Source organism: Globicephala melas, chromosome 9 (assembly GCF_963455315.2).
Source record: "Globicephala melas chromosome 9, mGloMel1.2, whole genome shotgun sequence".
NCBI classification, from domain to species: Eukaryota; Metazoa; Chordata; class Mammalia; order Artiodactyla; family Delphinidae; genus Globicephala; species Globicephala melas.
In genome coordinates this window covers 73,856,570-74,144,927 of record NC_083322.1, presented here as the reverse complement: position 1 = coordinate 74,144,927, position 288,358 = coordinate 73,856,570, and the positions used below count along the sequence as shown (strand labels likewise).

The 288,358-nt window shown below is 42.1% G+C and overlaps 1 protein-coding gene across 6 annotated transcripts; it reads left to right on the top strand.

Moving 5' to 3' along the window:
• The first annotated feature begins 49,597 nt into the window (after positions 1-49,597).
• RAPGEF5 (Rap guanine nucleotide exchange factor 5) lies at positions 49,598-285,572 on the top strand. 6 transcript variants are annotated; one of them, XM_030857070.2, is made up of 26 exons: positions 67,105-67,350; positions 106,895-106,945; positions 108,502-108,608; positions 113,285-113,406; positions 114,833-115,001; positions 129,020-129,086; positions 148,179-148,227; positions 176,148-176,221; positions 186,204-186,329; positions 214,600-214,718; positions 215,183-215,271; positions 238,190-238,268; positions 240,707-240,851; positions 242,226-242,323; positions 243,798-243,828; positions 244,768-244,846; positions 247,504-247,653; positions 251,196-251,293; positions 254,756-254,878; positions 256,599-256,777; positions 261,932-262,022; positions 266,092-266,142; positions 266,830-266,917; positions 272,535-272,599; positions 278,442-278,496; positions 281,470-285,572. In XM_030857070.2, the coding sequence occupies exons 1-26, from the start codon at positions 67,120-67,122 to the stop codon at positions 281,586-281,588; spliced, it is 2,655 nt and encodes an 884-aa protein (XP_030712930.2). In that variant the 5' UTR covers positions 67,105-67,119; the 3' UTR covers positions 281,589-285,572. The 6 variants fall into 6 exon arrangements, with proteins under 6 accessions (XP_060160686.1, XP_060160685.1, XP_060160688.1 ...); XM_060304703.1 differs by lacking the exons at positions 67,105-67,350; positions 278,442-278,496; positions 281,470-285,572 and adding exons at positions 49,598-49,612; positions 277,856-278,424 and having other exon boundaries at positions 214,603-214,718; XM_060304702.1 differs by lacking the exons at positions 67,105-67,350; positions 278,442-278,496; positions 281,470-285,572 and adding exons at positions 49,598-49,612; positions 277,856-278,424.
• The last annotated feature ends 2,786 nt before the right edge of the window (positions 285,573-288,358 follow it).

The following is a 288,358-nucleotide window of genomic DNA, read 5'->3' as shown; positions in this document are numbered from 1 at the left end:
TGTTGTATAGTTTTTCTTGCATGACTCTTGTCTCATTTTGATACATTAGCTTTATGAAGTCCATTGGGAAGTTCCAGTTTTCTTCCTCCGTGTCTCCCTCCTCCTCATCTCCCTTTCCCTCTTCCTGTCCTTCTCTTTCTCCATCTTAAGAGGTTGTATAATAAAAATGGAAATTTTCTGATCTTTGGATGTTTGTTAGAATTTACTGATGCTTTCCTTGTGGGAAGAGGAAACACAAAACCACTGACAATTTATTTTAAGTTAATAAGAATAGTCAGATTTTCTAGTTGGAAAGTTATACCTTTTTTGGAACTCGCCTATTTTGTCACTACTTACTGACATAACAATAAGTTATGTATCTCTAATTGTAGGTCTAATATGATGTCAAACAGAATATGTCCACACCCAAACTAGTGATCACTACCAACCCCTCTGTTCCTCCTCTACCCTTTCCCATCTCAGAAAAGCTGACTCTATTCTTCCAGTTAATCAGGCCACAAGTCTGGAAGTCAGGTTTGAGCCTGTCTTTCTCTTGCAACCCACTTCCAATCAGTCTGGAAGTCCTTTCGGCCCTTCCGAAGTCTGGCCATTTTTGCCATCTCCATCACACCTAGTGTCTTAGTCTGTTCAGGCTGCTACAACAAATTCCACAGACTGGGTGGCTTATAAACAACAGAATTTTGTTTCTAACAGTTCTGGGGGCTGAAGTCCAAGATCAAGGTGCCAGCCTGGTTGCCTTCTGGTGAACCAGCATTCTTCTGGGTTCATAGCTGGCATTTCAGCTGTGTCCTCACATGGTAAAAGGGGCTGGGGAGCTCCGTGGGATCTCTTTGATAAGAACACTAATTCCATTCATGAAGGCTCCACCCTCATGACCTAAGTACCTCCCAAAGGCCTCACCTTGTAATACCATCATCTTTGGGGGTCAGGATTTCAACATGTGAATTTTGGGGGGGACACAAACATTCAGACCATAGCACCAAGTTGTCTAGGCCACCATCACCTCTTGCTTGGCCTGTTGTGTTATTTGGTGCTCCGGCTTCTAGACTTGCTTCTCTATGGTCTGTTCTCCACACAGCACTCCAAATGAGCCTTCTACATGTTAACTCACCCTTCAATGTCTTTCCAGCTCTTTTGAATAACATACAAGTCCCCATGTGGCCCACAGGCTGCTCTGTCATCTGGCCCCCGCCTGTCTCTTGGACCCTCTCTTCTGCACTCTTCTTTTGCTCACTCTGCAGCAGATGGCCACTTCTCTCTTCCTCAGACAGGCCTGGCTTAGTGGCTTTTACATTTTTGGTTCCCTCTGCTTAGAAAGCACTTCCCTTTAATACCTGCATAGATTACTCCCTCACTCCTCTCAGGTCTTGCTTAGGTGTTACATTTACCAGGGTCCTTTCTTCACTCAACTAAATGAAATTTCACCCCTATTCAGTTACTCGTTATCCTCCTTCCCCTTATTTATTTTTCTTCTAGCGTTCATCATTGTCTGATTTGTACGTTTGTTCATTTTCTGCCTTCCACCATTAGAGTATAATCTCCTTCAAGGCAGGGCTTATGTGTTTTGTTCACAGGGAGCATCTGTCTTTTGACTTGATACCTTTCAAAGGCCCAAGGTCTCACCTTCTGTCTTCCTGATGAGTGAATATCAGAAAACATCCCCAGGCAACTTTGGCTTCACCACTTTTTAAAAATTCTGAATTCCTTCTCTCACTTCATTTTTCTTTTTTGGGGGGAGGTGTTCCTCTGAGGATTTCCCTTACTTTCGTGTGAGCTTAGCTATGCATTTCAACCAATTATTGCTTTGTTTTATTTTGCATTTCAGATGCCTTGGCTTATAGTACCATTGAATCTAGAACTCTTCAAACCTGCTCTTTTTCATGCCATGCATAGCAGTCCAATGGAATGACTTGCCCAAGATCTTACTGTAAGTGAAATCGCTGAGACCAGAGCCTGGGATCCCTCACCTGCACCGTGGTGAGTGCTTTGCCTCCACCTTGAGTTAGGGCCGTGCCCTATTTTCTTCTGAGGTCTAATGGAACAGATATTTCTAGCCTAATGTCTATAGTCAGAGAAGACAGAAAGGAACAAAAACAATAATCACAGCACAGCAGTCTCCAGGTCTAAGGAAACTGTTGTCAGCGTTGAGGGCTCTAATAGCCACTTGTAAATATGTGATGGGAAGCAGACGTGGGAATTGTGGCTGATTTTAGCAGGGTAGCTTTTGTCAGAAGCTGTTCCTTTTGCTTTTTCTTTAGAAGTCAGGTCCGAAAGACCTTTTCCTCAGAATTTCTGCTCTGGGGTAAGGCTGCAGGCCATCTCCCTTCAGTGCCTGCAGTTCATTTAAGTTGCACCTAGGGTGTTTGTCAGTCAGAATGGAAACGTTGGTACCTTGATAATTACGGCAGATTTTTAAAAAATGTTTATTGGCTCTGGTGAGATAGTGTAGCTAGAAACAGGCTGTATTTTAAGCAAAGTGGCTGCAGGTTGGAGTGCTCAGAATACTATGCAAATCAGTTGAAAACTGAGATTTCAGTCAATCAATCAATTTTGCTTCATGTGATGCCAACTGACATTTAAAAAAAAATCCTTATTTGTCTCATTGAATTGACTGACTTGGGGCATGAATTGACTTAATTGCATGGTTGCTGTTGATATATGGTAGACCGAGATTGCTTTGCCGGGCCATCATCAAATGCAACAAATAGGCCATGAATAATAGTGGACAGCCCCAGTGGGTAGACGGCTTGCTAACTTTTTCTTGCAAGACAACTTACTGCTGCCAACGAATCAGTAAGTTGGTTTAAAAGGCACGTGAATAATAGAGAATACAGTATTCTGTCCAGTGAATTCAATTTTAATGTATCACATCAAATCATCGGGTCAGTTGATCCAATACCAATTTTTGATAGATAAGGTTATGATGACCTTCAAAATATAGGAAATGAGGTATCCTGGGAAACCTGCCTTTGGTCGTTTGTGTTGAAGATTCCCTTTGTAAGAACAGCAGTTGAGTTATGTTTTCTAACTATGAAAGTATTATCACAATGCATATTTGGGAATCCCACCCATCCAGAGATGGTGACAGTTAATACTTTAGTATATTTCCTTCCAGTCTTCTTTCCACACATTGTTTTTACTAATTGAAATGATACTGTATCCTGATGTGATTTTTTTTTTCACTTTACCATTTGTATACTGATGGGGTTTTCTTCCACTGAATATGGTGACTTGAGTATTTACCATGTTATTATCAATTTTCCATAAATATTTTTAATGGTACATAGTATTCCATTGTATGAATGCAGAATCGTTTACTTAGACATTCTCCTATTGTTGGACAGTTAGGCTGTTTCTTGTTATCTATTATTATAAGAACTATTCACCTGAACATACCTGTACATTAAATTTTTCCTGTATCTTAAATTATTTTCTTAAGCTAGCATCATATAATTATAGTAGAATTATCTAATCAAAGGTTATAGATATTCTTCAGTCTTCTGAGACAAATAACAAAATTGTTTTCCTAAAACAATGTCCTTATTTGTATTTAATCCAACAGGACACAAGAAGATTTCTCTCACCATACATAGGCCAATATTATGTAATTCCAGTAAAAATGGAATATTACATTTTTTAAAAACTCTATTTTAACTGGTGAAAATTATTTTTTTAAAATTTACATTTTTCTGGTTATTCTTAGGGTTGAATACATTTTTTGTAAGTTTACTAGTTATTTTTCAAAGGGCAGGATGAACTAGTCTATTTGTGCCATTTACCCATTTATATATTGGGATCTCACTATTTTTTCAAAGATTTGTATGAAATCTTTGTATACTAATTAAATTAATTTTTGTCTTATGTATGGTAAATGTTATTATCAGTTTATTTGCATTTTATTTTTATTTTGATGTATAAAATCTCTATATTTTTATGTAATCATATTTATAATCCCTTTGTTATTTTTTATATTTAATTTTAGAAATAGATAGAAGGTAAAGTCATCAATTATAGTGTTTATTTTCAATAGTGTTATTGAGGTACAATTTACATACCATAAATTTATTTAAGTATACAATTCCATGACTTTTAGCAAATTTACAGAGCTGTGCAAACTTCACTACAATCTAAATTTGGAACATTTCTATCACCCAACAGTAACTTTATGCTCGTTTGCAGTCACTCCTCTTTCCTATCCCTAGTCCTGGGCACACACAATCTAATTTTTGCCTCTATGAATTTGCCTTATACTCAACATCTCCTGTAAATGGAATCGTACACTGTGTGGTCTTTTGTAACTGGCTCCTTTTACTTACTCTGTTTTCAGGATTTATCCATGTTGTAGCATATATCAGTATTTCTTCCTTTATTATGGTTGAATTTCTTCCTTTATTATGGTCCATTGATGGATATACCACATTTTATTTATCCATTCACCCATTGCTGGGCATTTGGGTTGTTTCTACCTTTTGACTATTATGAAAAGTCTGCTATGAACATTCATACACAAGCCTTTGTCTGGACATATAGTTTTGTGGGATTTTTTGCGGTATGCGGGCCTCTCACTGTTGTGGCCTCTCCCGTTGGTGGAGCACAGGCTCCGGACGCGCAGGCTCAGCGGCCATGGCTCACGGGCCCAGCCGGCTCCACGGCATGTGGGATCCTCCCGGACTGGGGCACAAACCCGTGTCCCCTGCATTGGCAGGCAGACTCTCAACCACTGCGCCACCAGGGAAGCCCTGGACATATAGTTTTATTTCTCTTGAGTAGATACCTACAAGGGGAATGACTGGGTCATATGGTAAATTTATCCTTAACTTTTTAAGAAACAACCAAGTGTTTTCCAAAGTGGCTGCACCATTTTACATCTCATCAGCAATGTTCCCATTTCTCCAACACTTGTCATTGTAATTATAGTCTATTCACTCCTTCACTTGTCTCTATTTTGTTTTGCTCTTTAATGTAAGGTAAGGATTTAAAATAATTTCCCCTTATCCTATTAGTTTGTCATGTCTTTTTATATATTTAGTGTATCCAATTCATATTTAAATGAATTCTTTTTAATGATCTTTTTTCTCCCAGTATGTCCTTTTCACACCCTGCATCTTTTTCCTTCTCATTCAAACAAAAACAAGCATTTTCCAGAAATTTAGTCAGTGAAATGCTAGGATAAACTAATGTGACAATTTAAATTATCAAGAAATGTTTCAAATCGTTTTGAAAGTAGTGGGATAAAAGTACCTAAGAAAAACCATGCAAATGAGTATGTTTATTCTCAAAGCTCTCACCTTGAGTATTCTTGATGAAGTTATTCCTCAAGTCATTTTGGAGGACTGTAGAGCCTGTGGCATATTATTTTGGCTCTCCTTGTTGGTTACAAAGTCTGTGGCAGATGAAGTTTATTTTTAGAAAGAGCATAAAATCATTTGGAAGCAAACATACTCAGTAGGGTAAGTGATTGAATTGAACCAGAAATATGGACTACATAGTAACACTCCCTACACACACACACACACACACACACACACACACACCCCACACACACACCCCTTGCTTTTTGTGTGTGTTTCCTAGATTAAACCAGAAAAAAACTCTGAAAATAGTGCTACTGATATACTTTTAAGTGATAACACTATTTGTTGAACACAAGAATAACTCATCCGTAAAGGTAAAGACATTCAATGAGTTGTGTAAGTTCTAGTATATTTGTTTAAAATTTTATCCCGCTATTTGATAGTAAAATTTCATTTCAAAGTTAACTTTGATAATTCCAAGCTCAAAGTTTTATTCTTACTGAAAATGTTCCCACAGGAGGTTCTAATTACAAAGCCAGGGTAGGAAGAGGTCCTTGCTTTGGTTTTAAGCTCCCTACCGAGCACGTAATGAGTTTCTGGTCTCATTGGCACTGTGTGTTGAACTCAGTGAATATCGAGCACATCTATGCTTGCTGTAAGCTTCTTTGGAATGCTAATGATTCATGTTTCTTACACAAATGCTTGGAAAAGTCTTTTTTTCTTTTGGTTTATGGGCCTCCTCTCACTATATCTGTATTCAAAGAGTGTTGGATTGACAACACCAAAGATCTCCTGAAGGCCGAAATGTAAACTTTCAGAATTGAGTTGGAACAGAGATGGAACTGCCTGGCTGTGGTCAGAAGGTGATGGAGAGGAACGCCAGAGTCTAACTCTCCTGCCTTGTAGACAGAGTGTCGTCAGAGCTGCCTGCATGGTGAGCTCTTTGACAGACTGTGTGGCTCCTGACATGTCCCTGGGCCTCAACTGTAAAATGGGCACAAAGTATAAAATATTTGTCTCACAACGTGTAGCAAAATTGAAATATAATGATACTCAGCACAAGGTGTGGCAATTAAGCATTTAAATAACAGTAACTTGGGCTTCCCTGATGGCACAGTGGTTGAGAGTCCGCCTGCCAATGCAGGGGACACGGGTTCGTGCCCTGGTCCAGGAAGATCCCACATGCTGTGGAGCGGCTGGGCCCATGAGCCATGGCCACTGGGCCTATGCATCCGGAGCCTGTGCTCCGCAATGGGAGAGGCCACAACAGTGAGAGGCCCGCGTACCGCAAAAATAATAATAATAATAATAATAACAGTAACTCTCATGGCTGTCATCATCATCAGTCATCATGGTCATCTTTGTAGCCCCGCACAGCACCCACCACAGTGCCTGTTTACTGAGAGCACGATAAGTGGTACCTCATATTGGCCACATCCTTGTGTCCTTTTCATGACTTAGCATAGAGCCTGGTGTACAGCCAGTGTGCGATAAATGAATATTAAATGAGTGAAAAAATCCTCTTTAACCATGTGGTTGCCAGATGTAATTCAACTCGGATATTCAGAAAAATGGTGTTTAACATGATTTCTCAATTAATTAAAAATCGTACTATTCTTCTATTATGTGCTCTGAGAGTCAGTAGAGTGTGGTTATTATAAGCAGGGATGCTGGAGCTAGATTTACCTGGCTGTGCTTCTTACTTGCTGTGTGACCTAAGACAAGTTACCTCCTCTCTCAAGGGATGAGAGACTTTACACATATAGTGATTAGAACAAGGCCTGGCAAATAGTAAGGTAAAGGCCATGTACGTATATGCCAGGGAAGGGAGGAACTTGAAAAAGAGACAAAGCAGAACCCCTCTCCTCAGAGACGCTTTCCAGTTCTCAAGGTTCTGCGTATGCCCATGAGGCATGCAAAAGCATGAAGGAAAGCCAAGCATGTGTGAAGAGTTGAAGGTAGGAACAGCAGTGTGCTGGGACGTGTTTAATAACCAGCAATCTAGGAGAAAAAAGACCTGACTTATAGCTTTTCCAATTTCTGTGGTGTAAATATTCCTACCGTGGCCAATTTCAAGCCACCATTGTGCTGACTGTGGAGCCGGGAAAAGATGCACACAGTTGGTTCTTGCAGGCTGATATGAGCAGGCTCCGGGCGCTACTGGGTAGAAGCTTCAGGATTCCAGAGAACACCACGTGCTAGAGATATGGACTGACGGCTTTAAAATCCTACTGTTTAGAGAGTTCTGCCTGGTTCTGGGAATAAGATAGTTCTATCCAGCCAGAGGTAGGAGCCAATTTCCTTTCCACAGCCTACTGCTTACGAAAAACATTCCCCTTGTCACCTGATCCCGGAGTTACTTCAGAAAGTCAGTTTCTTTGACCTTTCACCATTCAGTCCTTAACCTTGAGATTGCCAGTGGGTAGGATTACAAAGATGGTTCAGGTTTGTTGAATTTGGAGAGAGGTGAGAAAGGGGTGGGACCTTCATCTCGCAATGTAGTCTTCTTCAGGCATCTCAGGGAGAAGGAACCACTAGGATCCTAGGTCCTGCTTTGCCCCGACTCCCTGGGTGACTTTAAGAAAGCACTTAAACTCATGTTTTCCAAAATAAAATGGGTAGGAATAAGGTGATGGTAGTCATTACTTTTATACACCAATGTTTCCCTGTTGCCTGCCTTCCAGGTACATGGTAGAATTAGCTTCTTGCCCACGTGACCAGATCCTGCTAGTGAATTGTGAGAGGGAATGAGAGTGTTACTTTTTTTTTTTTTTTTTTTCGGTACGCAGGCCTCTCACTGTTGTGGCCTCTCCCGTTGCGGAGCACAGGCTCCAGACGCGCAGGCTCAGTGGCCATGGCTCACGGGCCCAGCCGCTCCGCGGCATGTGGAATCTTCCCAGACCGGGGCACGAACCCGCGTCCCCTGCATCGGCAGGCAGACTCGCAACCACTGCGCCGCCAGGGAAGCCCGAGAGTGTTACTTTTGAGCACAACATTTAATTGCTAGAACAGAAAGCTCCCGACTGCTCTTTTCCCTCTGCCATAGTGCTAGCCGTATGCTAGATGATGGTTGTCTGGTCAGTACGGACGCTGCAGAGAAGATGACATGGGGTCGATTCCCCAGCTGACTCATGAGAGAGCAAGCAAGAAATACATGTCTGTTGTGTGGATGCACTGAGATTGTGGGAGCACAAGATGTCCTATATTGACTGACACAAGGATCCGACGGGAGAATCAAACGCAGTTATACCAGTAGGATGGAAATGTTCTGTCAACATTAAAGCCGTCTACCCAAGGAAGGAACGAGCATCTCTAAATTAGCAAGTGGGTGGAAAACTCATTCTTGGAAAATTATTTACAATTCTTTCTTTGAAATACAAATTGAACTCTCCGGAGCTATGTCTCATATATCAGGTCTTTACAACAGGTCAAATTTGCTGTTAGCTTTACTGGTCCAAGACTGGAGAGTGGTCAGCTGCAAGCCTTTGGGGTTAAAGTTTCCAGAAGTGTTAGTGCAGAAGGAAAAGATGTTGCATTATTGTTAAGGAATAGGAACAGTGACCGCATAACAGAACCCCCTTCGCAGCAATAGTAAGAATGGGCTTTTCTTCAGTGCCTGAGTGCCAGAACTTCATATATAGAAATGTCTAACCCCTGCAATACCTCACCCCCTTTTCAGAGTCATAGCTTGTCAAAGGTCATATAGAAAGGAAGGACTGGAGCTGGAGTTCAAACCAGGCCTGTCATAAACACTGCCTTCTCCCAAGAAGGAGATGAGGATTCAAGTACAAGTAGTATATACTGGGCAGTGGGAAGTAATTCAGGAGAATGAAGGCAGCTGATAAAGATGATTGTCACATCAGTTACCATTACGGCTGTGGTTTAATCCCATGGAGAAAAAGTACAAAACTCATGACCCAGAATAATCCCGCTCAAGGCCTGAGGGGGCCGGGGTATTTATATACCAACTGCTGAGTTTGAGGGCTGCTCCCAGGGGCAGAGTGGCCTACTCTGGTTTGGGGAATTAAAGCCCTCAGGCACAGAGAAGCAGCACCTGGTGATTGCAAGTCATCTTGGAAAGCAGGCACGTCCAAAGATTGTAGGCCGAGACGTGACAGCATTTGCTCCAAGCTCCACAGCCTGAGGTCTCCACTACTCTTCCCTGATCAGCTCCCTCGGTCCCTGAGCCATGGTAGCTCCTGAGCACATCTGCCTTCCCCTCCCAGAGCCCCTCTAGGGTCAGAGAACCACCCTGTGGATCCAAAAGGCTGCATCTAGGCACCATTTGGTGTCCAGCAAGTAGAGGTCAGATCTCTTGGGTGAAACCACTTTAAAAGGTGGGTAGTGGCATCCATTTCCTAGGGTGTTGTGAGAATTAAGCGAGTACATGTAGATTTCTTGGAACAGTGTCTGATGTATGGTAAATGGATAATAAACGCGAGCCGTGATGGGATTGAAGACAACGGATTGGGCAGGAGGTGATGAAGGGAAGGCACAGTAGGAAGAGGAGGGAGAGAACAGGTTGGAGGAGGAATTAAAGAGCAGAGAGACAGAAAGCTCTTGTCACAATGCATCGTTCCCGTGGCCTGTCAGCAGCAGCAAACTGCTCTCTCCTTTTCTCGAGGTTTGGGGCTGATATTCTTTCTCATCAATCAGAACAAGTCTGAGATATCTTCCTGCAGCATCTCCAGTTCTCCTTCCTGCTCCAGGTTACCCTCCTGACAGTGTCACTGCTGAACAGGCAGACAAACAACCTGGGGCTGCAATTCCATGCTTCCGAGCTGCCTAGGATGGGCTGGGGCTTTCTAAACGGCTTCTTCGACTGGGCCTAAGGCTCAGAATTTAATGTTTACTTATGTGATAATGCCAGTACGGGGAGTCCTGAAAGTGTGTGTGTGTGTGTGTGTGTGTGTGTGTGCGCGCGCGCGCGCGCATGCGCGTGTATGTATGAACATGTGTTTAACTTGCAGGATGTATATAATTTTAGATATTCTGGAAAATAATTGCTCTTGATTAGGACCAACGGAAGCCACCAGTTCCTATTTTCACTGCAAGTTGAAGGAGAAAAGCAATGGTTTAAATCACAGAACAGGTATTTCAGATTAGATATTAGGGGCAATTTCTTTTTCAGATGGATTTGATAAAGCCTGGAATGGATTGTCAAGGTAAATTTTGAAGCCTCTTTCTCTAGGAGCTTTAGCAATAGGATAGATTCTCATCTGCCTGAGATGGTTGAAGCATAATCCCATCTGGAGATGCCGTGGTGGATTGGCTTCAGGTGGCAGCAGAAGGGAAAGGCCATCTCCTTTCTACTGAGGTCTCCTGACCAAGCATTTCATTTCACTTTTCAGAGCATTTCAGCACTACTGATTTTATTTGATTTCAAAAGTTACAAATGTTCATTACCTAAAATTCAGAGAATGCAGAAATATATGAAAAGTAAAAATCAAACAGAATCCTATAATCCAGAGGTAACCAAAAATGATTTATTTTTGGCATATATATTTTCCAGGCTTTTGATACATTTAACATAGACTCTTCAAAAAAATTGTATCATGCACTGCACACTTTTGTAATCTAACTCTTATACTTATTATATTGTAGACTCCTTTCCATTGTCAGTAAATACAGCTTTATATCATTTTTGGTAGCTAAAGACAATTCCATGGTATACATGTATCACAATTTATTTAACCAGTTTTCTACTGTGGAGGTTTAGGTGGTTTTCCCTGGAAATCCTTGTACATATGTCCTTGTGGAGTTGTACAGTTATTTCCTAAGAATAAATTCTTGGAGGCAAAATTGCTGTATAAGGGTATGCCTGTTTAAAATTTTCCTCTTACTAGATTCCCCTCCAGAAAGGTCATATCAATTTACATCACCATCAATAATGCTTGAAAGAGTCTGTTTCCCCATTTTCTGAATAGCATTGGCTACTGTTCGTGTTCACTGGCTACTGTCAATGTTTTAATATACATTTCTTTGAGTTCTAGAAAGATTGAGGTTTTCAAGGTTTTCAGTCATTTATATTTCTTTTATTGGTCGCCTTTTGTGTTCTTTATCCATTTTTCTATTGGGGACCCAGGTAGATAGATGGATGGATGGATGGATAGATAGATCAATAGATACAGAGATAGATTATATCTATATCATTTTAAAAGCTGTCTTTTAACTCTACTGAGTATGGACATGTTGCACAGCGGTTTGCTACACAGATTATTCTTTGGACAACAATAGTTATAACTAGAATATAGTGACCTACTGGAATCCTGGCCATTAACTGTCACCTGTCTCTCGGCCAGATAAAGTCTCCAGTCACCAAGGAGTATGGGGCAGAGTGTGGGGAGATGGGTAAAATTGTGTAGACATGGCCAGTGCATATTTTATGAAGCAGGTCAGGGTTTCCTGCCATTGAGTGAAGTCAGAGACACTGGGCTTGACAACAGGAAGAACAGGAAATAAGGCTTCAACCTAGGGAACGCGTGGTGGTTGGACCGAGAGGAGGGACGGAGGGAAGGTAGGGAAGATTGTCCTTTAGGGCCAGTCCCTCTGTTCCCTTTCATCTAAAAGTCGCAGCATCTTCCCCTTCTCAGTACCCCTCCCCCATGCCCTCCCCCACACAGAGCACCCATGCTAAGAGGCTTGACCAACCAGGGCTGTTGTTCATTCTCTTCTGTCTCTTCCTCTGGGCCAAGGAGGGAGACGTGAACACTTTTCATACTTGGTGACGTAGGACAAGGAAGGCTAACTGCCCAAGGGCAAGGTCGACAGAGAGGGGAAGCAACAGGGTGTTCTTCCTGGGGAGGGGCTGCCTCCAGGGAGAAAGGGCCCGGCTGCAGGGTAGGGGAAGTAGAACTTGGCATCGTGCTTTGTCACAAAGATACAGCTAGAACCAGGACCACATCCTGCTTCTTCGACTTGAGCTCATCTTTGCTTCTTCCCTGTCACCTTAGCTGTTTCGGGTTGCAAGTTTTGTGAGGTTTTGAGAAGAGCATCTTGTTTATTTCACTCAGAGTAAAATCCAGCTTCCTTACCTGGCCCGGAAGGCCCTATGCGGTATCACCTGTGCCCCCCCCATAACTTACCCCATTCCCCAGATCATTTTCTCCCACTCATTCCCTGAACACGCCAAGTTCGTGCTCACTCCGTGGCTATTGCACTTGCTGTTCACTTTGCTTGGAAGGCCCTTTCCCCACACGTCCACATAGCTTACCCCCTCCATCCTCAGGTCTCTGCTGCAGTGTCACCTCATCTCAGCGGCATGTAGAGATCCTTGACGGGCAGCTGTCTCTGGCAAGTCTGTCTCAGAGAGCAGGGACCAGACATCAGGGAGGGTTCCTGAGATGGACCCCAGGTCTGGGGCAGGGCTGACTGACCGGATGCAGATGAACCCCAGATTTAGCAGCAGATTTAGCAGATGAACCCCTAGAACCAGGGCTAAGCAGCTCACCAGGGGAAGGAGTTGGCACAAGGGACCCAGGTGAGAATTCAGTAGCTGGGCCTGGGCTCCCTTTACTCCTCCAAGCCCACCTATCTCCTGCTGAGCCAGCCCCACCCACAGGCAGCATCTTCCTTCTTTCCCCAGCCTGCATGGTGGGTTCATGCTCAGGGCCTCACTGCACCAGCATCCCAGCTTGCTCCCATGCCCCTCATTGCTTTCATCTCCCTCCTCTGCCCTCTTCCTTACTGAGACTCGGATTTCTCCTCATCCCGTTCCGGAAACCCTCCTTTCTCTTCCGGAGGTGGTGCTGTCGCTAAAGCACCCGAACTCAGCCATGCCCACGGGGCGGCACACCCAGCTCTGGGAGCTGGCAAGGCAGGAACACGGCGTAGGAACTCAGCCTCAGAAAGGAAGAGCAGAGGCAGGCAGTCAGTAAGTGTGAGCTGATGCTACTGCAAGAAGGTTGGGCCGAAGACTCAGAAATCGCAGCGCCTGGAGGATGGGATTACCCCAGAGCACAGGATGTGCTGAGCTGTGCGGAGACGGTGGCGGATGGCTCCAGGTCTGCGTGAGGGATACGAGGTGGACGGGGATGCCAGCCGTAATGTACTGCCCAGCCTAACAGGGGCACCCATCAGTCTGAATCAATGCCCACTTGCCCTGGAGAAGGGTCCCGGAAGGAGAAGGGTCCCTGCTGAGCCCAGTGTTACCCTTGGTGTGCCAGAATGTGAGGAGGGTTGAGAGTGGCCAGGGTTAACGTAGGGGGACGTGGGGCTGCATCTGTGCATGACTGGCACAGTATTGCTTCTCTGTGTTAACATCAGGTTCTGAGTTCAGATGTCAGTCCTGGCGAGGGCACCGGGTCAGGCAGGTACTGCCGAGGAGGCTGCCGCCGTGGTGTCAGCAACACTTGTTCTCAGAGCGGGAAAGACCCATCCTGAATGTAAATGACCAATTTCTTTGGGAAGCATGTCTGAAAAACCAACACAACCACACACCTAACCTTGAAGAAAACCGAATCCTCAAGTGTTAAGTTTCTGTCTAAAATGTTTCCAGTGGACTAACATTTGTGGGATGAGGGAGTGCTTTCTTATTAACGTCAGTGTGAGCAAATACCTGGGGGGACATGGGGCGACCGTGCTGGGAAGAGCAAGCCCCACCACGAACTTACCTGTCGCGGAGGGAAGGCCCTAGGGTGTGACCACCGAGCCTTCAGCGCTGACTGTCTCGAAGGGCCGTTGTGGCTCACCTGGCCCAGTGAGCAGGGCTGACGGCAAAAGCATTCTGCTGCTGGCCCATCCCAGGTGGCCAGATTCACTGCGAATGTGCCGGGCATTTTTGGCTGCCCCTGTTTTAGGAGTTTCCCCAAGGCTCAATTTTTCCAGAGCGTGATTCAGCCAAGCCCTAGACATGCTAATGTGAGGCTGTGTCTCCCCCTTGGGAGCCCACTGGCCCCTCAAGGGAGGACTTTGCAGAGAGCTGCAAATTCCCAAGTACTAAAGCTCCCCAGATGTGACAAATCTGTTTAGGGGATTAGTTGAGAAATGGAAGATAAGGAGAGAGAGGCTTATGCCTTATCCCATCTGCCAGGCTAACTGGAGGCATCTACTCCCCAGCCTGAAGAGGAGAGTGAAATCAGAGAAAGACTGAGGCAGCATCTACACACACCCCAGTTTGGTTATTTTGGCTAAAACACTGGTTCATTCATCCAAACAGATGATAGGTCCCACGCCTGGGCCCCATATCAAATATTTCCATTCATTTAGTCTAGGATGGGGCCTGGTGTTTTTAAAAGATCCGTAGGTAACTACCAGTTTCGCTCCGCTTACTACTTCCCTGTTGTCTATGTGCCAGGCATCGTGATGGGCATGGAGGGTATGAGATGAAGGCTTTATGGACTCTGATGGGATGGTTCAGTCAATGTAATTAAAATGCCTAAACTAATAGCGTGTGACTGGCCTTTCAATACGATATCAAGATAACTGCTTGAAAAGGGAAAAATTCAATCAATCATTTGCTAGGTCTGTACAAGGCTAGGTGATCAGATTGAGCGCTTTTCCTGAATTGACACAGTTACATTCATATTGTTGTTTTTGTATAATGTAGAGACAGCCAAGCACATTATCCCTTCCAGTAGAATCCGGGTACCACTTGGTTTTGGAAGATGGTTTCAATATAGCTTCTTGGGCCCCTATGTAGATTTCAGACCTCCTGGATCAGGATCTCTGGTTCCCGGGTTTTTCTTAGGCAGTGGTTCTCAACCTTGGCTACACATTAGAATTACCTGGGGAACTTTTAAATAGCCCAGGCTGCACCCCAGACCAACTCAGTTCAATTCAATGAGAGTCTCTAGATGGAAACGGGGTAGGGGAGAACCCGGGCATCCCCACTTTTCAAAGCTTGCTCAGCTGAGGTTAAGAATCACCGAGCTTAGTTCCATGAGTGGAGGCAGCATCGGGGGTCTTTTAAAAGCTTCCTGTGGGATTCCAATGTGTAGAAATTACAGAGCCTGCCCTCTGACAGACGGTACCTGTGTGAAGGGCATGCGAGCATTCTTTCTGAGTTCCTGAAGCTGTTTACTAAAGTCCTGACTCGTGATGAGTTTTTTTCCTGGTGAAGAACTGCTATGGAGATGTTCCCAGTGTTGTGTCTGTCTGTTTCTATCTCAACAGTCAGAAGGTCCCTACTGCCTTAGGACTCCTCGGGGCCTAACATTTTTCTGTGTTGTTTGTCATGGTCTCCTCCTCCCAGAGCATTCCCAGGTGCATCCTGCCTCCCCCTCCCCCTGTCCCTTCACCCTCAGGGGCTTACTCAGGCCTTCTCTCAAAGCATCCAAAGCACAGGCTCTTTTCCCACCGGCCATGTGTGAGAACCTGCTATTCTAACCCATTAATCCTTATTTGTGAGCACTAAGGGCATCTTGAGCTACTTTCCCCAGAAAATGCTTATGTTTGTAGGAGTCTTTGGAGAGAATTACCTCAGCTGGATGAGGCAAAAACTTCCTCTGAGCCTGGGCTTGGTCTAGAAACCTTAGTTTTTCATTGAAATATGGTTGATGGGCCATATTATATTAGTTTCAGGTGATTTGACATTTGCTTACATTATGGAATGGTCGCTGTGATAAGTCCAGTAACCATCTGTCTCCATACAAAGTTATAGAAAGCTTCTTTACATAACACTACAGGGAACCATGAAATATATATCAGAGATGTATGCGAGTTGAAACCTCTTTGTTATCCCTGCCTCAGAACAAAGCAGAATCTCTCCTGGTGTATCCAGTCAGCATGGGAAATTTAAGGGACTTTCCATGGCTTTATGCATGTCCATGAGTAGAGACAGCCCTGCCTCCTGCCATTAGAAAGTAAAGTTAAAAAAACAGGCTCGACAATGATGAAGCTCAGAAAACTCCTCCTTTTTCTGACTCTGGCCCTCCCCCATTTTGGTAAATAGTTCCATATTTCATAGATAGACCAGACACCCTGAGTTCAGTACACTTGTCATGTCTGGAAGGGAATATTCTGCAACACTCCCAGATCCAAAGGGACCTAACACCCCCTCCTTTATTGTAACTCTCTTCTTCAAGCCAAACTAATTTGATACATTAACCACCTTCCTTCTTTCTTTTAGCCATGTGATTTATACCTTTCTTGGTCATGAATCTCTTGAGAATTTGGTGAAGTCTCTAGCCTAGTACCTCAGAAAAATTCACCAAAATATGAAAATCTGCATTTAACTTCAAACCCCCATGACCCTCCAAATCCATCCATGGGCTTAAGAATCTATGTATAAGAGCAGCTCACAGAGAGAAAAGTAGAGATTCCTACTAGATGCCTATACCCCAAGCCATTTATCTCCTTATTAATTGTCCAGAACACTCTGTTATGGACTAAATGTTTGTGTCCCCCCAAAATTCATGTGTTGAACTCCTAACCACCATTGCAGTGGTATTTGGAGGTGGGGCCTTTGGGAGGTAATTAGGTTTAGGTGAGGTCTTGAGGATGGGGCCCCATGGCAGCAATAGTGTCTTTCTAAGAAGAAGAAGAGAGACCAAAGCTCACTCTCTCTCTTTCTGCCACGTGAATTTACAGCAAGAAGGTGGCAACCTGCAAGCTAGGAAGTGGGCCCTCACTAGGAGCTGAATTGGCCAGCATCTTGATTTTAGACTTCTTAGACACTAGGTCTATAAGAAACAGATGTCTGTTGTTTAAGCCGCTTAATCTATGGTATTTTGTTATAGCAGCCAGAGCTTCCTATACTTGCCTACGTCCATTTACGGAGCACTACAGGCAACCCATAAACAGACCAGAGTTTGCACAGGAGATGAAACTTTTTTACCTCCCCTATCTTAGCTTGGAGGAAAATCTCCTATGGTAGACCAGGCAGCAGTGGCAATTCCACTGGGCTTAGAATGGCCTTCCTTCTCCTCTCCCTTCATTATCTCTTCTTTTGAAATGCTACCCGTTCAAGACCAGCTTAAATATCACAACTTACCAAAGAGTCATAGTCCCAACCTCTCTCTATACCCCGTGTCTTTTCTCCCTCTCAGAATGGCATGGTCTTCCTTTTTCAACTCTCAGAGACCTTGCCCATCATTATGATTATTTCTGTACTTGTCTTTCCCTCTTTATTGTACGTTAAATACGTTATGGGCAAGGATCGTCTTATCTTTATATGCTCTGCAGTGCGGACCCTATTGCTTGGACTATAGCAGGAGATAATTTGGTTGTTCTTGTTTAATTGGGAAACTTGGGAATGAAATGTGATGTGGCCATTCACTGGCTCCATCTTCTTATAACCCCATGAGATTTATGGCAACACGCCACATTCGGGAGCAGCTCTGCCCAACAGAGCTTGCCCAGGGCTTTTCAGCTCAACTGACTGCTGTTGGAAATTACTGATTAGAAACAGAAAAAAAAGGCCCATTTTCTGGACCTTCAGGATTGAAGCCACAGGAAGGTGGGTTTATACTTGTCTGGTATTGTCATCAGATGGCAGCACACACTTTCCCTTGTAGCTGCCCTGCTGGGTTCTTCGGAGGCTGCCACTGGGCCCCTCCCATACAGCTTCCCTGACTCAGGCAGCCCCTCTCCTTTGGCTGGCCTCTCCTGATCCCCCTGCAGCTTCTGCTCCTGGTATTATGACCCCTAACCTCTTACTCTGGATGCCCACCGCCTTGGGTAGGATCCACAGGCTGACGTTCCTACCACAGTTCCCACATCGGGTCCCCAGGACTCACACACTTTTGACCCGCTGATAGAAAGTTCCTTCCCAGATACAGTCGTCCACTCTGTTGCCACAGGTCACGTCAGCTTCTTCAGGTGTGATCAGGTGCCAATTTCCTGGGCCCCTGCAGGAAACCAATGTTCCCTACTCATATGTTTCTGAGTGGGGACTCTTAAAGCTGGGGTTACGGGTTATGCAGGGAGGTTGGCTCTTCCCACAGAAGTGACCTTTAGAAATCCTCTTTTGACTTTGTCTTCCTCAGTGAGAGTCTGAGAGTCATCGAACTGGTTCTTCACCACCTGTCTGACGAATCTGCATGGCCGTCCACCTCCCAACTCGAGGCTGAAACCCGGTGTACATAACATCCCGGTGTCCCAGCTGAAACTTGCAATTTAACACTTGGTTCTATATTGTGGTCTTCCTTCCTCATCCACAGTCGATGACACCAGGAGTGAATTTCTGAACCGAGGTCACCCAATGTGTTGGGTGGCCCAAGCCCTGCGGTGTGGGTGTTCCAGTATAAATAAACAAGTAGGAATGATCAGGTTTGAATGAGCAAATTTGAACAAAGTAATATACTGCCTCCGATTTGCAGAATTCAAGCCAAGGAGTCTCAGAGCAGAGTCAGGACCAGAAGCTGTGTGAGGGGAAGTGAGCCAGAGCAAGCCGACTGAGAGAGACAGTGCAGGTCCCGTCAGAGGAGCAGGGATGAGCGTGGTCGTGTGGCTTCCAGGAGAAAGGAAGAAGGCTTCTCGGTTTCTGACTACCCAGGGGTGGTCTTCCTGTGGTCACGCAGGTCTGGGCTTCTGGCCCTCCGGTATCCATGATCTTGCCTCTTGCATCTTCCCATCCCATCCTCTGCACCAGCTCAGCTGGCTTCTGTTTCTTGTAACCCAAACTGATTAAATAGACCAGGAGGTAACTGCAGTTGTGGGTGTTTTGGGTACCAAACCTTATTCTTTTCAAATATCCCTCTCCCACAGATCTAGTAAATGCTGTGGCAGATCAGCTGCTTTGTACCATGGCTTGAGAGAAAAATGCACTGTCAGCCAGACTGTCAAATCAGCATAACACAGGCTTGGTTTTTCCTTTGTGGTTTGAATGCCACCCTTCTGGAGTTGGGAAATGATGTCAGCTCACAGGAAACCCCCTGTCTTTTTGTTGTCACTTACCAAGTTTGGGAAAATTTGATAGTATCCAGCAGACAAGCAGTAATTTGCTGACAAGTGTGGAAGGGTAGTTCTGAACCCTGGCTGTGCATGGTACAAGCACCTGAGGAGCTTTTAAAACTATAACTCCTGCGTCCCGCCGAGGCTAATTAAATCAGGTACTCTGTGGTGCCGCCTAGGCTTGGTCCTTTTTCAAATCTCCCTAAGTTATTTTAATGTGCAGCCAGAGAATCACTGATCCAAAGAAGAGAAGAGGGTGATGTGATGATCAAGGAAACTTATATTTACGGAATACCTGCTACACGCTAAATGATTCACCTAGTAGTGGCTGCTATCTATTGAATGCTTACTATGTGTAAGACTGTTTTAAGAATTTTGTACCTATTTTTTTTAATGCAAGTTAATTTTTTAAACTTTCTTTAATTAATTAATTTATTTATTTTTGACTGCGTTGGGTCTTCGCTGCTGTGCACGGGCTTTCTGTAGTTGCAGCGAGCAGGGGCTACTCTTCATTGCAGTGCGCCGGCTTCTCATTGCGGTGGCTTTTCTTGTGGAGCACGGGCTCTAGGTGTGCGGGCTTCAGTAGTTGTGGCTTGCGGGCTCTAGAGCGCAGGCTCAGTAGCTGTAGCACACAGGCCCAGGTGCTCCATGGCATGTAGGATCCTCCTGGACAAGGGCTCCAACCCATGTCTCCTGCACTGGTAGGCGGACTCTTAACCACTGTGCCACCAGGGAAGCCCAAGGATTTTATATCTATTGATTGGCATTTATAATAATCCTCTGAAGAATGACCTCCATGTTTCAATGAGGAAACTGAGGCACAGAGCAATCACAAAGCTCATGAGTGACGGAGCTCTGTTTCAAATCAAGGTAGTGTGGCTCCGGAACTCTCACTTTCTTTACCACTACATCTTACTGTCTCACAATGACCTTGGCTGTTAGAGAGGATGGGCTTTGTCATACTGGGAATGGAGGAAGTAACCTTGGAAATCCCTTAACAGAAATCCCTTAAGAACTCAAAAATCTCTATGCTACCATATTAACAAAGATTGTTTCTCATTCAAACTCTCTATTGATTGAGGGTCCATGAGGAGATAGGAATGCTGGGAGGGGGGAGTGAATGCTCAGCTCTGCAAAGTCACTCAGAGACCCAGGCTGACAGAGGTTCCACGATCTTGTAAACTCCATCACTTGAAGAAGAAAGTGGCCTTCTCAATCCCTTGGACCAGGGAAGAGAGAGGTGGGATAATCACACATGGGTTTTTCATTGCCTCAGCTGGAAGGGACACAGGTCATTTCTGCTCATCCATCATTGGCTAGGGCTAGTCACATGACCCTGCCCAGCTGCAAGGTAGTTGGGAAACATAGGGGAATCACTGGGATATGTGTAAGCATTTATTTCTTTGCCACACCCCCTGAGGTGGCTGTGATGCCTGGCTCAAGAGGCATTCAGAGAGCTCAAGAAATGTGCCTAACGAGACACAGAGTTTGGCGTTGGGCCTCACACTCAGGTAGTCTCACTTGAATTCTTGTGCTTTTTTTAATCCCATCAGTGACTAAATGTAAGTGTCTGGAGGGGTATTCTCCACACCAGTTAGCATTTATTTTTCCTCAAGGGCATCCAGTAAATGCTAACACCACCTCCAAACATAAGGTGACGCTAGAAATATCTGGGTTGTAAATATAGATAATTGTGCTATCTTTGGGAGGTGTGCTCATTAAATCATCAGGTGAAGTATCTAATGTCAGCCTGGGAGTAGAAAGGATCATGCTTGGTGCCTAAAAATAAAGAACGGATTCACTGTGGGTTGCTAATATATGTAGCTTCAAAAAAAGCAGCCACCACCTAGCACGCCTCCTGTATGTGTAAAAGACCACAGTTACACTGTTAGTGACAGCTTTTTGAAGTTTCTGGAGCTCTGCCATCACAAATTGCTCCAGGGACAGAGGTGACAGGTTGGAGGAAAGCTGCTTTCTCCCTCAGCCTGTGATCAGCCTTGGCTATTGCTGTTTATTAACCCACAGCATGAACAGGAGTAAGGAATTCGCTAGACTCCACAATTTTAACATGAAACGGCAAGTGATGAAAATTCTCACCTTGTCCAGTTGCTCAGGGTCTATCGTTTTGATAATTACATCTTAAGATATTGCACATTTTCCAAATGGGCAGCCGTATTGATGGGAAAGAAGAGGGTGCCCTGAGGTAGGTAGCCCCTACTTACATGTTCCTTGACACGGAGATGCTTTGTCCTTGGTCCCCAGGAGACCCACTGCTAGGACATGGAGGCCCCATATCTGTCCTGCACCTCTGGAAAGCGCTCACTTGCACAATACGTCCCTTGTGAGCTAATGCTATGCTTGGGATTGTAACTGCATGAATATTGACAAGCCCATCCCAAACCTTTCTCTCTGACCTGGCACCTCCTCTAGTGCCCTAAGGAAACTTGGCCTAGAAAAGAGGCCAAGGCACGAGTGCCCAGGGTGGCATGCTGGACCAAAACAAGTCAAATAATGATTTAAAAAAAGCCACCATTAATGAGCTTTGCCACAAGCCCAGTACTCCTCTAAGTACTTTATATATCAATTTATCTAGTTCTCCCAACAACTCTCTGAAGCGGGCAGTACCGTTATTTTTATTTTACAGATAAGGGAACTTGAGGCACAGGGAGGTTAAGAAACGTACCCAAAGTCCTACAACTAGATAGCGGCAGAACCAAGTAGAGGAGGTCGGCAAAATGGTTTTAGAGGTTGGGTTCTTAACCAATACAGAAAAGAAAAATAAAAAGAGGTTTGGAGGGGAAAATACGATTGACAAGAGGAAAGCCATTACTCCTTCTGCCATGTTTCTCTCCTTGGCGTCCATAAGGCCCAGCGTGAGACTGAGGTTACCTTTCCCAGACTGACTGTGGTTCCAGAGGGATCTGAGCCCCAAACTGAACTGATTATTGAAACCACCTGGGGAACGTAAAAAAGGCAGCTATTTGAACACTGCCCCTGAGCTGCTAAACCAGTCTGGGCCCCCAGAAATAATATGGCACATTAAATTTCCCCAGGTGTTTCTAATGGCCAAGGAGGTTTTGGAGTCCCTCCTGTAGCAGAATTAAAAACTTCCCAAACACAGGGATAGGCTAAAACTGGCCTGAGGTTAAGAAGAGGATCCCAAGACACATCACCCATGATGTGCACGGGAAGTATATTTTAGAATGAGCGTCAAGGCCAGATTTGAAAGGGAAGAGAGGTGGTCATGATTCAGAGTGGAAAAAGTGTAGCCGGGAAGGATCTGATCATCAGTCTGCCCCAGTCATCCCTGTTGCCTTAGTGATGGGACTGAGGTCCTTTGAAAAACACCCTTTATTGCTTCTTTTTCTTTTTATACCATGTACACCATAGTAAAATTGCACATCAGTGCAAAGAAGAAAATTAAGAAGCACTGGCATTTCTAACACCTAGGGTCATACTGCTAACACTTGGGTGCTCAGAATCACTTCCTGCCGGACAGATGTACATCCTGTCTCTTTTTTTGGACAAGCTGGGGGCACCACCATTTTGCCATCTGCCTACCTGTGGCCTCACTGAGTGAGGCACCAGCGGGTACCTTGTCCCTTCGGTAATGTGGGTTTGCCAGAACTTGAGGCTCAGGACTCCCGTGTGCAAAGCTGAGCTGGGATCAGCAGGTCTGTAGGATCCAAGGAAGCCTGTGCAGCGAATGGATGGTCTGGTGGACCTGCACCACTAGTTGCCACAACTCCTGCCATGCCAGCAACACCACCATCACTAGCACCAGCTCAGAATCATGGTGTCCAACCCGGGAGGAACCTGAGAGACCACCTGGTGGTCATTTTATAAACAAGGAAACCAAAGCTTAGGAGGGTGAATGTCAAGCCGAGCAGTCTGCCTGCCTTAAGATGCCTGAAATGTAACTACGGATCTGGAAAAGGAGGCAGATGATTCCTAAGGGACATGATTAATGAATGGGCTACAGAAAAACAGATGGGCAAAGCTCACTGGAGCTTGACTTTGTGGAAATCCTTTATGACCACTGGCTCACCTATTTGTATAACTTAGCTGCAGCTTAATGGGGGGAAATCCATCCAACAGACCCAACAGGACTGCATTCCTACATTTTTTTTGGTGACAATAGCCCCACATACCCCGCCTTCCTTTCTTCCTATCTCCACCTGCAATGCGATCAGTTAGGTTTTGTCAAGCCAGAGCTCGTAATTTTGGCGTATCCTCGTATTTGGCTATGTTAATAGGGTTACTATAAAAATGTTTGCGGTGTACTGCAGGGGTTGGAAAACTTTTCCTAAGGTCATAGAGTAACTATTTTAGGGTTTGTCAGCCATAGGGTGTCTGTTGCAACTACTCAACTCTGCAGTTGTCACACAAAAGCAGCCACAGACAATATGTAAATGAATGAATGTGACTGTGTACCAATAAAACTTTATTTACAAAAATAGGTGGCCAGCCTGCCAAACAGCCTGTAGGGGGATTATTCTATGCATAATAGTGGTTTATTCCCGACAATTCTACCACATAATTATAACATATCTAGAAATGTTTAATTATTTGATGAGATGTCAAGAGAAATGACTGAATCTTTACAGTGAGAGCAAAGTCAGATTTAGTCATTGGAAAAAGTTCACTTGATTCTGAAAACTCTACTTTTCTGCTTTTTAATGACTGCCAGAACAACATTCTTGCCAGACACGTGCGCCAGTGACTCTGTGTGAATATATTCATAGTGTGGAGTTATTTAAGCTCAGACTACACAGTTCACCAGTCTAGGATATTAAAGCAGATGGAATATTGACGACCAGTTTAGCATGCTAAAGTTTCAGTCATTCTTAAAGCAGAAAATGCTCTCAAAGTAGTTAATTCTTTGTAAGAATATATTATAGTCGTTTTCTATTGTCAGTTAGTTACGAAAACAAGCTGCTCTAAAACTTAATGTCCTAAGACAATATTTATTTAGCTCATGAATCTATGGATCACCTGGGTGGTTCTTTTGATCTAGACCAGACTCTAAGCCAGTTTCAAACGGTACAGACTGGACTTGCTCTAGCTCTCATGTCAGGGGCTGGGTGGTCTAGCGTGGCCCTACTCACATGTCTGGTGGTGGGATGGCTGTCGGCTCAGGCAATGGTGGGTGGGGAAGATGGTACAGGATCTCATGGCTGTCATTCTCCAGTAAGTCAGCCTGGACTGTTCACAGTGCCGTCCCAGGAGGTCACGATTGTGAATGGAAGCCTGAAAGGCCTCCTGAGGCCTAAGCTCAGAACTGGCACACGGGCACTTCAATCGCCTTTTGATTGCAAGGCGATTGCAAACAAGACCAGCCCATATTCAAGAAGCAGGGAAATAGATTCTACCTCCTAACGAGAGGAGCACAAAGTAATACTACAAACGGTGCAGATCCAGGGAGGCATGGACGTTGCTGCAATCAATCCAGCATAGTCTGTAAGAGAATAGGCAAAATAATTGTGTATTTTTTTTTTGCGGTACGCGGGCCTCTCACTGCCGTGGCCCCTCCCGCTGCGGAGCACAGGCTCCGGACGCGCAGGCTCAGCCGCTCTGCGGCACGTGGGATCCTCCCGGACCGGGGCACGAACCCGTGTCCCCTGCATTGGCAGGCGGACTCTCAACCACTGCGCCACCAGGGAAGCCCAAAATAATTGTTTTTTAAAGATAGGATAGGAAACCCTGTTGACAACATCATTCACATAGTTGAGCTGAAAACAAAATTAGCAAGACTGATGCATATTTTTCACAGTGTTGCAGTGTGTTCTTACTGTTGAATGAATCCAAACCATGTCTCAGGTGTTGTTTCTGTCCACCTCACAGGCCTGTCCAAACTCCAACATTTTTCTTAGTGTGTGTAATTGTGCTCTACCTTAAGAAAGCCCTGGGTATGAACACTCAAACTGTCAAAAGAGAAATTAGGATGCTATTCTTTGATTGACAGTAATTCTTTTAATTTTTAACAGAAGGTTTTATTACAGACTTCCTAGAAATGGTGAGTTTTCTATTTACCATGTAATTAACTTCGTAGAAATTTGGCATGGACGTTTTCTGGGCACTCCTATCACCAGAAACATGACACATCCGTATTTCTCTCAGGACTCCTTAAGTATTAAGATGATACTCTTAGCTTTTCTTTTTTTTTTCTTTTCGGCCACACCGCATGGCATGTGGAACTTCCCTGATCAGGGTTCGAACCTGTGCCCCCTGTAGTGGAAGCGTGGAATCTTAAACACTAGACCACCAGGGAAGTCTGATACTCTTAGTTCTGTTTCTTCACCATGTTTATAATATATGAAAAGGCCAAATTTGCAACAATAGTACCTTTTTTTTTTCTTTTTAAGGAAGTCAGACCACACTGGGCCTAGGGAAGAAAGCACTGGCCAAATGTTCAACAGAAGGGAGCTATAGCCTCTGTTCAGTGAGATGGCACAGGTACTAGAAAGAATAGCAAGCTTGGAGCCAGGAGATGTGGGTCTGAATCTCACCTACAAATATTTTCCTTTTTTTTTTCTTAAATTTAATTTAATTTTATGTTTTTATATAGCAGGTTCTTATTAGTTACCTATTTTATACATATTAGTGTATACATGTCAATCCCAATGTCCCAATTCATCCCACCCCCACACACACCCTGCTTTCCCCCCTTGGTGTCCATACGTTTGTTCTCTACATCTGTGTCTCTATTTCTGCCTTGCAAATGGGTTCATCTGTACCATTTTTCTAGATTCCACATATATGCGCTAATGTACGGCATTTGTTTTTCTCTTTCTGACTTACTTCACTCTGTATGACAGTCTCTAGATCCATCCACGTCTCTACAAATGACCCAGTTTCATTCCTTTTTATGGCTGAGTAATATTCCATTGTATATATGTACCACATCTTCTTTATCCATTCCTCTGTCGATGGCCATTTAGGTTGCTTCCATGACCTGGCTATTGTAAATAGTGCTGCAGTGAACATTGGGGTGCATGTGTCTTTTTGAATTATGGTTTTCTCAGTGTATATGCCCAGAAGTGGGATTGCTGGGTCATATGGTAATTCTATTTTTAGTCTTTTAAGGAACCTCCGTACTATTCTCCATAGTGGCTGTATCAATTTATATTCCCACCAACAGTGCAAGAGGGTTCCCTTTTCTCCACACCCTCTCCAGCATTTACTGTTTATAGACGTTGTGATGATGGCCATTCTGACCAGTGTGAGGTGATACCTCATTGTAGTTTTGATTTGCGTTTCTCTAATGATTAGTGATGTTGAGCATCCTTTCATGTGTTTGTTGGCAATCTGTATATCTTCTTTGGAGAAATGTCTATTTAGGTCTTCTGCCCATTTTTGGATTGGGTTGTTTGTATTTTTAATATTGAGCTGCATGAGCTGTTTATATATTGTGGAGATTAATCCTTTGTCCGTTGATTCGTTTGCAAATATTTTTTCCCATTCTGAGGGTTGTCTTTTCATCCTGTTTGTAGTTTCCTTTGCTTTGCAAAAGATTTTAAGTTTCATTAGGTCCCATTTGTTTATTTGTTTTTATTTCCTTTTCTCTAGGAGGTGGATCAAAAAAGATCTTGCTGTGATTTATGTCTAAGAGTGTTCTTCCTATGTTTTCCTCTAAGAGTTTTATAATGCCCGGTCTTACATTTATATCTTTAATCCATTTTGAGTTTATTTTTGTGTATGGTGTTAGGGAGCGTTCTAGTTTCATTCTTTTACATGTAGCTGTCCAGTTTTCTCAGCACCACTTATTGAAGAGGCTGTCTTTTCTTCATTGTATATCCTTGCCTCCTTTGTCATACATTAGTTGACCATAGGTGTGTGGGTTTATCTCAGCATTCTATCCTGTTCCATTGATCTATATTTCTGTTTTTGTGCCAGTACCGTATTGTCTTGAAGTATTTTCCTTTTTACAAGACATCATTTAATTCTTCTTGCCTCCTGTTCATTAGGGTAGGTACCGCCAGTGTCTGTCATTACACAGTGTTCTTTGTTTACCGTGTGATTCTCTGCTGTGATTCTCTTTACAGTTTCCATTTCTGTAAAGTGGGGCTAATGGTCCTCACTTTGCCAATTTCACTGGATGGCAAGGATCAATGAAAAAAATCGGAAGTGAGTTTCTTGTCAAACTCCTGAAGCTTGAACTTGAGAGTACCTCACTTACACAGCTTTCTTCAAGATAATTTTGTATTCATAATTTTGAATCTACCAGAGTTTCTTAAGGAGGGTCCTTAAGAGAAAAAAAGAATCAGGAGGGCCCTCAATGTTGGTGTCCTTCAGGACGCCACGATCTGAGTCTGCCTCCAGACATAACATGTAAGGAAGTACTTTATTAAGACTCTAGAGCTGAGGATTGGGGATGCAGTTCTTTCATTTAAGCTTTCACTTCTCATTAAATGCATATACTTCTGGAATGGGTAGCGCACAAAATCTTATCTGTCATTTATACTCTAGAGTGTGTGAGTTAGAGCTTTTCCTGAGAGCAGGTTTTGACAGACAGAGAAAGAAGAGAAAGCATAAAATGTGAGATCCTAAAATGAGTGGGGGAGAAGCCAGAAAGAGAAAGGAGGTAAGACTTGGGCAATGACCAAACAGAAAAGATGCTGCCATCATCTCGGAGTAGGACTCTGGACACCTGTAGCTCTTGGACCTGAGGTGAGGTCCGGAGACACTAGAGGAAGGGGTGGAAAGTCATACAACCAAATGCTAACGAAGCATTTATCTTTGGGTGGCATGAATATTTTTATTTTCCTTTTTTGTATGTGTATACTTTTATTTTTCCCCAATTATAAAATAGACATGAATTGGCTATATCAGCACTTTTTTCACATTTGAGAAAGATTTTACATTTCAGAGCAAAGAGGACAGAGAAGACACCTCACACACTGTTGTACCAAAGCTAGACTGAATGGCTTAGGGCTTAGATAATGTTTCATATGAAGGCCCTTTCTCCTGGGTGGTTTTATATTTCCAGACACACATACCTATCTGACAGAAGCATTTTCCTCATTGAAGCTGATTCAGGCTAAACACGGGTTTTAAAGCTATGTAAAATTGAATCTAGTTTTCTTAAAGATGCTATTAAGAGACCATTAGGATAGAAACCTTTACCAGGGCTCATTCAGTTTAATTCAATTCAGTTCTACAACCCTTTTTTCTCCAGTCCCGGCACGTGGGAAGTACCAAAATGAGTAAGGCTTGATCCTTGCCCTCAAGATGCTCCAGGTAAAGTGGATGAGAGAGGTGCAAAGGCAAGAGCCACCACGCTGTCTGCGATGAGTGCTCTAGCCCTGTTAACTCTGGCCCCCCCAATCTATTGCTCCTGACCCCAGAGACAGAGGGAATTTTGGACAGCACTTCCTATATAAGGCGACTTCTCTCTGCATCGCCGCCAACCTAGATGAAGATCAAACTGCAGCTCTCATTCCCCACCTTGGGTTTTAAAACCTTGGTCCCATTCTCTGGCTGTCCCATGGAGACCTCATTCCTAAGTCTGCTGGAATATCCTGGAACACTGTCTCCTTCAGACCCACCAGCCTTTCCTGCTTTGCTTCCATTAGTTTCCATTCGCACTCCCCTCTTAACAAAAAGGGGAGTGAAATTCAAAATGCCTGTATGTGATTTGCTCCAGTTTCTCCTACCTTCCTTTGCCCAAACTTCTATTAAATACCATGAAATAGAGGCACAGAATGTGGAGGGAGTGGAGGGAAAAATGAATTCCAACTGGAGTGGGGTATCTGAGAAAGCTTTCTGGAGGAGATGCTCTTTTATTTGGGCCTGGAAAGGTAGGTGTGATTTCAGAAGGTGAGAGAGATGCTTTCTGGCAGTGGGATCTTGGTAAAGAAAGGGCAAACGGAAGGTGGGTTTGGGGATGGCAGATTTGGCGTCTGCTCTGGGCTGGGTGCGCTGCTGTGGAGGAGCGTGGCTCAGGGGAGGGAATTAAAGGTGGAGAGATGATTTGCAGCTATGCTGCAAAGGGTCCAGGATGCCAGTCTGTTTTTTTTGTTTGTTTGGTTGGTTTTTTTTGCGGTACGCGGGCTTCTCACTGTTGTGGCCTCTCCCGTTGCGGAGCACAGGCTCCAGACGCGCAGGCTCAGCGGCCATGGCTCACGGGCCCAGCCGCTCCGCGGCATGTGGGATCTTCCCGGACCGGGGCACGAACCCGTGTCCCCTGCATCGGCAGGCGGGCTCTCAACCACTGCGCCACCAGGGGAGCCCTAAGTGTTTTAAAGTTATCCTTCGTGCAAAGGAGATAACCCTAAAATGTGGCTGAGAGCGGAGCGTCACCGAGTCCTGTGTGAGAAGAGTGAGCACAGAATCACCCCCCCCCGCCCCCCCGAAATCCTCTCCACACAGCTTTTATTCCTAGGTCCTCTCCATAAACTAGTTTGCCTAGAATGAAGCCTAGGAGCCAACAGTCCTATAACAGAACTTCCTAATCAGCCCCCAGCGGCCTGCAGAAATGTATGCTCTCAGAGCCGAGAGCAATGTTTATTGAGGCTAGGCCAGATCTACAGGAGTGTGCTGGTAAGCCTCAAGGCACTGAAACTTCATGAAAAATCACTCCGTGTCCAATTTAAACGCATGAACCCAGGAGCCTGCCCTGAGTAAAGGGAACATGCTGTGAGAAGTAGATATCTTATTTTTGTGTGAAAAAGACCAGGTAGTCACTCTTGCCAACCTCCATCACAGGCTAAAGAAAGTCAGATTCAGCTCATAAGGAGGCAAACAGATCTCAGGGAAGAAACACATTAAAACAATAATTCCTCCAGAGTCGTTCGGAAAATTGCCTGTGCTGATCCATAATGGAAAAGACAAAGTGCATTTGATGAGTTCAGCTGAATAAAATCCTGGAAAATTGTCTGAGTTAAAAAAAATTTCAAAGCAGAGCTTAAAAGCATCAGCAGGCTTTTGCGAGTCGGGAAATAGCAGGCTTGCGCACACACATGCACACACACACACACACACACACACACACACACACAGGGGCAATTTGCGTCTTAATGGTGTGTCTTTTTGTCAGATGGTGCCTCTAACCCGGAGTAGTATCTTTATTGCTCATTTCCTACAGGGAGAGGGAAGTGGAGGGCTAGTGAGAGGTGTGAATCTGAAAACAGACTCCAGGAGTGAAAGAAGTCATAGGGTCTTTTTCACTGGGAGGAACCCGAGTCCTTTGTGTTTTATTATTGTTGAAAGAGTTGAAGCATTGTCTTGTGGGTGGGACTTAATCTTGAGTTTTTATGGCTACGTCTTAAACATAGAATAAAGACAACCGAAATGCATGTGGGGGGCATGTGTCCAGGGGAAGAAGCAGAATTCTTACTGTTTACCTTTACCTGTTGTGTGTTCTCTGTTCTGGGGACAGAGGCCACAAGAGGGAGGTGCAGAGAGAACTACCTGCTCACTCCCTTCCAGTCCCCTGGACTTCCTTCTACAACACCTGGTCAGGGTGTGATATAGGTCTTGTGCCCCATGGCCCAGATCTCAGGGCACCCAGAGGTGCTGGGGACTCTGGGCATCTGTCTCCGCGGATGGGCCTTGGGTGGCAAGGCCAACCTGCCCGCTGCCCTCAGAGATTCCGGCTCAGCAACGGCTGCCGCAGCAAAGCCAGCAGCTGAAGGTCTGGGACGCGGGTGAGGCCAAGTGCATCTCAGGAGGCCTATGAGATGGTCTTAGAAAGGATGGAGCCAAAGACGGTCACGCTGGGTTATTATAAAGACCTGTACTCTGACTGGATTATCTAACAACCTTAGGAAGACAGAGCACTGTTTGTAACAGGTCTCTTAGTTGACTGGGTTTGGGGTACATCAACCCATAGAGCTTTTATGCAGGGATTGTCATCCAAGAGTGTGAAGGTAGGAAATTATTTTGAAGGCTTTGTTCAATATCCTCTCTTGTTATAATGATGCAGCATCACTATGTGTATATCCAGAGTTTTACCAGGGGCTTCTTCAGCCGGGGAAAGGGGCCCACACGAGAGCAGGCCCAGGATTGCCTTTCTGGAATGTGCCTCCTCCCTGGGTTTTAATTGAACATTTACTAAATACCAGGTCTTGTGCGAGAAGAAGGACAAGGACAGGAGCACACAGAGCCTGCTTTCTAGGCCCTCACTTTGCAGAGGGAGAGGCCTGCACTGGCCTGATGGGCTCACAGGAAGGAGGGCCCATGGTTTACTCTCAGGATCCTTGACATCTACTCGTTGAGTGGACCTCGCTCTGCTCAAGTCCTTGCTCAGATGCCACCTTCTCAAATAGACCTACCCTACTTTTAAACTATGGTACCTCTCATCCCTTCACGCTGCTCTACCCTTTTTCTTTATTTCCATACGTGCATCTGCTAACATACCAACCATATAGTTTACTTAGTCTTTGAACTAGTATTTGTGAACAGTTTCTTCCCCCAGGAATGGAAACCCCACAAGGCAGAGATTTTTGCTGATGCATCCTAAATATCTACTTGTAACCGACTGACAGTGTAACCGTAAGCACAGTCTGGGTCCCTGGGTTACCTGACTGGGGTTGGCCTGGGCTCCCTCTGGATTGCCCCTGAGCCAGGCTGTCTGTTCTGCAGCTCAGACCACAGCTTCTTTCTCCCCATTTTGTGAAAGAGCATTGATTCCTTGTTAGGAGCTGGAATCTGGGGTTACATCTTATAAAGCTCTGTTCCTAGGCTGGGAAGAGAGATTGTTTCTCTCCCCTTTCTGATTTATCTCTGATCATGGTGTCTGGGATTTCATAGGTAAGTGCTCAATTAATGTTTATTGAAATGAAACTTAGTTGGCAATGACATTTCATCTCTCTTTTCCCAAACATGGAAAGAACCTTACTGTCTCTGTCACCCAGGATTTGCCTCTCTCTCTGTGTCTCCAGACATGGCCTTGGGGAGCGAAAGGCTGGTCTGGAGTGTGTGTAGGGCGGGTGATTCTTGTTCCTCAACACAACTTCTCCCTCTTCTGTTCCTAAAATTCCCCCCTAATGAGTTGCCCAAGACCCTGCAGATGCCTGCTGCCTTGCTGTCCTTGCTGACATCTCTGAGTCAGCCTAGATTTAATACACCCCTCCTTGCCGATTGGGTCCCAGATCTCCACTATCAGAAACAGTATTTACATCTCTCAGTTCCCTCCTAGGTTACCTGAGATAAGCAAGGGGAGGAAGTAAAAACAGGGCATTAGGACCAAGAGGTGCCTGTAGGAACTCGAATGGGTCATCAGGTCTTTCTGGGCCAAGAGTCACATCTTGGATTTGCACTTGGTGGTGGGTTCCCTTTCCAAGAGTCAGCAGCCTGCAACCGAGCAAGGTGAGGAACTGCAGCAGAAACTCCTTACAGCTGCTTCAGTTCTGGAGGCTGACTGCAGATGCTTCCAGCCGCTTTTCCCCTCTTGCCTGGGGCTTCTAGGAAGTGTGCAGACAGTTCGTGATACTGCATGGGATCTCTCTGTGGCTGTCAGGCGAGAGTTACGCATGGGGAAGAAGGCCCTCTCACCAAGCTAGAGCCAATCTCTGTAGCCCAGACAGGGCCATAGAGGGTATCTGGTGTTTAACCAGTTAGTCCTTTGTCCAGTTGTTATAACCAAGGGAGGGAGGCCATTCCCTCGTGCTGCTGCTTCTCTGGGAAAGTGTCTTTACAGTTAGAGCCAGATGAAATGGGGTTGAGCCAGAGTGGGAGGGCAGGGCAGGGAGTCCACGTCCTTTCAATGGGAGAACATTCCCCCGAACTAGGATTCCCCTGCCCCAAGACTTCGACTGCTGTGGCTGTCAGTGCTCACTAGCAAGTAATTGATGTCCTTTGGGAGAATGAGGAGAAGAAAGCTGAAGGAAGTAAGGAAATAGGACACTTGGTCCAAACGATGTTTCATCTGCCTTTTTTCTCGAGTCTGCTGCCTTGCCAGGACATTCCCCATACCTCTGCCATGCAGCTCGCTGTATGCCTCGTCCATACCTACTGGACAGATTCTCATTCTTCCTCTATGTGCTGCTCTCTGTGAGCTTGGGAAAGTTTGCAAAGGCTAGGTTAGTGTCATGTAATTGCACCATTATTTACATCCTGAAAATTACACTGGATAGAAGACCCAAGTTCAGACCTGTTCCCACCAGTCAGCAGTTTGTAGTTCTCAGGAGCCTTCAGTCTCCTTGGTCATAAAATGTTGATAACCATAGTCACTTCTTTGAAAACTTTGAGGCCACATTCACATGTAAGCCATCATTACAGTATGCCCCATTATGCCCCCTTTCTTTTCTACTAAATAGTGGAACAGTCTCTTTAACCAGAACTAGTACTTTCCTGAGGTATCTTCTTGCTTCCCCTTCACGTTGCCTGTTACAGCTCTTCTGACAAGCAGTGGGAAACCGCCCACTTCAGTCCCCTCTTTCAGAGGTAAAAAGCCAAGGTGGCAGCTGATCTTGCTGTGAAGAGTTGAGGGATTTTTTAATTGTAAGAATCTAGGTGGTTTTTTTTGTTTTGTTTTGTTTTGGTTTTTTGCCTGCCTATAGCCCTCTCAAGGTGAAACCCAACAGGGATAATTAAGGTAAAATCAACAGTAACATCCTTCATTAAACTTCCAGAACTATATGGAACGTCCATATAAAAACATTTAACCCAAAGATTGTATTCATTAATTAAATAATAAAAAATTAAAATAGCATGCTCCTTTATTATTGCTAACTTGGGGAAACTCACCATACCCTTCTAGTCTGAATGTTGGCACACTTAGGAAACCGAAGCTTCCTCATTTATCATACTGGATTTGACAATTGATGAGGAGTCTCACTGGCCTCTGCCCTAAAATGCATAGGTGTTGCAGTGGGAGGGAGCTGCTGTGAGTCAGTGATCTCGACTCGGAAGGCCTGGACCACCAGAAGGAAGCACATGCTGGGTACCGCGGGAAGGTGGCCTATGTCTTGGTTACACAGATCTTTAGGTGATTAAAATAATATCAAGGACTTGAAGTTCAAGTCGTAAGAAGCCTAGAACACAGAGTCCTAGATTTAGAGCTGGAAGGCACTTTAGAGATCATCTAAACTCCTGCTACTCAAAAGTCTGGTCCAAGGACCGGCAACATCTGCGTCACCTGGGAGCTGGTTAGAAATGCAAAACCTCAGGTCCCACCCTGACCTACTGAGTCAGTGTCTGTATGCAGCAAAATCCCCAGGGGGCTGGAAGGTATATTAAAGTTTTAGATGCCTGGTCTAAGCCATTCCTCTTGTTGTATGGATGAACGAAGTAAGTCACAGCAAGTCTAAGTGACATCAAGCAATGCTGATTCAAGGAGACAGTCCTCATTGGTTCAACTCAAATTTCTACCCTATTTGTATCAATGGGATGGTACCACATTGTATAAATGTGGTACCAAAGTACCACACTTCTGGTGGCAGTTTATTCTGATTGCAGGTCAAGTGCTTAGATGCCTTAGAAAAGGAAACTGTGAACATGACAGCACAGAGGAAAGTAACTTCGCATCCACCGCCTACGGTAATACAGCCCAGTGTTGAGATGGGGTTCACCTCAGGCCCTTTGTCCTGCTGCTCTCTCTGCCTGGGATGCCCCACCTCTGAATCTTCACATGGCAGACTCCACAGTATCTCCCAAGTCTCATCCTTGGAGAAGCTTTTCTTGGTCACTCTCTCTGGACCCAACTTCTCTCCCATCCCAATCCCCTCAATCATTCTCTATCCCCATGGTCTTGTTTTTTTGTTTTTTTTAATTCATGGCAATTATTAAATGAAATTATTTAGTTTAACAATTTATTGTCTGTCTTCCTTCCCAAAGCATGTTCCTTAGATGAGAGCAGGGACCTTGCTTTGCTTGTACACTGCCGCATCTCTACTCACCAAAAACAGAGCTTGACACAGTACGTGTTCAGTAATTATTTGCTAAGTGAATGAATAAGTAATTGAGAACAAAGTTTGCCATATTCCTGGTGAAGATAATCATCAAAAAGAGCTAACATTTATTGACCTTAGCAATGTGTAGGGAGGGCACTGTGCTACAGGCTTTATACATTGTCTCATTTAATTTTTTATTATCAAAAGCAAGAACTAGTGTTGACTGCTTGGAAATTGTAACCTTAAATGTCTCTTCCTAAAATTGGGGGAAATGATTGAAATCTGGACTTGACTTGAGGATATTTCCCTAAAGGAAAGCACTGAGTGGCCCTCTGCACAAAGTGGTCCACACTGGGGGAGGATCTCAAGGATCCAGGCTGAACTGGTTGGACCAGGGAGTTCACCATACCCATTGCTGTGTCTTGGCTCCCTTGATGGTTTTTCTTTGAGCTCATGAATAGGGACAACCAGACTTAGAGGCATGGCTTGGAATGAAATGTCCTGGTACACTTTTCAAAACAATGATGGAAAAATGTACTCTTGCTTACCCCTTGCATGACCTGCAAAGCCATTTGTAACAGAAAATAACTTGTGCGTGGAGGACATGATGCCAACCAGAGGACAATCTTTGATCTTCATTTTTCACCAAAGAAACAAAGCAAACAGGTCGATTTTGGCTTCAATCATCAAGTACATTTCATGGTACCTATGGAGAGAGGAAGAGCAATAAACTTGCCCTCATGATGACCATTCAGTACTCCTCAATTTTTTTTTTTTTTTGCTATTTAAAATGTCTTAAAGTGCTCAGTCCCCATCTCACTCTCCATCTCACCTTCCACCAGCTCCACACATCCATCCAGACAGCTGCGGCCGGCTGACTCAGTAGGACGAGGCCCACAACCGGATCAGGAAGTCGGCCGGAAAGGCACATCTATAACAAGAAGCAGGAGGCTGGAGGGAAAAACAACTTGAGTAAATGTGTTTCATTCCAGCGAAGAGCTTTTTAAAAAACTGTTTAACATTTAAAGTTCTATTATTATTTTTGGCATCATGTTGAGTCCATGCCTCTTTTTTGGCTACTTTGCTAGTACTTTATGTATCTGGAAGCAAAATTAGCAACCAGTTTCAGTAACTCTGGGAAAGATCTTTTGGTGTAATTATAGGAGGTATTTAAATGCTATCTAAATGTTATTTGGTATACCCATCAAACAAGAGGCACAACTTGAAATGACCATATAAAATGACCTATAATTTATGTTTATATATCATAAACATTAAAAATGCCTTCAGCATTAGTCTCTGCAGAATTATATAACTTCAAAAAACAAATCTAATAATATTTACCCATAAATTCCAAGTTAATTACCCAATGCAAAAAACAGATGGGTATACAAGACCGTGGGTGGTTCCTTCCTTCACATGGTCAGTCGTGGAGCTTGGTATCTTTATTTTTTCTTTTTTTGTCTTTTTTCATAAAATGAACAGTGTATTTCACATCTAGATCAAGAAACAAAACATTGCCAGGAACACAGAAGTTCCTCTCATGTTTCTTTTACAGGCACAACTGCCTCAAATGTAGCCACTGTCCCCGATTTCTTTTTTTTTTTTTATTCAAACAGAAAGTCACAAAAATTATAATCATCCTCATCAGTTCACTCAGTCCCATATAATTAATTTTTTTTTCATCTTGATCTTTTGTTAGCACTGTTATGAATTGATCAGTTTTCCATTAGAGTTCTGAAAATGTTTATTCATTCAGTTCAGCAGTATAGTCAGTTACCTTGAGAAGAAAGTATAATCTGCTGTTTTTGGATGGAATGTCCTATACATATCAATTGTCTATCTGGTCTGTTGTGTCATTTAAAACTTCTGTTTCCTTATTTATTTTCATTTTGGATGATCTGTCCATTGGTGTGAGGTGTTAAAGGCCCCTACTATTATTGTATTACTGTCGATTTCCTCTTTTATAGCTGTTAGCAGTTGCCTTATGTATTGAGGTGCTCCTATGTTGGGGGCATATATATTTATAATTGTTATATCTTCTTCTTGGATTGGTCCCTTGATCATTATGTAGTGTCCTTCCTTGTCTCTTGTAACATTCTTTATTTTAAAGTCTATTTTATCTGATATGAGTATAGCTACTTCAGCTTTCTTTTGATTTCCATTTGCATGGAATATCTTTTATCATCCCCGCACTTTCAGTTTGTGTGTGTCCCTAGGTCTGAAGTGGGTCTCTTGTAGACAGCATATATATATGGGTCTTGTTTTTGTATCCATTCAACAAGCCTGTGTCTTTTGGTTGGAGCATTTAATCCATTCACATTTAAGGTAATTATCGATATGTATGTTCCTATGACCATTTTCTTAGTTGTTTTGGGTTTGTTTTTGTAGGTGATTTTCTTCTCTTGTGTTTCCCATGTAGAGAAGTTCCTTTAGCATTGGTTGTAGAGCTGTTTCGGTGGTGCTGAATTCTCTTAGCTTTTGCTTGTCTGTAAAACTTTTGATTTCTCCATCGAATCTGAATGAGATCCTTGCCTGGTAGAGTAATCTTGGTTGTAGGTTCTTCCCTTTCATCACTTTAAGTATATCATGCCCCTCCCTTCTGGCTTGTAGAGTTTCTGCTGAGAAAGCAGCTGTTAACCTTATGGGAGTTCCCTTGTATGTTATTTTTCATTTTTCCCTTGCTGTTTCAATAATTTTTCTTTGTCTTTAATTTTTGCCAATTTGATTACTATGTGTCTTGGCATGTTTCTCCTTGGGTTTATCCTGTATGGGACTCTCTGTGCTTCCTGGACTTGGGTGACTATTTCCTTTCCCAAGTTAGGGAAGTTTTCAACTCTAATTTCTTCAAATATTTTCTCTGGTCCTTTCTCTCTCTCTTCTGCTTCTGGGACCCCTATAATGCAAATTTTATTGTATTTAATGTTGTCCCAGAGGTCTCTTAGGCTGTCTTCATTTCTTTTCATTCTTTTTCCTTTATTCTTTTCCACAGCAGTGAATTCCACCATTCTGTCTTCCAGGTCACTTATCCCTCCTTCTGCCTCAATTATTCTGCTATTGATTCCCTCTAGTGTAGTTTTCATTTCAGTTATCATATTGTTCACTTCTGTTTGTTTGTTCTTTAATTCTTCTAGGTCTTTGTTAAACATTTCTTGCATCTTCTCGATCTTTGCCTCCATTCTTTTTCTGAGGTCCTGGATCATCTTCACTATCATTATTCTGAATTCTTTTTCTGGAAGGTTGCCTATCGCCACTTCATTTAGTTGTTTTTCTGAGGTTTTATCTTGTTCCTTCATCTGGTACATAGCCCTCTGCCTTTTCATCTTGTCTGTCTTTCTGTGAATGTGGTTTTTGTTCCACAGGCTGCAGGATTGTAGTTCTTGCTTCTGCTGTCTGCCCTCTGGTGGATGAGGCTATCTAAGAGGCTTGATGGGAGGGACTGGTGTTGGGTAGAGCTCAGTAAAACTTTAATCCACTTGACTGTTGATGGGTGGGGCTGGGTTCCCTCCCTGTTGGTTGTTTAGCCTGAGGCGACCCAACACTGGAGCCTGCCCTGGCCCTTTGGTGGGGCTAATGACAGACTCTGGGAGAGCTCATGCCAAGGAGTACTTCCCAGAACTTCTGCTGCCAGTGTCCTTGCCCCCACAGTGAGCCACAGCCCCCCCGCCCCCCACAACCTGCCTCTGCAGGAGACCCTCCAACACTAGCAGGTAGGTCTGGTTCAGTCTCCTATGGGGTCGCTGCTCCTTCCCCTGGGTCCCGATGTGCACACTACTTTGTGTGTGCCCTCCAAGAGTGGAGTCTCTGTTTCCCCCAGTCCTATCGAAGTCCTGCAATCAATTCCCACTAGGCTTCAAAGTCTGATTCTCTAGGAATTCCTCCCCCCGTTGCCAGACCCCCAGGTTGTGAAGCCTGACGTGGGGCTCAGAACCTTCACTCCAGTGGGTGGACTTCTGTGGTATAAGTGTTCTCCAGTCTGTGAGTCACCCACCCAGCAGTTACGGGATTTGATTTTACTGTGATTGCGCCCCTCCTACCGTCTCATTGTGGCTTCTCCTTTGTCTTTGGATGTGGGGTATCTTTTTTGGTGAGTTCCAGTGTCTTCCTATCGATGATTGTCCAGCAGCTAGTTGTGATTCTGGTGTTCTCGCAAGAGGGAGTGAGAGCACGTCCTTCTACTCCGCCATCTTGGTTCCTCTCAGCCTGCCGTTTGTTCTTAATACCAGAACCTAAATTTTTGGGGGAGTGATAATGCAGTCAGGAGAAAAACTGTATTTCCAAGGTCCCTGTGGTGAGAGGAGGGCCGTACGACTGGTGGAAGCTGTTGGTATCTTTATTTTAATAAACTTTTTATTAGGGAAAATTACAAACATATACAAAAGTAGAGAGACTATGCCCCCAACATCCAGCTTCAACAATTCTCCATTTATTGGCCCTTTGCACAGATGGTGAGAGGAGAAGTTGATGGTGTGACCCTTGTGACAGCTGGAAAGGCAAAACAGTTGTTTACAATGGCAGGGATGGGTTATCCATATTAACTATTTGAAGCTGTAAGTAAAGTAGGTAGTTCACAAACTTAATCTCGACTTCTGCCTTAAGACATCAGGCGAAAAAATTTTTCAAGTTTATAAACATTTATTATCTACCATGAACCCATCATCATCCTAGATTTTGCAATGGATATAAAGTAGTCGTTAAAATATCAGAATGGTAGATAGTTCCATTTGTCCTTCCACATATCATCTCCTTGTTACCCCATCCTGCTCTGCACCCTGGGACGCCAAATGGTACTACATCAGAAGTCCCCCGACCCTCTGACTTCTGCTTGGTTGAGCCAAAGGGTGGCAAGGAGAGGGACACCAGCAGGATATTGGAGACTGGGAAGCTCAGTGGGGAGGGTACCAGCTCACATAAGATGTGAGGCAGTGCTAAGCGGTCTCGACTATCCAGCCAATGAGTTTTAGTTGATTCAGAAAGGAATAGTATTGTCAATACTATACTACTAATAGTATTGTCAATATCACTCATTCCTAGGGAAATGTAAATTAAGCCACAATGAGATACCACATCACACCCATTGGGAGATATCATGTCATACACATTGGGATGGCTATTATTGGAAAAAACAGAGAATATCAACTGTTGGTGAGGATGTAGAGAAATTGGAAACTTTGTGCATTGCTGGTAGAAATGTAAAATGCTGCAGCCACTGTGGAAAACAGTATGGCAGATCCTAAAAAAAGTTGACATAGAATAACCATATGATCTGGCAATTCCATTACTGGGTATATACCCAGAAGAATTGAAAGCAAAGACTGGAACAGATATTTGTATACCTATGTTCGTAGCAGCATTATTCAACATAGCTAAAATGTAGAGAAAACCTGAACATCCATGGATGGATGAATGGATAAACAAAATGTGGTATATACATAAACTGGAATATTATTCAGCCTTAAAAAGAAATGAAATTCTAATACATGTTATAACAGAGATGAACCTTGAAGACATTATGCTAAGTGAAATAAGACAGGCATAAGAATGCAAATATTGTATTATTCCACTTATATGAGAAATCTAGAGTAGTCCAATTCATAGAGTCAGAAAGTAGATTATAGGTTACCAGAGACTGGGAAGATTGGAGAATGGAGACTTACTGTTTAATAGGTACAGAGTTTCCATTTGAGAAGATGAAGAAGTTCTGCAGATGCATGGTGGTGATAGTTGCACAACAATGTGAATGTACTTAATGCTACTATATATCTAAAAAAATGGCCGTAATTGTAAATTTTATGGTAGGTGTATTTTACCACAATAAAAAAAAGTAATAGGTAGACTTTGTAGCTTTACCCCAAAGTGAAGAAATGGAAATTTGTTTGAAGGAGTAGTTTAGCATCAGTGTATGGGATTAAAATATGCGACCCAGTCTTCCCTCACCTGCCACTTACACGAGGAACTTTTTTTCAATAAATAGGTACTCATCATGTAGTGATGAGTAGTTGGTTGAATCCGAGGATGCAGAACCACAGACGTCCAGCTGTGATGTTATCTCAGATTTCTCCTGCGCAGGGGGTGGGTGCCGCTTTTCACCCCCAGTCACTGCACTGTTCAAGTGTCAACACTATTTAACTTCTTACCAAAAAAAACTTCTTCTCCTCCTCCTTCCTCCTCTTTCTCTTCTTCTTCTTCAATTAGTATCTTTGTGTATATAGATGCATTCTAAGGAGAAGGTAAGAACCAGGAAGCTGGCAATGTGGAGACTCTTTCTGCAGGGAATTAGGGCAGCCCAAAAAGAGAGGCAGAGAAGGAAGGGTAGTTAACAGAAGTGCTGTGATGAGACTGTTTTTTTCCAGGTCTTGTCAAGGAGGTGGTCTGGTCCTTTTCATCGTGGAGACCAGTACCTTTAATTAGGAACTACATTTTCGTGTTTTATTTATAGAGACCTGGCCAATAATATTGGCCCAGACACTGGTTACTATAAGCAAAATTTGCCCTGAGAAGGAGGCTTAATGATCCAAGTGCACAAAGAATTCTGTAAATTGTCTCTTCAATTACAACTTGTTTCAAGGGTGAGGTCTTCAGGATGATATTTTAATAAGGCACATGGTACTTAATATGCCAAAATATCACAGATATTTTCTCCATATACATGGGATAAGCATCAAGTTTACTTAAGAACAAGTGTAACTCTGGAATAAAGAAAAGGAGGCTATATCTGAAATGAGAAGACCTGAGTTTGAATCTCAGAGCTGCAGAAAACTAATATGCAAATATACGTTGTTATTATTCCTGTTACAATTCACTTGTACATTGTTCTCACTTTATAGCAGCTCTGTTCTTTATTCCCATGTAACAGGTAGAGAAATTGGACCCGAGAGAGATTAACTAACTCGGGGAGTAGTTATTAATGGACAGACCGGTACTGAACCAAAGCTGCCTTCACAAACACCACAGCTCTTTGGGTTCCATCAGAGGTGTGAAAGGCAGGTGATCATATACGTGGATTTTCCAGAAGACGTGATCAGAATGTTCTTTTCCCTCGGTTGTCTTTAGGGCAGGAATGAGAGTAAAGTGTTGTGCCAGTACATAGGTCCAACCATACCATGCCTTTCTTGCTTATATTTCTTGTTTAATTTATAATTTAAAAAATATTTTCATATCATGACTATTTCAATTCAAATAGATGGATGATGGATTTAAGCTCATTTTACAGGTGGTGAAATTGAGATACAACTTGACTTTTCAAAGATCACAGTTTGCTAGTGGCTAAGTGGGGGTGTGTCCCAGGACCCTCATCTCTGGACTGCTGTTTGTCGTGACCATGCAGAGGTGGCTCTAGAGTGGTTCTTAGATATGCTTAGGTGGTGGGACCTGGGTGTCACACTGACCTAGGCTAAGCACCATGGAAAAACAAAAAAAACAAGCCTTCCCATGCTAGTTTTTCATGTATACAAGTTGTAGTTGCTAATGACAGTTTTTAAGAAGAAGTTCTTGGGCTTCCCTGGTGGTGCAGTGGTTGAGAATATGCCTGCCAATGCAGGGGACACGGGTTCAAACCCTGGTCTGGGAAGATCCCACATGCCGCGGAGCAACTAGGCCCGTGAGCCACAACTACTGAGCCTGCGCGTCTGGAGCCTGTGCTCCGCAACAAGAGAGGCCGCGATAGTGAGAGGCCCGCGCACCGCGTTGAAGAGTGGCCCCCATTTGCTGCAACTAGAGAAAGCCCTCGCACAGAAATGAAGACCCAACACAGCCATAAATAAATTAAAAAAAAGAAGTCCTTGAAGAAAAACTCAAAGTTGGAAATACAGTGTTCACTAACTTTATTTTCTGCAAATAAAGTTTTTGCACAGGAAAGGACAATTGTTAGGTGAATTTTAGAATTAGAAAAGTTCAGACATGCAGATTAAGATGTTCCTGTTTTTGCTTCTGTAACCACTCTTCTGCCAGCCAGCGTTTCTATGAGTCACTTACACTTCAAAGGAAAATCTAACCCTTTTGAAAAGCAAACCCTCTCAAAAGAGTGATCTCTAGTAGGAGCCAATGGTATCTCTTTTCACAGTTAATTCCAGCTGCTTCCTTATTCCCACTTCCCAAACGCAGACTCCTAAATACACAGATAGCTGAACCTTACCTTCTGACTTCATTCATTTGATCAACAAATATTTATTAAGCACTTAAAACGTGCAAGCACTATTCTGGTCTCTTGGGATATGTTACTGAGCAAACAGAAGAATCTCTGCCCTCTAGACACTTATATTCTAGCAACTTTGAAGGTAATTTTCTATTCAGATATTAATAGCATTCAATATGTTGATTTCTAAGGAAAGTAGAATCCATTATATTATTCTCAGGTAGAGCTAGTTTCTAACCACAGCCTTTCCATTACCATATCTGCTGGTAAATAATCTGAGTAAGGAATATTGAGAGGAAATATTGTCATAAACTCAATATGGGTTCTTCTGACCTTTGGGCCCTACCTCAGATAGGACAGCTGGGAGCCTGATAGAACTTACTGGCTAGTAGCCCTTAAGAGTTGAGATTAAATCGGAATCAGAGAAGTATTTTCTTCATGGCAGTCAGTGCTAAAGAAACCTTTCCTCCCCCACCCCACTCCAAGCATTATATTAATCATTCATTGCTCGTGAATTTCAGACATATATTTTGTTTTTCTGCACAGAGCTTGGTAATGATAAAAAAAACCCAAAGGGTTCTGGGTGGAAACAAGCCAGAATGGGGAGGAAAAGGAGGATGATAGACCAGCTTAATAGCTTACATCCTAAACAGTGTCAGGAGGCACAAAGACAGAAATGTTTTGTCTTTCATGTTGCCTCCCAATCTAGGCCAGTCCTTTTGAAACATAACACAGTTTTGAAAATTTTAAGAGACTCTGCAACTCGAAATCTGAAAGCGTAAGGGAAGTAGCGTGGCTTCTTATTTGCTTTGTTAAAGTGTAGGTATAAATGAAATCAGTAAGCACATTTTAAAAAGCAAATGTGATGGACTTCCCTGACGGTCCAGTGGTTAAGACTTCGCCTTCTAATGCATGGGGTTCGTGTTCGATCCCTGGTCAGGAAGCTAAGATCCCACATGCCTCACGGCCAAAAAACAGAAACATAAAACAGAAGCAACATTGTAACAAATTTAATAAAGACTTTAAAATTGGTCCACATCAAAATAAATAAACAAGCAAATAAATAAATAGCAAATGTGGGGCTTCCCTGGTGGTGTAGTTGTTAAGAATCCACCTGCCAATGCAGGGGACACGGGTTCGAGCCCTGGTCCAGGAAGATCCCACATGCCTCGAAGCAACTAAGCCTGTGCACTAGAACTACTGAGCCTGTGCTACAGAGCCCGCGAGCCACAATTACTAAGCCCGTGTGCCACAACTACTGAAGCCTGCGTGCCTAGAGCCTGTGCTCTGCAACAAGGGAAGCCACCACCATAAGCCCGCGTACTGCAACGAAGAGTAGCCCGCGTTTGCTGCAACTAGAGAAAGCCCAGGCGCAGCAACGAAGACCCAACGCAGCCAAAACTAAATAAATAGCAAATGTGAAAAAAATATTGAGCTTATGCATTTGAGAGTTCTGACTCATAAGTTAGGGTTTCATTTTTTAAAATAAAAATTGTTATTTTGAGTTAGTTACAGAGTCTATGTCTCTTTCAGCTTAAGAAAACCCAGCAGATTCTGTCCCTTGTGCCCATCATCTAAGTTCTAAAAAGAGTTGCTGTTCAGTAACTGACATGAGAAGCTGACATGAGAAGTTACAATTTTCTTGGTTTTCTAAAAACAAAATGACAGTTGACATTTTGCAACTTTTGAATGTGGGTGGGAGGATGACAAATAGCGGAACATGTATCATTAAGGCACTCTCAAGGAGACTAGACTCTGGAATGCGTGCTGGGGACAGAGGCAGGAAAGAGGAGAGAGGTTTCTCAGCAGAGCAACTGCTGGGCAGATAGGGTCCGTAGCTGACTGCCGCTGTGATTACCAAGTGCTTGGATTCTGCAGTGGCATCGAAGCAGTCTCTTGTTCAAAGTTTTTTGTTTTTGTTTTTGTTTCTTAAAGATACCTAATTAGGATGAATAAAATAGTTGTCTCCTGTGTGAAAAATCTTCACTATTGTGACTGTTGATCCTAAAAAAGATTTTTAAGTGAATTTTGTAATGTTTCATGCCTTCCTCATTGATGCATTCTAGACTTTTCCTGTCATGGAACTTCTTGCTTTAATCCTGATGGGCACTTCAATGTAATGAACGTACAACCTCTTTAGCTATAAACTAGAGGTATAGCTCTTCCCAGATTCAATTTCAGCGAGGTTCTCTTAACCTTTGTTAATTGCACGTTGGAAAGATTGCTTGTCTGTCTGCAGTGCTGAGATGTGTGTGGGTAGAAGTCAGATTCATAAAGAGGTAGGCAGAGAGTTAGCCTGAGTTACTTTATTCTGACAAGCTTGATTTTGTGTGTGGGCTTTCTGGTGGTGGGACATTGTTCGTATAAAAAATCAGCCATGAGCTGAGCTACAGGCCCTTCATTCCAATTGTAAGTTTAGGAAATTGAGTTGAAGGTGGTATTGATTAGGTACAAAAGTGATGAATTATGGTCTGTCAGGAGCTCTTCATTAATTAGCAGAATTCCCATTGGCGTTGATCTGGACTCCATAGGGGCGATTTAGGAGGCAGCTGTACCCATGCTGAAGCTGTGCCCTGTGCTACAGTCCTTGTCAGCATCCTCCACAGAGTCTCAAGTCTCTGGGCCAGTAAAAAAGATCATTCCATCACATCGTGCAGCAAATCAGCCCCACTTTCAATTCACCACTTCCCCTTCTCAATATATACTGCCCTAAATATAAATTAGCATTGCCTTAAAATTTGGGGGTGGGTGGGAAGCAAATGGTAGTAATTTGAATGGTACATTAAACACCCTACAAAAGCTTTCTGGATCTCTATTAGGAGTCTGATAACATTAACATTATTAGAATTCAAATATTACTATAAATGTACATGCATATTCTTAGTCTATCATTTATTGCCTATTCTCGTATTAGATACATATCAAATGTCAAAAGACACAGTTCTTTTTTTTCTAATGATATAAAAAGCAACATGAAAAGTATAAATTCTCATGACATGTGAGATTAAAAGCTTTGGCCAGGAAACTGTTTACTGTATTTTGTGGAAATAAGGATTAGTCAAAGTTGAATACTCTTCCCTTGAGTTTAACACAAAATCATGGCTTGAACACCATTTATCTGGCAAATGACCAGAATTCTCTGCTCAGCCCACCCTCCAACTCCTGAGAAGTTGGGAAGCCTAAGGGTTGGGAAGGCTTCCAAACCAAACATACCCTCCTAACCGAGCATATGATAAGGGAATGCAAGAGGGAACTACGGTCCCGCTGGGTTTTTCTCACAGTTGGGGTGTAGCGGAGGTGATCCAGCAGCTGTTGGGAACTAACACTGTTCTGGCTCTTTCTTGCCCCTTTAGAGGTAGGCCTACCTGACTTTCTATCTTCTGAGAAACCCAAAACCTTGGTTTTCACTCAGCACCCAATATAGACAGTATATGTTTGGGAATGGCTGGCCACAAATGAGCTTGTAGGGATATACTGGGCGGGGGTTCGGTTAGTACAGAGTATGCTGAATGCCTATCAGAATTAGGGCCTCAGAAGTAAGTTTGACACTAGGGATGCTAAAGAATTCAGCAGCCCTCTTGATTAATGTAAACTCTATTGTGTCTTATGTATGGCAAGTTCTTTTCAGAAAATTCTTCTCTGGGGAGCTACTATGTCACAAATGTTACGAAGAACTCATACACCAGAGTTCCCACTTCTTGAGAAAAAATCTGTCTTTTCCCCTAAAACTTTTTGGGGTATAATCAGAAACAGTGAACTAGATGTACACGAAAAGCATAGATGTCAACGACATGGTGTTGAATGAAAATGGTTAGTGAAAAAAAATGAAATGAGATTTGTAACAGAGTATCACTTATGTACATTAAAAACACAAACACAGAGCTTCCCTGGTGGCACAGTGGTTGAGAGTCCACCTGCCGATGCAGGGGACACAGGTTTGTGTCCCGGTCCAGGAAGATTCCACATGCCGCGGAGCGGCTGGGCCCATGAGCCGTGGCCGCTGAGCCTGTGCGTCCGGAGCCTGCGCTCCACAACGGGAGAGGCCACAACAGTGAGAGGCCCGCGTACTGCAAAAAAACAAAACAAAACAAAAAACCACACAAACACACAACCAACAACATTACACCTTTTATAAGGGTCCCTGCATATCAGACACTTCAGAGTGACATGCGTATGGGAAGGAAGAGTGAGGGGGGTTTGTGGGGGGGCTGGGGATAAAGGGGTTAAATGAAATAAAGTCAAGTCAGCAAGCAAAGGCCTCGTATGGACCCAGACTGCTGGACTGTGGATTGAAGAGTGTAATTCACTCACCTCTGTGAACCCGAAGGTCAAGGATTCCTATGGGAAGAGTAAGGAGTGATAGAAGAAGTGGGGGGTCCATGGGCACAGGGAGGGGAAAAGGAACCTACTTAGGTCATGCTTCTTCCTCCATCCTGCCCTTTGCCAGGCGTTCCAGTGACGTCTGCAGAAGGGGCCATGCCACAGGGCAGGGGTCAGCAAACTTTTTCCATAGAGGACCATCTAGAGAATATTGTAGACCATACAGGCCAGTCTTCCAACTACTGGACTTGGTTGCTGTAGCTTGAAAGCAGTCATAGACAATCCATCAGAAAATGCAGGGCTGTTTTCTAGTAAAACTTTATTTAAACAACAAGAGGCAGGCTGCACGTGGCCCATGGGCTCTGGTTGGCTGACCCCTGGCATGGGAGCTGGGCCTCCTTAATTGGTGTGGCCCACCATCCCTTATGCATGGCCCAGAGCAGAGCCTCTAAGATGATTCTGTCATTCAAAAATATGACCTATGAAGACAGATGCAAAGGCACCAGCCTCATTTAAATTCAGAGAAAAAGAACCCGAGGTCCACAGGGGCTTCCGTGATAATAGAATCTGAGACACGCTGAGCATTTGCTGCTGGGGTAAATAACCCGGGGGCAGGGTTCACATCACTTTTCATTTGATCAAGTCAAGAGCATGTTTCATAAGCAAATGCAAATGCTCAAGAGCTTTTTGGAGTTTGCAGCAAGTGGCAGGAATTTACATTCCGTGTCTCCCAGTGGAACAGTGTCAAGGGCTCCCTCTCCACATTTCTCAGACAACTTGGCTTAAGTCTTAGGGGCATTCCCTCCAGGGACCTCCACGCTAGATAGGAGGCTGTCTGGGCAATAGGTAAACCCATGCCTGCGGCTCACATTAAGGGAACATAAGACAAAAGCATAAAGTCTTCAAAATGATCATTTCTACACGAATAGGCCAATCAACACTGTAGATTCAAGCACGATGGTCGTCAGTGTGATGCTTTTCAGATGTCAGCAGGAAAAGGTAAACAAAATCAAGTAGCTGGACTGCCTTTCACCTCCACCCTGGTCCCCTGGCTTCTGGTTGCTAATTATCATCTCTCAAGGCACCTGTCCCCCTCCCCCGTCTTGTTTGTCTGGCAAGCATCTCAGCCTCTCTCTCATTACTGAGTCCCTGGCTGTTTCCCAGAAGAGGGAAGACTCCCTCTGGCACTGGAAGGACAGCCTGTACCCCCTGATGTGGCAGATCTTAATTCAGTCCTGTAACAGTGTGTTTATCCACAATGATCCGTTTGTTCCCAATTAGATTTCGCCAGGCACCCCTTCCCTGCATTTGACTTGAGTCTATACTTTCTTGCTACAGCTCCAATGCTTTTACTCTCCTGAGGAGAGGCTGTTAGGCAAAAAAGGACCCTTTTAAACCCTGTATAAATTAGTGTCAGTCATAAAATTCACTCACAGAATTTCTCAGGAATCTACAAGTCAAGAGAGAGGTGAGAAGAATCATTAGCTAAGTGTGCTTTTCTGATGGGGTCCGTCAGGATTTCACTCCAGGGTCTGTACATCCTGACTATGACAGGGAAGGAGTTCTCCAAGCAGACCTAGGGGGGAAAAATTAATAGTCAAAGACCCCATGGACCTGTTATTCCCATGTCTGGTTATAAATCCAGAATACTGAAATACTGAAACTTGTTCATAAAGGAAGTGCATTTTGTTAATTTTGCTGAGAAGTTGCCCTCAGTATGGTTAACTGTACCTGATTTGAAATTTCACTCTTAGATGAGATTCAGAAATATGAATTCGACTTCACGCTCCCCTAAAAGTAAATGGTACCTCTATTCAAAACGATGCCAGAAATGTTCATCTTAGGTCACCCACAGGAAGCCTTGGGTGCCCAGTAACAATTACATTTACATTTTTGGTGTTGTGTTGGGATAAAGGGAAAGACTAAGTTATACCTGCTGAGTGTCCTCTGTCTTGTCCCACTCTCTGCCCAGATCAGACGTTACTCTTATTTTCTCAGCTCTGCACCTCTGTCTTCTTTTTTGCAGTGCTTCTATAGCTGAACCCTCCAGGCCAACCACCTACATATCCTCTTCACCTTCACAAATCTGCATTTCTCTGGAGGAGGGAAAACAAGTGTGCCTTCTCCTTTCCAGGCATGAAGGTGACAGGGAACTCAAGAGAGACCAGAGAGACACAATATTCTTTCTACTCCTGGTGAGCATTCTGGGCATTTTGTTTAAAGGGTCAAGAGATTGACCTTTGACATAGAAAACAAACCTGTGGTTACCAAAAGGGAAAGGGCGGGAGGAGGGATAAATTAGGAGTTTGGGATGAACATATACACACTACTATATATAAAATAGATAACCAACAAGGACCTACTGTAGAGCACAGGGAGTTATACTCAGTATCTTGTAATAACCTATAAAGGAAAAGAATCTGAAAAAGAATATATATATATGTGTGTATGTAAAACTGGGTCACTTTGCTGCACACCTGAAACTAACACAACATTGTAAATCAATTATTCTTCAATTTTTTTAAAAAAGAGAGACTGACCTTTAATTAATAACAGTAATATAAATGCCTAATTTTATTGAATGTTTACTTTATGTCAGACGCTGTGCTAAGCACTTTCTGTGTATTTTATCCTCACAACAACTCTGGGTAGGAGGAATTCATTGAATACCTCTTTCACATGGGGAAACTGAGGTTGGACAAATTGTAACTTGCTCAGGCATGGAATTTGAAACCGGGGAGTCTGGCCCCTGTTTACAGCCTCTATGCTATAGCAGGGAAAGGAATAGAAGAGGTACCGTCCCTGAGTCTTGCCACTTTGTGGTTATGCAGTTTCTCAAGGGAGACGAGCCTCCATCAGCCTGTGTAGGATTTACTCAGTACAAACTAAAAATGCCTCCTGGATTAATCCGGCAGCCCACACCTTACCATATGCCTCCTCTTCTGCAATCAGTCCCTGCCTGTTCAGGGAATGTTAACTCAGGTTATTATTAGCTGAGGAATAATTATGAATATGTATATAATTCATGTATGTAAATGTATTAATACCCTTTTCCAACCCTTAATCTTGTCTAAAGTGTTACCATGAAGGGACATTTTTATTTCTACAACCTAAACTCTTAAGACAGAATAGAGTTTTGTTTGTTTGGATTTAGCGTAAATCCTTAGTACAATCGAGATTGGAGGTGGGTTTTTGTTGTTGTTGTTGTTAAGAGAAGTGTTTGTACCTCATCTACAAAAGAGATGCCACCAACCCCTTTGTCAGTGGAGTGCTTTTCTAGACTATCTTCCTGGTGCCTTTTTGGATCAATGACATGCGTGTAAGATGGCCAGGCTGAGCCGGGGTTGCAGAAATGCTTTTGGAATAATGCAAAACTAACTGCCCTCCGTATGGCTCAAATGGAAGACCTTGGCTCCATTGGCATTTTTCTCTAAGGGAGGTAATTATCCAAAGACAAATGCCCACACTGACAAAACCCTAGAACAACAGTAACAAATAAGAGCTGACCTCTATTTAAAGCCTTCTATGGGTCAGATGCTATGCTAAGCAAATTACACACATTAAGTGGTTGCTATAGATTTGAGTACACTATTATGCCCACTTAACAGATGAGGAAACTGAGGTAACAGGTGGTAAAATAGTAGAGACAAGATTAAAGCCCAGAGTTTTTCAGTCCTCTGACTCACTGTGAGACTCAGCCAAGTGACAACATCCCAGCTGCTCCAGGGTCCTGGCAGGCAACTAACTTAAAGAAGTGAGGTCAGCCGCTGCAAGACAACAGGGAGCGAAGGGGCTCGAACAAATGGAGAGAGCATCGTCTAGCCAAGGAGGAGCTTCCGCTCACCTCAGGCAGGCGTGTGGGCCAGGGTGCCAGGTCTTTTGATTTGTCCAGAGCGGCCAAGAAAGCTGGAGTTCAGTAAGAAATCTCCCAGTTTTTGAATGCCGGCCCCTAATTTTATAAAGGCACTGTCCATGCCAACAGCCTACACCCGCAGCTCGTGCGGAGCCCACACGTGGCCATCTCCTTCCTCCACTGCACTGACTCCGCGCACAGTTTCCCCGTTGCAAAGGATTTGCTCTCAGATATTGACCTTCTGTATGGAAGTGTTCCTGGCTGCTGGGCTCGAATTCTCTGCTCAACTTTATGAGCGCATGCTGTTGAAGAACGGAGAAAGATGAGGTGAACATGCCCACTTCCGTGTCCCATACTGCAGTTTATTCAGCTTGAGTGCCAACTGCACCTTCGAGCTCTCCTGCGTCCTCTCTGCTGGGATCAGTGTCTTCTTGACCTGAGCTCTCGTGAGGCTTTGTACTGCACTCGGTTGTGTTCTATCTCCCTTTTACCTGGTACATTTCTCCTTTCTCCCAATTACATAGTCAGCCTCTTGGGACAAGTCCAAAGTCTTACTAATTACCCTACTCTTCCCATCTTCGCCCAAGCCCAATCTCAGTGTTTAATAGGTTTACCTTTCAAATATTTACTACATTTGCTTTAAAAATTGCAGTACAGGGAGGCTTGTCTTTGTATTCTTATTAATTACGAGACAGGTTCAGTTGCTTTAATAAAGACCTAAACATAGTTAATTTGCCTCTTTAAACCTGTTTTCTCCTCTGTTAAATGTGAGTAATTACCAGACCTGCAAGAATCACTTAATAGCTATAGATTGCTTAGCACAGCGCCTGATGCATAGACGGCACTCAGGAGAGGTCAGTTCTCGTCATAGCTTTCACAGATTGCACTCAGCATTTAATACAGTGGAGCTAGGATTTACTAAGCAGCATATGGGGTCTCATTGCAGGGGGTCCTCACATCATGGGCTGAGATCCTGAGGAACTCATGGAAGGTCTCTTTCAAATTGAGACAACAGTTAGGGTTCCACATATTCGTTTCTTGTCAACTGTAATTGTTTGCTTGAACCTGGTAACTACTACTTTCCTTCTTAACAGAAATTTTACAAATCTAAATGATGAATATGCTAATTACTGTCTGTCATGGGCTGAATTTCCATCCCCCTCCTCAAAATTCATGTGTTGAGGCCCTAACCTCCAGTACTTCAGAGTGTGATTGTGTTTAAAGATAGGGCCTTTAAAATGGTAATTAAGGTTAAACAAGGTCATATGGGCGGGTCCTAATTCATTCTGACTGTTCTTATAAGAACAGGGAGACACCAGGGATGGGCATGAGACACCAGGGATGGGCATAAAGAGAGAAAGGGCCATCTGAAGACACAGGAAGGAAATGGCCATCTAAGAGCCAAGGACAGAGACCTCAGGAGGAACCTAACTTGCTGACACCTTGATCTTGGACTTCCCACCTCCAGAACTGTGAGAAAATGAATTTCTGTTGTGCAGTGGTCCCCAACCTTTTTGGCACCAGGGACGGGTTTCGTGGAAGACACTTTTTCCACGGAGGTGGGGCGGGAGGATTCGGGCGTAATGCGAGCGGTGGGGAGCGGCAGATGAAGCGTCATCGCTCACCTCCTGCTGTGCGGCCCAGTCCCTAACAGGCCGTGAACTGGTAGTGGCCCGGCGGTTGGGGACCCCTGCTGTTGTGCACACTACCCAGTCTGTGATACTTTGTTATGGCAGCCCTGGCAAACTAATACATGCTTCTTCCTTGGACCTTTGCCTCTTTTCAGTCACGTAACTCCAGAAAATAGGAAATGGGCATCTGCTTAAAGTAAGTGGGAGAAAAATGCACTTTGGGAGAAAGAGCATGTTTGCCTAAAAACTCTCTCTCCTGGCCTAGTGTTTGGGGGATTTTCTGAGGAAGGTGTGTATGGCAGATCCTGTCCATGTCCTGCCCATGTCCCCTTGGGTCTCATCGCTGTAGCACATGCCAGCCAGACGTTAAGCTGCCAGCATCACATCAGTGTGTGTGGAGGTTTTTTCCTGATTCCTGAAACCTACCCTGTCAGTGCTCAGTGTAGAATGGAAGTCCTGGAGAATTGATGCCCAATGACCCATGGTAACTGGAGTATAACTACCCCAACTCCCTCACACTCAAACAGGGTAACTCTTATAACTCTACATTGGCTTCCAGAGTTCTGCAGCAGTATTAAGCTCCAGATTAAAATATCAAGTATTAATCTTTCTTGATAATGCACCTTTTCTTGGCTTCCTTCCTATCCCTGTTGAAGTTCTCCATCCTTCCATTGCTATTCCTGGGAGCATCTCCCAAGCAAACTACTTGCTCTAGAGCTCTTATTTCAGGGTGTGATTCTGGGGGGACCAGAACTAGGGCAACCTGCTTTCTGGCTACCTGTGTGTGCATATGAAACGTCCATATTTAAAGATGCTGCTACGGTTTCTAATTTAACAGTATGGCACACCGCATTGCATTCTTTCCGTGGTAAGTGGTCCATCAGCTGGTGAACCCTGGAGCCTCTCTTTGCAGGGAGGGGTGCTCTACAGTCCTGCCTGTGGAAAAGGTTTTGCTTCAAATTAACCACTCTGCATTTTTTTTTCATAAACACAAAAGCCCAATCCTTTCAGTGCTTATTGCATTTGATTAGCCTGTGCTCTTGCATCACATCTCCATGTTGGGTAGGTGTGTTTGCATCAGTGTAGAATGATTTTAATAACTTGTCTTGTGCCTGAGCCGCATATTTCCTTATGGGGCTGTTGTAACAACTGCTGTGAAGTTTTCTTTGTCCATGGGGGTGTGGTAGGGGGCTTTGCTTCCGAATAGGAGCCCAAGAGACTGTGAGAGAAACAGACTTCTTAGGAACAGTGCAAGCTGCCGTGTGTGTGCAGTAAAGCTTCTGCTAAGGACCACTGACCCTAAGCCTGCGTTACTCTCAGGCTGATGGAGTGCAGTCAGAGGTTGAGGTCTTCTCAGTGCTTACTCAGAACAATGCTAAGGACACTCCACACTAAGTAACTTTCAGCCTTCCAGGCTCCCTTAACCCTCTGAAAACTATTTACAGCGAGACCCGCAGTTCTGGAATGAGGATGGTTCTGGTACAAGGCTCTAGATGAGCTCGTTAACAAGGCCTCACCTGACCATATGTGTAAGCTCTGCAGCTGCTTTGCCAGCAGGATCACTTATCTTTGCCCCAATAGGAAAGGTTCTGTCACAGAAGCTATTTCTCTGTTGCATCTTTTGTGAATCTTTTTCTATTAGTGCATTAATCCTAAGAAGTATTGCTGGCTTAAAGGATTTATATGAAACGTTCAGGGGTCCACCACTGTAGCGTTTAATCACCTTCATTGCCACATGGTCTTCAGCTCAGGGCTAAAGGCCAGAACCACAGTTTTAAAGAGCTGTGGCTGACTCACTCCACGCATCTCAGCCAACTTATTTACCTTCTGCTCATTTACTGGTAAAAAGGAAAGAATAAAAGTGTGTGGTACTCTACTATTTTCCATCTAATTATTTAGAAAAGCCTCCCCTGTGAATTGATTAAAGTATTATATGGAGGGAAGTTTTCAGATAGGCTCTGGGTAAATCTACAAACTCCTGTAAATCCACCCATTACCTCTAAATGGACTTCCTTTGAAGTAGGTCATTCTGTAAATTATGAGGACCTTAATCCTGTCTTTAGTTTAAACATGTTTTGCAAGAAAATTTCTCCTAGCAACCTGTTGGGGTATTAGTTTGGCCCTGATGCAAACGGAGTTAGCATTGAACTGCGAAGCACAAAATCCCTTGTTTGGTTTCCCAGAACTTTTCCTAAAATTTAAAAATATTTTCTGTGTTTCTTTTGTTTTAGTAATGGCAAGTGAGTTTATTGGACTGAAGATTCCACATTGTTTTATTATCCTAGACAAAGGCATTGAGCACCCAAACTGTTTGGGGCAGGTCATCAAAAGCAGCTCTCACCCCTGCCTGAATCCCCTTTCATCTTCCATTCCCCACATCATCATCTTGTTGGGTTTTGCTTCAATATGTTCAACTCTTCCTTTCCTCTCCACTCCTGCTTAGACTACTGAGTAGCCTCAGTTGTCATCGCCTCAACTGGGTGTCCCTGTGATACCTCCAAGTCTGCCTCCTTGATCTTAATTCCAGATATTCTAGGCAACTCTGCCTCCTGTTTCTTGGCTAATTTTCCCCACGCATGCTTCCACCATGTCCGTCCCCAGCTAAGAAACATACTGTCCTCCCTATGGATTACCACACACCTTCCAATGTACTCCGCCTGACTTTCGAGGCCCTCCACATTCTAGCCTGTCCCTAACAGCCCGGCGTGCTCTCATTTTCCATTACTCAAGACGTTTTGCTTTTTCCTGTTACCGGGAACAAGCCATGATCATTTCCAGGGCCAGTGGGTACGGGTGTGCAGCTTGTGTATAGCCCCCTGGCATTGGGCATCATGCAGAGCTGGTCATTTCAACTTCCATGATTTTCTTTCTTCCCGCTACTTGACTGTCTAAATCCTTCTCATCCTTCAACATGTCCCTGAGCCATGATGTCTTCCTTAACCCTGCCAGTTCTCACTGATCTCCTCTTCCTTTGAAGTTCTGCAAGTCTTATAAGCTCTTCCCCCAAAAAAGTTCTTAATAAGGGCTCCCCTACTACAGAAGGCAAGAACCCCCAATTATTCATCTTTCCATCTCAGAACACAGTAGGGCTTAGTGACTATTGAATAGTTTTCTCTTTTTTCAAATGTGATTGTTTTAACTCTCCCAACTATTTTCTGACCTCCTTGAGGGAATGAAGGCTGTCATCCACATCTGTAGCTCAGACGGTGCTGAGCGCAGGATTGATGTTCTATAAATATTGGTTGTCTGATTCCTGGGCACGATCTATAATTAAGCCAGAAAGAAAAAAGAACATCAAATGTTCATATGCTTCTTAGAACGAAATCAGCATCACCTCTAGTTGGATTCCAGAGATATGTGATGTGAACCAAAAGGGTGTGATCTTCAAGCAATAAGGCCCATTTCAGGAAGTTGTCCAAATTGTCCAGAGAGAAGAAATGAATTAATCATTTCTGTCACCAACAACAGTAAAGTAGATTTCAAGCAAGGCAGCTTCAATTATTTCGAATACTGAGTAGCTATTCAAGGTTATTAATATTGCAAACTGAAAGGCAGAAACACTAGAAACGCAACATTTCTGCCCTATTGTTAGAGGCTGAAATTTTATGAGGATTACCTGTTGTCATGGCAGAAAATTATTCTAAATACGTATCCAACAGTAACTCTGAAGAGTCTTAAATTCTCTAGTAGATGCTCCAGAAAACAGCCACAAAATTCTGTCATCCCATCTGTCTTTTTCTTCTTATGGAGGATCTGTGCTGCCTTAGAGAGACAAATGCAAAATTGAAACAGAAAGCAAAGTAGCCTCCTGTAAATGCCTTCTTTACTGTCTTCTCCTCTAGCATCTTCCCTGTCACATCTGATCTTGTGATGATTGGCTCTTCTTCTTTGGGGGTATCTGTAGGATTTGAGCATCAACAGGATTGGCAGATTTCCACTTGTTTTGCCCTTTCCCAGACTGCCCTCAATCCCTCCAAAAACTTCTTTGCCAGCAGATACTGGTCCACCTGACAAACACCAGCGTGGAGTGTTAACTTATGTTCATTTTCAGGCTTATACCTTGTAGTGGTGGTGGTAGGGTGCCGGAGGGTGATCCACTTGTACTAGATAGGGGTCCACGGAAGAAGGAGCAACCCTTTAAATGGTAGTGGAATTCATAATGAATGCTGCAAATGTAAATGGGGCAGCTTACATCTGTCTTCATTTCTGGTCTGTACACGCTCACATTTAGGGAGTTAGGCTCAGCCCAGGCGTCATGGGTCTTAGGAGTTTTTGTTATTAGATTACCTACTTGGAAAATATGATGAAGCCTATGTCTCTTTCATCAGAGAAGTACACAGGCATTCTTCATATGATTTCAGGAAGTTCCCAGACCTTCTAAAATCTATGTAGCCCAGATTGAAGAGAGTAATAAAGATACTTTCTAACACACCTGCACTCCTGACTGTGCCTGCATTGTTCTAGGTACTTTACACTTAATATCTCATGTATTCCCCACAATAATCTAATGAGGCAGGTCCTATGATTTTCCTCATTTTGCAAATGATGGAACTGAGACCAAAGACATAGCCCGTTCACTTTCCACAATGCTTCCAAGTCTTCCCTATGATTTCATGGACTCTTGACTACATTTCTTCTTCTCTTCTAATGTCTACACCCTAAATAGAGATCTAAAAAGCATCTTGTCCGTACAACTTGAGAAAAACTATTAAGACTTTACAAATATTAACGCCTGTTGATCCTCTGAGTCTCCCTTGTAAATAAATATGAAATTCTGTTGTTACTATTGTGAATGGTATCTGAGAACATGTTTCAAATCTACATATTTGAAAAGTGAAACGACATCAGTTTTGATCTGAAATCATAAAACTACAGTTCCGTGTAATGCCCATCATTGCAGAGAACAACTCTGTAAGTGATGGGGAATTCACACAGTATTTGGAAGGAATGGCATTAGTCCTCAGAAAGCTTACAGCCAAAGAGGAGCCAGGGAGAACACATATGCACATAACCCAGTGGACCACGACCAAAACTGGCTCATCCTGAATCGACTGGAGAACAGAGTCAGATTCTCTCAGCCTTGACAATGCAGGTTTTGACATTTCATCAGGCATAATCAGAAACTTTATGACTAACAGCTTTTCCTAGTTCTAAATCAATAGACCTAAAAGAGCACCTGCAGATAAAAGGTTTAGTGAGCAGCTCTGCTAATAGCAGTTGTGAAGCATTTCTTCCTCAAGCCCTCTTTTCCCTCCTAAGGGAGCAGGTCGGAGGGAGAGAATCAGATGAGTGTCACATTTTAATTTCCTAAGAAAGTTCTTCATTGCTGCTCTTATCAACATTACCTCTTTTAAGTAGGTTTATTTAGAAATAAAGATTGATACGTCAAGTGTTTCTCTCTATCCGGCCTTGATACAAAGCTTTAGATTAGAAAAACAAATTGGGGGGATTGCCTAGAACACATTCACAAAGTTTGTGTGCTTGTAAAAATGTGTGCAAAATTTCATGTTACTATCCAATCACCGTGTACTTGCATGTGTGTATGTGTGTGTTTGTGGGGAGATAATTTTGATTAAGTATTCACTATGGAATTTTTTAGGTTAGACCAGTTTTGAACATAGAATAGACAGGATTTATTAATGACGACACCACATATATATTTCACTGTTTGCTAGGTGTTTTCATAGGCATTATTTACTTTAGCCTTTATTACCATCCCACAGACTAGGTTTTATTATCCCCTGTTTTACAGATGACGAAACAGGCTCAAAGAGGTGAAGTGCTTGGTGAAGGTCGCAGAGCTAATAAATCAAGAAACGTGGGACGTGACCTAGGTTTTCTGGTTGCACTTTCAGTGTTTGTTTTATTCCCCCATAGCTGTATTCAGAGTAGAAAGGATGAGGAAGTTATGTTTCGGGTGTTGGCAGTAAAGAAGGTGCTTCGGGAATAACCTGTGTAAAGATTTGGGGTTTGCCTAGAGAGGGGATTACGTGGGAAAAGTTGGTGAAGATCGTATCTAGACCATTGTTTGTTCACCAGGTCCCGCGGCTTCCTTGGACCTCACCTGGGATTGATCAACAGCAGCTCCAGCCACATAGCTGTGATTTAAGAGGTACCTCATTGGGTTAGAGTCTGCATGTAGACCCTGTCTAATCTTCTCAGCAACCTGGTAGTATTAGTATTACACAGAACATATCATGGAGGCTCAGAGAAGTCAAGTAATTTAAGGCCATGTAACTAGAAGGTGGAAAAATCTGGGTTTAAACTCAGGCCCATCTGGTTGCAAAGCACGGGTCTCCCCATTCCACCACCCAGGTCCCTCGAGTAGCCACCTTTGTGGAAATCACTAGTTCCGTGTCAGGATGAAAGTGGTATTACTTCAGCAAAGGTAGCTGGGAAGTGGGCAAGGCAGAAAGCTTTTTTAGCCTGTTCACATCTCCGTCCTTTCTTACTATCAGAGATAAATTTTTTTCTAACCATGCCTTATAATAACCGTTCTCAAGTTCCTTGGTCTCGGGACCCCTTTACACTTTTAAATTATTGAGGTTTTGTTTTCTGTGGGTCATGTTTATGGATACTTACTGTGTTAAAATTGAAAAGAGCAAAAATTTTTAAATATTTATTAATTCATTTAATAATAAACAGATTATATGTTAATAGAAATATGTTTTATGAAAAATAACTTCCCCAAAACAAAACAAAGTTACTGAAAAGAATGGCATTGTTTATATTTTTGTTAATTTCCTTGATGTTTGGCTTCGAAGGAGCTGCTGGAGTGCCTTATCTGTTCCTGCATTCCGTTTGTTGCAATATCACATGTCCGTAGCCTCTGGAAAACACCAGTGTATCCTCATGAGAAAATGAGAACAAAAAAGACAAATAATATTTTAGCATTATTAAGAAAATAGTTTCTACCGTATGGAACCCCTGCGAGGGTGTTGAGGATCCCCAGAGGTCCCCAGACCACACTTTGAGAATTGCTGCCTTATGTAACCACTTCAGTATTCACTAGGGCCAGTGAAAAAAGTGAATGTTTGGGTTGGATGGAAACTTACAGGTCACTGAATCCAATCATGCATCTGATAACACGAAATTCCATGAAGCCTGGTGTAAGCCCCCTATTTTGCAAGGGTAAGGACTATATTAGGTTCAAAATGGACTTTAAGTAGATAGAAAAGCCTTTATTATGTTGAGAAGAAATTTTACTCTGTGGTTTCCATCTTCAGTCTTAATTCTGTATAGAATGAGTCCAGTTTCTCTTCTGTGTATTCAAGGTATATGAAAACAATGACCTTGTTGTCCCTTGAGTGCTGTCATCTTCTTTAAGCTAAAGAGCTTCTTTATATTTAAGAACTTAGGAGACAATTCCTGCTCTGAGTGTTCTCTAGCCCCACATCTATATCTTCTCACCAAGATCTTTGAGTACCAATTTGAACTCATACAATGTTGCCAGAATGCTCTAAGGCAGATTTTCTCACTGCTTACTCTGTACTTAGCTTGCGTCAATGCTACAGATGTTTCAAATTCACAAACAGGAAGAAACATACTGTCAAAGGTCTCTGTCTTCTGGTTGGGTATGACCTTTGATACCCTGTTTGCTTTCCCACTCCCTTCTGCCGTCCTGGTGCAGGCTCTGCTTCCTCCAAGGCATCATTTCATCTCTCCCTTCCCTTTCACCCCTATGGGACGGCAGTGCTCTAGGTGCAGCGCTCTAAGGTTTGCAAACAGCTTTACAAGCGTCACCTCATTTAATTAGCACAGAAACTCTTCACAGAATGCATGGATGCAAGTATTATAAGGAAAACACAGAAGTTTCCATTAACCCGATTTTATAGATTACCATGTTAATACTTCATGCCTGGGATTCTGTAACCTGCTTTGCTGGCTGCCCAGCTTTCAACGTCTCCCTATTTTAAAGCACTCTACATACTGATGCTAAAATCATCTTCCTTCCCTGCTGATCTGAACATGCCACCATCTGGAGTCCATTTATAGCCTCCCATCACCCTTGGGATAATGTATTTTCCTGTGACCTTTGAGACTCTGCATCTGCTAAGACCTCTGGCTTGCTTTCCTCAACCTAGGATGACAGTGTTTGGCTAATCACAGCTTTGTTCATTCATTTGTTCATCCAGCATTCATTCATGCAGGCATTTTTTAACTTAGCATCTACAGTGTGCTAGGCACTGCAATAGACACTAGAGGGGAATACAAAAATGAAACATCTCTGCCCTCCGGGGTTTTATAGCCTCATCTAGGTCTTACATGCAAACATTTAATTCAAATACAAGACTAACTGTGATAAGAGAGGCCGTGAAAGTAGATTCACAGTAGTAGGTATACTCTGGGGTTTACCTGAGGAAGGATTAATCCCAATGGGCAGAGCAGAGAAGGCTTCTGGGAGGAGATATTGTTTGATCTGTGAAAGGATGAGTAGATTTCCATAGCAGAGTAGGGAGGATGGGACAAGACTGGCCTGGCTTTCTTGCTGTCTGTTGGTCAAGTTATTTCTCTTATTGCCTTCTTGCTCTGTCTTCTTGGGTATTTTTTTGCACCAGTGTCCTAAATACCCAAGGGCCTGGTAAACTTGCACACCTGACTTAAAAAAAGAAATTTCCAGGATGATAACAGTAAATGGCATATAAAAAGGCATGAATAGAAGGATTTTGTTTCAAGATTATGAGTGTAAGGAATAGAGGACAAACTTATAAGGAGGAGCATCCACCCTTATCAGCCAGTCTCTGGCTGGAGCCACCAATGCTAACAGTGTAAGAAAAAATGTACCATCCCTGAGGGCAATATTTGCATGACGCATAGTGTGTGATGCACTACACAAATAGTAGCACAGTATCACACAGGTTTGTCATGAACCATCTGATGGCTGATAGTTCTATTTATGATGCTTGAACACTAAAATGAGTAAGGCTTAACATTTTTAGGTTTGAAACATGTTTCATTATTTTGCTACATTTCTCTTGCCTGCATATTCATTCCATAAGAAAACAAAAATAATGTTAGTATCCAATACACAGTTATACGTGGTATTCTCAGCAGAGGCGGTATGCGCTGTATTGGGTTTCCAGTGCAAACTCTGCCTCTGACCTCCCACTGCTCACCCTTAGTCCTTGGGAAGGTCTGATTCAATCTGTTTTGATCATTACATATTAAAGTGTTGGCAGGCTTGAATAGAGAGGCGAAATTGTATTTAGGTTTTCCATTTCAGAGAGCTGGTAAAGCAATGCAAAACATCTTAAATAGAGGAAAAATTAAAACAAGAGATGTTGGGAAGGGTTGGAGACCAGGGAGGACTCACCAAAGTCCTGGTAGCTATGGTGTTAGGAGACTCTTTAGCATGACATACATTGTGTACATTTATCGGGAGATACGTAGGTACACAGGGAGGGGAAAAACAAGGGAAAAAACCCAGCTAACAGATGCTTTCCTTGGCGTTCTTTTTCTTAAAATTAATTAATTAATTGGCTGTGTTGGGTCTTCGTTGCTGCACATGGGCTTTCTCTAGTTGTGGCGAGCGGGGTCTACTCTTCGTTGCGGTGCACGGGCTTCTCATTGAAGTGGCTTCTCTTGTTTTGGAGCACGGGCTCTAGGTGCACGGGTTTCAGTAGTTGTGGCACACAGGCTCAGTAGTTGTGGCTCACGGGCTCTAGAGCACAGCCTCAGTAGTTGTGGCGCACGGGCTTAGTTGCTCCGTGGCATGTGGGATCTTCCCAGACCAGGGCTTGAACCCGTGTCACCTGCATTAGTAGGCGGATTCTTAACCACTGCGCCACCAGGAAAGTCTCTCCTTGGCGTTCTTGATAATCACATGGGATCACAAAAATTAAAGGGGGAAAACCAAGGTGAGTGACTGCTTCAAATTTCATACAAGTAGAAATGGAAAGACACATGCTGTGTGTTCTCCAAGGGCCCAGCGCAGCAAGGGGTTGAGTGTCTCTGCTCCCTTCTGTCCTCTGAGCACTGCAGTCCAGTTCCACCCTTTACTCTCAGATATTTGGACCCCAACATAGTTATCTCTCCAGTCTTTTCTCTTGAGCTCCAGCTCACCCTCTGCTCTTGCTGGTCACATTTTCACTGGGGTGCCTTCTAGTTTAGTTAGTTTAACTGCTCTGTAAAACGAAAATCCCCAAAACCAGCTCCCCCTACTTCCTGACTTCTCTAAATCCAGAGCCATTTTTTTAATTGAATTTTTTTGAATAGGTAATATTAAAAAAAATTTAAAATTATGCTTGAAAAACACCTCCCTTCTTTCCTTTCTCATGTAGCCAAGTCTGACCACTTGCAAAAAAACTTCACGTTTCTTCACACACATACAAATATAAGTATAAATCTCCCTTTATTATTATTTTTTTGAATTCATAAGGGAGTATGTTCTTCACACTTTTCTGAGCCATATGTTCTGGTCATCTATTGTTGTGTAACAAATACCTCTAAGCTGAGTGGCTTAAAACAATTTGCTGCTAACTCTCATAGTTCGGTGGGTTGATTGGGCTCAGCTGCGGAGTTCTTGCTTTGGCTTCTCCCCGTGGCTGCAGTCAGATGTTAGCTAGTACAGGGGTCACGTGAAGGCGTGGCTAGACCGGAGGTTCCAAATGGCTTACAAATGGCTGTCAATTGATGCTGGTTGTTGGATGGGAGCTCAGTTGCCAGAGCACATCTATCTAGACTCTCCAGATGGCTTGGGCTTCTCACAGGAAGCTGGGCTCTGAGTGGGAGCATCCTAAGAGCCAGCGTCCCAAGAGAGTAGGAAGTGAAAGCTACCAGGTCAGTTAGGGGCTACTTACAGAACAGGCACTGTTACCTCTGCTGGATTCTACTGGCCAAAGTAGTCATAGGGCCAGCCCAGGTTCAAGGCGATGGAGAAATAAATCCTGTTTTCTTCATGGGGGCGTGTCAAGATTGTACTGCAGAAGATCGTAGGGATAGGAGATGCTGTGTTGGTCATCTTTGTAAAATACAATCTGTATCACCACCTGAAGTACTTTTCTACTCCTCCTAACATGTGTCCAAGCCCTGAGGAGCTTTCTTTTATAATCTCTGACATCTAACCTCTCTCTTTTTCCACTGACCCCACTCATTCAAACCCTCATCCCTTTGTAGCTAGGTGAAAGTCAAAGTTATCTTCCTGGTCTCCCATTGCCCCTCACTGCAAATAGGCAATAAAACTTGTGTTTTCTTACCATATGTATTTCCATAAACTTTAACTTTGATGATGTCATTCTCCTAAGTAAAAATCAGCTCTGATACTCCAGTGGTTTTGTTTGACCTGTGCAATGTTGGCATACATAGGATTTGCTTTTTTGTTTTAACTTCCAACATTGCAAAATCAGGAGAGTTTATGTAAAAATCCAGATTAAGCTCCTTTTGAAACCTGGGTCCTTATATGTGGTAAAATTCAGTACTTCAACTAATATGTTCTAGATACTGAACAAAAGGAAAAAGCCCTTGTGGGACTTATATTCTTGTTGTGGGGAGGCAGACAACAGAGAAAATCGATAAGTAAAATACATAGAATGTTGGATGGCAACATTGGAGGGCTAGGAAAGAGAGCAGGAAAGGGGCAGATGGGAAGGGCTACAATTTAAAATCACATGGTCATGGATGGCCTCACTGAAATGGAGACATTTCCGTTAAAAAAAGCTTAAGGAGTAGAGGAAGGGTAACACTGAATTCTAGAACTATGCTTTCTAATAGAGTAGCCCAAAGCCATAAGTGGCTCTCTCAATTTATATTAATTAAAATTAAATAAAATTTAAAATTCAGTTTTTCAGGCACACTAGTCACATTTCAAGTGCTCAAAAGCCACATATGAGTAGTGGCTACAAAGCAGATACAGAACATTTCCACCATTGCAGAAAGTTCTACTGGGCAGCATTTCAGAGGAAGTGTATTCCATGCAGCGGGTACAGCAAGTACAAAGGTCCTGGGGTGGGGTATTGCTTGATTTGAGCTAAATAGTGGCATGGCTCTTCTGCTTACACATTCCTGCTATTCCCTATTGCCTGTGTTATACCATGGCTATATGGTAATTGTCATTTAGCAGCTTACCCCAAGCCCACTTTCCAAAGGTCCTGTTGATATTGAGTTTTAGAACTTTGGTCAATACCATAAAATCTATGGGATAAAGGCCAAACTCCCTGGTCTTGCATTGAGAAGCACTGTGTAGGAGTGTGAAGACCAAGGATCTGGCCTAGGAGTCAGAACACATGTGTTCTATTTTAGAGCAGAGGAGGTTCATGGTGTGATTCAAAGGGTATTATCAGGGGCGATATGGCACAAGCATCCCCTAATCAGAGTGATAACTGACCACAAGTGTCCTGGAGGGCCTCTACTGGACCAGGACTAAAGGTCTAGTGGACCTTTAGTTGGTGTTTCAGGAGGGAGTTTGGAGTATGCAGTATGACATAAGGGCTCAAGGCAATGCCGAACTACCAGTGGAAGCAGAAGTATTTCCACATTATATAAGCTGGTACACTCATGTGGTACATACAAATAGGATTTCAGCCTTCGATGTATGAGATAGGTATTTGGAAATTGTAATGGATGATGGAGTTTATTGTAGGGCCCTTTCCAGTAAACACACACAGCTTTAGGTGACAGGATTTAAGGCCTTCTCCAGTGTGTCACCAGCATCCATTCTGATATTCTCTCCTTCTTCTCTATCACATGATCCCTCTCTCCCACCAGTATGACACATTCAGTGCCCAATATGTTCTGTGTCCTACCACCTTGGTGTTTTTCTCATGTGTTTCCTTCTTACTCAAAGGACCCGCACCCTTCTTTCTGCCTGGTTGAAGCTTCTGGACTCAGCTTGAAGGCACAGCTCAAGCTCCCTTCACTGACTTTTGCCTGTCCCAGACCAGAAGGATTTCCTCGCTCCTGTGGCCCTCAATGCTCATTATTCACACTCACTGGGCAATTACCAAGAGTACAAGGCAATATCTTTGTTATTTTATATGTGTATCTAGTCCTGGGCCAAGTTTTAAGTTTCTTGAAGGCAGAGGTCACAGGTCATTCTTCTTTTTTCCTTACGTGGCCATATTTCCGTATATATTTGCCAAGCGTCTACCTTGAGAGGGCTGAGGGTACAACCAAGGGCCCCGATCTCCTGTAATTCTCATTTGTCAGTTTTATTTTTTTTAACGTGAATAAGCTTACTCAATTCTTACAAGTCTTAGGCAAAGATAGGGACCCCAGTGTCCTACTGATAAGGAGTAAAAGCGCTGGCTGGCCCTTGTTGAAGACAGATTGATCTGGGAGGTGAAGTTTCACGGCTATCTGGACATTAAGGCCCTGCTGGAATAGTTTCATTCCCAGGGCTCCACTATTCCTACCTCCTGGAATGGTGTAAGCAATGATTCACACCACAGTAGGCCTTTACGCTTCACCAAGCACATTCATCGTATGCATCAGGCATTTAGGGAGGGTCAGGTTCCAACTTGTTAGCAGAGATTCACCTCCAGGTCACCAGACTTGAACCTATTTTGCTAAACACCTAGCATAACGAACGAACAAAAGTCTTCTCCCCTTAGCCTTTAATGATGAATGTGTCAAAGAGGGGACGGCGGGGGGGCAATTCTACCTCACTGGTGTTTGACTTGTAGCAGAATACAGAGCCTATTTGAAGTTCTCTGGCAAAAACCATTTTTGGGAATAGCGATTACGATTTTGAGCCAGGCTGTGATGGGAACGGGGAAAAAAACCATTGCGCACACGGGGTGGGGTTGGTGTGCTCCAGACTTCCCAGCTCGCTTGGTCGAAGTTCAACGCTGGCAGAGAGGAAAAGGGGGCGAAGCGGGACTTTTCAGACTGAAGGGAGTTGGGGGATGGGCCGGGCAGTTGAGTGGGTTTGGTGCTGGATTCTGGGGATCCCGCACCTGTGGAAGAGACGGTGTCCAAGGTCCGAGGAGCGGCTGCCGGGGTCCAGATCCACGGGCGTCCAGGTCCGCGGGCTGAGGTGTGCCGCTGGAGAGGGCGGGGCGGGGCGGGGCGGGGCGGGGCGCACCTGGGCGGGGAGGGGAGGTGCGCGGGGCTGAGCCTGGCGGGGGCCGCGGCGCGCGCCAATGGGCAGCGGCGGGCTGCGCGCCCCGCGCCCGAGCCGCAGTCGCGCCCTCTCACTGCCTAGCGAAGGCTTGGACGGCGCGCGGAGGCGAGCGCGGTGAAGAAGGGCCTTCGGCGCCGCAGCCGCAGCCGCCTTCAGGGCATGAGGATGGCCGTGGGCTCCGTCAAGATGCAGCCGCCGTGCGAGAGTCCGGCCCTGGCCGCGGCGGCGGCGGTGGCGGCGGCGGACGGCGCCTTTCGCCGCAGCCCGAGCGCCCGCGAGCCGGAGCGCGAGCCGCTGCAGTTGCCGCCGCGGCCGCGGCTGCGAGACCTGCCCGCGCTGCTGCGGAGCGGCCTCACTCTGCGGAGGAAGCGCAGCGCCGCCGGGGGCCGGGTGAGTGTCCGGGTCCTGCCGGCCGGGATGGGCGTGGGCGGCGCGCACGTGGAGCCCGCGCCCACCCTCGCGGGCGACCGAGGCGGGCGTCTGGAAGTTGGGGAGGTTCCGGGAGGGGCCCCCTTGTGAGAGACTGGGCAGAAGAGGCACCCGGGACGGTGGGGTCGTGGGGTTCCCCCAGGGGAGCGAAGGTTTGCCCTTCCCCCAGATGCACCTGACTTAACCCAAGCGCACCTGGATTCAGGCTGCGGGACCGTGAGCATCTCCGGAAGAAGGGCTGTTTGCCTGTCCCCAGAGGGGGAGCTGCAGGTGTCCGGTGCCTAACAGTCGGCCAGCCCTTTCCCGACAGCGAGCCTCAGGCCCCACGAGTGGGATCTCCGTTTTCAGGGGGCATGAGACGTGTGCGCTGGTGTTGGGACGCCTCGTTGCAAGCTTTGGGCATCGGCACTGGCTCTGGCCGACGCTACGGACGAGGGGGAGACCCCGGAGTTGGAAGCTCCGGGGCGAGCTTTAGCTCCCGGGTTCCCGAGTTGCCAGCACTTAGTACTCGGCGACTCCCCCAGAATCTTAAATATTGACTTCCTGCTGGTGTGTTCGATAGGATTTCCTGGTGGAGGACGGTGCCTCATTGGGTTCTAAGGGCATCTAATGGCCCGAGCAGGTCAGACGTGTTTTGCGGTTAAGAGAAGCGGGGCGGCCTGGGGTCTTTCATAAGTCACCCAGCAGGCCCTGCCGGGGCCTCTGGCCACGGGGCTGACTTGTCAGGTGTCCGTGCTCACCGGGGCCTTGGGCACATTTTGGTGGGTTTTACTGAGCTTTTAAAAATTTGCCATCCTTAAGGAGACTTGACCGAGAAGCTGCCACAGTGTAGATTTTTTGGACTGTAAGTTAAAAAAGAAGTCTTGGTTGTCTGCCTTAAAAGATCTTACTGGGGGATTTTCAGATCTTGCAAGATAAGTTTGTGGAAACTTGAGAGTTAGGGAGAAGCACTGGGTTTGGTATGGACTCATCTGGTCAGGGAGGGGTCTGAACTGATGGAGGTCTTCGGCCTTTCTAGGCTGTGTTCCTACTTTCCTAAGAATTTTTCTTCCCGTGTAGGGATGACTGTACATGATCTACCTCAGAAGGATGTTTTGAGGATTAGCTGAGTGTAATAGGACATCTTTAAGTCCATGACCAGGGGAGTTTAGGAATTACCCACAAATGACCTTAACGTGTGGCATACAGGATTGCCTGCAAAGAAAGCGAGGAAATGTGTCCCAAAGATGTGATAACTAAATAAACACAAGAACCAGAGTTATAGACCTTGCAGGCGTCTAGGGAAAAGTAGGTCAAATCATGTTCCTATTATCCTTGACAGTTACTTTTTCATGGCACAGAATACTGAAGATGTGAGGGCAGCCAGGCAATCTGTGAGCAGAATTGCTGAGGGTTTCTTTATAAATAGATCTAGAGTGTTCATCTGCATAGAGGCTTGTGTTTCCCTTGCCTGGGATGATGTTGTGGTGGACCTTGCCTAGATACATATTTACTTAATTATTCTGAATGCAGTTACTTCAAATAATGTATACTTTATTGGCCCTTCTTTAGTTCTAATACTGTATGACTTCTCTTTGGGACATTCCAAACACATTTCATAAGTGCATGGCCAGTTTTTTTATTGGAGGAAGATTGTCAAATTTTCCAATATTGGAAGCCCATAATTTTCAACTTTTTTCCCCTCCTTTGGCTCTGGAACGACCTTTGTGTTTTTGGAACCTTCCCATCAAAGGAGTTGGAAAGGGTTTGAAAGAAAGAGAAAAATAAGTGAAATATGTACCCATATTAGTTCGTTCAGGCTGCTATAACAAAATACCATAGGCTGGGTGGCTTAAACAACAGCAACTTATTTTCTCACAGTTTTGGAGGCTGAGAAGTCCAAGATCAAGGTGCCAGCAGATTTGGTTTGGTGAGAACTCTCTTCCTGGCCTGTAGACAGCCACCTTCTTGCTGTGTTCTGACATGACCATTCCTTGGTGCACATGGAGGGAGAGAGATCTCTCTCTCTTTCCTTTTTCCTTTTTGTTTTTTAAATTGAAATATAGTTGACATACTATATTATGTTGGTTTCAGGTGTATTACATAGTGATTTGACGTTTGCATACATAACAAAATGATCACCACAAGTCTAGTTACCGTCTGTCTCCGTACAAAGTTATTGCAGTATTATCGACCATATTCCTTATGCTGTATATGACATCCCCATGGCTTATTTATTTTATAACTGGAGGTTTGTACCTCTTCATCTTGTTCGCCTATTTTGCCGCCCCCTCACCCATGACCACCTGTTTATTCTCTGTATCTTTGAGCCTATTTTCATTTTGTTTGTTTTTTAGATTCCACATATGAGCTCATACAGTATATGTCTTTCTCTAACCTTCGCAGAATACCCTCTAGATCCATCCATATTGTCACACATGGCAAAATTTCATTTTTTTTTAATGGCTGAGCAATCTTTCCTTATATGTATATGCGCCATCTTCTTTATCCATTCATCTATCAGTGGATACTTAGCTTGTTTCCATATCTTGGCTATTGTAAATAATGCAGCAGTGAATGTAGGGGCACATGTGCCTTTTCCAGTTAATGCTTTTGTTTACTTTGGGTAAATACCCAGATGTGAAATTACTGGATCATGTGGTAGTTCTATTTTTAATTTTTTGAGGGACCTCCATACTGTTTTCCATATTGGTGGTGCCAATTATAACCTTAACCAACAGGGCAGAAGAGTTCCCTTTTCTTCATATCCTCACCAACACTTGTTGTTTGTTGTCCTTTTGATGACAGTCATTCTGACAGATGTGAGGTAATATCTTATTGTGGTTTTGAATTGCATTTCCCTGATGATTAGTGATGTTGAGCATCTTTTCATGTGCCTGTTGGCCATCTCCATGTCCTCTTCGGAAAAATGTCTCTTCAGGTCCTTTTTGTTTTTGTTTTTGCGGTACGCGGGCCTCTCACTGTTGTGGCCTCTCCTGTTGCGGAGCACAGGCTCCGGACGCGCAGGCTCAGTGGCCATGGCTCACGGGCCCAACCGCTACGTGGCATGTGGGATATTCCCGGACCAGGGCACGAACCCATGTCCCCTGCATCGGCAGGCGGACTCTCAACCACTGCGCCACCAGGGAAGCCCCAGGTCCTTTTTTAAATGGGGTTATTTTTGTTTTTGTTTTTGATGTTGAGTTGTATGAATTCTTTATATATTTTGGATTAACCCCTTGTTGGATATATCGTTTGCAAATATCTTCTCCCATTCAGTAAGGTGCCTTTTCATTTTGTTGATTGGTTTCTTTCACTGTGAAAAAGGCTTTTAGTTTGATATAGTGCCATTTGTTTATTTTTTCTTTTGTTTCCTTTGCCTGAGGAGACAGATCCAAAAATATATATATATATATGTATATTGCTAAGACTGATATCATACTGTACTGCCTATGTTTTCTTCTAGGAGTTTTATGGTTTCAGGTCTTACATTTAAGTCCTTCATCTGTTTTGAGTTTCTTTTTGTATATGTTGTAAGAAGGTGGTCCAGTTTGATTCTTTTGCTGTAGCTCTCCAGTTTTCCCAGCACCATTTATTGAAAAGGTATATTCTTGCCTCCTTTGTCATAGATTAATGGACCGTATAAATGTGGGTTTATTTTTGGGCTCTCTATTCTGTTTTATTGAGCCGTGTGTCTGTTTTTATGCTTTACCATACTGTTTTGATGACTGTAACTTTGTAGTATAGTTCGAAATCAGGGTGTGTGTGATACCTATAACTTTGTTCTCTTTCTTAAGACTGCTTTGACTACTTGGAGTCATTTGTGTTTCCATACAAATTTTAGAATTTTTTGTTCTAATTCTTTGATCTCTCTCCCACTAATTCCATCTTGGAGACACCACCCTCATGACCTAGTCTAACTCTAAGTACCTCCCAAAGCCCCTCCAAACACTATCATCTTGAGGCTTATGGCTTCAACATATGAATTTTGGGGGAACACCAACATTCAGTCCATAACAGAAGGGTTTGAAGGAAAGAGAAAAACATGAGAGGGCTTCCCTGGTGGCGCAGTGGTTGAGAGTCTGCCTGCCGATGCAGGGGACGCGGGTTCGTGCCCCGGTCCAGGAAGATCCCACATGCCGCGGAGCAGCTGGGCCTGTGAGCCATGGCCGCTGAGGCTGTGCGTCTGGAGCCTGTGCTCCGCAACGGGAGAGGCCACAATAGTGAGAGGCCCGTGTACCGCAAAAAAAAAAAAAAAAAAAAAAAAACCATGAGAAATATGTGCCAAACCAGTGGATGACTTGTAAGTACCTGGGGTCATGTGGTTAGCCCCTTGGTTACCAGTGCAAATAAATCATGGCTTAGATCTTTTTGTGGACCTTTAGTTTTGTATCTCATGAGCCGTACTTCCAGATTACAGCTGACTGATTATAGGGACAAGTTAGCACAAATTCATTACTACTGGTAAGAAAGTAGCTTTGTGCATTACACAAGTTGGTAAGAAAGTTTGCAACTTCTGTATTGACCAAGATCTGATTTAGGAATATGTGAGACTCTTGCTCATGCTGTCTTGGGCTCCCACAGATCTTGACAATCTGACATCAACTGTCATCTAATAAGCTCTTTGTGGGTTGTGTTGCCCAACCCAGGTGCCTTGTAGGCTGTCTCTTATGAGGAGAAACTAAGCTGACATTTGTTACTACAGGAACTCCTGGTTCCTTGGTTCAGTCACTTCTAATCATACTGAATTCAGAATGCAAGCTGATTAAGACTCTTTGCACTGCTTTAGGCTAAGTGGGGAATGGCTAAATTTTTCTTCCGGGAGGACCTCCTAAAAAAGTCAGTGGTAAGATAAGGCACGGATTGAATTTCCACCAAAACCATTTAATTGTTTGTTTCTTTTTTTAGACTTTGTGTTATGGAGATTATGAGAGAATAGTATAATTACTACCTACCTTCAGCAGCTATTAACATTTTGCCAGTTTTGTTTCACTTATTTCTCCTTTCCCTACTTTTTTTTAATGGGAGTTGGTATATTTTAAAGCAAAATCCTAAATATTATGTCATCTCATTCATAAGTGTTTCAGTGTACATCTCTGATAAGGGCTTTTTTCCTTAGGAAAAAAAGAAAAAAACATAAAAATTGTATGGCTTTCTCAAACCTAAAAATATTAATAAAATTCACAAAATATTAACAAAATTCACAAAATATTAACAAAGTTCACAAAAAATTAACAAAATTCCTTAATGTAATTCCCATATTTAATTTTTCTCAAAGATGTCTTTTCACTTACGATTTGTTGCAGTCAGGAATTAAACAAGGTCTCATTGCATTTGGTTGTTAGGTTTTCAAATCTCTTTTATTTTATAACAACCCCTCCCTCCCCCCCCCCCTTCTTTTTTCATGCCTTTGATTTGATGGAGATAGCGGGTCATTTGTCAGGTAGAATGTCCCGCTTCTGGGCTGACTTCTTACTTGTGGTGTTGTCTAATTTGTACCTTTATTTTCAATGTTTCCTATAATCTGGCAGTGAGATGTAGAGGCTTGATTAGATTCAGACTTAAAGGCAAGCATCCTTGGTAGGTGTTACTGTGTAAAATTGTTGCATCACATCATAAGACGTGTGATGTCTGGATGTTTCTCTCTTCGAGATATCAAGAGTGATTAGTGGGTTCAGGTAGAGTCAGCTTACCCTTGTACCTTTCACCTAATGATCGTAGCATCGGTCATTCATGATTGTAACCTAGATCCATTTCATTAGAGGTTGCAAAATGATGATGATGTAAATCTATCATGCCTCTTGCATTTATCAATTGGGATTCTGTCTATAAAGAATTTACCCTCATGAATTACTTAGGTCTCCTGAAAATCAGATCGTGTAGAAAAGACAGGGAAAAAGCTTAGTTTTTTTCCTTTTATCAATTTTCTGAGTTATGATTTAGTGCCCTAACAACCTCCCATGATAATCAATGAGTTTTTCTTTTTCAAGTATCAGTAAGATCTTGTGGATCTTAATGTCTTTGTTTCAATCCACTGAAGTCCATATTCTTGTTGATGCTCAGTTTCTACTTATCTCCTGTATACTTTTTACAAGGCCCTAGTAGTCTCTAATACCTTTCTTGCTTTCCAGCACAAGGTATTCTAAGCTTATCTTGTCCATTTCCTGCCCCAGACCCAGAATCAGCCATTTTCCAAGGAGTACTGATTCTTCTTACTGAAAACCATTTGTTTCCCCCAACTTTTTCCTCTCTTAGTGGTTGCATTCTTTTAACCTTTATTTTAAGCCTTTCATCTTAAGTTTTTGTCTCTTTTAGAATTCTTCTCATCAGATGTTTCTAAGACTGTCATTTTCTCCTCTAATAAAATAACTGGTAACTACCGTTCCGTCTTTCTATATATACTGTCAGGCTGCTGGGACTGGCTTATTTTGGGCTTTGGCTGCTGTGATATTTTCTGCAGTGTTCTACCACTTTCTGCATCTCCTTGAAATCTGTTTCATTTCAGCAGCTAGAATGATTCACCAGTTGTGCCAGTTCGACTGTTCACCGAAGTCCTCCAGCGATGCTCAGCCTTTGGATTAGTCTTCTCTCCCCTGACCCCTTCCCTTTAGCCACCCTTCACTCAGGCAGGGTCCCGATGACGTTACAAGTGCTCTTCAGACTTGAGACACTGGAAGTTCTCACTTTTTCATTTATCACAGTCTCTGCCCCATGACTCCCTCTCAGAGAAGAACAGAGCTGCCCATTTCCTGTGTCCGAGCTGGAATGTTTTAGGTGTGACTTAACACCCTCCTCTGCTGGAAATGAGACTTTGTTGATTGAGAAGCACATTCTGCTCCAAATTATACCAGTATGGCCAATTTATAGTCATTTTATACACGCTTCTCATAGGCAAAGCATGTAATTTGTTCCTTGTATTTAAATTAAAATCAGTGGCTAACACTTCATAGCACTTAATTATGTGCCTTGCATGTTCTTATATACACCTTAACCCTCACTACAAGCTTGTGTGTTCAGTGCTATTATTTGTATTCTACAGATGAGGAAACTGAAACCCAGAGGTAACTTGCCCAAGGTCATTGAGTGGGTAGGGGAAGGGAGGTTTGAATCCAGCCAGTCTGGTTCCATAGTCCATGCTCTGACTTGACTCTCTCAAATGCACTGAGGGCAAAGGGTCTTATTCTGAATGCCCATAGCCTTATTGTACCTGCCCCTATGACCTTCCACTCTGACAGTGGTCAGTTCATGGTGTTGATAATGTCACACGTTAACTTTTCTTTCATTGGAGCACAAAGAGACTTGTGATCCACCTACTGGGATTGGGGTAGGGGAACTGAGGGCTGGGGGGAGGGAGCTACTGTGGTTATAGGTGTACGGTAACTAATATTTACTAAGATTAAAAGGTGCATTCAGTGTGTCCTAAGCAAAAACGCCCAGGCCCCCCTTGATCAATCCAAAAAGCTTGTGAATTCATCCTGCTTACTTCTTTTCTTAATCTGCTATGGTAGCCTGTCAGAAGATGAAGGCCATTAAAGGGAGGTGTGCATCTTTCAGGAAAGGTGAGTCAGGTCAGAGATGAGGGCACATGTTGGTTTTATTTGAGAAACATTGACTTCCTACCAGCTCGAACTTTGATATCATAGAACTATGTTGACCATGTCTATAAGTAAAGTAAAACTCCGTGAATGTCACCTCTAAAAATATTTGGGAAGAAGGAAAAGGAATTACAGATTCATTTATTCTATTTTAATTTCTTGTAATTCTAGCAAAGGACCTCAAGGGCAAGTTAATGCCATATTGACTTTCTTTCTCTCCCCTCTGACCCCCTCACACAGGCTTTGGTTGAATAATTAGATCAGAGGAAAAGAGCTTGGGCCACAGCTTCAGAAGCTGGGTTTGAGTCACAGGGCTATCGCTTGCATGTTATTTTCTGAGCTCTCTAAGCCTCAGTTTCTTCCTCTGTAATGAGACACACTGTAGATCAGGTTTTTGTGAGAGACAATGTATGGGACGTTTTGGACACATTGGAGCTTAAATTTTTCCTTCCCCAGCTGGATGCTTATTCTAGGCAAATGGACTTTCAGAGACATATTTCTGGAAATCTAGGCACAAAGAATTTTGCTTTCATATGCAATGTCAGTTTCCAAGTTTTAGAAAAAACGCAATGTCCTAACATATAGTGAATATTTTAGATAGTGTCTAAATACTGGTGCCATAACAAAATAGTCGAGTTTCACACTTGCACTGTTTCTTAAATTGATTTGGCAGTAATTGGTAACTTGTGCAGCTAAAAATAGACAGAAAGGTGGGAGAAAATTCACTGGGGATGACTTGGAGTACTTGTCATTTTTTTGCCTCAGTATTTCATAACAACCCTGGTTAGGAATACTGACCTTTCCCGTAATGAATATGTTACCTAGGAGTAATTTGTGAGAGGTTCTTAGATTCTATGGGAAATTGAAATAGTTAAAATCAATGACTTTTTTCCATGGCTAGTTATTATTATGAGGTATCGTTCATAAATGGGTATGGAAAAGGGAAAATCCACAGACACCGCTGTGGATTCTGGCATGTCTTTTATCAGATTGAAACTTCAATAGTCCCCTAAAGGGAGGAGGTATTTTCACTGTGAGGAAACTACAGTCCAGAGAGGTTAAGTAGCCTTCCATGATCACCCAGCTAGGAATAGTATAGGTAGGATGGAGCCCAGGACCGTCTGATTCCAAAATCTGTGGCCTTTCCCCCAAACCATGCTGTCTAAGACATTGACAATAATTATAACGTGGTGTATTGAAACAGTGGGTGCCCCAAGGAGCTCCAGTGGCACAATAGGTTAGTGCATGGTACTTATATGAAACGATGGGTGCCCCAGACATTTCAAGTTTAGTGCAAAACACAGCTTATTTTCTTTCCGATGTCTTTAGTAATGGCTTCCAGGATCGATCTTTAATTACTCGCAAGATTTGGCGATGGCTTGAGTAGCAGCTGTCCGTTATCTCCCAGCAATATCAGCCATTGTACAAGAAACATGAAGGTTTGGGATGACTCATTCTGGAAGCCATTGCTCACGTGGTTTGGAAGCTGACTAGCTCCGTGTTACAGATGGACTTGGAGATCTATAAAGCAAGTAGGTTCCTTTTCAGGAAGACTGGCAGAGGAGGTAGAATGAGTTTCTGGTAACCCAGGAGTTACACTTCTGAAGGTGACTTGTTTGATAATTAAGAAACTTCAGATTAGGAAGGGGGAAGTGTGCATACCTATCAAAGTAAATGAACCCATTTATAATTGCATCAAGTTATTGAGAATACACAAGTATCTTTTAATAAAGTTAAGCTTTGGGATATTTACCTTTTAATGTGTGATTACCTGAAGCAAATGGCTCTTAACTTTTTTTTTTCCCGAACCCAGGCCTTTTCAGAAATCTGGGATAGCACCCTAGAAAAATGCACGTGCAGTCATAGTTTTGTATCTCATTTCAGAGAGCTTGTGGATGTTCTGAAGCCTGGGTCACCACACACCCCTAGTTAAAAGGCCCTTCTTCTAGAAGCAGCGCCATGGCTCTATAATTATTTTACTTTTTATCTTCCTCTAAAAATCTGGCATAGTATGAAGTGCTCGTTCAGCAAATATTTTCCCGAATTAAAGCATTTTATTGGTTTGTTGAATTGGAAATTGCTCACCTCTAAATGTAGCAAAAGCTTCAGTGAGCCCTGGGAGGTGGTGGCGTTGACGGTGATAACTATTATTATTTAACAGATTCTTATATAACATTTATCATGTCCCGGTCGTTTGAGGTACTTTAAGAACATTAACCGATTGAACCCTCATAACAGCCTTGTGTGGCAGGTGCTCTCACTGGCTTCTTCTTGTCTAAAGTGGAAAATGAGGTACAGAGAGGCTGAGTAGGTTGCCTGAGATCACCTAATAAGTAGAGGACGCAAGATTTGAACCCAGGAAATCTGGCTCCACATTACGAGGTCTACCTGTTCTGCTGTATCCTCTCTCCAAATAAAAGCATGTATTTCCTTGATTATAGTCTCTCTCTCTTTTTCATTTTAATACTTTTGAAATAGGGATGTGTGTTAAATTGATGTGGTCATTTAATGGGATATTACTTTTTTCCTTGTGAAACTATTATTAAATTGATAGTATACCTTAAAATTTTGGTGTCTTAGAATAAAACAACGATAGTAAGCCATGTTTTAGTTTTTAAATGTAGCTGAATAGTTTATCTGTAGAAATATCAAAGTAAATCACAGCTTTAAAATGGTGCGTACAAATCACGCACTTCCGGATCTCTCCCATGTATACATGTTATTAAACTTTTGTTTGATTTTCTCCTGTTAAAAAATAAATAAAATAAAATGGTGCATACAAAGAAAACCCCTATTTGTGAAGTGTGAAAAATTGAATGAAGAGTATATTAACAATTTATCTGAGCACTGATAATTGGTTACATAATGACTTAAATGACAGAGGAAAATACATTTAAATTTTTTCCTACAAAAAGCATGAATATCCTTAAAGTAATGTTGAAGGTGAAATTATATATACATAGAAACTTTATTATTGGTTCCCTCCAGATTTTTTTTTTTTTTTTTGAGGCACGTGGGCCTCTCACTGTTGTGGCCTCTCCCGCTGCGGGGCACAGGCTCCAGACGCACAGGCTCAGCGGCCATGGCTCACGGGCCCAGCCGCTCCGCGGCATGTGGGATCTTCCCGGACCGGGGCACGAACCCGTGTCCCCTGCATCGGCAGGCGGACTCCCAACCACTGCGCCACCAGGGAAGCCCCAGGTTTTTTTTTAAGTAAAATTTAAAAGTTAAACTTCCCATATAAATTCCTTTTTTTTTTTAAACTAAGAACCTTGAGTATACCCAAATGCCAGTAGATTTAGACTTGGCCTTTGAGTCACTGTACATTATGTGGGGAGTTGGCAGATCTTATCTTTTGGGACTCAGTTAATCTTTTTTATGTTTTATCTGCTTTGTTCATGAGGCATTGGCTTCTCCTTCGTAAAATGCTTTTCTTTGCATTTTGCAACATTTGTGTTTTCTGTAGAAAAAGCATAATTCAGGATTTCTAATAAAGGCAAAACATACCTTTCTAAAGTTAAAGAGTCCAGAAAACCAGGACTTCTGCAGTCTAGCTCGTAGTCTTCCTGTATTTTTTTCTAACTTGTCTGGCAACTTACGCTGTAGCCCCATTGGTGGTTTTGCTGTTCAGTTCAGTCGAATTTGACCTTGTCAGATCATTTACCTGCAGCTGTTAGGAGGTGTACATGCAAATACTTACGATTGCCCAACACTTTTGCCTTTGGTGCTGGCTGTAAATTTGTTTTGCTCTCACCTGTTACTATTGAGGGAAGTGAAGGGCTTATCACTTCTGTTTGGTCTAACATTCTAAATGTTGAACATTTAGAGTTCATTATAATGAACAAACACTACAAATGGTTCACTCCATCATATTGTGCTGTGAATTTATATGTAGGTATGAAATCTTCTTTTGTAGGGGAAAAGAAAGAAGAAGACGTGTGACGTTACCTTTTAGATATTAGGGGAAGTATGATGCCTGTTTCAATCCATGAAAATAGAATTTGGCTTTGGTATAGGAGAGAGGACATTTTTCTGTGTGTTTGTCATTTAACAACTGTGTGGATAAGTCAAATAACGTTTTTGAGTCTCCGTCTCTAAAATGGAATACCAGTATTCTATCATGATGGAATTGATGGTGGGAGAGGGGACCAGTTTTCATTTCTTGGCCCTTGTCTGCCCAACCAAGGTCGGAGCAGCGGTCTCTCTCCATTGAGATGCCACCTCAACCCCCAGAACACTTTGGGGCATATCTTAGACAGAGGGAAAGATGGATCATTAATATTCACCTCATCTCTTGAGTTGAAGAGGAGGAAGATACTGCTTTAGTAGAAAGAGCATTTGAAGGAACAGGAAGATTCTGCTTCAATCGAGAATCTGTCATACCAGAAGAATAAAAAGGACATACCTATGAATCTGTTTCTAGAAGATTAAATCATTTGTTTGGCCGTAAACAGAATTCTGGGAGAGGTATCAGAAGAGAACTTGTGACTGCAGTCCTTCGTGTCTGGGGAGAGCTTACCAGGTGGTTTTATCTTTTAGATAAGAGTTTTTTTGCTATTTCTTATCATCAATGAAAGCTATTTCTTAGCCTTAAATGAGCATCAATATTTGTTTTCCTCTACTGTTTAAAATGTATGAAAAATCTTCAAATAGCACCCATTGAAACACCGAAATTTCCTACTCTTCTTGGCACATAACTTCTTTTAAAAAAAAAAAAAGAAAGAAAGCAAAGAAGCCTCCTAGTCATATTCTAATCTACCTTGACTGTCTCATAAATTTAGAGCTTAAAACAACTCAGCACATTCAGTTCATCAGTAGTTGACTGTTCACTCCGCTGTCATTTATGTAAGACTTTACATTTGCAAAGTGCTTTCACATTCTTATTTTACTGTTTTCGTCGCTCTGGAGTAGGCATTCCTTTCGCATATAGACAGAACAAGTTACTGAGCTTTTCATAGGGCACAACCTCACCGGCTGTGAAGCAAAGGTAGTGCCCACCTCACAGGGTGGGAGTGGAAGTAAATTAATCTGCACAGCGCTTTTCAGACAGAACTGGCTGTGTTGAGAAGGCCTAGTGGGAATTGCTGCTGTTGTCCTTGCTGCCGTCACCATCATGGCCTGAAATGACAAATCTGAGGGATTTCAGGATAAAGCCCTTTGAAAAGCTGAAATAGGTCTTATTGGTTATGGTGATAGCAATTAAGTAAGAGGCTCAGACATTGGTATCTTGCTAAAGGTCACAGCGAGGAAGTTAAGAGGCAAGGGCTCCTTAGGCTGGAAGGGTCTCTGATAGGATATCTATGGTCTGTTCTCCCTGAAGCTGTCAAAAATGGGGTCTAAAGGAGGACTTCTCAAACTGTAGCATACACACACCTGAGAATCCCTGAGAGCTTGTTAAAACACATGTTCTCGGGCCCCAGTCTGAGAGACTTTGATTTCATAGGTCATGGATGGGGCCCAAGAATCTGCATTTCTGTCAAGTTCCAGGTGATGCTGATGCTGCTGGGTCATGGGCTCACACTGGTCTAAAGGGCCTTAAAAGTTTGGTCCCCTTCAACATCAGAAGATTACTGAGGCTAGGAGTCTACCGCGTGTTCTGTTTGCCGCCTCCACGATGGAAGGACAAGCCAAGATGGCAGTCTGTGACTATAAGAACTTGATTGAATTAATAATATTGGAAACTCCCCCTTATTGGTTTCCACAAAGTGAGTGGCAGTTCCAAAAGCAATGAGCATTTGAAACATAAAGGGTGCATGGCAGCTGAGCGGATCAATTCTGTTTGTCAACCCCCTGCACCCTCTTTTGTGTTCTGGTCTGTACCTTGGAGTCTGCCCCCTGGATGTGCATCACTAGGGCTCGTGCCATGTGGCTTTGGTTTGCGTTCAGTCAGTGGAAGGCCGGGGAGCAGAGGAGTCGGGGTGGGTGTCTGCCCCTTCTGCTTCCTGTCTCCTTCAGTGTGGTACTGGCAGTGACCGTGACCGTCTGTTACTAGCTACAACAGGCCAGTCTCTCCTCCATCACTTCAGCTCTCTCCAGCCTCCAGTAAAGCTGTGTCTTCCCCTAGTCCCTCCTGCCTGTGGCTGTTAAAGCCTTGTCATTACTAACCCCTGTGTTCTGTAACCTCTGCTGCTGGGTCTCGGAACCTTGCCCACACATCTTTGATAGGCTGTCTTTTGAGAGGACCCTTGATTGATATAGGAGCCTAAGGAAGAGCAGTGCTGGGAAGAGTGACAGTAGAAGGTGTAGCCTTGGGTGCCAAGAACCTTGTGAATGGAGTGGGCATGGGCAGTGATTGGCCCAGCCCCTGAAGTTTAGGTCGGGGGTAGAGGTGAGGAGTGCAGGGAAGGGGACTGGCCTCTAAACGGATGCTGGGTTAACCTCAGAAGGTCCTGGGAGGTTTCTGGTGAGAAGCTATAACTGCGCCAAAATGTGACCCGAGTGCCGTTCCTGCATCATTTCTGAGCGTAAACTTGGACGGCTAGGGTTCAGAGTCAGAGAAGCTTTTATATGAAGAATTTGCATTCCTCTTCTACAATTGCCGGACAGGTTTTTTGATTTTTGTTTTCCAGCCCCTGCCCTTTTCTCAGACACCCTTAGCGTTGTTAGTCTATACACAGGAGTTCTAAGGTCTTTTTGTGGTTCTTTGATCTGGCTAAATTTTGTCACAGTATATTGAACATGTTCTGAAATGCCTGCCAGAACTACATTCACAAAGTAACAGGTAGTTGAATAGAATAATTACGCCTTCGGTTCCTTTGCCCATGGGTTCCAGCGATGGGCGTGTCAATAAGGTGAAAAACACTTTTCATGGTTTTGGCACTCAGCCACATCATCATCTCCAGTAACCTCACCATGAAGCAGGACCACAGCACAAACTCGTACCAATTCTGTGTGTTTATCAATTCTTTTATATTGAAATATTATGCCCAGGTTGAAACTATTTCACAGCTTGTAGAGATTTTTTTTTTGGGGGGGGGATAGTGAAGGTGATCTTAATACCTTGTCTTAATAAATGAAATGTTTAAAGACAAAACAGGCCCTTGATCTCAAATTTTCTGTTGTTACAATTCTTTCGGAAGAAGAAAAATTCTCCATGAGGAAGAATGAATTCTGGAATTTTTTTCCCTCTTTCTGGGTTTTCATATATTTATGTGTCAGAAAACATGGCTATGTGAGGGAGTTGGGGGGTGTGACCTCATACAATTGAGGCAAATCATGAATCACCTTGTGTAACCGTGGCACAGACTTAAGGCATATGAGCCCTTTGTTTTTGCTGAATTTCCCCTCCTTTCTGGTCATTTATCCAGTAGGAGTTGGTGGCTGGGCACCCAGAGAAGACAAGCCACAGAGGAGAGGATCCCACGTCTACCAGGAAGGGGATGGTGCCTTCCTAGATGGAGGCTGCCTTGAAGCGGTGATGTGTGAGCATCACCTGTTAGTGGAAGCTGACCAGAGGGAGTGAGGAGGGCTTCTAGCGCAGATGATTCCGAGAGAGCTTGTATCCTGTCCAGGGAACAAAGAGGAGCTCAGTGTAGAGGAGCGGGCATGGCTGGGCCCCCATCGTAGGCTTCTTTTCCAGTCTCAGACCCTGGGGTGCGGACGGTCCTTGCTGAACTACCTTGCTTCCACCTCCTAGAGTGGAAGACCTCCCCATCTCCCTACCTGGCGAAGGAGCCCTTCTCTTCTTAGTATCTCCATCTCTGCTTAGGCCCTGAGAAATCTCTGGGAGCCTTTGTCCTGGTGTTTTGAGGACTCATCTCCTTACTCACTTCCCTTGGAATGAGGTATCCATCTTCATTGTGGGTTTGGTTTCCTTTGGCTCTACCCTTCTTGTTTTTCTCTGCACGTCCTCCCCCAAGCTTTGTTCCCTAAGGCTTGTCTCGTGGACCGTTTTCCCTGCACGTCTTCTCTGAATCAGCTCATCCTATTGTTTGCTCTCCTTGTTTCCCTGCACAGCCCTCCTATTTCTTCATCCTTTTACCATTTACCTGACTCCAGCTGAAGGCTGTTTGATATGGAAGGGGATGCTACATGCTCTTTTTAGAAATTTGGGTGATTCATGCCCACTTTTTCATGTTAAAGATTATTAAGACTCTCAGGGAAGCCCTTATCCAACCTCCCTTAATTTTTTTTTTAAGATGATTTAAGCTCTTACAGCACTTACATCACCCTTTCCCCCTCCCTTCCTTAATTTCCCAAGACAAGAGGAACTTCTGCAAGAGCTTGAATAACCACTGTCTAGCTGGTCTCCATTGGGGGATGCAGAGTTTACAAACATTGATTTCTGATTAACATTACATTTTCAAAACTACCTCCTTTAAATAGAGACTTCTGTCCTGGTCAAAGGATGTGTTCAAAAAGGTATTCCTCTGGTGAGAGCTAGGATTGTGAAATTCAAAATCAGTTTCATTTCTTAATGACCGTAATAAATGTAGAACCTTCATTTAAGCCATTAGCTGTGGGAGTACAAGGCTAAACAGAACACAGAGTAAAGTGGATTAATGATTTTGCTAATCATTCTTTTGCTGCAGGCAGCTTCTTAATAATGTAGCACCTACCCCTGACATCCCAGACTGCTGTCCAGTGAGTCATCCTCACTTTTGCATTTCTTGGTATCTTTTCTTCCTTCTAAAAATCTGTATAAGGCACCTACCATCTGATTTGTCAGGATAGCCCAGGTTTTGCTGCAGTAACAAATGTACCCCCAAATCTTTGTGGCTTAACACAGCGGAAGTTTTATTTCTTATTCACAGAAAGACCATTTTGTGTCTGGGTGCTTGCCAGGGCAGCTGTCCTCCATGTGGTGGCTCTGCTTCCATGATGCATTTCCATGTCATCACCTTCCACGATGACTGCGAAATGTGAAGAAAGAACGGAGAATTTCACAAGGGCATTTAAACGCCTGAAGGGACTTTTGCTCTCATCTCATTGGCCAGAGCAAGTCACATGACCTCACTCATCGCCAGGCATCAGGGAAGTGTCTTCTTCCCAGGAGCTCTGAAGGAGAAAAGGGACACAGGTATTAGGAATGTCTCCCTCAGGCTGCGGAAGCTGAGAAGTCAGAAGTCAATAAAGGCATAATACCAGTCTTGTAGGTCCAGCTGGGGAGGTAAACATGTTTGTAGTGTTACAATATAGTCTTACAAAGCTGTACAGATTGCAAAATACATAGCACGATAATGACTACGATAGAACAAAAAGCACCTAGAAGCACAAAGTGGGAACATCTACCTCCCTGGGCTGGAGACGAGAGGAAAACTTTAAGTGGAGGTGACATAGGGCCGGGCTTTGTCTGTTTGCCAGGTTTAGGTCTGCGTTACCTTGGTAAGGGTGGTGTCTGGTCTTATCTTATGTGCTGCATCACAGTTCAACTAATCATTTGGGATACAGCTCTAAGAAATAGGCTTATCTCTTCTTTAAGACCTCAAGAAAGAAATGAAAGCACAAATGAACGCAAGAGAACAGATCTGCCAGATACCCACTCACCTACTTCAAGTCTTTGCACAAAGGCCATTCTCTTGATGAGACGCACTGGGCACCCTATTTAAGATTGTAACATTTACCTCCTTCCCGTGTCCTATTCCTATTCCGCCTTCTAATAAATAATTGATAATTAACTTATTTATTTTGTTTATGCTCAGTCTTTCCCCACTAGTGTGTAAGCTACCCAAGGGCAAGGATTATTGTCTGTTTCATACGTGGTTATAAATTAGACCAGTGCCTGGAGCATAGTAGATTCTTAATAATGCTTGAACACATGGGGGATATTTTCTTCCGTTAGACTTCCTCTAAACTGTACATGAAGTTGTATACTTACATTTATTTCCTTCCATAAAACTTCACCACTTTTTAATTCAATAAATATTATAGCATACCGGCTACCATTCCCTCAGGGAGCTAGATTGGGGACCACTTAAGGAGCTCATAGTCTGGTGGAGAAACTTCTTGTAGTAATTAATTAAATTTAGCAAGTATTGGAGTGCCTATAGGTATAAAAGAGGAAGTTTGTTCTTTTTGAGTATGACATGCCAAGACTTAAGATTTGTCTCTATATGTCATGAACTTTCATGGAAAACCTCTTGCCCGGTGCTGCTTGATCCATTCCAGTGGCTCTCAGCTTTTCCCTCTGTCATGAGACGCAGGAAGCATGGTCATGGCGCTCACCTGCTTGACCATCCCAGGGTTATGTTGCATCCTCGGTCAACAAATGGTAGATTGTTTCTCCCGTAAGAATTCCACCGATCTATTCGGTATATTGCTTTAAAAAACAAATCTGCTTTGATTTAAAAAAATTAAACCTCAGTATTTCTCTTACTAGTGATAAAGCTCTTGTGGCAAATAGCAACTAAGTTAAGGATGTCACCATGGCCCATTTAAGAATAATTGCTTTAGACAATATATACTACGAGGAGAAAGGAGATTGGGCTTGATTAGCAGGATGGAAGGGAACTACTGGGGGGAGGTAGTATTTGACAGCAGGACTTAACTTACTATACCACGCAGAGAAGACAGTAGACTAGGTCAGGGCAGAAGTGAGCATGGCATGGAGGAGGGACACTGAGGGATGGGCCTGGCTGGGGCAGGAGTACAGGGTAAAAGGGTTGGCTCTGTAAATTGAGGGAAGGTGATGAACAATCTTGAGTTTGTCTTTGTGCTAACCTTGTTATCAGCAATGGAAAGTGTCATTGGAAAACCTGTGTGCAGTAGAGGTTGCCAGACTTTGTATTTAACGCCCTAGTAAATTTTTCTTTTTTTTTTTTTTCCTGGTACGTGGACCTCTCACTGCTGTGACCTCTCCCGTTGCGGAGCACAGGCTCCAGACGCGCAGGCTCAGCGGCCATGGCTCACGGGCCCGGCCACTCCGCGGCATGTGGGATCTTCCTGGACCGGGGCACAAACCCGTGTCCCCTGCATTGGCAGGTGGACTCTCAACCACTGTGCCACCAGGGAAGCCCCTACCCTAGTAAATTTTTTTTTTTTAATGGAGAACTAATGTGTGACTTCAGATTTCAGAACACACCGCCTAATAAAGAACTGCTCTTCATAGTTCTATAGAAAAGTACTACATTGTTTTTATTCTTATTGTGCCTCACACTGACATTTGAGAACCACTCCATGCAGTACATATATGGGTTTGGGGGACAATATAATGTTGAGACTGTATGTGGACGGGATTTAACAGTGAAAGTTGCAGTCACCATCAGTTGACAAAAACATTTCTTAAAGTCTAGTCTAGGTGGGTGGGGTGCAGAATGGGGAAAGGAGAGGTTGAAGGCAGCAAAATCCCTTGGGAGGAGGTTGTCCAGGTGACAGGGGCCAAGGGTCTGGTGTGAGATGGAGGTGTTGGAGTGAGAGGTCTGAGAATTTGGAAGGTCAGGATGCCAGGATTTAGTGATTTCCTCTCTGTTTTCATGGGGAGCTTAAAATTAGCAAGAACTCAAAATAAGTTCCTGGTGTTGAAAGGAATATAACTGTCGGAAATATGACCAGGGCTTCCCTGGTGGCGCAGTGGTTGAGAGTCCGCCTGCCGATGCAGGGGACACGGGTTCGTGCCCCAGTCTGGGAAGATCCCACATGCCGCGGAGCGGCTGGGCCCGTGAGCCATGGCCGCTGAGCCTGCACGTCCGGAGCCTGTGCTCCGCAACGGGAGAGGCCACAGCAGTGAGAGGCCCGCGTACCGCAAAACAAACAAACAAACAAAAAAAGAAATATGACCAGAGGTGGTCTCCATACAGAAGGTCTTAGATTCCTGAGACGCTTATTTAAGAAATTATGAGAGCGTGTGTGTGTATATGTGTGTGTGTGTGTGTGTGTGTATGTATGCTTGAATGAAAAATCGTGTGTAAGTCAGCTTATGTGAGGGGAAATAGAGGGAAAGGGGATGCTTTTTAAATGACTAAATGGTGGTATTTGTCTTTTGGACATTTTTTGAAGTTTCTGTGTTTTGGTTCCAGGAAGGAGACGTAAAGGGCAGTCTGCTCTCATTCTCGTGGGTCCCTCAGAGTTGGTCCTGCCTTGTGGCCTCAGGGAGATGGAAATGGAGGCCCCCCTCTCTCCTGGTCCTCCCCACTTCCTCCCCCTCCAGTGCCTTGTCCTCAGGCTGCATCTGCTCAGTGCCGGGTCTCCACCTTCAGTGCCAGCTAAGCATAGTGCCAGCTGCCCTCAAACTCAACCTTGGGTCAGGCAGAGGAAGGTAACGTAGGAGACAGCCCATGTGGGAAGAGAGGCAGCTGACTAGATAAAAAGGAGAGTATTTCTTTTAATCCTGCTTGTCTTTTTCCAGTTCTTCAATTTCTGTGTATTTAGTCCAGGGAATTGTGACCTAAAGGTACCCATAGCTGCTTGTCTCAGCAGACTCAGGTAGAAAATTGCAAAGGTTTTCGAGGCTGACCACTCAAAATCCACCTGCCTTCTGCTTGACGTTGAGAAAAACAAAACCCACTATTTCTTGCTTTCATCAATTTCCTGATAGCTCTTGCTTCCCACCCTATAGGATGAAGATTTGGCTCATTTACGTGACAAGTAATGTGCTCCCCCCAAAGCCTACCTCCCTCTTGCCAGTGTCCTTGGGTAATTGAGTTGTTACTGGGCCAGAATTCAGAGGAGCCTCTTGTGTTCATCTAAACTTGCCTCTGTAATTGGACTTGGGACTGAGTCAGTCAGGGGTCTTGACTGCAACCACGAGAAACCAACTCTGAAATTACTAGAAGGGTGTCGGAGGGCAGGTCGGCCTGCAGAATTATTGCAAGACTGGAGAGGTAGGCTTCAGTAGGGGCAGGAACCAAGGATATTTCCAGAGAAGAAGCCACAGAATGTAAGCATTAAGAGCACGAATGTTGAGAACAACCAGCCTGGGTTTCTCTGCCATTCACCAGCTGAACAAACTGTAGGCAAGTTACTTAATCATTCTGTGCCTTCCAGGATAGAAATGCATTCATATTTGTAAGAAGTGCTTAAAACAGTGACTGGCAAATAATAAGCAGTGTCTCAGTGTTTGGTGAGTATGCATTTCTAGCTGAGGTTGTGCATATATATACATATATTTTGGCTTTTAGCTGCTAAATATAATGCCAGGTCGCTCTCTGGGCTGCAGGCTGCTTCCACGCCCACAACCTCTTCTTTGCCGGAACTAGCTTTTGCTTATCATGAATTGCCAACCTTTGTTCAAGGGCTTTGTTTCAGTTCTTCCTGGTTCCCTCAGACACATCGATTCTGGAACTTTATTAGCAACAGAAGCACATAAAGATCACAGTCTCTACAACTGGGGCTTTAGTTTTACTCTGTCACCCTGAGCGATAGCGTATCAATTTTTTTCTGCCACTTAGTGTCTTCTTTTTTTTTTTTTTTTGCTACTGTGTTTTCATGATCATTACTAACATCCCCCTTACTCTTTCCTCCTGTTGTTTTGTTCAAGGAGAAACAGCCAGAATGGAAATTCTCATAGATGATAAATCATCCTACCTCTGTGAAGGGTTTTAGGAGCCCCCCTCTTTTTAAAATGTAGCATTAATATTTAAACATATTAATATTTAATAATTAACATTGCTTATTAATGTCATTTAATTATTGTTAATATTAATAATTAATATTTTAAAGAGAACAGGAAAAATTTTTTTTTTAATTTATTTTAGGCCGCATTGGGTCTTCGTTGCTGCGTGCGGGCTTTCTCTAGCTGTGGTGAGTGGGGGCTACGCTTCGATGCGGTGCGTGGGCTTCTCATTGCGGTGGCTTCTCTTTGTTGGGGAGCATGGGCTGTAGGTGCACAGGCTTCAGTAGTTGTGGCACACGGGCTTCAGTAGTTGTGGCTTGCGGGCTCAGTAGTTGTGGCTTGCGGGCTCAGTAGTTGTGGCTTGCAGGCTCTAGAGCGCAGGCTCAGTAGTTGTGGCTCACGGGCTTAATTGCTCTGCGGCATGTGGGATCTTCCCGGACCAGGGATCAAACCTGTGTCCCCTGCCTTGGCAGGCGGATTCTTAACCACTGTGCCATCAGGGAAGTCCAAGGAGATTTTTGTAATATGTATTCTTTTCCCTCTTCAATTTGGTTCAAAGACAATTACATCTGTCCATTCTTTTATTGAAATAGTCTTTTTCTTAAGTAAGATTATTAAGAGTGTTGGTTATTCTGACAAACCAGGTCACAGTCCGTCTATGGAGAAGCTTTACCTAAGAAAAAAAATCAATGACTAGGTGTAGCCCATGTGTTGAATCTGCTGTTTTGGGTCCCAGGTTTAGTTGGTCACTCTGTCTCTCTCTCTGCACAAACACATATAATATCTTGGTGTATGGTCCTGCAGTTCAACCTGTTTTTGAATATGTAAATATGAATATTTAAATATCTATTGAATAATTTAAAGATTCAGGTAGCTTAAAAATTTTTTCATTGACTTTTAAAAAATTAATTTAATTAATTAATTTTTTATACACCAGGTTCTTATTATCTGTTTTATACGTATTAGTGCATACATGTCAATCCCAGTCTCCCAATTCATCCCACCACCCCCTCCCCCGCTCTTCCCCCTTGGTGTCCATAGATTTGTTCTCTACATCTGTGTCTCTATTTCTGCTCTGCAAACCGGTTCATCTGTACCAGTTTGCTAGATTCCACACATATGCGTTAATATACGATATTTTTCTTTTTCCGACTTACTTCACTCTGTATGACAGTCTCTAGGTCCATCCACCTCACTACAAATGACCCAGTTTCGTTCCTTTTTTTCACTGACTCTTTAACATGAGAACTGTAGAATCATTATAATGAAATGTTAGCATTTAATATGAATATATATAAAATAACAGTGGGCCCAGGTTTTATCTCATTTGGCAGGCTGTATAACGGGATGATTAAAAGCATTTTGTTTCAATTATATACATGCATACGTTTGTGTGACCTGGGTCACCACATAAAATGTACTTCTTACTGTGGGTTGTAGTCAAAAAAGTTTAAAAAGCAATGATTAAAAAAAAACAGCCATAGCTTATTGCAGCTGTGTCTCTGCTCACCTAGTGGTGGGTTCCTCCCTCAGGCATAGATGAGTCGGAGAGAGCCAGACAGGTGGTTTAAAATCGAATGCATTACCCGGTGAGTAACAGGACCATGATTGTGGCGAGGTGTTTGTTGTTCAACTTGAGACACACAGGACTTAAGTGAGAGTTATGTGAAAGGAATAGCCTGCCATGAGTTATGGAATGAATTTTTAAATGGAAAACTTTAAAAATGAAGTTCCCCTCTGTGTGTCAGATGTAGTCAGCAATAAGAAATAGGGATCAACTTTTGAAAACCTTCTGTTAGTATTGAATCTTGACTACAGAAATGTGGGTGAGAGTGGAGAAAGCCCAGTTCTGTTCTCTGCAGGTGGAACCGGACTGTCTTCACCTTCCTATTGAAGGCTTTATTTATACTGGGTGACTCTGATGACTCTTGTGATGCATTTAAATATATTTATAAGGAGAAAACACAGGTACACAATCGTGGTAATTAACTCCTGGAGCTTCCTTTGCTCCTGATTACATTTCTAGCATTGCTATTTAAAACCTCATTGAAATTAAGAAATAGGTTTGACAAGGCATTGAATCACCCCATGGCCTGGAGGCTCAGGCAATTCACAGGCAAAGTTAGAGCCCAGAAGAGCCTTTGACTGCATAGTATGGCTGTAGTTAGGTGTTCATTTACTTAGTTTTTGAGATTTTCATTTTTAAGTAAATTTGGAATTTCAAAACCTATCAAATATGGTTTAAAATTAAAAAAAATTATTGTGGTGGGGCTTCCCTGGTGGCGCAGTGGTTGAGAGTCTGCCTGCCGATGCAGGGGACACGGGTTCGTGCCCTGGTCTGGGAAGATCCCACATGCCGCAGAGCGGCTGGGCCCGTGAGCTATGGCTGCTGGGCTTACGCATCTGGAGCCTGTGCTCCACAACGGGAGAGGCCACAACAGTGAGAGGCCCGCGTACCGCAAAAAAAAAAAAAAGAAAAAAAGAAAAAATTATTGTGGTAAAATACATGTAACATGAAATTTACCATCGTAACCATTTTTAAGTATTCATTCAATAGTGTTAAGCGCACTCACATTGCTATGCATCCAATCTCCAGAATCATATGTGGGTTTAAAGCCAGACGGTATAAAAGCTTTATTATAGGTATGCTTTTACTCTAGGATTTTAACAATATTTTAGTATTCTAAGTTTTTCCATTAACTCAAGCAGTGTCTTCTAATTCACGCTTCTAAAATATGTAATAGAAATAGAAGGAAATCCTTGGTTACTCGCTCACTGCTGTCCCTTCTGTGAACATACTCCTTTCTTGAAAGTTCTTGGTCAACTCAGTTTCTCTTATAACTATTTTTGAAGGAGTCTTGGCATTTTATTTCAAGGGACACGCATAATTGCAGACTCAAAATAGTGTAGAAATACTTGCATCTGCAGGACTCATACCCTGGAGATGACTTAGGAAACTTAGGAAATATGAAAAGGTTTCAATCTTGCATTCTTTTGCAAAAATTTTGGTCTAATTCAGTTTTATATGCGATCCATAAATGAGTTTTAAAATAGTTTTCATTCTAGCTTAGTAACTGCTTTAAAAGCAACTCTCTTAATGGACTTGACAAGGGGAGGGAGAAGCGTAAGCTGGGACGAAGTGAGAGAGTGACATGGACATACATACACTACCAAATGTAAAATAGATAGCTAGTGGGAAGCAGCTGCATGGCACAGGGAGATCATCTGCGTGCTTTGTGACCACATAGAGGGGTGGGATAAGGAGGGTGGGAGGGAGACACAAGAGGGAGGGGATATGGGGGATATACATATGCATATAGCTGATTCACTTTGTTATACAGCAGAAACTAACACAACACTGTAAAGCAATTACACTTCAAAAAAGATGTTAAAAAAAAAACAACTCTCTTGGTGATTTACTCTTACCTTCAGTGAAAGGTCTGTGTGGAAAAGTTGTTAATTGTTTATGTACTTAAAGGCTTTTTAGAACTGCTTTTTCTCTTACAGTTTGAGGATTTCATCCCAATCTGCATGTTGAAGTCTGAGTACTGACATTTTTTTCTGTATTGAACTGGAGAGTTGTCGCTCAGGACTCAGAAGGGGATGTGATGGACAATGAAGCCCAAGAGGCCTGGACCAAAACTTACATTTTTTGGTTTTGTTTTGTTTTGTGGTACGCGGGCCTCTCACTGTTGTGGCCTCTCCCGTTGCAGAGCACAGGCTCCGGACGCGCAGGCTCAGCGGCCATGGCTCATGGGCTCAGCCGCTCTGCGGCATGTGGGATCTTCCCGGACCGGGGCACGAACCCGTGTCCCCTGCATCGGCAGGTGGACTCTCAACCACTGCGCCACCAGGGAAGCCCCAAAACTTACATTCTTGCTGATGGCTCTGATGAAGCCAGTGTCCTAAACACGAGGATCACAATTCATTAAAAAATTGATGTGCAGTTTGCGTATCTGAGGGTAGTGAATTCAGTACCTGTTCTCTGGGACAGAGGAGGGAGTTAGAATTTACTAGAAACTACATTGACCACGTGGCTTCATATCATGTATTAAGTGTAGCTGTCACATCATAATCCATTGTGTATCTACATTCTTCCCCTGGAAGCTGGTATCTAACCGGGCTGTGTACAGACAATTAAATTCAAATATTGGGAACGCCCAAACTATTGGTATTTGACTTTGGGGTATTTACTTCCTGAATTGTTTTCTTTAGATGTTGTTAGCTCTGAGTATTCAGAGGTTAATGGCATGAGAAAGTGATCCTAGTACTTCAGCAAATTGGCCACAAAACAGACACTGACTGAGCACTGATGTTATTAGAATAGGAACTTTGGGCAGAACCCAGTCTATATCCTTTACCCACCAAGGGTCATTTAAAAATGGAAGGGCTGCCCCATCTCTTCTTGCTGTATGTTTTCAGTTTCCCCTCTTTTCATTGTCTTCTGTCACCCTTTATCTCTCCATGGATCTTGTCCAGGCCCGTGTCTCTTTAGGGCAGGCAGGGAGGGTGCGAAATGGACTCCGTGGAGAAGAAAGGGGGAACGAGTGAAAACATCTTTCCTAACAGTCTCTTTATAACCTGTTGTATCTTCTTGGCTCTTTACCTAGAGGTTTATCTCCCCCTCCCAAACCCATAAATATATTAGAGCTAATGTAAGTTTGGATTTCTTTCTGACTGTAGACATGTTCTTAATCCTGTATGCATAGAGTCACCATTTGCGTCAGTGTAACCTTGCCTTTCCGTTAGAGGGTTGTAGGTGGAGGACGTGGTATAAATGGGGGTTTTATCTTTTGTTTCTGGTTATGAAAGGAATATATGTAATGGAGAAAAATTGGAAGTTTGAAAAGATAGAAACAAACAAATCTACCAGTAGCCAATCACACAAAAACCATTACTATTAGCATTTTGGTATATTCTTCTCTATTTGTTTTTTAAGCGTCCTTGACCTTACACTGTCTCTTCAGTTTTACTTACTATTTTTTATTATTATTTTTTGACTTTTCACCAAGATACTTACATATATTACAAGTTCTTTGAAATATTTGTAGTGGCTGCATAACATGTCATCAGGTGCCTGGACTCGCTCGGAGGAGGGGGGAGGAGGGGAGTGCGGGTGGCAGAGTCACAGCAGTAGTGTTTTTAGAAAACCAAGGACTGTAAAACCCTTTCTGGTGGTAAAAAACATACCCTGACAAAGTGTGTCCTCCTCTGTCATTCATGTAGGTTGTGTCAGTTAATTCCGCAGTCACCTACTTTTGGAATGTAGGGCACTTTATTAACCTTGGGTCTCTCGTCCAAAAGCAGATGATCAATGTTAACATACTTTGAATGGGGCTTCTTAAAAAATTAGGGTTGTGATTGACTCTAGCTCAGCTGAGTCAAGTTAGAGAAGATATTAAGTTTGTTTCCTAGTTTCATGCAGATAAGGAGAAAGAGTGCAGTTGTAGGTGTTTAAAATGAAGTTTAAAAAAATTTGATTAAAACTAAAACTTGGGGAAGTTCTAAAAATGGAACTCCTTATGAAGTACCTCTTAAAGTAACTATGCTTCAGGAGGAGGGGTGAACACAAAAAACTTGGAGTTGCTTTTGGATCTTATACAGCAGAATGCATGTAAATCGGCGTCTGAATGTCTTCCTCCTAGAAAGTTCGGGATGACAGTACAGGCTGCTTTAATCGGAGGGCTGAGTAGCTCTGGTGTTTGGCCTCTTTCCCTGGTTCGTCTTGGCTTTATAATGTCCTGCCTTTGGGGCCAAGGCTGCTCTCTGCTTGACCTCCCTAATCAAGAAGGTAGGTGGTAACATCACATCTCAACTTCATCGATAGTACTTAAGAGTCGTTGGTAAACAGGCCAGCAGGAGAGCTTTGGAGAAGTCAGTGTGGTGCTTTGTAATTGTCGAATGGAGGTGCTTAGACTTCTGAGACAGGCTTTTCAATTAACTCTTTTCTGTTAATACCAATAAATGTGCTTTGAGATGGTAGCAGATATTTATAAAAATAGATAAATTAAAATTCCTTGGCTGACGTGTTCAAGAAATGTTGGATTAAACAGGTTTATTTACTGCAGGAATTCTTTAACATCTTTAATTGACTTAGGGGCATTTTTCAGCTTTAATGAGGGAGAATAAAGTAAGCAACATCCTCAAAACTCATTTCGCCTCATATAATCCTTTTCTAGGAGGACCTCTTTTGATATCTTGATGTAAAAACATTTGTAGCAGAAGCGGGATTTCGTATCTAGGTAGTATGGATGAATGCTTTTCAGACTTTACTGTGGTGTGATTCACCTGGGGATCTTGTTAAGCTTCCCCTCCTTCCTGATTGAGTGCGTCTAAGGTGGCGCCTGAGAGTCTGCATTTCCCGGAAATGCTCAGGTGATGCCGCGCTGCTGCCACACAGACCGCACGTGGAGAAAGGGGGTAGTTAACTGTTGATTACTAGCCGCTGAGATGGGGCCCGAGGAAGATTAATACTTGCCAGGTGGTTTTAGTAGCGTTCCAGAAGGCTCCCTCATGAGCTGCGAGAGCTGATTGGAAGTTGCTGATGCCTCTTATGATGAAAGGAGGATTTCCAGAGTGAAACCAGAGAACTAGAGATCCCCTGATCTCCGGGACTTCTGAACACCGCTGGGTGACCTGCGGGGTATGTGCTCTAGGTCTCGTTCTGGCTGAAGGGATCACCGTTTCTCTTTGCTGGGACTGTCGCGACCTTTGTGCTGGAGTAGAAAGTTGTCGGGGAGAGACCACCGTTTGAGGAAAGACTCTATGATGACTTGTTAGAGAAGAAAAAGGGTGTCTAGACAGATGGGAAGAAATAATTTGGCGGGAAGGCAGAACGAAGGGGATTCAGTGGAGGGAGAAGGAGATCTAAATCAGTGTCAAGGAACAGAAAGAGTAAGCGTACAGTCAGGGCAAGAAACTTGTCGGCACCCACGCAGCACAAGGCTTATTACCCGTTACAGAGAGGGAGCCTGGGGAGAAAGTGACCCTGTGCTGAACCTGGCCCGTGGTGGCATCTGATGTCAGCAAACGAAGAGAAGTGATAGTTGGGGTGTGGTTGCTGGAAATACTAAAGGAAATACGTACAAGATGTGAATGAAGTTGTGGTTCCATCGTATGGCTGTTAGAGTACAAGGAAGTGGAGGCTGGTGCGTTTCTAAAGTGAATTTTCAGGCTTAAAGAAAAGCTCACGAGGGCTTCCCTGGTGGCGCAAAAAAAAGAGAGAAAAGTTCACGAGACGAAGGAGGACGTGTGACCCAGGATAAAGAAAGTCTCACGAGCCTGTAGGACTCCAGGGCCAGCTCACTGAGGGCTTGGGAAGTAAGTGAAGGCCGACAGAGCTCGCAGTTTTGTGTGTGATCAGAGCCAGCAGAGGAGGAAGGCATAGGCCTGCTTCTTGCGGCAAGTGGCAGGATGCGATGCCTCTCTTCTTACCTGCAAAAAGAGGATGACGTTTCAAACGGGGATTGCACGACATAGGCAGCAGTGGAGTGCCGGCTCCTTTAAATGATTTCTGGGGAGTTAGAAAAATGACCTTTTGTGATGCTGCAAGTCCACACGTGGGATCGCAGCACCGCTGTTAGGATTGTTTGCCAAATTGCCAGTTGAGGATCTGTGTCATCACCCTGGTATCATTGCACGTGTCATGAATTTTATAAGTTGTGTATGTGAAATTGTAAACTGCCATGGTTAATATCGATCCTGTCAAGTTCTAAAATGAATTCTTAACTGAGAGGTTTGGGAATGCTAAGGGAAATAAGTAGTAGTAACCAGGAGACAGGGTAACTTGAAAGTGAATTACAGGATTTCCGCTCGGCAGTGTCCAGATCAGACATTTCTTTAAAACTCTAGGTACAGTCGATTCATAGGTGAACAGTGGTGGTGGTGGGTTGTTCTCATTGACAGAAGCCTGTGGAAATTCTGCACCCGTTTGGGAAGGGACCATGGTCCCAAGAACCTGATAAAAACTGATTGGTTCTGAGGGAGCTCCTCCAGACTCCTGAGTATGGGAAACAGGACCTCACCCCCATGGGTCACGTGGATGAGTGAAATAGCCAATGTCCAAAAGGTGCTTGCTGTGAGAATCCTGGGCATGTGCCCCATAGAAGAATTTTCTTTCTCTTCTGACCAGGAGGAGCCTTGGGTGAGGGGCAGAGAATTCTGTCAGAGCTGCTCCAGCCTTGCTTTGTCACAGGTACTCTGCCATGTCCTAGGGATGTGGATGAAAAAGATACACCCCTGTCCCCGGAGCAGCTTACAGTGTAGGAAGGGAGACCCACATTCATGTACGTAATAACAGTCAAGTTTGCTGAGTGCCCCAAAACAACAGCGAATGCTTTCTGGGACTTCCCTGGCAACCCCGTGGTTAAGACTCTGCTTCCACTGCAGGGGGCACGGGTTTGATCCCTGGTCGGGGAACTAACATCTCGCATGCCATGCAGCTCGGCTGTAAAAAAGGAGCGAACGCCTACTGAGCACGTATGATACAGTGAGCACCTTTGTAAGCCCTTTAATATTTTATGTCAGTGGTTCTCAAAGTGTAGTCCACGAGCATCAGCATCTTCTGGGAACCTATTAGAAACAGATTCACAGCCTCGCCCCAGACCTAAGGCATGCAAAACCTCTCGGATGGGGCCCAGCAATCTGGTTTAATAAGCCCTCCAGGTGATTCTGATGCAAGCGATTTGAGAACCACTATTTTAAGACATGTAACCCTGACAGGAACCTTATGAGCAGATTTCATTTCTCCCATTTAAAGAGATGGAAACAGAGGTACAAAGAAGTTAATTTGTCTACAGATGCCTGACTTTTAAGTGGTACAGAGAGGTTTCGAATCTAAGCAATGCACATTAGGAGCTCTGCTCCTAACCACCAGACAAGGCTGCCTCCCAGGAGAATAAGGTGCAACACACAGAGGAAGGAGCTGTAAACTCCAAAAGGTAAAAAGATTAAGGTATTAAGAGCTGGATTTTTTTTCCTTTGCAAACATTTAATGAGAATTAATTGTATGCAATGAATCATCTTACACACCGTGGACATTTATAAATATGAGTGGAATATAGATCCTATCTTTAAGATTCTTATAATGAATTAGGAAAACCTAATATAAATATGTAACTGGAATCTGAAGTACTTTGAAGTAACTAAGAGAGAAATTCTGACGGGGCAGGGCGTGGGGATTTGAGCATATGAATACATTTTGACATAAACTGTACGGAAACTTACTTCTTAAATGTATGAGGAGAAAGGCATTCCAGGCTCAGGGAATATTATGTGCAAGATTCAGATGTTTGAAACAACATGTGTTCCTGGATTCGCTAGTCTGCATTACGGTATAGCTTGGAAATTCCTAATTTAAAAGGAGTTTGTGCAACTAATTGCTCCTTGTTTATTTTCACCAACATGTTTTTTTTTTTTTTTTGGACGGCACTGTGTGGCATGCGGGATCTCAGTTCCCTGACCAGGGATTGAACCCACGCCCCATGTAGTGGAAGCATAGAGTCTGAACCACTGGGCCACCAGGGAAGTTCGTGTTTGTTTTAATCTTGGGAGCCAATAATTGTTTTGACCTATTTCTTGCTTTTATGTAACATGTCAGTGAAGGTGGAAATGTACCTTAAACAGTTTTGGAGGAAATGATCTTAAATGGCAGAGAGATCATTTGGTTCAAAATGAAAAAAATTCTTACTGGTTACTCACAGGGATATATTGCTAGGGAGATTACAGAGCTCCTCCTGCACTGTAAATTTTGATAATCTAGACCAGGATTGGTAAAGTTTTTCTGTAAAAGGTCAGAGAGTGAATCTTTTTGTCAGGAAAACGGTCAGAGGCCATATGTAAACACAGCAGCTTAACTGTGTTCCAGTAACACCATGAACCCAGTGTGGCAGCTGAGTTTAGCCTGTGGCCCCCTAATCCAGGTTCCCACCTGTTTCACGTCGCTTAGATGAAGGCCGTGGAATGCGCCAGGAGATCTCAGGATGTCCTGTTTGGTGCTATTATTTCTGAGGTTCTGTGTATGGCTTAGTTGAGTAATTGAGAAATAAAAACCAGAACTAGTTTGTAAGTCTTCCGTCTGCCAGAAGACTGTATGTTATCACCTTTATTGTTTTGCAGGGTTATACAGTTTATGTACAAATTGACAAGAAACATCTGAGAGACTAATTTATTTCCAGAGCCGATGAAGGGAAGCAAGATACCTATTCCCGTATTTCTTTTGCTCATTTCTGACTTGGCGTTAATACAGGGAAGGAAAAGAGAACATTCTTTCCTCTTGAAGACCCCACACAAAGTGACTTATTGAAATGTTTTCCACTACAAGGAAATAATTGGTATTCAAATGGATCTTTAAGTTCTAAAACAAGCACATAAATTATTCAGTGTATAAAAATATACTCTTGCTTCATATGTGACCACTTAAGACAGAGTTGAGACACTAGAGAAAACAAGGGGGGAAGGGTGGCAGAGGTGTTGACGGGTTTCATAGGTTTTGAGGGGGTGGTATCATACCTTACTACTTGGCCTGAGAGTCTGGGTCACCAGGCGGTGTGGCAATAGGAAGAAGTTGCCATTGGCAGTTCAGCCCCTGCTGTATACTGTAGAAGGTCCTAGATTGAAGGTCCTAGGTTGAAGTCCCTCTGGGGGTTTACGAGGCTGGTTGAGGAGAGATGATCTACACATGCAAATGGAGCCGGGAGGCATATTAGTGGCAAATACTGACAAGTATGGAGTGTTTAGGGGAAGAGATTGGTCACGGGAGGCTCAAGGCTTGGGTAGGCTTCATGTAGCATTTGTGTGGATGGAAGGAAGGGCAGGATGTGGAAATGTAAAGAAATACAGGGAGCAGAGGTCATGGCAAGGGCTTGCACACAGAGGTGAGAACGCACACGGTTTGCAGAGTAAAAATCAGACCAGCCGCCTGGCTAGAGCGGGAAGTTTGCAGGAGAGATGTGCAGCCTGGATTATGTAGACATTGAGGGGACTGGCCGCTTGGGTAAAGTCTTGGGATATTGTCTGTGAGCACGTAGGGAGCATAAACTGTTTGTTTTTAAATAAATTATATTTTTTAATAACAAGATGGTATGTAAGGAGAGGTTTTAGGGGAGGTTAATCTGATTTGTGTGAAGGTGCTAGAGGCCAGAGTGGTCAAGGAGGCAAGGAGGGTCATTCTGTTGGGTAGCCAGGATGATAATGTTACAGTGAGAGCAGCTTTTAGTAAAGAAACACATGCTGTATTTTGAATTTTTTTGAGGATTTATTTGTAGGGAGGAAGGAGGCTTTTATTTTTATTTATTTATTTTTTTTGCGGTACGTGGGCCTCTCACTGCTGTGGCCTCTCCCGCTGCGGAGCACAGGCTCCGGACGCGCAGGCCCAGCGGCCATGGCTCACGGGCCCAGCCGCTCCGCAGCACGTGGGATTTTCCCAGACCGGGGCACGAACCCGCGTCCCCTGCATCGGCAGGCGGACTCCCAACCACTGCGCCACCAGGGAAACCCAGGAGGCTTTTATTTTTTTGAACTTTACGTTTTGAAATAATTTCAGACTTAAACGTACAAATAATACAGAGACTTTGCCTTATAACCATCTCCCAGCTTCCCCAAATGTTAACATTTTATATAACCACAGTGCACTTGATACACAGTACCAGCATTGACGCTCAAGTAACATTGACACTCAAGTAACTAAAATACAGACCTCGTTCACTTTCTGCCAGCTGTCCTACTAAGGTCTTTATCCTAGTCCAGGATCACACTCAGGGTCACATTGCCTTTCCTTGTCAGTTTCCTTTGTTCTCCTCCAATCTGGGGACCCTCAGTTTTTCTTACTCTTTCATGACTCTGACAGTTTTTGCAGAGCACGAGCTAGCTATGTTGAAGAATGTCCCTCAACTTGGAGTTGTCTGATGTGTCTCATTAAATTCAGGTATGCATTTTGACAAAAATACCCTAAAAGTGCCTTTCTCAGGGTATCGTATCAGCAGGCAAGTGTTGTCAAGTCTCATGGTTGGTGATAAGTTTTATCACTTAGTTAAGGAGGTGTCTGTGAAGCTCCACTGAAAGGTTACTATTTTTTCCTCAGTGTTCCTTAATAGCTTGTGAGGAGACACTTTGACACTATGCAGATATCCTGTATCTCGCCATACTTTTGTTCCTAATTTTGGCATCCATCGATGATTCTTGCCTGTAACATTTAGTACTGTGTTCTTTGCCTAATGGTGATATTCTCTTTGCCTCCTTTCGTTGCATTTAGTAATTGAAAGAACTCTATAAGGAAGAGCTGTCTCCCCACCCCTCCCCCACCCCATTTTTTTAATTCAATGATTTATATCAGTATGGACTCATGGGTATTTATCCTACTGGTTTAATGCAATACTTTCATTGTTTTGCTGCTCAAATCGTCCCAGACTTGGCCAGTGGGAGCTTCTTCACGTGGGCTGCTGTGGAAAGGGTTCATGCTAGAGTCCAGGTGTGACCAGGCAGGTTGATTTTACCGCAAGTAGGGGATTCAGTGACACGTGGAGATAAGTAAGCTGACAATTTAACTGTTGACCCCAAATCTTCAGTCACTTGATGCCTAAATTGTAAAGGTTTTTCTGTGATTGCATTAACCAAGGAAGCCCACCCGGCTAGGCAAAATCATTCTCTTGTTTATAAACGCAGAGAAGAAAGACACTTGCCCAAGGAATGAATAGAATCACGTTGATGACACTTTGGGGTTTGTTTCTGTGGTACCTATTGTATATATTTTCCCAGAAGCTGCTGGTTGTTGCCAATCTGTCTCCCTAGGCAGGCAAGATTGTGAAACATTTATAAGTATTCCTAAGCCCCACTTTAATTTTCTCCTTTAGCTTTTAAGTGGGGCAAACATGTTTATACTAGAAGAGAGTCCTTTAGCAGTGGGAAGTAAAAATTAAGTCTAATGCTATGGATATCGTTAAAAGGGGATGTCCTTTCAGAAGGTATGTAGGTACGATGCCGCTCTGGGGACGTGAGGTTCCTTGGTTTAGGGCTGCGTCTGGGATGGGGTGGATAGAAAACACACACCAAAGAACAGGTGCAAGGTGGGATTTCCTGAGACACTGGCTCTTTGTTCTACACAAGCCAGACTTAGAAGCTCAGACTCAGAGCCCAGGGCTGTTCGGATGGCTTGCACCTCTGCTATGTTCGGATCACTTGAGTGCGTCAGGCTTCAGAGCAGCAGGCGGATGATGAGAGGTTCAAATTGCCAATTCCCACCACTGGTTTTTATAGTTTTTCTCAGACCGGGGTGCATGTTAAAACTACATTGAAGGGCTTGGAAAAAAACCCACGCAGGTCCCTCTCCTATAGGTTCTAATTCTGTGGACCTGAGCTCCTGTTTGATTATTTCTTCAGTTTCCCAGATGGTTCTAATTTACCTCCAGGGTTGCGAACTTCTGGATCTAGCAGAGACAGCTATCTGTGACATCTTTATGCAGTTATCGGAACTTGTTTGTCATGTGATTCTTAAATTAGTACATTCCATGTTATAAGATAAATGTATGCGGAAGTAACTAAAGACAGGCTTGGGCTGCAAACTCAGGTGAATTTCTTAATCTCTTTAAGTCTAGTTTTGTCATCTGTAAAATGGGATTAAAACCTCATAGTTTTTCAAAAATTAAGCAATATATTGCATGTAAAATATTCAGTACAATCTCTAGCACACAGCAGAAACTGATTTATTACTTAGTAACATGCAGCATGTTACGGTAGAGTGGTGACTTCGGAATCAATCACAATATTCTTCCAGCCCTGGCTGTGTAACTTCCCAGCTCTGGGGCCTTAAGTAAATTCCTTAATTTCTCTGAACCTCAGGTCTCTTGTCTGTAGATAGGTGGGTGCAGCTCCTAATGTGGGAAAGTGCTTAAGACAAAGGAGGTGCTCAGTAAGCATTTCTGCCGCCTTCCCTTTCATTCTGTTTTTTAACACATCACAGGGCAGTGGAAAACTCTAATTTTGAGAATATCATTGACTTCGGTTTGGCCAGGCTGTGTTGAGAAGATATTGTTACAGTGGCCTTTGTGGCTGTGACTGACTTTGGGAGCACATCCCTTGGAGCCTCAAGGAATGGTTGGGCCTGATGCAGAAAGAGTTGTGGTGCCTGGCCCTGTGCTTCCACATCAGCACTTGACTCATGTCCCCAGTTTGCATTATGCCGAACTTGTGATGACCGTGTCCTTCTCAAGCCAACTTCCTGGCTGAGTGGGATTCTGTCCTTTTCACCTGGATCAACTAACTTTTTTTGTGTGTGTGTTACGCGGGCCTCTCACTGCTGTGGCCTCTCCCGTTGCCGAGCACAGGCTCCAGACGCGCAGGCTCAGCGGCCATGGCTCACGGGCCTCTAGCCGCTCCGCGGCATGTGGGATCTTCCCAGACCGACGAACCCACGTACCCCGCATTGGCAGGCGGACTCTCAACCACTGCGCCACCAGGGAAGCCCTCAACCAACTTTTGATTGAGATGCAAGGGTATGCTGGGGCTTAAAAAGGACCTCTCTCCCCAACCCAGGCCTTAGAACTCTACTGCACAGCCTACTGGATCACAGCCTTAATTGTTTTAGTGCATAGTCTCTTAACACATGGGCCCTCTAGTTACTTATGGAGATTTTTGGCTTCTTAGAATGATAAGAAATCTAAGTACACTTATTCCACTTTAACATGTTCATTTCTACTTGGTCACCCAGAGTGGGTAAAGGACAATGGCTGAAGGGACAGCAAGTTGTGTTGTGAACTGAATTCTCAAGTTATCAACAGATTTGGTAGTTCTTGTTGGTTCCTATTTTAACAAAGCAGGTCATACTTCTCTGGTGACTGAAGTGATTCATTCTTTTTCCTTTCCTTTCTCTCTCCCCTTGTAGCCTAAGTATTTTAATTCAATCCAAGGAGAGCATTAAGGCATGTCCTTTAAAAGCTGATTTAAAAATTTGCCTTAAGTCTACCATATAGTTTAGCACGATATTTCCAATGACTCTGAAATAAGTTCCATTTTTGGTTCAGACCCAGCCTCAGAGACTATTAGCATCTAACTTTAGTGGACACCTAACTTTAAAAAAAAATGAAAGTAATATATGATTGCTAACCAGTTATCTTTCTGAGTAAAGCCTTCTGAGTTTACTCTGAGTTATCCTTCTGAGTAAATAAAATTTATTATGAATTTTTTCTGGAAGTTCATTTGTGAATATTAAAGGGTTGCAATTTTCTAACACATGTTTAAAATATGAGGTTTGCACGGAATCATTTAGGGAATCATTTTCTATGGTTCATTAAATTGGAGAGGAGAAGAAATAAATTTGAATTAAAATCTAATTTCATTTGTATTGTTACTAGTCTTCTCTCTATGGTCCGTATAAGTCCTTCATGAAAGAATCATTGCATCTAGCTTAAGTAATTCTAGGAAATTGGAAACAAAGGGGGAAAAAGAATCATTTCATCTGGGCTTTATATTTGAGATATCATGGTGAGAGCCATTTAAAAGAGGACACCTGCATCAATTGGACCAGACATCCAAGATTATAGAGTAAATTGATAGGAAATTAGGAAGAAGAAATGTTCTTCCTGATTTATTTAAAATGTTCTTGAGATCCCGTGTCTTCTGATAAATGATTTCTAAGTTAGAGGATGGTATCTTGTTCACATGTATGTTTCTGGAGCTGCCACTGTGCCTGGCAAGGAGATCAATAGGTGCTTCATAAGGGAAATGAACGGAAGTTAGTTGCCACGGGAGTGATGAGATGAAGCCCTGAAATGCTGAGAGGAGAAACAAAACCGAGGGAGTCCAAGATGGGATGAAAACAGCTGAGTAATTGAGTCTGAGGGAAAGAATATTGAATGGCGAGGGGTGCATCTTCAAGGGTGTCCTTGTGCTCCTCTTTCAGGGAAATGTTGGGAGAGCAGTCCGTGAGGTTCTTCCGAGCAGTCATTCTCAGATTCCTGTAAGTTGGCCCATGGTGTTTCCCCAGTAAAATTATGTAACAGTCCTTTCACAGTGTCTATGAAAAATGAGGTAATGGATGGTCAGTTCCTCCATGTTCTTTTTTCTTTAAGTCTTTGGCACTTGCTAGTTTTAGTCAATACCAACAGCTAACTTAAAGTGGTCTCAAAAAAAAAGTACAGTTACGGTAGTTATTTTAAGTTGAACAGATCAGTCCTTTCCGGAGTGGTAACAGAGAGCGCTGAGCTTCCCCGGCTCAGGTGAGTTTGAGAGCTGCTGTCCTGGAGCGTTCAGGAAACACAGCTCCCTCGGGGCCAGTTAAGAGCGGGCTTCACAGGAGTTTCTGACAACAAATCCAGGTATTGTGTCCTGTAAAAGGCAGTTCCTGTTAGGTTGCTCTGATCGATCCCCTGAGGGCTAGGCGCTTATCTAACGCTGTTATCTAGTCGGCATGGAAGGACCCCATGGCTTTATTCACTCACCTTACCAATCTTTTGTAACAAGCCATCCACGGGGGAAGTTTCTGTGAAGTGGAATTGTGCGAGTGTAACACTAGTGTCGAGACAGCCAGATTTGGGCTGGCGGCAGAGAGAAAGGAAGCCTTTCTGCTTTCTTTTGTGGAAGTGCCCCCGCCTAATTCTTTAGAGCTTGTTTCTACCTGGAAGCTTTCTTTTTAACTAGATTATGTGAAGTAGTTGCTTTTCTGAGCTGATTTAGGCAATTAGATGAGTAATAAAGATTGTCATTCTGGTCTGCCATATTGACTTTTAAAAGGCTGTTTAGGGGAAAAAAAAATCACTTATCATGATGATTCATCTTCAAGTTATAAATCTGGTGTAGATGCAAATTTTAAACTGTTCAGTATTTCAGTAAGCGAATACAATGCCTAGGCTCAGAAGACAGGAGGCCTACGAAGGGCCGGTTGGGAATGTGTATAGACTAGACCAGAAGGGGTGAGTGGGTGTTTTCTTTTAACACATAGCAATTAAAAATGGCCTGTCTTAAACCTTTCTTTTTTTTTTCTTGGAAGCCATTACAGATCTTTAGCAGCGTGTACCAATTGGCATTCCTGGATAAAGAGTCTGTATATTTGTTTCAGTTTAATTAGAAGTACTATGGGAGCTGTGTGGAGTGGGCAAGGGGCTGAGTGAGAATTCTGTCTTAGCTTAAAGTTTGGTAGAAGGTTCAGACACTGGAAGGCAGTGAGTGGCAGGGTATGTTTTGTAAGTGATTCTAAGAGGTGGACGCGGCGGACTAAAAACTATGGGATCTCAAAAGACAGCAAGCTTTGGAATAGCGGTAAAGAGCTTTTAAACATAGATTGGAAGCTCAGTAAATGTTCATTTCTCTGTTCCTTTTCCTAAACCGCAACGGGAAATGATAATAGTTTTCTATTGCGCTTGTACACATGTGGGTGACGGTGCTGCTTACCTGATTGTTAGGTAGGAAAAATAAGCTCCTACAATTCAACTCACTCAGCAAATAGTTGATGCAGAGATATAAATATCTGTAGTAAATGAATAGAAAAATAAACGTTGTGTGTGTGTGTGAGGTTGTGTGCTAGAGGCTGTGAAAGCAAAGCAGGTTAAGCTACCAGCACTCCCTCAAGGAGCGTATGGATTCGTTGGGGCAAATGCACACGTAGAAAGATAGCCAGTACTGCAGAGCACCCAGGAGCCGCCATATAAATAGTCAGAAAACAAAGAGCTCCCAGAGGGACAAACTGCAGTGGACTGGGGTGGGTGGGCGGAGCTTCACCCAACAGGTGACTGCACAGACCCGGACTTCAGTGGGGTTCAGGGGTGTAGCAGGGAAGACGGAGGGCTTTCGCTTGTGGAGGACGGTGTGAGCAGAGGCAGGTATGAATCGCAGCTTCTTCTGATGAGTAGATCTCATGTTGAGTCAAAGAAGCTATGCACGGAGGTAGAAGAATAGAAATCTGTTGGAGGCAGACTGTGGTGGGCCCAGAGGGGCAGGCTGGGGGTTCGGACTGACAAGCAAGAAGGGACCTACTGTCAGTTGAGGGGCTATATAGGGACTTCTGTTCAGTTGAGGTTTGCAGGATGGCCTGAGGGGGCGTGACTGGAGCCCAGGGAAATCCACTAAAAAGCCGAAACAGCAGTCCAGGTGTGCAGGGATGAGAGCTGGAGCTCGGGTTGGTGAGAGTGGAAATAGAAGGGACAGGAGAAATGGGATCAAAATCACACTGAGAACAAAGTGATACATATACAAACATGCCTGTTTTTCTGTTGCACTTTTTGAAGTTGTGCTCTGTAGGTTGGGAACCGTTCCCATGGAATATCCTGTCCCATTGGGATGAATGTTGACCAGATACTTACACTGAGTGAGAATAAAGATGTTCATCCTCCACGGCCCATGACAGTTTTTTGGCTTAGACAACTGCTGGGCCTGCCATGGTCGCATATATTGTGTCCTCATAGTACAAAGCTTTCTGTTTGGTTCTAATTTTCCCCTTTTCTTTCTTTTCATATAGACTCTATCAAGAAGAATTTCCAACCCATACCTTGAACCTGCTCCTTCCCAGGTATGATTCGTATCTCTCTTACAGCATTTTCTGAAACAGTGATTCTTCCCTTTGCTCCTGATTACGCCATCTCCTTCACCTGGGGTGGCACGGCCGAAGGTGTTTCAAATGCTCTGATACTTGAGTCATGGATAGGACAAAAATGTTCTCCCATTTTCCAAGTCCTCTACATGAATGCATTATGAACATGGCAGAGTTCATATATAATATAAATATTTTCAATTTGCTGTATGATAGAAATGCTGTATTTTTAAAATACTGGATATTTTACTCTGAAAACTTTGTGTAAAAGGGGCCTATTTATATTTATTGTTATCTAACAGTAGAATATCCCCGAATGCTCATTGAAACAAGGTGGGGATGCCTTCATTATGTTGTGTTAAAAAAAAAAAAATCAGCTGACAGGGTTGCATATTTTAGAATAACAGGAGACTGTGAGCTTTGTGAGGGCGGGACCGTTTTGGCTTTGCTCAGTACTGCATCCCCAGCATCTGGAATGGGACCCGATAGCTGCTTAGTGTTTTTTGAGTGACTGAGTGAATGCATACTGGTACATTGTCAGGACTAGTCAAGTGTCAGCTGACTCATACGTCTTTTATGGCGATACTTTCTGTTATCGGACTTAAGTTGTTTTTTTTTTTTTAATAGATTTAACGTGTTAAAAATAAATCATTACGTGTCCTTCACATTTTCTTCTTAGGTTGTGTTTAGGAGGTGATTACAGGAAAATTAAGGGAGTGTAAGGATAGGCTTGAAGTGTTCCGGATCAAGTTATAGTCAATATATTATCAATTTGTTTGCCTTGGGAGAAGACATAAAATATTTTGTAGGTGCAAAAAGAGTTCAGCAAGAAGCAAGTAAACAGATGTTAGCATGCACCCTCAACATATCTTCACTTTCATGAGCCTTTACTTAGACGGTTCATTTTCATTTAGCTTCCTTTGTGAAGCAACATTGCCCTGTGGACGAAGCTGCCAATTATAGAAAAAGGAGGTAGTTTATAAAGTGGGACATAGACCTCTCCAGATCTGAGGAATACCCTGCTTCATCCTCCAAGAATCAGAGATGCATGTGGACAAATCAGAAGATTAAAAAAAGAAGCTATATGAAACTTTTATCTGCTAGATGGAATTGTGAAGTAGATGAAACCAGGATGCTTGGCATTAACTGTAAACTCTGCAGTTGAGTGAAGCTTAAAAGCAAAGCACACAGAAGCCTGCTATTAAATTGTGTCATGGTGAGAGATGCTTGCTAGATAGGAAAAAATTATTTTCCCAGCTTCCAAGACATTTACAAGTATGCATTTATCAATATGGCAGAGTTCATATATAAATATTCTTCAATTTGCTGTACTGGTACAAACATTGTATCTAAAAAAACAGGTATTTTGCCCTGGAAACTCTGCGTAAAAGGAAGTTATTTATAGTTAAAGCAGTTAAGTGTTTTAAGCTTAGGGACTTGGCCATAACTTTTTCTATATAGTATGTCATTGGCAGCTCACAAATTGTCACATCATTGTTCTGAATTCTCAGTGAGTCTTTGTCTTTTCTGTGTAGATTTATGGAGAGAATTCTTCTTGTGCAGGAAGAGCACTGAGGAATATTATCATCGTTCAGGCAGCTGACCTGATAAAGGACAGGGTGAACCTCAAGGGATTTTACAGGTAACACAGTTTCCTAACACCTCGTCAGAAATTCTCCTTGAGAAAAAAACCCCAAAACATGTTAAAGACATAACCTTGATCACAGAGAGATGGGCAATTATCAGTAGGAGGAGGGTCGGTTTGTTTGAAGTATCTATTTGGGATACTGGTGGTGTGGTGACTTTCCTCTTAATTAAACTTAGCCGAGCGTTTCACAGTTGGACTCCTGGTCTGAAGATAGGGAGATGACAACTGGAAGATTACAATACCATAAAGAATAGGGAGAGTACTCAGAATAAATGATGACAAAAAAAGTAGGAAAGGGTCTCAGAATAAAGACATTTCTTTAAGTTAACTAAAGTTAGCTTTATCACAAACTCATTACAGTCATTTTCTTTTTTTCCATTCGCCACAGATGGGAAAAATTCCATCATGGGCTGGCTTTTGGGGATAGTGGTTCCCAACCTATTTGAGTAAGACGACCCCCCACCCTTTTTTCTGAGGCATAGTTTACATACAGTAAAATGCACAAATCTTAAGGGTACAGCTTGACGAATTTTTAATCATTACACACACTTACGTAACTACTATCTACATCAAGCTTTAGGGAGTTTTCAAACCCTAGATAATTTCTTCGTGTCCCTTCCCTGTCAGCAACTATCTCATGCCAACAACTTCTTTCTGATAAAAAAAATTTGGCAGAATCAGTATTATTGGCACCATTGACCAACTGTGTAGTGGAGATGAGAGAACTATAATGAATTAACACTTTAAACTCCCATGTTAATTAATCACAGTATTTCCGTAGGTTTTGACACATTCGGCATAGGTTAGATATGATTTATTCCGTTGACAAACAATGCTTTTGTGTATATGGAATTGTGAACCTCTTGAGAAAGCTCAAAGGTCACTGCCCCACCCTCCCATAAGGAGTTCACAGCCCAGGGTCTGAAAAGCCACTGGTTTAGAACCTAGGCCAAGCAGACGCAACAGGCTGGAAGACAGGCTGTGGTGATTGTTGGATTACTTCCCGTAGAGCTCCCCCCGCCTTTTTAAAAAATAGATGGTGGTATCAACTTTAGACAAGTCTAATTTTTTTCCCCTTTTTTTTTTTAAAACTGACACTGCATGTATGGGCATCCCTCAGAGTTACTGCAGGTTTGGTTCCAGACCACTGAAGTAAAGCAAATAGCACAATAAAGTGAGTCACATGAGTTATTTTGTTTCCCAGTGCCTACAACAGTTATGTTTACACTCTAGTCTATTAAGTGTGCAATAGCATTATCTAAAAACAATATACATACCTTAATTTTGAAAATATTCCTAAAGCTTGCTAACCGTTATCTGAGCCTTCAGCAGGTCATCATCTTTTCTGTTGGTGGAGGGTTTGAAATATTGTGATAAGTACCAAAAATGAGACACAGAGACACAAAGTGAACGAACGCCATTGGAAAAATTGGCACCGATAGACTTGCTAAATGCAGGGTTGCCACAAACCTTGAATTTGTAAACATGATATCTGTAAAGTACAGTAAATGACAGTGCAATAAAATGAGGTCTGCCTGTGTAAGTCTTTGGGTTTAGTTGTCAGCAGGCTCATAGGATTCATTTCAGTTCCCACATGAGGCTGTATGTAGGATCTGTCCTTGTTCTCAGTTTTGTTTCTGATTGGATATAGATTGAAAAAGAATTGGGAGATGTACATTAATCAGGTTCACGGAAAAGAGCCATCCATCCAAGTAAGAACATGCCTAGGGTTTAGTGGGAGTAGAATGTGGAGAGAGCATGAGTTGTCCTATTTCAGACTCCAGGTGATCAGGCCAGAACCTCCTTTCTTTTGTAATCTAAGGACTGATGAATGCTCTGGGTTTAGAGACAAAGTGCTAATATGATTGCCTAGGCTGGGTCATTTTCATTTGTCTGGTAGTAAATTGAGCAAAGCGTTCTCCATGTACCCCATGAGAATTACTTTCGCAACTTTGAAATGTTTTCCATTTATTTGGTACTATAGGAAAAATCATACTAGTTTTTTGAGCCTTCATGTAAGTGTGTAAATACCACTGCCCCACTGACATTTGAGATGAGGGTTCTCTCTGCACTACTATGAATTAATTACTAAAAATGTAACCGGAGACAGAAGGAGGCCAAGAGAAAGCGAATTTTCAACTTGAGATTAGTAAAATTAATGTTTTATTATGGCAGTCGCATTGGCCTTGGAGCCAGTCACCTCCATATCACAATGTTCCTGTCAAGTACGGCAACGCTAGTTAGATCTGCATGTACTCGGAACAGTTGCTGGATTCAGTACAAGACTGAAAATACACGGGGAGTAAGAACTGCCGTGGGTGTTCACATTCCTCCCTTCCAGGCATCTCTGATTTCTCCACTGCTCTCCCCTCAGTCCTGGAGGTTTAGGTATTTAGAATGGATTGTTGCTGATCTGGTCCGCAAGTCAAGGGGGTGTGAGTTAACGGCAGCGGCAGCTTACCTCATTTTGTTTGCTTTGGTGGTGTTAGTGATAGTGTTCATCCTTACCCCAGTGATGTTTTGCCTGGTGCAGATGGATTGTTGAAAGCGATTCGAAACATAACTTGTTAAATTGGGGATGGGGGTAGAAGGAGATCGTGTGCCCCCGAAACAGTAGCTTGCTCCGAGCGCGGGAGCCTGATTATTCAGTAATAACTACACATGACAGCAGTCACGGCGGGACCGTGTTTTAGCATATCCACTCAGCCCTGCACCTCCCCAAGACAGAGCCCTTCCCAATGAGAAGGTGGGGCTGGGTCACCGGCATCACCCGGCAGCCGGTTAGAAGTGAGGGCTCGGAGGCTGCACCCAGCCACACTGCATCAGAGTCTGCACGTCAACAAGATGCCCCAGGGGACTGACTCCTACTAAACACCAATTTGGGAAGCCCTGGTCTGAGGCACGTCTTCCTCATCAGCTGTGAAGAAACAAGCCAACGCATCTGTCCAGTCACCATTTGCAATTTGACAGTTTAGTTTGTTTAGTAAATGTTTTGCTGTATCCTGCCGTGTTCCAGGTGGTGTCAGACACAGAGCAGGCTGAGGAGCTGCCTGTATTGTTCTGAGAATAAGGAATAAGATGATAAAAGTGCTTTGCAAGCCCAAAGATGCGGGCTAATTGACAGAGGTGTCGAGGAATTAACACTTTGAGCCTTTAATATGAAAGGTGTCCTGTAGAAGTTAAATTTGACAGTTTGGTCTAATTGCCTGTTTTGTTGCAATCTGTTTTCTTGTTTTGTTTCAAAAAACATCCATTTATTTGACTGTTAATCTTATGTCTTAATGCCAACCTGCAACTGGAATTGTAGAGCTGGTACAATCTGGAATTGCCTTAACGGCCTCAGAGTATCTTGCAAATATTTACTCCCAAAAAGTGATACTTTATCTAAAGTAGAATATTTGTTCAGATATCTCAGCAGAAGCGTTTACTGCCTTATTTTTCCGTCACTAAAGAAAACGTAGCATCTCATGGCATTTCTTCATACTGTTGGTTACTGTGTGATTTCTAGGTATTTATAACTATGCCAATCACAAAAGATAGACAATATTTTTCTGTTTTAGGAATACAAATAAATGTTGGCATCTTTTGGTCCTTAAATACCAAATATAGGAGAAAGATAGCCTTTTACATGATACACCTCTTTAAAAAAATTTTGGGTGACCTTTTTTTCCATACGGAAGAGTGGGTTTCAATGAAATTTCTGCAAATTAAAAAAACTTACTTCAGAAAGTTTTCTTCGTTTGGTTTTTCATCTGAAGCTGATAAAGATGGGAAAGTAGGCGTGAAAGTACCGCTTGTGATGCCCAAATTGGGGCATTCTTTGAACACAGCTGTGTATTTTAAGGATTACAGATAGTATTTCTTGCATGTGGTTAGTGGAATCCATCATCCAGGTTTATGGGTTTATGATCTACGCTGCTTGGCAGATTGCTTAGATTATGTTAAAAAGGTTAACAGTCAAATGTATTGTTCTTTGAGACAAATATTAAGATTTACTCTCCGTTTAAAGATCAGAAAACAAAACTTCATGCTACTCACTGTGGTATAGCCTTGTCTAACCCTGGAATTATTTTGTTCTCAAAGAGATGAGATAAAAATGTGTAATTGCTTGAACCAAAGCTGATCACCACCAACTCGAGGTACTTGTCTTACCAAGGCAGAAGCATTGTCTTCAGGTAAAGGGCTGCTAAATTTATCCCTTCATTTATTCTAATGTATATATTCAGAGACTTTACCGCGGGCCTGGACTGTTCTGATGTTGGCAATTAATCGTAAGTTACATACACATTGTCCATGTTCTCCTGAAAACTGTTCTCAAGGGAGATATTATTCATTTGGAAAGATGTATAATTGCTAAATGTTACGTACACATAGTCCCTGTTCTCCTGAAAATTATTCTCAAGGGAGGAAAAGAGATACTATTCATTTGGAAAGATGTATAATTGCTAAATGTTAGGTGATGCGAAGAAGAAATATAAGAGGATATAATTGTAAACTTCTGTAAGGCAAGCGATATTTGAACTGAAACTGAAAGATGGATAAGAGGTCCGTGTCATTTATTCTTGAGTTGCTTGTTTAAAAGCACATGAAAGTGACGGTATTAAATTTCATTTTTTTTGGCAAATGGGTGGCAACCATGTCTTACTGGGAATGGCTTTGCTTTTGTCCAGGAGAAGCTGCGTTGGGTCGGAACTGGTAGACTGGCTTCTAGAACACTGTCCTTTGGTCCAATGCAGATCTATGGCCATAGGGGTCTGGCAGCTCCTACTGGATATGGGAATTATGTCATCAGGTTAGTGTTACATGTTTTGAAGGCACAGAATCATTATGTGGTTAAGCTACTTGACCAAAATGTGTTTGATTTCCTAGATGATATTATAACCTAGATGGAAATTGTGCTTGCTGGTATATTTGCATTCTCTTATAAATGAATGTGACAGTTCATCTTGTGTTACTTCTCACACCTTTTGTAAAAATAATTAGGTACTTGTTTCATTAACTACTACCTGTAAGAATCTTTCCCTTACGCCCTCTCTTCTCTACTTAAAATGATGCACACAATTTTTTTAAAAAATTAGTCACATCTTTAGTTGCTCTAAATGTGTGAGTTGTCTTGCTGTACTCAGAATAGTCATCAGAAACTGACTTTATGAGTAGCATGTGTATGCCATTTTAATTGTGTGAGTAGTCATAAATGATCTATGAAAATAAGCTGTTAGAACAGAAAATTGATGTTAACTAGAAGCTAAAATAGATGGTGGCTATCTCTTTTCTTTGTTCAGCCAGGGAATGGAAGACTTAGAAGTCAAGCAGTTTGGATTCTTTATTTATCTCTATCACTCAGGTGCTGGTTTGTCACTGGGAAGCCCTTTTCTTCTATAGATGAGAAATATTGAGGGTCAGAGAACATATAGTAAGTTTCAGAAAGGCACACGCCAGGTCCCACTGTGGAAAAGTGGTACAGGTGGGGATGTGGGTGTAATCTTAGTCGGTCACACCTAGCACCTGATGCTCTTCTTTAGGAAAACAGTTAACTGCCTTTGAGGGATATAATTATCAGCTTGCTTGTGTGGTTCAGGTTTCTGCTTAGCAAAACATTTTGTGTTCGTATTTTTTGGAAAAGTCTCCACGTCTTGATTTCTTTTAAAATAGGGTTTCCCAACCTTGGTAGTGTTCACATTTTGTGCTAGATAATTCTTAGTTAATGGCGGGGGGGGGGCACTGTCTCGTACATTATAGGATGTTTAGTAGCATCCCTTTCTTCCACCCACCAGATGCCAGTAGCACCCCCTAGTTGTGGCAACGCAGAATGTCACCCGACATTGCTAAATGCCCTCAGTGCTGGTTGAGAACCACTGATCTAAATCTTGCCATAGTGTTGTATTTGTGTACCACCACAGTATTTAAAGGTACTGCTTTGGGACGCTAAAAGAAAAAGTTTCTTCTACTGCCTTTGAATTGCTGTTGATTTCACCTGTCCCTGAAGTAGAACAGTTGTAATATACACGTGAATGTGCTGGCCAGAGCTTTAAGTAATAAAAATAGGGTGGTAAGTCCTTTTTAATTCAATGAGACTGTGAACATGAATGGACTTCATTATCGTCCTACCCCTGGCTTCTCCCTCATACTTAGTAGGCCTTTCAATTTATTATTCAGTTTATGGCTCTCTAAATGATATACTTTACAAAACTGATTCATGCCTTTTTTGCTTCCAACAGTGGACCAGCATTTATGCTTTCAAGATACCTATGTTTTCTACCAGTTTTCGTCTGATGAGTGTAGCTACTTGTACTGTGAATTTGAAAGAGAAGAGGCGTGGCAAAACGGTGTCAAACTTTTACTGCAGCTGGTGCCTCTCATTCCCGCTAGAGCTGGCATCTGTGAACTGTAAGTAGATGCTGTTTTGTTCCATTGTAAAATTATTCTCACTTAGCGAGCCATCCCTGTGTCTGGGGACTGTGCTCTGCTTTTTAAGATCATCTCCTTTAAGAAGTAATTGTTTTATTCCCATTTCTCAGATGCAGGTTCAGAAAGGTAAAATGCTGAAAATTCAGTCCAGTTAATAAATGACTGAACTGGTATTCAAACTCCAGAAGTCCATGCCTTACTGGCTGCACCACGCTGCTTCTAGTTTAATCATTGCTATATGAGTAGATGGTATAAGTTGGGAATAAACATGATTTAGCTTAGGTTGGAATAAAATAATAACTGACATCCTCTCTCCAAGTCGTGACTTTCCTAAGAAAGAGCTCAACAGACATTTCTGAAAATAATCTAGAAGCAACAGCTGGCAAATTAAAACACATGAATCATTATCACATGAAGATGCTGAGTCACTATATGATTAAAATGAATTAAAATTAATTCATTAGACGGGGTGTGGGAACAGGACTTGAGTCATGATATGATGATTCTGACATGCCTTTGTTTATCCACAGCATTAATGACAAGCTTATTTCAGCATGATGAATTGCAGGTTAAAAATTTCAGTTAGCAACTTTTATGTATTCAGTTTCTAGAATACCCTGAGATTAGCAGGGCAAGTGGTATTATCCTCATCTCATGGGTAAGAAAAATAGGTTCAGGGAGAAGCACCCACAACCATAACAAAGATGAGTTACTCTTGTTAAAAAAAAAAGACAGTACGGAACAGTTATTACAGGCTTTTAGAAAAGAAATAAAATGTCAGAATATTAATGAGATACTAATAGGTTGATTGTAGAGGATGCATTTTATGTCAGGAACTATGCTAAATGCTTTATATTCATTATTTCATCAGTTTCTACTATTTTAAAGTGAGGAAACTGAGGCATAGAGATCAGGTAACCTATCTACAGTCACACAGTGGTGTGTGGAGTATTCCATGTCTGTCTGGCTGTAACACGCACGCTTTTAACAACTGCTAGAGTGTGTGCCCAAGAGTTATGGGGGTCATTCTGAGACGTTATAACCAGAAGCTATAAAAATGTTAGACTGACTCTGAAATGGTTATGAATCCAGTGCCACTGGCACCACTGCTGTTTATAGAGGACCTTGCCATGGTGAAGCAAATATAATGCATCATTCGATTGTCTAAGTAAGGAAGATGTTTCTTAATGTAATGTGGTCTTAATGTAGGTCAGAAGTTGCCCAGGAATAGTCAAGGAGCATTTCAGTAAATTTTAAAAAGCTTTCTAAGAAGGAGTGGAATGCTTTTTTTTTTTTTTTTTGTGGTACGCGGGCCTCTTACTGTTGTGGCCTCTCCCTCTGCGGAGCACAGGCTCCAGACGCGCAGGCTCAGCGGCCGTGGCTCGCGGGCCCAGCCGCCCCGCGGCATGTGGGATCTTCCCAGACCAGGGCTTAAACCCGTGTCCCCTGCATCGGCAGGCGGACTCTCAACCACTGCACCACCAGGGAAGCCCAAGTGGAATGCTTTTTAAGGTAGAGGTGGCTGTGACTCTGTGGGACTGGCCCTCTCTGGCAGCTTTTCTTAACCATTTCCCATCCTGAAGTCGGAAGTATGCGCAGTCCCAGGGGGTGTACCCAGATTAACGGGGTATAAGGGTGTCTGAAGTAAACTCGCAAGCAGTCCTCATGGTTTATCTCCTTTCTCTCCCACTGAGGAAGCAGTTTGGAATGCCAGCGAGATGACCTTTTTACAGGGAATCCCTGAGTCTACTGTAGGTTCTAAAGATGAAGCTATTTAGAAAATTTGGTTCCTAATATTCCAGATTACTTGCAGTCTTTTGTCACACTGATCACTGTATACAGTGTCATGCCTCTGGGGTTGATAATCACTATAGCATGCCTTATCAGCACATTCTTTTTCTCTAGGTGTGAACTTGTACATTTGGGGGTGATAATTCCTCTGGGAAAATTGGCATTGGGGAGCTATAGACCTGTTTATCCCATATTATAAGTACAAACTATAAAAAGATAAAATTACTGAACCCACTGCAAGTCTCTTCTGGAACAAATATGTGTGTGTGTGTGTGTGTGTGTGTATTTTTTTATTTATTTACTCTATACTAGAGTTATAAGCAAACTTCTAAGCTCTGATATAATGTTTTGGGCCAAATTTTTGAAAGCTAAAGTTTAGGTTATCCAGACTTGGAGTAAACTGTGGTCAGAGAAAAGATGTCCAGGGACATTGTCCTCTGCCAGTTGGGTTGTCACAGCCCTTCCTAAGGTTCAACACATACGATCCCATCATAACTTCTGCTCTAATCTGGTGATCTCCATTCATTCTAGCCCGTTTATTATAAACACCCGTTTATTCCCTCATGGCCTTGTGAAGTTCTGCTCTTTCCTTGTCAAGTTCTACCCACCCCTCAAGGGGGAGTCCAAGTCCTACCTTGACCACAGAACTTCCGTGATACGTGCAGTCTGTGATCAGCCCTAGCTTTTAGTAACCTACTGCTCTTGCTGTTTGTTTCAATTTTTTTTCCCACTCTTCTATGTCATTCTTAGTCCTACGGTATTCATTCCACTGTATTATCCATTCATTTTTACCTATTCTACCGAAATGCCCTCTAAAATCCTCTTGACTAATTAACTTACATTGTCTGTTCACAAGCTGAAAACCCGGTCCTGTGGTTCTTTTAATAACCTTTTTGAAGTCTGCCTATGCAGTTCTACATTGGGGTCGTTCTAATTTGCCGTCTTCTCTCTAAATCCCTTCAAAATTATGTGAGGAAACTACTTCATGTCTCTATGTAAACACTGTTCTGTAAAGATTCATGTTTAAAAAGAAAAAAGAAACATAGATTTTTTTTCACATTTAAAATAAGATGTTTAAAGCAGGAAGGAAAATGGAGCTAATGCAGGTTTCTAGGCTAATGTGAAGAAACAAAATTCCTATGCTATACAAAATGACTTTTCTATCCAAACTGAATAGATACTTTGAAAAAAGTGAGTGCATTTGTTGTCAAGGGTACTGTCTCTGGGGGAAGAAAGAACAATCGTGGTATCTTATTCGAACTGAAAGGCAAATCAAATCATCCAGAATGTCCTTTTTCCTAACTCTTTTTTATTGGGGTGGGACAGTTAGGAACGCTGAAGTAACATTGTAGGGAAAGGCAGCCTAATAATTCCTCCAGGACGAGTAAGACATACTTCTGTCTAACGCTGACTTGGAGAATTTAGGCTGTGCGGGAGCTTGGCTGTTTTAATTCAAGTCCCTGTATTACAGCCCTCCCAGCTTGCCCAGGGGTGGGAGTGGTGGTGCTCTGAATAACTGAGTCTGTGAACCTTGATACATAAAACTATATTCTGCCAATTACAGGGCAGTTAACACTTATGCTGCTGTTAAGAGTCATAGAAGATTGCTAAAATTTAACTTATGCTGCAATCAGGCAGGGAAAGGAAAAGGTAACTTCTTCATTTTTCTCTAAGCGTTGTGTTGTCCACATGAGCTTCTGTCCTGCTGGACAGCCAGAAAGAAGGAAAAGAGAAGCCCCATAATTTTAGCCTAATCCAGTAAAATGACTCTAATAAGGAAATTTAAAAGGTTTCCTTGTTAGCTGTTGGTAAAAAGGTTCAGTCTCTCTGCGCCCTCTCCTTGTTCCTCAGCAAGACAGTCCCTGGGGATATGGTGAGTGGTGTGGGCCCTTGACCCTAGCAGACCAGGCTTGCCTGTCAGGTTGGCCCTTTCCCATCCGCACTGATCTTGCCTAGTGACCCCTGAAGTGTGACTGGGGTGCGCTGTTACTGTGGAGCCTACTGTCGGTTGGGTCTGTGTCTCTCGGCTTGATCAGTGCCCGGTGGTCCTAGCTGATGCGTCCTCCTGGAATGTCAGCATCAGCTGACATTCTGATGCTCCTGAGGGCTGGCTGCGGCTTCCACAGACACCCCATTCAGTCGCCTGACCTCTGCTGAAACAGCTCTCCCTCTCATTGCATCCCACCCTGATCTTCCCTGACTCTAACCTATGTGTTACACACACACACACACACACACACACACAAAACACACACACAAAACACACAAACCCAAAACCCCACACCTGTTCGTTGTCACTGTTAATGAGCAGAGTACTTAATTGGATGGTGTGGCTCACCTTCCATTCCTCACTCACCAACTCTAGGAAAAGCTCAGCCCAGAGGATTGAGATGAATTTGTTAACATTCATGACTCCATGCTCTAGGTAGAGAAGCAGAAGGGCACTTGAGGTAGATGGTACAGTGTGTAGGGCAGGAAGTTAGGAAGACGGGTGGCATGTTGAGAGGGTACAAGGCAGCTTGATGTGGCTGGAGCAGTGGGTCACAAGCAGCGGTGGGGGGCGAGGCTCAGATCGATTGCAGGGGTCTGCACATCTATAGGGAAGCTAAGCATTGTCTTTGTATTGAATAGAAAGAATGACTTAACTGTATATAGATGCTGCCGAAATAAGTAAAATACAATTTATTTGAATTCACGGTAATGTTTTTGTCATATAATTTGCTCAACAGGTACAGAGTTTATGGGTCTGTGATCTACTCCTATGTTAAAATGGTCCCCCACTTAAAAATGGGGAACAAATGGCTTGGTCACTTGGCCTAAGCTGCCCTGGCAGTGACAATAATACAAAAACTAGCAGTAATAGTTAACACTCACATGTACTTACCACATGCAAAGCACTAGTCTGAGCATTTTACAGATGACTCATTTAATGCTCACAGCAGTAGTTTGGAGTTGTGATGCGGAAACTGAGGCAAGATAGCTTGTGTAACTTGCCAAAAGGGCAGGCCTCTGTACTTGGTGGCAGGCAGCAACATGAATTGAAGGCAGAAGGTGAACTTGGAAGTGATCTTCATGGCACTGGTTCTCAACCATGATACTTTAAAAAATAAACAGGTATAACCTGAGATCTCCTGAATCAGGATTGGAGTAGAGAGATGAGACATGGGTATCGGTACTTTTTGTAAAGTTCTAAATGTGAGGCCAATGCATGCTAAGGTTGAAATCTGCTGTTCTATAAAGTTAGCCTTACAGAAAACTCCGTTAAGTGATAGGAAACGTGAAAGTTAATTAAATCAAAGTCTCAAAATACTATGTAAAGAAGCCAGATGAATTGTTTCAGAACATAAAGATTTTATTGAGCATGGTACCTATTGCCACTTGGGTGACACTTCTGAAATTCTGTAACTTTAGCTTCATAAGCATTTATATCTGGAAGGGATTTCCTAGATGATTGAATTTGCTCCTCTTAATTTTCAGGTAAGGAAAAGGGTCTAGTCTCTACTGAGTAACTTACATAACAGCATTTACTGACGATCAGGTTTGTGGAAAGTGCTGTGCTTAGCCCTGTAACAGATGTGACCATGTGTAAGTTATGTAAGGCCTTTTATGAGGCCAGCTGTATTACGACAAAGTTCAGAAAAAGAATGTAAACACAAAAGTCTTATCAAATATTACTGAATTGGATCTGGCCATATATAAAAATGATAATACATCATAAAATGATATCTATCCCAGAAATACAAGGAGGATTCAACATCTAAAAATCAGACAATGTAATTCACCAGATTCAGTCCAAAAAATAAAAAACTATACGAGAAACTCCATAGATGCAGGAAAATCATTTGAAAAAAACTCAACATCCATTCATGATATAAATTCTCAGAAAAGTAGGACTATAAGGGAATTTCTTCAATCTGATAAAACCTTACATAAAACTTACAGCTTACATCATGCTTAATAGCAAAAGACTGAATGTTTTCCCACTAAGATTGGGAACAAGGCTAATGCATTGCCTCTTATCACTTCTTTTCAATACTAGCCAGTGCAAGTAAGGCAAGAAAAAGAAAGAAAGTGTATGCAGATTAGAAGTTTGAAAAAAAAAATAAAGCCATCTCTCTTTGCAGATGACATAATTATATACATAGAAAATCCCATGGAATCTACAAAAAACCTACTAGGCCTGATAAGTGGGTTTAGCAAGATCACAGGCTACAAGGTCAGTATAAAAAAATGTATTTCTCTGTACTGGCACAAAAAGCATTATGAAATACTTAGGTATAAATCCAAGAACATGTGTAAAAGTTGTATGTCAGACACTTCATAAGCCTGATTTAAAAAATCAAATTGAAGTAAGTAGAGGGTCTATCCATGTTCATGGATTGGAAGATTCAGTATTGCTGAGACGTTAATTCTCCCCGTATTGACCTGTCTTTTCAGTGGCAGTCATCTCCTGATCTGTTGGCCTCACCACACATGCATAATAATAAAACCTACGTTTGGAAACATTCACCTCTAAACGGGGAGTGTCCTGGAGCTCAGTCTTCAGACATCTTTTTCTCTTCTCACTCTGGATGTACCCTCACCCAGTCACGTATTTAATATCAGCTCCACAGTGATGACTCCCAAAATTCAGGTTCCTGCCTTCTCTTAGGACCTTATATACAATAATAGTACCACCACCAACTACCCTGTCACCTCTGCTCCCTTTATTCTCCTTATCCTGCCTAACGTGTCCTTTTCTACCTGACATGTACAAGCAACATGAGAAATCCATTGGCATCCTTAATTTCTGCAATGGTGCTAGATTAACAGCCTCTAACTGGGGAGATCAACTTCACGTTTGTCATTCCTGTGTCCCAAACCTTTGTATTCCTCACTTTTCCTAATTAGGTTCTCATTTTATGAACCTTGGAAAGGAGGAGAGACTGGATGAGTACACAAACATGTTTTGTGTATTTCTCAAAAAACTTTTCACGATGGAACTTGGCATAAGTTTTGTATTAGAATCAGGTGAAGAAAATGTTCATTTATCACTTTAAATTGTTTTGTATAAAAAATGCTGTGAACCCAGCTTGTCTCAGTCTTTGTTATTACTCATCACCCCCTCTCCGAAGGAAACGCTAAGTCCTCCAAAATTTCCATTGTTTACAGACCAGACTTATTCCAGGTGTGGGAAGAGACAGCTCCTCTTTTTGAGAGCACATCAATTTAGGAACAGTACAGGAATTTTAACAACAATCGAACTTTGGGGCATGCTTGTGCCAGCGTTCGAAATGTAGCTGTTTAATTAAATATGAAGCATTAGTTCTCAAATCTTCAATATAAAATGTGAAAGAGATACTAATAATAACTAACTTTATTCAATTTTAGATGAATGTGTCACTGTATACCCTGGACCTTAATAAAACCTGTCACATTCACAATTTACTACTGTTTGGTAAATTTCCTCTATAAGCATAACTGATAACCTGATGCTATGAAAAAGTATCTTCTCTTGAGAAGGTTGAACAGGTGTTTGTATTCATGATGTCAGTGATCTCAAAAAAATCCGACTCTCCTTCTTCGACCATCCCACTTTTTCTTTTCATAATAGGAATTTTCTTTGTTAAGCAAAATAGATCTGTCTGGTTATAGATATTATGGGAAGATGTAGGTGGGACAGTACTTGAGTGTCAGATATGACACCTTCTTATCCCCTTGGGGTCAGTAGGTGTTGGTTTCAGTAGAGATTGACTCTGGGTCCCTTGAGGAACATTCTCTTTTGTGGCAATGATTTCTTAGGGAAAAATTTTTTAAAATCTGGCCCAGGAAGTAATTCTGATAGAGAAAGTCCCTAATACTTTTTCTTGCCTGACATTCAGCAAGTGTGGAATGGACTCTGGGTTGTCCAAGAAATCGTGGATTCTGGCATTGTCAGCTGACTTACCATCATTTCTTCCCAGCATGGTGGGAAGAACTCAGACTCATCCTTCTGCCTGGGCTCTGGGTCCTACCTGTCCTTGGACACTTCCCATGCCTGCTTTCTCAATTCCTCACTCTCTGTTGGCTGTTCTCCTTTCTCAAACAAATGGTTCTCTCGATCTTAAGAGGACGAAAGCAAACCTACCTTTGATTTTATATCTCCTTCTAGGTACTTCTCCTTCCATCGTGTTCACTTTACAGCCAAAGTTCATGGCCTTCAGCATAAAACCAAAACTCTACAGCAGCAATAGACAGGCCCTGACTGTTCTGTCCTCGGCTTTATCTCTTGCCGTTGCCCACTTCCCTGTGCTGCTCATCCTGCTGAGTTCCAGGGCCACTCCTTTTCCATCAGAACCTCACCTTGGATATTACTTCTCCCAAGATGCCCCTGAATCACAGATCAGGCTAAGCGGCTCTCACTTGTGTTGGCAGAGTAGCTTAAAGATGGATTTTCCTAAGCCCACTAAGTATGATGTGCTTTTTTTTTTTTGTATATGTGTGTGCTGTGCATCTCCTGTTTGTCGTGGGATCGTGTTTGAAAGATTCCTGTAGAGTTTGTCTTGGTTCTGGTTTATTCCATGCCCTAGAAGTTCACCAGCCTTTAGCAGGGGTAGTCTGAGGTTCACACTAAAAATTGTGTTTTCCTCAGGTCCCTCCAGACCAAGCAGGGCGGGGCAAGGCAGCGTCAGCCTGGCTCAGGGTGGGAGGTGGTGGACAGGCCTGCCCCAAATTCCCCAGGGACATCCTCTTCCTGATTTGGAGACACGCGTGCGCCCCACCTTCATGAAGCCTCAGTCTAGAATATTCTCTGTTTAAGGCGGAGGTTGATGTAAGGGTGTATGTAGGAAACACTCAGAAACAAATGACAGCCCCAGGGATGGCAGTAATAGCAACTTACATGAAAACTGATTGTTCGTGTCCTCTGTCATGTGCAACATGCCTGGGCCTGGGATCGTGCTGGCTCACGTGTGCCTGGAAGGTCATGTGTGACACCTCACCTGGCTTAGCACATGCCAGTTATGCATGGTCTACACCTCTTGAACCGCTAGACTCCAAATGTTTGTCTATTTTATGGCTGTTGGACACATTTAACACATTTTCCTTCAGGAACCATGTTATGTGTGGAGTGGTAGCTCTTGGCAACTCAGTGAATATGCCATTCAATATTGAGACGTAGATGGAGATAGATAGAACTTGTGCATTTTTAAAGTCACATCAATGTACAAATGCAAAATGATATTATTTAGATAATATTTCTATAAGAAGTGCTTCCAGTTTTCCGTCCTGAAATCCCAGGAAACCTCTTCCACTGTTGAAAAGGAAGTAGGATTTTCCAATTACAGGATGATACTAGTTGCTTTGGAATCTTGAGTCACAAATATTTTGGTCAAAACCTGATTAAGGAGTGTGGGTTCTATCTCTCATATAGAAGATTTATGGTAAGCTTTATTTTGAAAAACGTCATTGGAATAATCTCAAACTCATTACATAATTCTCATGAAGGAATTTTTGCTAAGAGAATTTTGGGAACCCCTGCAGGAATACCAGCTAACCCAAGTTTCTAGGTATTATACTGGACCTGACTGGTATAAAATGAATTCTACCGCCCAGATAATGCCTCTTGTGTGCTACTTCCTAAGGCTTTTTTTGTTGGAAATCAACCCTACGTGACTGTTTAGCCCTCTCAGAGCTGAGAGTTTGTGTTGGGAGACCTTCTGCGGTGGGGAATTTCCTGCTGCTTTTCTGATGCCGTATGAATTGTGTAAATGATTGTCAAACAGTTGGCCAGATTGGAAACTGTCACTAAGACTGTACTAATTATTTCTTAGGGGAAGATGAGGAAGTGAGGGTGACCATTGGTTGCTGTTATTTTATTTAAGATATTTTCAAAGTTAACAGCTCTTTAGAGTTTGGTATAAGAAAGTCATTCATGTTGGATTTTAGAGACAGGGAGGTCACTGAGAGGAGGGACTGCTGCAGGGAGCTGGGAGGATGATGGAAGAGCTGAGGGAAATAGCTCGAGTATAAGCAGGGTCCTTCAGTTGAACTGACTGCAGAGAACAAGCTAATGTCTTGTGCTGTGGTCGTCCGGGGATGGTGGCTGATAGCAGAGCATTCCCTGAAGTTTAAGGTCCTCAGATAATTTATTCAATGAAGATTTATTGAATGCTTCCTATGGACTGTGTTGTGTTCTAAGTGTTGGGGATGGAAGCAGGAACAAAACGGACAGAAATCTCTACTCCCGTGGAGCCTATAGTCTAGGAGGGGAGAGGACAGGCAATTTCATAAACAGATTTATGTTAGTTAATGGTGGAAAACTTTATGCAGATAAACAAAGTAGGAAATGAGCGATAGCGATATGGGTCAGGAAAGGCCTCTTCAGGAGGTTGACAGAGACTTGAAGGATGTGAGGGAAGAAGCAGTGTGCAATGTGAGGGAAGTGTTCTAGGATAAGGGGACCGGCAGGGCAAGGCCCAAGACAGAAGCATTAAGGCAAAGCAAGAGTGACTGGAATGGAGGAGAGAAGGGAGAGAGGTCAGCCCCTGTAGAGACTTTGGCTTTATACTGAGAAGGACAGAGAGTCAGTTGAGGATTTTGAGCAGAGCGGGGACATGGTCTAACTTACATGTGAACAAGACCACTCTGGCTCCTGGGTCGAGGTGAGAGATCCTGTGGCTGGAGCAACAGCAGTTGGAGTAGAGGTGGTGAGAAATGGTCAAAAGGGTGATATCCCTTGAAGGCAGAGCTGATAGGATTTGGGGATGGACACAGCGTAGACTGTAAGGCGGGGGGCGGGCCGTTGGGCTCAAGGATTACTTCCAACTGGAAGGATGGAGTTGCCTGTAGTTAAGCGGGGGAAGCCTGTAGGGAGGGCAGGGGTTGGTTTTGGTTTTGGTGGGGGTTGAGTAGAATGATCATGTGTCCTGTTTGATGGTTAGAGGGACAAGGGCAGAGGACCAGAGGCTTTTGCCGTTCTTGTGTCCTCACAACGGCACCCTTAGATATTGCAGACCTCGTGCATTTACAAAGACTAGGCATTAGGATTCGACACACTAGGATTCACAGTACGAGGATCCGGCACTTGCCTTGGAGGGTTACGGGGTCAGGCTTGGGCTGTTGGCAAGCAGAGACCTTGAGAAGCAGCCGTGAGAATTCACAAAGGGGACCCCCGTTGTGCCAGAGCTTCCTGCTGGCACAAACCCTCAAGGATGGGTCTTCCTTCCTGTGGCCACTTCCTTTTTTCTTCTCTTTCTTATGTCAACTTGTCACTGCCATTGGCGGCTGAGTCCAGCCAGGGTTTCTCTGTCCCCTTCTCCAACCAGAGTCTCTCTTCATCTCTTCTTCACTGAGCAGCACAGCCCCCTTTGGTAACAGTGGGACAAATATGCAAGTACAGTCCTCCCTTGGTATCCGTGGGGGATTGGTTCCAGGACCCCCATGGATACCAAAATCCACGGACGCTCGAGTCACTCATGTAAAATGGTGTACTGCGTATTACAGCTGATTCTTTCCCTTATTCTCCCTTGCCCCACCTGTTTTGTTACCTGTTTTGATCTGACAGGTGAGGACTTTGTCTTCACTGAGTTGCACTGATGTGTATTTATATCATAAAATAATCAGAATTTATCTCATTTTGTAAAAATACATTTACTGGGGAAAGAGAGTCTGGTACTTCTGGGCCTTTGGGCATTAAGCCGGGGAGGGGCCACAGTGGTGAGGCAGGAAGGGGAGTCGGGGAGCATCACCCTTCTCTCTTCCTTCCCCCCTTTCAAGCTCTCCCACTGCTTGCCTGTCCCCCTCAGTCCTGCTCCCACGTCCCTTCTCTACGCCAGGTGCCATGCAGATACCTGCTGGTGCAGGGCCGACCTGGGACTCCCTAGCGGAAAAGAAGAGTCTTTCTGAATTGTCGAGCAGGAAGTGGGAGAATCCCTGAAGGTGTGAGTCTGGAGAAAAGCAGGACCAGATCAGGGTTTTAGAAGGAGAATCCTGGCATCTCTAGGAGATGGGGTACAGGAGGAGAGGCAGAGACAAGTTGGTTAGAAGGTGGTTAAAATAAGTTGTGGAGGTGAGGGCCTGTCAGCACGGCTCGTGGGGAGGAAAGTAGGAGAGCAGAGCAGAGGAGGATCTGGTGACTGGAAAGCGGTGGGAGTGAGTGCCGGAGGCGGGGAAGGGCTGCAGGGTGACACAAAGCTGAGTGGTGACAGGCGCTGGCAGAACCGGTGAGGGCAGGAGGCAAGAGGATGTCAGTGGAAGTTACGTCGAGTTTGAGGAGCCTGTGAGATTCCCATGTGGGTGAAGATGTTCTGGGATGGCCACTTAGAGCCACATTGAAGTTAGATGGAAACACAGGGTGAGCGCGGGGAAGATTCAGGGGCTAGAGAAGGACTTGGGAGCTCTGGGTATAAATTACGGTGATTGAGGGGATAAAAATGGGACACGGGCTGTGGGACAGCTCTCGGGAGAGCATCACTCTGTCTGTCTTACATGTATTTCCTTTAGAAACGTTTCTGCCAAGGCATGTTTTGTGTTGGAAGCGTGATGAAGGATAGTTTTGCTTGAACAGAGACAAATTATTTGTCACTGAGCTAGCAACAGCTTGGCCATTACTCATCAAATAGCCACGATCAGTGACATACACAAGCGCTTCCCTTGGAGTTTTGAGTTCCTTTCAGCAGTTTGTTGAAAACACATTCATGACAGAATCTGTGCTAATGCGAAATGCGTCATGCACGTTACCTCATCCTTCAGGTGCTGCTGGGGGCTGAGAGGCGTGAGTGGGCACGACCCGCTTGCGCTTCAACACAGACACAGACGGGACGTTGAAGCCCTTGTTTGATGCTCTTGTGTCTAATGCTCTTGGCTCCTAATTTCCTCTCAGATCTGTTTGTCACCTCAGCATAATCTTATAAACCTAGTTTGGTGGCTTATGTTATAAAGGGTTGCAAATCTCTTCTCAGTGTAACTTCGTGTGTGTGGAAACCTTGTGAATAGATCATTTTAATAATAAGGCTCATTGTTTGAAATGTTCATTATCAAGGTCATGTTTCAGATGCTTTGCTGCGCTAGGAATGAGATTATTTGACAACATGCCCACTGTTTCATATCCAGAACCTGCAATTCTTGTAAAGGCGGTAGTTTGTAATTCATTGCTCTGACTTGAAGGGTGGGATTTTTTTTTCTTTTGAAAGGGTTTAATAACATTTACAGAAACAGGAAGCCAGTGCCAGAATTGATTCGACTGGCTTTTCTTTTCTTAAAGAGCATCTTCCTAGCTGTCTTAGGAGCCAGGAGAAGCCCTCCTGCCCCGCGAGGCTCGCGCTCCAGCTGGCCCACTGCAGTTCCCGAGACCGAAATCAATCACTGGACTGCCAGTGCCGTACCGCCACTCTGCAAGGCAATTACCACCAATCCCCCCCAGTCCACAGGTGTTGAAAGGAATTGCCTGTGGAAATAGATCTGGGAGACAATTACATATATTCACTTGGCATTAATCAATGTTTTTTTCCTTTGACCAAGTCAGGAAAAAAAATGTAATTTTATAAGATTTGTCTGAAGTAGATAATTTTTTGTGTTAGCATGTACATTCGTGCGGTGAAAATTTTTCATGAATTACATTAGAAAGATGATTTTTCTAAACACACTGATCTTATACTGTGTATTATGTTGTATGTCTCCTTAGTTATTTAACACATGCATAATTTTCTTCTCAACTGGGCTGTGGTCTCATAAAAAGGACCAAAGTGCTTCTGCTATTGTATTGAACGTAATTCCTATCACAGTATTAGGCTTATAATATACCATTTCATAATAAATCTGTTTGGGCTGAAACTCAGATGTAGTGGAAAATTCATGTTTCATATTTTTGGAATCTGGATTTCATTTAGACTGAGCGGGAATGTCAGTGCTTTACGTTATATTCGCCATCCACTTGTGCTCTGTGCATGCCCGTGTTTATAACTCTGGTGTGTCAGGATTATTCTGTGGTATCATTTGGAGAGCAGTACGCAGCCCTCAGGATTTAATTGATGTATGGGAAAGACGTTCTTGCTAATTGATTTCGAAGGAACAGTTGGGCTGCAACAGAGCTGTGATCCGATGGCATTATTGTCACCGTGTTACTCACATGGGCACTTTCACTAATGTATTAAGCAATAATGCTATTATTTACCATGTATTCCCCATCACTTGGTGAATAAATTTGAACAGCCAAAGCTGAAGAGTAATTTATTCTTTGTTTTTCAAAGATCTCATCAGAAAATTGAAGACTCAGAAGAGAGCAGCGATGAAATTCTTTGTCGTCTGACGTCTGCGGTAAGGCCATGTGATTTCCCTGCCCAGGGGTGCAGAAATAATGAGGGGTCTTTGAAGGGCGGCAGTCTGGGTAGTGGTGTAGAGAGACACTTGCCCTATGGCTGCTCATCACTGTGGGAGGCCCACGTCAAGGCAAAAGGAGTCAGTGGCATTAACTTGTTCTCTGATGCAGCCTCTCCCGCAAGATCATAGATGCTCTTGGTGGAAAGTTCCTGGAACCTTAGTGGAGGATTTTTTTTTTTTAAATACAGTATGACTTAACCTAGGGAAAGTTGTGACCTGCTGCACAAAGGAGAAGAGACTGTATGTTTCATTAGGAAAAAAAAGATCACTCCAACCAACAAAAGATCAAGTCCTCAGTTTTTAAATGTAGTAGATTGCAACATTTTCATTATGTCTTTTAAAGCCATTAATTAGAGTCAGTAATTGACTTGTTGGTTGAAGGAAAGCTTATCCCCTTCTTCCTAGAAAAAGCTGGCCATGGTCTCTAATCATGGAGCTCCGGTTTTTGACAGGCTCTAGCAATCCTATCTCACAAGATCTTTATCCATTGGCTGGGCTTTCTGGAAACTTTTGTAGCCTTACCAAAGATTCTTGAGTTCTTCTTTAACTGCATTCTTTAAGCGGTGCTTGCCTGAAAGTCATGCTGGCTTGGGTTCTATATGTGGAATGAAACTGATCTTACACAGTTCTTACACTGAGTCTTGGCATCTGGGCACAGCTTGAAAGTTAAAAGTTGTTTTTCCTACTCTTCTGGAATGAAGCTTAGAAAAGTAACTTTTGGCTAAATACAGTGCTCAGTGGTATAAAACTTCACATGAAATGAAATCTTGACAGTGCGTTATGAAAAAATATTTAACATGACCTTTGCAGTTTAAAATATTGACCAAAGAGGAGTGCCTTTTAGGTGCAAAATTGTTAACAGCCATCTGTTTAAAAAAAACACTCACTACAGACCAAATACTATGTGAAACATTGTGTGTGTGTGTGTGTGTGTGTGTACATACACACACACACATCACACTTCACAACAGCCCTGTGAAGTAAGTGGCATTATCTCTGTTTTACAGACACGAAAGCTTCTAGAGGTTAAGTAACTTGCCCAAAGTCACCCATCTAGAAAGGAACAAAGCCAGGATCTAAACTTACAATTTTCTGCTTCCTAATCATGTTCTCTTAACTACCACACCTCATTTTTTGATAACGTAATGCAGTTAGTAGGTAAGTTTCAGAAGCAGCAGACAGGTAAGATGTGGTTCCTACAGCTATACCAGGAAGATAGGCACATTAAAAAGTTAACCTATAAAACAGTTGACAATTGAGCATCAGAAATCGTGGTGTATAGATGGTAAGTCCAAGAACCGTAGCAGAGAGCTTCAGTGAAGAGACGGGGCTTGAACCGTCAGTGAAGGCAATCAGGATGTGAACAGGTGACAAAGGATGTGTACTCTAGCTGTAGGATTTATTGTGTGCAGGCAGAGGAATGGGAAAATACAGTGGGAAAATAGTAGACCCATCTGGTTACAGAGGAAGCACCTAATAGAGAAAAGTGAAAGACTTTTTGGACAACAGATTAACATGATGAAGCAGACATTTAAGAAACAAGAAGATGAGTTGGAAATGGGGAGACTGGTTGAGAGGCTGATGAAAACCTATTATACTTTCTGGAGGTTTTGGGGGGAACCAAAAGAAAAATGGGTTCAAAAAGGAGCATAAAGAAGTTTTTAAAAGTCAGTAGGACAGGGCTTCCCTGGTGGCGCAGTGGTTGAGAGTCCGCCTGCCAATGCAGGGGACACGGGTTCGTGCCCCGGTCCGGGAAGATCCCACATGCCGCGGAGCAGCTGCGACCGTGAGCCGTGGCCGCTGAGCCTGTGCGTCCGGAGCCTGTGCTCCGCAACGGGAGAGGCCACAACAGTGAGAGGCCCATGTACCGCAAAAACAAAACAAAACAAAACAAAAATCAGTAGGACAGGTACATGTAGAGGAGGAGTCAGATAACCGAATGGAAAAGTGAGGATACTCTTAGGAAACTGAGTAAAATGCATGGAAGGAGAGATGACATAATTTTGCACACACTGAGTTTGAGGACATAAGGATGTAAAAATATTCGGGAAACACCTGGAGACGCGAATCTGGAACTCAGAAAGGTCAGGGCTAGAGTTATGGGAACCAGTCCAGGTTGTCGATTGAAGAGCGTAGTGGAAGATGGAGTCTTGGGCAGCACCCATGATAAGAGGGCAGTAGGGAGATGAGAGGACAGTGAGAGGTGGAAATACTGAATGGTTTATACCATGAAAGTTAAATTCAAGAAAGCCTCTAAAAAGGAGGGTGGACAGCAAAGTGTTGGCTATGTATTTGGTTGAGGTAAACTTGCTAGAAAAAATCTCCAAGCTAAAAGACTGAGTAAACTGAGGTAAGGTGCTAGAGTGGGAATGAGAATAAAGGGTAGAGGAGAAAAATTCATGTCTTAATTGATGGCTCATCGGCCTGGAATAGTGAAACTGTCTTCGAACCGAGAACGTGGACCTTGATTCTTAGTTCTTCCAACACTATGACCTTGGCCAAATTGAGTGCTGGACTAGACAATATCTAAGTTCTAAAATTCCTCTGTTCATTGTGTAAGCCATTTATGAAGGGACTGTTTGCTTCACCTCTTCACAATGTAGTTATTCCTGTTGGCTTTGGTATGAAAACTCTGTTACCTAGCTGTTAACACCATGTAGGAAGGGAGATGTTTGCATACATCAGTCAAGTAACAGTTGTCATCTAGCATGACCTTTAAATGCATTAAAGGAAAGCAAAAGTGACGTCTGTAATGCAGACTTGTTAAAGTGCTCTTCAAAAGGTTTGTGTAATTAGGGGGCACTGGAAAGGGGGCAGCAGTTTCCCGCAATAGAGTTTACTGTACTGCCCTGTATATTCACCTCCTTTTACTCAAACTTCAGGGGTTTGTATGTTGCTATCTTTTTTTTTTTTTTTTTTTGCGGTACGCGGGCCTCTCACTGTTGTGGCCTCTCCCGTTGCGGAGCACAGGCTCCGGACGCGCAGGCTCAGTGGACATGGCTCACGGGCCCAGCCGCTCTGCGGCATGTGGGATCCTCCCGGACCGGGGCACGAACCCGTGTCCCCTGCATTGGCAGGCGGGTGGACTCTCAACCACTGCACCACCAGGGAAGCCCTGTATGTTGCTATCTTTAAAAAAAAAAAATCCTCATTTTAAAATAGTTTATTTCTTAGTCTCAGGTTAATCAAGAGAAAGGTCCTGTCATCTAAAAAAATAATACCTAAAATTCTACCCTGGAAGAAAACACTAGTGAGTTTTCATATTAAAGGAACATAGGAAGACAATGTGTATAAAAATAAAAACGTCTTGATAATTCAGTCAAGCACCTGACATCTGAAAACCTAAAGAAGAAAATTTTGTCAGAAGTTTTCAGCTTAAGGAAAAACGACATGGCTATAATAGACTCCTTCCATTATGTTCAGTCTACAGAAACACTCTGGGCATTATTATCTGAAAATCCTCTGGCTTTCCCTGCGCTACATGTGGTTTCTGCCTTAACGTCTTAGCTTCCTTTTTAATATCTTCTGACCTTACACATTTTGTTGACTTGAAAATCTTCTCTTCTTCTTTTCCTCTGAGTCTCTGTTAGTCTGATAAAGCTGGCAGACCAAGAAGGGCCCTTGGATGACATAGTCTCCCAGTTCCTGTCCTTGAAGTTCTGAGCATTATTTTATTTTATTTTTAAACATGAATTCTCCCAGTGTATATGCCAAAAGGAGTGTTCAGAGTTGATGACATAGATTTTATATACTTGTTTTACAATCCAGGATAAACTAGACATAGGGAAGAATTTATAGTGAATGAAATATTGCTTTCAAAGTCATAGTTCTTAGGATGTAAATTTAGGAAATAAGCTAAACTTTGAGGCATTTTAAAGAACTGAAAAGTACTTGGGCATCATCTGAAGACAGGAAGTGGAAACATGGACATCCTTAAATAGGAGATAAAAACTGATTCTGGACTTATAGCTCATGCTTCCTTAAAATCAACATCCTAAACAAACCATTTTGGGCTATTTCGGGTACTTTGGGCTAAATTTTCTTGATGGAAATTGTAGAGATAAGAAAACACAAACATCTGAGTGAAATTCATGATTTTTATTCACATGGTCAAACTACTGAGGTGATGTGAGTTAAGCTAAGTTGTCAATTTTACATATTAGATGCTTATTTGATGCCATGGTTATATGAGTGACGTTTATAAAAGGACAGGGGTAGGGCATGTGGCGTGGTCCTCTGTGCTACTTGGTCCAGCGAAGTCAGCCATCACTTGGATGGTAGAAGAGAACAGTGTTGAGTGTCTACAATAAACGTGAACCTGGTGGTGGTAGTGGCGAAGAGTTTGTAGCCATATCTTGAGAGATGAATTCAAATGACAAATCAAGCATACAGAAGTTAGGAAGAGAGGTCAGTGTGGATGAGAACAGAATCTAATACCCGGGAACCATTTAACTAGACACTCTGACACCCTCATATTCCTTCTCAAAGCTGATGTAGTTGATAATTTTCAGCAGTTTAGATTTCTCTGTTGGTACGTTTCTGCTCTGTCCTGTTGCTTATTTTCTTCAGCTCCTCAAACTTTAATGTAGAACCTCTGCGTTTGATGCTCTTAATGGTATTTTCCAAATTCCTTCTCATGGGGTATATTATCACTCCTCTGAGAAATACCATTGAGCAATCAAACCCAAATTATAAATGGGGTGACTGCTGTAAGTTCTAGAAGATCTTGAAGCAGATGAAGCCCCAAGAAGCCAATAGCCATACTAAGATATATAACTTGTGGTGAAAGTGTTAGAGAAAAAGATATCTGCTATGGAATTTTTTTTTTTTTTTGCACCTCTCTAGGGGGAAAAAAAAAAAGATGTGGTTATAACTGCAGCCCGTTGTCAACTTCGCGGAAAGGTTTTTCCCCGCTCAGTGTCCAGAAGTTGGACATAACTCCATCAGTTTTCACATCAACCATGAACTCGTTCTCTCATGCTTCCTAGCATTCTTTCTAGTAAAAGTCATCTTCTCATTTTTTCCCTATGTGGGATCCTGCTTTACAGGTAAAAAGGATCTGATTTTATTCTCATTAACTAAGACCTGCACTTACCCTGGGCCTCTGATTCTTCTCCCGTGTCATCTTTTCCTTAGATAGAATTCTCTTGGGAAATACTTCTCATGGAGGCCCAAGGAACTGCGTCTTAATGAACAACCAGTTGTCTTGTATCACCAAAAGCATGATACTAGGAATCTCAAAGACCCCAACTTTCCAAGATTCTCTGTCTTGTCAACTCTCTCATTCCCCTCACGTGCCTGTTCTCGTATCTTGCGTTCAGTCATTTAAAACTCCTCTCCTTTGCCATGTCTAATCATTCACCTGAACCTTCCACTATTTTCTTTCTGGTGTGTCTTTCACAGGACTCTGTCTACACCCTTTCCGGGTCAGGAAGCGTATGAGGTGGCTAGGATTCCTTTAGTTTGTTCTTCTTGATGAATCTACAAGTTGGGTTGATACGTTGGAGAAATTCCTTGTTGAACAATAGTATCTGAAGATAACGGTGACAGCTTTTTTTGATTGGAAACGTTCACATTGGTACCAGTTCAGGAAGCAGAAATCGCATGGGATTTGAGTTTCGCTGGATCTCTAAAGAGTTAGAATTTTGGAGACTTATTTAAGAGGTGATACGTCAAGTTAGTTAGGTCTAGAAATAATTTTAGGGAAGGTGGGGAGAATCTGTCACATTGAGTACCTGACGAGCACAGTCCAGTGATGAATTTTGCCACATTTAGAAATGCGGTTTTTTAAAATGCTGAAATACTAATTTCCACTCACCGTTTTTCCTGGCTATCTGCCTCTTCCTTTCTGAGGAATGGAGAAGCAGTGTAGTTAATCTCCATTTTCTAAATCTATCACAGACTTGAGTGGGCATGTTTGTTAAGAGAATAAAAGTGACTCTGCCAGCAAATGACTAACCTTCTTTCTGGCTGCCACAGGATTGTGAACATCTTATATTTCTTGTCTTTAGGGAACATAAAATTCTTATGTGGAATTGTAGCCTGGCTCCAGCCCTTCCAGTGGCTTCAGAGCTACTATGTGATTTGGGGAAGGGCCGGGTAGATTAAGTTTTGAGAAAGTGTCAAGTGAGGCCCTGGAAGACAGCTCTGGTTTCAAAGAGCATTAAGAAGGCCCCAGAGGACTTGTAGCACATTCTTGGTGTAGTATTCCTTGTTCTTGGTATTCATAAGAAGCCGTGGGGCTTGTTAGTACCTTCCCTCATTGTGCTTTAGAGCTACCCTGATCAGCTGTTACAGTGTTCAAGGTGCCTTTGGCCGTGGATTTTTAAGTCTCTAGGACCACTTGGAGAACTGGTTAAATAAAGCTCCTTCAGTTTCCCTCAGGGAGGATCTCACAGTAACATGCCACAAAGCCCATGATTGTCAACATGTGAACAGAGAGCTGAATGGTATTTTTCTCTCCTTTGTCAATAAAAAAGGCTTAATATGTTCTATGTCTATCATACATCAAAGTGATTTTCTTCATCCTGGGAATAGATCCCTAAATACTGAAAGATACAGATGTACATGCACACCACTTTTTAAAATAGTTATTAAGTTATTGTCTCTATTTCCAAAGAAACCATCTGCACATGCCCAGATCATGTGGTAACCTAATTTAACTGTAGCCTTGTCAAGTTGGTTTTGGTGAACAGCATAATACATGTCTTTTGCCTACTGCAATGAGCCCAGTGTAGGGATATTTATTTAAAAGCATTAGTTCAGAAAGATGTCAGTGTGCAGAACCCATTCAAGAATAAAACGTGTCTTGATGAATCCCTTGTTAATAGGGGAAGAAGTGTGTGATGCTTTTTGGGTATCTGTTCCCAAGATGGAGATAATAATTTTTACCTGCAATACGCATAGAAAACATAAGCATTTTTAATTGACAAGGAATAGAAATAGATCATTTAGCTATCAGTTTGTATATAAACAAGGGAAAAATAATCTGAAAAAAATATATATGAAGTGAATCACTTTGCTGTATACCTGAAACTAACACAACATTGTAAATCAACTATATTCAGTTTAAAAAATTTAAAAGTCCAAAAAAATTGTATATTCGCAGTTGTGGGTTTGTGAAGTGTTCCTGTGAAACCCTATCTGAGGGAAGTGGAAGGAGCTTTAAAAGGTGATCCATGAATATTTCGTGTTGGGTTTCTTCTTTGTGCACTTGTTTAAAATAGAACTTCTTATTGCTGCTTAGATGAAATGTAATTTTGCATACTTAACTCAATGGCATAGCTTTAAATAGTATGTCCATATGTGAAGCAGGACCAGGAGGCATATAAAAAAGTGAAAACTACTTGAGTTTTTGGTGGTAATGGAATAAGGTAGATTTTAAATTAGTTTGTTATTTTATGTTGTTGTAAAAATCAGAATATAAGGAAATTTTATGTGGATGCTGGGTAGAAATTGGGTGAATTCTATTCCTATATTTGTAAGTGTCAAAAGGGTGGTAAGGGCTTCCCTGCTGGCGCAGTGGTTGAGAGTCCGCCTGCCGATGCAGTGGACGCGGGTTCGTGCCCCGGTCCGGGAAGATCCCACATGCCGCGGAGCGGCTGGGCCCGTGAGCCATGGCCGCTGAGCCTGCGTGTCCGGAGCCTGTGCTCCGCAACGGGAAAGGCCACAATAGTGAGAGGCCCGCGTACCGGAAAAAAAAAAAAAAAAAAAAAAGGTGGTAAATTTGGTAGTGAGTTGTCATTACTGTGGATTATACTTTGCAAATTTTAAAAGTTTATCTGACATTTTGGATTAACTTGAATATAAAGACTTAATAACTTTTTAAAATTCCAGAATAAAAAAGATGCCCAGAATGAAACCACTTAGAAATAACTCATTATTAACACTTTAGTGTTTGTTACTTTCTAGGTTATTTTTCTTGCGTGTATATTTTTTGTAAAATGTGTAAAAAAAAATGACCATTTTATTTTGTGGTCTGTTCTTTTCACTTAATATATTTTCAGTGTTAACAGTACCTCCTACAACATTTGTAGGGGTTCATAGTACCCCATTCCATGGATTTATCATCCCCTGATTTTTGAACATTGTGGTTATTTTCCATCTTTTCTATTGTAAACAACACAGAGATGAACCTTTTTTTTTTTTTTTTGGCTGCACTGCATCTTCGTTGCTGCGTGCAGGCTTTCTCTAGTTGTGGTGAGCGGGGGCTACTATTTTGTTGCAGTGCGCGGGCTTCTCATTGCAGTGTCTTCTCTTGTTGCAGAGCACGGGCTCTAGGCGCACAGGCTTCAGCTGTTGCAGCACACAGGCTCTGTAGTTGTGGCACGCGGGCCCTAGAGCATGTGGGCTTCAGTAGTTGCAGTGCGTGGGCTCAGTAGTTGGGGAGAATGGGCTCTAGGTGCGTGGGCTTCGGTAATTGTGGCGCATGGGCTCAGTAGTTGTGGCTTGAGGGCTCTAGAGCACAGGCTCAGTAGTTGTGGCACACAGGCTTAGTTGCTCCGCGGCATGTGGGATCTTCCCGGGCCAGGGATCGAACCCGTGTCCCCTGCGTTGGCAGGTGGATTCTTAATCAATGCGCCACCAGGGAAGTCCCAGAGGTGAACTTCTGTGTGGGAAAATTATTGAGGAAACTTGCTCGCAGATGTTAATTTATTAGCCTGTTGTTCAGAAGACCAAGTGAGATCTGGGTAAAAGGCAAAGAATGGGTGGTTTTTGCTGAGTTCTTACCTTGTGCAGGCATTCTGCTCATGCTTTTCATGCACTGTCACATTTCAGCCTTGATAGCAGAGTGTACAGTCATTTGCATTGGAGAGATAAAGCATTTGGAGAGATAAAGCATTTGAGAGTCCACATTAATTAAAAATAATAATTTAGGGTTCAAAAAGCAATTGTCTCTATTATCTTCACTTAAAAGGCTTCATAGTTACTGAATAGGTCTCAACCGGTTGTGTTTGGGATTTGATTATAATGTTCCCTTTTTTTTTAAATTGGAATATAGTTGCTTTACAATGTTGTGTTAGTTTCTGCTGTACAGCAAAGTGAATCAGTTATACATATACATATAACCACTCTTTTTGGATTTCCTTCCCATTTAGGTAACCACAGAGCATTGAGTTCCCTGTGCTACACAGTAGGTTCTCTATGTATAGTAGTATATAGAGTTCCCTCCTTATTTGAAGAAGTTTAGAAAATGAAACCTATGCAGTTATATTAAACAGCATTTTAATTTTTAACCCGTTAGGAATCATTAAATAGTGTAAACATGGCTGCATGGTTTAGTAATTTAGAAATTTATTCAGACTGGTTCTCAAGTCTTCAGGTTCCATTGTGTGAACTCAGAGGTGTGCCCTAGTAAAGATGTTACACCAGTTAAATCATGTTCCAGGACTAGACTCTATTAACATGTTACTATGAAACCCTAAAAAGATGTTGAGGGCTAGCTTTTCAGGAGGGCTCTGAGGATCTGTGTTGTCATTCTGTGGTAGGTAGAATGGTCCCAAAGATGAATGTGCTGCTTGGCACCTGTAAATATTACATTACATGGTCAAAGGTACTTTGCAGATATAAGTAAGGCTGCAGACCTGGATTGTCCGCATGGACCCAGTCTAATCCAAAGACCTTGCTCTGGTAGGCATCAAAGAGAAACAGCAGAAGAGAGAGTAAAGAAAAAGCCTAAGCACGAGAAGGATTCAGCGTGGTGTCACTGGCTCTGAGAAGTAGGAGTCCACGTGCAGAGATCAGAGAGAGGCCTCTAGGAACCAAGGGCAGGTGCCAGGTGACAACCAGAAAGGAAATGGGCACCTCAGTCCTACAGAAGCAGGAACCAGCCAACAACCTTTAGGAGAATTCTCTCCTAAAGCCTCTAGTAGGGAACACTGACCTGCCTATGCCTTGGTTCTTGGCCTCATGAGTCTCTAAGCAGAGGATCCAGTTGAGCCATGCTGTCCCTTGACTCCTGACCTATGGAACTATGAGATGATAAATGGATGTCCTCTTTCTTAAGCTGCTAAACGGGTAGTGATTTGCTACGGCAGAAATACCAAATTAATACCCACTCCTTGTTGAATACATATTTGCAATCCCTTGATTCATTAATCAGCAGTTATGTCTCAGATGTCAGAAGCTGCCAGGCCACAGCTAGTCAGTTGATCCCTCTGAAGTTTCAAAGTGAATTTTTAAAGCTAAAGTCTGTCTTTCACACATCTGTAAAAGCTTCGGAATTCTGTGGAAATCTCAAAGCTTATTTTTAAAGCTTTTAGAAGTACAAGCACTGTAGGCACTGTTCACAACTTTTCGGTGAAACATATCAGTCCCTTTTATGCTAGTTGCCATGTGGGGGCCGTGTAGGTGGAATGTTATAAGCAGAAGCATTACTGGTTGTCAGGGAGTTCAAAATTTAGGTGGGAAGAAGGGTCTTAAACATATGAAATATTAAAGCAACTACAGATTGGACTTTGCTCTTATAATTTATTGTTAAGCTCAACTATATTACTTACAGTAATGTGATGATGATCGCTAACACTCAGATAGTACTTACTGTTTCAGGCACCATTCCCAGATGTTTTATAGGTATTAACTCATTTCATGTTCACAGCAGTCCTGTGCCGTGGGGTGGAGAGCTGTGATTCAGCCTCAACAAACAGAATCCCAGAATTTCTCTCAAGGTTGGCATAGGAGATTTCCTAGTCCTGTTTTAGGCTTTTGGATCTTGCGTTCTGAATCTTGTTCTTCCGGGAAGCCCTCCTGTGTTAGCGGTTTTTGTAGATAGACTGTCTAGTTGGAAAGGGTCTTAGTTGATCTGGATTCATGCCAATGCAAGAGTTTCTAATATCACATCCCTGCAAGGTTCTATAGGACCTACCCCTACAGATGGGAGATCCTTACCATAGAAGATCCCTAGAACGTCTAGTGTTGAACTTATACTCTTGGTACAGTTTAGAAACTTAGTTCCAAAGAGCACGATGACTGAGAAAAGACATGTAAGGAATGACATATAATGTGAAATAAAAGACATACTAAGACATGAGTTTGCAAATTATATTGTCTTTAAAGATACTTTGTTAAATACATTATATCATATAAATCTATTGAAGAATCATTTAAATGTGACACAGATTGAAAATACTCTGGTCTTACCAGAAAATGGAAAAAAAAACTTGAGACAAAAAAATTTTTTAAATTTAATGATGTACACATAATCAATGTTTTATTTCATTGTTATAGCAAAACCCAGAATGTCCAATGTATACTTGTTTCCTTAAAACACTTTTCACATATATGAAATTTTTATTTGTCAAAAAATTCATGTTGATCAGCAGTTAGGGCTTTGGGGAAATTGCTGTATCAAGAGTTGTAAGAGCAGCTTTGAAGGTTGAAGGAGCAGATACACCTGCTCTTTTGAAAAGATGTCAGTGTCATTTGCTTGCTCTTTTCAGATTGTATTCAGCCAGTACATCTATAGCTTCTCCTGTTCTTTGTGCCATGAAATTTAGGAGATTTCCACAGGAAGGAATGGACTCCAACAGTTATTTTTCATCTGTTTGTTAAGATTTGCACTCCCTCTATCTCTGTTGGGTAGATTAGATTGCTATAACATCACCACCTGTTCAACTGCTGGCTGACAGATATGGCTTCTCCCAGGAGGCTCACGCTTGTTCTCTTTTTATAGTGGATGATTTGGATAGGAGGCGGTCATAAAACAAATCTTTAGAACAAACCCTTGGTCGGGGTGCTTCTGATATCTACCTTCCCTTATAAAGCGTCTTCTGTTGAACCTCACGTAGTAGACCATTTCCACTGTGATAGCTCTGATTATTTGAATGTTCGTAGGGCTAAAACATGCCTTTCTGCAGCTTCTCTCCACTGTTCTGAATTTTACCCTCACCCTTTCAAATATTTGAAGCTAATGCTCCCCCTAAGTCTTCTGTTCTCAGCAGCAGCTGCGAACACTTGACTTGCATTCCTGATCACAGATACGTGTCAGGAGTGGTACTAGGAGTCATGGTCAGAATGATGAGTAAAGGAGTCGATTTCAGTGGGCTTGCAGTCTACTGTTGGAGACCCTCAGCTAAAGAGGAGATTTCACTAGCATGTGGTAGTGCTACAACTGAGGTACGTATAGAATGCTATCAGAGAATAAACAGGGAGGACTTCACTCCATTGGGGGAGGTGGGGGACTCATGAGAAGACGACAGCTAGGTTGGGACCTGAAGGACAAGTAAGTGACAGCCACACAAACTGGGGAGGTGGGGAGGCATTCCAGACAGAAGAGCACGTGGCAAGTCTCAGAGCAAAGAAAGACCATGGTGCGTTCACAGAATTGCAAGTGTTCTATTTTACTAAGGCTGGAACATGGATTCTGTTTTTTTTTTTAAAGACATGGATTGTAAGAAGAGGTATGGAAATAGATGATACTGAAGACCAGATGAAAAGAATACTATATATGCAATATTAGACACTGGACTCTGTCCTGGTGTCATGGGAAGTCTTTGAAGAGTTTTTTAGCGAGAGATACAAGATTATATCTTATATAATATATGATGTGGTATGAAGAGAGATAAATGAGAGACAGCGGTCTGAGTTGGGAGAAGATGGTGGGCTGAGCTAAATCAAGGGTACCTCACTTCTTGGCTTGAGACCCTGGGTACATGGTGGTACCATTCACTGACTGGGGGTATGGGCCATGGAGCAGATTTATGGGGTGGAGGAAAGTGGTAAGACAGTGACTTCACATTTGGAAATGTTGAGTTTGAGCTGCTAGTGGGACATTTAGGTCTTGGAGGTGGATGGATATGAGACTTTTGGGCCCTGGAGGTACAGATATAATTGAAGCCCTGTGAGTAAATGAGGTTGCCTAGAGAGAATGAATGGAAAGAGAAGAAGGTCTAGAGGGCTAAGGATAGATCACTGAGGATCATCAAAACCAAGACAGAGGAAAGGGAAGCCTTGGGAGAAGAGAAGTAGCAGTCAGAGAGAAAAGAGAAAAGCCTGGAGCATATGGTGTCATGGAATCCCAGTGGTCAAGAAGAGGGGGGTGGGTAACCTGCCAAACCCTGCAGAGAGGACAAGGTAGATGAAGACTGCTCCATCCATCTCACTGTCTACAAGGAGGTGACCACCCTGTGGTCGTCCTCCTTTGGATGCTCTCGACTCCTCCTAAACCTAAACAAATGGTACTTCAAAGCGTATACAATCCAGATGTTGATTTCTCTGGAGTCCATCATTTTTTTATGACCTGAATGTTATTTTAGTAATATTCCTAAAAACATTGTTGTCCACTTCTAGATAATCACATTTCCATTGTTAACGTATACTATGCTTATGATCAACTAAAAATTATCACATCTTTTTCATGTGAATCTGTCTCATAGTAGATCTATGTATGCATAGCAGACTTAAATACCAGACTTAAAAAGCCTGCGTGTAGGACTTTATTCCACTTTATTTTGTTAGTTTCAGGACACTTCTATATATGTATTAGTCTTTGAATGGTCAGCTGTTGTCTAAGTTATAATAAAATGAATAGGCATATCTGTATGTGTTCAACAATGTCTATATGAAATTTTTAAAATATCCCTAATAGCCTTGAAATAGATGAATAAGCATAAGCATATTTTATCATTCCAGCATGCTTAGCAAATATCTTCGATATGGCGAGAGCAATTATTAGGAAAAGAACTATTTGTTAAGTCAACTATTAGATGGAGAGCAGTACTGTCTAGACAGATAAATAAATAACTTTCTTAATTTTCTAATAATTGGTTGACATTAACAGGCAATCACAAGTTTATCCATGTGTCATTCTTGTGGCAATATTAACTCTTCAGAACAAAATAATGAACTTGGAAATAGGAAAACAGGCCTCCAAGGAACAAAGAAAATTGTTACTGAGCCCATGGTTATTCCTTCATAGGACAGAAGTCTAGCCACCATCACTGCTCAGTTTGTGTCTTATCCAAAAGTACGTTGATGGCTTTAAGAAGCATAGTTATTTATTTTTCTAGAATTCTTTAAGTCCATAGTATCTTAAGATTTTATAGTGTTTTAAAAGTAAGTACATTTGGGAATAAAACAGGGAAGAGTATTGGCTTATGTTTCTTCTTACATTTAATTTAGGTAATTGAGAAAATGGGTTCTGTGTTTTAAAAACATTTCTATCATGGTATCAACATTTAAATGTTCCTAAGATTAATAGATTTACTAAAAACCTTTAGGGAATTTGTGAATTCATGATCCTATTTAAAATTAGTTTTTAAGAATGGCCCTGTGGTTAGGTAAGACTTTTGCCACTGTTGATCTGTCCTCCCACAATGACCTTTGCTGACTTTCCATCCAGCTTCACACTTGGTTTTCAAGGGTCCGTTCCCCCAGGAAGCCTGCCATGACTTCTCAGTTAACCTCTCCCATGGACGTGATCCCTGGCGCTCAGGGTTTGCATTTGACACTTCCTGTTGCCTCTTGAGTCTTGTACTGATGCAAAACAGCTTTTCGAGCATTTGTATTTTGAGGCTGAAGGCACTATAAAGTGCCAGAGAAAAAAGACAAAATACTGGAACTAAGACTGGCTCTGATTCTTGTTGAATTTCAGGGCTATTTTGTGAACAGTCCTGCTGGTTATTGAAGATAGGAAGCCAAAACATTTCAGCATTTTAAAACATTTTAAAATTGCTGGTGAGTACCCAGAGGAGAGAGAAAAATTAGAGATGTGTTTTATCAGTCTCTTAATTATCCTCTCTTTAAATATTCACAAGAGCAAATATACCCGAAGCTGCAGATGTGTTTTGAGTTACATGGTTCTTTTTATACTGAGTAAACTATGTTTTAAAGTTTAAGCTTCTTAAAAAGCTCCCTTGCAATTTTCCTTGTGCTTGAGTAGATCGTGTCTGTCAAACTGCTGATGTAGTAACTGAATCTTATCATTTGATTGGATTATATCATAATTTAATACCTAAAACACAGTGAAGGCCATGTTCCTTTACAAATGAATTAAATTAGAGGAGAACAAAATAAAAAGTAAAGATTGATTGTCAGTTGAAATGATTATAAGATTAAAAGGTTGAGTCTCGGGGAAACTAAGATATTAAGTAGAGCAGTGCTTCTCAACCCTGGATACAACCTAGATAGAATCACTTAGGGAACATGGAAACAGCAGCAGCAGCAAATACTGTTGGCTGGACCTCTTCCCCAGAGATTCTGATTTAGTTGGGGCCCAGGTATCAATTGTTTTTTTAAAGCTCCCCAAGTGATTCTCATGTGCAGTCAGGTTTGAAATACATGAAAATCCAAGCTATTTAAAGAAAGTATTTCTTGGTAGACAGAACGTACTGACTACATAGGTATTTGACAAGAAGATACAAGAGAAAAAGATGGAGAGAAACTTTTAGTGTAAAGTTAATAGAGGTTTACAATCCATTATTGACAGCTCTGAAATATAAAAGCCCTGAAGAAGAATAGGGTTTCATAACTTACTTGGTGGCAAAAATCTAACCTAAATTGAATATATTTAGTAGAAAATCCTGAGGCCTTTCCTAGTCTGTCTTTATCCCATTTAGTATGAATAATCATACATTTCATTGCAGAAAATTTTTTTTGGCGGGGGGTGAAATAGAAAAGGATAGCTTTATTACTTTGCCAGGCAAAGGGGGGCACAGTGGGCTCCTGCCTTTAATGTGTCCCCGCAGCAATATTAATGTGTCTGATTTCTTATAATAAGTTACTGCCCAAGACCTCACTGAGGGTGTGCCCTAGATAGGGTACCTTTCTGAACTATATAAAATATTGAATTCTGGAATACATCTAGCCTCAAGGGTTCAGATCATAGTAGGGAAGGCTTGTAATAGGGAAGACCAGTGTAATAAGGTACTTCCTGTCAGATTAAGAACAATGCATTTCTTCTAATTTCCTAGGCGGTGGTTTAGCATTAAATAAAAACAATGGCGAATGTCAGAACATGGCTCTTGGCTCTATATGTCCACATTTTTTTTGAAACTGATCTGAGAAGAGGGTTCCACTTCTGTCATGTTGAGAGAAACTTATGTTAACCAACAACACAAGTAGATCAAGTAGAAAAAATAATCATCTCTAAAAGACTTTTCAGCGTAACAAACTACCGCCAAATGTCATGGTTTAAAGCAACACATACTTATTATCTTAACCAGTTCCTGAATGTTAGGAATTCGGGAGCATCTTAGCAGGGTGGTTTTTGCTTTGGATTGTTATCAAAATGTGGGCCAGAATTTCAGACACCTGAAGACTTGACCGGTGCTGGAGTGTTGTATTTCCTTTTCAGTGCCAACAGGTCCCTTATTGGTGCTTAATGAAAATTCTAGTCCCCGTTTCTGCAGTTGTTCAAAGTTTTAGTTTTCAGTATAAACCTAACAGTTATTTGCTAAAGGAGGCTTTGAGTCCTTCTAATATGTTCTGAAGATGTCTGCCGCGAGTCCCTTCTTACTGGGGAGTGCCTTCCCTTTGCATTTCCTTGTCCTTCCTCAGGCAGCTTTTTCTCTCCCCTAGGTTCTGTCTCTGTTCTCTTAAGGTTACCTCTGCATCCACCTCCTGTGGATCACTGAATGGGTGTTGATGGCCCTGGATAGTGTGATGAAAAGATGGCTGCCTTGGAGGAGCTTCTGCCCAGAAGACAGGCATTAGTCACAACTGAAAATGATGAATTACATCATTGCTTGTGTGTTTAAAAAAAAAAAAAAAAAAACAGTGCGGGGAAGATGCTCTAGGAGCCTCTAACGGGATCTTACCCAGTTTGTGTTTTGCTTGGTCTGTTCTTCCCCCTTTGTGTTTTGGAGGAAGAGTAACCTACCCTTGGGGTTCTGGTCAGGAACAGTTTCCCTCGGGGACAGAAACATAACACTTTTATGTCTTCCCTGACTGCAGATGTTCAGGGGATGTAGTGTAGTACAGTAGAATAATCTCATTTACTTTATGCGGAAAAATACAAAAAAAGGAAAAAGCTTAGGTTCCTTGTAACTTTAACTGTGAAGTTCTTCTCTTTCTCACTGCTCATCTCTCATCTTCTTGGCTTCCCAAAAAGTGCTATGTTGGTTTCTTTCTCATCCCCTTTCTCCCTTTCTTTCTGTACCAAATCTTTGAAAAGATGTAGTTTTATACAGTTTGGGGAATATAACAGTTTCCTTTTCTGAGCTATTTCTATTTTGAGCCTTATTTCTAATTCGAGAAAGAAAAACTGAAGCTCTCATGACGAGAATATCAAGTATGGAAAACTGATGGAGGGTGGAGAAGACAGTTTTTGATCCTCTGTATGCAAATTAAGTGATCCACCTTCTGCATCCTTTTCCATCTCTGCTTTTTTCCTGTCTCTGAGCCACAGTGGAGTCTTCCCTAGAAGCTCATAAAATCAGGACGCCATCCACAAGGTCCCAGTGAGTGTTTCTAATCTGCATCTTTGTCTACCCCCAAACATTTGTGACACTGTAACAGAGGAAAGTTCTGAAGAGAGATGCTGTTACTACGATAAACCTTACACGTAATTTCAAATATATAAAATAGGCACTCATTTATATTTTATTTTGTTGCTGTTTTATTACTACACATACAAGTATTTATAAAGGCTTTCCTCTGATTAATCATCACTCCTGTCTCCCCCAGCTCTCTTTTCCCCCATAAGTTCTTCAACTATAAATTCTTCTACCCATGAGTATTTTTGGGTCTCAGACTCCCACGGTTAGAAAGGGATGGATTATCTTCTGAGTACAATATAATTTTCCTGAGAAAGTCTTAAGGAATCGACGAATCAGTTAAATCAGGAGTATATATACCCTTTTGAATGGCACTCATACTAGCCAGCCAGGGAAAGCACGGCAGTAAAGCAGTATGGCGGGGGGCGGGGGCGGGGAAGCTGCCTTCTTCAGGGATGATGATACCCTGGTCATTGTGAAATTGGTCCTAAACAGAGTCCGAGTGACTCACTGGGCTACTTTTGCCTTCACGTACATCAATGTAAATTAGATTGATTTCAATAGCAAATCTTTAACCTTGAGCTTTCATACTCTGCCTTTAAAAATGTCATTAGTATAATAAGCTGCAGGACCCTTCCAAACTCAGTATCACCACCCCTGCAAACACACACACTCACACTCTCACACACACACACACACACTCACACACACACACTCACACACACACTCACACTCTTCTAAGCTTAAAAGATTGTGTCCTGAAGAGGAATAAGCTTGCTTATTATGAAAATTTTTTGCTATCAAACATAGATTTCCCAAAGATTATCCCCGTGTTATCTTTTTTTTTCCCATGTTATCTTTGAAAGTGACTGTGGTTATCTTCTTCGGTCTCTGTTTTATGTTACTCTTTGAGAATGTTTTTGAGAAAGGATTTAAGCGTATGTGTTGGGGGGAGAGAGAGAGAGAGAGAGAGAGAGAGTAAGCAAGCAAAAATCTGGACAAATGAGTGAGGTTTAAGGCACTTAGGGTATTAAAGGTCATCTTGCCTATCCCCATTTCACCTGCCCTGTGTGTTGATAGCACTTGCTTTTATGCAGCATAATATCTGAAATGGTTGCTGTACACCTGTGAGGCCTCAAGTGATCCTTCATTGTATTCAAACAGAGGTCAAATTAAACTAGGATCACCTACCTCAATTTTTCTAGAATTTCTCTATAAACTAGAATCTTTGAGAGATAAAGAATATTTAATATCTTTGCCACAGTATTTTGCCTGTTTTAATAATTTATTTGCATTATTTCTAAATGTTACACAGTTATGTTTTTGAGGTACCTCTCATCATCATGGCATAAGTACGAATGTTTTCCAAAGTGTACATTCTGGCAACTGTTTAATTTCTCTTTAAAGTAAGTCCATCAGATTCTATGAGGGTTGGCCTAAAATTCCTATGCAGAGGTTTTTCCATATTATTAAAAACAAATAAACAAAAACATGGCAGCAAACTTAATGCAACAGCTCTTAACTTTGGTTGCATATCTAAAAACAAAGCTACATTTTTCTTCTTCTAATTTGGTTTTTCCCCCTAATATTTTATTAGGTGCAGAGAGAGCTAGCAGCTGTTATTGCTTTGAAAGCAAGGAAGTCTGGTGAGTAGTCTTTCATGGGGCTGGAGGAAGGTTCTGATTCTTTGGGGATATTTCACATGTCCTGTGGTTGTGAGCAGTTGAATGTATCTCAGGAAGCTTTGGTATAAAATGCAGAAAAGTGTCTCCATTATGTTTTAAAAATTATTCTACCATCAAAATAGCACAGGTGTATATCTCGTTCTTTAAAACTAGATATACACTGCCTTGCTTTATTTCATACTTCATGGAAAAGTGAAATTAAAATTTTAAAATATGTTTGTAGTCCACTGCAAGCATGGAAAAAGTCTAGGTACCCAGCAAAAGAAAGCAAACCACATTGCATTACCTATCATAATGACAGAGGAAACTAAATAACATAATGGTGGTCTCTTTTTTATATTTTTCATCTCAAAGTAGCTTCTTATAAAAATAATTGAATTGTCTCATAACATTTAATAGCAAGCGTTTTCCATAGGGACTGATTGTGTGGCTCTGATTCCTAATACCTTAGGAAACAATCTGTGGATGTAAGAAGTGGAAAGGAAAAGGGAGCTTTCAGATACATCTTGAGGAGAGAAAGCCAGGCTCTGCTGAAATTCGATATGAAGTAGAGACTCAATGAGGTAGAAAAAAACTTGCTTTGAAAGGAGGAGTGTCAGGAGGAGGCATCCTTTGCTGTTCAGAGGCAGGAGGTCACTGCTAAAGTCTTGTTCTAGTTTAACTTTAATGTTCAACTAGAATAAGACTTAGATAATGTTAAACTAGATGTTAAACTAGAGTAAGACTTTTCAGGTGAAGACTCTATGACAAAATCAAAGAGTTGCCAAAGTTTGAAGAAATAAGTGGAACAGAAATGTCTTCAGAACAGAAATCATACATTTTACATCTTCCTTTTTCTAGCTAGAAACTGTAAAAATTTGCTTTTCTCTCAGTGACCTGGAATCAAACACACCTTAGTATGAAGTAGCTTATTGTGTTTATACTATATCTTTGTTTATTTGGCTGATGTAGAGGATGCAGAGACTGGGTGCTGTAAGGGTGGTGGAGAAGAGACGCAAGGAACAGTGATCTGGACCCACAGAGCTCAGGCAGTGTGAAAAGGGCTCCTCCGAGGACAGGGATTAGATCATGGGCACCTGCATAGGTGGAGGCCAAGATGGAGAAAGGACCCCAGTATAAAGGTTGTAGGAGGGAAGTCTTAAAAATAACTTGTGCTAGAGCTGATGGCGGTTCCTGTAAACATAAGGAGACAAAACTTACAGTCTGTATGAGTTGGGATGACAGTGCCTTGGAGGATAGGGGTTAAAAAATTTTTTTCTTAAGTTTCGGAAAAAGTTGGGAAAATAATCAAAAACATATATTCTTGGGCTTCCCTGGTGGCGCAGTGGTTAAGAGTCCGCCTGCCGATGCAGGGGACACGGGTTCGTGCCCCGGTCTGGGAGGATCCCATATGCCGCGGAGCGGCTGGGCCCGTGAGCCATGGCCGCTGAGCCTGCGCGTCCGGAGCCTGTGCTCTGCAACGGGAGAGGCCACAACAGTGAGAGGCCCACGTACCGCAAAAAAAAAAAAAAAAAAAAGTAAAAACATATACTCTTGTCATTGCTGGAGAAAAACAGAGCAAGTAAATACAGATGGGTCTGGAGAAGGGGGTTGCTAATTTACACAGCGTGGGATGGGAAGGCCCCCAGTAGGGCACATTTGAGCAAAGACGTGAAGTCACTGAGGGATGAACCTTGTGGACATCCAGACAAGAGCCCTGGGCAGAGGTGTGTGAAATGAGTTTGAGGAACAGCAAGGATGTGAGAGTGGCTGCAGCCAAGTGAATGAGGCAGAAAGAGGCAGGTTTTGGGTGTCAGGCTAAGAAGTTTGAACTTGCTGGAGGTGAAGAGAAATGAAGAGGAGTAAGCAAGACCCACACACAGTAGCTTGTGCAAAGTAAAAGACTGGTATGAAGTTGACTTTATTACGCCATCACGTTAACATGTCTGTTTTCCTTACTCATTTCACCTGTGGAGCTTGGAGTGTGAATACTACATTGGCAACCTCTCAGGGACAGAGTGAAACACAAATGCACCAAGGATGGGGACATAAATTCATAGTTTTTCAGAAAAGCCACTTTTCAGTGCGTTCTAGCGTATTTACTCTATAAGCCAGTAACTCCGTGATTGGAGGTCTAGCTTTGGGCGTGAGCAGAGACGCATGTGAAGATTCAGGTAGCAGAAACCTATTTCATTGCTTATTTTAACAGTAAGAGATTAGAAACAACCCTTAAGTTCCCATAATAGAGAAATGGTAAAATTGATCAATGAAATGGAATGTTAAATAGTTTTTTAAATGATATTTCAAAGAATTAATACAGTAAAATGTTCAGTGGAAAAAAGTGTGTGCAATGAGCCTGTATTACTTGTCTTTATCATAATGAAAATAGCTTCATTTTTTTCTTATTAGTATAGCATAGTCATTGAAAAACTTTGGTAATACATGAATGTATGAAGAAGAAATTGAAAAATCACCCATCATCTCACCAACAGAGATAACCAATAATACTCTTTTCTGTATGTATTTACAGATATTTCTCTATTAATATGTAGATATTTTATATATAATATATGCAGTTTTATAAAAGTGATAATTTTTTACATGTGCTCTTTTATTTTGTGATAATTGTATATTCACGTGCAGTTGTAATAAATGATAAGGGATGACACGTTCCCTTTACCCAGCTCCCCCCAATGGTAACATCCTGTGAAACTCAAGTACAGTGTCACAATCAGGATATTGACATTGATACAAAACATTTACATCACTGTAAGGATCTTCCGTGTTTGTCTTTTATAGCTACACTAACTTTCCTCCTACCTCTGTTTCCTCTTTAACCTCTGCAATTAGCAATCTGTTCTCTATTTCTATAATTTTGTCATTTCAAAAATATTAGTTAAATGGAATCATACAGTATGAACCCTTGTAGGAGTGGCTCTTTTCACTTGCCATAGCTCTCTGGAGATTTATTCAGGTTGTTGTGTATATCAATGGTTATTCCTTTTTATAACTGAATAGTATTCCATCATATGAATGTGCTACACTATATGTAACCATTCACCCATGAAGGGCCTTGGGGTTGTTTCCAGTTTGGGTCATTATGAATAAAACTACATGTGTAAGTTCTTGTGTGAATGTAGGTCTTTATTTCTCTGGACTAAATGCCCAGGAGTACAATTGCTGGATTGTTTGGTAACTGCATGTTTTGTTTTTGTTTTTTGCGGTATGTGGGCCTCTCACTGTTGTGGCCTCTCCCGTTGCGGAGCACAGGCTCCGGATGCACAGGCCCAGCGGCCATGGCTCACGGGCCCAGCTGCTCCGCGGCATGTGGCATCCTCCCGGACCGGGGCACGAACACGTGTCCCCTGCATCGGCAGGCAGACTCTCAACCACTGCACCACCAGGGAAGCCCTGCATGTTTTGTTTTTTTAAGGAACTGCCAAATTGTTTTCCAGAGTGGCTGAACCATTTTACATTCTCACTAGCAACGTATATGTGATGTAGGTTCTTGCATCCTTGCCAGCATTTGATGTTGTCGCTATTTTTTAAAATTTTAACCATTCTAATAGGTGTGTAGTGACATGCTAAAACTGTAGTTTTAGTATGCATTGCCCTAATGGCTAGTAACATTGAACATCTTTTCATGTGTTTATTTGCCACCCGAATGTCTTCTTTGTGAAATGTCTGTTCATATCTTTTGCCCATTTTCTAATTGGATTGTTTGAGGGTTTTTTTTTTACTGTTGAGTTTTGAGATTTCTTTATTCTCGATAGCAATCCTTAGGCAAGTATTTTCTCCCAGTCTATAGCCTGTCTTTTCATTTTCTTATCAAAGTCTTTCACAGAGCAAAAGTTTCTAATTTTGGTGAAGTCCAATTTATCAATATTTTTTAATGGATCATGTCTTTGGGTTAAGTCTTTGTCTATTCCCAGATGCCAAAGATTTTCTCCTGCGTCTTTTTCTTCCTTAAAAGTTTTTATAGTTTTATAAAAGTTTTATATTTGAGTTCATGATCCATTTTGAGTTAGTCTTTGTATAAGATGTGAGACTTATGTCAAGATTCTTCTGTGTTTGTTTTGGCTTATGAATGTCTAATTTTTCTAGCACCATTTATTGAAAAGGCCATCTTTTCTTCCATTGAATTGCTTTTGCACCTTTGTCAAAAATATGTTGGGCATATTTTTGTGGGTGTATTTCTGGATTCTCTGTTCTGTTCCACTGAACAGACTCCACTGGTATCCATCAGTACTAGCCTTGATTACTGTATCTATAAATCCACTTTTTATAGGATTCATTTTCATGTACTAATACAGCTCTGTATCATTTTTGTTAGCTGTTGTATGTTTATATTGATACCATACAACTTATTAACTAATTCTTTGTTGTATGTTTAAGGTTTTAATAGTTTTCCTATTATGAATGATAATAGAAGGGCTCGAAGATATATTCTCGTATATATCTTTCTGCCCTTTACCAATTAATTTCTCATAATAAGTTACTAAAAATGGATTGCTAGGTCAGTAGCTTGGTATGGGGAATGTTAAAATTTTGTTTTTCATGTCCAAGACTTCAAGTCGTCTGGAATTTATTTTAGTGTATGGTGTCAGGTAGAAATCCAGTTTTATGTTTTCCTTATGCTAAACCAGTTACCCCAGTAGTGTTCATTGGATATGATGCTGACTCTATCGTATATAAAGTTTATATATATATGCTTGAATTTATTTCTGGTCTCTGTATTCCTTTGATCTATTTATTCCTTTGAGTACACTTTCCTGTTTCAGTTACCAACACTATAAGAAGACTTTTGGGGGATTAAGGGGTAAAGCAAGTTTCTTCTTATTGTTCTGTTTTCTTCATAGCTTTATTTTGTCAAGTTCCATGAAAACCCCTATAGGGATTTCTTAAAGTGTATTGAATTTATAGGTCATCAGATAAATTTGACACTTTGGAGATAAGTATTTGCATTCATGAACCTAGGATATCGTTCCATTGTTTTCAGATCTTCAGTACTGTCTTAAAAATTTCTCCGTAAAGCTTTGTACATTTTTTTGCTTGATGTATATTTTGGTATCTTGTAGTTTTGGTTACTATTATGATTTAACTTTTTTTTAAAAGTTATACTCTTCTTATTTTGTGAAGGTTTCTCATTCTTTGTCTTTCATGACACTGTATAAAAAAATAAACTTTACGTTTTAGAGCAGTTGTAAGGTCACAGAAAAATTGAGCAGAAAGTACACAGAGTTCCCATATCCCCCCTGCCCCAACATGCACAGCCCACTTACTGCCATCATCTCAGAGGGGTACATTTGTTATAATCATTACTCTACATCGACACATCAGTATCACCCACAGTCCTTAGTTTACTTTAGGGTTCACTCTTGGTATTGTACATTTTATGGGTTTGGACTAATGTATAATGACATGTATTTATCATTATAGTGTCACACAGGATAATTTCACTGCCCTAAAAATCCCCTCTCCTCTACCTGTTTGTGCCTCTCTACTCCCATCCCCTGGCAATCACTCATCTTGTTACTGTCTCCGTAGTTTTTGCCTTTTCCAGAATGTCATATAGTTGGGATCATACAGTATGTAGCCTTTTCAGATTGGCTTTCTTCACTCAATAATAGGCCTTTAGGGTTCATCCATGTCTTTTAATGGCTTGATAGATCATTTCTATTTAGCACTGAATAATATTCCATTGTCTGGATGTACCACAGTTTATGTATTTGTTCACCTCCTGAAGGACATCTTGGTTGCTTCCAAGTTTTGGCAATTATGACTGAAGCTGCTATAAACATCTGTGTGCAGGGTTCAACTACACACCCACGAACACATAGTTTTCCACTACTTTGGGTAAATAGCAAGGAGTGTGATTTCTGGATCGTATGGTAAGAGTATGTTGAGTTTTGTAAGAAGTTGCCAAACTTCTTCTAAACTATCTTCTGACTCTACTATTCTGCATTCCCACCAGCAGTGAATGAGCATTCCTGTTGCTCCATATCTTCACCAGTGTTTGTTGTTGTCAGTGTTGCACATTTTGTTGTTTTACTTTGCATTTTCTTGATGATATATGCTATGAAACATCTTTTCATGTGCTTATTTATTACCTTTATATCGTCTTTGGTGAGGTGCCTAGTAAGGTCTTTGACCTATTTTTCAGTCAGGTTGCTTGTTTTCTTACTGCTGTTGAGTTTTAAGAGTTCTTTGTATATTTTAGATAACAGTCATTTTTTCAGATATATTTTGCAGATGTTTTCTCCCAGTCTGTGGCTTGTCTTCTCATTCTCTTCACATTGCCTTTGAAAGAGCAGAAGTTTTTTATTTTAATGAAGTCAAGCTTACCTTTCTTCTTTCTTTCATTGATCCTGCCTTTGATGTTATAGCTGAAAATTCATACCATACCTAAGGTCATCTAGGTTTTCTTCTATTACATTGTAGAAATTGTATAGTTTTGCATTACATTAAGTCTGTGATCCATTTTCAGTTAACTTTTGTGAAAAGTGTAAGGTCTGTGTCTAGGTTCTTTTTATTGTGTGTGTGTATGTCCAGTTGTTCCAGTACCATTTGTTGAAAAGACTATCCTTGTTCCATTTTATTGCCTTTGCTCCTTTTTTAAAGATCACTTGATTATATTTGTATGGGTTTATTTCTGGGCTCTGTATTCTGTTCCATTGACCTATTTGTCTGTTCTTTCATCAGTACCACACTGTCTATATTACTGTAACTTTATAGTAAGTGCTGCTGTTGGGTAATGTCAGTCCTCCAACTTTTTCTCCTTCAACATTGTGTTGGCTATTCTGGGTCTTTTCCCTCTCCATATATAGTTTTGAATCAGTTTGTTGATCCACATCTGTTATCTTTTCTAATTGGTTACTTTTGCTGTATGAGAACTCATGCTTTTGTGGCTAGCAAAAGTGTTGAACTCAAATGAATTCCACTAGCTTGTTTTAAAATTATCTTGGGTTTTTTGTATGGGCAACTACAGCATCTGTCAATTATGACTGTTTTCTCTCTGTCTTACCAATCCATATAACTCCTTTTTTTCCCTCATACTATTTCATGAGCTAGGGTCCTATGATGTAAGTTGAATAATAAAAAGATAGTTGGCATTCTTATTTTGTCCCTGACAAAACTGAGTATGTTTTCTGATTAGAAAAGTAGTATAAGCAAAGAAGATAGTTTTAGAGAAAAACAGACTTTTCTGTCATACATTCCGCAAACCACAACAAGTTTGGGAAACAATCTAGGGGCAAAAATAACCAACAAGGTGATATTAAAATATTCAGAGAATTCAAATATGGAAATAAGGAGATATCTACCTGATTCGCCCTACGCTCTCGCTGTTTGAGTTGGCATTGAGAGTGGATGAAAAATAAGTGGCAAAGTATGAGAGCCTAAGTCATAGGTTATCGCCTTCATTCCTTTATCAAATTCTAACTGAGCACCTACTGTATGCCAGGAACACTGTAAGGCATGAGGGTACAATGGTGAGCAAGGACAAATATGGCTCTTGCTATTTTTAAACCACAATGTATGTTTCATGAATAAAAAACATTAAGTCAATAGCTGTCTGAAAACGGAAAATGGATTACTGAGTAGTTAGGAGATGATAAAATGAAGAACTATTAAGCACAGCCTTAATCAAACAGAACTGTAGCTGTAGAATGGTACTTCCTACGTATGCTCACTGCTGTTTTTTAAAACTATTTTGAGTTTTTTTTTTAAGGAAGAAGAAAAAGAAGCTGGTATACTTCTAATTAAAAAAGTATTAAAATGATAGTTGTCACATCTGGGGCTTGACAGAAGGAATTGATTACCCTAATATCTGTCTTGCAGTCAAACTGTTAATTAGGGCTCAGGTGGTCATGCCAGATTTATGTCTCACTGCGAAGGGTTATTAAAACAAGAATTAGTATAAAGAAAAAGTTTTTGGTTTCAGCTCACCATACAAACAGAAATAAAAGTAACTGTCAATCAATAGATTGTATAAATGATTCAAGGCTCTAGCTTAGTAAAAAATCCATTTTGTTGTAATTTTCTAAGAGGCCATCAGGATGTGCCTTTAATTTTCTCCTCTAAATGCTAACCCTAGTGAATGTGAATAGCATTTTAAGGCTTTACAAGATTTTTAAAAATTAGCACAGATATCTTTACACTTCTTTCTTTTTTGTTGAATTGCTTATTCTACTGCTAATTGCTCACCAGTTAGAGTCTTGGGAGATATGTTTCTTCCCCTTTTCAAGGGAATCTACAGCCAAAGCATGTTTAGCTCTCATTATCTTTAGATCATATGAAATTTGTGCCATGGTGGGCTTCTATTTCTGGAAAGCCAGAAATCTCATATTGGTAAACCCTCTTGGCAGTTTTTATGTTTCACTCTCTCTGCCTAGACCATATCTAGTTAAGTGTTTTAAAACTAAGTAGCAAGGATATTAATGTTTGGGAAAGAAAGAAGAGGTTCTAGGCTCTGTTTATACCATTAAATGTCATTGTGACTTTTGTAAAGTGATTCCAATTTGTATCGTGAGGGGGTAGGTGTAGAATGTGGGAACCTTAGAGATTACTTCCAGCTCCAGCGTTCAATTATAACAATGAGTATTTTCATTAATTTCCTTCATTATCCTTAATGGAGTCACAACCTTGGGAATATTTTATTCAGGACTCTTTTAGGTATAAGCGAGAGATAAACAAGCTGACATCCACCAAGGAAATTTACTGTCTCAGGGAATCTGTGGAGTTAATCAGTCTCAGCAGAGAGAACCTCTTTCTGGTAGGTCCGACAGAAGTCTTGGTGGGGACCTCGGTGGAAGGGTGGAATGCCCATCTCTGTAGCAGTGGACACATGTTTGGAGGGCAGGATAGAGAGGTTTCAGGATGAAGAGGTTAAGTCAGCCTCCCACGAGACCCACGGACTGAGGCTAGGGCAGGTATGGCTCCCCAAAGAAAACCAGCAGAAGAGGGAATGGCTACTGGGCAGGGTACTCACTGCAGGGGAATTGTTTGTATTGTCCCAGTCTCACGGTTTCGAGGTGAATTGTTGTGCCGGAGAGCACACAGGCTAGAAAGGCTACAGCCAGAGCGCAAGCCCAGGCTTTCCAGCACCCAGTCTCTGGTTTTCCCAACTACACAATGTCCCCTCCCTTGTTAGGAATTTTTTGGATTATGGGGAGTAAAGATGTGGTTTGTGAAAAGGAAAAGAATAGAGTGAAAACTGACATTTTTCAAGTAGTAGATAGGAGCAGTTTTTTTCTTCTTTCTCAAATCATCCAGGGATTCAGCTTAAAGTGTTATTTTTGTGCCAAGATTTATTATTTCTTTGGGATATTAAAATATATATAACATAAAATTGTATAAAATGGTTTCACCTGTTGTGTTTAGTTTTAGCTTTTAAGAAACTTTCTTATTTTTAATAGACCAGAAAGGATGAGAGGGAAGCCATTGTTTTACATTCGTGTTAAATTGTTTCTCCTAGCCTTAGAAATCCTCTCGTTTGTTTAATCATCTTTGAATCCTGTGCTGAAGCTTAAATAGGCATTTGAATGAGTATGTGATTTCTGCAACCTGGTTATTACTATTTGCTATACAATGAACTGTGTGTGTGCAAAACGTTCAAGCAGGCGACCCCTGGATCTGGTAATCATGGTGGACCCATCAGACAAGCTGAGGGCCTTTTATCACCCTGAGAGCGTGGCTAAATTCCCAGCTTTGAAGATTTCCTGTTGGTAACAATCACTGGTCACCAATAACACGTTGTAGGAACTTGAGCAGTTTTAGGCTCCCGCCCGTCTTTAGGCCCCTTGTCTGTGGGATTGGGGGGAAGTCAATGTTGACAGGAAGCTCTGCAGTGAGGCTTGAGGTCTGACACAACTGAAGAGACATATTCTCCTTCAGGGCAGAAGCTTCCCAAAGAAAAGCCATCCCTGTCACTTTGTCATGAGAAATGAAATAGATTGACTGATTATTTTTAACAGCAGAGACAGGCTTTTCCTTTTGCACATTTAGAAGAAAAAAATAACCATTAAGCCTATGGAATTGCTCCAACTTTTATGGTCCTCTAACTTTTTACTTTTTAGTTGATAGATTCTTATTTTAATGTAGCGCAGTGTTTGACTTTATCTTTAATCCTCTCGTGAACACATTGCTCATATATAGGAGAATGCACAATAAAATGGGATTTCAGAGTGTAGATGGTAATAATAAAATTAGGGGCAGCAAAGACAGGCTTACGCACTGGTACGTTTATTGCTATCTCAAACTCCTTCTACCTTTCTGGTTTTCTGTGATTAACTTGTTATTGAAAAAATTTAAATGCTCCTAAAAGTAAAAACTGTAGGGCTTCCCTGGTGGCGCAGTGGTTGAGAGTCCGCCTGCCGATGCAGGGGACACGGGTTCCTGCCCCGGTCCGGGAAGATCCCACATGCCGCGGAGCGGCTGGGCCCGTGAGCCATGGCTGCTGAGCCTGCGCGTCCGGAGCCTGTGCTCCGCAACGGGAGAGGCCACAACAGTGAGAGGCCCGCGTACTGCAAAAAAAAAAAGTAAAAGCTGTAGTAGTCTTCTCTTGAATAATTTTTTCATCTAATCTCTAATAATGAATGTTCAAGCTAGAAAATACTAGTTTATGATGGCAGAAGTCTGTTAGCTGTATTTTAAGCAATTACGATATTATGCTTAATTTTTAGTGATATTTCCAATCACTTAAAATTTTCCAAGTCTTTCCCAGCCTGTCCTTATAGGGCGCACCTTGTCCTCTAAGAATTGACATTTCCACATGGTTTGTGTTGTGTCCTTTCCTTCTCCTTTGCCGCCTCCCGGATGCTGTGGGGGCAGTGGCCATCACTGTCCTTCTTGGTCAGCACAGACCCATACTGATTGTCTCGTTAGCCCCACTAACAAATGTGCTATTTAGCATTTGTCAACCAAGAGGAAAGAAGTAGCATGTGTTTTCCCCTAAAATATTCAACACAACATTCTGGTCTTCCTGATTGATTGATGATCTACGATGTTTTCCCAAGAAGAGAGAGCTTTGCCTAACACCACGCTGATTGCTGAAGTTTGCAAAATCTCCACCCGTCTTTGGTGCAATGATAACTCCTGTTCTGACATTTCCAGAGACTCTTCTGCTTGCTGATGGATTTTGCACATTCACATCCCATCTCCACCAGTGCATATTCTTACTGAACAGTGATCAATTCAGCGGTTGCCAAGTTGTATCTTCCTTTTTTATCTAATGGCATAAAAGCATAATAAGAGTCTTGAAACAGTAACTCTCAAGGCAGTGCAAAGTTAAAGGTTACTTGAAAATGTAAAAATCTTACAACCCAGAAAATAATAACAACGGTAAAACCCAGGAACAATTGAAAATGCATGAAGCAGACGCTTTGTAAATTTTTCCTAACTCTCCCACTGGGATACCAAGAAAATTGCCTTTAAAAAAATAATCCCATGACACTGTCTTTTGTAATTAGAGCTATTAAGTCGAAATGATAAATAACCATTCAGTGACATACATTAAAAGAAAATAGCCCTTTGCCCTCCTTTCTCCTGAATAACCAGAGATCTGAGAGTGTCCAGCATAGGAAGTTGCACTCCTTTAACCCTGAGGGTTGCTTAGAATTTAGGAAATTACAAAGCAAGGCAAGATGATTTTGTTTTTCATCCTTCCACATGGTCATGTCCATTAAGAGAGTAAATGGAACTGATTTGCCAAGGAGGTGAATAATTATAATAACCACAGCAGAGTGTACTCGGGAATGCAGGGTTTAGAGACCTCTGTTTTAAAAAATGCACTGCAGGGGCACTTCAGTGGCGGTAGGTAATGTTTTATAAGGCTCCGTAGACAAAGGTATTTATCACTTTAAATGGGAGCTTGTTCATGTTTTCGGGAATCAGATACTGGGAAGGAGAACTGAGCACTGATGCTCCTGAGTCTCGTGTGGTCCAGGACAATGATTTTACGTCATTCAGATTCCTACCTGTTATTGCCTGTGTTTTATAAATGCGGCCGACCCTTGGGAAACGGTTTTCTGAGGTTTGGAGCAGAAAGGTGGGTGGAAGGTGGGAGAGAGGAATGAAAGGGAGACTCAAGTTTTCTATTCGAGTGTAGAAAAAATGGCTGCTAGCACTGCAGCTCCTGGGAACATATTTTCTGTGAGGAAACTAGATGAGTATAATGAGTGTACCCTGTGCATAAATTCAATATTAGTTCTACACCCAAGGTCAAATGAAAGTTAATGACCATTTGCACACCAGAGATCTGAAACCCACGTTTTCTTTCTTTCTCATAATGACAAAAAGGAGAGCAATTTATATTTAAATTGCTTTAAATTTCAAAGCATAAACACAGAAGTCTCCCTGGTGCGCTTCTTTCACCAGTGAAACTTCCTGGCAGGGCTCGACTTTCATAAAAAATGTGCTCCCATCCTATGGCCGTTCCCCAGTGTGGACCGTTTTCTGTTTTCTGTGGAACAGCCCTGTTCCTACCCTGCTGGGTTTGTGACACCAAATCAGAGCCCAGCAATGCAATCAGGGCCACTTTCTTTAATGATTTAGGTTTTGGATTTGTTGAGCTAATTAGCTGACTGAGGCAACTAATGGGTGTCTTTAATACACTGTTGACGGGGTAGCTTCTCCAGAGCCTGCTAGCTCCTTTGTTCTTGGTCTTCTGGGGTTTGGGAGCTGCTTCCCAGAAGAACATGGGATACATGCCACCCTGCATCTGGAGGCCAGCCTGAGAGGCTAGTATGCTAATTATGAAGTGCCCCAAAAGGACGAGCATCCACTTAAAACCCTGTATCTGACTAATTCTGTGGGCTCGAATAAAGGTGTACATTGATGGGGGACGGGGTGCATGGGTGAGGGCAGGGAGGGGGATTGACCTGTGATCCATTTTTACAATTTATGATGTTATGACTGCTTCTCTGTATACCCCTAAGGTACCAAATAAAAGCAGTCTGTAGATGTTTAAAAATATTAAATATTAGAATAGTTAGGGAAATATTAAAAGAAAAAGATGATTGGATAATTAAATGGAAAGCTATGGCTAATGGCTAAAATGATCTCTTAGGAACTAAAATATTCCTTAAGAAGTGAAATCCTTGCTATATGCTGTTTTTATAAAGTTATGAAATTCTGTGGTCTGGTGAACACAGTCTGCTACCAAATCTGGCAGGCCTGGGCATGTAGTCAGGAAATGTTTTGATTCTTACACTGGCCAGTGTTCACTCCGGCAAGTCACTGGCTTCCCTCAGCGTCAGTTTCCATTTTTTATAAAAGGAAAGGTTGGGCTTTGTTGAGGCTAGGGGCCATGCTGGTCCTGCAGGTCAGGTCCTAAGTACCAAGTACTGGGCAGCTTTACTTCTCTTAAGCATACATTGCTGTCTATTTAGTAAGAATGTAAGAATAACAACTGCTGATAGCTTAATTTCTTTTCCAAACATTTTTTTTACTTTTAGACTTTTTCCTTAGTGAAGCTCTACACAAGGCCCTCTTTCTAGCCACCCCCCCCCCCATTCAGGGAATATTCTCTGCTGTCATTTGTATTGACAAGTAAGAGCTATCAAGGGAAATCTTTGTCTTGGCCACAGAACCCAGGTATTGTCCATCATTCGTCACATTAAAAGACTAATTGTATAAACAGCCATGAAAATGGAGCTGTTCTCAGTAAAACTGAAAATGACACGGGCACAGCGTGTACGAATATAAGTTAAATAACGTGTTATAGTATGTAACACAAAGCACGCAGTTTGATTCAACTGAATCCTACCAGAAAAAGTGATGCCGTGATGACAAAAAGTGAAATTTACTTAATGTACTATTCTTTCCATTTATGTGACCCATAAATACTTAACATTTGAGAATTTCTTACTAAGACATTGTCTTTGTAAGTGGCTAGATAATTGTGGTTCTAGCTACATGGGATTTTCAGATAGTTATAAAGATACTGCATTTTTAATACTGCAGTGATTGAAATCTGTTTTTGGAATGAGATTGGTGATAGAAATTTTGACCCTGGCGACAATGAAGGCTTATATTGTACAACTTCAACTTCAGCATATACATTTTGACATAAGTCCTTTTGTTGGAGATGAGGAAACAGAGATGGATAGATATTTTAAAGAATAATCCTAGGTTTCCTTCTGACCAGTTGCATCAGAATTCCTCATTAACTAAACGAAATTTTGTTTTTCTAAAGCAGGGTTCCTCAAATTTAATTTGCCTAGCAGTTACCTGCAGCACTTGTTAATACTGCTAATTCCTGCCCTGTCAGCACCCCTCCCCCACTCCAATTGAGTTTGGGTGGAGACCCTGGTATCTGAATTTTAACCACTCTTCACTCCTAGGTGATTTAGATGCCATGTTTTGACAAACACGTTCCGAAGTCTGTGTGATCTGCAGTCTCAGAGAGTGAGTTGGTGTTTTATAAAGGGTGTTGGTCCCATGAACCACGCATGGTAAAGGGAATCAAAATGTTACTTATGCTTTTGCTACTAACTCATTTATTGGACACCTGCCCAACATTTTAGTCTTTCTTGACCTGAATGGAAATTTTGTCATGGGAATGGTAACAGAATTAAAAGCTCTTATGGCATTGCAGTGAAACCTTTGTAAACGAAGAGAATTATTACCAAGCTTTATTTGGTGGGCAGACTCGGGAATAAGCAAACATTCTCACTGAAGTTTCTACGTGAAACTTACCAGGAAGACATTTGTGTGGGGTTGGGGTGTTCCACTAGTTTAAAGAGGAAGTGAATTTAACCTTGGCTTTGAATAAGGGCACCTGAACCAAAGCCATATCTCATAAATTCTCCAAGTTGACAGAACTAAAGAGATTGTCTGGTTCTCCTTTTGCCAAAAAGGTGGTAACTTCTATCTGTTAAAAATGCAAACATTTAATAGAAACAAAGCATTTGCTTTAAGACCTATTAAAATTAATGGAAGAAGTTTAGACCTTATCATGTTATTGTTTTCTAGTAGAAAAATGACTGTGAGAAATTTGGGATTAATGTTTTTTTTTTTTTTCAGTAAACATTTGATCTTTTTATTTTAAGATGCATTCTAGGTATTCCGTGTATAGGCATGTGGAGATAACAAGAAGGATACTGTATAATTATTATCTCTTTAGATTTTACAATATGTTTTCATTGGTATTATTATGGAATTAGAACGTAAATCCAGAAATTAATAAGCTGTTTAAGATTTTCTTCCTCAGTGCTAGCTGTTACAGTGAGATTGTTATCTTTTCCCCCTTAGGAACAGATGGAAGTTTTTAGAGATGTTGCCCATTATCTTCCATTCTAACTGCAATAGAGAGAAAAGCATGACAGATAGAATTGCCATCTTAGTTTTATATGTTCCTATCTTCTTCATTTTGATTTTTAGTTTTGTTTTCCTGTGTTTAAAAGGCCCATTTCTATATCATAGTTCTGAAGGTAGAGCTAAGTAAAGGTTCTTTTCCTCTGTCTGAGGGGGACCTCATAGAGCAAACACAAATTTATCATATATCAGTAACAAAACAAACTTCCACCTTCAGGTGGGTGGCATTAGGGGAGATTGGAGATTGTCCTTAGTTCATGGCTGGAAACCCCTCTTGCTGACAGTGGAGGTGGGTTGGTGGGCATTGTCCCAAGCAGCCTGTGGGCCCCGGGGAGTGTCTGTCTACCTTGTCTGGTCAGGCATTAGAGTAGCACACCTAGGCTGTAGGCTTGGACACTGGGCACCTTGGACCCTTTGGTCCTCTCAGAGTCATCACTGAAACTAACTACAGGTGTGGAATTCAGGCTTATCATTTGTACCTAAATCCACGTTGTTGAAGCTACTTCATTTTACTAGTAACATTAGGCCTAAATGAATCAAATAATTTCAGGGTTAGTCTTGTAACCAAATGGACAGTCTAGTAGTTTTATCAGTTTTATATGAAAAGTCAAAATACATATACTTTTATTTGAGAGGAAATATGTCTGGCTTAGTGCCTTCATCATGGATGTGAAAAGTAGTTTGGGCTGATAACCAATGCTGTATCAAAACTTTTTTCTTTCCACATATATCCTGGTTTGATTTTCTTATCTGGTAATCTTATGCAATTATTTTATTTTATGAGCCATTGGAGCAGTTACACTAATACTCAAAAATGGTAATGTAACAGATTGTCAGAGGTATTCACTGCACTGAAATATAGGTGGGAAATGCTTTGTTCTTCATTTTCAACAGCTATGCTATATGGTCCTATCTACTGCCAGTGAGCAATATTTCAGCTGTTTCTGATTTGAACTTTTGTTGTGGTAAATGTTCTGTTCAGGATGTTGGTCCTGCCTGGACCTAGTTTAAATCTCCTCTCTTGGACCACTTGACTTCTGGCATGTGAGGTGGTTGGAGCCCCATGGTGCCCCTGGGCTCCTCTGGTCTCTGCAGAGGTGCCCATGCCAGTGGCTGCTGCCTTGTGGGATTTGCAGCGGCAGTCAGGGGCCCATCTTGACTGGGTCAGTGTCTGGACCTTCCTGGCTCTTCGGCTCCATATTGCCTCTTGCTGGAACTGTAATCCCCACTGCTTCCCTGCTACATGCTCCAACCAGCCCCTGGCCCTTTTTGAGGGCAGGCTCCATCACAGGCCTCTGTTTCCCAGGCCATGGAGACACTTCTGAGTCCTTGCAGACTTCCCGGTCAGGGAAAGAAGAGCAACTCAGAAAAGTGAGCTCTGCCCCTTTTTGCCCCTAGCCTTACGATGCTCACTGCTGATCCACTGTGTGTTTGCTGGCCACTGTGTGGGGCTGGGGTAGGCTTCAAGGCAGTCTCCCCTATGTGCCACGGCCCTGTCAGTGTGTAAACCAGCACCCGCGATCAGTGTCCCTTCAACCATCTACTCACCTCGGCCTCAGAGCCCAAGCCCACCTGGGGGAATCAGGACTGCTCTGACCTTCTGTCTCTGCTACCTCTTTCCCCTGTCCCAGCCCACGGTCCACTTGCAGCAACACAGGGACAGCCTTGAGCTTTTCTAGCCCATTACTTCCTGACTGTCCCCTTGAGGGGAACAAACCTGTGGCTTAGCCATCCCAGGAGAAAGATCTGTCACCTGAGACTTCTAGAGTTGGTTCTTGATGTGCAAAGGAAGGTGATATTCTCTACAGATTTTGCCCTTTCAAGTCTGTTGTCTTGCTGCACAATTCCACCTTGGGTGTCAGAATACGAATGTTATTGGCTTCATTTTTTTTTTATATTCAAGTTTTTAATTTTTTTTAATTTATTTTTTATTGAAGTATAGTCGAATTACACTGTTGTGTTAATTACAGCTGGACAACAAAGTGACTCAGTTATACATATATACATATTCTTTTTCATATTCTTTTCCATTGTGGTTTATCACAGGATATTGAATATAGTCCCCTGTGGTCTACAGTAGGACCTTGTTGTTTATCCATATTGGCTTCATTTTTATGTTTTTTATCTTCTGCTCTACCCAGCCGTAGGTGGGTCTGATTAGGAAAAAGTTTCCATCCAAGGATGAAAATTCAGAAGAAAAAAGCGCATTACATGTTTTATACCATAAGTAGTAGCTACCCTTGATTAAGCCCTTGACCTCCATCCTTTCTTCCACACACCCACCCTGTGGAGTCACGGTTATTATCATCCTCTTTTGCAAATAATGAGGTTCAAGGTTGGTGAGTTGATATCACTTGACAAAGGTCGTATACTAGAAATAGCGTAGGAATGATGCTGTATTTTTTCCCAACTGTGTAATAAAAGAAAATTTCTTTAAATTTTAGCGGGATAGATTTCAATGAAGGTTAAGGAAAATTTTCAAATCTTCTTTCCTGGCCTCCTCTTGGCCTGTCTGGTTCCCCCCCCCCCCCCGCATTGATTGATTGATCGATCGATCGATTGTACCATTTGGTGTCTTTGCTTGTATTTGCAAACACAAGGACTCTCAGGGGATTCTTGGTGGTTCCTCTGTATGTTTTAGAATTTCACTGTGATGTCAAGGGAAGCTTCAGCAGTAGAACTGCTGACCATTCAGGAACAACAACAACAAAAAGAATGAGCATCATGTGAGTAGCAGAAAGTTGTAATAAACGTTATCTTTGAAATGTAGGTTTCTTGTCTACTGTAAAACCTTAGTTAACAAGAGTGTCCATGTAGATCTAACCTGTTGTGTTTTCTGGTTTACAGTCCCTGAGGCAGAATTTCTTAGCTGTAAAAAGGAAATTAAGGGATTCCCTGGTGGCGCAGTGGTTGAGAGTCCGCCTGCCGTTGCAGGGGACACGGGTTCCTGCCCCGGTCCGGGAAGATCCCACATGCCGCGGAGCGGCTGGGCCCGTGAGCCATGGCCTCTGAGCCTGCGCGTCCGGAGCCTGTGCTCCTCAACGGGAGAGACCACAACAGAGAGAGGTCCGCGTACTGCAAAAAAAAAAAAAAAGGAAATTAAGAGACTCAGTTCAATTCTGGCTTAGTCCCTTACTGTGAAGTAGTGGCTTCCAGACGCTCATTTTCTTATTCTGTGAAATGGAGCAAAGGGCACCTGCCTCTGGGACTCTTGGGGGTGGGAGAGAGTTAGATGGCCTAAAGCATGAAGCTTCTCACTGGCATGTAGTTAGGCTTAGAAATAACTTTCTTTTACTCCCTAAGATAAATCTTTTAAAATTTTAATTGCTCAGCAAAACTGTACAGAGTAGTGGAGTGCACTAGGATCTTTTTTAATGAATGAATGTCTTGCAGTGTCTGAGCATCATTGCTGCTCATATCTTTTATCACGTGATCAGCCTGAACCTGTCCTGTCACCAGAGCACAGTCCTTGCAAGGCACTTAAAAAATGAAAGCCTTTCTGTCTCCCGAGAAAAATGTTGAAGAAAATTTTTGCTAAGGTTAATTCGTTTGTTTTTCATTGAGGTTTTCTTTCTTTTTTTAAAAAACATTTTCTAGAATCAATGACTTTTTTTTTAATTTTATAAATTTATTTATTTACTTTTGGCTGTATTGGGTCTTTGTTTCTGTGCGAGGGCTTCCTCTAGTTGTGGCAAGCGGGTGCCACTCCTAATCGCGGTGCGTGGGCCTCTCACTGTCGCGGCCTCTTGCTGCGGAGCACAGGCTCCAGACGTGCAGGCTCAGTAGTTGTGGCTCACCGTCCCAGTTGCTCCGCGGCATGTGGGGTTTTCCTGGATCTGGGCTCGAACCCGTGTTTGCTGCATTGGCAGGCACACTCTCAACCACAGCGCCACCAGGGAAACCCTGAGGTTTTCTTTTAGTTGGATTGTATACAAGCCATCTTTGCATTAAAAGGAAACTTGTTCATTTCTGGTACATTTCCTCTCAAGAAGGGCAAGGGAACAGGCTGCTGGGCTCAGGTACTGATGAGCTCTTTATTACCCTTGCCAGTGGAGCAAATATTTATGTTCTAATTAAAGGATACACTTTGCTCTGGTGAGATTATCATTTTTCTCTGTTGAATAACTTTTCCGTTGGCTGGGTATGTATTAAATGTTACTCCAAAAAAAAACACCTAATAGGTAAAAAGCTGTGACGAAGTGGAGGAAAGGAAGTTTGGAGGGCCGCCTCAACTACAAGGCAAAGGCCTAAGAGTTGAAATGGAATCCTCTGTGCCTGAGGGCAGGGATAAATCATGCAGTCAGTGAGGCAGCAGGGAAGCAGCCAGAGTCCCTCTCGGTGGCTGGAGGTGCCTCCAGCCAAGTGTGGGGAGTGTGGAGCGTCTGATGTGGGAGATGGCAGAGATTCCAGCCTCCACACTCTAGGTTGATTATGATGTCTGGGTGCCAAGAATTTCCAGAATTATCAGCACACCTATATTCAAATGTTAGTAAAAAGTAATACATTTCTTTTACGCAGCAAACGTTTATCATCTGCTCTGTACAAATCCGTGGGTTGGGAGGCATGGCTAGAGTTGGAGGGGAGGGGATGTGTAGGAGAGCTTAAAAATAAGTATGTCATTATGGCTCTAATTTTCAGAGACTGAAGTCCTAGTAGGAAATTCAAGTCAATTCTTGCTTAGATTGTTTGTAATAAACGTAATGATGGTGATGTTTCCTTTGCTCACATCGCCTCACTTGCTGCTAAATGACTTCCGAGTTCCTCAGCCTAACATCCAAGGCCAACTAACTCTTCCAGCTTTGTTCTCTGCCGTTTCCCCACACTGTCCTGTTCCCTGGTCCCATCCCGTGCTTTTCTACACCTTACGTCTGTTTATGCCGATTCTCTATGTAGACTGCCTTTCCTCACCACCTCGTTCATGTGTCAGAATCTACCTTTTCCTTGAAGTCTCTTTCATAATCTTACCCTCTCCCTCAAACTGGTGTGACATTTTATTCTGTTTGTTTCTGAATTGGTCACCTTTGTTCAGTTAAGTAGACCAATACTCAGCAGCACAGTTTCTAGAAGTTATTCTCTCCCCTTGAGGAATTCATGATGTAGATGAGTAAAGACAGATGTTTATGTAGCTAGTTATAAAATACTGAGATGAAAGAGCATAACTGTATAGAAAAAGAGCTTTGTTAGGCCAGGAAGGAAGGACTCCCCATTTTGTCGAGGGCCTGGGGTACAGGTCGTGAAGACGCGGAAGGATTCTCACTAGAGGGATGGGGTTTGAGCTGGAGAGCCCAGTGGACGAGAATTTCACCTGGTGAAGGTGGCAACAAGGGCATTCCAGGCTAGAAACAAAGAACTGTGGGGCGTGCCCTGGGAGAGTGTGAGACCCAAATGCCCAGCCTTCAAGGCCAGGTTGAGGCTTCAGCCTGAATGACGGCCAGTGTTTAGTAGAGTAGGGAGCCCAGGTGTCAAAGCTCTCAAACCTGCACAAACTTGGGCGGAGCCCTACTGCATCAGAGACGCTGGGATCAGGCTGTGGAGTCTGATTTGGCATTGAGCTCCCTGTGTGACTGTCGTGTTCTCCAAGGGGTGAGAGGCAGGAGTCTAAAGGGATTGGGGGGGCGTGGCAGGATCAGACTGGCGATTTGGAAGTGGACCATCTGGGTGGAGAATGTATTGAGGGAGAGGCTAGCTGATAAGCTGTGGTGGTGGCCCCCGTGAGAGGTGGCGGGGTCATGAGCTGTGACAGTGGCAGGGAGGGAGAGGGATAGAAATGTTTTGGAGGTACAAGTGACAGAATCTAGTGAGAGATGGAGGTGAGGGATGAGGGGAAGGAAGAATATGAAGACGCCTGGTGGCAATCTGAACTAAAGAACAGGCCCCCAGAGGAGGAAGAGGCTTGTGGGATATAGTGAGGGTCATGCATGTGACCTCAGACCTTTGTGTCCTCACATCCTACTAAATAGATGACTCTTTCTTGAGGACAGAGGTGGTACCACTACACCTATCATAGCAGCTTGTACGGAGCAGACACGTGACGGTCTGTGAAATGAACATCCTCAGTGTGTAACCAGAGATGCGGGCCTGGAATTCAGAGAAGAGGGCAGAGATGTAGACACAGCTTTGGGAATAACCCGCATAACAGGGAAAGTTGAAACCATAGGAACAGATACAATCACTGAGGAAAGAGGCAAAGAGAGAAAAGACAGCCTGCAGAAAACTTGCATTTTCAGAGTTTCAACATGATAAGGACCCAGAAAAGAATTTTAAAACAACAGTCTCAAGTTCAGCTGACAGGCTGAACAGACTGGGACAAAGATACAGTGGTTATTGGTCAGCTTTCAAAGTGAAGTTCAAATGGCACTGGTTGGGCCAGATTATAATAGTGAAGTGTGGTGGGATTGTAAATTGGTGCAGCCACTGTGGAAAACAGTATGGAAGAGCCTCAAAAAATTAAAAATAGAACTACCATGTGATCTAGCAATTCCACTTCTGGGAATATATCCAGAGGAAATGAAAACACTAACTTGAAAAGCTATCTATACCCCCATTTCATAGCAGCATTATTTACAATATCCAAGACATGGACACAGCCTAAGTGTCCATCAGTGGATGAATGGATATAGAAAAAACCAAACTCACGGAAAAAGACATCAGACTTATAGTTACCAGAGGCAGAAGGTTGGCGGAGGGGGAAATGGAGGAAGGTGGTCAAAGGACACAAACTTCCAGTTCGAAGGTAACTAAGTACTTGGGATGTAACGTACAACATGATGACTGTAACTAACACTGCTGTATGTTACATAGGAAAGTTGTTAAGAGAGAAAATCCTAAGAGTTCTTATCAAAAGGAGAATTTTTTTCCTTTTTCTTTTGTTTCTTTTCTTTTTACTGTATCTATAAGAGAAGATGAATGTTAGCTGAACTGATTATAGTAATCACTTCACAACATATGTAAATCAGACCGTCATGCTGTACACGTTAAACTTATACAGTGATGTATGTCAATTAGTTTTCAGTAAAACTGAAAAAAAACAGACAACTTTAAATAGTAAAAAAAAAAAAAAAATAATAAAAATACTGTATGGAATGACTCAGTGGTGACTACTGACCACTATTGTTCAAATTTTCCTGCAAAAACATATATAGTGATGAGTTGAGGCTTGCAACTGCTTTTTCCCTTACTTTTTAAAGATTAGAAAAGATTGAGTGTTTGGAAGCATTTGTGAATGTATGTTGGTAACTAAAAATGAATGTACTCTGTCAGTGTATCTTGCTGGCAGCTCATTTCCATGCCCTCTCACGGGGAATACACTCCTTGTTGAATGTGGATGGAGTCTTGTTGAGAGACCTCCTAAAATAAACAAAATGACGTTTCTCCAGGAATGGTACCAGAAAATAGCTGGTTACTTGGATAGTGAGGAACTAGATTCTGCCTCTTGTGGCCTGAAGATACCTCTGTGTTTTCTTCACATTTTTATGTTCACAACCCACAGGACACACAAAAGAGCTTGACCTGGCACGTAGCTAATTCACATTTGTGAAAAATACTAGTTGCAATGCCTTTGACTTTTAATTTTTTTTCCTATTCTTTCTACTGTATTCTGTTGTATTTCATTAAAAAAAAAATGAAAAGGAATCCTGGTCAGGATCCACATGAACGAATTTGCAGATGTGTAGTTTGACCAGCCTGTTCTGCTCCATCCTTGACCGAGGGCGACTTGAACTGCCACAGATACATACGTTGTATGTGGGAGGACCAGGACAGGTTCCTTCACCTCATCTGTAAGATGAGGATGATTTTACTTGCCCAACTATTCAGGTTGTGTGAACATCAGATGAGGCCCTTCCTGAAACAGCTTTCCCTCTGTAAAAAATACCACATAGTGAAAGAGGACATTATTGCCAAAACTTTAATTCTTGGCAAGTTACTCTATGAATTATTTTTCTCAACTGTATTTGCTGATTTCTCACATTGGAACTTGAAGTGCTAAATTTCTGTCTGTAGTAAGATTTTTGGTTGGTTTGTAAATTTAAAAAAAAGAAAAAGTTTGGTTGATTCCTAAAGAACGCTCGCAACTCTAGTCACATAGTGCATTACGGTCATTGTGTTTAATGACCTGCTGGTTTGGCTTCGACCTTTACACGATTGATCAGAAATTAAGTAAGCATCATTCTGATAGAGTATCAGTCCCCTGTGTGTTTAAATAATAGTTTTGACAGCATTATTAGGAGAGTTTTCTTAGCAACCATCCCAGTAAGTCGTGGGGAGAGAGAACCTATTGTCCCCAAGGCAGCAAGAAAGTGACATTCAGGCAAGCCCTGGCATCCTCGGAGGCTGTAACTCCTCTTGAATTGCTCTTGGCTAACTTACAAATAGATACAATTAAACTAAGTACTTTTATGTGAATTAGTGCTAATTAATCCACATATATTCTTAGTTCTCTCGGGGGCTCTCATGTTTACCATTCAAAGCATACGCTTCAGAGCTTGTGCTGTAACTTTTGTGGTGGTAAGTTATTTTCAAAGGTCTTTTCTGGCTTTTGGACTCTGTGTGTTGAGAGATAAGGGGATGGTTTATGTTGGCAGAGTGTGGCTTCGAGCTTCCCTCGGTCCCAGAAGCAGTCATTCCTGTATCTGTGTTCCACTGGAGGGAACTGTCCCAGAATCAATATTTGCATAGGAAAGTTTCCCCCAACATTTTCTTATTCTAATCAGATAAACGAACTCAGTTCATGAATCCAAGTAACTGCTTCCTCCTTGTTCTACACGAGCCGCACTATGAGAAGGCAGGAAGAGAAGCTGCCCCTTATATATTCCTAGACATTAATCTCACATTAAACGGTCAGTAAGGCATTCCCTTTTAGGTGGCTATGTGGTCCATGAGACTTCATGGGGGTGATTATAAAATCCTCTGAAGGTCACGATAAATAAGGTGTTTTCCCCAAGTGGTGTATGTGAAACCCTGGCTAAAATGCATTCTTGGAATCATATTTTTTCATTATTTCCAATAAAATTATGTTACGTGTTATAAGAGACCACACTCTTTTCTTCATTATCAAGGTGCTGAGGTTAAGAGTCTACTAGAACTTTGAGTGTCTCTTCGTTACCCACATTGCAATCAGTTGCTGAGTGACCTTGGCCACGTGCCTTTAACTTGTGTTTCTAATTCTTGCTCTGTTAATCAACATGTAACTCTGGGCAGCACATTTTGAGGTCTTCAGACATGTGATAAGAAATGGAGCAGTGTTGTTGAGGATAAGCTAGAAATACAGGACTGAATTTTTATTTTATCCCAAGTGTGCTTTTCTGCTAATCTCTTCTTCCTTTGGTTCTATTTATATGTACTAAGAATTATGCCTAAATAGTGTGAACTCTCAATCATGAAATTGCTATTCACTGTCCTGCATATTGTATGATGCAGTATACTAAGGTGAGAAAAAGAAGTGCATAGACACCAGAACACTGTTGCTTTAGAAACAAAAACGTGAATGTAATAGGCAAAAATACTTCAAAATTTAATTTTCTTTATTTTCATCAAAACTGAAACCTTAAAGGGCAAAAATTCAAATAAAGCATAAATTAAGTGCCAAGGTACGGTGGATACTTCATGTGGGCCAAGTTGTCCCCTGTAGGTATATTACTGAATTGTCCTCCAAAAACGTAATTCCCCATTACAGGATGAGGAAAGGCTTCTTATATTAGTTGTTAGTTTGCTTATTTCTACAGCCCATTGCATTTTTAAGTGGAGTTTCAGATGTTATTTTGTATTTTATTTTCCCCTTTTCATTTGTGCCTCTAGTTTTTCAAAGAAAACAGGAGTGTTTTTCTTTATTCTTAAAGTTCCTCCTAACTGGGCAACAGTAGCGTCAATGGAATGTTTTGTTGAAAATAGAAGAAAAGCTTCTCTCCGATTCCACTCTTCCAGCCTTGCCCTTAAATGCTCAGCTGGTAGGAGTTATCCTAGTTATCCGTGGAGTTTAACAGAAGACTTTCCCTCCCCTCTTTTTTAATAAATGGTTATGAAAGACGTAGCTCATATATGTAGGTGTAGTCAAGTTGTGCCGTTTTGGTCACTTGGGGAGACATTGTTCATCTCAGTTAATTTTTACAGAGCTCATGCTGCGTGCACAGCATTTTAGGTGGGTGTCATCATAAGCACCACGCAGTGGGCGTAAAAGGCATATAAAAGCAAAAGGTGTGTGAAATAATATTTTTAAAAGTACAGAGCAAAGAGCATAGTACTTAAGAGTACACAAAACAGTGCAAACTGGATCCAAAAGTACAGTGGGTGACCTCACTGTCGGTGAGGTTGCTGTGTCTGGGGCCTGCTTTTGATGGAGACGGCAAGAAGAGTAAGTGGTACAGTGTGTATGAGCAGTGCCTTATTCTACTTACAAATCACCCTGGATTACTTTTTCTTACTCATCTCCCTCCCCCACCTGCACAGTCCCCTGCCTCTCATATTCAGTTCATTGCCAAATGAACTCAGAAACACAGTTCAAGTCCTCCATGTTTCTTCAGCTCATTGCCGCTTCCCTAGTCCATGCCCTGGTTATCTCTAGGCCAGATGTTAAGCCACGGTCACCTAACTGGACTCCTTGCTTCCTTCTTGCTCCTCATAAGTCTGGTCTCCACAAAGCAGGCAAAAAGTACCTTTGAAAATAGACGCATCATACAGTTCCCTATTTTAAAATTCCTTGGTGTGCCTCCTCATGTTCTTAGACTAACATCTGAATTGACCGTGGCCCATGGTCTCTCCAGGCTTGTCTTGCATCACTCTTACCTGTCTCGGGCAGCTCCGTCTCAACCTCGGGTCTCAGCCCACATATCACTTCCTCAGAGAAGCACCGTGCATGGTCTGCTCTCCGCAGTGACCTCCCCCAGTTGGTTTTCTGTCATTTCACCATTTATCATGATCTTTAATCTCATCTTATTTTTAAAGATTATTATTGTAATAATTATGATTGTTACTCGTTGGAACAGTAGTTGTTAGCTCTCCCCCCAGCTAGTATGTGTACTTCATGAGGTCAGGAGCTTACCTGTCTTGTTCACAGGAATGACCCCAGTGCCAGGCACCTAGTAGGTACTAAGTACATATTTGTTAAAATGGAAGAGCAGGCTATACAAGGAGAAAAATAATGAAATCCTAGAGTTTGGATCAGAGCTGGTACAATACGTTCTGATGTTAAATGTCAGGATGAAGTTGGAGATGAGGAAGAAGCTGGAGAATTCAAGGAAGACCTTCTGTGATGAGCAGTGTTCAGACTTGATGAGATAAGTGATACAGAGGCCAAAGCAGGGCACTTATTGTTATATTTTTTGAGACTGATTATTTAGCAGTTGTGCTCAAGCCCGATTTTATTAGGGAGAGGTTGGAATCAGGGGCTTTGTGGTAGGGGGTTATTGCACCGGTGCAGAAAGGGTGACAAGGACTTGGATAGGGAGATGCTGGGGAAGTATGGGAGAGGAGGTGGATTCAAGACTCCATAGTTTGGAATTTTGTGGTAACAATGCTCTGTACAATCCAAATATAAAATATTTGCTCCTCTAGCAATCCCACTCCTGGGTATATACCCCGAGAAAACTCTAACTCGAGAAGGTACATGCACCCCAATGTTCATAGCAGCACTGTTTACAGTAGCCAGGACATGGAAGCAACCTAAGTGTCCATCCACAGGTGAATGGATAAAGAAGATGTGGCACATATATACAATGGAATACTACTCAGTAATAAAGAAGAATGAAATAATGTCATTTACAGCAACATGGGTGGACCTAGAGATTATCACACTAAGTGAAGTAAGTCAGATAGAGAAAGACAAATATCATATGATATCACTTATATGTGGAGTCTAAAAAAATGATACAAATGAACTTATTTACAAAACAGAAAGAGACTCAGACATAGAAAACAAATTTATGGTTATCAAAGGGAAAACGGGGGGTGGTGGATAAATTAGGAGTTTGGGATTAGCTGATAGACACTACTATATATAAACTAGATAAATAACAAGGCCCTACTGTATAGTACAGGGACCTATATTCAGTGTCTTGTAATAACCTATAATGGAAAATAATCTGAAAAAGAATATATGTATGTATAACTGAATCACTTTGCTGTACACTTGAAACTAACACAACATTGCAAATCAACTATACTTCAGTTTGAAAAAATCATGCTTCATTATATAACAGTAAACTATTAGCCAAAAAAATCACATAAAAAAAAATATGATGTTCTCACATGAACTGGATAGAAGCCTTCACCTTTACCCCAGCTCCCCCTTGGGTGAAATACGAAACTGACATGGTGATGTCTTGATGGGTTTAGGTGACGAGGAAAATTGAGATCGGATTGCTCCAATGCCACTGATTTAACAAATGAGATAATGTACATGAAAAGTGCCTAGTGCTATTCGTTAAACTTTTCATCCAAATAATTTAAAAAGCAGTACTGATATTTACATTTTGGGACTCTACCTAACATTATTTTTTCCTGCCAGATTGCCATCTGAAAAGAAAATGACCTGAAACAATTTTCTTATGATGCTGCATTTGTTTAATATTCTTTTTCTTTTTTTTTTATTTAAGCAATTGAACAAGATGAAGAAAACAGTGACAAACACGTAACTGTGACAGAGGCTGAAGGTGTTGCAGATCCTCAGGTGTGACAAGTTCTGTGACAGCCCCTCCTTACACCCTTCTTCTGTGGTGAGAGTGGTGAGATAGCACAGGTGTTTGCAGATGATACAGGTCTCACCTCTTGTGTTCTGTACAATAGTCATATTATGGGAATGAAGCACTTATTTTTGATAAGAGATATTTCACAAGAAAAACCTAAATTGCTCTTCATGTTTATAGTTTGGTTCATGGGGGAGGGACAGTTCCGGAGACATCCTTCACTTCCCAGAGACAGCAAGCAAAGTAAGTGAAGAACCAGGGGAGACCGCTGTAGGGTAGCTTGTCCCCTGGAGATGGCAGAGGAGAATCAGCCGGCTGACAGCATGACAGCCGGGGCAGGGCCAGACAGATGAGTGCGATGCCTCACCTGGCGAAGTTTCTGTGCCCACCCCCAGCATTTACCTCGTGGTATGGACACGCTTTTAGTAGCAGCTGACCTCCAAATACTATGGCAGCATAAAAACTTTGGGTACCCTACTGCTATCAACTGTTAACTTTATGTAAGGGCAGAGCATTTAGAGATTCTTTGTGGGGACAGCAGGGCGAGAAGCAGAACAGATGGCATAAGGACATTCTTTTGCAAGCCCTCAACAATTCAACTCCACTCCTCAGAGTTCCACCCCCTTGACACCCAGCTATAGCCTTGTTTGATATGGCTAAGTACCTAGCTACCATAAGCCAGTTTGTTAACCCTTTTGAGTTTTAGGTGACTCATCTCTGAACCTACCTGATAGGGGAGTTGTGAGGATTAAAAAGAGAAGTATGTTGAATAAATAAGCCATTGCATTTTATTATACATAAGAACGAGAAAGAAGTGGGTCAAGGGGAGGGTACTACTAAGAAATCGATCATGGTGTGTAGAGAGCCATGGGTTGATTGATCTACCCAGGCAGAAGAATCGGAGCTGCTCTATCCTCAGGGGGAAAGGAGTGGAAAAACTCTGGAAACAGACGAGCCCGTGTGAGCCCTTACTCCATGCAGGGCGTTGCTCGGTTCTACTAGCTAGACCTCCAGAGGAAATGGCCTCTCAGGATTGCGGTGATGGTATGCTGGTATCACGCGGGTCCAGACTCATCAAAGTGGATGCATTCAATGTGTGTGACTTTTTGCGTATTAAGCATACCTCAGTAGGCCTGGAGAAGAAAAGATTCTTAGTTTGGTTGACCCCGCACACTTCACCTTTAAAGTTGTAAGTCTGTGGAGTCTGGTCAGAATAATCACATTAGCTTTCTCAGCCAGGGTTGCAGAGGTGGTCATGTTCTAGTAAGTTCATATAAGGACTTGTCTGGGATTGTTTTGCCGTGGTGATACTCAGAATGCTGCCATTCACAGGCTCATACTGAAATTATACTTCAGGCTTCCAAGCAAACCTGGGCAAGGATAGCTTTCTCAAAGGTTTCTTAAGGCATTAAGTTATTAGTAGGACAGTTTATTATTTAGTGTCTAAATTTAAACTGCTATTTTTAATTTATTTTGGACTTATTCTGTGGACAAAAGTCTGTTTTAACGCAATTTTATTCCTCTGTGTATCTCAAATGGATGCATAGACCTTGTTCTACGAGGTTTTGTGGTTTTTCTTCAGCAACGGTGACATCTCTGCGCATCTACAGAAGGTACAGAGGAATGGAATCATGAAACCAATTGAAACCAGTGAATCGATAATTAGATCAGGAACAGATTCTCTTTAGGTTTGGAGAGTTATGAGCTAATTCACTGGGATGCATAATTATGTAGTCTTCAGAGTATATTTTAAACAAGTTAAGTGCTCACTGGTTTCTCATTCCTTCCCCGTACGTGATGAATTATGTCACTATGGGAAAAATGTCCCCTGGCTGTTGAAAACTTTGGGTGTGTAAAGGGTTAAGGCAGTCACTAACTCCAGAGAGACTGGGCCTTGCTGTACCCACGCTTACCACCTACCGGAAAACTCTAGTTCTCTCCTCATATGTTGATTCCTTTCTTTCCCTTCTCTCTAAAAATATCTTTTCTGCCTAGGAAACTCCCTATTTCCATGCAGTGATGTGTAGGAAGAGTGAAGGGAGCATGTAGCCTGGGGTTTACATCCCAGCCCTTCTTCCTCATAGCTGGTGCCTGGAGGCAAGTTCTTTATTGTCTCTAAACCAGTTCGTTCCTGTAGGGTGGCATCCGTGTCTTTGTCACCAAAGTGTCCCCACCATGCTAGGCAGTGGCTAGCATGCTTGGTTTTCATCTTTGTAAAGTAGAGATGTTATAAAGTTGTCATGAGGTTGAAATGAAGCAACATAAAAATGCGTGCCACCCTGGCACATAAAAGAGTTTCCGTGAATGTCAGGCAGCGTCCACGAGGTTAAGAGTGTTGTCTCCTGGGCCAGGCTGCACTGTCACAGCAACCCTGGGCAAGTTACACTACTCCCTGGTGCCCCATGTTCCTTTTCTGTAAGAATATTGAGAGTTAACACTTAGATAGTACTTCAAACGCACTCTTCTAAGCTCTTTGTTTTTATTAACATACTTAAACCTCACAACAAACCCTATGAGGCAGATAATATACTTACCACCACTTCACAGATGAGCTGCTAAGTGGTGGGGATGGGAATCCAGCCAAGGTAGTCTGGCTCCTACATCCTTGCTTTTAACCCCTATGCTAAGCTGCCTTTCTAGCATCTGTAAAATGGAGACAATTGTTTTGAAGATCAAATGAATATATGTGACGCAGTTAGAACACTGCCTGGCACACAGTAAGTATAGCCTCCTGGAGTTATTATCATTGTCATGATCAGTATCACATTGCTTTCTGGTCTGAATATTTAAGGTATCTAACGGGACTGGGCTGCAGTGTTGCTCTGTCTGCCATTATGGTATCTGCACTTACAGAAAACATTCTAGACCCTTCACTCATTGTAACCCTTTATTTAGGACTAAAGGATTAAAGAATCTTTATCAAATGTATAGAATTTTTGCAGGTTCTAGTGAGATATTCAATGAGTAATTTATAACATGCTGAACTTGGGAAATTCTTGCTTTTATTCGGGTGGCCATAGACTACTAGATTCAGTAATTATTTTGTCTCCTATTCCTCCATTGGAATCAATCATTTTAATATTAAGTGATAATAACTGTCAATTATACAAATCGATTGCCACATAGTTCATGATTGTTTTATCAGCAAAGTGTGATTTAAAAAAAAATAGATTGAAGAAAGCTCTTATTTAAGGTTGTGATAGCTATCATAGAAGACAGATGACCCTTTTCAATCCTTTGTGTTAGAATTTATTAAATTTACTTATTCTCTCTTTTTTAAACTACTTTATTATTTGCCAGCTTTGCTGCTCTGCTTAGCAAAATGATCAGTAATGTATACAGATCTGAGCTGTAATTTCTCTCAGGTCAAAACAAGCTAAAATATTGGTGACCTCCCTATTCTAGTCGGAAAATTCAAGGAATTAAATATATGTAATGAATGAACCCCTTACTTTATCGATTATGTAAATATGTAATGTATTTAGTCTCATCAGAAGAGATAATTATATAAGTGTAATAGATTAAGAACATATTTAAGGGAAATAACAGTAATAAATTCCACGCAGCTACGGTTTCTGCCTCCTTCCCTGCCCCCGGCCCACTTTGGCAGGACACAGTATCACGCGGTGTTTATAGAAGATGGGTCTGTGTGACCAGTGTGGTGTATCAACACAGGTAATTCCACAAGGGAGGGGGACCAGAGCAGTGAACCCCCCCTGAACTTGCACTGCCTCATCTGTACAGTGAAGGACTGGGAATCACTGAAAGCTTCCTAAGGCGCTATGATGCCCCAGCATGGTGTCTGAGGCCCGTCCTAGTGATGCCCTGGACATTAGTAAACCTGCCTTTACCATCACACTTTCTATCGCCTGTACTTTTCACTGTATGTTCTTTTCTTGATCCTTTCCACAGTTATCAAAGGGTGTATTTTTCTATTCCAACCAGTAGGAAATTTGTCATAGTTTTCTTTCTCTGGAGAAATTTGAGAAAGTGGATAATAAAATGAAAATTTTAAAATTATTCATTTATTATGAATTGTCTTCTGAATTTTCCTGGAAAGAATTCTACTTTCTGTGTTGGAAATAGGTAACGTATTACACCATCCCAGCCCATCAGTGTTTTATTCTGTCATTTGGACTTTGTGTTCAAAGTAACAAAAAAAAAATTTATGAATTTCTATTCAAGATTTAAGTTTGCAGAAATGAATCTATTATGTAATAATCAATACGAGTTTACCCGAATACCCTGAATTTGTATTGAAAAGCATTCTGTTATCACAAAAGTGCTTTCATGAAAGGTGGATTCTTTCATCCTGGTTTTCCTTCCCTTGATAGCAATTTTTGCATGGTGTTTTAGAAAAGGTGATTTTTAAGGTTATGATAATGCAGAAAATGCTTCCATACATAGAACTTGTGCTCTTTCACCTTATGTCATAAAGGCTGTTCATTTAGTTTGCAGTTTTTCCTAAGGGACTTCTGTCCAAGTTTCATTTCACCACTGAAAGAATGGACCAAACATTTCTATGACTCCATTTATAAAGGAAACAGGCTTTTCATTTACATTGATAACATTTCTCTTCTCAAATACTGAAAATGATATAAATAGCTTTAATTATGCATTACAGAGATTTTTTTTTTTCAAAGCAGACCTTGAAATAAGGCTCTTAAATAACTCTTCTGATGGTTACACATTAATCTTTTATTTTTTGCTGGCCTAACAGTGTTAGGTAAACTGTTTATAATTATTTTCACACAGATAAATTAAGTAGTCCAGGAATGTGAAAGTCTAGATCAAGGGCTGTTATCTTGCTTCTCCTACCATAACAAAGCTCTCAAAATATATTAATAAATTCATGGCTTTTTTGAATTAAATCACTAAATTACAGAACTGTGAAAGGAACCCCCCAGAGAACATCTGGTTTAGTGTGGTATTTCCAAAGAGAACTGTCTTATAAAACTATCCAGGATGTACGGGCATCTCTCTGGGATTAAAGTTCTCTAGGGAATGAAGAAGCTTTCATAACCCTCCTTGAAAGCTTTTTTTGATAGTTATGTGTAAGGAGTGCTGTAGAATTGATTATCTTGTGAAAATGCATCTAGAAATTATGCAGAAACCAGAAAATCAAGATAGCAATATTCCTTTCTAAATTATAAGATGATTTAATTATAAATAAGAAATAATTGAGTCAATCTGAAACCCATTTTTAAAAGTAATAGCATTTTGTGTTTAAAATACATAATTTGTAAACCCAAGTTATCTGGTTCTAATAAAAATGTATTTCCTCAAGAAAGAAAAGTCTCTGTTTAGGATCCTAAGCAAAAAACTCATGTTCACACAGAAACCAAAAAAATAGTCAAGGTCTCTTAAATTTCCTGTGCTCAGTCCTACCGTTTTTTTGCTGATGCTATTATCAGTTGTTTTTTTAAAAATACATATGGCACCCACAGACAGAAGGAAAGACTCTCTCTCCAAGTTGGAGTCTATGGAAGCTTAGCCCGGTTGCTTTGGAGCCTGTGCTGGTGAGAAAAGGTAACAGGCTCATTCTCACTCACCAAATTAGTTAGCTCACGGTGCTTTCCTCCTGTGTGCCACCCCTGCCTGGCCCCATCCCACAAGTGCCCTCTATTACACAGGGCTGCCACACTGGGGAGCAGAGAGAGATGGGGACCAATCCATCACTCTACTGAATAAGCAGCCCCGGAGCAGGTCCAGAGCTTGCAGTGTCATTAACACCCTCTCTCCTCTAGCAGGACAATATATTAAACACCGTGAGGATGACAGGGATGGAGACAGAAGAAATCCTAGTTGGTCAACATAAATGAATTTTCTAGATAACAAACATATTCCTTTAAGTGTCAAAACATTTAAAGAATGTTAATAATTTTTGTGTAGAAATTTCCCTGAATAATTTCCTTGCCTTCATAGTTTAAAAGAGCGTCCTTAACACTGCTGATCTAGTATTGATTAAAAGAACATCTTCAAAATTGGCCCATGTATTCAGCATTATCTCAGGTTATGGGCTCCATTAAAATCCTGACAAACCAATACACGCTAAGGAGGACAGCTAGGATGGTAAAAGGATCTAAAACCAAAGTCAAGTGGGCCCTTATTAATGCTTGGCAATCTGATTCTACTTTCCTTGTCCGGTTGCCTCTTCTTTCAGGTCAGGAGTTGAGAAACCACAGCCTACTGCCTGTTTTTGTAAATAAAGTGTTATTGGAACACAGCCATGCTCATTCATTTACATACCGTCTCTTGCTGCTTTTATGCTAAAACGGGGCACTTGGGTAGTTGCACCAAAGACCACACGCCCCACTGAGCCTAGAATATTTACACTCTGGACCTTTACAAAAAAAAGTTTGCCAACCCTTGGAACTGAAATGACCATTACATGCCTTCTTTTCTTATACTTCCAGGATCTTCTCACAGTCCTTACTCTCAGCTAATCACCTGACTTATTTCTGAAATAGAGGCCTTCAGAAAAGAATTTCCTCGTTCCCACCACCAGATATGCTAACCTACTGGCATGTTCCCCCCGTACTCCACCTCCCCTCCTATTACAGTGAGTGAAATACTCATATTCATGTTTCTGAGAGTAGGTCTTTATGCTCTTTCCTTCTCAAGGACATTTCTCCTAAAAATGCCCTGTGTCTTGCCCACATCATCAAATTTCCCTCTACACTGTATGATTTCTAATAAAGATAAATGTGCTGGAATATCCCTCACCCTAAACAAGCAAGCAACATCACTCTCTAACTAGTGCCCCATTTCTTTTAAAAAAAATTATTTATTTATTTAGGCTCTGCTGGGTCTTAGTTGCGGCACGTGAGATCTTTTTTTGTTTTAGTTGTGGCAGGTGGTCTTCTTAGTTGCAGCATGCGAACTCTTAGTTGCGGCATACATGTGGGAGTTCCCAGACTAGGGATGGAACCCGGGCCCCCTGCACTGAGAGCGAGGAGTCTTACCCGCTGGACCACCAGGGAAGTCCTAGTGCCCCGTTTCTTGAAGTAAAACTCCTCAAAAGAGTTGTCTTTCATTCTCTGTTAAAACCATGTGAATAAGGCTTTCTTCCCCCCTACCACTTTTTTTCTCCAAAAAAAAAAGAAGTTACTTTCAGGGCTTCCCTGGTGGCACAGTGGTTGAGAGTCCGCCTGCCGATGCAGGGGACATGGGTTCGTGCCCCGGTCTGGGAAGATCCCACATGCCGCGGAGCAGCTGGGCCCGTGAGCCATGGCCGCTGAGCTGCGCGTCCGGAGCCTGTGCTCCGCAACGGGAGAGGCCACAGCAGTCAGAGGCCCGCGTACCGCAAAAAAAAAAAAAAAAAGTTACTTTCAAAGTCACCAGTTACTTTTGTTAAATGCAGTGTCAGTTGTTTTGAACTCCTTATTTGATGTTTCAGCTGCACTGGAAACAGTTTTTCACTCCCTCCTCTTTGAAACACCGCCCTCACTACTCACTGGGTTCTCCTCCTAGAGCCCCTCCTCCTTATTCTCATCTTTCCAATATCTAACTATTAGACTCAGCTCATGGATTTCTTCTCTGTTTACGTCACTCCATTGGTAACTTCAGTCCTTCCTCTGGTTTAAATACCATGTACATTATGATGACTCCCAAAGTCCTATCTCCAGCTTAGACTTCTCTGGACCTCCAGACGGCCAACCCGGCAGCTCCACTTGATGTCTAATAAGCATATCCCTTACTAGATCTCCCCAAGTCTCCCAATCTCAGGAAATGACAACCCTACCCTTCCAGTGACTCGGGCCAAATATCTTAGAGACCAATTCTGCTAGCCCTTCCTTTGAAACAGATCCAGATTTTAATCACTTCTCCCCATCTCCACCACTACCACAAGTTCCAAGCCATTTCTTGTCTGAAGACCGATCTCCTAACTGGTCTTCTAGCTTTAACTGCTTCCCCCTACCTTAACAGTGTTTTCTCAACCCAGAAGAGAGAACGATCCCGTTAAAATGTCAGATTATTCCAATCCCATGTTCAAAACATTCCTAAGTATTTCCATCTTGTTCAGAAAAAGAATGTAAACCTCTTACACATCCTGTAAAGAAGCTGCGTGTTCTGGTCGGCTTCACCTCTCTGAGCAGTCCCACCGGGCTCTCCCTTACCGGCTCTGCTCCAGCCCTGCTGTGCCCTTTGCTCTCCATTGAACGTGCCAAACACACCCCAGCCTCAGGGCCCTTGCACTTCTGTTCCTCTGCCTGTAACATTCTTCACTTCCTTTATATCTCCACTCAAATGTCAACCAAAGAATCCTTCCCTGACATTTCTCTCTTAATAACATTTCTCTGTCCCTTACCCTGCTTTGTTTTCCTTCATATCATATATTACCATCTGCCGTTTCATATCTGGATGTTATATAATCCACATCCCCTGGTGAATAGAAGCTCCATGACATGTGGGACTTTGTTTTTATTGTTATTATTGACCACTGTATCCCTAGAACCTATAATAGATCTTGGCACATGGTGGTGGTTCAAATAAAATCAGTTGAGTGAGTGAGCGAATGAAAGGAGGATATCATAAATAGTGGTATTTAAATATTTGGAAGTTTGTCACATTGGATAAAAAATAGACATACTTCCAGTTGCTTTAAAGGCAATACTAGTACTCATTGTTTGAAGTTCAGTGGTTTCAGCGTTTTGTCTAGCATGATAAGGGACTTTCCAATAATTCTGGCTCTCCAGCACTGCACAGGCTGTCTTAAGATAAACTGAGATCCTTGTCCTTGGAAACCTTGGAGACAAACTGGAAGACCACTTGTGAAGGATGCTGTAAACATAAATGTCTGACTTTGGTGGAGGAATTCCACTTGCTGTTCCATGGGAATCTGATTTGGGCCACGTCAGTGATTTTGTTTGTTTCCTTCCTGTTTGTTGGAGAAACTGCTAGTTAAGATGATGTCCTTGCCCTTAGGAATAAATACTTAGTCATTGCTTTGAATGGAAAATTCCGTTTTTCTGATGCCCACTCAACAAAATGTGTGTCTTTAGTACAAACTGTTAAGACCCTGAAGCTGTGGTCACTTGCTGCCCCCTTCTCCATATTTGGTCATGTTGCTGGGTCCATTCGAATCCTATAGATTGTATAGCGTAAAACAAAGACTTGATAGTTTCGGCTGTTCCTGCCAAGAGTAACTTCTGATTTCCTTTTAGATCGTGTCCTGATATGTCAGTGTGAACCATTTTTGAAAGAATTTGAGCAGAAACAGTTTGTAATGTGTGTGATATAACCATTTTTTGTTTCTGATCAAAGTCCTAGATTCTCCTTCTTCATATTATTATTATTTGGTAACGTGGGTGTAATAAAAAGTATGATGCTTTGCGGACCATTTCTAAACCCTGATGAAATTTGAAACTTTCTTTTTGCAGTTTATTTTTAATAAACTTTTCCACCAGATTTTATGCAACATTGGAGGTATTTTACTAATAATGCCCCATAGTAACTTTCCAGTTATGAAAACAGAAGAATTATCTTGTGATCTTCTTGTGAACTGTGAATTTGTACATGGAATGAGCTGGTGGAGCTGAGGAATTAGGAGGTTATGTACTGTTATTTTTAGTACTCTATCACTTCACCCTTATTGCCAGAGTAATTCCTGGCTAACTTTCCCATGAGTTTTTAACCTCTTGCTGGGCTTATGTAACAGGAAACAGGCTGTCAGGAACAAATAGTGGCATATCAGGAGCGCCCTTTAGTAGCAAATGATTTAGTTTGCTCTGCCTTTCACTCTCTTAAAGTAGACTGATAAATGATCTCACTTTAAGTCTTTTGGTGAGGCATTAGGTTAAGATACTACAATCTCAATTTTGGAAAGGCAAAATATTTTACCAAGACCATGATTTAATCCAGACGACAGAGAAGATGAGTCTGTTATAAGGTGAACTTTGCAGTGGTGTCATGTCCTGGGACTGTGGATTTAAGTATATCTTTGCTTTTTCTCCAACTCTTAAGGCTGGGGTGATATGCAAACTTCAGGAGAGAGATGATATCGGGCGAATTGAACTGGTCCAGAAGCTGGCAAGAGAAAACTGTCAATTTTTGCAGACGGACAAAAAAGAACAGGAGAAGTCTGAACATGTAAGCCCTTTTCCTCTTGGGGATGCGGGTTTGAAGGGGTGGAAAATGTTTCTACCTGCTTGTGTGTTTGAAGGAAAGAATATTTTATTTTAAGTTCTTTAGGTTTGGGGGTTTTCCCCCCCCCCAAAGCATGCTTCTTAGTAAAAAATGACCACTACTATAATTTTCTAAGCCAGTGGTTTTGTAAGAGATCTCTTCACAGAAGTAAATCATGTAGAAATATAAGAATGCATGGGAGCAAATATGAATGCATGTCTATTTGATGGCTTTCAGGTTTGACTTGGGGAGTTTCACCCCATCAGATAGTGTGTGGAATATGAGTTTTGAGAGAACATTACGATGTACTTTTATATTTAGCACAGGGGGTGAATCTAGTTATCAAACAAATGCATCCTAAGTCACAAGAGACAGATAAGAATGGACGAACAGTTTCTAGATGCTCACACTAAGTGAGAGAGTCAGAAGGGAGTTTTCCCAGTATCTTGTGAGCGTTCGTGTTCCAACAAGAGTTATATTGTTTGGATGTAGTTCAACTGGAGGAAAGGGACGCTCTGCTCAGTTCTCCTGAAAGCAGTTATTCAGATTGAGCCTTAGAACTGAGAACGCTGCCGTCATGCTAGGGAGACAATGGGACCACTTTCTTCTGCTTTACATTGTGGTCTGTTGACTTCTTGTTGTTGTTTGTAAGGCTTCACTCTCCGTGCTAAGCTCTCCAGGATTGCTCATGAAGGGGAAAAATTCCTCAGTGTTTATGAACATCTTTTTTCTCTGACTTTAATTTTTTCTTGGAGTTTTATTTTCAACCCTTTCCAAGGGGGAAAAATATTGTTTCGTGCTTTTTCTGCTCCAAGGCCATCAGTAGAAAGGCCAGGGATTTACTGAGCTGGAGAGGAGGTGAGAAGTCCAAGGATGGCACGCTGTTTAGTTTGATGACGGTAATGCGTCTCTAACCATTCGGCAAGTCGTTAGCATCGGTGTCTCAAGGGGGAGAATAATTAGCAGTTTCAAAGCCTTGTGATTGCAATGATCTTAGAGGTGACCATTGGCTTTAAGTGCGAGTGGAGGTCTCAGGAGCCTTCACCTCGGTAGGTACTACTGAAAAGTTAAGGGACTTGTTGGAATTGTTAAAAAGCACCCTGAAGGTTGACTGCATGTATATCTAAGACTGACCCCTAACTTCTTCTGCGTCCTTAGAATAGTTGAATATCCTGGTTCATGTCCTAAATTTCTCAAAACAATATTCCTTTCGATTCATTTTAATTAGAAGAGCAGTAGTTTTCATATGCTACATTTTATTGATTTCAAGGTGCACTTTCCTCACACATCTTAGCATTTCTGAAATAAGGATGAGTCTTAAAGTTGATGATAGGAAAACATGTCCTAGTTTAACTGGGAACATTTTTCTTTCTTAGTGGTCCTTAAAATGGATGACATAGTTTACAATGGATTGCATACTCAATTCAGTGGATCAGTGACAACCTGAGGGGAGGGTGAGATCTTTTAAAATCGAACCAATAGGAGATAGAGTACCACTTCACCAAGATGAGAAATCATCAGCCTTAGGCCACAGACAGCATTATGGTTATTAAAAAGGTACCCGTGTTGCCTTTGCCTTATTAGTTGAATCCAGAATATTACAGTTACAGCTAATGAGCGTATAATACACTCCAAATGTATAGTAACAGAAATCTGAACTCGCTGCTCTTTATTATAAGGACTTTTACCATGAGACGGAAATTTAGTGGTGGAAGGTTTGCTTACGGTTTGCTTACGTAACTCTGCTGGCGGTTGTGTACTCACTAGTCTCTTTACACCTTCATTTTAAGATTGTAAAAGAAAACACTAAGGTTTTTTACTTCTTGCATCAATGTCATAATATTGATGCAATAACAGCTCTGAAGTGTGTACATTTCTGAGAGGAAAGATGAGGTATCAATAAATATTGGAATGATGGCCTTTTCTGTGTAGACTTTTCCTACTGAAGCTGAAAGTCAGGAAAGGTGACTATGAAGGACCTTTCTTCCTTAGTGATAAATACAAACTTAGCCATTTTGTGGTCTCCCTCCTGCAGGGTGACACCGTCTGAACTGATCACCCCTCAAGGCTGAGACTTCCATAGTACTCTACCAAACAGGATATTTGATACTAGGTGCTTCTACTTTTTACAATAATTTATAAGGAATAAAAATCATCTGGTAGCTTTTTTCACTCTTTTATGTCTTAAGCACTTGTTATAAAGATACCTTTGCTTGCCCACTGAATTCACAGTGTCCATGAGATGATTGCAGCATTTTCATTTTTCCTGCCCTCATTTTCTCTTTGATAGCAGTCATCTGTTCTTGTTCATGAAAACTCAGTTATAACACACAGAATATACAGAGGAAATTGCAGTTTACTTAATGTAAACCCGGTCTGCAGTTTCCTATTCTTATAACAATAACGACCAAACCCTAGAGTTACATACAGATTTCCTTTCTTTTGTGATTCTCAAATGCGTCAACTACCTCATCTACCATTCCTGGGCCAAAATTATTTAAGTGCACAGTGGTAAAATTTGAGTTAGAATCCCAGTTGCCTCTTGAGCCATTCTTTTCAATAAATGACTTTGTTTCTCCAGTCCTAGAATGTCACATCCCCTTTTGTACATGTATGCCAAAATGAGGCAACTACTTTGTGGTACTACTGCATAGAGATAGACATGAATTTGATGGAATAAAGCTTTTGTTGCTGGTACATCTTGTTACAAATTGAAGGGGCTTCGAGATTTCTGACTGGGCATAGCTAATATCTTTTTCAACTGGTAAACGCCATGATTAGGTTATAAATGGATGCAATTAGAGAAACACTTGACTCTGTGCTTTTGCCAAGGGGCTTCTGAAACTTAAAAAAAGTTAAATGTATAATTATCACGAGTTTCTCAGCAAGCACTTAGTTTTCCTATTTTATATTAACAAGCTGTAGGCAGAATTAGCCAGCACTCAGTCCTAAGTGTTGAAAATTATGTGAGAACTTTAAGAAGGGGACAGAAATGGCTGTTTCTTATAAACATTATGAGAGTGAGATTAACATTTGGCCATTAATTCTCTAAAGAAATTGCCTCTTATGTGGGCATCATATATTCTAGGCTTAATTCTATGATTATATCCATAGAGGAAGGGGCACGTGTTACCAAATGGGGACTTTTGAGCTTGAGCTTGAAGAATGACTAATGGTCATAGAAGGACAGGACAAGGGAGAGCAGTTAAGGCAGAGGGACCAGCAGGAAGGCACATGAGTTGAGCCCTGGGCAATTCTTAGGAAATGAGGTGGGGTGAGGTGGGCTGTAAGTTGTGAAAGACCTGGCAGTCCACTCTAAGGAGTTTAGACTTGCCTTTCTGGTGAAGGAAAGCCATCAGAGAAGGGAAGTGGCATAATCAGATGTGGTCTTTTTAAGATCCCTCTGGCATTGGTTTAGAGGAAAAATTGAGTGGGGAACAGGGAAGTGTTGGAGAGAACCCTTAGAGAGCTATTGTTGTGAGTCAGGTGCGAGATGTAAGCCTGAAGCAGGGTGGCAGCTCTGGGAAATGAGAAGGCCACAGATGTTGAGTCGTTTAGATGGTAAAATTGGCAGAATTTGATAATTCTGCCAATTATCAATGGGGGATAATGGGGGAATGTGTGTGCTAATTTATACCAAGCAGTTTTTGAATTTGTTATTACAGTTTCCTGGTACAGACATGAGAAAGTTCTGTTTATCACCAGAGTGGTTGCTCACCTTTGCCAAAAAGCCACATAGACATTTACCTTGTTTTGTTGTCCTGCAGTGTGTTTCAAGTGTCTGAGATTTATGCTACAGAACACTGTTTATCTCGTTAACAAATTGTTTGATGGAGTTTCTGGCTAACAGTATGGAGACCACTTCTTCTGAGACCCAGATACTTGGACAATACCTTAAGCACAGAGAATCTCTGGCAACCTCAAAATGAACTCAATTATTTGGCCAGAGCTTTGGCATTGGCTGCAATGATGTGTGTGCCTCCTTCAGAACTAACTGTGATTTTAGAGATGCTCTCCTAACCCATAGTCCGAGTTGGTGTTTCTATACTGTTATTCTAGAATACTCTTGGTCGTTTATTCATTCAGTACACCTTTATTGAAGCCGATGTTGTAGGGGATCCAGAGTAACCATGGTGGTTCCTACCTGAAGGAGTATAGTCAGGTTGTGGAGAAAAGATACTGACACAGATAACAGCAATACAAGGAGGCAGTGGTGATAATCCCCAGAGAGATACATGGGTGTCAGAGGAAGAATTTACACGTGGGGAAACAGGATCCTTTCTCATGGCAGAGGTTGAGTTTGATGTGGACCTTAAAGTAGGTTTTAGGTTGGATTTAAACAATCCAAACTGAAGAAGAGCATTCCTGGAGGAAAGAATAGCATTAGAAAATGCACAGAAATATCTAAAAATACAACGTATTTTTTGGAAAGCGAAACCATTCTGTCACCAGGGTACCAAGAATGGGGGTAAGGGAGATGGTGACAAGGATTCAGGAGATGGAAAAGTTAGTGAGAAATGAGATTGGGACCAGACTGTGGAGGATTTTGAGGGCTGAGACGTTTCACTTCATTCTAGAAATAATGAAGAGGCATTGACTTGTTTTGTTACTTTTCGTAAGAAAGTAGGATGAGGGGGCCCTTCTGTGAGGTAAACGATATTATTTCAGTGTGATGAGTCAGAAAGCTGAGGCTGTTGAGTGATTAAGCAGAGCTGGGGTAAGTGTGAACTCAAGTCTGACTGCCCCTGGGTGGCATCTTCTCTCAGCTGTCATCACCGGAGGGAGGCCTGGTAGGAGGACAGGAAGCTGAGATGACAAGAATCAGGATAGTCCTGAGAAAGAGGCACCACTAGGAGGACAGCCCTGAAGGAAAGACAGACAGACGGCTACATATTGAAGGGATGGTGGTGGTGAAGTGTGGGAAGGAAAAATGAAAAGGGAATGCTAAGCTACTAGCTTATTTTGAGTCCTAACTTTTTAAAGTGTATAAACTGTTCACATTTAGTATCTGTGAAATAGCTGGATTAAAGTATACATCTAGATGTGGTTGCTGTTTAGTGGCATACCGCCGCACCGTTTACCAGAAAACCGAAACTCAGTTTTTCCCGAAATGTCGTTTATGCTTTGTAGTGTATTAACCTGTAGAGTAGAAATACTAACAAGCAGCTCCTGAACTTGACTTCCTAATTTCCAAACTGCAGAAATGAAGGTCTGTAAAACGTATGTGAGAGCCGTGCTAAGTGATGCTTTCCCTGGGGACCCTGTCTGTATCCCTCCCTCTCCCCACCCTGCTTTCTTCAGTTCCTTTGTTATGTCTGGGGACCCACCCTACTTCCTTCCCCTTTTCCAATTCACTCATGAAATATGGGTGGGAAGGGGATTTTACACGTTCTGAAAATGAATCTTGGCATAGTCGGCTGCCAGGGTAGGGTCCCTATCTCTCAACTTCAACCGGAATTTCCTTTCCCCTGTTTCCTGCAGCCTCATCCTGGACTCCTGCTTGCGTCAAAGGGTTTGCTGGTTGTGGATTACTAGGGCAGAAGTGGGTTGGAGTATTCTGGCTACCGCTACTCTTATTGCACACACTAGAAGTTGGTCTCTGCATTTCATTTGGTCTGTTGCTTAAAAAAAAAAAGCAGCTTAATATAAAGTGAAAGCCCTCTTTATACTCTGCGTGAAATACTAAAAGGAAATGGTTTTATCATTCTGTATTCAAACTTGCATTATACATCTAAGCGAGTAAAGTTAAGACCAATCATGGCATTATTTGAAGTTCACCAGTAATTTAGTTTAACCAGGAAACTAAAGACAAATAGAATGTTATAACATTATTGCTTAGTATTGAAAGCCAGAATTCAAATGTATTAGGCAAGTCATAATATATTAAGTTGCCCACTGCTGAGAAATTCTGTGTAGAAACCATGTATTTTTCTTAATGACAAAATCCCGACTTTGTGTTGGTTTGGTACTAACATACATACGTTTTTAGAGGAAATAGGCATCCTTAAGTGAGTTGTTTTAGTTCATTTTTAATCTGGATTCATTTGGTCACAGAGTAACCACGAAAGTGATAGAAGATAGGTCTTGCCTCCAAGAAGTTTACAGTCTAGCTGGAGAAACAAATTCACACTTGGAAAACAAGTGAACCACACACTTCCCAGGCCTTCAGGGAGAGGGAAATACCTCTGGTAGACCTATCCACAGTGGCAGCAATCCAAAAAGAAGTTCTCTGTTTTCAAAAGCAAGGTTTACAAGTTTGGTTCACTTTAAATTCTGCTTTGGTTTCGTTTTTTTCCTTCCGGAAAAACGGCAGCCGGTGGACATCAGTGCTGTGCTCATGCCGCCTGGGGGGCCATCTGCCCATTAGCTGGATTTCTAGGTTCTCACAGAAAGCCCACTGCAAGTCTCAACATTTTAAAAATATTAGTTTCAGTTTTTAACGTTTTTAACATTTTAAGCGGAGAGGGACTTGTCCTTATGATACTCATTTATTTTTCTGAAAATATTCACGTTTCTTTTTTAAAGGCCCAGTTAAGAAAATGGACACTGTCTCAGTTAGTTTGATTTATCAAAGCCATATTCTCAGTGGATCTTGGATTCCCTATGGTACAGATGCTGCTCCCCAGGTTTATTCATTTCTTCTACTTGTAAAAATAAAATAGCCATATCATCTTTAGTATGTCTAAGAAATCTTTAAGGAGAAATATTGAAAAGTAGGTTATTTTTCCTTGACTTTTGTTCCTCTCAGTGGTGTACCTCACTCCAGACCCCTGGCAACCTTATATTCTTTTTTTCTCTACCCCTATCAAGGCCTGGTCTGCATTAATATAGCAATATTAATACTTTGTAGGTTGTTGTCTGATCAGGTAACACTAGAAATCTTTGGTGGTTTGGTTTCATTTGAATTTATAATGGGTGCTTTAAGACAAAAGGGTAGAGGAAAGATGCACAGACAGATGGACAGTCCTTCACAGAGAGATGGACAGTACTTCATGACAACTGTGTGCCACTGAGGCTCAGAGAAGTAAAACATGGAGACATCAAGGAGTATGGAGACATAGGTACCAACATACATTGTGCCTTGATTCCCCAAAGACTGCCCTGATACATCACTGCTTTTGGGGAGATAACACTGCAGGAAATTCAGAGGCTGAGTTCACAGTTACCTGCATGCTAAGTTCCAGGGTGCTGTGGAAGCTTGTCACAGGGAGCTCAGCTGGTCTAGGGAGACAAGCATGTGTCCCTGAGGAAGGGAAAGAAGAGAAGAGAAGAGTCAGAAGAGCTACCAGGAGAAGTGAGGAAGAATGGGCATCCCAGGCAGAGGAGAGCGAGCATGGGTGAGGACAGGAAGGGCCTGATGCAGAGAGAGGAGGATGCAGCCCTGCAGGCAGAACTAGTGGCTGAAGCCAGGGGGTCAGAGGGCGGGGAGGGCCAGAGGATGCAAGGCATTACCTAAAGGCCTAGCCAAAAACGGCGTGCTAAGAGCCATACAGAGCTTTTGTGAAGAATGTAAACAAGAGAGAGAAAGATGATTAGATGTGACTTTTTGAGATTCCTCTGCTGTCGTGTGGGGATGGGTTTGCTAGCAAAGAATGGGTCACGCGCACTCCTTTCAAAGCTTTCTGACTCTCCTTTCCTTATAGTCCTCTCTTGATTTTACTACATAAAACAGGAACCAGCATAAACAGTAAAGCTTTGCTGTGAAGACAATGTCCAATGATAGCTCTACTCTTACTTATTTAAATATACTACATCATCATTTTTCTTGAAAAAGTTGACTTTGATTCAGTCCTGCTTTTATAGAAATGAATTTTGAACTTGCATGTAATGTGAATACTCTCTGTTAATCAACACCCCGCAGGCATGTATGTTCACATTAAATGTACTTACTCTGCTGCACGATATTTGCTGCACATTGATTCAGCCAGAGTGTGGTGATTTCTGAGAGATTCAGATACTTCAGTTGGTAAAGATGAGGAAAAGAAATTTATAAAAGATTTCCATGTGGGATGCAAAGAACCTTTTTTTCCTTTTGCATTGGGAAGTGGGTGGAAAGGAAAAATTCCATCTGGCATACAGCAGCGCTAGATGTTGTTCTAAGATGGCAAAAATAGAAGATTGCTGAAAATATCGTAACAGAACATAACAGACTGTGGGTAAATGTACAGTACATATTTTTCTAATAAATCATGTTAAATACCCGTATTTTACTTAAAACATGACCATGTTCTTATTTGTCGTTACATAAAAATTTGTCTTTAATTTAAAAAAAAATCACCCACTCCATTACTGTAGCAAAAAAAGACTTGTTTGGGTCTGTAGAAGTTAATGCTGTCACACTTAGGTTTACCTGGGATAGGTTTTTGTGGCTTTTTTCTTTTTCTTTCTTTTTTTCTTTTCCAATCTTTCCCTCCTGTATTAAAAAAAAAAGGAGAAATAAGATATGACATGTCTGTTCATTTATTGTACATTCCTACGTAACTAAGTGAACAAGGCTCAACAATTTTAACAAAGCCTTGTAAGTATCCTCTTTGTTCAGGTTCCAGGAATGGCTGGGCATGATTGAGGTGAGCTGAGTCAGGATAAAGGATCAGGGGCTCTTCCAGATCCAAGAAATAAAGAGAGGGAGTGAACCACAGTTAAGACGAGCAGGAAGTGGCTCGGGGGTAGGGATCTCTAAGGAAGGTCTCTTGAAAACTTAGTGAGTCACAGAAGCATATCTTAGTGACCTCCCAGGTAGCGGTGGGGTGGAAGGTGTCCAGGTAAAATTTGACCCTGTGAGATCAAAATCACACGGATGACTTGTTAAACCTTGCTTGATCTTGCCTTGGGTAGGATTTATAGAGGCAAAACAAGGTTTATATTGATACTCTTGTGCATAAAGCATTCTAATGACCCCCAAATGGTACAATGCATAATAAAATCCCAAACTGAATTTTATGGTTGATGGATGCTATCACTTTCTCCCTGCTCGGTGAACTTACTGTTACTACAGGTCGGGGGATTGTGATGATGTGTTATTTTTTGCAATCAATCTGAGTATCCTGGAGTTTTCCTATGAGAATCATAGGCATTGGAAAGAACTTTTTTGATGTGATGCGTCTTCATTAGGTAAGAAAAAGTTTCACCCAGAAACTGGTACCTGCTAAACAGGATTATAAAGAGTATCCTCTGAAATGGGCAATAAGTACTTTACACTCCATTAATTCTGTCGGAAGTTCATTAATCACAAGAAGATTTTGAAATATTTCCATTGATAATATTCTTCTCGTAAAATGTGTACCTTTTAGCCTCTGTTATCAGAAGCAAAAGATCATTAATTAAAATAGTCATTATCGGAGATCCTTCAGGTTTGTTAGGGAAAGGTGTAACTCAGTCTTTGTGCTTTTAACTCTTTGTGTTTCTGAAGGTATATGTTGTGGGACTCTAATGGAGACTAGCCTGACTGAAATGACCCTTGCTCCAATAAAGCATTTCTGCTGAACTACTTCTCTCCTACTAGTTAGCACTTATCCCATCAGAAAATTAACACAGCAAGTCCTGAACACAGGTACAGTTTTGTCAACAAAAATGAATGGGAGCATTCAGTGCTTCTCATTAAACACTCATAGGGAAGCACAGATCTAAAAATGATCTCCGTGTTAAAACAATACTCAGGTATAACTCTAAAATCATGGGAACCGAGAGGGTAATTGAAGGCATGGAGATAATACTGTCTCCTCTCGTAATTTGTATGACTGGAATTTTAAAAGATGTACATGAATAGAACTACAGGGTATAGAATGGCAGGGACAGAGCACGCATGGCCCAAGTTGGTGCTGATTTCTACCTACAAGTTCGAGGTTAAGGGGTACACCGAGGTGGACAAGGGAAGCTTTTGAGCTTAGATGAGACAGAATTCTAACTAACCCTTAAAATCCAAGAGAAGAAACTTTGGAATAAAGTAGAGAGCCAATTTTATTCTGATTGTCTTTTAAGGAATATACCTGAATGCCAGATGCTTGCGGGCAGACACCTTTCATGACTCGTTGAACTGGTAAATGCCGTTTCCATTGTAATTTGTCAGTCTCATCTGACTTGTATCCCAATTTTAAGTAGACCCCACTTCTGTGCCAAGTCAGTATATCTCCAATTCCTGTCCTTCAGTGTTATTCATAATCTTGGCATATGGAGGAGATGTGCAGAGACCTGAGAAAAGTTCGCCACACCCTGGAAAAATCCTTCTTAATAAAGATCTGACTGGCCCTAGGTGTAGTCAACATCTGCAACTGCTTATTCCCCTGGCCCCAGCCTCTGTGGTTTGCCGTTTCTGCATCTGAGCTCTGACTTCTGTTTTTATGTACCACACCTGGCTATGCCAGAATCTCCGGGGAAGAGTGTAGTGAGTTTTGTTGACCCCATTTTGGCCTAAACCTAAGTTTTGAGAGGGCTCCAATCCAGAAGAAAAGCCAAGAATGGTGTCTTTTCCTTCTGAGTGATGGAGCATGGCAACTGCAGACCTCCCGGTCTGGGGGACCCTAGAAAGAAAAGAAGAGTTAGGTAGCACAGGCCTATGGAAGACTCAGAGGGAATTAACTGTGCATTCCCTAGCTGGATATGGTGACCCACCGACTCCGGGGAATTCATTCACTTAGCTAACTGCAGTGAGGTCTTCAGACAGACACCAGCATCCCTCATCAATCAGACACTTAGCTTCTCCATCATTAGAAGTTTATTTCAGATTCCCGTGTTTGAGCTCATACAGATGATTAGAAAGAATCCTACTAGATGAAGATGGAGACAGCCAGAGAGCTGTTTAGCTTGCTGCTACCAGTAGTGGGTATTCAGCCATGGCACATAAAGTTGACTTTGTCTAGGGCCTAAATAATTTTTAATTTCAGTAGAACTTTCTCCTTTTCATATATAGAGCAGATTTTTAAAGTACTTGGCCAAGATTTATTCTTGCCTATATTCATTGAGAAAAGCATTTGTTAAGCACTGATGAACCAGGCATCACACACAGTAGAACAGAGACATAAGTGAACAAGATATGATTTGAGCCCCCAAGCCAGCCACTGTTAGTGAGGGAGAAAGATGAGAAAACAAAGACACGAGAGTGAAGAAGGGCGATACGCAGACAGAAGAAAGTAAGGGGTGTACTCTGAATACGGTGTTTGTTTCTAGAAAATTGTTTCTTTGCCTTCTGGTGAGGCATTTGCTAAATTAAACATCCTCTCTTTTACTTCCTGGGTTCTGACCACGTAAGGACACAAATCATAAACGGCAAATACCACAGATCTCATATCTAAAGAGAGTTGCATATTGTTGGTGTTTACCATTTTCCTCTCTCCCCATTTTCTAGTTACAAAATATATTTTAATTAGAATATTGTATATAGTTCTTGTCCTGTTTTACTGATTGAATTTGTTTTTGAAAACAAGCTTCATTCTTGAGGTTTATAGGTGTTTGACAGTCCAGAACAAGGCATCAGGCAACTTGCAGGAATTTATAGCACATTTCTGTTAAAGACTGTTTAAAATTGTTCTACTAATAGTAGAGTAATACGTGCCTTTTGTAGAGAATTTAGAAATCATAGAAAGCTACAAGGAAGAACAGAAAATTTAGTGAGAACTAACTACGATTTCCTCTCGCCTTCCCAATTATATCATTGTATACATTATGAGGCTTTCCTTACGTTTCCATAACATACTTCACTTACTTACTCTTCCCATTTGGGGGCAAATAGGTTTTCAAATTTTTGCTGTTATAAGTGATCTGAGATGCACATCTCTAAAAAAATCTTTATGTAAATTTATATTTCTTAAGGATAAGTTCCTAGCTGAGTAATTACTACTCACAGGTATGAACTGCATTAATCTCTTTTATGTTTTTCGCTCAGCTACGCTCCATAAAGCTTGTTCCAATTTTCCCATACATTAGCACTACATTAAAGTACTTATTTTGTAATACCCTCACCCACATTGATTATTACGATTCTTAGAAGGAGAAACTAAGTATTCTTCTCGGGCTGATGGCAAGGACCAGTATTGTTCAAATTTACATTTCTTTTCTAGTGAGGTTGAATACTTGCAGTTTATATCAATCCAGTTATATTTCTTCTGTAAATAATCTATTCACCTCCTTTGCCCATTTTTCCATTGGGATTTTTCTTGTTGATTTGAATAAGCTTTTTATATGTTAAGGACATTAATCTTTGTAATATTTGTTATATGTAGTTTTGCCGAGTTTGTTTCTTATTATTTTTATACATATATGAGCAAAACTCTTGATTCATGTTTTTTTAATTTCAAAAATCACCTTTAAAATCAGAGAGTTCTTCCCAATTCTGTGGCTAGATACTCAATTTTATTTTCTTCTATTTCTTCTAGAGTTGCACTTTTCACTCAGGTCTTTCATATAGCTGGGATTTATTTTTGTAATGTAAAAGTAAGGTTTCTTGATCAGTTATCACATGCGAATTTTTTCATATTTTCAAACTTTTACTGTTTTGTTACCAGCATTAAAAAATCTGTTTTATTCTTGATAAATTGAAATTCTGTTAACAAACTCGCTACAAATTAAATATATTGAGCATGAATTTAGTCAGTCATATTACCTCTCTGAGCTTCAGTTTTCTCATCTATAAGGGTAGTAGATTGGACATCTACGATTTCTTCTAGCTCTAAAATTCCTGTCTTAAATTGAAGACCCGCCCCCCCCCCAAATTCAGCAGCATTCGTACTTCTGAGTGTTGAACACTTTGCGGGGAAATGTTGCCATTTTAAAGTGGATACCAGTTGATTATTCAGGAGGTTTTGAATAGCCATCTTTTACTCTGATTGACTATGCCTATCAATGCCAATAATCATTCTGTTCTTTTATGTTCTAAAAGTACTCCTGTGGCTAGAATTTCTAAAAATTTACTTTTTGGGAAATGCTGTTGGTATGGACAGATGGTGATCTAGCATCCTGCCAGAAGTATCCCTGCTGTCAGGGTGTTAAAACCATATTTCAAGTCATGTCATTAAATATTTGGAATTGTTTTTCTGAGTTCAGAATGTCCTGAGCAGGACTGAGATATAAAACTCCCAGATAATGACAAATTAAAAAAACTTCCAGATCTTTCTGCCTTGAACTCCTAGAAATAAGAATAAAGGGGTCTATTTATTTATACTGGCTAAATTCATTAACCGCTATGCACAGCCTAGCTCCAAACCACTGTTTTTTAAAAAATGCAAATTTATATCTCTCCCCCATTTCTCTCTCATAAAGAATATTTCCTCTTTGAGGGTAATCTCCATGTTTTATTTGAACTTTTACCCCCAGTGTCTAGCGCTAGGCTTTCAATCAATATTTGCGGGCCTGAATTCGGTCAAGAGGACAATTGTGAGTGATTTGAAATGTTTCCCAAGTTCAAGCACTCAAACCGAATCTCTGCAAAACCCAAGTTGTATCTCTGCAGATCGAAGGTTTTCATCTCATCTCCAGGATTCCGGTTCATTGGAGATTTAAAGTTTTAAATTGAAGGGTTTTGTACCATGGGGAATTAACCTGGAAATGACAAGCAGAAAGGACAGGGAGGTTCATCACAGTAGTCAGTTTGTAACTACGGACAAGCTTTTGGGAGAATACATAGTTGGTAAAGAGTAGACACAAACTTTCAAACTTCAATGAGTCATAGTTTACGAAGCAAGGCTCTTACTGGGGCAGGTTTGTATATGAGGATTTCAATCCTCTTTGGCATCCCAAGTGCACATTAATATTCAGGAAAATAGAAGATTGTTTTGCTGTTCTTTATTATCAAAGTACTTCCATTTCTTTTCAATCCATTCCTCTCTTCCCGCACATCCATCCTTCACTCCAGAAAAAGAGGGAGAAACACCTACTCCATTGCAACCGAATTCATTTTTGTCTTATTTTAACCTTCTCTCTTCCTTTTTACCTTCTAATTTTGTTTGTCTCTCAAATAATTGTACCAGTATTCCATTGCAGTTTAAATTCCCTTAACCTGTTTTAACACCAACTTTCTGTGGCTGTGCAATAAACCAAGAGTGACACAGTCCTACCTTTCTCCCAATCTTGTTTCAAACTGTGAAATAAATTTCTGAGATGGTTCCTGCTGAGACCTAAGGCGTGCCTCTCTAAAAGCACCAAGGAATGTGCAAAACATGAAAATACAAGAGTGTTTACTTAAGATGCTTTGTATCTCCTTGCTTCCATGCCATGTGATCTTGCAGTTGCTACGGTAACTAGGAATTTTTCATTCCATAACTTGTATAAGGACTGAGGCTGCCCTTTTTATTACTGCTTGCCCTCTCTAAAGTTACACATGCACGCACGTGCACACACACACACACACACGCATATTCACAAGCACGCACGTGTAAATGCACATTTATATACACACAAAAGTGACTTGGAAAGAGTTCCTTGACTTGAAGCATTCCCATTTTCTAAGTGTTTTACTTTACACTTTATTTACTTGCAATTTAAAATTGTTTTCCAGCTTTATTGACGTATGATTGACAAAAGTCATATATATTTAAGGTGTACAATGTGATGTTTTGATATATGCATACATTGTAAAATGATTACTGCAGTCAAGCTAATTAACATATGCATACCTCACGTGATTACGTTAGATTTTGTGTGTGTGTGTGTGTGTGTGTGTGTGTGTGTGTGTGTGTGTGTGGTGAGAACACTTAAGATGTACTCTCTTAGCCAATTTCATGGATCCAGTACTTTTTAAATTTGAAGAATATTTCCACTGGGTCTGTTCACAGTTAAGAGCTAGCTTTCTCAAGTTATTTCAATTTATAAATTAGATCTTTACTTAATCAGGACGCATTTCCAAACACAACTGTGTTTCCTATAAGAGGAATTTGGGAGGAGAAGCCAACGCCATAGGAACTAGTCAGGGGTGGCTATCAAGGGCTGCTGTTAAAATCCATATTGTCCTCTTTTTACTCAGATTTTAAAGGCTTCTGTGAAACTGCTGCTGTGAATTAGTCAAACCCCAGGTGACAAGTATATCTGCAACTAGTAACTTTGTCCGAGTCATAATTTGCCATAGGTTTTCATCTCATCTTTAGGCTGCTTGAGGAAGGTGTCAATATTGATATTTTCCCTTCAGAATAACTTCATAAGTGTATCACACACATATACACATACACACACACAATGGTATAAGAATTCTTGGGAACTAGAAGGTATTTCTAAAATTTATATTTGTCATTTCTGTAAAATTTCCTAGGAAGCAAGATTTCAGATTTTTTGGTTGTTTTAAATCTCAAGTAACATATGTATTGTATGTTCAGGGCCATCAAGATATACCAATATGTACAGCTGATTCACTTTGTTATAAAGCAGAAACTAACACACCATTGTAAAACAATTATACTCCAATACAGATGTTTAAAAAAAAAAAGATATACCAATAATGCGAAGTGGAAATAAGTGCTGTTTCCAGCACTAAGTTATCTGAGTTTTTTGCAAAGTGGCCGAATCTGTCGTGAACATATCGTGCAAACTGTCTGCATGAACGCTGTGGATTGATGGAATTCACAGGTTCAAAGTATTGATAGACAAAGTTTTTTTCCAGTGACCTCAGTATGTTAGGAAATGCTTAATGATCTAATTTAGAATTTGAAGGCATCCTCATTTCTTCTGAATTACCTTCTAATAGGCCTCTGTCAGATCACATATGCACAAGGCAGTGCCCTCAGTTGCCCTTTGACCTAGGCTTTTTGAATCCAAGGGGTAAGTCTTAGTGACTTTCCAGCCCAGCCGAGCCTTTGCATTTTCCCGTGGGCCCACTAACCAGGGAGAGTGTATGTACCTCTGAGTCTTAGCAGAGTGAAATAACCACCATATCTGGGACCAAGGGGCTGCAGAAGTGACGGAGTGCAGCAGCCTCCCCCCGTGACCACGGCTGACATCACGCCTTGCTTGTTGCTGCAGGTGTTTTATCTTGTTTATACTTTAGACTTGCTGATGCTGAAGGATATTGACTGCTCCCTTGCAGATAATCAGGAACCCCGCCACAAAACTAGGGCCTTGTAAGGCATTAACTAACTCTTGAAATTTCTCCTTTCTACCCTAGCCTACTCTCTGAACTGAGTCCCTTGGAACCTCTTCCTCCTTGCCTTTGCCGACCTCTCTGTCCTTGATCTTGGGCCATCCCAATGTCTAGAATCTGTCTGCTCACCCACCATTCACCAGGCCATTCATTCATTTAACAGACAGTGTTGTTCTGGATGGAGGGACAGCACAGAGAACAAGACAGACCAAGCCCCTGTTCCCATGCAGCAGATATCAGAGTGGAACTTGTCCTGCCATTTCGCCTTTCTCTTCTCCTCTCTATCCCCACCCACAATCTTGTCATCAACCAAGAACTTGCATACTGGATCTAGAATACTTTCTGGGAAAGATTTAATAAAATTTAAGATTTTATGATAAAAAACAATAACACCTGTGTGATTTAATAACTCTCAAGGGTCACATGGGGAGTGTCGAGTATGAAGCAAAGTGTAGGATCTGAACTGTAGTAAACTGATGTAAATATTAGACCAGAAAGAGTGTTAAGAAAATAAAACGTGCAGGAATTAGATTAAGTCAATTAGGGAGATGCCAATATAACTTACCCTAAAGCTATTAGGGGTTTTTTTTTTTTTTTTTTTTTTGCCGTACGCGGGCCTCTCACTGTTGTGGCCTCTTCCGTTGCGGAGCGCAGGCTCAGCGGCCATGGCTCACAGGCCCAGCCGCTCCGCGGCACGTGGGATCTTCCCAGACCGGGGCACGAACCCGTGTCCCCTGCATCGGCAGGCGGACTCTCAACCACTGCACCACCAGGGAAGCCCAAGCTATTAGGTTTTTGAGTTGTTTTCCTGACAGCAAGGTGATGGACTCCATGACCTATATGGTGCCATCTAACTTAGTGACAAGCTGACTTAAGCTTCTCTGGAAACTGGAAGGACAGGTTTGCTAGATCATGTACATTTGCATCCCCTCCTCCATTCTCACCTCTGCTCTGTGCTGGTTGGCAGTGAGACCTGACCCCCATGGACCTAACCCACCGGGATCTCTTGCCTTCCATCTCCAAATGGGGCTCGGGCAATGGGAGGGGTCATAGGGGATCCGAGTGTAGAAGGAGACGGGGTCAGGGTGTTTCTTCCTACCTTGTCCAGCTTTCTGCTGCAGTTATGGCAGTGACTGCACCCCTCTGGGACTGCAACTCCTCCTTGCAAGCCTCTCAGTTACTTCTCCAGCTCCCTCCCAATGGGATCCAGTACTCACTCTGACTTCCTCTTGCCCCTTCAAGCCCAGGGGTGGTTAGTATCTCCCTTTGCTGGTCCATGGTTATCTCACCATATTTTGGTTAGTTTTATCAAACCTACCCATACTTCTGTAAATAGTCCCTCCATTAAACACTTTCAGAACCTTGCTGAGTATGCCTCTTTTCTTCCAGTGTCCAGAATAATCCATGAAGCTAATAGCGTATATCAAAATAGACTTGTGATGGAAAAACAGTGCCTGTATTTCAGGATATTACATCCTATCCCCATCTCCTCTGCTCTCTTGTGCAATAGGTTTACTAGCTGAAGTTGGCTTCAGGATCAAATTCCTAGCCTTGCCCTAATTGTAGGGTTCTTAGAAAACTTGCTTTACATGATTATTAGAGGCAGTAACATTTAATAAATACAGTTCTTTTCTAGCAGCCAGAACTTCCTATCCAGTCTTGTGTACTCGTTTTTCTGTGGGAGTTTAGTCACGTTCCGTAACAACTTTGTGTTTGCTTTCACGCTATGGAAGTCAGACTTGACCTAGATTTTGTAAGCTTGGGGATGATGAATTCTATTAGTCCTATTTAGGCGTTAGTTTGAGTTATTAATCACAATATGTGTAGGATTTTTTAAAAGAACTAATTATCATTGTTTAAATACTCTCATTCTGCCAGAACCATCTATACAAACGATGTGTTTGCCGGGCCAGAACTTTGTGATATGGTAAATCTAAACCACTACTCACCTTGACACGTATCTTGCTTACTTTGTCTTTCCCTTAGCTGCTCTCTTAATCAGGTCTATCTTGCCAGCAATATCCTTCTTACTTTTTTTTTTTTTTTTTTTAAAGATCTGTTTCCTTTTTTTTTTTTTCCATGAGAATAGAGAGTCATGAGATACATTGTCAGCAAATTCTGTGAAGGTTGTTCTCAGACAAAATTGTTTTTGGCCAGAGGAGATTTTTTTTTTTCAGATAAGTATTCCAGTTCTGCTGTACCCACATTTAACGGTACAAGAATAGATGCGGGCATTGGTGGTTTGGTTTGCTAAGCTGTGTGTGAATTTCCGTAGGACAAGACGAGGAGAGATCCCTAACCACTAAATCACATGCCACTTTCCTATTTAGGAGAGACAGCACTTTGGGCTTCTGTGAGAAAAGTGATGTCAAGAGAACTGAATTCTGTAGGATCTAAGGATTGGAAAAAAATGCCGAGGTTATCTTGTCCAGCCTCACTCACTGAAGAACCATCTTCACTTGTCAGTAATGTTATTGACAAGCTCTGCTCCAGTTTGAGACAGAGCTCATTCTGCCTCTGCCATCAGTACTTCCTTAAACTGAGCCTCCATCTGCTTCCTCGATCTAGCCACCCAGTAACGGAAGGTAACTTTTCTAGAACATCACAGGTAATCCTATGGCACCCTATCCCACAAGGCAGGGTAGCTCAGAGAGTGAAAATTTCCTGCTGTGGTTTCATTCTCCCCATCTTTTTGTTCTTAGACATTCCAGCTACCCGAACAGTACCTCAAAGGGTGTGTTTCCCAGACCCACTTGTAGCTCCTTGGCGCAGAGTCCCATGTATTTTGATCAGCAAAGTCCTGTGCCCAGAGGCTCATCACAGCCCTGTTTTGTTTTGTTGGAGGTAAAATTTGCGTAGCATAAAATTAACTATATTAAAGTGTACAGTTCCATGCCTGCCCAGTGCTTGAGCCCATCAGGCCGAAGGCAGCTTATGCGCTGGACGCCCTGCTAATCTTAGGCTGCATGTCTCTGGGTACCCAAGTTTTGTGGGCATCAGACCCCACTAATCCCTGCCATGTTGAACTCTGTTCCTGCCAGCACTGCATTTCCCCCTTGCCAGGGGTATGAGCTCCGCCCTGGCTGAGCTTGCTTAGCTGTGGTCCTGAGACTACGTTTGGTCCTTGGCATCCCTCTTCTCCCCTTGGAACTCAGCATGACGTAGACACACCTGTTGCCTCACCTGCCAAGCAGATTAGCCTGCTTTGGCTGCCAGCACCGGGGTAGACCAAGTCCCCTTCCATACTTACAGTCTCTAACGTGTATTAGTGACCATCTTCTGGGGACGTCTGTGGTTCTGGTTAAGGGCTCTGTGGTTGGGTCTGCCTGGGTTCAATCTCAGCTTTACCACACACCCTCACACAAGTAACTGGCCAAGTTACTTTATCAAAATGGGAGTTTTAACAGTATGTACCTCATAGAATTGCTGTAATGGTTAGATAAGATAATGGATGTGCAACTCTTAGCTTTGCTGATGTATGGTAAACCCTCAATAAATGTGATAGATTTACCTGCCTGGTCATGGCTGGATCCCTCCCTTGTTGCCTGTTCCTAGTGGGTCTGTTAGTTGCATATGGCAGTGCTGTCTCCTTAGTTCTTGAGCTGTGGTTACCTCTACCACTATGAGATAAAACTATGTTAGCTTTTTTAAATTGTCTAGTAGCTAATGATTGCATGATGCTTTACACTTCACAAAATACTTAGCCATGTTTCCTCTTAAATATTGGCCAAGTTTTGGGGCTGCCTTAGTGATCCTCACATTAACCACCCTCAGGCCAAGATCCTGAATTAGAGCAGGTTGTTTTGGTCTCATAACCCCTTGTCTGTCTATATCACTGTCCAGTGTGATGAGCATGCAGCTCTTCTTTTCAGTTTACCCATATCTGTTTGAGTGTCCCAAACACTCAAGTTGACGATCAAGATGCAGAACAGCGCAGGCCACTGTTATCCACAACGCTAGTAGTTGGATTACCCTTCCTTAGGAAGAGCACCTCTCAGCAAACTGTCCCCTGTACTGACACCATCAGAGTTCAGCACTTGAAATGTATCTTTTGAGAGTAAGCTGCTGTTCTCTAAACCTCTACTCAAAATTGCACTTTTTTTTTTGCGATACGCGGGCCTCTCACCGTTGTGGCCTCTCCCGTTGCGGAGCACAGGCTCCGGACGCGCAGCCCCAGCGGCCATGGCTCACGGGCCCAGCCGTTCCGCGGCACGTGGGATCCTCCCGGACCGGGGCACGAACCCGTGTCCCCTGCATCGGCAGGCGGACTCTCAACCACTGCGCCACCAGGGAAGTCCCCCAAAGTTACACATTTATCCATTCCTCATTTTGTGTGTTCATTGATCCATGTGGGTAAGGTTCTTCAGGTATTTATGAAGTGCCGAGACCTGGCTGTTTGTTGGGAATTCAAAGTTGAAGGAGATACGGTGCCTGCCCACACGTGAGCTTATGCTTTAGAAGGGAGACAGAAAAGGTCATCAGTATGTGCTTCTCGGAATGCTGAGCCCGAAGGAGTCATGTGACACTGTGGGGTTGCAGAGAAGGGCCAGCCACGTCAGACGGGAGGTAGACGGAGCAGGTTTCCTGGAGGAGGTGGTTCTTGAAGAGAACTTCGTAGGAGGAATGAAAGTTCGACCAAGGAGTTTGGGAAATGAAAGGCATCATAATAAGCTGTTGGCTCTAAATGCCATCTCAGTCTGTTTGGGCTGCTGTAACAAAACACCACAGACTGTGTGGTTTATAAGCAGCAGAAACTTATTTCTTACAGTTCTGATGGCTGAGAGATCCAAGATCAAGGTGTCAGCAGATTCAATATATGATGAGAGCCCACTTTCTGGTTCATAGATAGCTGTCATTTTGCTGTGTCCTCACGGGGCAGAAGAGGCAAGGGGTCTCTCTGGGGCCTCTTTTATAAGGGCACTAATCCCATTCATGAGGGCTCCAAAGGCCCCACCTCCAGGCACCATCACTTTGGGGGATAGGTTTCAACATAGGAATTCGGGGTTGGGGGAGACATCAACCTTCAGTCCATAGCAAATGCCTTCCTACCACTAAGTTAGCATCTTCAGTTATGGTGTTCACAAACTTGAGGGAAAGCAGCATTGCACCTTGTGCTACTTGTATGACTTCTTGAGTGCCACGGCATCAAGCTAGATGGTTCTGTGCATTCTCCATCTGAAAGCTTCTCCGGTGCTGCCTGCTTCACACAGGTTTGATGATGGAACACTGGGTCACGTGAGGAGTGTTGAGGATCCTGGTTGGAACCGAAGGGGGCAGAAGGGGGATTTTAGAGGGCACAAAATTCACATCTTGCCCAGTTCACACTTCAACCCACAGGGTGACCTGTTCACGCCCACACCCTTTTTTCTATGTGCCCTAGACTCAGGGACAGTACCATTTAGTGAATGCCTTCCCATTGTTGTGTTAGTTATATGGTCTCTTTTATGTCAGTTGCACGGGAGCTTAGTTTGGTAGAATTCTGACAGATGGAGCAAGTACAGCGCTCAAGTACAAAACACAGTTATCTCATGTGATGAGCATCATAATAGGAAAGTGACTAAGTAGAGAGGGTAGGGGCAGCCTCAGAGGAGAGTGACCATTGAACCACGTGAGATCGAATTCTGTCTTTTAAAGGTAATCCACTCGCTCACTCACTCTCTTGCTTGAACTTGCACGCTCAGTAAACCGTTATCAAGTTAATATCATGTGCCAGGCCCTAAGCTGTGTGTTAGGAAGAGAACTAGAAGTCACAGTCCCTGCCCTCAAGATGTCATCATTTCGTGGAGAGCGCAGAGGGAGCAGATAATCAGAGGTCAGTGTGATGGATGTCATGTCAGGGTTCTTTGGGCATCTTATCTGGATAGGCAGTGTTACCAGCAGGAGATTGTCAAAGAAGGTTACTTAGATGCAGTGATAAATATGAGTGTCATTGTGTGGAACGATTTGTACCTTTTGGGGTTCATAGACTCCAGTGAGACCTAGAACTCTGGACTCTCCCTGGGAAAATGTGCCTACACATAAAAATTTTATATACTTTCAGAAGCTTCTCCGAGTCACTAAAGCCCATCCATGAACCCCCAGCTAAGCCCTCTTGTAAGAGTTGATACTCACAGAGCATCAGGGACACAGTGCCATGGAGAATACCAGTGGCTGCTTTATGTCAGTACTTGGGAGAGGAATATTTTCCATTTTCAGAGATAATGGAAAATCAAGCAAGTAGTTGTGACAATTCCAGCAGGCCTGAGAAATCCCTTAGTAATGACTTTTTCTTGCTAGTGCTGGTGACAAGTGAAAATATAAATGCAGTCAGAAATTTGGTTCAGGACAGCATAGACTTGCTAAACTGTGAACATCAGTTCTTCACCTTACTTTTTAAAAAAAAATCAGTATTTTTATTACCCTATATGTATTTTCATCTTAAAAATAAATGTCTTTCATGTGAATAAATGAAAAAAGAAAAGTTGGATTTCGAAGTATAAAAGCTGATCTTGGTCAAGGAAGTTAATCTAAAGTAAGTCAAAGGGATGGGTTCTATCATTCATTCAGAATTTGCAGGCAGGGGAGCAGTGTAGCCATAAAAAGAAAAGAAATCAGAGCTAGTCACCAAAGAATAGAACAAAGAGATGAGGAGCAGAGAAAAGCTGAAAACCCTCCTCTGTTTTCATATTTTTCATGGCCTCTGTTCAAAAGGTCCTGTGAGTCTGATCAAACATCTTTCCCTCCCCTCCCCCTCCCCTCCCCCCTCCTCTCCCCTCCCCCTTTCAGCTGAGGATACCTATTTATTTTTACACTTCCTTTCCTCCCCCATCTCCCAGCTCATCCCAGACTGCATCCCATAGGCAAAGCTGTGAAGAATCCATCTGGCCTGGTCCTTAGAGTTTCTTGTTCTTCCTACCATCCCTTCAAGAGAGTAGGGCAAAGACCTGGTTTGTGCAGATCTAGGAGCTAAAGTGTGTGTCAGGGAGCAGGGAGAATTCTCACTTAGCCTGTACCAACCAGAGCTGAGCGCCCCCATGCCTTGGCTGGGGCGGGCGGTGGGAAGCATGGTGCCTTCTGGGAATACATCCCACTCCCCACTGCACCTTCCTCTTCAGTGTTGCACCTACAGAAGTCCCTTCTCCTAAGGTCTGTGCCCCTTGCACTGGCATTCTTTTTTTTTTTTAATTAAAATTTTTTTTTAATTTTTATTTTTTGGCTGCACCGTGCGGGATCCTAGTTCCCCGACCAGGGATCGAACCTGCGCCCCCTGCCTTGGCAGCACAGAGTCCTAACCGCTGGACCGCCAGGGAAGTCCTCGGGCATTTGTTCCTCACCCATCCTCTCATCACTTTCAGGAACATCCCTGGGTATGACTCTCTCATCCTCCTGACAAGGAAATGCATTTTATCTTTGACTCCAGTAACCATGCTCTCCACACTGCACCATGCCAGTGTCAGGGCGGCATCTTATGACCTTTGTCCATGGTCACTGTCCTCTAGCCAGAGACCACCAGGAGCACACCTGTAGTTGAGTAAGTTGGGTTTATTGCTTTTGGTATAGTGATGGAGCCCTCGCACCGTGGGGAGCCTCACAGCAGCTCAGTACAAGAAGGTGATAGAAGAAAGGACATCCCAGACTTGGGTTTGTGTTTGGTGACTTTGGAGAGGATTTCAAGTAGCAGGGCTTTGCTCTAGATCGGGAAACTGGGCAACTCTGTGACGATATCTTAAATCTTATCTATAGGGAGAGGAGCAAAGCCAAAGTTGTCACTGGGAAAGAAGCAGCAGTCGCTACTCACTCGCTGGGCTTTCTGGTATTTTCTGCCGTGATCAATGTTTATGCTTTGTCTGTGTTAAGATATGACTTCCGAGTGGCTGTGTTTTTGTGTTGTCCCACCACCGTCACAGAGTGGCCTCATCTGATGTTGATTTTTCGCAGAATCAGTGACATTTAACAGGAGAACACAAGGCCCAGCCTGAGTGCCAGGCCGGCTCCCAGGTGTTAGGGGCTGCTTCTCCCTTGCTCCGTCTGCCCTGCTCTGAACTGCCCCACTTCAGAGATCAGCCTCCTTGATGAAAGCCTCCACCTGCTTCCTCCTCGACTGCCTGCCTGCTCCCTTCACTCCTGTGAAGGCTTGTCCTCGGCCCCCGCTTATCAGCTCCTCTCTTGGCGCACTCCTTTCCCTAACCAGACAGACGCCCTGTGGAGAAGGGCTGTTTTGCGTGTGTGCTGACGGCAGCCCACAACACCTCTCCTCCCTCCCTCCTGGTGTCTCCTATGCTGATCTCTTCCCCTGGTGGGCAGAGGGGGCGTCATTCGCTGTTCTCCTCTCAGATTTCTCTTCTTTTAATTTAAAAATTGTTTTTTTTAATTTATGTTTTTAATTTAAAAATTAAAAAAAAATTGTTTTGGCCACACTGCGCAGCATGTGGGGATCGCAGTTCCCCGACCAGGGATCTAACCCGCGGGCCACACCGCACCACCCTCCCACCTCCCCACGGTGGCAGTGCGGAGTCCCAACCACCAGACCAGGGAAGTCCCCCCCACTCAGATTTCTGAGCACTTTGGCAGGAAGGCCTAAAACCATAAACATATGTTTTTCCACCCTCAGCAGCACAAAGCTGCCTGGCAATTCCTCTTTTCATAACTTGTTTATTCCCTGTTGCAACCCCTAAAGCCATTTTTCCAACAGTTTTCAGGCCCAGGAACCTCCCCTTCCAGAAGATGGTCGGAACCCCCACTCTACGGAGATGATAGAAGGCATATCATTTTGTCTACCTCAGCTACCTTATTTTCCCTGCTCTAATTTTTTTCTAAATTTCCACCCATCTTCTTTCCCGTGATCCTCTCTGGAAGGAGGAAGGCTCGATCCTGTTGTAGCCTAAACCCTCCATGCACGTTCCTGATCTCTCGCCCCTTCTCCTTAGCCCCTCACCTTGCCGACTTCCCCAGCCAGGCAGCCTCTTCAGCCTGACTCCTTCCTTTTGAGATGAAATTCCAAGGAGGCGGTCTTGCCTGTTTGTGCACTTCCTTCACATCCGCTTACACCTCAACACTCACCTTCCCATTGTGGTCTCCTCATCACTTCCTCCTAGACTCTTCATCTTGGTGAATTTGACAACGTCAGACAGCCTTTGCCCTTGACTCTCCTGAGTCAGTGCCCTCCACCTTCTCCTGGCTTCTGTTGGTTTCACTGCTTAGTCATCTCTTTGGTAGGTTTCCTCATGACTCTGATCCCCTCCCTCTTCCTCCTTCTTTCTATGTTTTCTCTTCCTAGTTCCCTTTCTGTCCTGCTTCCCTTCAACAATCTCATCCACTCCCAAACTTGAGTAGTTCACAGATTTATCTCTGTCCTTGGCCTTTGTCCAGAGCCCTAGTTCTCTATTTCTAACTGCTTGCTAAACATCTATAGCATGATGTGTCATCAGTACTGAAACATCAGTTGTCTGTAACCAGGTTCATCATTCTCAGCAGAACCAGTTTTTTTGTCCCCTTTAATGGCATTTCCATTCTCTTTCACCCACAGATCTGGGATTTGATCTGTCATCTTTGACAGTCAAATCGCATGGGTTCTCTACCTTTGCTTTCTCTCTTGCATGTGGCCTCATCTTGGGGGAGCTCACCACATTAGACTTACGCTGTTATGGAGCTATCACCTTGTCAGTTAAGGGCAGGGCATTGGTCTTACTCACTGCTGCTTGCCCCTTAGTGTCTGCCACAGTGCCTTACCCAAAGCAGACCCTCACTGTTTGTTGAGTGGTTGTCTATAAAGTAAGCATTTTAATGCTTTACTTGCATTTCATGAACTGTTTGTCATTGAACATATTTCTTGTCATTAGTTCTTTAAATACTTTTATTCTTAACCAAGCAAGCACCAGAGTAAAGTTTCATACCCAGAACTTCAACTCTGGTACTTATGCTGTTTTTCAGGAAGAGCAGTTAGGTAAGGGTACATAGGTTGGTCAGGAGGTGTTAATTTCACCTTCCTTCTTGAGAGCCGGGTATAATACATACGGTTATTACGTTTTCACGGCAATTTTAGATAACTTCCATCTCCTTTTATACATTGATTTTTCTGCTTTTTTGCTTCTTTATTTTTTAACAGGTTTTCAAAATGGAAACTATCACTGTGACATAAGATGCTATTGATAGTACATCAGTATGGTTCAGCTATTCCCCTGCCCAGCAGAGTGTAGCTGCTCTGTGCACAGCCCTGTAATACATATTAGTTACACAGACATTAGAGAAGCCCTTCCCATCCATATGTATGTGCATGGCCCGGAAGTTAATAATGCCGTATATCACATGCACGTAGAATGTAAAACGTACTTCAGAATGACAGCAGGCTCATATAAAATGAATATTGGCTTACGACGAGAGGAAAGCTAGGGAAAGATTTTTGTCCTTTCACACCTGCTCTTTACTGAATTATTTGTTTCTGTGTCTCAGTATCCCGGACTCACATTCTGCCCCCCCCCTTTTTTTTTTTGGTCAATATTATGCTCCTCTCACCAGCCACCTTGCTTCACTTCAGCCACATGGATAACAAAAGAACCCCTTTGGAGAAATGAAAGATAGCAATTATACATTGGTATTCATGTTACAGGAGTCACACTGCCATCCTCAGGGAGTTTAACGATGAATATCCAGTATTAATTGCCACAGTAACTGTGCGTCTGACCTTGCTGAAGTGCAATACATCAGTTTTACATAGTAAAATTATTTGCCACTAAGAGATTTAGAAAGGATGATCTTAAAATTATATTGCTGTTTAGAATGACTAGTATTTTTTGTTTTTAAGAAGATCTTGGGGGACTCAAATGACTAGGTCACTACATTTTCTTAGGAATCAGCACACCGGGAGTTGAAATCATCATTTTCCCACTGATTTGGTTGGCAATGACGACAAGAATAGTGCCTTCCTATTCTTATGGAAGGTGAATAAATACATCGGCATCTCTGATAAATCTATGGAACTGATAATAAGGCACGAGGACATAGTACTTTTTATCCAACGGGGGGCGGGAAAATGTTCTTTTTGTGTGTTTGTATCTAATTGAGGTAGGGTTTTCTGCCAGGAGCAGAAACACAGAAGCATGCTAGGAACCCTAGGACGTGTTTCCCTTTTTAGAGAGGCAACATAATTTTTAAGGTGAAGCCTCTTTGCTATCAACTTTTCTTGCTTCAATCTTCTGCTCAGATCCTCAGAAATACAGACGGTAAATATTTTTACATGTGTTTCTCCCTACCCCCTCCGCCCCTACCTGCCTCTGGTTGGGCGCCACCCATCAGGAGAATTTCACACTCCACACTCTGGAAGCGTTTGTCACTTGGGTGTCACTTGGGTCGGCTCCACACTGCTGGGTCAGCAGTGAGCCCGACTCTGACAGAGCCACGTCAGCGGGCCGTGTTAGGCTCTGGGCTGTGGAAGCTGTGTGTGCAGAAATGCATGATTGTTCAGCCTTCTCTCCGTGTTAAAAGGGACCGCGGTGAAGAAAGTCAGTGCATTCACCCGTGACATCCGAATTTCAGCCTAGATGAGGTTCTAACTAGAGATCCGTTTTTGCTTGTATTCTGGCAAAACAAGTATGTGATAAATATGAAGGCCACCTCAAGTTTGGGAGTAAAACAGGAACTGAATGATAGAATGAGTAGTTTTTTTCCCACCTTAAAATAAGGCTGTGATGTAAATGAATATGATATATATCTGCTACATCTGCTTAATATGGCTTGCTCATTGTTTTAGTGTTTAAATGATGTTTTATATGACTTTCTAATTTTAATATAGCGGCAGTTCAAGAAGTATTAACCAGGTAAAAGAGAGTATAGCACACACGCAATTAGTGTATTGTGTTCTTGAGACTCTGAACTTTCGATTTCTTAATTCACATCATTCAGGTAGTTTTAAAAATGAACTCTGAATCCCATCCCCACTTCATTCTTTTTTCCAGTTTCCTTTAAAGTATTTATGTCTTTCTAATGCTTTATGTATCCATACAACTTGAGCCTGGACCCTGTACCATTAGAGGGAGATCCTTGACCAGGTTCCTAATTTGTTCTGAATCTGTAAAGATATTAGGTGGGAAAGCAACTTGAGAAAGTGCAGCTTTAGTTAGCTTCTTTTTTTTTCTTTTTTGCCTTTTAAATTTTCTCTCTGTTTTTCTTTCTTCCATCCATCACTCCCATCGGCAATGAAAGCAGGATGATGAAGTGACAACCGTTCAGGTTAAAGAGCAAGACCGGGACGTCCTGGTGCTGAAGAAAGTGCAGAGCTGCGGCCCAGCCCCCCAAGCGGGGAGTTTGGAGAGTGATTGGAGGTCAGAGTTCCCACCCAGCCCCGTGCTCCTGTTTCCTTTTCCCTGCCTTCCTCCCCTTCTCCCGCTCCATCTCACTCGCTCTCTCTGCCTCCTCTATCCCCCCCTCCCTCCCTCCCTCCCTGTTTTCTCCGCCTCTCGAGCCCAGCGTGCTAGCTGACTGCAGAGCTCTTAGCAGCCAGATGGACTCAGTTCCCAGTGAAAGGACAGAGATGGCAAGATCTTTGAGCCTTTAGGGGATGCCTTTGTTAGTAGCCGTGCACAATGGGCAGCTCCCGGCTGAGAGTCTTTGACCCTCATTTAGAGAGGAAGGATTCTGCCGCGCTTTCAGACCGAGAGCTGCCCTTGCCCACCTTCGATGTGCCTTCTTTCAAATACATTGACGAGGAGGACGAGGACGAAGAATGGAGCAGCCGTTCACAGTCCTCCACTGAGGATGACTCCGTGGACTCTCTGCTCTCCGACAGATACGTGGTCGTGTCCGGGACCCCAGAGAAGATCTTGGAGCACCTTTTGAATGACTTGCACCTGGAAGAAGTCCAGGACAAAGAAACAGGTAAGGCAGGGGGGTGTCTCCTGCTTCCAGACTCACAGCTGCGGCTGCCCTTGTCAGTTTCCAGAGGGGCAAAGCCTCCGTCTGTACTGTAGCTGAAACCAGAGTGGGCTGACCCAGCATATGCTTCTTGGGCCTCCCCCTTAGCCTCCTGCTGTTTTGTTTAAATCCAGTAAATGGACGCACGTAGATCCAAGCAGCCGCCTGGGAAGTAGCTGTACAAAGAAAATGATACGAAGGCAGATGTTCTTGTTTCGCTGGCCGTTTTTACCACATCTCACCTAAAGGCAGTTGGCGAGAGGCCAGCATTTAATAGCCAGTGTCCAGTGGGAAGGAATATGAGGGATGGGGTTACCAGCTATAGCGTGCACCTGGCTTGTGGGAAGCACTGAGCTGGGGGGAGTAGCCTCCCTGCCGAAAAGTCAACAATTAATGCAACTACTCAGCAGCTATTAGCTTAGCAGCAACTTCTGCCTTTTTCCATGTGGTTTACAAACTGCTCAGAGCAAGCCCTGCTGTGCAGGATATGATATTCATAGCTTCTCAGACCAGAAACTGTAATTCACTGAAGTCTTGTTGATCAGGCTTCTTGTCCTTTCTATTTAATCTGGGAGCAAAATACCCACTTAGCTTTTTCACCCTTGCACTTCTGGAAACACTACCGTTGCATGAGCTACCCAAACTTCCTTTATCACACAAGGGCAGTGCTTGCTTCTCTTAAGCCAAATTTATCATTTGTTCCAGCCTGGAGCAGTTATTCCAATGAACAGGCCTCTGGCTGTAGCCTGAATTCTGCAACTTGATGCCCTGACTAAAATACACTTTTTGCTGCCACCGTAGCACCTGTGATGCCGCAGTTTGCAGTATATCAACTGCGTCAATAAAAGGCATTTTTGGTTTTATTAGTACAAGTAACTCCTTAGGTTTTTCCCATGCAGGAAGGGTTGTGAAATGACAGCTTAGGTGGGAACAAGAGTTTCCTTAGGTCCCAGTAGTTTTGTCTGAACTTAATTGATGTCTGGCTCTATACTGCATTATAAAGGACGTTAAGAGAAACAAAGATGTGTGAAATATGTAATAGTGTTTTTATCAAAAAGCCAAAAATGACTCAATCACGCATCCTACATAAATGTTACTGTTTGATCTTGAAATTCAAATAAAAACTTTATTTTGCATATCTGTGTTTGGGGAAAAATAGCAATAGTTGTCATTTATACACAAACAAGCTAAAAGAGAAACGTATTGTTGTGGCATTTGCTGGGTGGTTTTTGTATGTCTATCTATTAATATTTTGTGCGTTTGAGCACTATTTCCGTGTTCTGCTTCATCAGAGATAGTCATCATGGAACTGGCCATAATTTTCCGCGTACTGGTTAGCAGACTGCTTTACACAGGTGGTTTGGACTAGATTACAGGCAAGTTATCTGCCACGAAGAGGACACCTTTGAACGTGCGTAGCAGTTTGGGGGACTGAATGCGTTCTTTTTAATAGCACTGCAGTGCTATAACACAGGACTTTGTGTCTAAGTCATATTAATAAGAGTAGAAATTACTGAAGCCAGTACTAGGCCTACTTGATTTCTTTTTTCTTTCGTTCTCACTGTCATTAGTTTTTTGTGAAAGATGGCCTAGGTACCCACTGACAAGTTACCCCTGGGAATGAGAAATCACCCTAATTCCTGTTACTAATGCCAGGGGTGGCCTCCTGCTGGGAAACAGTGTTGTACCTGGTGTCTAGTGACTGGTATTCCCAGTTTCTTCTCGATTATACCAACTCTGGGATCAGATGTGTCCCTCTTGCCAGGTGCCGAGCAAAGCTAAAAGGACCACGACTCGGTGTGGCCAAAGCCGGGCAGGTAGAGCCCCGCAGGGGTCAGTCTCTCCTCATTCCTCCTCATTTCCTTAGCGTTTGCAGAGGACACATGTAAAACTTCAGATGTTTGCAGGGACACCTGAGGGGGAAAACAGTAACAACTCTTCCTCTGATCAAAGGAGAGTTTTATGAAAATGAAAAAGTCAACTTTGGAGAGAGATTGACGTGTAATATGATAGGGACACCTAAGTGGAAGTCACATGCAGTTCTTCCACACTTCACGAACAGCGCTTGGAGAAAATACAACAGAAGAGCCACTGGGTGGCTTTTGTTGGTAACATTTTAAAAAATATAAATCTAAAATCAATTTCATTTACAAATTGAAGAAAAGTGGTTATGAGTTCGTTCTAGTTTGAATACTAAATGAGTCACATATTTAAAGTACTTGGGGCCCCTTGTCACTGACAGCGGTGAATGTTAGTGCTTTATCTTGGTCAGGCTGGCAACCCTCACTATGAAAGGTCTACGTGTGCAGGAGTCTGAGTCGCGTAAACATATGGAAGACAGATGGAGGAAAACGAGAAGGGGCTGCACTAAACGTATACAGCAGCGTTTTTATGTTCTTGAGCGCCCCTTTTAGGGAGATGGAGCCATATGGAGCCGGGTGGGGCCATATGGTGGTTATCCACATGGCCCCAACGGCAATGAGGAAGAAAGCATTCATGGGAAGAAATAAATGGTCCTGGAGGCTGGGATGAGCCTGTTCTGGACTCTTACATTCCTGTACCCGCCAGAGGCTGGGCAAGTTAACCAAGCAAGAGATGCAAGTTATTTCCATCTCTTCCCCACAGAAGTCACTTCATTGTGAAAATGTAGGTGCAAGGCCCAATAGGCTAAGAGACCTATACTCACAAAGGACAGGTTCAGGTGATTAGTAATTGCTGTCTACATGCAAGTGGAAAAAAAGTTTACTTAACTGAATGGAATAGAAATAAGAGATACTGTATTTTTTTGTTATTACCCAAATCTAGAATAGAATGGAATAGCAAACAATAATTCATGTAGTATTCTATCACCATATCAAACTGAGTTTCAAAAGCAAAAAACATTATTAGAGATGCTTACAAGCAACCTACTAATGATTTTCATAAATGATTTGATCCACACAACACTTACCATGCTTAGTTTCATAATCCCCTACGTGCCTACCTTTCCTCCCTGGTATTACCACAACAGTCATCCTGGGAATATCTGGAATGAGTGGATGGATGGATGGATGGATGGATGGATGAATGAATGAATGAATGAATAATTCATTCATTGTTTAAAATAGAAAAACTGTTTGAGTCTGGTAACTGGATACCTATTTGTGAACATTGAAGGACTGCAGCTGTTTTCAAAGATTACCTTTTCTTTCGAGGTTCAGGGTCTGACTTGAAGCGTTTGGAATGTTAGGGAAAAATCAAGCAGCTCTATCTTTCATCTTCCCAGAAATAGGGCAGACGTCACTGGGCATTCCCAGCCCAGGAGAATTACAAGGAAGGCAAGAAGCAAGAAAATGTGTTGTGAATAGAGGAGCTGGAGGGGTAGAGGAGCAGGTCCCCACCACCAGCCCCGTCTCTGGAAAGGATCAAATGTGTTTTGTCTAGAGATGCTTCTATTAGGAATAACGATTTCTGTTCTAAGGGGGGTGACCGGGGACAACACTGTGATCAGATGGATACATAGAGAAAATCCTTCTTACTGCCTTTTCTTTCTACATCTGCATTATGATGAGTCTACCTTAGGGGAAACACAAGAGGAAATAACATTATTTGCTCCCCTTTTTTTTTCCCATGTCTTGGGTTTTTATTCATCTTTTTGAAGCAAATGTGCTTATGATTACAGGTTTTGAAGAAAAAACAAGCAGGGAATAAGGTAGTGGGAACAGGTAAAGCATATTAGCCGATTCTTACTAGGCTCGGCCTGCTTTCTTCCAGGTATGGCTGTTCTTACTTCATGAGGTTATCGTTCAGTATATTGTGTACTCAGTGTGGAAATGTCTGCTCATCCTGCTTTGACCACGGAAGGCATGGACGCCTCCGTGTGGGTGGTGTACTTTCAACAGCACCTAGTAGGCTGATTACATCATGGAGAAAGTGAGTCCCTTACCTTTGTAACGAGGCAACCACCTCCGTGAAAGTACCTGGTTTATATCATAGGAGTGTCTCACTTCATTGATAGGGTCCCAAAGCTATTCTCCATTGCCAGCTTAATGGCTTTTTTTGGGGCATTGCACTGATGGAACCTTGAGTGAAGCTAGGGCAGGCAAGCCATTTTTCATTTTCTTTTATCTTCTTTCCCGTTCCAGCACCAAGCGTATCCTAAATACTTGATACATATTTCTTGTGAAGGAAAATTAAGAATGCCTTTTTCCTGATCGTTGGAAATACGGAAGACAGTTTAGGTGAACTTCTTCCTTAATTTCCTTACCTTTTAGGATTTCTGGAAAGATGTTTGGTGCTTCTCTTCTAGGCTTGCTTTTGCAGGTGGCAAGACCTTTATAACGCTGCGGCTGCATGGCTTTTGCAGGACTAAAACTTTTGGTGGGTAGGCATGGAAGTTTTTAGATGGTGGTAAGCCTCGCCGTGATTTTGTGCGATTAACATGCATGTAAAATTATCTTGGATCTATCTTTTTATTTTTGTGGTATCATGTAACACATAATAGACCAGTGGATCTTATCTGTGGCTGTATCATTAGCAGCACGTGGGGCATTTTTCAAAATATCAATGTCTGGGTCCCACCCCCGAGATCCTGGTTCAGCTGACCCGAGTTGGGGCCTAAGAGTTATGGGCTTTGAAGGCTCCCCAGATGAAGCTATATGTAGCCAGGTGTGAGAGCCACAGAACTAGGACAGTGACTTTGTCTCTCCACTTTTTTCAGAGACATATTCAAAGTGTCTAATAGTTATCAATTTGCCCCTGAGAACTACGGGCTTCATTTCTCCTTTCCTCCACCTCCCCTCCCCACTCCCTCTCCTGGTCTCTGTGTCCAGCCTCCTATCCACTGGTCCCTGCCCTAGAGCCTCTGCAGCCTGAGTTCAGAATTCACAAACCTGCATTGCTGGTCCATCCACTGAAATGGTTTTGAAAAAAGAAAACAATCAGAGCGGACAGAGGTACTGGCCACACAGCTGTTAGCTCTCAGTTCTTGGAATGAGGAGGTGACGGTATAGTGAACAAAACCCATTTGGATTTTTGCAGGGTTCTGTCACACTCCAGGGATCTCTGGGTGGTCCTTCAGTCTCACAGCCAGGAATGCTTACTTCTGTAAGAAATGATGTTCTAAGGAAGGAGAATATGCACGCAGCAGAGTAGAAAGGGTACCAAAATGAGATTCTGAAGCCTTGGGTCCCCAGATCTGGGCTCCATTAATAGACCAACCTGAGACCTTGAGCAAGTTATATGTGAGATGAGTTCTGACATATCTTTCATCACTAAAATGCTTTGATCTAAAGAGATTTATGTCAACCCCTTTCCTTTCAAAGTATGTCACAGAACCGTAGAATTCTAGATCTGGAGGAGACCTTAACCCTGCGGTCGTTTTGTGCTGACCTCACCATCACTTAGGCTTTGCACAAGGGCTGAGGCGGTTTGGCCTGACTTCATGTTGCCCTGTCTTACTGCTGTGTTTCTTCAACCTCGCCCAGAGAGTAGTTAGAATGTTGATGGGGTAGCAGGCTTGGAATTCAAGGCTCAGTGGCCATACCCGGTGATGATTTAAGTGTGTTTGTGTATAACCTTGTCCAATGGGAAACTTTTTAGTTCCTTTGGGAAATTATGCTATAACATTTACAAAGAATAGCTTTGGTTTATCACCTACCAGTAATAGCCGTTTGCAGAGAGTTTTACTACCAGGCCATTTTGGGATATTCAGAAACAGTCCGTTGCTAGAGAAAAGCAGCGGTTTTCCCCCAGTGATGAAATACTCTGCATCCGGGCTCTTATACTAGCCCTCCCCCTGTAATTCCTTTACTTTTAACTTTACACACTGCTTCTGTAATAAAGTACAGCAGTGCATATTTGAGTGTTCAGTTTCTATATGCGGGTGAATGAATACCATAGAAAAATTTAACTCCTTCCTTCCGCAGATATTTTCGACCTCTTACGTAGGCACTGTTCTAGCTGTGGGGCATACAGCTGTAAACAGAACACACACAAACTCCTTACCTTCGTGGGGCTTACATTTTAGTGGAGGGAGTCAGACAAAAAGCAAATAGGGAAAGAGTGGATGTTCGTGGTGCTAAATAACCAATCTCATTATAGACACAAATTTGGGAGAACTATATCCACATGTCTTTAAAAATGAAGAAGCTAGAGGATGTTTTAATGTGTTTAAAGTAGTATAGAGAATGAATGTGAAATGTCTGGTCCTATTCAGCAAAGTTCAGAACCAAAGGAAATAGACTTAGTTGAAAAAATAAATAAAAGGAGCTGGAAGTAGGTATAAGTATCCCTGGATGGTACTGGCGACAGCTAGGAGCCGTAGACTCTGCAATCCGGGGAAATGGTTGATGTCAGCCTTTTACCTTCTTGACCTGTGAAGGTAGCTTTCTCAGAGACAAATAACTGGACTAGGTTGCCACTCGAGGTCTTTTTCAGCTTTATGAAACTGTCAGTGTTAAATATTAGGTTAATTTTGTTTGCATACATGCTAATGAAAAAATCAACGAAAGACTAAATAAATTCATTAGCACCAACTCCAGCTGCCCTGGGCGTGCCTCAGATGCAGATGAGAACCCCACTGTTCAGCGAAGGCTTGTGTTTTCAGATAAAGCGAAGGCTTGAAACAGCGATCCACGGTGACAATGAAAATCCCCAAAGCGCCATTGAGAGAGTGCTAGGAGTAAAAGTGCTCATATTAGAATATTGGTTTCTGTTCTGCTTTATAAGCTCTGTGCTTCTGGTTTGGTTTGGTTTGGTTTTTTGGCAGTTCCCTTAGCTTCTCTCCTAATTGCTAATGTGGAGAATGTAATGTTTTTGCCGATTGTAATTGAAGCATTGGAAGACTTTATAAATTAATACTGACTAAGTGATGAGATAATTAGAATTGTGTAGAAATTTCTTTCTCATTTGCCTCATGTATGAAATCAAAGAGTTTAGACCACATGACATCTGAGGCCCCTTCCAAATTTGAGAGCCACGATCTGACACCACGCTGTTTATCCAAACATCCCCTCCACTAGATGGATGCTTGTACGGGATGATTATCTCCATCTAATGGACGTAGACGCTAAGGCAGAAGTTAACTAAGCTGCTTCAGAGATAGAGTGGTCATTTGAATCTGAAAGTGAACCCAGATGTATTCCTAGCTTTGTCCTAGACATCATTTTTGCCTAGTGGCTAAAATCTTGAATGAAAGGCAGAACTGAAATAAAAAACCTCCCATTCGACTCTAGCTGTAAACCCCAAATCAGGCGCTTCAGTAGCCACTTAAGAGGGAGCTAATCTCCAGCACAAAGACCTGCTTCTTGGTTTCCACCTGTGAGCGAGGTGGCCACTGGGTGGGCTCACTGCTTCAAGAAGGTTACACAAGAGAGGGGGTGTGGGGGAAGAGGTCCTAGTTGCAGCTGATGCTGTATCAGACCACTCACATCAGATAATGTTAAAAATCAGATTATGACTGTGAATTTCATTTGAGGTGTTCATCTTCTGAACTAATCTGTTCGCACCACCTTTGAACATGTGATACTATATATGATAACAAGGGAATTGATGCTTTTACACTGCCAGTAGATTGTGGGTTAATTAATACTCTTGTTGGTAATGAAGCAAGGTGAAATGCAGTGAGACAGAGATGAAGCATAAGGTCATTAGTTAGTGTACACTGATTAATAGTGAAAATGTGGAAGTTTTCATTACAGCATAACCAATGGGCAAAAGAAGATGTTTAATGGATAAAGATGTAAGGAGGAGTACAGCCTACTCTTCAGGGATACCGTCCCCATTTCGAATGAGACTGGATCATCGGAGTGCATTTATTAAATCGCATCATTTTCATGTTTACTCCACATGATGTCTTCCAGTACTTAAAGTTCAACTCTAAGTCTAGAGCACCCTAGAAACAAACTGAAATATTGTAGGGCTGTGAGAAATTAATTTCAGGAGGATCTGAAGATAGGAAATGGAAAAGGAAATACACAAGGGGCGAGAATTACCTCAGAAATTAGATCTTTAGTCTCCTGACTATAAGGGTTTTGAAAAACTTGTGCATCTTAAGAAGAGTTTTTAGACTTTCTTCTTTGAATACTTCTAAGGAAAATATCAACAACTTTCTGATGGGCTAGAGGGAAGCCTGTGTCCTAGAGTTGGGAAGTGAGATAGAGGATCTTTGAAAGTTTCCTTCACACATTATATTCTAGATGAAATACACATGTGACTTCTTGTTTCTGTGAAGTCTGTCCTGCTGGTGATGTCCTCAACCCCCCAAACCATGAGGGTTTTCCTATGTAAATTGTAGCCAGAACAGAAGGCTTAGAAATGAATGGACTTTCTCTTTTATTCACCTTGGAAATTTTATTTGCTTTATTCCCCTTATTTACATTTTCTTTGCTTCCCCTAAAATTGGAGCTTTTCCTCCAACTCGGGTGCTCGATTTGGTACTCATCTTTTTAGGTAGACAACTGTGGGGAAGCTTAGGTATTTCTTTCTTTGTAGTTCAGTAAATTTCTAATTTCCTAGAATGGCTGGTGGATAAATTATTACAGATAACAAAATACTCTGGTACACTGAGAGTTGCCATAAATATGTACATAAATTGTCAATTTTCAAAGAATCGTAATATGTACATAAATTGTCAATTTTCAAAGAATCATAATAGATAAAATTACAGTCTGTTTTTAAATGTAAAATATAAAGGCCCTTTCTCATAAGTCACAAAGTTCATGTAGAATAGTCTTCGGTTTTATAATTACATGAATAAGATATTGGCTTAAATCTGTATAGTCTCTTTGACATAGGGTGAAGGTTCCCTTTTTTTTTGGTAATTTTTAAAAATATATATTTTTATTTTTTAATTTATTTTGGTTGCTCTGGGTCTCAGTTGTGGCAGGTGGGCTCCTCAGTTGCGGTATGCATGTGGGATCTAGTTCCCCGACCAGGGATCGAACCCAGGCCCCCTGCACTGGGAGCACGGAGTCCTATCCACTGCACCACCAGGGAAGTCTCTAAAGGTTGCTTTTTAAACACAAATCCAGTATAACTTGTAGTTTTTCTCATAAAGATGCGTTTGAGAAAGGTAATAGCTTTGTTTAGTTTTCTCTTTATATTTTGTCTCTCTAATATATACCCTCTAAGAACAAAGGCTGCTACTTCTATTTTTCTATCTATAGTTCTATAATCTATAATTTCTGTAGCACAATTTCTCAGTTGGGTGCTGATTTTTGTTCTTATAAATTTCTTTTTTTGTTCTTTTTAAAAGGAAAATGGATTTTTATTTCTTTAAAAAGAAAATGCTGTTCTTAACTCTTAAAGTTTTAAAAATGACCATATTTTCTCAGTGAATTTGGGGTCTACTGGCATATTTAATATTGTACTTTAGTAGAAACACTTGTGATTTTGCCAGCGTCCCGCTATATTTCCAGAAACTTGTTTAAATGTGTGATGTGAGTCAGGTATTTTTGGAGCAGCGAATTGAAAGAAGCAACACATTCTGAAATTTCTGGAGACAAGATACTGTGTCAAAAGTCAGTTTGACAATCGAGTAATTTTAGCAGAATCATAGTTTTAATGTAACATCAGCACATGAAATTACTCGAGACTGTGCTTAAGACAATTCAAAGGATGAAAAAACTCTCTTTTCTCTCTCCCTCTGTTTCTCTCCCTCAGAGATCTTGTGTGTCATCTCTCCAGTTGATGGATTTAAAGTGAGATTATCAGATGTTCTTGTCTGTATTTTTTAATGCTGTGACATCGTCCTCAGTCAAAAATTTAGCATCCTATCGGAAAATGGGGAAAAAAGTGATTTTTCTATATAAGAGTATGGATTTCAGATAGTCTTGTAAGTGTGAGGAAGGAATGCTAGTAAATAGCAATTTGTTGATTATAATCGCTGCATGTTAATCTCTCACAGCATGTTTCAGTCAAATTATGGCCTCATGTAAAGGGTGCAATGCCACAGAATTGCTGTAATTGACAAGCACATGTCTAAAAGGAATGTTCTTCAAGTGGGAGAATTTTTGCCTTTAACGTACCTATAATTGAGCTTTTCCTCATTTCTTTTTGCAGTCTTTCTCATTATAACCTTCCCCTCCCATTTCCCATTATCCTCATTTTTTGCCCTTGGGGCTTTCTCGCTCTACAATTGAAACGATTCTTTTCATTCTGTTTGCAGCTTTTTTGCCTTGTGCTTAAGGCTGCTATTAGGCTGGCCGTCCTTCCCCCAAATCTCAGAAATAAATATGAAATTAGACAGAATTGGTAGGTATGTGTGAACGGAAAGTGTGGTGGAAAACTAAAATACCGTGTTGTAATCCCCAGAATATCTTGCTGTAATCTAAATAGCGACAGAAAATTACTTTCAGAGCCATCCTGTATCCTTTTCTGTTTCAGACTTATCCTTCTTTTCAGCATTCAGGATACTTGGTCAGTCTTCTAAGTTTTAAATCTTTTAATCCTGTAAATGAGCTTCACTTAGTGTGAAGATGAAAAGCATCAGTTAAAATTGCCCATCTCATGTCTGGTTGGATATTTCTACCTAAATTCTCAGTCTAACAGTGAACAGGGTTTTAGGTGAGTGGCTGTATATATCAGGGCTCATGATGGTAGTTCTAATATGAAAGCATCTGGTGTTTTCCTTCTTGCTACATCCCTTTGAATGTGCCTTAAATAGACTTGTTATGAAGAAAGATTTACATAGTACATAGAGCAAGTTAGGTTTTCCCCCCAAATTTTCTTCCTGTCTTGCTTGATATCACATGGCTTGTTTTTGTGTAGCAGGCTTATAGATATCATAAATACAGTGTCATGATTTTGTTAAGAAAAAAAAAGAAGAACAGGGTGAAGATATTTTCATCCTAATTTTGGATCTTTTCCCAAGAACGGAACGTACGAAGTGTGACTCCTTGTGTCTTAGTTCAGTTTGATCTGAATTTGAAGGCATTGCAACGTCGTTTTCATTTACCACTGATGACTTTTGTAGAAAGATTTTAGTAAGCTCAAGTTCTGCCAGTGCTGATTGGCGTGTTGTGAGTGCGTATCTCAGAATTATTGTGACAGTTTACACTATCTGACAGTCTTCTGGGGAGGTTGTTTGTTCTTTTAAAAAATAATCAAAAACATAAAAGGCAAATATGTCTTCATCAGCACATTCTACAAATCCACAGTAATGAGATCAGGATAAATTCACAGCACTCATCTCTCCTTAAATGTACGTTCCCTGCTTATGATAGCTGAGAAACTTGAGAACAAGACCACATTACTGATCATGTGTTTGAGTTCCTGAAAATTTTCTGTGGGTGTATATTATTTGTGATCAGGCATGGCTGCATACAACAGAAAATCTCGAACAGTGACATAAACAGGTTACGTATACTTCTGTCTCATGTGAAAATAAAAATAAAGAAGTGCAGTCCAGAGCTGGTAAGGCCCCTCTGAAATCAGCCAGGAGTGAGATTCCTTCCAGCTCTTTGTTCCAGTGTCCCTAGAGTCTGACCTGCATCCCACGAACCAAAGTGAATATAGCATCACAGTCCAGGTAGCAGGATGGAGCTAGTTAAGAACATACCTGTTCATCACACCTGGCTTCTGCTTCTTTCTCATGGACCAAAACTTAGTTGTGGCCACATCTAGCTACAAGTGAGACTGGGAAATGTATTGTTTGGTTTGGTTTTAAGCTATCTGGAGAGCAGTATGCCCAAGAAAAATCAAAGTTTGGTTCCTAAAGAAGAGGAAAATGGCATGAAATTTTATGAATGGCAGCTTATGTTGTTTCGATACTTTAGACCCGAGGCCATAACTATATATTTCTGTCCCTTCAAAGTAATATAAACACATTGTAATTTAAAGTGCTGTATAATCACTTTTTAAAAGCCTATAAAGTGGTTTGGATTAAGTCTTATATGCTTCTCAACAAGTGACTATTGACACTAATCTCATGTATTCTTTTTTTTTTAATTGATGTATAGTTGATTTACAATGTTATGCCAATCTCTGCTGCACAGCACAGTGACTCAGTTATATATACATTCTTTTTTTATATTCTTTTCCATTATGGTTTATCACAGGATATTTAATATATTTCCCTGTGCTATACGTTAGATAATCTCATGTATTCTTAATTCTCAAGGTTTACTTACCAGTAAGTACCTTTCTTGTGTGATTTGAGCCCCTGAATTCATGCTAGAGAATTCTGCATTTTTCACTCCAAAATTCTCCCTTCCAGTTGTTAGCAATATTTTTCATAAAAGAAATTTAACATATACCAAGAAATAGTTCATGTCATATGGCTTTGAAGAAGTTTTTTTAACAATATCACAAATTAAATTTGTTCTTTTAAGAGTAGGTTATAGTATACAATTTTATATAATTATATTATTGTACTCTTGGTGATATTTCAGAACTCATATGTACCCATTACATACCTGTGTGAGTCAAATCACCATGAATCATGCTAACAGAAAGGCTTAAGGACGTTCGTAGGCTTGTAAGTAGTACATTTAATTTAAAACAAAACTGACTTCTTAGAACCACTTGAGACAAGGGATATGTATGAGTGCCTTTAGCCAAAAGGCAAAAGTATCTTGGCCAGTGACAGTTGATACATGTTTAATGGTCTGTTGATCCAGATGTTGGGCTGACAGGTGATAACTGAGGTGAGGGATAGCCAAGACTTTGACATGCAAGTCACTTCTTTTGATTTGGGAAAGAGTGAACAAAACGTAATGTGACTAATGGTTTTCAGTATCTACAGTGTCTAATACGGAGAAGTTTATATAGAAGAAAAGGAAGAGTTTTATGGTTTGACCTTTTAAAAAAATTGTTTTCCTTTCTGCCTTTACATTTCAATTTTTAAAAATATAAATATGTATAATTGGTCGTTAAAATATCTTAATCCTTCCAATCCTTCCTTCCATGTGATTGTCATTTCCACTTTTAGAAAAGTAAATTGGCTGATCTCTTATAGCTATTTGCTATTGCCAGGTGTTTGCTAGAAAATAAAAACAAAATAACAACATTTGAGTAGGAATAAAGGAACTGTGGCATGCGCATAGGTGGAAAAAGACGTCATAGGGCCATCTTTGGCAATTCAAGGCCAGTAAAAAGACCAGATTCCCGTATCTATGATGCTTTTCCCTGTCCAAACCCAGGATTCCATGACTTTCCTGTACTTCCTTTCCCCTCACCCCTGACATGGACGGTTTGTATCCACACCCTCAGGAGAACATTGTGCAGTGAGAGCCATTGCTGTGGCTCAGCACGCCTTGGGACCTAGGCCCCTTCCGACATTAACTCAGTGGTTATTCTCTGTACTTATGTCAGTCTCAGTGTCATCATCCCGCTAAAGGTAAGACCTACCTTCTAAGGTGGTTTTGAGGAACACAGATCATGTGGGTGACGCTTGTGGTACAGCCCACAATATGTGGTCCATAAAGGTTGGCTGGTATGGTTATTGTCATACAGACTAGCCACTGTCTTCCCCCCCACCAACCGACGTTTCCCCGTCACCTACGGAAGCCACCGCCGGCTTCCTGGGGCACAGTAAGGAATAGGTGTGGTTCAAAGCATGGTTTGGGGCTCTCTGGGGCTAAAACATGTGTGCTGGGTGGCAGTGGTGGGCAGGGGTGGGGTATGGAGGTTCGCTCAGACATTCACATGGATGGAATATTCATCAGGCTGGAGCTTGTAGACTGCCCGTTGTGGTCCTTTAACGATCTCACCAGTCAAATTCCAAATCCTTGCAAAAGCTGAGACTTTATCTTACAACTTTGTCTTCACCAGAGCAGAGAGCCCTGTGCTCAGCCCTAAGTGATAGGTGTTTGGTCATCCGTTTCAACCAAACCTTTCTCTGTGACCCTAAACCACAAGTCTCCCTTTCACCTGTGTGAGAAAGATAGCAGCCACGTGATATTGGAAAGAAAGAGTTCTAATGACTGTTCTGGAAACCAGACACAGAGGCATGTCTGCTGTCAGTCACTGGTTGAAATACATTTCCTAGAAATGTTTTCAAACACAGGCAATACATTAAAGTAAATTTTCTCGTATCGGAAGTGTTCAGTTTGTGTAAGATCTTGTGCCACATGGCTTAGAAAGAGCCTTAGTTGTGTTTCCTTTAAATGAGTAAGTTTGCAGAATAGATTTTTAATTCTCAGGTTTAAAATAGGCAATTGACTATCCATTGCTAAACTTTATTTAAAATAACTTCTCTCTAGTGTCCGTAAAATTTCTTTTAACTAGAAACAAAAGTAAATTAGTAAATAAATAAAATTTTACTTGTCTGAAATTCAGCACTAATGATTCACAATGACCAAGGGGAAAAAAATTAACACTCAGAATGGTGATATATTTCAAGTTTTGAAAGAAAACTGACAGTAGAGATTCTTCTTAGTGCTCAGGAGATAAAAATATCATACCTTGTTTTAAGTTGAGTCAAGTATTAGAGTTATTGCTTGGAATAACCATGCCTGAGACTTCTGATTTAAGATTTTTTTTAACATCTTTATTGGAGTATAATTGCTTTACAATGTTGCATTAGTTTCTGCTGTGTAACAAAGTGAGTCAGCTATATGTGTACATATACCCCATATCCCCCCCTCTTGCGTCTCCCTCCCACCTTCCCTATCCCACCCCTCTAGGTGGTCACAAAGCACCCAGCTGATCTCCCTGTGCCATGCAGCTGCTTCCCACTAGCTATCTATTTTACATTTGGTAGTGTATGTATGTCCATGTCACTCTCTCACTTCGTCCCAGCTTACCCTTCCCCCTCCCTGTGTCCTCAAGTCCATTCTCTACGTCTGCGTCTTTATTCCTGTCCTGCCCCTAGGTTCATCAGAACAATTTTTTTTTTTTTTAGATTCCATATATATGTGTTAGCATACAGTATTTGTGTTTCTCTTTCTGACTTACTTCACTCTGTATGACAGACTCTAGGTCCATCCACCTCGCTACAAATAACTCAGTTTCATTTCTTTTTATGGCTGAGTAATATTCCATTGTATATATGTGCCACATCTTCTTTATCCATTCATCTGTCGATGGACACTTAGGTTGCTTCCATGTCCTGGCTACTGTAAATAGAGCTGCAGTGAACATTTTGGTACATGACTCTTTTTGAATTATGGTTTTCTCGGGGTATATGCCCGGGAATGGGATTGCTGGGTCATATGGTAATTCTATTTTTAGTTTTTTAAGGACCCTCCATACTGTTCTCCATAGTGGCTGTATCAATTTACATTCCCACCAACAGTGCAAGAGGGTTCCCTTTTCTCCACACCCTCTTCAGCATTTATTGTTTGTAGATTTTTGATGACGGCCATTCTGACTGGTGTGAGGTGATACCTCACTGTAGTTTTGATTTGCATTTCCTGATGGTTAGTGATGTTGAGCATCCTTTCATGTGTTTGTTGGCAGTCTGTATATCTTCTTTGGAGAAATGTCTGTTTGGATCTGCCTGTTTTTGGATTGGGTGATTTAAGATTTAATGTTTAAATTAATTTTTCTTTGTTTCATGACATTTTAGAATATCTAATTGACAGGCACTTAGGAGCACAGTTTGTAGCTTAAGAATGCATATGTGATGTTAATCATACAAGATGCAGCAACTCAGGTCGATTATGTTAAACTGAGCAAATCTTCGAACTGGATATTAATTTTTTTTTTGGATATTAATTTTTATTGGTAGATGCTGGCAGATTGGTATTGAAAGCTTCATACCCATGACAATTCCCATGTTCTCATCTATATTGTTAAGTAAAATGATACTTGCATTGATCATGAAGAAATTTGTCTTCCTGGCTCATTTGTGAGAGCACCTGCCGTTACTGATCAGTGAGCTACACAACCACAAGAAGAGTCTTTGGGGAGAAACAGCGTGCTAGATGGCATGAGAGCTGAGTGTCAACAATATCCTTAGTTCTCTTCAGTCTATCAAGAGTATGCCTCTACCACTTAAGGGGCATCTCTCTAAAGCCAGCACACCAGAGACCATCACACACCACATCCAGTGGCCTTTGAATGCTCTGTCTCATGGACCTCCTTCCAACAACTTTTGACTCTTATGATCTGCTCTCTTTACCAGTCCTTTCTTGTTGGCTTCTATCACATTTATGTCTCCCAATTCTCCAATTTCTTCTCTTTTTAAGCTCATCTTTCTCCCACCATTGCCCAAATATGAACATCCACCCTAGCTCAACCCTCAACCTCTTGCTTACATCTTCCTAGGATTGTCACTGAGAATTCATGTTGTTCCCAATCACTCTCTTTATACAGTTGCTCCCATCTTCATCTAGCCTTCTTTAGCAAACTCTGGTCTTCAATAATTTTGCTCAGTAGTTCCATTTAAAGTAGCCTAGGGAACCCAAGCTCAGTGCATTTAAAAGTAAACTCATCCTCCCTCTCCTTATTCTTCCTGTATCCCGTTGGACTTCCGGGATGCAGCAGGTGTAATCTGCATCTCTTGTCACGTCTCACCTTGAAAGTCTTCATTCACTTCCCTTTTCCTATAGAACAAGCCCCAGGCTCCTTAGTCTAGAGCTCAAAAACACTCCAGGAATTGGCTCCAACTTACTTTTCTACTTTTCAGTTACACCGTGTGACCTCTTCCATTACTGTTTCACAACTGTACCATAGACTGAGACTTACATACTCGCGTGTCCCCAGACAGTTCATGTGAACGAATGAAGCCAACCAGAGCAGAACTGTGCTAAACTGGGGAGGGCACCCTGCGTAAAGAGCGCAACTCAGGTCTAAACCACGGTTGCCATCTGAGATATGGACGTGGTGTTGCCAGATCTCTGATTTTTAAATATTGTCATCTAACAGAAAACATCTTTAAGGGCAAAACAAGGCTCAAAGGCCACAGGTTTGTGACTCAGCCACAGGCACACACCCATTACCCACTCCTTTGCTTACATCCTTCACCTCTTTCTCCGCCAATTCTGCTCAGAAGTTCGGAGGTCGTCTCACACGCCACCTGTTCGGTGCAACCTTCCCTGGCCTGTGGAGTCTCTCCTTTACCCCCTGTGACATCTATGTTTGGTGTTGCTCAGTTGCCGTGTTACCTTACTTAGTTCATCCCATGGGGATACACGTCTCAGCTCCCTTTCTCATTATGAGCCTGAAGCCATGGACCAGCGTTGTGCTTCCCTGTATCAACCCCCAGTGCCTCAACCAATGCCTTATGTATAGTCATTCCTCAATACACAGTTTTGGTTGGTTGACTGGTAGCACTTGGAGAACTGGGACAGGACAGACATAAATAATTTTAGGAAAATAAAGAACAGGTAGTATTTATTCCATGCTTGATATATGCCAGATTCTTTGCCAGATGCATTAGCTGTCCTATTTAACTCAGCTACAACTCTGCTAGGTGTGGATGTGACATCCACTTCACGGTGGATGACTTAACTAAGGCCCAGAGAGATTAGGTACTCTGCTCAAGGCTACCCAGGTAGGAATCCAGCTCTCTGACTCCCTTTGCATGCTTTACACTGTGTTCTGAGCTTCCCAGCGGACTTGGCAGATACATGAAGTGTGCCTGGACACTTGAGAGCAGCTGATTGGGGCTGGGACAGCAGGAGCTCATGGGGCCCGTCCACTCTGTAACAAGAGTGACCTGCAAACTGACCCTTTCTCTGTGTGGAGAAGATAAAAGTGCTGCTGTTAATACTCCATGCTGCTTCTAGTGCCATTTTTAAAAGGCAGCATGTGCAATTAAACTTAGCCAAGAACATAAAACCTGCTGTATTCAAATCACTCTTTCCTAAAGAAATATGGTGGGATTCCAGAACCATATTTTACAAGTTAAAATGAAAACGGATTTCATTATTGGAAGAGGGCCACGCAATCCGTATCGTAAGTTCCTGTCGTTAAAGGGATGACTTTTCAGGTTTGATGTAGAAACAGCATTAAATGAATAAGCCTTTCTTGTGCAACCAATATCTAAAAATAAAACTAGATCAAGATTTGACAGTTTTAGAATGGCTAAGCAAGACCCTGGTGAAATCGTAAAAGTCTGCAGGAGTTAAGTGAATTGAAAAGCTGTGGTGAACAGCTGCATTTGAGGCCATGAATACTGCTTTTTGAAATGTAAAATACACTGAGCGAGAAGCAGAGCTTGTGTTGGTGGCATCGCACTTTAACCTGTGATTCATACACGAACAGTAAGGTTTTTTTGTTTGTGCTTAATCACATTACATGGACGTTTTGGCAGTGCTTCTCAAAAAATAATGGTAAGTTGTAACATTCCAGGGCCAGAAATGGGCGCTTTCGTGTACAAAGCTTTTCTTGGCTCCTTGGAATAGAGGTTAAGTAGAGCATGTTGTAGAGTACCTTAAATTTCATTGCATCTCAAGTAGAAATGTGGGTGAAGCAAAACTACTAACAGTACTTTAGGGGATATGAGTTAGTAGAGAAATGTTGAATATTCACATTGCCTTACTTAGATTAAATGGCTCCTATGGGCAATTGTCTGTCAAAACTCTTTTCATTTGCTTTTTGGTAATTCACTGTAACTGGTGAGTGGTTTCATTACGGCAGTGCATTTTGCTGGCGAGCGTTGAAAAATAACTGAGGTAGATTTCTCTAATTGTTTCTAAGTCACCCTATATGCATTATGATTTCTAGACTTCCGGGTTCGTTTTTATGTTTTTGTTTTTTCTTTTTTTACCTCCTCCCTCCCCCAAAAAGGCATTAAGCTTAGACCTTTTGGAAACATTTAGACCATTTTCTTTAATTTGATTAAATTTATATAACAGAAACCTTTAAAAAGAGTCTGTACCAAACCAATTACCGTTCCACCTTGACACTACTCTGGGATATTCTAGGAACACTTGTATTTTGCAGAAATAAAATGGAAATTTTTAGTGCTTGATACACTTAAAGTGATAGTGAGAAAATTTTTTAATTTATGCATATAAGAAAAATACATTCAAGTAAAATCAAATAAAAATAGATAATTCTTTTCTTATGTCTTAAAGTTAAAACAGTAACAAATGAAAGGGAAAAGTTCTGTATTAATTAACATTATGGCTAATTATAGACCTGAATTTTAGAGCCATTTCTATCAAGTCTAGATTTTGACAGCATATTGATATATTTTATTTCAGGTTACATTCTTCTTAAAACTGTAATAGTATTTTCCCTCCAGTTTTGATAGGTATTAGCATGTTACTTTATACTGCAAAGAGTAATTCCTGTATTTTAAAAAGCCACTACAAAATGTTATGTTATTTGGGGAAAGAAGAGGGGTATTCCCAAAAGGATGGCTGAGTATTTTTGTCAGTGATGAGCCAAGAATTTGGGATTAGATTTAGAGATGGATTTAAAGAATAGAATTTCAAAGAAAAGTTTTTGGTACATTAATACCTAGGTATTCATTAAGCTAGAAATCAAAATGAATGCATCTTTTTATTCAGAGTGTTAGTCTGTATGGCAATGATGAATGTGTTTAAATGAAAGATGTTTTTATACACAAAGGTGCTTTTCTACCTAGAGTCTTAAATTACTATTAATTAAGCAGTATATAATATAATAAATAATTATAGTGTTTTAATGTGGATGCCAGTGGATTTGCTAGTCTTTCTAAATGGCCATTGTTGGCTAATAGTCTTCAGGGGATCATTTATATAGCCATTGTGGTTCTAAAAATATCTCTAAATAGCAGTGGGACAGCCTTTTTTGAAGCATGGATATTATAAAATGCACTTTTATTTGAAGTGTGCTGTTTTGAGTATATCACTCAATTACTTTCATATGCGGCAAAAAAAAAAATACCAATGTTGAAAAGGAATAAAGGAAAGCTCTTTGTATACAGAAGAATTTCAGAACAATATGGTAGTTAGAGAAAGATTTGAGTTAGGAGTATTGGGAATCTGTTCTATTCATTGGATTTTTAGCTATTCTATTCATTAGGTTTTTAACTGGAGATGTTTTTATGTAGCATCATTATTTTTATTTTAATTAATATTTCTATGGCAGAGAGATAATTAGATAAATGCTGATGAATATTAAATATGGTAGTAGCTTAGGGGAGATAAGCATTTCTGGGTCAAAGCCCTCAACAAAATATTATCTTATATGAGCTGATTAATTGAATTGAATGCCAAATGGTTTTGCCACCATCCAACCAAACTCTCACAGCCACTCAGTTCATTATCTAAGGCTCTTCCAGAATGGAATGAATGCTTTTGTCAAAGTTAATGGTGCTCTTTTTAATCTGAGCTACTCATGGAGGAAATCTTGACTAGAGAATACTTCCCACCTCACTAAATTAGCTACGTGTAAGAACATCCCAAAGAGTCTGAACCTGAGTGTCACACCAAGAATTTTACATGCTGAATTGTCTGAGGTTCTCAGTGCCGTCGCCCAGTGGTTTCTGTATATTGTGGGTTCCAATCTGTAAGGGCCCATTGGAAAGCCTGAAGTCAGTTCTAGGTTCTAGGCTGCTCTATGGTCCTTGCTGCCTGTGTCTAACATTGAATGCAAAAAAGACTTAATTTCCAATTAGACCAGAGAAGCTAAGGATTCTCATCAACCATGTTTAGTACAGAGATATGTTATAATTTGTGAACATAACTGTTTAGTAGCATCCCAGAGTGATAGTTTTCAAGTTGGATTCCAAAATATCCTAGGGGTTCAGACATTATGCCATTGTTGCACCTTAATTTCAACTATTTAAAAAACTGTAATGAGGGAATTCCTGGTGGTCCAGTGGTTAGGACTCCGCAGTTCCGCTGCAGGGGGCATGGGTTCGATCCCTGGCCAGGGAATTAAGATCCCACAAGCCTGGAGGTGTGGCCAAAAAAAAATTAAATAAAAAATAAAACACTGTAATGAAAGAGACACAAAATTTCACATACACATTCCAAATTTTTCACTAGGATGCCAGTGATTGACTTGTGCTGCCAGGTTAACTCGTTTGGGGGTAGATTTTACAATAAAGCTTCTTCTGCCTTTTTGTGCATAGATTGGAAACTTTCGTAAACAGGGACTCCAGTAGAGAGCTCCTAGCTCTGCTGTGCATATCCACTCACATTCAGACTCCTGTGCATATCCACTCACATTCAGTTGTGCAACCAGCCACATTCCCAGTTTTCCTGTACTGGGCTTAATATATGCCCAGCAAGGCCCAAGCACATCTGTTTGAGAACTTGCTTTTCCACAGAGTAATAGTGGGTTAGACCAGTGACTGTTCACATACTACAGTGTGATACAACATTATAAGTTTAGGCTTAATTTACATTTTAGGTGCCATTTGTCAAATTATTTTTTTTTAGTGAGGAATACTGATACTTATCTATTATAAAAAAAATAAATACCTTTGAAAAAAATTACCTAATACTCTTCATTAACACCTCTGGTTCATTTTAATTAAGGGCCTCTTGCCACTAGAAAGCAAGCTTTTTTGGTCAACTATTACCATTTTCAGCCACTTACCTGTTTGGATCAGAACTATCTTGATATTTTGCAGCATAAACAAACCATGGAAATAAATTAACCCCTGCAGTTCATATAGGACTGTAGGTGTCATTCACAACCGCTTTTTATCAGAATTTTGTGTTCTTCAACACGGCCTTTTGTTTTGCATTGATAACTTTTAAAGAAACGTTGCTGGTTATTTCTAAAATTCTGGAATTTTTCTAATCTTCAGCATAGAGCTATAGAATTCTGTATTGGGCAGTTCTTTCTGTTTCCACATTTGTAGTGTAAGAGAGCATCAATGCTATTTAGGATACAAGCTCACTATTCTTACAGTTTTCTACTATATCAAATAGCTAAAATTTTGATATCCAGAATGTAAATTATATGAAAATTACATAATATTTTTAAATGAATTTCAAGGTAAGGAGATTGGTTAAAGACTACTATAGCAAAAGGTCTACTTTGCATTCTGACTGTAGATCTTTTCTATCATTTTTGAAATTTTATTGGAGGTCACTTTGCCTGTTCAGGAGTTCCGTATTATATGTAAGCTGGACTTTTCGAAGAACACTCAGGCAAAGAGGCAATAACAGTGGAACCTGTTTTTGTAGGTTGAAGAGTTAGAAAAGGAATTAGGAGGGAGTATGTCATGATCCATTTTACGTGCTTTCTCTTTCCTTTTTTTTTTTTTTTTTTTTTGCGGTACGTGGGCCTCTTACTGTTGTGGCCTCTCGCGCTGCGGAGCACAGGCTCCAGACACGCAGGCTCAGTGGCCATGGCTCACGGGCCCAGCCGCTCCACGGCATGTGGGATCCTCCCGGACCGGGGCACGAACCCACGTCCCATGCATCGGCAGGCGGACTCCCAACCACTGCGCCACCATCTTTCCATTTTTAACTGGACTTAGTTCTGCCTCTCTTCACAACAGTAAGAAAATCACTCACCACTTTCCCAACTTCTTACAGATGCTTTTGAGAGATACAGGTGAATGGCCTTGGAACCTGACGTGTGTCCTCTGGGTTTTATTATCCATTGTTCTTGTCCTAGACTTAGGTAAATGGCTTTAGAAAGCCTTTATTTATTAGAACATATAAGCGTCATTCCCTGTAGGTCTGGAGTGCATACTTCAGAAATCTTATAAAATTTATTTTTAAAAGCACTTTTTTAATGCATTGGTTTTCCATAACGTCTATACCCAAAAATATAGATGATGTTTTAGGGAAGGAAAAAAAGGTGACAAAATTGTATGTTTAGAGAGCCTTGTAATAAAAAAAAAAAAATCTCATTGCTTGAGGCGTTCTATATAAGAGTTTTAAAAAATAACTTTACTAAATCATGTATTTTGTGGCTAAAATTCCCCTAACCTCACCCCTCCCACTGCCACCACCATTTGTCATATTCCTTCTGTGCACACTGTTCCAGGGCCTGACTAAGCAGCTGCCCCTCTTATCACCGATTTGCTAACCTTGTGTTTATTTTCCTTTCTTTGCAGAGACCCTCCTTGATGACTTCCTTCTCACGTACACGGTCTTCATGACAACTGACGACTTGTGCCAGGCGCTGTTGAGGCAATATCCTTCATTAACTTCAGGATGCTGTGTCGGCTTCCTCTCAGACAGATGTCTCACATTAGGAATGAACTGCCTTTCTTCATTTACTCAGCCCCTCGGTAGAGTGTGGCTATGTTAAATATTCATGTCATGATAGCCAAGGTGAAAGATGAAATGAAACAGACCAGGCAGGGGGAGCTGGAAATGAATGCAGAGCCGCTGTTTTCACGTTCTACGTCGTGGGTAAATTGTGCTGTCGATATTATGTTTTCTTCAAACCTACGTCTCAAGACTTTAGAATCTGGAGATGAATTTGGCCTGCTGGGTAAACACCAGAGTCAAGAGGTTGAGTGGATTGGCGATAACTGAAGTTAGAAGACCATCAGTCAGTTAGTGCCAGACCATGTGATGGGAAAACATACATATGTGAGTGTGTGTTTCTGGGCAAGTATCCCCGGGGGAGACAAGGATTCCCCACTTGGGAGGTCTTATCCCCGTAATCGACTGTCATCGTTTCAGAGCTTTGTCAGGGCATGCTCTCTTAGGATGATGGATGTGATTAGAAGGTTGCTGACCAGTTAAGGAGGCTTTAGGATTGCATACACTAACTAGAAGAGTTGCAACAGATCAAAGGCTGGAAAGCCATGCCAAGGAAAGGCACTCAAAGTTTCCGAACGAGTGTCTTGCCTCACAATGTTTAAGGAAGAGTTTTTTCTTTATCATTAGTCAAGCCATGATAGTTACAGGAAAAGAGGAAAAGAACATTTGCATAAGTGGAAATAATGTAAGATAAATCTTTATATTATGCCTTTCAAGAGAAAAACTAGAAGAAATAGATACTTTAATAGATTCTTTTTGTGTTTGCTGGAGTTTGTTTCACAGGTAGAAATCAAAGAAATCAGATGTCCTTGATGTACTTTTTTTTTTTCCTGAGTTAGTTGCTTTAATTTTATGGTGACATAACAAGGATTATAAGTATTTTTTCTCCAGATATAGCCATTCTAAAATGTTCAGGGTTAGCTATTACTTTTCTCCCCATTTTATTTTTTTATTGAAGTATATTTGATTTACAATGTTGTGTTAATTTCTGCTGCACAGCAAAGTGATTCAGTTTTTTATATATATATATGTATAGTAGTATTCCATTGTATATATACGTACCACATCTTTTTTATCCATTCAGTCCTTGATGTCCTTTTGCAGGTTGGGGAGACAGTGACTGAATTATGTTTTAAAATAGTTGCAAAGCCTGATACAAAATTGATTCCTATTTTGCAATTATATATCAGCATTGAAGAATAGAGAATCCTGTCCAGTAACCCCAAAACCTACCTGTGTTTGGTATCATAGCATTTTCTATTTCTAGCTAACTTTTCAGTGTGTCCAAGATACTCAGAATGATAATTTGGGGGGCAAAAATGCTAGGTTGTTTTGGAAAGCGCCACGCTTGTGTCTCATTCCTAAGGCTTTAAGCATGTTGCCTTTGAGGTTGTTATTTTTATATAATTTTAACAGCGTAGTTAATACATAGTCATTGTATACAAATTGGGAAATGCTTATAAGTATAATAAAAATAATTCATGTTCTCTGAAATCTCATTACCTTAAGAAGCCACTGTTAACTATCAGTATATATCTTTCCAGGTAATGAATATATAAATAAACATAGTTAATAGAAATGGGTGATCCTAACGTATACTTTTCTTACTTGCTTTCCTACTTAACAGTATACTGTGCATGTCTTGTGTCTGTAAATATAGTGCTGGACCATCAGTTTTATGGCTATAGAAAAGCCCTTTAAGTGGATATGCAGTCATTTATTTAACTGTCCTTAATGGTTGAAGCATTTAGGTTATTCCTATTTAATATTTTTTTATTCCAGTGAAAATGAAAATTAGCAGCCCTTTTTTACTTACATTTGCACGCTTATCCATTTCTCTTTTTTTTTCACCTAAATTCCTAGGGTGAGCATTTGAATCATATCACAAATTATGCTCCAGAAATCTGTGCTCATTTGGCGCTACTTTAGAATGTGAATTTCTGATGATCAAAGTATATCTGGCCCCGTTCTGATCTAACTTTTATGGAAACAGTGTCCACCTATGTAGTGAGGCCAGATCTTTTGGAGCCTTAATCTCTTGTGATTAATGGGCCACCTAGGGTCTCTTGGAGGTGGCATTAACCCATGCTGCCTGTGGAGCTATGTCAGCAGCTGTCAGTTCTGTCGTCCAGTCTTTATCCTCATGGCCTGCCACCATGTTACGTAAATCGTTTTCCTGGGCTTACCCTCTTCAGTGCACACCTTTTACTCTCCCTACACATGTTCTTTTCTTCCTGCATGTTCAGGTACTTGTAGATATTTTGGAAAATGTGCCTTAGCATAGTTTGTGAAAGCAAGAATAAACGGATCTCTTCACATTTTTTTACTTGCAACAATGTAATTTCCTTAACAATTTGCACCTATTCTGCTAAGAAGTATCAAGGCAAAGAAGAAAACTCAGATGTTCCTTGTCGGAAACGGAAGGTCTTGCATCTTGTTTCCCAGTGGATTGCTCTGTACAAAGACTGGTTACATGAAGATGAACATTCAAAAATGTTTTTAAAGGTAATGTAAAACATCCAGTTATTGAGTAATTCTTTTATGCCAAATGACTCATTTCAAAAATCTCATTCGTGGGCTTCCCTGGTGGCGCAGTGGTTGAGAGTCAGCCTGCCGATGCAGGGGACACGGGTTCATGCCCCGGTCCGGGAAGATCCCACATGCTGCGGAGCGGCTGGGCCCGTGAGCCATGGCCGCTGAGCCTGCGCGTCCGGAGCCTGTGCTCTGCAACGGGAGAGGCCACAACGGTGAGAGGCCCGTGTACTGCAAAAAAACAAAAACAAAAACAAAAATCTCATTCGTAGGTTACAGTCATCTAACTTGTTTGTAATGTTGAAGTTATGATTCAAAGTATTAATTTGTTTTGACCTCTGAAGCCTGATATTCCTTACATAGAAGAAGGCAAGTTTTATCGTCACTCATTTAAGGTTATTTATTTTATATAAGTCATGGGAATTTTGACTGCAAATGAAATAATTAAGGAACGTAAAATAAAAGATACTTTAAAACTTGATACTGTTTAATATGTTGAAATGTATTATAACTTTAAACTAACAATTCCCATATCTACAATAATGGGATAAAACATTTATCATTTAAAACCTATAGTGACAATGTATACATTATGAAACCTTTTCAGGACCTGGTATATTTTGAGATATTAGAGCAATAATAACTTATAAAATAGATACTAACCTAGATTTATATTTGAAATTGGATAAGCTGATATATGTATCTAATCATTAGTGGGCTGCAGTATCTTTTCAATACCGATGATTCTCTGGAGATGGCTTCTAAACAGTTGGATTCTTTTGGCCACCAGAACCGTATTAGCTGTGCAAGTTAACACAGGGAAGGGGTACAGTGAATTTGAGCAGGGAAGAGTTCTATTTCAGAATAGGCAAGTATCTAAACTGATTTTGCCTTTCATGAAGGAAATCACTTTGATTTCAAAATTCAGATATCACTTAGACATCCAGTTAAAAACTGGTTTAAATCAAGTCTCTGACTAAACTAATGTTATTTTCAAATCAACTGGGTAGTTTAATTCAATGGATTTTTTCACTCCCAAATGGTTATGTGGATATTATTTCTAAAAATTTAGAACAGGCATGGAAATTTTGAGTAGCCAACCAGAGATCTCTTTTAAGTTTCCACCATTCCCTACCTATAGCCTTTAAAAGCTTCCACAGAGCCACACCAGTTGAGCGAGGGGCTAGGAGGTGGAATCCCACTCAGGATCTCATTGGTGCCTGGTTTAACCCCCAGCATTGTTCTGGATTCCACTTATTTCCCTGAGCAGGTTAACCACTCTATGAATCTTAATCCTTACAAAATAGGCATCAAACCAATTAAGCTGAAATCTTCTTTTTCCCCCAGACCATATACAGAAATGTACTGGATGATGTATATGAATACCCAATACTTGAAAAAGAACTGAAAGAATTTCAAAAGATACTTGGAATGCACCGTCGTCAGTAAGTAATTTTCCTCATCACAGTTAGTAAAAGAAAGCAGCACATGTGATAGAATTGGGGGTGTCTCATATGTACCATTTGGAACATTTTGAATCTGAGATTTATCTTGATTCCTTAGGTTCTCCAGTAGTAAATATTTGTTTTTATATCTCAAGATGAATGAACACTAAATCAAGCTTATTGGCTATTTTTTTTTTAACCCTGTTTGGTATGGTAGAAATAAACTGCGCCATGACAGTCTGGGTACATAAGAACAATTATCTAATAAATTAATTTTATTAATTAATCTTATTAATTTTGGTAAATGAAAACATCAGGTCATTATTCAGTTTTCAGATGTAGCTGCAAAGTTAATCTGAAGGGAAAAATTGTTCTCTGATTTACAATGTAGTTTCTACTTTTTAAACATAAAACACATCTGTTGTCAAGTTGTGAAAAACTTCTATTAAGATTTCAGCAGTCACAAATGCACTTCTCATAGAAAATGTTAATTCAGGCCTTTCAGATTATCGATTTGAGATTTAAAGCCTGACTTAATTTTAGTAAAGGGAGATCTGTTTAGTAAAGGCTATATAAAGAATTTTAGGGTGCAGACAAATTATGTATAAACCTTAGTCCCAATCAGGAAAATCGCACATTTAGAAATTCAGAAATGAGGGGCAGGGTGTTAGAAATGAATGTTGTGAATTTTGGTGGTCATCTTTTATCACAGTCTACACTGTAATCAATTTCGGTAGCCTAAGACTAGTATGAAAATATGAACAAACAAATGAAGCAAAAAAGAAAAAGAAAGAAACCTTTACATCAGAATAATCCCCTACATGGAAGTTGATCTATGCTGTAAGGCAGGCCTTCTTACAGTTGGGAAAATTTAATTCTGGTTTAGTACACATTTAAATGCATTAAATAAATAAATGGAATTTAATACATTCCATTTAAAAACTTACATAAAACTGGGAAATAAAAGATTTAAGTAAGAAAACTGTCTAAGACATGATTCTTGCGTCTTTGGTACAAGTGATGAAGTATCTCTAGATTCTGGGATAAGATTTGAGCTGGGGACCTGCAGAAGATCCCCCAGTTCCACCACACATAGAAACATCCTGGAAAAGATCTGTCTTGGCTGACTTATTTAGCTATCTAAAGAACAATAATTTCACCGAAAATCTAGCCAAATATGAGAAAACTTAGAGTTTCTGTGGAAATAAATCCAGTTCTTTCCTCAATGCTCAGTTTCTATGGGTAGAAAGCAAAATATACCTGTTGAATAAATAGCTTCTTTTCTTCCTGGTTCACTGGAAATCCAGAGCCCAGTGTCACGTGTGTTATGCGTAGTAAACTAGTGAATACTGTGTGTTTTATCTTTTTGAAAAGCAAAAACCTCTGCCCGCTGCCTGAAAAGGAGTCTCTGTGACAATCACTACATTATTCTGGGTTTGAGACAAAGACTGATGTCTTGTCCTTTTCCTTTCAGCACTGTAGATGAATATTCACCACAAAGGAAGGTAAGGCAGCCCCTTCTGTCTGAAACGGGGCGATGTGGTTTGGAGGCCTGGCCTTGGCCCACTTGGTATTTCTTCATAATTAATGAACGCTGCCTCTAGCAGAGGAGGGCCAGGTGGGGAGCCGGGGGCTGCACCTTGCCTGCCCACTCCTACCTCACCTAGCTTTCCCTGTGCTTGTGCAGATGCAGTTTCAGCCAGGTGCCCTAGACTTTATGACATCCTGAATTTCTGTGGTGCGTTTTGGAGACTCAGAGTTTCCCCAACATCCCCAGAATGATATAAATATGATTTTTAGTCATTGATATAAAGATAGAAAACCGTCTATGCAAGACTCTTGCCTGCAAGAGTAAGGAAGTCTTGTGAGAAGAAGGTTGGAACCCTTCAACCCACCAGAAAGAGAGATGGTAGCCAGAATGAATGTGTTTCCTCTTCAACTTGGGGGGAAATGCTAAATGAGATGTCAGGCACAAGTTTTGCAGGAGCTGATATATCAGGTGATGGATAATCATAATGGATCACGTACCTGTTTCTCTTAAGCAAGTCACTGCACTACAGCAGAAGTGTGAAACCATCTCGACGTGGCTTTATCCAAAAGCAAGGTTGCTGTTGGGATGGGGAAACCATGTCTCTCTCAGGAGAAGCAGCTATGGATGTTTGTAGTAGCGAGTGTTAAATATCACGCCCATATTCTCCGGCATGTTGCAGAGAATCATTTGGGGGGCTTTTTCCCTTGGCCGAGGTCTATCATGTTGCTCAGACTCTCCACCTCCACGTGCATTAATTGAGGCAGCTCCCAGTTTATTCATCTAAGATTAGATGGGTGGATTTCATATTAAAAAAAAAAATTGGCACGCTCTTTTGGAACATGTTGCAAACAGCTCTGGTTTTCCAAAGGGCAGCAATACATTCATTCATTGTTCTTGTTCTCCCTTCTTGCAGAATAAAGCCCTTTTCCACCAATTCAGTCTTAAGGAGAACTGGCTCCAGCATAGAGGAACTGTGACGGAAACAGAGGAAAGTGAGTACGGTTTGAACAAGGCTCTGGGGCAGGTGGAGTAGCAGCTAATCACCATCATTCTCCAACTTGAGCACATCAGCCTGCCTTTAACCCTTTCTAGCTGCCACACCCCTAAGACACGCATGTTAGCATCCACAGTGATAGTTTTTCTTCTCTTGCTGTGGGCGTTACAGTTTTCTTTATCACAGAGTACTGTCCCAGGTAGGGAAAGGAGACTGCAAAGAGCCCCCTGCGTTCTTGGGGAGATGTGCAAAATGGACTGGAAAGGCAACCTTTCCCCTTGGCTGCCTTCTCCCCTGCTGTCAGCCCATCGCCTGTGACTCACTGGAAAGTCCCTTAAAGCCACCGTGCAGGGCTTTGGCTGAGTCAATCCCTGAGATTTAGAGAAGAAAATCTTGGAGAAAATAATGAAAGGAAGGATGTGCAGTCGAAACTCCTCCAAGGCAAGGCCCTGCCGGGCAGTGCCACACGTCCAGTGTGTCCTCAATCAGTGCTGCTGGCAAAAGGGCTCGTGACGCACCCTGAAGAGGGCTGCTCCATCAGTGCAGGGGAGACACCTCTTTAACACTCTGAAGGTGCTGATGTACTTTTTATTTTAAATTTAATTAATTAAGTTATTTATTTATTTTTCGCTGTGTTGGGTCTTCGTTGTTGCACGCAGGCTTTTCTCAAGTTGCGGCGAGCGGGGGCTACTCTTTGTTGTGATGCGCGGGCTTCTCATTGCGGTGGCTTTTCTTGTTGTGGAGCACGGGCTCTAGGCGCACGGGCCTCAGTAGTTGCAGCAGCCAGGCTCAGTAGTTGCGGCTCGCGGGCTCTAGAGCACAGGCTCAGTAGTTGTGGCGCATGGGCTTAGTTGCCCCACGGCATGTGGGATCTTCCCGGACCAGGGATGGAACCCACGTCCCCTGCATTGGCAGGCGGATTCTTAACCACTGGTACACCAGAGAAGCCCCTGGCGTGCTTTGCTACATTACTGTTTTATAACGGAACTGGAAATGGTTTCCTCCTGTTTAGATAAAGGTTGAGTCAGGGGCAGAGCTGGGAAACACAGCAATTCAAATGTGCATGCTATTGTGACTTGGAGACTTTCTCTTTTAATTCGCCTTTCCCGACAGCGCTGAAATTTTAAGTGTGGACGTTGAATATTTATTCAACTTATTGAATGTTTAAACAACAAAATGTCACAGGATACCTCTTGTGTTCCATTGTTTGTGTATAACCAAACATGATGGCACTCGTTGGGTCATAGTGTCACCTGTACCAAGTGGAGGAACAAATGGAATGACCTCACCTCCTCATCTCTCAGTTGCTGACCTTCCTTTCCCATTTGTCTTACAATTAATTGTATAATCTTCCAAGCTGAGTTTCAAAGAATCTGAGTATTTCAAGACCTCCCCCCTCCTCCTTTTGTTCATCATCTTACTGAGCAGGCTGTAAACTTTCCTCACACTTAGTAGTTTGTAGACTGCAGCTTTGCCTTGCTCCAGAATTCCGTCTTTTTGTGGAAGGATAAAAACATTTTGTCTCTCACAAGTCTGTTGACAACACATAAAACAGCTATTTGTTAGATGCTATGGTTTTAGTGACACACCCAACCAAACCCAAAACAAAATACTGTCAGTGCCTCTTGGTGGCGTGTTTACTTTGAGGTTTGTACTAGTGAACCCCTAGTTTGTCTTTTGCTTCATTCGCATTTCTGTGCAAACATTCCTGGGTTTATTTCTGTGGTGCATTTAAATTGCATATGAAATTTCTCTAGGACCTGCACTCCCCATTTTTTTTTTTTTTGCAATCTAGAAGAGAAGAATAAGTATATTATTGTCCGTCTGTCTTTAGTAAAGAAGCTGGTGTTTTATACATTCAGAATGGCTGATACAAGAGGCAAATAACGTGTCAGTTATTTCCATTGCTACAGTTTCTGCTATTAAATCATAAAGAAACATTGTTTCCAGGGCCCATTCACCCTGATAGTGATAATGTCCTAGTAATAATGATTAGTACCACAGACAAGAAGAAGGAAATTAAAAAGGCTGGAAATGTGACCTCCATTTGAAAACTAAACTCACTACCACCTTGATATGGGTGGAGGGGCGGCACGCGGAGGTTCATTCTTATACGAGCAGGAAGGCTGAAGCCAAAAACCATAGCAAGTGACAGATTTTTTAGATAAGCTTATGAGAATTCAAATAACAAAATGTGGTGGTCTTTACTGAGCCACTGTGCCTGTCCAGAGGTGAAGTGTACAACAAAAGTGTTTGAATTAGACGCTTTAATAGACTGCTTTGGGAGATCACAGTAACCCTCACAGAAGGGACTTCGAAGTCTAGGCCCTGTTGCACAGATCCCACTGTTGTGGCCAGGCTGCCTCTACCCTGAGCAGACGCTTTTGCGTGATGTGGGTCTCTCGCTACAGTATGGGATGCTTAAGCACTACTCCACCTTGCTCAGCAGCTTTATCACGTCTCCGTCTCACGTGTGTGCAGGCTCGCATTGCTGTGCCCTCAGGCACCCGTGTGCACACATATATATGTAAATCTAGCTGTGTCTGCTCTGTACTGCAGGGAATAGTGTGGCGGGTGCCTCGATTTGGGTGAAACGTCTGTACCTCATGGCCACAGCTGTTCTCTGTCTACTCACAGTTCTTTCACCTCATGCAGTTTTCTGCCACGTGTATATCACGGAGCACTCCTATGTCAGCGTGAAGGCAAAAGTTTCCAGTACAGCCCAAGAGATCCTGAGAGTGGTGGCGGAAAAGATCCAGCATGCGGAAGAGGATCTGGCTCTGGTAGCCGTCACGTTCTCTGGGGGTAAATTATTTTCTGTCTTTGAATATTAATCTTTCACTGGATTGCCTCCAGAAGGAGAGAGTTGACATTTTTATGGAGTAGACGTGCAGCGCGTCCCTTCTGGGTCTGCAGCTGGATGAGCACTCTAACAAGAAGAAGCCACCTACCAGAGGTGTTTCCATGACAACAGTTGGGTACCGTTGGATGCTGAATTTCCTCCCCAAGAACTGAGCAGAGAGGCGTGCCAGTGTTTTGAAATATATTATAAAGCTTTACATATTTTCTACTCTAGATAAGCCTTCTGTTTTCATATTTAAATTAACTTGGGAAATTGCTAAAGGATGAAATTACTTTCCGAAGAAAAAAGAAAGGCAGCCTTGAACTAGTCTTTTTGCTGGCTGACAGTTTAATACTTAAAGACTCCCTGTTGAAGGAAATAAAAACTGTACAATAAGCCGAAAGCTCACAGGCAGTGTTCCTTCAGGCAGACGTGGGGAGGGAGCCCTGGTTATAGTTTTTGCCTCTGTTGGGCCTTATTTATCCTCAGAGAATGGTTTATTGTCTGTTTTGAATAAGATCACACAGATTACAAGCTGATACTATTGATCTGTGAGACCTGAACAGACCCCTGCGTTTTCACTGGAGCCTGTCAGATCTCAGTGTCACTGGCCTCCTTTTTTGGCTTACGATCTTTATTTAATATCTCATTAACCCTGAGAAAAATACAAAGAAAGTGACTTAGTCCCAGTAGTTGAAAAATGGGAGTACTGTGTAAACTAACCAGCCAGAGATGGGGCGGGCCGGGGAGGGGGGAGCAGATAAAGGGCATTCCTGTTTACCCTTTGTTACCATTCTAGAGTCAGGAGAAGAAGATCAGAATGTATTGTACTTGATGCAAAAGCATTATGTGATGGAACATTGCCTCTTTCGCTTTGTGACTCAGAGGCAGGTAAAATGGGCCTACAAGCTAGTTGATTACATATTCAAACAAATACAGCCCATCTCCCCTGTCCTAGTTAAGTGAGGCACTCCTTCCTCTCCCTGAGCGTTGTGCCTCCCATCAAAACATTCTCTAAAGAAAAAGAGCAAAAATTTCAGAAACATGTGGACTACATGAATTTTAATCAGGGAGTAGTTGAATGTTTAATAAAATATATTAGGTATTCCAGATAAATATGATATTTGTATATTAATTTTAAGTGACCAAGGATATTACATGATTCTAAACAGTATTAAACTTCATCAAAATCAGCATTTGCCTCTCAAGGCAATACCATAACAGAAAGTAATCATTGGGTCCCCATGCAGACAGAAGGTGCTGGAGAAAGAAGGACCCTGAGAGAACCTGGTGGCACAGCTGAGACCCACACCCCCTTGGAGGCTGACTCAGAGTCGGCCCAGGGCCACACGTGAACCTGGGAATTAATGAGTGGGTCTTTTACTACCCAATATCTATTTGATGGCTGTGAAATACGATTTTTACACTCTATTAGATTCATCTGTCGTTCTAATGTGTATAGACTCATAGCGAATCATCACTAGCAATATCAGTTTATCTCTTGAATTATCTCACAGGTTTGGAAATATGCCGTCATTTTCCATCCATTAGTAGTTTCGTCTGTTAAGAACCTTTCTGCCTGCAGCTTCACATCCACCAAGCAATAATGTTCTTATGAAGAAAAAAAGCCCACAGAGCTTAATGTATTCCTTGCTCTAGTTACGTAATTTTTAATAAATGTTTTAAATGCTACATCAAAATGAAATGACAGTGAGATCTACAGTTATTTTCTTTTTGTTAAAAGAAGTTTAGAGATATTGGCCATGTTGTAGGTTTTGTGGACTTTTCTAAAAGGACCGGTATTATTACCCTCACAGCTTCCAGTAGGTTTCCAGCTGTTTTGTACCCAAGTTAGGTATATATGTATGTAGTAACAGAAACCTACCCAGTTACTCAGAGCTTAAAATCCTATCACTTTTCATTGTTCATGGTGTAGTGACAAATCTGAAAGTAAGAAAAACACTTCTTAGCAAATGGAAAAATTACTGTCTGAAAGCCATGGCATTTGCAGAATGCAAATTCCATAGCAAATGCAGAATGGCTCTTATAAAGTCAGATTTAAGGTATATATGGGCACACAGAGGGTTGCAAGAAATTGTAGCTAAAGAGGGAGGAGATAGAAGAACGTCAGAGCCCGGCCATGTGGGACCATTTACTGCCGACGTCAACAGGCCGACATGACAAATACTACTTATCTTTGCAATGCTGGGCCATAAAGAATGTATTCGAGTATCATTTGTGTACTCTGTATCAAACAGAAATGTTCAAAACAAAATCTGGCGCTCGAACTGATTATCTAGAAAAAGAGATGTGGCATATTGTATTTCCAACCATGCTGGGTAACTGGAGGGCTACCTTAGGAGAGGCTGATTATGTCACAGTGGAATAAAGTTGAGTATCACTTTGGTCGATTCCCGTCTGCATCTTGTAGGTGGGGGGAGGACGTTTTTCTATGAGAAGCCTATTGTGTTATATAAGAGTCCAACTATGGTAGAAAAATGGCCAAAGGACAGGGACAATAGGGGAATAAAATAGAAGTAGAATAGATGAAAAAAAATAGGTGAAAATATTCACCTTTACTAGTAGTCAAGAAATACAAAGTAAACCGAGAATCTATTTTTGATTTTAGCAAAACAGTAAACTTATTCAAAGGAATGGTGAGCGTTGGTGGGTGTAAGAATTGGAAAGCAGTTTGGCAGCTTGTATCAAAAACTTTAAAAATGTTCCTTCGCTCTGACCTAGGAATTCCACTACTGGGAATCTGTCTTAAGAAACTCATCTATAAGCAGCCAAAGATTTATGCACAAAGATGTTGACTTTGGCAGTATATATATGGCTGCTGAAATAAGAGATCCCATTTATCAAACCCCTGTTATGTGCTGGTCCCTGTGCTAGTATTTAGCATGGTTCTTGCCATCTAATTTATATGACCAAAAAAACTGGAAACCATTAAATGTTCAACAACAGAGGAAAGATTAAATGATGGCATAATAGACAGTTATATAACCAGTTACACATGACATGACACTATAAATAATTTTGACAAGTGGGTAAGTAATTAAAATAGGAATATAAAACCACATAAGGAATAATTACAAATGCGTGTATCTATAGTGATTATTAATGCAAACATATAAATAATAATTTTGACCATATGTACATGTGTGCACACACATATTTGCATAAAGATCAGGATGGAAATATACTCAACTGTTACCAATATTACTATCATATGGTTACTTTAGAGTGATGGGATTGTGAATGAATTTTACTTTCTTCCCTAAGCTGTTCTGTGTAAAGAATGACTAAATGTTATAAGAATGAATCACATTCTGAGCATTGATTTTCTGATATCATTGTATAGCATATGCAGAACTGAATTAAATCTACTTCACATCCCATTTATTTTTAAATATTTTTCTTTGGCAAATTTCACTCTTTAGATGTACTGTGAATGCCTACTAGGTGTTCTTGTGTTTCTAATTACTCTTTTTTGTAAATAAAGAAAAGCATGAACTTCAGCCACATGACTTGGCCATCTCCAAGTCCCTTGAAGCATCTGGTCGGATATATGTCTACCGGAAAGACCTGGCTGACACTTTGGTGAGTACCTTTAGCCTTGTACTTGAAACACACAGACCCACACGTCAGACTGAGACCATGTATTTGTATGTTTGAAAATGAATGTTAGAAAAATACATCAAGCTGTCTCCTCCTGTAGTCAACAATACACTTTTCAAACAACACTGTGTTTGCAAATCAAAGGCAGGCCCATCTTTAGGGACTCTCAACCCCTCCTGAGTCAAAGCTATTTCTCTCTGAGTCCCTGTGAAACAAGGGATTTGAGGGATGTGACTCTTTCTCTGATGGAATCTTAATTCCATTCTTCTTTTTCGGTGGCTATATGGAGGTTAGGCTGAGGAACGCATCCTGTGTGGATTTAAAGGGAAAGAGACTGTGTCCTTAGTTCCTGTCCACTGGGTCCACTTTGAGTGAGCCATGCCTTTGAAGAAAGGGTGGATGGTTACCCTTCCCTGTGTAAGATGGCCCCTAACCGTGCAACATCAGATGCCACTGAAGTGTAAGCGTATGAAGAAATATAGAACCCACACTGTACGTTATTTTCCGTCCTAAATTTAAGAACACTTACGCCTAACTAGATGATTTGTTGTTGTTCCTAAAAACCTCGGTCTCATGGTTGCTTTCTCAACGGTAGGGTCAGGCCTCAGATCCATCGCCCATAAAAAGTGGGCTGTATCAGGTCGTGATTGTATCATCCAGACTTATGGTCCTGGTCTGTCCCATGGAGTCATCACAAGGATGGGTCTTTCCATCTGGCTCCTGTTGTATATATAATGGAGGAATCTGTATACCATGTGGGTTAACCAAAACTGCTTATAATAAAAGTATCTTATGTAAAATTATCTGCAAGATATCAAGCTAGCATAATGACATGAGTCACTGTTATCTTCACACTTTCTACCAGACACGTATGTACTAGGTAATTTACATACAGTATGTCATTTAACCTTCCTGCTAACCTTGTGAAGTTCAGAGAGGCTGAGTGACTTACTCTAGCTTCCCACAGCCAAGCCAGGGAGAGGGCTAGGATTTCATTCCAGTTATATTTGACTCTGGAGCTCCTGCACCTTCCTCCTTGTACATCGTGAGGGAGAAAAGGAGAGGGAAACCCTTTGTCTTACTTGGGATTTCCCGTTGCTGGGTGTCCTTCTGCAGGTCACCGGGCCTGTGTCTATACACGATGTAACTCCACCGGTGGAACTTGACAGACAGGATGCTGCACAACATCTTTGAGTAGATAATGAGATTGATGTGACTGCCCGCCGCCCTCCCCCGCACCTTGTGAAGGAGGAGAATCTAATATGCAGTTGCCCTAGGCTCCTGGTGATGGAAGGACCCACACTCTAATTGTCTCCCACCCCCCAGCCCTCACCCGCCACACACAGACCCCTCATGCGGTTCCCTCGTGTGCGCTCCCAGAGCGCTCTTCTGCTGCGATCGAGGGCCTCAGAAGGGTAGAGGGCAGGCCTGGGGCAGTGTCTTGTGGGATAAACAGCTGCTGTGAATTCCGAGTTGAGCCAGATGCTATCCTGTACTCGGATGCTTCCCCCACCAGCTTTTTGCACCACCTAAAAATTTCCCATTGGAATCAAAGTTTAGGTGCTTTCATCTCCAAAAGATTTCAGTTGAAATGGAACATTGTATGGGAAGGATAACATGTGAAACCACTCATATCCACTGTGCTTGTGCATAGATTAGCCTTCGTGGAAAGCAGGAATCATAGCCCTGAATGAATGGAATAGAGAAATAGAAAGTGTTTCTTGGAGAGGGCAGTGGACTACCTGAGTAACCAGAGGGCAGTGCCAGGATCAGGGGCACATTTAGGGAGAAAGTAGGAGGGATAAAAAGCCAAGTGAAAATACCCTTACACCTCCAAATTACTAAGCAGAGATCTGTGTTACTTCCCAACTCGTGGCTCTTTGAATGTCTGCAGTGCAGCCTGTGTCCATCTGGTCCCAATCTAGCCAGACCAATTCCTGAGAAACCTGGGCTTTCCCCCACCTCAGTGTTTGCATGCACATCATTCATTCAGCCCTTACTGAGTTCCACCCCATATCCACACTGCGGGTAGGGGGACAATTTGTACCTAAACCTACTCTGAAGAGAATCAAGTCTGTGGAAAAGGTTGTGAAGGTCTTTTGTCATTTTTTTAAATTAGGAAACCTTTACATAAATATAAGAATTTGAAAATGCTAATAATTTATTTTGCAGTTCAAAAAATAGAGACTAATATTTGGATTCTGAAATGTTCCCTTTATCCTGCTATGGCATTTATTTTTGCAAAGTCCCTTTCTTTTTTTTCCCAAGTCATTAACTATTTTAACGTCATTAGCTGTTCAAGTCAGATAGGAGAATTTATATCTTAATTAGAAAATATCAAATATTTTTAAAAGGTGCCAGATAATTTTAATACATTTAACAGTGACAATAGATTTAAAATTGTGGTGGCATTTAATAATTTTACGTCAGATTTTAAGGAAATACTATTATTACCAAACTCATATCCATTTGTATAGGGAAAGCAATTGATACTTTAAAATAATCATCCACTGGGCTTCCCTGATGGCACAGTGGTTGAGAGTCTGCCTGCCAATGCAGGGGACACGGGTTCGAGCCCTGGTCTGGGAAGATCCCATATGCCACAGAGCAACTAGGCCCGTGAGCCACAAATACTGAGCCTGCGCGTCTGGAGCCTGTGCTCCGCAACAAGAGCGGCCGTGATGGTGAGAGGCCCGCGCACCGCGATGAAGAGTGGCCCCCACTTGCCACAACTAGGGAAAGCCCTCGCACAGAAACGAAGACCCAACACAGCCAAAAATAAAATAAATAAATTTTTAAAAAAACAAACAACCAAAAACACTATTCCCTTAAAAAAAATTTTTAAATAATCATCCACCATGGTATAAATGAAGTAACTTATTTTTTATTTCCTGTTTAAATTTTTTTTTTTTTTTTTGCTTTCCATGGGCATTTTAATAAAATTTGTAAATGTATGTCTGGGATGAGACTCGTCAAACATATTTTCTGTAAAAGCCATGTCTGTCTTTATTGAAGTGCACTGTGACATTTCTTTTGTTTGTTTTTATACTCACCCTGCTGGCACATTAATTCTTACCAGAAGCCAGAGTGACTTCAGGGCTTTCACTTTCATTATGTTGTCTGCCCGCGGCAGTGTTTTATAATCAGATTTGTGTGTGTGTGTATGTGTGTGTGTGTGTGTGTGTGTGTGTGTGTGTGTGTGTGTGTGTCGGGGGGAGGGGCAACTCAGTGAAGTATCATTGATCACATTCTACGGCTTCCAAGGCTGTTTGCTAAATTGGTTGTAACTCACAGAAAGTGAACGGACCAGGGAAAATATTAAGTGCGCTGAGACAAGAGTTTTTTTCTAATGTGGGCTTCTAATGCCTTTCGATAGCCAGACAATTCAGTGCCAAATATTTTGGAACTGACTGAGGATTCTTTTACTTTTGTCTGTCACCTTAGAATCCTTTTGCAGAAAATGAAGAATCACAGCAAAGGTCGATTAGGATTTTGGGAATGAACACTTGGGATATTGCTCTGGAATTAATGAATTTTGATTGGAGCCTCTTCAATTCAATTCACGAGGTGAGTAAGAAGGGAAATGATAAAATAAATGCTTGTGCCAGTATAACTGTGAGTTCTTTTTGAAGAATATTTGTTTGTGACTGGGTTTTAAGAAGATCCGTCATCTGGTGATCTAGTTATGCTTTAGGATACCGTGGCCCCAAAATATTTGGGGACTTTAAATATATTAAAAGACTGACCCAAACCTAGGAAAATCAGAATACATGATCATGCTTTATTTGCACCTAATATTGTTCAATCGGATATTTGTGTTAATGTAGTATAAATATGCTATTTTTTTGTTTGAAAACATGTATTCATATATATATATGGGTATATATATATACCCATATATATATATGAAGGTCTAATGGGGTGGAAGAGACATTTTATATTTGATACCTTTGATATTGACATTTTTATTTTTCCATGAGCTTTACAGAGCTTTACAGTACTTATATGAGAAACACATTTCTGTATGTACCTACATGCACACACACACGTTCCCAAGAACATTCTATACACTTAGACTATGCTGCAAGACTTCAAGTACTCTATTGAAAATTTTGAGATATATTTCAAATTTGTATGTCCATCAACCTCTCCCTTGAGGACAGGTTAAACATTTATAAAACAGTAGATGCGGGGCAACATGCTACTGACATTTGATGAATAAATGTAGCTGGTGGAAAGGCTCACAGGAATCAGGAGATGAAAAACGAGGCAGCTCTGTGCTACAATATGTTGCATTTACTTTGCTGTGTAGTGAAATGTTTCATTACAAGAAGGCCTTTCCTCCTGAAGAAGGAACTCGTGCCCAATTTAGGGACCCCCAAGCTTCACTTTCACTTTGGAACGTTTTTTAAATGTCCTCGTATTTTCTCACTGACAACATTCCAACCTGATGATCTAAATTTGAGCAAGTAGTGAACTGGTTCAAGCTAAATGACTTGTGACTTTGCAAATGGTAGTAGAGTGGGATGTGTCCCTGCTTATGTGCTTATGCAATAGGAGAATGTGAATTACTCCTGTAAAATATACACGCACACCCCTCCGGTTAGAAACACATCTCTTCCACTGCTTTGCATATGGTCAGTCTATGTCACTAGTTACTGGTCTGACTCGATTTTGTCAGTTTTGTACCTTGTCCTAATCTTGCTGTCTTTCTGTGATTTGACAATGTCTTATGTCAGTGGTTCTCAAAGAGCGGGTACCCAGACCAGCATCATCAGCACCCCTGGGAGCTTGTTAGAAATGCAGATTTTGGCCAGAGCACAGACCTACTGACCCAGAAAATCTGGAGGGTGGGGCCCAGCAATCTGTGCTTTAACAGGTCTCCAGGTGACTTGGATTCACACTGAAATGTAAGAACCCTTGTCTAGAGAACCTACCTGTGAGGGTCTAATGTAATGATAGTCATTTGCACTTGAAGTTGCTCATAGAACAAGTTTGGGAAGTTTGGATTTGATTCAGCCTGTGACTTAAACTTTAGAATGTCTGAGGTTTTCACGAAAAGTGTCATCCTTGCATTCTAAAAAATTACAGTTGTGTAAGTCTTCTGCGTGAAGGCTTTTCTGGAAGATAAATTATCTTGAATTTAATATATTGTTATTTGTTATATCTAACATGTTATGATATGACAGTGCCTACCTGAAGTAGCTCTTAAAAATGAATCGAATTTTGTATCAACTTGACTCTGTGCTACAACAATAAACAATTGTATGAATACATTGTCTTTCAGCAAGAGCTGATCTACTTCACGTTCAGCAGACAAGGAAGTGGGGACCACACAGTGAACCTGAGCCTCCTACTCCAGAGATGCAATGAGGTCCAGCTCTGGGTGGCCACGGAGATTCTGCTCTGCAGCCAGCTGGGCAAGAGAGTGCAGCTGGTGAAAAAATTCATCAAAATTGCTGCTCAGTGAGTTTCTAGTGGTAAAAAAATGCAGTTCTTCTCCTCTCTTTGAGAGGGTACATTATTTTCCTTGTGATGATAAGAAGGGATGAGATGGCAAAGGGTACTATTGAGTTAAGTGACCAAATGATTGAAAAGGTCTCTTTTTGAATATTTCTCTCTTCGCCTTTGAAGTATTTATATCTTAAAGTAAAGGTCAAAATACTAGACCAAAGCACTCTGCTCTATGCTGTAGAAAAAAGCAGGCAGTGCACACATGCCCCATCGTGCAGCTAAATTACCCTTGTAGCCAGGTGAGCTACAGTAGGTTAGGAAAATGGGGGAAGGTGATGTGAGGGGGGTGAGAACCATTGAAAGTCAGATGCATTTCAAGATTCTGCTTTTGGCTTCTTGATGCCCAGAGTATGAACTTTGCAAACTCCTTAGCAGGCTCTGCACTGTCTGGTCGCACCTGACCTCTGAGCCTCACCCCATGCTGCAGCCACTCTAAATGGCTCTTCCTTTCCCATGCAGACCATCATCCAAGCCTGGACATGTGTTGTTAGCTCTGCCAAGAATGGCCACTTCTACCCAGCAAATTGCTATCCTTCTTCAAGACCTAGGTCATATGTTGCTTCCTTCCTAAAATCATCCCTGACTTTCAAATGCAGGGTCAGCTCTTTCTTACCCTGACCTCCCCCTACCATGCACACGTTTCTTTTTTCCTTCTTTAAAAAACTTCTTTATTACTATTGATTAAACTTACCTTTTTTTTTTTTGCGATACGCGGGCCTCTCACTGCTGTGGTCTTTCCCGTTGAGGAGCACAGGCTCCGGACGCGCAGGCTCAGCGGCCATGGCTCACGGGCCTAGCCGCTCCGCGGCATGTGGGATCTTCCCGGACCAGGGCACGAACCCGTGTCCCCTGCATCGGCAGGCGGACTCTCAGCCACTGCGCCCCCAGGGAAGCCCTAAACTTACCTTTTTATATAGAATTCCTTCAGTGGACTGTGTTGACTTCCAAGGGACAGGGACCATTTCTAATCAGTCACTGTACCTGGGGTGCCTAGTACTGAACTTGGTAAATAGCGGTGACTCAGTAAAGTCGGTTGAATGACATTCTAGTAACTTCCTGGGAGCATCTCTTAAAATACCAGATGAATATTCTGAAACCACTCTTGGGACAGCTTCCCAACAGAAACAGGCAACATGAATCAAAATCTTTCCCAGTTCCTTCTACCTTCCAGTCTTCCCATTTTTTTTCCTTTGTTTTTCAAAGTAGTTTTTATATCAAACCGTTTCTGAGTACATGTCAGTGTAATATATTTAGGAAATGTGTATTGATCACTCATTAATGTTTGCACATCCATGCAGGGTATTGTGGGGAAATCAGAGTGAGCCTGCACCCAATCGGCTGGGGGGATACTTTCTATAACTCAAATGTCTAATTTTCACAATAGACCCTGAGGGTGCCCTATTATGAGATGAATTTCTTTCAGGGGCTTTAGAGGATGGGAAGCGTATATGCCAAGGGTGTGGGAAAGGAGGATTAGAAAACCATTTGGGAGAAGGTAGCATTTTGAATTCTGGGTATGAATTCAAAAGAGCACACTGTCCGTGGAGGTCAGACTCATGAGAGAGAAGCAAAGCAGTTCATTGGAGGCAGAGAGCGTGTGGTCAGAGAAAGGAACCTCATCCAGTTTGGCCAGAGCGGAAGGTATTTGTAAGGAAGTCGTGGGAGACTGATCTAAAAAGGAAGATGGGGCCAAATTGTAAAGGATGTTGAATTTCAGAATGAAAAGTTTAGACTGAATTGAGAAGGTGGTAGGGATTCTTTGAAAGTTTTTGTGCAGGAGATGGATACGATCCAAGTTGTCCCTCAGGAAGGTTGATCTGAAAGTAGCACCTAGACGGAACTGCCGGTGAGGAGACCCCAGAAGCAGGATATTTTGTCTACTTAGGTGAGAGATAATGGCGGTTCCCGACCTGGTGTTTGATGTGACTGGTGGTGGAAGGAGAGATAGATAACAGATCTGCCTAAATCTTGGACTAGTTTTATGATGAATGCTCCTTTTTTGTTTGTTTGGCCAGTACATTTTCTGTAATAGCCTGTGACATTCTTAAATGTGAGGCTCTTTGGGATCAAAAACTTTCTTATAAATGCCAGTTGCTTGGTGAAATGGGACGTGAATGTCCTAAGGAGTAAAATGACACCACATAGCTTAGTTCCCAGTATAAGATTATATCTGTCCTCAGGGAAATGAAATATGTCTATTCACATCTTCTCCATATGGCCCCATGCTCTTGAATTGTTTGCTGTACTGGTCTCTATCCCTGGCCCATAGAATAGAATGCCAACAGAAACACAAAGTTAAATTCTTCATAATCATACTGGTAGGAATAGCCAAGAGAAAACAATCATGTCGGTGATCAGGAAATGTCTTCCCTGCCTAAGGCATCCTATTTGCATAGTCATGTTTCCTTCCTTCTTACCAGTCCCATCCCCCCACCTCTGTGGGTTGAGTGGATTTTATTTCCTTACACAAAGGAGTGTTAGACTGACACTAAACTGGAATGTTTTAGTGTCAGTCTGTTCTTACCTTGAAATGAACGAACCTTGGTAAAGGAAGATTCCAGATGGGAATGGTAACCCATATTTGTACTGTATCAGTTCGTCTTATAGAGAAGTCATTTCTATATTAATTCTTTTTTTCTTTTTACAGATTCAGATGTTAGGTATATGTGGGTTTTTGTTTTTTTAATTTTAGGTGTGACTAAAAAAGAGATCTGAACCAGGAAAATTGTTTATGGGGAGATAAAAGATAAAAAGATGAGACTTATATCTAAGATTTTGTGTAGATAAATGATTCTGAATACGAAGAAGAAGAATAAACTTTTTATAATGACTAATAATAAAATGACTTCCCCGAAAAGTCTTGTTTTCAGCTCCGGCAGTTGCTGTCTGAAAGGTTTGCTGTATACTCTGCATTTGAGTGATGGGCAGAGTATAAAAATGTCTGGTGGGCCATGACAGAACCAGTGGGGCTTCCATCATGCAGTAAGGTGGGAGGACTGGGAATAAGGGGAGGGCATCCAGTGCCTCTGGCATAGGGATGGGGCACTTCTCGCTGACCTCAGCGTCTTGGCGGGGGAGCCTGGCATCATCTCATGAAGAGATGGAGCTGACTCAAGTCTCTTCTGGCTGGTGTGAACTTGCCAGGGTGTGATGAGACAGAAGGGGCGGAATGAGGGAAGAGAGTGGCGGAAGTGAAGCAGAGTTGTAGTGCTGATGCCTTTAGGCACCAGTTTCTCAGAAACGGGAAGATTTCTGAACCATAGACCAGGGAAGTGTCCTGTTTGTTTGTTCATGGAATATACCAAGCAGGGTCTACCCAGGAGACAGTTGGCAGAAACCAGCGAAAGGGGCCAGTTAGACTGAATTTCAGGTCCTCTTGCCTACTGGGGAACTATAGGCAGAGTCCAAAGCTGGACAGGAAGACTGAAAGGTACAGACCATGCCTAGTGGAGACTCAGCAGTGAGTCTCAGGGGCTTGCAGGACTGTGTTCACCCAGGTATTTTGGTCACTAGGTGCATAGGCAGCAGTGCCTTTCCTGGTTCCCCTGTTAATGGAGCTAGAATTTCCAAAATGCTCGCAAATGGCTGACCCCCACTGCTTTGGTACCCACGCGCAGCTGTACTGGGCAGTGTCCAGTCCATGAGGCTGGCTCTGGGAGCAGGCAGGTTTAGGCAGGACCGGCCAGGGCGCAGCCACCTCTATGTATTACCACTTTAAGAGCCGAAAACAGTTTCCTGGTTCTGAATCAATGCTCCTGTACACACCTGTGCGACTGGAAATCAGTATAGTTTTGAGAGACAGAAGTTTTTAATATGTGTTGAGAACCTTTAAAGTCATGATAGCTTTTGATCAATCATGTAATGACTGGAAGTCTAACTTAATTTTAGAAAATCATAAATACAGTAAAAAGTTTTTTTCACAGAAGGTATTTATTGTAGCATTTTACATTGCTTTGAATTGTATTGAATTGAAAATAGATTAAATGTCTACAACAAGGGAATAAGTAAACAAATTATGAAATACGTTTTTGATGAAGTGTTCTATAACCATTAATGATAACAGTGAAGAATCCATAATATATTATATAACATGGTATAAAACTGAGAACTCGGGATGCAGAGTTGTATATACACTGTTCCCAAATTCCATTTGAGACATTGATGGAGATGTCATGGAAGAGATGACATGTGAGGGCAGCTCGATCAACACACACTAGGGACTTTTTATGCCTCTGGCTTACTGCTAAGCACTTTCATCTTTTTTCATATTTAATTATTAAATCAGGGTAATTTTTAAATTTTTAAATCTTTCCTCAGAGAAGTCGTTTTCTAATACATCCTAGATTAAGGAATATCTGGAATTCACAGGCTGTTCCGGCCAACCTGGAGGCCCACCCTCCCTCTGCTGCATCAAGCCCCTCTGCTGGCTTTGAAAATTAATGGAGTTTTGACTGATTAAGTTGAAGGGCAAGATTGACGCTCTGCAGAGCATATAACCTTCCAGAGTGAATGGAGCTCAACATGGTCTTATTTTGCATTTTATTTCCTTTATTCCTTAAATGAGAGATGTGAGTCAGCGTCCCCGTAATATATGCCGTATTTTAAATACATACATAACATAGCTATTTTGTTGAGAGCAAAGAAAATATGTCTAAATGTAACGGGAGAGGGCCCTGTGAGGTAAGAGGGTCTTGTTTCTCAAAAAAGAAAGACAACATACAGATTAAAGATACAGAATCAGGGGCTGTTATAATGAGTATGGGATATATACAGAAATATGAATATAAGAGCTTTCAGTTAAAACTGTCAATGCATCCAAAATAGATTTTTAAAAGGGAGGAATCTTTTGAAGTATCCAGAGGGTATCAAGAACACAGATCTTTTCCTAAAGGTAAGGAAGCATTTGGAATCCTTTCATTTGTGTTGAGGGGATACCGCCCCATCCCACAGGGACAGCCGAGACTGTGTAGGTCACAGAGCAGAGTTCAACCCTGCCCTAGAGGTTGAACTCTGTGGCCTGGGAGAGTCTTGGCAGCTTTATATTTTGTGATCATCTGGTGAAAGGACGTTGCCTCAGAGTGCCTTCTGCTTTCTTTTATTCCATAGCTGCAAAGCCCAGAGAAACCTGAATTCTTTCTTTGCTATTGTGATGGGTCTCAACACTGCTTCTGTCAGCCGGCTGTCCCAGACCTGGGAGGTGAGCCCTGGGGGTCCATACGGAGGGTGGAGTTGGGGACAAATAAAACTGAACAGGAAGTGGTGCAGCTAACAGTCTTTATTTAAAATAAACGGTTTAAATGAGATATGTAGCACTAGAAAAAAATGTTAAAAAATTAGTGTCTCAAGTCGTCAGGAGCTATTTTCATCAAATCGTCTTCAAAATGGTTCTATAATATATATGAAAGAAACACAACTTGTAAAATGCTTCCCAGCTAGAATTAGTTTTCTGCTTTTCTCCCGTGATGGCATGGTTACAGTTCCCTGTTGGTCATTTCAAAAGCTCACCTGTGTGTCCAGAAGCAGAGATGCTAATGAATTTAAGCTACCGGTCTTCTCACTTGTGGGGCCTCTGGCAGTATGTTCATGTGGATGATGGATATCTTTACAAAATCTGCAAAAGTAATTTTGTATTCCTTTTTCCTAAAGAGGACTCACAAAATGTTTTAAGTTTCGGGCCTCCCCAGTCCTGGCTCTGCCTGTCAGGGCTGTATGATGAAGGCTGTTTGGGTTCGAGGTGGGAGAGGGCCACTCAAGTTAGCGCACGTTCTGAAACGTGGACTCTGAGGGTCTGCGTGGGAAGAATGGAAACTGGGGTGTCCCTAAATGTAGCCAGACACGGATGTTGGGCCCTCTGCCTCCCCCATGACTCCAACGCCTTCTTTCTTTGGGCTTTCGTTTCTTTCTCTCTCCATTCGCTACTGACTGTGTACCTAATTCCCCGTACCATTTCTCTCTCTCGTCCTTTCTCTCTCACCGTCAAGTCTTCTCCCTTACGGGTCCAGCCTGCTGTGGCTCGCTGCGGCTCCCTCGGCCTCTCCCCACCCTCTCAGATTCAGCTGTTCTTCCTGCCTACCCTGCACTCTTCATGGTCCCCCGTTCACACTCCTGCAGGAGAGAAGCTGACAGGCCGACTGTTGTTTTTCTCACATTCCATCTCAGCGACGGTCTGTGGGCAGCTTTGGGGTTCACCTTCTTTCGTCAGGGGCCACACTCTGATGGAATGTGCGGTGGTGACCTGAGGGTCAGGGTCAGTGCTCCTTAAAGGGGTTCAAAAGAAAAGCGACAAAAGGCTTGCATCTCTGGTTAAGCAAACCAGATGCGCACACACTTCATGAGATTCAAGGAGGTGGGCAAAAAAAGCCACAGTTGATCAGAGCAGGAGGAAAACAAGTGGCTAGCAAGGGTCCGGGGAGGAGAGTGGAATTTTAAATTATACACAGAAAGAAGGCTTGATCTGCAAACACTGAAAGGAGAACAATTCAGTGAAATTCACATAGTGTGTATTTCACGTGCACAGTGACCGCCTGCCACGTGCGCAGCTCTGCATCAATGCCGTGGCAGGTGGAACGTGGCCAGATTAGCACAGGGTGTGCTGTGGTCAAGAAGGTCTTGAACTGGTTCCAGGCGGACCCCAGCAGAGCAATGGAGGAATCATGCTGTCTCAGGGTGGCTGAAAAGCCTTAAGCAGCAGGGCCTTGGAAGTTGAGTCGGGAGTTGCTGGGGGCATTGGGGTGGGCCTCCCTCGCAGAGGTGAGCTCCGTGTCTCTAGGCCTGGAAAGTGATCGCACTGTCCTGAATAGGCAGTATAGGAAAAGAAGTCGGTTTAAGGAACTAAGACAGAGGTCAACAGACATTCTGGGGAAAGAGCCAGATAGTGAATACTTTTAGGCTGTGCAGGCCATGTGGTCTCCACCGCTGTGACTCGACTCTGGCATTGAGGTGCAAGAGCAGCTATGGTTAGTTGATAAATGATGAGCATGGCAGTGCTCCAGTAAAAGTTTATTTGCAAAAGCAGATGGTCAGATTTGGCCCACGACTGACCCCTGGAGTAGACAAGTTTGGCTTTAGGTATGTTGAGTTTGAGATGACACCGGGATATTCGTGTGGAATATCCAACAGACTAAGATACGCAGCTCAGAGGAGCAATTGCCATCAGTTGCAGGTGTCTGTGTTTTACCTTCTCATTTGATTTGTCTTTCATTAATTAATAAAATTTATTATTAATTTATTAATACACGTGTATTGGTGTGTGTGACAGTAGCTGCCAGATCACACAGCCTGTGTGCTGTCCAGATGCAAAATTATCAATGTGATCATTTTGAATAATTTAGAAGTCTATTGTGGGGTCTACCTCATTATTCTGATTTGTTTTAGGAACAGAAAATCTCACAAATCTTCTAGAACAGTCATAAGTGTTAATAGCTGGAGTTTGCTGAGCACCGACCACAGACTGTACACTGCCTGTGAGTTATCTCCATTTCAGTCAGACAACGTGGAGACTCACTGCAGACGCACAGCTAGAAAGGGGCAGAATTCAAATTCAGAGTGACTTACTCTGAGGCATCTAGCTTTTCACTTCACCATGTTAAAGGAAGGCTGGGGTTTCCCTGGTGGCGCAGTGGTTGTATGCTAACACATATATATGGAATCTAAGAAAAAAAAAAAAAACGGTCATGAAGAACCTAGGGGTAAGACGGGAATAAAGACACAGACCTACTAGAGCATGGACTTGAGGATATGGGGAGGGTGAGGGGGAGGCTGTGACGAGGTGAGAGAGTGGCATGGACATATATACACTACCAAGCGTAAAGTGGATAGCTAGTGGGAAGCAGCCGCATAGCACAGGGAGATCAGCTACGTGGTTTGTGACCGCCTAGAGGGGTGGGATAGGGAGGGTGGGAGGGAGGGAGACGCAGGAGGGAAGAGATATGGGAACATGTGTATATGTATAACTGATTCACTTTGTTATAAAGCAGAAACTAACACACCATTGTAAAGCAATTATACTCCAATAAAGATGTTAAAAAAAAAAAAAGCGAATCCTCCTGCCAATGCAGGAGACACGGGTTCGACCCCTGGTCTGGGAAGATCCCACATGCCACGGAGCAGCTAAGCCCGTGCACCACAACGACTGAGCCTGCACTCTAGAGCCCATTAGCCACAACTACTGATCCTGCACTCTAGAGCCCACGCTCTGCAACAAGAGAAGCCGCTGCAATGAGAAGCCCGCGCACCACAATGAAGAGTAGCCCCTGCTCGCCGCAACCAGAGGAAGCCTGCACGCAGCAATGAAGACCCAGCGCAGCCAAAAATAAATAAATTTATTAATAAATAAAGGCAGGCTGGAAAATTCCAGGCCCTTCTTCCTTAGGCCCCAATTTTTATTTGGGAAGATGACCTATGTTTCCATCCTCTGTGAATCTTCATGCCACCAGTTGGTGATCTTTACAGTTCAGTGATTCTATCCATCCAAGTGCAGGCTTCATCATTTAGGGTTTTCATGGGCTTTCACTATTTAGCCCTCTGCTGTGAAACACAATTATATCATTTATACAAAAAGCATCAACCAACGTTATTATTTCCCACTCAGCAAGACTGTTTAAGAAGGTGAGAGCAGGGCTTCCCTGGTTGCGCAGTGGTTAAGAATCCACCTGCCAATGCAGGGGACACGGGTTCGATCCCTGGTCCGGGAAGACCCCACATGCCGCGGAGCAACTAAGCCCGTGGGCCACAACTACTGAGCCTGCACTCTAGAGCCCACGAGCCACAACTACTGAGCCCACATGCTGCAACTACTGAAGCCCACGTGCCTAGAGCCCGTGCTCCACAACAAGAGAAGCCACCGCCATGAGAGAAGCCCATGCACCGCAATGAAGAGTAGCCCCCGCTCTCCACAACTAGAGAAAACCTGCTTACAGCAACGGAGAACCAAAGCAGCCAAAAATAATAAGTTAAAAAAAGAAAAAAAAGGTGAGAGCATTTGTCAGAGGTAAGATACAGAACCAAAATCCAAGTTTTTATTAGAAGATCACCAGTGTGTGGAATGTTTAACCAGCTGGATTCCCGATTCATGTGGCTGTTACTTATTTTAAACTGGGAATGATGAAAACTGCATAATGAGAAGCAATCAGGGTAGAACCAGATGATAGAGCTATTTATGTTCAGAAATGTGACAGATATAACACAACTTAATGAACATTTCCCTTAGTGCCTCTCAAAATAACTGACTTCTTTTGACCTTTTCTTTTTTGTTTGTTTGTTTTTAGAAAATCCCTGGGAAGTTTAAGAAACTTTTTTCTGAACTTGAAAGTTTAACAGTAAGTAGTTGAGCCGGAGTAGACTTATTCTTCAAACTGATTGCTGGTGTCCAATTTCTTTCTAGATTTCAGTAGTCGGTATCTGCACTCTACCGTGTCAGGTAGCTTAGACTAGTTCACTTGTGTATGAAAATGTAGCTTTGCTTCTTACGGAGTGAAGCAAGTTAACACTTCTTCCTCTCCATGGAAAAAGGTAGTGAGACTGGTCCTCTTGGTATGATATTCAGAAGGCAGATTTTTAAGTATACTCAATTTTCAGTCTCTTTTCAGATCACAATAAAACTGTTCTCTTGTTTTCTCTGCATTATCTGTGCATTACGAGGGCAGTTTTTCTTTGCAGTGTGCTTAACAAAAGGCTGTGGGGTTACCTCATGGCAGAAACTATGGAGAAGAAACTGTACTTAAGGAACCTGTTTGAGGGAAGAATAATAGGGCAATCAAAAGGTGTCTGTCTTTTGCAGTCATTTCCCATTCTTGTCAACCAATAACTTGACTTTCATTCATTGCCTAGATTTCCTGCCCTAATTTAGTGAGTTAATTCTCCTAGGAAACCTTTATCTACTTTGTTCTTAGGAAGAACCACTCTATATCTAAATCATGTTCAAATGGTATAGTAAAAGTGGATTTAGAATTGTTTCTATAGTGCATTGATTTTTCTTTCTCTTTGTAATCTTCTTGGTTCGGCAGGATCCTTCCCTGAATCACAAAGCCTACCGAGATGCATTCAAAAAGATGAAGCCGCCCAAAATCCCTTTCATGCCCTTATTGCTTAAAGGTAATGGTTTTCTATCTTTTATGCTATGTAATTCCATCTTCCAGAAATGTATCACTCTACAGAGGGCTAGAAAAGGAATCTCAGTTTATTTCTTTAAAGTAATTTTGACATTCAGACCTAACTGTGTTGGCTTGTGATTGTTTTTCAAATGTTCAATTATTTCTGAAATGCTTAAAATACTTAATTGTACTTAAGCAGACATCAAAGTGTTTTCGATTGACTCACAGAACTTGGCACTGGAAACGTTTGTGTTTTTACTTTACTCTGCTTTAAGCATCGTCTTATTTGAGTCTACAGTTCACTTAATTCAACCAAGAATAAGGCTGGCATAAAGAATCCAAACAGTGATCAGTCCCGGTCTACGTTTGCAGCTTAAATTTCAGAGATTCAACCCGTGGCCTGCTGCTGTGTGAGAAGTACCTTTGGTCAACCCAGGCAGTGTAGCGTATGAACAATTTTGGTAGGGAATGTACTTCCTTCTTTCCAGGAGTGAATCCAGTTGGGAAGGTATCTGACGGCTCCAAGTTAGTCAACTAACTTGTCTTCTGTAGAGAGCGCCAGATCATTCATCATGAAACATGTTAGTTAAATTTACTAACGCTCTCAGGGGTCTCTTTCAGACCCGGGGGATTAATGAAAGGGAAGTTCCTTTTCATCTGGCCTATGCTCCTGACATTTAGTATATCTGTGTGCTTTCCAGGAAAAGCGGGTTGGTCATTTTTCTTGGCTGTGTTTTCATTCTTTCCAAGGGATTATAGGAATACTCTTTTAGATTGCCTTCACCCTTCAGAAGCTTGTAAATTCTGCTGGCTCAGTCCCCGGTGCCTACACCCATAAATGTGATTCTGGAAGTGAAATACCTGGGAACTGGATTGCTGGTTGGCCTGGCCGTCTCCTCCCTCACCTCCGCCCATCGCCAGCCCCACTGGCAATGAAGCTGATGCTCCCTTTTCGGCTTCTCTCAAGAACAGCCAGAGCTTGGAGAAGTGTTGAGTTGCTATGCATCCCTGCAGCTATTTATTCAATCTTCATCTAGTATAAAGCAAGACTTTCTGGGAAACAATAATGGATTAGGACAGTTGAGAGTCACACAGAATGCTTCCTTCGAGCTCAAAAGGTTCTGCGAAATGTAAATGGATGAAATAAGGAGAGATTGTAAAGCCAGAATACCAACTTAAAAGTTCATTTAATTTTTCATGTTTATTTCTAAGATAAGTTTATTCAGTCTCCTGAGTTTTATTTAAAATAAAACACCAGCTGGAGAGCGGGGGTGGTGGCCTGTGGGAAGTGACACTTAGAATTATTTAGACACAAAGAGGAAAACTAGGAAGCGAAGACAGATCTGGGAAAGGAATTGATTTTAGGAAGACAAAATTTTGAAACAGTGGATGTTTTTAAGGTAATGAGAAAACAGTCGACAATGTCCCGTTAACTTAATTAGATATGAGCTGAGCTTTCTGCTATACATTAGTGGTTTTTCCCCCAAGGTACTTAATGCAGTCAGGTGCCTCACACTTACGTCTTAGCTTGGATGCAATTTTCTGCTATACTGAGTTTATCTAGACCTCTTTGTCGGCAGCAAAACAAATCTCCCTTTTTTCTTTTGTCTGTGTGTGTGTGTGTGTTTAAATTTTTTTTTTAATAAATAGGTTTTTTCTATTTTTTTGTATACAGCAGGTTCTTGTTAGTCATCAATTTTATGCACATCAGTGTATACATGTCAATCCCAAACTCCCAATTCATCCCACCACCACCACCCCCACCCCGCCGCTTTCCTGCCTTGGTGTCCATATGTTTGTTCTCTACATCTGTGTCTCTATTTCTGCCCTGCAAACCGGTTCATCTGTACTATTTTTCTAGGTTCCACATATATGCGTTAATATACGATATTTGTTTTTCTCTTTCTGACATACTTCACTCTGTATGACAGTCTCTAGATCCATCCATGTCTCAACAAATGACCCAATTTCATTCCTTTTTATGGCTGACTAATATTCCATTGTATATATGTACCACATCTTCTTTATCCATTCGTCTGTCGATGGGCATTTAGGTTGCTTCCATGACCTGGGTATTGTAAATAGTGCTTCAGTGAACATTGGGGTGCGTGTGTCTTTTTGAATTATGGTTTTCTCAGGGTATATGCCCAGTAGTGGGATTGCTGGGTCATATGCTAATTCTATTTTTAGCTTTTTAAGGACCCTCCATACTGTTCTCCATAGTGGCTGTATCAGTTTACATTCCCACCAACAGTGCAAGAGGGTTCCCTTTTCTCCACACCCTCTCCAGCATTTATTGTTTGTAGATTTACTGATGATGGCCATTCTAACTGGTGTGAGGTGGTACCTCATTGTAGTTTTGATTTGCATTTCTCTAATAATTAGTGATGTTGAGCAGCTTTTCGAATTTCCCTTTTTTCTACTGAAAATACATTCTCTCATTCACACTAGTAAATTAAACTTTTTTTCATTAGAAGCTCGAGTTTAAAGAAGCACTTGTTTTTCCTTCATCTTAATTTTTTGTCATTATAAAACAACGTTAGTACTCTCTTGCATTTAAAGGTACTATTTTTGTCTGAAATAGTTTCCAAAGGAAAACAGGATGAAACTTTTAAATATGGGTGTATCACGTCTGAGGTAAGACATTTTGGAAAACATAAATGACATTCTTAGCTTTTGTTAAATGCAAAATTATTTTAAAATTTGCTGTAAACTAGAGCAACCAACATTTCATGAAAACTTCCCAGCCCTCCCCTCTTGTGCCTCCTGCTCTGCATTGCTTTTGGTTACAGAAAGAGACCAAATTGAACTCCTTGGGTGTTAAGAAGGATTAGGGCTCCCATGTTTCATTTTCTGAGACAGTCAATTCCCAATACCACGCAGATTATCAAGTGAGCAGGTAACCTAAAAATGCTTCCAGCCATCAGCTTTTCTACTTCCCAGTGAATTTCTTACTTCTGATTTACTTTCCCCCCCTACTGTGGAATCCAGTTCAGAAAGTAGTGAGAAACCCTAAGTAAGTGTTGGGGAAAGGATCCAGCTGAGCTAAAGGTCAAAAGCAGTTGAATAATCTGTATCACGGCGTTTTGGGAGATGGTAGTCCTTCCAGTAGAGTGAATAATCAACAGGTGTCTGAAGGTAAACTGAGGTCGTGTTTGTATCTTGGGGCACAGATTATTATTGCACATTTGCGGGGTGTTTAAATAAATAGAATGTTGAGGTGCTTGTATATTTTTTCCTTCTCTTTCACTTGCCATCTCTTCAAACGGAGTCCTTTCATCCCCCGTCCTGTTACATGAAGTGTTAGGAGCGTGTTCAGATGTCTCCAGATAAAGGAGTCTGGTAGTTGCTCATTTCTAGCACTCTGAACCTGGTGGGTGCCCTGAACTGCTTCACAGCCCATGACTTAGGTTCTGAGACCCCCGTTTTTGAGCTCAACCACCTGTATTGGTTTATCCCTCTCACACCTGCCTCATCACACACCTGCCATTCATCTGCATCAAAACCTTCAGCCATTTGACCCCCTTCTCCTGGGCAGCAGCCCCTTCCAGCCCCTCTTGCCTCCCCACCTGGCCAGACACACCTTCCCTGCCTTATCCTCAGGCCAGCATCAGCCTAACAGCCCCCCACCCTCAGTAGAGCTGCCGTCCTCATGCGCTGACCTCGACAAGTCCTTGAGAGTTGAGATTAAGCAAGATCACCCACGCAGAGGAGAGGGAGGAGATAGAAAGAGGGACAAAGGAAACACTGTAAAAGTTGCAGAGGCCCCCGTCTCCCATGAATTCAGCAAGGTGGCTGTAACGGGTGGTCAGAAATGTCCAAGTCCTTTCGGGTACCAGAGAGGCACCGTGGAGAGAGCAAGCAGGCTGCCTGGGCTTGGGTCCTGGCTCTGAGACTTAGAGCTGTGATCATGGGCCAGCTGTGCTTGTTCTTTGGACCATCCTTTCTTCACATTCTTTTCCTGCTAGGGCTTTTACCTTATAATCTTTTGTGAGGATTAAATGAGTTAATGCTATGTCTGACGCTGGTAATAAATATAAGCTGCGTTATTATCATCATCTTTGGGAACATAGGGAGGGGATGACAAACCTTGGAACACTGGGGAAATGGACCAAGAAACTCTGACAGGGCATTTGTAATCCGAATTCTCCGCGAGTGAGGAGTTACTAGGCTCGTAGGTGGTGTTTAATGTAGAGAGAGTACACACAGTGCTTTGCTTGCTGTACAAACAAGGTACAAGCTAACTGTGTTGGCTACTCTTTCTCTAAATATTGTGTCAGAGGTTGAAAGCTTGCAATTCTATTCTGAAAGCAAAACAGTGAAAGAAAATAACCAGAGAGTTTGTCAGATGACTGTGTAATTGTGAATTGCTTCCCTGCTAAGACATCAGTTTAAAAAAAAAAATCAAGGGGAAAAAACTTAGGAAAACGTTGCAGTCTGGTGGGGCTGGAAGCTGTGAATAAAGAATGCCATGAGAAAAGGGTCGTCTTCAGTGTAGTCTGTAACTGTGGAACTGGTGTTGCCCCCTGGTGGGCAGTCAAAGCTCAGCGGCTGGGTGTGTTGCAGGCAGGTTTCCCAAGCACCTATCTCGTAATTGCCCCATAGGGACCAGCAGAATCAAAGTCTTGATTAAATGCAAATGCTTTTCCTTTCTATTTAGAGGAATTTTAATCTGTTCGTTTCCCTCTTTATATCATGTTATTTTAACAAGATTTTTGAAAATGATGTTCATTTGGTTTGTCCTCCATGTCTGTGATTATTTGCATGTTCTTTAAATTGTAGTATATTTCTTACTTTGATTCTCCACTGTGAGGATTCCCTAATGCTCAGTCACTGACCCTCTGATTTGAGTTCTTATAAGCCACCCCCTTTCAGAGCTTCAGTTGCTGTTATTATTGTAACTAATCCTTGTCTCTTGAAGAGACACTCCAGTCAGTTTTGCGACCAAAAGGAGATTTTTATTTGAATATCTTCTTTCACTTCAAATGCAGTGAGGCTCAAACAAAATTAACATTCCCGTCCTCTGAAAATGTATCTTCATCCTACTTTCCTTATGTTGTTTTCATCAGTGAATAGGCCCAGAAATCTTGCCTTTTCCAAACCTGTCCCATTCCTCATTCACTTCAGATACGCAGTCAGGCCCTGGCTTTGAAAACCAAAAATCTAAACATTCAAATCTAAACCTTAATGCTTTAAGTAAAACAGATCCGTATACTTTGCCAGGGATTGTTAAAAAGCAAACACATAAATATTAAAATCCTTTTTGTTTCTGGGGGTTCAGTTCTTTTCTGCTCGGTGTTCTGACCTAAAAACATATGGACCAGTTAAGTGATAGAATAGTGTTAGTGGATATTAAGCAGGTTGAAGTCAAAGCCTGCAATGTAAAAGCAAGATACATACTTGCATGAGTGTTATAATGTTTTCTCTCCACATGCATACATTATGCCCCCTCACATCAAATACTATTGAGATTCCATTTCAAGTTGCCTGGTCAATTGCATGAAATAATCCATAATGTTTAAGAAAAATTAATAAGCTGCATTGCATCTATACCTCTTCAACTCTGAGTCATGATCCGTTCCTAATGGTACATATCTCTTTTTGTTTTTAATTTTCAGATGTAACGTTCATTCATGAAGGAAATAAAACATTTTTGGATAATCTTGTCAATTTTGAAAAACTGGTATGTAAAACTTCACTATTTCTCCTTTTTCCCACTGTAAGGGAAGTGTATGCTTTTCTGCGCCAAGAAACAAATGGTTTAGGTGCTTTTCTCCTCTGAACGCGCGGTGATCTATCTGCTGCATGTTGTGCATTATCAATACAGTGCGTTCCAATTAAAAATAAGTGTGCTGGCAAGTTCTGGGGCCAAATATGAAAATCTGCTTTTTATTTTTGAAAACGGAACTTCATTCGATTGACGTCAGTGGTTGAGTGTATGTGTTTGAACTAGAATGAAAGCTGTAAGGTTCCTGTCAGCAGGAGTTCAGTCTTGAGGTTCAGCCTTGTTGCTTTAAAGGCATCTCCCTGTGTCTTGGCTTACGCTGCTTCTGAGGCACGGGACAAAGCTCTCCTTCTGGGGAGGTATGTCCATCTTGGATATGAAGATGGAATTTGTAGGGTCTGCATGGGAGGGGAAGGACCACCCCTCTATCAGCCTGTGGACAGATGGTGCCACTGTGGAGAGATCACCTCGTGCCAAGTGAGAAAGTGAGCTCACGAGAAAGGGGTCCCTGGCCAGTCCCTTCTTACAAGTCACTGAGACGCCTCTTTGAGAACTGTTTCCAGGACATTCTCAGGTGTTTTGTCATGCAGCGGGTTCCTACTAGCCTTTCTCACTGGCTGTGGGCACAGGAGGAATTGCCTGCAACTGTGAAATAGGAGTGCCCCAAAGAGACCCTGGGGACCACAAGAATGGATGTGTCTGACAGATGAACTTTAGTGTCATAGGTGAGCCTGCCATGCACGGTTAAAGATGGTATCAGGGACCCCTGTCCGTAGACCCTGACCTTTGAGTGACCTTTTCAGTAATGGTAATGGATTTCTGTGAACTCTTTCAGGAATGGACCCCCGGTTCCCTGTGAGACTGGGTCAGGCATTTGAGAGAAGGTTGAGTGAGACGGGGGCCATAGACCATGACCAAAGAACAGTACCACCTGATGAGTCCAAATGAGGTTTGGCCTCTGACCTTTGGCTCAGAGGTGCCCCGCTCTAACTGTGAGGTTAACTCGCCACACAGGGGATGAGGTGGTGCAGAGCCAGTACAGGAGGCTCTGGTACAACCTGAAAACCCAAGCAGCTGAATCTGGAAGACTGGCGTCTGGGGATAGCTTGCCTTAGCTCAGTTTTAATGATCTGAGGGTGATCGCTTTCTTGCTCATTAGTTTTGAAGTAGACATGTGCATAACTTTTTGAGTCTCTCTCTGCACTAAGTGCTTTGGAATCCAGCTCAGTTATTTTAGATACTACAGTCAAACCAACACAGCCGAAATAGATATTTAAAGTATTGGGTTTTCTTGTACTTACTCTTTAGAAATTTGTTCTGGTGTCACCCAGTAATGTTCTGAAGATCCCAGGGCCCCACTTTGTAGCCAAAGACTGTAGGCCCTAACGTTCTAGTCTGTAGACAGGTTGATCTTCAGTGTTTGGTATTAATGAAATGATTGCAGGAATAAGAAGCCTCTGGTCAATACTTATGTCAAATCTTGGCCAACACCTCTGCTTAAGAACGCCAAATAAGCTTTGGCGAGCATGTAAGGGATGTGGCACGAGCTGTGTCACACCAAGTGGAATTCCCTCTAAAGGTCTAGTACCCTTCCCTCTGACTAACCCAGAGGAAACATGCGAGAGCCAGTACACTGTACACTGACTGTGGTCAGTTGTTAAGGGTACAGTGGTGGTTGGCCCCCTTCCCAAAGAGAACCAGTGATTTGGTTAAGTTCATTGTGTCATTTTCCCCCCAGATGGAGCTCCCCAAGTGAGAGAACAATTCAGTAAAGGCAAGCATGGGAAAGAACGATGGAAAGCTTCCTACACCCTCTCTCTTTCATTCTGACCAGCGTCTCTTTTTCTTTTCCCCTGCTTTCTCCAGTGGTCCAGTGGAAGCCTTTTAATGCTGACTCACGTAGTCTAGGATCTTGCTTTCATAGAGACAAGACTTAAAACTAACCGTGGGGACTGAAACAAAGTCTAACTAATAGTACTGCTCCTAGGGTCAATAATTGTATGTACCCTGAACCCTTTAGTAAAGCTTAAGGAAATAACAGGGCATAAATAGGTAATCTTTTATTTTAAATTCCTGAAGAGAACTCTTATTAAAAAGACAGCTAGAAGGTAAGTGCAGTTACACATGCATGCAGCAGGCCCACGGCACCCAGGCGCACCCATCAGTCGCTTGCCATCACATCATCTCTAAAGAGAGCAGATTTTGTAGTGTCACTGGGTTCCTGGTCCTCAAAGCAGATGGCATTTAAGGTACAGCATGCCTCATGCTGACCCCCACCTCCTTGCACAGAGACGACAGGCTGAAGTCAGAATTTTTTCTAGACAAAACTGTATTTTACATTGTACGTAGCCCTATGTTGTACTTGGATGCTGGAGAGTGAAACTGAATTTCCTAGTAGAGTCAGTAGTTTAAGCACGTTTCTTAGCAAAGGACAAGGTTTCACTTAAGCTATTGATAAAATAGCATCATCTTTCACAGTAATGAACCAGTAGAACCTAACTGAATTAACTTGTGGGAAGCCAATTCCTCATGATGGATATTAGCCAGTGAGCAGATAATTCAGTGTGTTATCTTTATCAGGCTGATCCAGGCCAACACATTAGGTCAGAGAACACGAAACCCAGAAGTGCTTATTGGACCTAATAAGTTTTCCATTGTTCCCCACACTGCCTCAGCAGCTCCAAATGTTTCAGCCTCAGACCATTAAATAATGAAGAAACAAATGCTTTCTCCTTTTCTTCTCTTTATCACTCAGTGTTAAGAGCATCATCTTTTATCGTAGCCTCCTCCCCGCTCCCTTCAGAAAACCTAAAGATGAGATCAGGGCTCTGGTTTCAGTGCTGCCCTGAGTACCTGACCTTACATCAGCTGTGCAAATGGCACGTGATAGAAATCAAGGTGACGCCATACCTTAAAACAACGACAGAACTGTCCTGGGAATAGTGGTAAAATTGGGGGAAGGAAATTTAACAATACATTCTCAGACATGAGTCAGGTCTCGTTTCCTTTACAAACGCAACTCGAGCTGTTGCTGTAATCACTGTCCTGTTTATTTTTCACTATTGAGTAGAAATACAATAGAAATGCAGCCTGTGAGAACAATTTAATAAGTAGGTCATATTCAAATAATGTTTCTGGAGATCTGCTGAATTTTAAGTATATTTATTTTTAGTTTTAACATCATTATTTTAGCAATCATTTGCTGAGCGTTTGCTGTATATAGACGATCCTCTGTTCAATGTGTGTAGGCAGGACATGAAAAACAATGGCCCGAGGTACAAACTACTATGTATAAAATAAATAATATACAAGGATATATTGTATAGCACAGTAATAATAGCCAATATTTTATAATAACTTTAAATGGAGTATAATCTGTAAATTTTGAATCACCTGAAACTAATGTTGTGCACCTGAAACTAATATTGTAAATCAACTGTACTTCAATTGTTAACAAAAATATGATGGCCCATTTAGGAAGGTTTGGAGGACCAGATCATGAATAACGTTGATTCTTGAATTACAGGGTTATGTTTGGATTGTGTATGAAACAGTGTGGAGTCACTGTTGCCTTCCAGAGGACTAGAACATGAGGACAAGTGTTTGGAGATTATTCTGGCAACCGCGCAGGAGGAAGTGTAGTGGAGATTGGTCTGGTCCTAAATGCCGTGTTTCCTTTACCGTGGTAGAGAGAGCTAGAAGGCGGTTGCAGGTACACAAGTATGAGGCGAGGGGATCTTGTCCAAAGGAAGGAGCTGTGAGTTTAAGCAATCTTTGCCTGGAGATCAGTAAGAAGCTTAGAGAAATAAAGTAGAAAACTGAAGACTGTAAAAGGGAATGTACATTATAAACAGAAAACGGTCTCTGTAAAGATATTGATGTTTTAGAAAATGTACCTGTTTCATAAATATCTCATCTCCTGTCACCATTTGAGTTACTTGAGTCTTTGATTCCACAAAACTTCTGGCCTCCATTCAGCAAGTGTGTGTGAGGCCACGTGTGTGCCGTACGGTTGGTGCTGGGTACACAAAGCCCTCTCGTGGTACTTGCTCTAGAGGAGGAAGAAAGTTCCACAAAGTGATCACAGCAACACAAACCCAATAAACACTGTACACAGAGCAGTGGGAAGGTTGAGAATGGAGCTTCCCAAGTGCAGGTGAACTCACAAAGACTTCATGGGGAGAAGGTGAAACACCTTCTGAAGTAAAAGCATATGCAAATGTGGACAGGTAAGTTGAGGGTGGACACGCTGCATTTGTTTAATATATTTTTTTAAATATTTCTTTTTTTTTTCTTTTAACTGAGGCATGTATTGATGTACAATATTATATGTTACAGGTGTACAGCATTGTGATTCACAGTTTTTAAAGGTTATACCCCGGTTATAGTTACTATAAAATGCTGACCATATTAGCTGTGTTGTACTATCTTTGTAGCTTATTATTTTACACATAATAGTTTGCACCTCTTTATCCCCTATCCCTGTGTTGGCCTTCCCTCCTTCTTTCTCCCCACTGGTAACCAACCACTAGTCTGTCCTCTATATCTGTGAGTCGGTTTCCTTTTGTTATATTCACTAGTTTGTTTTATTTTTTAGATTCCACATATAAGTGATATCATACAGTATTTGTCTTTCTCTGTCTGACTTATTTCACTTAGCCTAATACCCTCCAATCCCATCCATGTTGTTGGGAATGGAAAAATTTCATTCTTTTTTATGGCTGAGTCATATTCCATTGTACATATATACCACATTTTTATCCATTCATCGGTTGATGGACACTTAGGTTGCTTCCGTATCTTGGCAATTGTAAATAATGCTGCTGTGAACATTGGGGTGCATATGTCTTTTGGAATAGTGTCTTCATTTTCTCTGGATATATACTCAGGAGTGGAATTGCTGGGTCATATGGTAGTTCTATTTTTAGTTTTTTGAGGAACCTCCATATTGTTTTCCATAGTGGCTGCACCAATTTACATTCCCACCAACAGTGTAGGAGGGTTCCCTTCATGTCCTCACCAACATTTGTGGTCATTTTAATGTTAGCCATTCTGACAGGTGTGAGGTGATATTTCATTGTGGTTTTGATTTGCATTTCTCTGATGATTAACAATATTGAGCATCTTTTCATCTACCTGTCAGCCAAGTGTATGTCATCTTTGGAAAAATGTCTGTTCATGTCTTCTGCCCTATTTTTTTTTTTTTTTTGGCAGTACGCAGGCCTCTCACTGCTGTGGCCTCTCCCATTGAGGAGCACAGGCTCCGGACGTGCAGGCTCAGCGGCCACGGCTCACGGGCGCAGCCGCTCCGCGGCATGTGGGATCTTTCCCGGACCGGGGCACGAACCCGTGTCCCCTGCATCGGCAGGAGGACTCTCAACCACTGTGCCACCAGGGAAGCCCCTTCTGCCCATTTTTTAATCGAGTTGTTTTCTTGATGTTGAGTTGTATGAGCTCTTTATATATTTTGCATATTAACCCGTTATTGGTCATATCATTTACAGATATTTGCTCCCATTCAGTAGGTTGTCTTGTACTGCATTTCTTAACAGTATGTTTTCCCATGGCTCAGTTAGAATCTGTGCAGCCGGGGTTGAGAGCCACTGTTTCTGAAGACAAGGTCAAATTTTGTTTTGTAATCCAAAGTCAATATATATTATCAATTAAAGTTAGGCACCAAATATAGCTCCTCTGTTTACACCCAAAGGTGTTAGACCATCCAACCAGCCTCACAGCACCGCTAGTTCAGCAACACCCGAAATGACCCTTCCGCTGATGTGTTTCCTCTTTTGCCTTCCAGCATATGATTGCAGACACTGTCCGAACACTGAGACACTGCAGGACTCACCAGTTTGGTGAGTCATTGAAGTTGGGTATGGCATGTTAGTCTGTCATCTGTTGGTATGGACTGTGGCCATATCACAAGTATTGGTGGTAAAAAAAAAAAATTGTAAAATATAATATGCACATCACATGCATATACTGTATTCTCTCTGTTTCATCACTGCATGTTTGGGAGGCAGAGGAGGAGAAGAAATGGCAGCTTTTTATCCTCTCCTGGCAGCAAGTTTACACTGTACAGCGTGACTTTAGACGGTCAGAAGCTCCCGCTGCACCCCTGACCCAGAAAGTCTTGTTTGCTTGCCTGCTGGCTCAGAATTACCCGTGGGTTTATCAGGGGTGACCCTGTCCTTAACCTCCTTGCTTGGAGCCTTCCTGGAATAGGAATATAGTTTGTAAAAATGCCTAAAGCTGCCTTGCAGAATCTTTTCTCCTCCAATGAAAACTTCCTGTTTGGAGCTGCCTTTCACTGAAAACGTATTTTTCTGAGCGCTTTTGTTGACTCCCCACTGAGACTGATGTATGTAGGAATATTTATTCCTTTTTAAATCTCAAGAATAATTTACACTGTGTTTAAATGATGTTAAAACATTGCAGGAAGGAAGGAAATCAACTGTATTGAGTTCAAGGAGCTTTTCACATGGGCAGTGGGATCCTGACCCTCTTGCTGGTGAATGGAGATTATAGACCCTGTGGGTGCAGAGCAGAGAACTCAGGCTCGGAGAGGCTAAATTTCAGCCGTTACTCAGACCGAGTACCTGACTGCCCAGCCCGTACCGTTTCCTTCGCCTTGTGCAGACTTTATAAGTATAAAGGGCAATTAAAAAAACAGAGAGTTCAGTAATTATAGATCAATCAAAAGTGACCACTCAGTAAAACTTACTTTGTTAAGCAATACATCCTCATTGTAAACCCATTTTTTTCAACAATACAGAAGTGTCTTTAAAGTAGAACAATCAAAGTCCCACTTCCTAAGGAAAATGTTACTAACAATTCGGTACATATTCTTAAGAATTTTCGTTCTGTTCATGCCCGTCTTGGGTAGTAATACTGTCCTCCAACAAAGCAACTGAACTTCTGTGTGGATTACAAAGTTTCTGTTTGAAAGAGAGAATTATAAACACAGGACCTAATTTTCTAAGTGCTCACATCAAGGATTACCATTTGATACATGCTTATATAATTGTCCATTAACTACCCAAGTACAATGCAGTTTCAATAGAAATAGCAATAACACTGTCATGGAGATTCATTCAAATGTACAAGCATACTGTTGCTGATGAGTAAAGGATTTGTATCTCTTTCACCCCCCCCCTTTGCTTCCCAAGTATTTATGGGTACTCAGCTAATTCTGAGACCTCAGTCTCACTCACCAAGGGATTCCGGTCTATATACACTGCAGGTGTGGGCAGGAAGGTTATACCAGTGGGGCTGGCCTTGACCTTGCCAGCCTCCCATCTCCAGAGAGTAAGTCTGCATAGCAAAAGGCAAAGGAGGAATTTACATAACTCTCAGGCCAGTTTGTGTTTTGTATTTATATATCTTTAAAAATCAAGTTTGGAACTGAATTATCGAAATTCAATTTGACAGTTTATAGAGGCAGAGTTAAACAACGTCAGCCCTTGGGATAAAACAATGTTCCTCAAGCCACTTAGAGATTCCAGAGTGCCATGCAAGGGTCACTTGTCATGGTTGGAAGCATTCCGCCTGCCGTCTTTTTAAGGCTGGAAAGTTAACAAAACTATCTCGGTAGCATCATGTTTTCTAAACCAAACAAGGGGGAACGGTAAAACTTTAACTCCTGGTGCTTCTACTTGTTGAAACCAAGAAGCCTTGCTTCTATGTAACCTAAGAACTACAAGCCGTCCATGACATACAAGCCCTAAATTATTTCCTCATAAAACGTATTTGTCACAGAGGAGGAAAAAATGCGTTTTCACCAAGAGATAAAATTTCTGAATTAAAATGCTCAGCCTCCTGGGGGCCCCTTTTCTGCCCCAGCTGAACTCCAGCCTCACCCCCGGCTTCTCCCTCTGAAATCCCACAAAGCAAGAAGACTCACAGTTACATTGTCTCACTGGAGGGCAGCTTAGCCCATCTCCCCAGGCCGTAATGCGTTTTCTGTTTGTTCCTGACCATGGGAAGTGGGCCTGCCCCACTGTCCAGGCTACTTTATCTCTGATTCCTTATCAGAGCTGTCAGCAGCATGGCACACACGGGTTCACAGTGCACCAGAGCCTCTTGTGGCCCTTTAACCGCCCTGCGTCTGGGAGTAGAAACTCCCTTGCTTTGTCCTTCACTGCGTGGACGTTACCCCATCCACACACATTCTGAACCCGCTTTGCCTGTACACCAAACCTTTAGTCCACTTCTGTGATATCCGTTCATTTGATTGTTCCCTTAATTTTTTCCCCCCAAAATAAGGACACCAAAAGATTTTCCTACCAAAATAAGGACATACAAAATCAAAAAAAAAAAAAAAAAAGAAGAACTAATGTGTCCATGCAGTCACCAGGTTAGCAGTGATTTCTGACAGTTCCAGCCTGAGATATAAGAACCTGTGAAAGCCATTTAATGGGGCAGTCACTGTGACAAGCTGCATGGCGTGGGAGCCGAGACCATGGACTTGGGGGCCTCACGGCCTGGGTTCTGGTCCTTCTCTGCCGCTTACCTGCTAGGTCTGTGCTGTTTCACGTTCTGTAGAGGGAGATAATAACAATCACTAAATACTATATAATGTTAGGAGAAATTGCTCTATCAATGTTGGTAGAACAGACATCTTGCCAGTCTAATTACCTGACCTGAGGCATCTGGTCTGAGCTGGAAAAGCATCTCTGGGATTAGGATAAAGATATCTCTTCTGGGACTCTGACCAATGCGAGTCTGCCTTCTGGGTTTACCCTACGCCTTCAGGTGGGGTGTTACTGGTATTCAGAAACAGCATTACTGCTCTCATGAGATTGACTTTTTTTCCTTCCCCAAAATAGGAGGTGACATATCTCCAAAAGAGCACCCAGAGTTAAAATCCTACGTTCACCACCTGTGCGTCATTGACAGCCAGCAGGCCCTGTTTGCGCTCTCGCACAGGATCGAGCCACGGGTGTGAGCCCCCCCCCACGCCTCGCCACCCTGGAACCGCAGCCCCGGGAGCTCCGGGGATGGCAGCGCCGAGCACGTTGCTTTCCTGAGAGAAAAGAAGTTGCTGAGTTTTATCAGCGTATCACAAGACATACACAGGAAAGCCAGCCAGAGCGTGCTCGCGAAGTGATGTCAGCTGCCAGAGGTGCGGAGAGGCTGCTGTTGGAAGGGGAAGGCAGAAGCTTTCTCGAAATGGAGAAGCCTGGTTTCTTAGGATCACCTTGTTGAACCAATCCAATGTTCACTTTGAGATGCGCCAGCGTCAAGACGAGAGACCGTCTCCTGTCATATGGTGACCAGGTGTCTCCGTAAGAGCATGTGTGAGCCTGGGAGGAGTTTTACTTTGCCTGGCAGCAGATGCCTGTTTCTAGGCTGTCAAAGCGGGAGCTCATTTGAACACCTGAAGACAGTGACGGCATCTCTAGGTTTCCAGGGAGACGCACCGATCTCTGTCTTTATGAACTATGACATCACCAAAAGCCACTTGTGTCTAGGGAGTTAGTGAGGACTGGCAGCTGGCATCCCTGCTCTGATCTCCAGAAGAGAAATGTCAAGGCATGCATTTCTTGGCATCCACAGTCACTTAGCGATGTGTGCTCGCAGGTGAAATGCGTTTCTGCGCAACTGATTCACAACTGTAGGCAAGTTAGACTAAGTTGCTTTGCCAACACGGAAGAACAGTCACCTTTAAGAAATCGACGCATTGAATTTCTGGGGATTTTCTTTCCACGTGCAAGCAGGCTCTCATCTCGGGTACCATACGATTTTTGACAAAAGCACAGTGCCTGACACATTGCAGGCACTCTTAACTGTTCCTGGGGGTGACGGTCACAAAGGCCCGCCTTTTTGTGCCTGGCGATGCCCTCGTGTGTTGCTTGCTTCCAGCAGCCTCATGCCCATACTCTGGAATGAGAACGGCCCATACAGGGAGCTTAAGTGGGATGTGATGTGTGAAGCGCTTAGCTCTCCCTGGAGAAGAACAAGGGGTTAAAATAGTGGTGATCGCCCATCTTTCAGCAAATGAAAAGAACCCCAAAGATCTAAATGTCTGATGTATGTTGGACACTTAGAAGTCCTATAGTCTGCCTCCCAACCAAGGCAGGGAGCCTTTCTATAATCTGCCTTTTTTTTTTTTCCCCCAAATTCTCAGAGTCTTTTAAGTCTTTTTATTCCCGTTTTTACAGGTGGGGGCTCCTACAGTAAATATGACCTCTTGCTGTTCTCAAGAACTGGTTAGAGGATTTCCCTCAACCTTCAAGTGAACAAAAAAGCCTGTGAGATACAGTAATGAAATCCACCCCTGCCAGCTAGATCCTTGTCACTTTGCTAAAATACAAGGGCCCTGCTTTGCCTGTTAGGTTCATTCATTTTCCACACATGTGATCCTGGTGCCCCTCTCACCCCTCCTGCCTGGTCCCCTCCTTGGTGCCTGTACAGAATCGCTTCTTCTTGTCCTATCAGCACCTCATTACTGAGATGTGTCCAATGCTTTCTTACACCTTTATAGCAATGCTGTTTCCTGGGCTCGGGAGCCGCACTGAGCTTGAGAGATCCCTGTTAGCAGCCACAGGGAGCAAATTTGGGGTAGGACTTTGAAAGAGAGTCTGTCCCAGCATGTCAGGCTTCAGTCCTGAACATTAACACGGCTTTATAGAAAGGCACCATCCAGGGCTAGTCCACTCAGAGAAATGCCCCAGGCTCCTGGGAATGGAATGAGACCCATTGGAGGAGATCAGACCCACCAGAACCAGGGAAAAGAGACTTTTCTCATGGCTGATCAAACACTGGAAAAGCGCTCCCCTTGGCAATTACTGAGGACGCTGTGGGCTTACGGCACCAGTGTGTGTTCTGGTCTTTTCTCTATGCTCAGGAGTAGCATTGGGCCATTCTAATCCTACAAGGCCATTTTGACATCGTCTCTTGTGTTTTACAGTTTAAATGGTTATTCACATTAGATCTGCATTGCTCCATCTAAAAGTATTGCAGTTGCTCCAGTGGAGAACTATTTTAGCACAGCACCTGCTGCTTGGACCTCAACTCAGATGTGTGCATGGCCAAACGAATCCACACGTACATCACACCTAAACAGATTTTGAGGGTGTAGTCGGAGTACCCCACGTGGTATGGGTGGAAACAGACTGGGAGAGAATGGCGCTTGCCCGCTGTTTCCTCCAGCCATGGTCTTAATGGCTCTTGGGGCAACAAAAGGGAAGGATTTTGTTTTGTTGAGATGTGCTTTTCCACCCCTGTCTTCTGAAAGTCAGAATCTCTAAATCTTCCTGAATTTTAACAACGATCTGCAGAGGTCTCCCAGGCAGCAGCTCTCAGAAATTTCAGAAGCAATGAGAAGACGTGAATCTGGAATCAATGAATTCAAGGCAGAATCATGGGAACCAGATGTAGCTCAACATGAAGCTGTTTCTAATGAGTCTGGAGCTGTCCAAGTGAACAGGCTGCAGGGGACTTAAGCAGGGTCCCTGTTAATAGGGGTGGGTCATATTCCCTCTGCATATATCTGCCCAGGCCTCTTTGGAATAGGTTTTGTTCTGGCCAGAAGGGTGGCCAGGAGGACCTGTAAGCTCCTTTCTAACTCTGTTAGATTTTCACAATCGCACGAAATCTCCATTCACTCTGAAAAATCTCCTATCACCTGAGACCTTCACCAGCGACGGGTGCGTGGGCACTTCTGAGGGGGTTATTTTCGCTATGGCACAATTTTCAGACAGTCCTATGGGTCTTTGGATCTGTCAGCAAACCAGCCCTGCTTAGAAGATAGCACAGGGCAAGTTCCTATCGGCAAAATCACAACCACTCAAAAAAATGTTTTTAATTTTTCCATACCCATTTGCAGATGCTCCAAAGACTACAGTGTTTTATAATAACTTCACTCTTCCTTATAATCTGTATAATTGCCAGACGGTTGTAGTGATACATATTATGGCCTGCGTTCACTTTAGTATCTCGTTAGAATGAATTCATTTTCCTAGACCCCTGTCCACAAGCAAGTTGGGTGCAGAATACCTTAAATTCAGAAGCATAGGGACGAAGTAACAACCCATACCTCCCAGCTTGTAGGGAGATGTTGCACTAATGCATACTCACCTCCAAGTAGGGAGACACAGTGGCATCAAAGAGAAGGTGCTGGTGACGTTTGATCCCTGGAGCTGGGCTTCCACTGCTGCCCCGATCCCTGCCCAGTGGTTTTGTTGCAGCCATCTCACACACCACAGATTCCAAGTGTCCCTAGATGGCAGAGCTAGTCTGAGCTTCTCAGAAACTAGGCAAAAACATTCAAATGGGGAAGATCAGGTCCACTCTGGTGATCTAGCATGGATAGCATTTCTTTTAAATGCTTCAAAGACATGTCCTTAAATTTTCAGCCTGCTTATTAACGAGTGAGCCATTGTGCTTAAAACTAGTGCTGGAAAAAAGTTTTTAAAAATTGCCAAAACGTTAGATGAAAATGTACTATATAAAGCAAAGCTGTATATACTAAACATTTTTTAGCAGAGTAATATTTATTTGCATAGCCTATTTATTCGTATTCCACTGTTATCAAATACTGGGATGAAATCGATGAGACCGCTGTGACATTATCAGCTTGCATTAACAGAAGATAGAAAACCCACAATCAGGGCGTCTACCTAACTTCTCAGGGACTACACTTTGTAGTTTTCCACCATTAGAAGAGCTGGTAAATATGAAACATTTGTGGAATTACCAGAATTGCCATTAACAGTATTTTCTTTCTCATATTTCATGCTTTCTGCTTCTGTATATATGACTGTGCTGTGTATTTATCAAAGCTAGTAAGCAATAATTTATATGTAAAAATGGCCAAGCAATATAAGGTGAAAACTTACATGTAAGTCACTGTTACCTTATCTTGTATTTTCAAGTGTTTTTTTTTAAAAACTGCTTTTCCAAATATAAGATGATGTTAAAGATACTATTCATGCCTCAGAGCTTCTTGCTTTGTGATTTTTGGGGGCTCTGCAGCCTGTGTTCCGGCAGCGTATTATGCTCAGATGTGTGGAACTCAGAAATCATTTACTTGCTGACAGCGCTACAAGTAGGTGAAGCGATTCTCAGGCGACCCATGGAAGCCTACATCACTTGTGCTGCCATTGAGTTATCGTAGAACCTAAAGACCCTGGAAATCGCATCGTATTCTGGGATGTGGAGACTCCAACAACCCCTGTCATTACCTCACCCCACTCAAGTGGGACCACGTACTCTCCCTTCCTTACCAGCCCAGACACTGAGGCAAGCTCCAAGCCCTGGTGGTGACGCCCTAGGCCTGGAATAGCAGCAGGACAAAAGCTACGGGTGGGACGATGAAGCAAAGGGGTGGTAATGATGCTCTACTGGAATGGAAAGATGAGGGTCACATACACTGGGGTAGACTTATCCTTCAGACTGTTCTCTCCCCCTCCCTCCGGAAGAATTGTACATCCTGCCCATTGACATCAAGCTCGGCCTTTGGCATGTGCTGATCCCTCCCCCTGCAAGAGGATTATGTCGTTCACCATGATGAGCTGAGAACCGGCTAAATGTCTTCCTCTGTCCAGTGAAAAACGGGGAGAAGCAACCCGTGTGGCATGGAGACCGAAGCTTTGAGATAACCTGTGGCTGCCATGTCTCCTCTGCTAGGAGACCCGCAGTGTCCAAGCCCAGAGTCCACTGGGCTCTCCAGCTTGTGAAGGATGTGTCACTTGAGTGAGAAATAAAACATCATTAGAAGCCACTGCACTTGGGTGGCAGGGCGGGGGAAGGTGACTACCCGGGTGGAATTTCACCAAAGCTGACTAATACAGTCTCCAGGACACTGCTTTCTTGATAAACGGCCCTTTCCCTCAGTCCACGTCGGGGTGATAGTACTAACTTTGCACATTACCTGATGGATAAAACCGCCAGCTGTCCTCTATCCATGCAAAGGGCTAGTGTTTATGTAGGAAAAGGGAAAGACCAGATGATTCTCTCGGGTTCTTGATCACTAGGAAGGGGTACTCTCTGTAACAAGGGAAAATGGGAAGAGATGGCAAAGCGGGGGGGGAATGGGCTCTCAGACCTTGGGGAGCAGAGAGAGGAGGACCACTGAGCTTGACTGCTTCGTTCTGACCCATCCTCACTACATCTGTGGGCTCCGGCCTGGATCTGGAGCAACGCAGGAGATGAGGGGAGGATGGAAGCCCTAGGCTCCAGCTTCAGAAGGGAATCGGAGGGGAAAGGGAAATTCCCATTGCTCAGGATTCTCGGAGATTTTCTTTGCTGGGATTGTCCGTACTGGGAAGATGAAGGCTCCCGCAGACTCAGAAGCTGGTTCTTGTTCTAGCAAACCTCAAAATGAACTTTCTGGTCCTGGTGCACTAGCTACAAAATCGGACTTTGGAGGATGAGAGCTCCAGGTCTGGTCCAGCTCTTCGAAGTCTTCTGGATCCCCAGTGAGCCACTTGTGTATTTGTTTTCCATTTACGACTTTAGACGAATGAAAGTCCTAAAGCTTTAGACTTGCTGATGTCCTTCAGTAAAGCATCCCTGCTTCTGAAGGCAGCAGGTGCGCCTTAATAGAGAAGACCCTAAGACCCCACCGTGGAGCCTTACTCGCCTGAGATGCAACCCTGGGAAGTGGTATTGAGCCCGCCTCTCCCGAAGGCCCCTTTCCTGCTCTGAGAAGTTTAGAGGTTCCCAAGTTGTCTGTGTGTGGTTAGAGGGTTAGAGGCTATAATCTCTAGTTAGAACTTGAGTGAAAATAGTTACATTCTGAGAAAATCCATTCAGTGGTCACCTCGGTCTTGAGAGTTCCAACCAAAAAAAAAAAAAAACCAACAACAAACAAAGTAACTCAATGCAGCAGAGAGATTGAAGGCTTAAAACCAGCGAGCCCACGTGCAAGAATTAAGACAGTGGCAAGATCTTTCCCAAGTTCTACAGCAACGGTGGCTCTTTGGGTCTCATAACAGGTAAATCCCTTTCTCCTGGGAAACCTTGTATGGCCAGTGACGGCCAAGTTCAAACCATGGGAACGAACTATCTTGATTCCTCACGTCCAGCACCCCTTGCTCATCAAGTTCTCCACCAGCTGCTCTGTCCCCACTTTCTCTGCATGAGGTCAGGCGTTCACTATCCATTACTTAATCATTACAGTAACTGTCTACCTAGGCTTCCTCCCTTTAGTCTAAATTTCCCCCGTCAATTTTTTTTTTTTTCTAAAATACAGATCTGATCGTGTCTGTCCTAGCTCAGAATCCTTCAGCAGCACCTTCCAAGCTATAGAACTGAACCTCAATAGCATGCAAGTTCACATTCTGGCCTCTACTTATCTGTCCAGGGCCAAAGAGATTGGGAAGATGCCTCCAGAAGACCAATAACTCGGCATCCCCTTGAAACTGCTATTCTACTCGGGGAGATTCATTGATTCATACCAGTAAGAATGCCAGCTGAAAATAACATGCACCTGGGACTTCCCTGGCGGTCCAGTGGTTAAGACTCCACACTTCCACTGCAGAGGGCATGGGTTCAATCCCTGCTTGGGGGGCTAAGGATCCCACGTGCTGCATGGCAGTGGCCAAAAAAAACCCCAAAAAACATGCACCAAACGTCTGCTAAATAAATCAGTGTATGTGAGACTTATTTGCTCCTTTTCAGATGTGAAATCTTGAAGCCAGGCTGGGAAGTATTCAGAGCTAGCTGGGGTTGGGGCAGGGGCTCTGACTGGCTTTGCCCAGATCGCCAGAA

Excerpts from the sequence above, each read along its gene's own strand:
- RAPGEF5 (XM_060304704.1), top strand. The coding sequence starts at position 67,120 with ATGAGGATGGCCGTGGGCTCCGTCAAGATGCAGCCGCCGTGCGAGAGT. Across the intron at positions 214,719-215,182 it reads AGTTTGGAGAGTGATTGGAG|ATACGTGGTCGTGTCCGGGA; the intron begins GTCAGAGTTCCC and ends GCTCTCCGACAG. Across the intron at positions 272,600-277,855 it reads TTGTCAATTTTGAAAAACTG|TACGCAGGCCTCTCACTGCT; the intron begins GTATGTAAAACT and ends TTTTTTTGGCAG.